This window comes from Accipiter gentilis, chromosome 8 (assembly GCF_929443795.1).
Source record: "Accipiter gentilis chromosome 8, bAccGen1.1, whole genome shotgun sequence".
Lineage (NCBI taxonomy): Eukaryota > Metazoa > Chordata > Aves > Accipitriformes > Accipitridae > Astur > Astur gentilis.
The window spans coordinates 2,954,824-3,205,795 of NC_064887.1; the positions used below are offsets into that span (position 1 = coordinate 2,954,824).

Sequence of the window (250,972 nt, forward strand, 5' to 3'; positions counted from 1 at the left end):
TCATGTTTAGTTTCCCATCCCTCTCATTATATTCTTAAATGGTTTCTCTGGAAGTTACAACTCTGTGTTAGTTTTGGCTACAGTTCTTACTTTCTCGTTAAGTTTGATCTTTGCTCACTCTTGAGAGTTACGTGTTGAACATACTGACGAGTTAGGTCTAAGCCAAGGGTAGCATCTCTTATCCTTTGATTTAGCACGGAATATTTCAAATAGCAATTGATTAATGCATCTGGAAACTGCTTCTCTAAACTGTGTTTCCTTGTATGCGGGTGACAAACTGTGTTATACGTGGTAAATAAGTGTTCCTTGAACATTCTTCATTAATTCCTGATTGGGAGAGCATTTGTGTAAACCTGTTCTTAAGTCTGTATTCCTTATATGTGCCCATTTTCGCAGGTATCACATAGTAGGGCCTATAAGACTCTAAACTCCAAGTTTTATCTCATAGTCAGTGCAACATCTGCCCACTTAATCAGTCATTCCCCTATAGATTACAACCAGTAATGAAAATGGAAAAAATGCCTTGGTCTCCTCCCTCCCCAGCCCGGGTCTGTAAATGTGCCTATGAGAGCGTTCTTTCCATAGCACCATCATCGCCAGATAATATTTTTAATGAAAGCCATCACGTGTGTGGTGTGGGATTTCAAAGTGAGCATTGTGCCCAGCTGTACAGCTCAGCACTGAAAAAGCCCGATGCTAGCAGCACAGCTATATCACAGCATTATTGGTGCCGTCTCCTTTCAGGTCAGCTAATTTTATACTAAATTCTAATTAAAAGATGATGTAAGGAAGAAAAGAAATTCATAGCCTTCAAACTATCATCATTGCAGGGCTGAAGTTTTAAGCAAGTCCTAAAGAGGGGGAGAGGCAGAGGCATCCCTGTCATGGGGAAGAGACGGCCGCAGGATGGGGTGGGATGGGCACTGGAAGCCGATGGAAGAGCCCGAGGGTCTTCGTTTGCTGCTCCTGCTGGCCCCAGAGAGACAAAATGGGAAACAAAGCCAGAAACTCCTCCCTGCAGAGGTTTCTGGTACTCCGGCATTTTCTCACCCTTTGCTAGAAAGAGTTATTTGGGGTCTGGGCACAAGGGTGTCTCAGCACATCCCGTTTCTCCTGAAACGAAACCACTCTGGGGGCATGAGGTTACAACAGAAGTTCATGATATGGGAAAAATAGTAGACACAACTTACCACAGTGTAGAAGAGAGCAATGACTAGACAGTGTAGGAAAGCTGCAGTCAAACAGCTGGAGATTCATATAACCATAAAAACGGATGACATGGCTTTTTTTGTAACCAGTTGTCCAGCAGGCCATGGCAATTTATAAATCATGACCTTTATAAAATCACATAATTACCTGTAAGAGAACCAGCCTGTTCGGATGTTAATGGTTCACCAGCCACACTAGATGTCGGAGTATTCATCCTGTTCTTGCCGTACCACACCTGAGCATTACCAAGGTAATGCTGCGCTTTCCCGTACGGACTGATTCTGGGCAGCAGGCAAGTGTGCTGGAACGTCTTCCCGAAATCATGGTCCTGTAGGCTCATCCTAGCTCTAGGCTGATGAGCTTCCCTTACTCCAGCAACCTGGTGCCTTCAGCATGTCTCCTTTGCCTATACGGTACCTGGGATAACCTCATTTAGCAGCATGGCACCCAGTTCAGGGGAGAACTCCGTAAAGGAGGGACATGGTTCACCGGGTGGTAATCCTGGCCAATTGTGAATTGAGAGGCAAACTGCATCTGAAACGTGTTTAAGGAATTCTTTGAATACCCATGGTTCTCTCCTGAATCAACACCATATGAATTATTAAGGATTTCTCATGCTTACGGATAAAAGGACATGCTCATGCTGTGAAACAAAGGACACAAATTTCTAATTCACGTTTCTGTGTTATATTTTAGCTACACACAGCTAATGGAAAGAGCAAACATGATTAGGAAGATACAATTAGTGAGATTATTGCTAAAATCAAAATACTGTGTTACTTCCACTTTTTCTATAATTTTAGGATAATCTGAAAAATGTTTCTAAAAATAGCATCAGATGCCTTCTCTTTTATTTTTTTTAAACTCGTTTTCAATTTCAATATCATCTTGCATCCACAGTACCTTGCGTTGGGGTGAGCGCACATTTGTTTCAGCAGGAGATGCCAGATTAGACCCATAGGAACCTCCACAAGGCTAGAACAACTATTGACATCATGCATCTTGGGTGTCAAAGAGTACAGAATTGGACCTGTCAATACATTCAGCATCAAACTTCTTACAGACTACATGAAAAATATATACTGCTACCTTAGTTATGAGAATCACTGGCTTTTTACAGTATGCTTCCATCCCTGGAGCTGCCAGACTCTAGCAAAGACTCACTGATTATATGCAAGCCATAGTTTTTCAGAGACTTATAATTTGGCTAAATTTGGCTGGATTTTCATAGGTGTATCAAAGGGCACACTCTTGGCCAGTGTGGCAAAACTTAAACAACCCTAGCTTTTCTCTTTTCTCAACAAACCAACTTTGTTTATGGTTTTCTATAGCCCCATTCATAGAAATGGCTGAACGCATCAGCATGAATATCTTGGAGTCTAAAGCAAAAAATAGCTAGGAGCTTTCCAGCACAAAAAAACCCCAACAAACCAAACCTGAAAACCTGGATCTTATTGTTGAGAAATGGCAGGCAGCCTTGGGAACAGGCACTGCTACCGGCAATATTTGTAATAATTCTGGTACTCTAATCTCTTTATCTTCCTTCTGCATCTCTTCTTTTATCTTCACGTTGATGCCATGGAATTCATGGCACCAAAATGTTTTGGGGTTGGTTTTTTTTTCTTTCCTTTGGCATCTTTTCAAAATTAAAATAGCCTCATTTTTATTATTTTAAAAAAGCAAAAGTGCTGGTGTACCTTCCACGCACTCCTGGACTCCCGTGTTGCGATGAGGTGCAGTTACCTGTTCTCTTGGCTGGGGGACCACGTCTTGCCATGGAACCGAACACAAACATCGCAGCGAGCACTTCGCGGTTGTTCCCTGACTTGCAACGAACCTGGCGTATAACGGGAGGTGTGCCAGCTTTTCAGTGATGCGAATGGTGATTTTTAAGAGCATAAGAGGGTGATCTCCCATGGGACCAAAAGGGTGTCACTTTGCCACGGCGAGATCAGTTGGACGAAGTATTTGCAGTGGTGACAGGGAGAACGTGAGAGCCACCCGTCTCTCTCCTGCCTCTTGGGAAACAGTATATATCTCAGCTGTCCCTGTCACGGGGAAACCTTGAGGTCTCTAATCCGAATCTCCTTCTAAATGCTGAGCAGACACTTTAAACGTGGTATTGCACTGCTATTAATATCACCGTCACCTAGGGCTCGGCCGTATGCGAGGCAAGGCTTGTAGGGTGAAGTAATAACTTCTGCTAGATCTCCTGATATGGTTTGTGGAGCGCTTTGTAAACAGGCTGACGAGATCTTTGTCTCCAAGAACATGCTCTCTAATTCGGGAAAGGATGCAGTGTGCTCTGGGGAGCAAAGCCGTGTGCCCCAAGAGCTGCTTGCTGACATGATGGTCCCCATGCACGTGAAATTTAAAACTCTCAACTCCAGCGCGTAAACAAAGCTGAGAAGAGTTGTAAGCAAGCCCGAGGAGAGCCGTGCAGTGAGAGCGTGCTGTCTAACAGGTTTCACCAGCCTGTCCGGATGAGGGATGCGGGCAGTCATGGAGGAGGTCGCCGAGGAATGTTTTGGGATTGCGTGTTCAGCGGGACGCAGGTGTCTCTTGCTCCATCTCTCGCTGTTCTGGGAAGTCCTTTCTAAACCTACAGCAGGGTGGAACTCCACTCAGCACGCCGGGTGATAGTCATCACCGTGGTGCGTCATCACCTTCTCAGGAGACGGCCCGATGGTGTCCATCTCAGCCAACAGCTTTGTCTACTTGCGTACGTCCCTCGGCAGCCAAGTTTCCAAGCCTGGGCACCAGGCTCTGCTCCTCTGTTCTATATTTTACATTCAACAACCATTGATTAAAATATAATCCCAAGAATGAAGGCCAAAATCCAGGGCTCTTTCCTGCCTAATGAACACCCTCCTCCGTGCCTGGAGTCATACCCTCCCCGTCCTCCTCCTCTGCCCCAGCACATCTGGAATTCTTTAGCCTTTAGCAGCCAGGCTGCAACGGGATCCTCACCATAGCCTGTGCTCCGGGAACACCTTGAGCTGGTTACGGTCTCTGAAATTAGGCAGTCAATAAGTGGAATTTTCTTTTATTACATTTTTAGGAATACCTAATGTGCACCTAAATAAATGCTTAAATGACAGCATCTGCAGGTAGTTACGTTTTCAGTGTATCCAGCTCAGTGGTTTGGAATTTGGCCACTCATTAGGACCTACGGAAGTAAGGAAACGCGTATGCTAATAGCCAAAAAATACTGATTGGAACGTTGCTATCTTGTGAGGTATGAATGAAAAAGTAGAATTTGCCGCCTTCTGGGGAATGCTATCAGAGTGAATCAGTGTCAGACCGTAAACAAATACCAAAATTAAGAAATTCAATATATGCCTTTTTTTTTTGGTCATTATTCTTTCAGAGTACATTGCTATCTTTTGTTTTGTTACAGCTTTTACTACATTTCTATGATCTATCCCTTTTCTTTAAACGCCTCCAAAAAGTATCCCCTGTAATCTCATTGCACCACTGTGGCTATATACGACATCTACTTTTCTTAGCAGAATTTATTCCTGCAAAATCTTAGACTTGTGTTGTCACTGCAAATCACAGATATCCTGTGGACAGGACTGTAAACTCTGCAGAGTCAGGATCACATTTAAGCATAGTAAGTAATTTTGCTACCAGTAACAGTGAGAGAAATACAACTCTGCCAATAGAAGGGTTGGAATGCACATGAATCAATGATTTTTGTTATGTTACAAGATTAAAAAATAAATAAATTCTTACAGAGAGATATTTTCCAGTTCAATGGAAAATAGCAGATAATGACATGCTCACTTTAGACTTTAACATTTTTTTGACTGATCAACTAAATAAGTATGCCTGGACTGAAGAAAATAAAGAAGCCATCAAAGAGAGCGGTTTTTAAGTCTGCATTTGGAATATAATTGTATATTCTAAACTACTTAGTCCACCTGTTAATTAAACAGCTCATTTGTCGGCTAGTTAAATAACAGTCAAAACGTGCGCCTCTGGTATGAATCCAGAGGATCCAGTCGCTTACTTGCTCTTAAAAGCTTTTTCTTGGAAAAAACAGTAAATGTCACTGTCAACTTTGATGACAGATCGTACCCTACAGACACATCCTCCAAAATTTGACTCGTGATTAGATGAGGCATTGTTTTAAGTACCGCAGCTAACGAAGAAGAAGAGAGAAGAATGATGTCTGCATATCTGATTAACATTATGTGTTACTCCATGCCTCCACAGTTTTTTTTGGCTTGCTCTTTGTCCATTGCTATTTTGTCTTTGTTATAGCAAGTACCAACAGAAAACCCTGATCCTGCAAGTAGTTTACTATATTTAGGGTACACAGATACTCATCTGAAATTCTCTTCTAACCTAAAGTTAGACACATACATAAGTCATTATAGGTTTGAAGCCGCAGTTATTTTATTAAAGATAGGCTTTTAAAAGAAACTGTATAGGAATAGATTGAAATTTTGTACAATCTGTGAGGACTAAAACCTCAGACTAGAGATCATAAACTCTGTAGTTGCTTTTTTCTTATACTATTTGAGATTTGCTGAAGACATCCCTTTGAAGGTTGAATCGGGTATTCTATTTTTTAAATGGCAAGCCAAGAGGGCAAGAAGTGAAATATTCTCAGCCACACTACTTCTCTGGTGTTAGTGATGTAGAATTCTAGTTTCATGGGAATCAGAAGTGCTGGATAGGATAAATTTTACAAACTGGGAAGAAAGAATATTTCTGTCTTTGAAGTTCAGGGATGTTCTGTTAAGCAACATGGATCTGCAAATCAGATATTTCTTTTCCTTCCTAAATCCATCCTCTGCTCACCCTTTTAATTTGATTATTGACATCATAATCAGAATGCAATTTGGTAAGTATTTCCAGAATTTCCAAGCTGTACAACACATATAGTCTAGACTTAATTAAAGAAACAAAGCGTGAAAAATCCCAGCTGGTTTTCTTTTTCTTCTTCCATCAACAGGATTACAATACTTATCAGTTTGGCTCTGCCTTCTGATTCTTATCACAGATTTCAGCTCCTCCACCTAATGAACGGCTGAGATCTGGTAAAGAAACAGACCTTTATTTTCCAGTTATTCATGCCCTTAATCATGAAGGCTGAATCTAACACATATGAAACAGCTCTTGTTCGGCGATTGCATTTAAATGTCACAGGGCATTATTTGCAGTCCTTCTCAGGAGTGAAGGCAAAAGTAGGGTCAGAGGGTAGACAAGAACGATAACAACATTTTAAAAGGTTCATTTAGTGGATTGGCTGGTGACATAGGGTAATCATAGCTTGGCTTTGCTTATAATTTCTCCCTACGCTGGCAGATTTTGGAAGTGCAGTCAAGAGAGCATGTTCACTCTGGAGGTGTTTGAAGGCCCTGGAGGACATCCTATTCAAGAAGAAGATGGGAGTTCACCATTAAAGACCAAAAAACTAGTAAAAAAACACAAAGGCCCTCCATGCTGTTAAGGAGAAACCCAAACATTTGTAATGAATCCTTTCTTAATATGTGACTGAACTCGCCTAAAGCTTTCCACGTCTTCATCGCAGCAGGAGGAAGTCCAAAGGAATGTGGTACAACGATAGCTATGTACTAATGAGATCACAACTCCACAGGGAATATTACAGTGATTTGGCTAGCGTGTACGGGCACCGTTAGCCCTCCCGGCAAGGAACCCGTATGTATACATAGGCTCAATGTGGCCAGCAATCAGGAGAGCATCCTCATTAATGCAAGTGGCAAGACTCTGCATTTTGCAGTCCAGAGGGTCCATTTTGTAGATGTTGAGTTGCCTTACGGCAGCCGGGAGGTCCAGATCGGTTGTGGGTTTGTCTCAATGCCCGCTTGAAAAACTACTTTATTTCATGCTGTGAATGTTTGATGAATGCTAAATAATGCAGCGCTCTCCATGCATTGATGGAGATGATCTTTACCCTAATCAAAATGAAATGCCTAACGCATGTGATTGCTTTAGTATGAGTCATTACAGAGTGGGCAGTTTCCAGGTGCCTACCTCTACCTACTAACAAATTAATAGGAAATGAGTGTTACTGCCTTGTGAAAATCGGTGGGGACTTTCCACAAAGCCTCTTGCAAATTCACTGCTAATGATTCATCAAAGATAGAGGAATACTCATCATTTATAGAATGCTTCTAGTACCCTTATAGGTTAATTATCCACTCAACAACACTGCACAGCCACTGTATATATTCTGCAGAATGTGTTCGTACCTGACGGTCTTATTGGAAATGTCTGTATATTTCAAATGAGAGAAAAGTAGAATAATCCATTCGTTGTGCTGGATATATACAGCTTGTTGGACTCAAGTTTTTGCAAGCAGTCTGCATTCTTTTGATCATCTTATCACCAATGGCTCTTTAAAATATGATAGACATGTGCAGCCATACCTCCTGCTGCTATAAACAAGGCAGAGACAAATGGCTTGCAAAGAAAATGGCCTTTTTTAACAGCAGCAATGAAAAGATCTCCCAGCAGACCCTTTAGTTTCTTTCCACTGTGAATGACAAATTAAGATGGGGCCGTGGATACAACAGCCTCAGATACATCAGAGCAAAGCCACAGATAACAGTCCATCTTTTAGCTGGCACTTGTTTGCGTCTGAGTCTATAAAGGCATTAATTCTTTCACTTCTCTTATGTATTATTTAGCAATTAAGCAAATTTAAATTGCATTTCTCGTACAGGAAGAGTATCTATTAAAATAGAACATCAAGTCAAAGCTGCTCAGATATCAACACTAAAATATTTTTCTTAACTACAAACAGACCCAAATTATTCCAGGTTAAAAAGGCACTTCTATGGAAGAAAATTTTAGCTTGTACAAAGTAAGTATATTTTTGATAATTATGCCAAAAAAGGAGAGTTTAAATGCATCTTCACCTAGTGTAACTAGCAACGTATTAAGGATTTGCCACAGTGATATCAAATTTATTTTAAACTGTCCGAATTATGCCAGTGCAAACTCATTAATATTCATACATATCAAGAGTCAAACCGGGTTCTTCCTGCTTGCACATCATTAATCTCAAAAAAACCCCTCACAAGCCTGTGGACCAGATTAACTACAAAAAGGTACCTTTGCACTCACTTTGAAATTATAGTTAATTACCCCAGTATTATGATTTGCTTGAATTAGTTTTGACTTATTACTCAAATTAGTTTGAACGTATCAGTAGAGCAGGTTCTCTCTTTTTTTTTGTTGGAGATACTAGAATAATCTGCTTACTTTTCAGTTCTCTTTTGGATTGTCCATATAAAATAAATATTAAAAAAATAACAGAAAATAGAAGTGTTGAGAACAAATCCAGCATAATCTGTTAAATTAGGCAGCTGTGGCTATATGGGACCTTTGCCTGGCATTCGGATCTGCTGAGAAATGACAATAAGACAGTACCATCAGCACCTCAAATACTCTTCATCAGCAGGAGTAGCTTTCATTTATTCCTATACGCAAGCTATCCTTAGCTTTACCTCAAAAGACTAACGTATGCAGAGAAGACATTGGAAATACTGAGAACGTGCACAGAAACACTCAAAAGGGCCTTCAGAATTTTTTTTTCTAGCCATTGAAGATGAGAAATTGGAGCAAATAATAAAAATAACTTTTGGTCTAAAGTAGACGGCGTTGGGAGACAGAGGTGCACAATTAAATGCTGCCCTGACTTGCTAAGCAGAAACAATTTAGAAATTTAAAATGTACTTTTTGGCACACGCAGCGGTATGCAACTGCAGGAGTCAACCTGGAAGAGAGGTTGGCTGTACATGCAAACAGACAATTCCCTTAAAAGTGATGGGTAACAAAAGTATGTACCAAAGTTTATATTAAAGTGATGGTTTCAATCCGGCCCTCCCGAGTGGCTGCAGAGGTTTAGGGGATGGGAATTTGTCCCCCTGATGTCGAAGAGGCACTTTATATAACTGGGATGACAGACAACAGGATATCACATCCGTCTGGTTCTGCTTTTAATGTTGAAATAAGAGTTTGTAGAAGGAATAGACACAACAGGGCAGGTGGAAACATGCCAGCCTCGGTCAAGGAGGATATTGTGTCTGAAGAAGGAAAGAATGTGATACAATATATAGTTTGGCAAGAAGCGCAGAAATTGTTTGGATTGAAATAAAAGATAAAAAGACCAAAGAAGGAAGATAGGAAACTATTGTAGCCCATATGGAGCAAATAAAAAAGCAGCCTGGAATATCGATGCAGATAAAGACTCCATGGAAAAGCCTCATATTGGCAAAATTCTGCTGCCCGGGATGCAGCGAGGAGAGCCGAGATGTTGTACGGTGCAGGGTGGGAGCGGGCGCAGGGCTCTTTCACCTGCGGGGTTTCAGTTATTTCACTTTTTTTAAAGCTTTTGGCCCTGCAGCCAATGTTTCTCCTGCTTTATGCAGCTCTAAAGACCATCAGCCTGAAGGACATCGGTCCACGCACCTTCTGCCTACCCTGCAGGTCCCTGTCACGGCCACCCCACCATGAACCGTGGCTGCAGAGGTCTTCTCAGTGATCCAGGTCCAACTTAAAACAACCCATCTAAGTTAAACTTAAACGGCTGGGCAAATAAAAAAGTGATTTAAACCGTGATTGGTTCCCCAAGATGGTTCAAAGGAGGGGGAAAGAGCAGCCAGGGATGGAGATGGTGGGACCACCTTTCTGACGGATGATGCTCATTTAAACTGACCAAAAATACAATATTAGAGGGGCGAGCGGCTTTGCCAGCCGAGCAGGGGGGTGAGGAGCTCGCGGGGATCGCTCGCCCTGCTCCCTCCTGGACATCTGGAGGCAATATGGTAGGGGAGGTCAGCAGCTCTGACACCGGGGCGAAAATGAATTTTCAAAGACATTAGTAAAGACACAACATTTGAAGGTATGTAGCACAGAAGTTGCTATAATTTCATTAAAATGAAGACGGAGTTTTGAGCTTTGGCAGCTTCAAAGCCCCCCCCTGCCCCAGGAGCCACCGCAGTGCCAGGGCATCCTACCGACCGCCACGATGGGGTCAGGCTGGCCGAGCCTCCGCCGCAGCAGGTACCAGAGGTTTCCACACGTTTCTGGCTCATCTGGCTTGACTGGAGTAGACTGGTTAGGAATATTTTGGCATCTCGGAGCAAACAGAGCCGTGGGACCGAGCAAGTCAAAGGCCACGAGCTGAGCAGGGATTAGGGATGGGGATGGACTCGGGGCTCCCAAGCTGACGGCAACAGGCAATCCTACCCGTCTGCTACGCACTGCCTCTGCAAAAAAGGCACTGAACCAGAGCTTGGGAGTATACCGAATTATACAGGCAGTCGGGAAGAAGGAGGAGGAGGGAAGCTACAGGCAGCTGGCGGAGGTGACTCTGCCTGGAAGAAGAGGAGCGGGGTTGTGCTGGCCCCGGGGACCCTGCGAGCAGCCAGCCTGGCCTTCCCGGGGCCGTCCCGTGGGAGCACGCAGGGGCTGCGGTGCTGAGCCGCGGTGCTGAGCCCGCAGTTCTGCCCAGGGGCTGAGCCAGGCTTCAAAGAAATCCAGGGGAGAGACTGTGCTCTGCCTCGCTCCTCGCTGCAGATGGCTGCAGGGAAACCCTGCGTGACAGCTAGAACAAGGGACGATTGCAAAATGCCTCGGAATTTTCTTTTTTTTTTTTTTTTTTAGTTTCTGTGATTTATTCTTAATGTCATTTCTGATCTTGTAATCAAGGCTTTAACCCTTTGCTCCAGTGGAATAAATTAGCTATTTTTCTTTTTTAAAAGTGGCTTGGCATTTGAAGCAAACTCATCGAGATCTAACAAATCCAGGATGCTTTTACTTCCCTGGATGAAAACAATCCAGCTCAATCAAACCCCCCTAAACCTGATACACACACACTATGGGTTTCCTATAAAACAAGGCTGTCTTGGATACGCTTCCCAGGCTGAAAGGTAGAGTTTGGGCTGGGCAAGCGGCAGCATCCGTAGAAGAACCTGCCACTGGGCTCTCTGCAGTGTCGCTGCAGCCACTGTCCACAGAACCAGCTATCTATCTGGGTTTTGTTGACCCAGATAAGATCTCATGACTCCCCGAAGTCATCCTTGTAATCACAGAATCATAGAATCATTATAGGTTGGAAAAGACCTTTAAAATCATCAAGTGCAACCGTTAACCTAGCCCTGCCAAGCCCACCACTAACCCATGTCCCTAAGCACCACATCTACACGACTTTTAAATACCCCCAGGGATGGTGACTCCACCACTTCCCTGGGCAGCCTGTTCCAATGCTTGATAGCCCTTTCGGTGAAGAAATTTTTCCTAATATCCAATCTAAACCGCTCCTGGTGCAACTTGAGGCCATTTCCTCTCATCCTATCGCTTGCTACTTGCTACGATGGAAATAAATTGAATACTTCTTGGAGAAGTGTTGCTATAGGACAAGTGCATGTAACCATCCCTGTCAGAGCTCCGGACACAGATGCGACCACGTGAAGACAGCAAAGCTGCAGGCATGCTTCATGGGGGCGCGTAATGCCGGGCCCCCTCCAAAAAAGCCTAGAAGTTTCTAAAACATCATGAGCAGGTGCTGTAAGTGCATTGCAAATACTCAGCTCTAACTTGCACAAAGTTTTACAGATAAAAATAGGAAGAGCATCTGGAAGGTGACACCCGAGGAAAGGAGCAGGAGCAGAAGAGAAGAGCTATTTGTGTTTGGGAACAACGCTGGCACAAAGAACATACGGGCAAAAATTGACCAAAGACATTTGGGCAGGAGGTCAGACCATCTCTAGCCACCAGGACATGGTATTTTGGAACATCGACCCAAAAGGAAGATGACTGGGAGAAAACCCCGCTTGCTTGGCGCAGAACAGCAGCTGGATGATGTTGTGCCTTACAAAACCAGGGGCTTGGCCGCTCTGAGCCTCCCGGTCCCCTGTTCCTGTGTTTCTATGGTCCTAGCAACGAATCGCAGGACAAATAAAAAATTACACACCGCCACAAGGCAACCGCAGCGCAGAGCTGGTATGTGGGGGTGTGGGGTACTGCGGGGAAGTCAAATCAAAGCCTGTGTGTGGAGGGAAACCAAATGCTGGGGCAGAGCAGTGGTTGGGGTGGGTTTTGGTGCAGTTTATGATTATGGGTGAGGCACGCGGATTTTATTTCTGTTTTGTTTTCGCTATGTTTGGTGTTCTATATTTCAGACCGTCTTATTACAGAGAGCTACAAACTGCTTATTTGGGGTTTTGTAAGCTGGGGCAACACCTTCTTTAAGAAGTGTCTTTGAAAAGCAAAGTCAATCCGTATTAGTATGGCAAAGGGCCTGAAGCTGAATTGGGCATCGTGAACCATAGAATCATTTTGGTTGGAAAAGACCTTTAAGATCATCGAGTCCAACTGTAAACCTAACGCTGCCAAGTCCACCACTAAACCATGTCCCTAAGTGCCACATGCTCCATGATATTCAGGGTCGTTCTAATGCAACGAGGAAAGGTCTGGTGGAGGTTTCCGAACTGGAGCTCAGCAAAAGCAGCTGTCCCGGCAGCGGGGACCGTCCCCGGGCTCTCAGGCACCCGTCGAGCTCACCTCTCTCAGCCATGCAGTGGGATGAGCGGAGTCAGCTCTTCCGTGCAAAGCACTGTAAAAACAACAGTTTTCCTTATGAAAGCAAGCTGAGGCTGTGAGCCCTCCTCTGGGGTTGGGAGATGCCACACTGCCGTCTCTTTAGTTTCATCTTTTAGTTGGGGGGGGGTGAAAATAGCACGGCAAATATGACTTTGAAGATGTCACAAAGCCACATGCCAGAGACCACCTGATAAATCACAACAGGGGTAATCCCACGTAGCCCTCATAAACTCCATCTTCAGGAATTTACAGTTCCCGTCGTGTTAGACACCCGGCTCCATTCCCTTCCCCGAGCTGCCGTTTCCCCAGCTGGCAGCAGCAGTCACGCGCCAGCCAAAACGTGGCTCTATTCCAGCGCCGGGGGAAGTTTGCTGCTGCTTTATCCCTTCATCTACCTATCTGACAGGTGTGTTGTCACATGTAATTAGCTAATGTTTTAAAAATACTTTAAGATCTTCAGAAGAGAGCTGCCATAAAAGTACAAAATGTTATTACTAACTGGCAGAAAGCTTGCAATTCCCATTTCATGGGAATTCATTATAAATAATGAGCAAAAAGTCCACCTTTATCAGATACAAATATCAAACGCAAATACACTCCTCCTTTCTCTGCCGGGGACGCAAACCACCCCTGCAATGCATGTTGCGGCGGCTTGTGTCAGGGCGAAGCAAATGTACGGCAACGGTAGATCAAACTGGTTGGATTGTTGAGGTTCTCCGTGTAAGATGGAGGCCAACGATGTGGTGAGTTCAGAGGTGAGAAGGACCCGAGGACCATCCTGCAGGGTGCTTGGGGAGAACTGTATTTGCGCAATAGCAGCTGCCTTGCTATGGAAAAGATGTTGAGAGATGCGTTTCCATCATTTGGGTGTAAGAGAAGATAAAGCATCCATGCTGCAAACTGCATTCGGTTTCCCGGCTGCGTTTGAGCTCTGCCGGGGCAGGCGAGGACGGGGGTGTGGGCAGCATGTTCTGGCCTGTCCCGAGGACTCGCTTCTTCGTTTACGCTAAATCCCCTTTTGTTCAATGCCAAAGGTGGGACAAGTTGTTGTTTATTTTAAATCATCTCCATTCAAAGGAATGCGGCTTCAAAACCAGGGAGGTGAAAACTTTCACTGCCTGGCGAAGTGTTTCCCTGTGTTCAACTGGGTCCCTGCAGAAGAAGTCTTCAGCTTCTTGATGCTTGACTGCACGTGGAAGGGAAGATCCGGACCCGACTTCCCAACCTCCAGCTGCCCCAGCCCTGCCGAGATACCGCACAGACAAGGAAAGACTCAAGCTGCAATGCTCAAATGGGTCTTGCCGTAGTTTATAGCCGAGTGTTCCATGCTACAGCGCGCCTGCCTTTCCCAAAACATCAGCCTGAGAAGCTGTCCAGCCAGGCCACTTGTTATGCTAACTCTCCGTTAAGAGGAACGGACAAATTTCACATGTATCCCACTGTTAATGTAGCTTACAGCCTGCACGCTTAACCAGGAAGCATCTCAAGGACTTAAGGGGGTCTGTCAATGTTTATTTTATGTCTGTCCAGGTTTATTTTATCTGGTGATCCAAAGCCTCTTTTCATTTGCACCAGCAGATAGTTTCACTGACGTGTGCCACTATATTCAGAGAACGATCCAGGTCTGTTTATGTTTTGTGATATTCTAGTAGTAACCGATTTGACTCTACTAAACATTTTCTTTTTCAGTTTGGGGTATATTTCCCTTGATAATTAATACAATACCAGTTTCTGCCAGGCTCACCATCACTGCATATGTGTGGAAAAAACAACCCTGGGCACTCTTTCCAGTAGTTCCTTGTTTTCAGTTGAGAGCCTGGACTCTATTGCTGCAAGTATTTCTCCGGGAGGAATGTATCCAAAACCTCAAATTACTTCCTGGCCTCTGGGAAAAGTTCAAAATCTCTTTCTGTCCCTCAGGCTCACCTCTGCTCTCAGCTTGCTTTATAAATTGCATGTCTTTGACACGTAATAAGAACCTGCCCTGTCACTAGGCTGTACTCCAAAGGCTGAATTTTGCAATTCTTGCTCAAGCAGCACTATCAGAGGTCAAAGAGAATATTGCCCCATTAAGCACTGATTAAACATTGATGAGAGACCTCTGCTCCTCTGACTGTTTCCAAGTATCAGCAAAGCAAATATTTCAATCAATGTTCGCTTGGGTGACAGCAACCATCTGGTCACGGATACAGCTCCAGCATTATTTTATAGAGTGAAACTTTGGTGGTGCAAGAATAAAAAGCCATTAACGCGTTTCAATGCAAATCATCTCTTAACCCTATTTTAAAAAGGAGATCTGCACCCCCTCTGCTGGGCTGCTTCTGATATGCAAAGACTTACCCAAAAGCAAATGCCAGATGAAGAGACCAGAAGCAACTATGAGTATCTTGGCAGAAGAGGAGGGAGCTTTGCAACAGAGATCAACTGCTCATTAGTCCTGCTTTTGAGCGAAGCGTGAGCAGACTATTGCTGTAATATTTAGGGAAGAGCTTGGCCTGCCAAGTATTAGGAGGAATGTCGTATCTGTATTGATACAGTTATTCTGCACCCACACAATAGGCAACTGGAAAAAGGTTCGGAGAAATGACAATAGATTTCTAAAATAGGATGTATGAGGGAAGTTGGGAAGTATTGACTTCGCTTCGTACAAAAAACTGAAGACAGGTAAAAGGCAGTAACAATCCTCATAGGTTATTTTACATAAGACCATTATCAACTGTTTTCCATGTCCGCTAAGAATAAAACTAGAATAAATCAGTTCAATTCACAGCAAGAGGGGTTTATGACAGATACGTAGAAAAAAACATAGTAAATATAATACAACTGAAATACGGTAGTAGATAATGTGGAGCTTGTGGATCCCATCATGCGTATTTAAGAGTGGGTGAGACAGATATCTATTAAAGATGATCAACAGGTATCAATAGGTGTACACTATCTTTTTTTTACTCAACAGAAAAGAAAAAAAGCGGAGAAGGAGAATGGCCAGTCATGCTGGCTCCCCTCCTTTGCGTAGTGATTACTGGGCCAATTTCTAGAACATAAACACTATGAAAAAGCTGATTGATCTATACATCAGTGAATCCCTACATAGTTCATGCCTGTGCACACATGAATGTATGCACATTCCAGATACATGCAACATATATTAAACTAAGACTGTAAAAATAAACATTCAAAACGAAGGAAATGCCAGAACCGAGGCTGCGTGCAATCTCAGCTGAGCCCTGCTGGAAGTAGCCATTATGCCACTTACTTTATGTGACACTATAATTTCTATTTTCTTCTCAAAATACCATTGACTCGCCCACTACCTAGTTTAGTGCTCATTTAATGAGAAGCCATTTAATACTTTATTCTTATCGTCAATCCACCCTTACGTCCAAAACTGAACACTTTTCTGGTGTGAGAAGAAAGATTTTCCCCTTGGATTTTCTTATCGTGCTTGCCATTAACTTCTCTGCCTGCTTCAAAGTGGATGCAGGGTCTTCTGCGTGTTCCCTGCAGACTTGCACCATCTGATGCTTCCACCTCTGTCAAAAACCAGCCTGGTCCTAACTTGTCCCCATGCCCCACTGCCGTTTGCAAAGGCTCATTCATCCTCTGTACACCCAGAGCGTCAGTAAATCACCTTTAAAGGGCTGACGTTCACCATCACCCCTATTCTCGCTTTATTTTGTGCTGGGCTTTGCGCTCAGACTGCATCTGCTGCCAGGTACCCCGGTGTCTCCTCTCTGAAAAACCACCAGTGCGGGCTGGGGGAGAGCAAACCACGAGGATGGACATGGGAAAGACGGCAGTTCCAGCTCCCAGGAGAGATCGGGGCAGTGTTTCCCAAACAAAACCTTCCCATTTTAATAGAAATTGAAAACCAAATTTGGATTTTGCTTTTAAAAATTAAGAATTACCAAAGGCTAGAAAACAGGTTTTGCTGAATTGCTTACACAAGCACAAATCTAATTTCCACTGGAAAATAATTTGGTCGGTTGACTTTGCCAACTGTAGTAAAAAAAAATAATCCCATAAACCCCATCCAGGAAGTCACACTCTGCTGTTTAACTCCACAATTAATTTCAATTAGGACAAAATTTAAACTCAGGCAACACTAGCAGTCACTTGTGCACGCGGAAAAAAAAAATTCCTTAGGTTGGACACAACCCCTAGTTTGCTGCAGGGCAAACCCTGCCCTGAGGGGCAGATGGGTGGGATGCAGCAGCACAGCTCAGTTTTCGGTTTTTGCTCCTCTGCTCATTTGCAGAATGTCAAATTAACGTCCCTGGGGTGCCAGTGGCATTGCTCCGGTGTAACCCACGCGGGATCCCGCTGCTACCGCTCTAACACAGGCCCGGCATTTACTTGCTGGTGCCTTGTTATTGACTTTCCTCCAAATTATTCAAGCCACAACACTTTGTTTAAAGAGAAACTGTCAAGCTAATGGTGAATAAATTTGTAACCTCCAGTTTAGTTGTCATTATTTTTGCTCTTTGGCTGTATTTTACGTTTCGGTTCAGACAGTGGGAGCCTTTGAAGTCAGCCTCATCTCAGATCTGCTGGGCTGTAAGAGCTGGGTTTTAAACAACGCGAGGGAGGGAAGTTATTATTTTATCAAATGTATTTTTTTATTGTAATATGGAAAAAGAGGGTACTGTAAGAATATAGCTCCTGATCACTGTCTATATTTTACAGGAATTTGGAATGAAGCTGACGGACAACTGATGATTTAAATAATCTATGTCTGTTGAGCAGCATGGTGATTTTAAGTGGCAAATTTAAAGAAAGGAGAAATGAAAAATAACTGTGTTACGTTACTTATTGTTGTAATGTGGTGCTGGTGTTCCCAGAATATACAAATAACCACATGCAAAGGGCCAGGCATCAGTGAACAGAATATAAATCAAAGGATGTAACAAAAGCCTGTATCTGAACCGAATACTTTATAGCAGCCAAAAAGTTTCATGACCTGTAACAGCAGAGATGCTGTTGCCATTTACGCAGAGGTCACAGACAGATGACATTTGTGTTTGTACCTAAGCGTAGTTTCGTGTGTTTTGAATATTTTTGCTTTATTCTTTCTTGTTACAATATTATGTTTAAATCCAATTACTGTTTGGTAGGGTTTTTTTTCCCCAGTCCTCCCATATTAAATCTTCCAAGCCGCATGGGTGAGGACACGGACTGCGGCTCGAGCACTGTGTGATGTGCTGGAGCAGAACCGTGTCACGTAGCGTCCCAAAAACGTGCTAGAGGAGAGAAAAGCTGCTCGGACTTGGCTGTGCCTGTCCCGAGACCTCAGCACACACAGGGAAGGGACGGGGCGTTAGCTGAAAAAAACGTCAACTTGGCCAGCCAAGCCTTCATGAACTCAGCTCGTATAAAACAGCCCAGGCAACACACTGGGCTTTTCAGATCATTTCTTTTCTGCGTGAAAATGGTTATTATTTATCTGAGTACATATAATGCAATTATAGTGAAGCGACAATAGTTTGACTTCTAAAGTGTGCTAAGAGCCATTACCCTGTACATCCACGAAGGGCTTTGATGCTATTATTTGCTCCTTTAATAGCACATGCAGCTTGTATTTCAATCCAGTTCTCTAGTATAGATCATAATGACAGAAATATTTGGGAGTTGTATAAAGATCACACAGCAACACAATTCTAAATATTTACAGCACATTTTAGAAAATGTCTTTGTTAGGAAGAATAAATAAAGTTATTTTGTTTACTTGGATGAGGAACCATGGTTTGCTGACAGATGTGCAGCTGAAGTATATTTCTGCTCCATAGAAGTTATTATGTGCAAGAAAATAAAACTAGATGATGAATCACAACTGTCATTGATGATGACAAAAATAATTGAGATCACATTTTGGGTTGGGTGCATCTGCAAAAAAGCTGGGGAAAATAAATACAGTGCAACGCCCTCAGATGTTTTCCTACGCTCAGGCAGTGGGGCTGAGCGACAGCCCGCTGGGCAGGATACGACCCAGCTGATGTGCCGTGTCAGAGCAAGGATCAATGAGGCTTCCTTATTGGAAACACAGTTTCCCCACAAGAAAGGAATAACGGCAATCTGCAGCCCATGATCACAGCTATCAACAGCGAGACAATGCCTGTAGGATCAAATCAAACAACTTCCACTGGTATTTAGCTTTAACGACGCGGATATTCTGCCGGTGTAAAATAGCATCACTTCGTAAACGCGAAGGGAGCTCTGCTAACGTGCCCTAGCTGAGGATACGGCCCCCGATTCCCACCGCACAGCTGGTAACATGCTCCCCAACGTCAATCCACAGCTATGGGAGAGGAATGCCATGTGCACCAGCAAACCTCCCATGTGGCAGCACTGGGAACGCAGTCTGCAAAAATCGGGATGCCCCACCAGGCTGCAGGTCAGCCAGCGGCACGTGGGAAGCGCCACTCAAAATTTAGTGGTTGGAGAAAAGGAGAAAAATATTAATTCATCCCGAGTATAAGCTGAAAGCTGCACCGGGGTGACTGTATTCTTAGGGGAAAGCAAAGAGCAGAGGACTTATTGGCACGGACACTCCAATGAGTCTAAGAGTTAGCATCGTTCTATCTGGCCTCTTCTTGCCCCATCTGGATGGAGCGCTGGGGACCCGGACAGTCTCTCGACTCCCAGGACAGCCCTTCAGCTGGAGAAGCGATGAGCAAGACGAGACTGGATGTGGCACCAGGAAACTTCAGAAGTTTTATCTTACAGGGGCCGAGCCCAAGAGATACAGAGCTTACACAGAGCCCTCGTTTTCCCCGCGTCCCTTTGCTGTCTGCTCTCTGCCTGGACCAGCCTTACAAGAACTAGGGTTAGATATACAACACAGTTATGGTTTGCATATAGAAACCATATGTAAGTTGATGTATGTGTGTACGTAGATACATGCTATACATAAGTATAGATGTACTGGCCTATAATACCATATACATTAATACAAAACCAATGTATTACATGATTAGCTACATATGCATGCCTATATAATTCAGTTTTCATCATTTATTACTACTGCCTTTTGTTCTAGCAACCGCTTCTGCATATGTTTTGAAAAAACATAAATAAACAAAATAGCAGGATTGACTCTGATTCCAAGATTTACTATTAAATCCTCACGAGGAGCTAAAGCCCGGCAGCAGGTTTCCGAGCAGCTTAGGAGGCACTTTGGCCAGTAAGCTTCTCCTTTAACATCTACAAGAGCAGTCCGAAACGAGAGGGCAATTTTAACATTACGCTACTGCACGTGTACTGTCCAACCTGCTCCGAACGTGCCAGCCAGTGCTGTTGTGCTAACCAGCTGCCTAAGCCTCTGATTATTATTTCTTCCAGATGCTCCCCTTGCGCGGAGGCCGTCTTGATGTCTTTGAACCATTAAACTTCCAGCTCAGGCCGTGGCTGTGGGCAAAATCTCTCCCTTTAGTGTTCAGTTCACTGTCAACATCCATTATGCAAACTCGGAGAGACCAGCGCTCTGCTGACCATAGGCACCATCTTAAACACAGCAGCGGGATGAAAGGGTGGATGAATGCAAAGGACAGGAGATGGAGGAACTGGAAAGAATGGGAGAGCATACGGGAGAAGTTAAATTTTCATTCGTCATGACTACTGCCTGCTGACAACAGCTGTATTTCTGACTCGTGTTCGGCTTTTCCCTTCCCAGGAACAACCGTAGCAGAGAGGCTGCCTTTGGAAATAGCGCTAACAGATGGACGTAGCCTGGATCGGCCACGGCTGGAAAAGTCACCAGGGCAACAGCCAAGGGAGGGATGAGAAAAGGACCATGGGTGTCGGGCTGAACCGCATTATTAGTAATAATGATGGATTCCTACTGGATTCAGGCATTACAAATGATGACCCATGTCATCAATATTGCAAAGGGGAGGTGGGGAAAGGACTTGCTAGATGGAATAAAATAAAGATGCAAGACTCCTGGCCGCGGGAAACACGGGTGTTTTATTCCTGATGCTCAGACTCCTATTGCAAGCCATTCTCTTCCAGTAGTTCTGTGTTTGGAGGGAAGCGTTCCCCCAGATTCCTGGCGAATATAACTGCAACGTGCGTGTAGTTGGTAATGGAGCTCTTTAATTCAGCTACACCTCCCATGCTCTTTCCATAAGACTCTTACTGACATACTTGCTAATTCCTGTGCAATGTCAATCTAAAATGCTCATCCTGCACCAAGCCCCAGCCCACTGCTGGGCTGCAGGAGAGTTTGTGCTGACAAAATAGCCCCGAGAAAGCTTTAGGAAGCCGAGAGGCAGCGGTCTGCTGTGCAGACAGAACGTGCCTGCGAGCACAATGATGTTTGCAAAGCTATTTTCCAGGTATTTCGTTAATCCAAGACAAAGCGAGAAGATTTACTGGGTTTTAAACAGCCAGTTCCTTCAGATATTTTCTAAGAACAAGCAGTGCTTCAAAATTAGCAGAAACTCCTGGATTGCAGCGAGCTGTCATCCTCAAAACTGCTTAAATGTCTGGAAAGTGTCTTTCTGGGAAAAAAAATCAAAAGATGGGAAAAAAGTATTTCTCATCCTAGTTCGATCCCACAGGGGGATTATAAATAATACAGACATTTTTGGTATCTTTGGGCTCGCAGACAATTCGTAGATAAAGCCAATCGCTTATCTGGCTGTGACCAAGTACATTCTCTGTAAGTAGCTTTTCCAATGAATGTTCAGGAATGACCTTTACTATTTCTTTGACCCAGAAAAATCAAGGTGTAGGAGAGACTTGGCATATTTACTCTTTGCAGTGGGTCGAAACGCTCTGGTCATTTTGCCCTGGGTTCTACAAGGTTCATTCGTAAATACACATTTATACAGAACTGCTCTTTTTCTTCCCAAACTTAACCAAAAAAAATCCCTCAGTCTCTGTGGATGGTTTATACAGGTTTAGTTGACTTCCACGCATCATGGCCATCCGATCAGGATGTTATCAGCAGCTGTTAGAGGAAAAGGGAAAAATACAGCCGCTGTCCTGCCCCCCGCCTGTGCCCCCCGCAGCGTGGTCCTGTGCCCCAGTCCCGCAGCAATCTGCGAGTGCTGGGGGAAGACTTGAGCAGCCTGACTGGGCTTTGCTCGAGCTTTGGGTTTCTTCGATCTGAGGATAAAGAATAAGTAGTTTCTTTTGGGTCAAACCTTCCGCTGAACTCCTCCACCCAGCAAACGTCCCCGCGCGTCTCCCTCCCACGTTAACTCTTTCACTGTGGCATCCTCATCGCGCAGCGGGTTCAGCTCCGTCCGTAGGTTGGTGGTAACTTGATTTCTTGCAAAATATCTGTGGTGGATTTTTCCATAAGATTTGGCTCCATGCTTACACTCCATTTGCTTGGAATTAAACATAGAGAGTCTTATTTAGAGCCTGCACGAATATCCGCCGGGTTTCAGTGCGCAGGAAGCCTGTTATGTCAGCCTGGGGTCAGTGCAGACTTGTTTCCTTCAGCAGAGCTTCCAGGGCTTTTAATTTTCACATCTAATTGAAAGAATCTTTGCTTTTTGCTTTCTTCCTCCACGTCTTGTGAAAATTATGAAGAGAAACTCACAGACCTTGCTGCCAGCCTGTGCTTTTGTTTCCTAATGATGAACCCAAGACATGCGTTGCCAGCTCTGATATTTCTGACTATTTACATTTCTACGGCCTCTAAAATCAGTTCCTTGCCCTCTTGGGCACACATACTCTGGCAGCATTTCAGGTTGTAATTATACTGCTAAGAAGAGATGGTGGCGAAGCTGGTTAATGTCAAGGTCTGCTGGAGGGCAGAATCCCGATTTCAAGCCATCCCACTAAATTAAAGTTTGTGGGTTTTTATTCAGAGCTCAAGCCAAGATCCTTAAGCTTCAGAAAACGAACATGCCGCTGTAATGTAAACCGATTTCCAGGCAACTTCCTTCGACACCAGTGCTGGATGCAGAATAGATCCCAACTGATCTTCAAGTAAGTTGTGCCTTTAAAGAGCCGGAGCTCCCAGCTGTGCTCGGCGGTGGGTGTCACTCCACACAGCAGCCCGGAGACACACGCAAGCACTTTCTGCTCCACATCCAGCCTCTCCTGCTCTGATATAATAACGAAATCCTGCTGGCAGAGGATATTGTGAACATCAGCTCTCGCTGCCCTGCTCTATACCTGTTGCTACTTCCCAGCTTGCAACACAAAGACAGTATATTTTCCCCTCCTGGGATGCATGTAGCATATTCAGAAATTCTTGTTCTGCTAGAGAAGGGAACGCACAGATTTTTGTTTCCAAATATCAGCCAAATTAAATGTGTGACTCCTGGTTACAGGCTGATTGATGAGAGGCACATGATGTAAGGAAAGGAAGCGATGCTACTGACAGCGAGGGGTTAGGGAGGGTTTGGAAGACGACTCCCAGGGGAAAAGACTTCATTGTATTTCAGAGCGCAACCGAACACATGATAGATTTAATATATGATTATTACAAATTAACCATAAATTGAAACCCAGACAGTTTCCTGTTCATGGAGGCGGAGATGGAATATTAAGTACTTCATGCAATTATGAGGAATTGTTTCCATTTGGCATAAATCATTCTCCAGTCTCCATTATCTGCCCGTAAAAAGCGCAAGTGTCTTGGCTTCTCCATATAAATAACTTCCTTCAGAATTATTCTTGCAGGGTCTATGAGTGATGGGCTAATCCTGTTATGAGATTGTAATGCCAAATTACATATTCAGACTGGAATGATACTATTTAAACTACTTTACAGATGAAGAGCATAATCATAGTTTTTCATTTCATACATTTTTTCCCTGTTAGTGCCTAATATCATTTACATAGACAAGGCTGTCAGTAATAGACAATGCCGTCGGTAATCCATGTACAATGCTCGAGCTCCTGTAGCATCAAACTTCCCTCAGATATACCAGATTATATTTTGGTATCTATGCACGTACGGAGCATGATCTAAAGTAGCGAACAGGATGCGAGATACGCCACTAACTAGTTGTGATCAGCTGCAAAACCAGCCAGTTTGTTACACTGAGGCAAACCATTGCTACGTCCAAGAGGGATATTTCTCCTTGACCCTTACCACTATTTTTCACAGCTTATAAAAGCAGACCTCAAAGGAAAGGTGTCCCGTGAAGATGTGCTGGGCAGAAAAATACATGTGTGCTCGGTAGAAGAGAAAAGCTGTGATTTACAGTCAGAGGGGTATCCCTCGGAGTATGGAATTTCGGCACTAAGGAGCAAAGAAAATGGCATCAGGTCCAACCAGCAGAAATGATGCTTCACCTGCCCTCTCCACCCATGGAGCACACGGCTGTGAAAAGCTCCAGCACCGCACTTCGTTTGAGCTGGCCTTGTATTCGCTCCAAACTTTCTGATGGAGCCAGGACAATCTGCTGACAAAGTGGAAATTCTTTATGGAGAGTGTCCAGATCACCTATGCAGTAGGTATGCAGTTACAGCTGGGATTGGCTTGGAAGCCACTGGCATGTTAAGAACTACAGAAATAAGCTTGTATTCATTAGTTACCCTTCATTACCTAATTTTTGGAAGGAGAGAGCGTTCAAAAATAAAACGCAAGATCAAGTTTTGCAGTCAATACTGATCTCTAACAATGATTTTTCTGCTGTTAAAAATATGCTGTCTGGGTATGTCAAGGCGATTGGGCAGAGTAGCACATCCTGAGGTAAAGGAGTGTTTTTATTAAAGTGGGTTTGTCTGTATTTCTTTTAGGAAAGCAAAATTATTCTTCAATTTTCTGTCATACAGAGATATTCAGGAAATGCAATGAATCAGAGATAGAAACTTAAAAAAATGATAATGAAAGTTGGAATAGCTGCTCTTGGTTAAATGCTAGAACCACTAAGATAAAATTGATAGACCTGACTTGGTCCAACTATTATGGCATGACCTAATGTGCCTTTACATTAGCTGCTAGCAAATTATTTTTGTCATACTTTAATATTTATCACAACGAACTTTGATTTACAAGTGATAGAAAACTTCTGGAAGTCAGTTTGCTCTGCAGAGGTATGTTACTAATTATACAGTGTACTAACAATTACATTTACAAAAGAGCCACTTAACTATCAGAATTGATAATGATGATTTCTTTAAAATCCACAATTTAAAATAAAACACATAAAAATGTATAAAATGCTATATAGATTTCTCTATATGTAGCTTTATAATTAGTCTGAATAGCTAGTTATACCTATTTCTAAATAGAGTTAGCGGGTAGATGAATGGGAATTCCTCAGCTCCCTGGCTTTCCACGCATGTCGCTTAACAACCAAGCTCACCTTTCAGTTTTTACAGTAGATTACAAATCTCTTCACCAAATCTGAAATGCTTTCAGATCTATGAATGAAAGGTATAGCTAGATAAATCTAGGGGATCTTGGAAATGACAGGCGATGGACCACGACAAAGGGTTTCCTTTTCAAGGCTTTGGGTCCCAGACAGATGGAAACCAGTGGAAACTCTTCTTCTGATGGCTCTGCAAATTCCTGCTTCAGGAGAGAGGAGGAGAGGACTGCTGGCAACACGAGGTTTTAATCAAGAGACTAAGGCGGCCACGGCAAACTTGATCAAAACGGATAGATATTGGACACAGACCTCAGCGATGCACAGAGGCGGCTTCAGGTTTGTGCCCCCACCTCAGGCAGAATCGCTCCCAGTTTCTGCCGATGCAAGTTGCTGGCTTCCAAAATCATATTTTGCTTCACAAAGATGGTTTGGGGGCTAAAAGGCTGGTGTTTTTAAAGCTTCGTGTCCTCTGACCGGTTTATGTGCTAAGAAATGCTCTCATGGGTCTGGCAATCAGTACATCGGGCTCTGAGGTTTACAAATGTGCGTACCAGTTCGGGCACGTCCTCACCAGCGAACGTTTTGCTTGCCTGAACCTAGGTCAAGTTGGTGAAGAAAGCCGAGACACAGCAGGCACGGAGAGCCCGGCCAGCAGCATTTCCAAGCTGGTATAGAGGAAGAGCTCTTCTACCCTGAAACCATGAATTTCCCTTCCGTTCTCCCAAAACTATGTGAGTAGCAAAACATATGGCAAAACTCAGTTCGTGAATCACCGCGGTGGTAAAAGATGGTTTTAGCAGAGGCAGATGCGCTCAGCGGTGTTGTGCTATGAGTAGATTGGCTTTAGAGGGATGTCCCACAGCCGCAGCGCAATCTGCCCCAGAAAAATCCCTTTAACGCCTTGTTTCCCTTCCCTGGTGCAGTTCTTGCAAGCTCTTACCAAAGCCAGCAGGCAATTTCTGGTAGCGATGCAGCATGTTGTCTACTTTTCAGAAAAATGTAAACTTTTACAAATTATCTGGAAGGAAGCTCGTCCTCTGAACTCATCTGACAATCAGGCTTTCATGTAATGGTTTCAAAACTTCCTCCTCCTCCTTCTTCCCGCTAATTGAATCATAGATGTACTAGTTTAACAGGTTTAAAAAAATACAGTCCAAGTTCTTCAGTCTTAAGGTTAGGGTTCATGTCAGTGAACTTTTCCAATGTATCAGAAAAATAAGTATATGTTCAAGTCACTGCTCTCATTCCAAGGCAAAGCAATAAAAGCTGTTTCCACCAATGTCCTCTCAATGCATCACAGAGGTGCAAAAAGCACTTGAAGCAAAGCGCCCAAAATCAGTGTATTAAAAATTTGTACTGACGAGCCTGTCTTCATTACTGAAGGAATGAAAGCACCAGGATGAAATTAGATCATATTTTCTTAAATGTTAACAAAGTGCTTTACGCTATTGAAAGTTGGTCATGAGACATTTTTCCTGCAAGACCTGGATCCGCATCCTGACAGAGGAGCCTACCCCTCCAATTTAGTGTCTCCAAGCACTCCCCCCCCCAGCTTGTTTCAGTCTTTTCTCTCTTGTCAACTGCAGATCCTTCTCCTTACACTCTTTCAGAGCCCCATGTGCTCCCCGCTTCATCTCAAAGGGTGACCCCCCCCCCCCCCATCTACCTTCCTCCTATTGCCCTCGCACCAGTTCTGTGCTCACCCAACCCTACACTGATTCTTCAGTTCACTGCAGGGGCAAAAAAATTTGCTCTCCGAAGGAAAGCAGTCTGGGTTTGATAGGGTTTGGGGGTTTTTTTGCTGTTCATACAATTCATTTTCTGCCAATTCAATGACCTATGAGGTCAGATAAGCATCTGTGTCCGTACCAGAGAAGGGACAGGAGCAAGGAGGAGAGGAGACCCAGCCCTTGTGATGGCACCCAGCTATTAAACCAGCCGAGCTGAGCACGCGTGCAGGGTAGCAAGGAAATACCTTCACCTTCAGCCAGAAACACAACCGCCGATTGATCCAGAACAACCGACAGTCAAGACGGCAGCTGTGATGTACGGACATCAGCACAAATTGCACGTATATGAAAGATACCACGAGGTCTTAGCAATCGCCCGAGGCGGAAAGAATTGCTTTTATTTGAAAAAAAGTGAGCACTGCTGAACCAAGTTCCTCTCAAGTTAAAAACAAGAGATGAAAAAGAGCATGAACTCACAGCACCAGCCAAGTGTCCAGGCCTGCCCGCCTCCAGCACCACACAACCCCTACGAGGATCCCTGTGACGATTCCCATCTTCCAGGGGAATGGGAATAAGCTGCCTTGCATTTGGCAGGGGAGGGATGGAGGAGTGCAAACAGGAGAAATCCATCCTCGAGCTTTTGCACGCTAACTTGCTCACGTATAATAATGTCTCTGATCCACGTGGCTTTCTATGCTGGAAGTATAATGAAATCTAGACCATGGATTTTCCTTCTCTAGATGAGTTTTTTCTCTTGTATGATTTAAAATAACATGATATATAGGGGGTGAGATTGAACACCATCTTATTATATCCCCAGGACAGACATTTTTACATTTACATATATGGAAGAAAAGACAAGGAGCAAATAAACATTAACACGTCAGCAAATTGTGGACTAGCTAGTTCAGGTTTTTCTCTGCAAGCTCATGATGGAGAGATCATACCGTAAGAGCGGGGCAAAGAAAAAACCCAAACCACAGGAGATGTTATTACAGCAAACCATTTAGGCAGCTCCAGACACGTACGCAGTGCTTTACAAACATTGGATGGGGCACCTCTCCCCTGCAGTTCTCATCACCCGACAGATACCATAAACACAGGGCACAAAAAACAGAGTGGGGAAAGAGTAAGGAAAAAAAAAAAAAAAAAAAAAGAAAGAAGTGTGGAAAAATGAATAGCAAGGAAAATGAAGAGGAACTATTGTTGAAAGAATTGGATGCTGGAGAAAGTTTTGAAGGGGAGAGAAAGTTTAGTGGCGGAAAGACTAACCCAGGCTAAAACCTGTCTCAACACAGGAATATTGTGCAGCTTACACCCAAGAATTGCAGTGAATTGCTCTATTCTCAACCAACCTAACAGGCTCAAGCCTTCAATTCCCTTCTCTGTCCTTCCTGTGTTATAAACCAGGCACCCGAAAGATGATTCCAGGAAATCACAGACTTTTCTTTGCGGCCAAATACCTTTTTATTCAGGAAGAGAGAGAGGTCCTTGGTGGAGATTTGGGATATTTCCTCTATTTTGTGGCTGAGGCTGTAGCTGTTTGATTGGGATTTTTTTCTAAAGACTCTTTAATGATCCTATAACCTCTGGCTGCAAACACTCGGTAGTTTGTTTCACTATATACGATGTACTTTGAAATATCAGCTCACCCTAATGCTCCCACCAAACGCAGAGGAGACCATAAGGCTTTCCACACCAAAAAAAGAACCAAATGCACGCCGTGCAAACAGCACAGACCTTGCTGAATCCAGGCAAGGTGTTTTCCATGAGGAACAAGAGCCCAAGCACTGACTTGGATAACATCCTTCCCAATACCACAGCAGGGCCAGAAATGTACACTCAAGTCTATGTGATGCCTCTTAAGAAAATACTGAGCACACAAAGGGGTCATAATTGCTTAGAACAAACAGAAATGTTCTTTCTGCTTCCAGGGTATGTCTTTCCTACTTCTTTTTCCTGCTCATTTTCCCTCTATATCTGCCGATACCTCCAAGCAGAGCTGAAGACATTCAAAATTAAATTAAGTCTCCCTAGAACGTGGGGATGAGCATATGGGCTTCTGGGAACAGAGTTTGCTACCAACCTGCCAGGCGGGTGTTATCACATCCCCCCGCAGCTGAGTGAACCTTCTTTGCTTCCTCAAGCCTTCCCTCAAAAGCCAATCGATTGCCATTAGCATAAAATTATCCTAATGAAGAACTGGGCCCACTGACTTTGCAGTAAGCCTTTGCAGCTGTAAGGATGCTGGGGACATTATTACAGGATCCTTGCTCCCCATCAGGTGTGGGCAGATCCTATCAGTCGGTTCCCACGTGGGTGAGCGACTGCAAAAAAAGTCAGGGCACCAGAGCTCCAGATCCTCGCGCTAAATGGCTGAACCGAGATTTAAGCTTAACAGAAGAACTTCTACAAAAATCTAAAGCGCTTCTGGCCAGCTCTGCTGTCCCTCCCCAGCGCCGCGTCAGCTTTTCCTGCAGCCTTTACAGCCGCTGCAGACAGGCATCCTCCCCTTGGGAGAAGTTAATCATTTAACAACAGCCTTGGCAGGCTTCACCTGAGCTGTTATTTCGCCCGCAGCTCTCCCTCCCGCTTCGCGCTAGCCTGCTCCTTGCTGTGGCTCTCTAGAAAAAGCAGCTGGGCTTCATTACTTCTTAAATCTTATTTTGAGAAAGTGGCACAGAAATGTCTCATTTACGTCTCTTCCCCGTTCTCCACGCTGGGTGGTTTTGCCTCTGCCTCTTGCTTTAACGCTGATAACGGCAATTACAGCCACCTCGGTGGCTACGGAACATCTTGGCTCAAGACCCCTATCAGCACAAATGACTTTGAATCAAACGTAGTAAAAATAAGAGCCTCTCCTTCCCGGTGGGAGCTGGCAAGGGTGGGAGGGAGCAGAATCCAGCTGTGGCAGCGAGGGGCTGCCGGACACGGGGGCTCGGGGCCAACGAGCCCAATTCTGCCGCAGATGGGCCAGAAGGAGAGCAAATCCCACCTAACGAGCGACGGCTCTGCCCCAGAAAGCGCCGGAGTTTGGTTTAGGGGACACGTCTGCTCCCTGCCACGCAGTAATGACGTGGAGGGTGACTGAAGGGACCCTCTCCCCTTCCAGCTCTCTGCGTACATCTGGGCACAATCTGGCTCTCGTTTAACTCCGTCGGACTTCAGCTGCTGGGTTCAAAAAGGAAAAGGTCTGTGCTTTGTCATCGACTTTTGAGCACAGGAAGATATTCTGTTCCTCTTAAAAGACAGAGGTGCGTCTTTGGAAACAAGAGGGCCGGAACTGGCACTGCTCCGTCCAGCTAATGCAAATACATCCATTTACTCCAATTAGGATCTGGTTACTGCAATAGTATACATCAGTGCATTTTAAAAATATCATACCATTAGGTAGAGTCTAGGTTTGCACGTGTTAGTATCATTGCACCGCAAAGGAGACCGAGAGCTTTAAATCTTTAATTACCCCCTTTTTTTAGCCTTATACAGGAAGGGAAAAGTAGCACACATGGTAAATCAAAAGATGTACATCAATTCACTTTTAAAATTTAACTAGTTCGTTCAGTTATTTCAAAAGCCTTTGAATGAAATGCCTAATAAACCCAAATTGTACCGTGAGCAGCAGCAGAACTAACAGAGCATTTCTAACAGGTTTGTGTCAATAGCCCCATCCTTGCACCCAAGGCAGCACCCCGAGCTCTCTTCCCATGGTCTTCAGCAATATTAGCAGTTCTCCCCCCCCCCCCGCATCCTTTAACCCTTCTCAGCTTCATTTCTGCAGCTAAATTAATGGATAAGGAGAGGGAGTTTGCAAAAGATTTCATGCATGTTACCAAGTCAAACCAGAGGCGTTTAGTTATGGATAGCAATAGAGAACTCTTACGTTGCAATTTTCATCCATAGCTTTTGAAGACTTCCAAGATGCCAGAGTGATTATTTCCCTTCTTACATCTGGGGAAAAGGTAGTACCAAGAAGCAGGGTGCCTTGCTTGATACTCCTGGCCTCCAGCAGAGGCACGAAAACGGCTTTCATCTTCCTAACCCCATACTTTAGCCTCTAAAACGTTTCTTTTATATATATATATATATAAAAGGGAATAATTTTCCCATTTTCTCCACCCACATTACTCCTTGACATGGAGGTAGTGTTGAATATTGTCAGGAGGTTTTATAGCAAGAGCTTTGAGATTATATGATTTTTGTTTCTTTGCTTTGTGGACCTTTTCTTTGGGCTTAATCTAAGCCACGCTGTCTCTAAAGCCAGCTCAGTCCTGGTGCCAGGAGGCTAAACAGACCTTCCCAGGAGGCAGAGTATGGTCCAAAAAAGACATGGAGGCAATGGGGATGATGGCTGATCGACCTGAATGGTTTTGTGCAGGGTGATACCACCCCATTCATCTGCATTCTTCTACTAACTGCAATATGGCAGCCTCTCAACGTTACAAAAGAAAACTGACTGCATTCACTGAAATTAATGCAGATTTACTAACAATTTGGGCTAAGCTTAAATCGTATTTTTCAGCGAATAAATTAGTCGTATTTGAATTTTCCTTCACCTTTCTTTTCGCTGCAGGCAAAAACATCTTCTGTAATATAGCATTCACATTTTTAATGTTTTCAAAGTATGTGTGAGGCTCTGTCATGAACACTGTTAGCACTCCGTGGCAACTCTACAGAGAACTCGTTTTTGAGTGCCAGACACGTACTCCTTAGAGAAAGGGGAAGACGTTCTGCCAACTGGGCGTCTACTTGTGACTTACCCAGCATCTTATTTGTTTTATATTTAGGGTCACAGCCTGGCAGCTGCTACCCTCCACACACTGTTATGCAAAAACTTGAAATAATTCTGTTACTCTTGAGGGGTTCCTTTGGGTTTTACGCTGATGCGGTCTGGGGTACGATACCATCACTGGTATTAGAAGCAGCAGTGTTGGTGGATGCCGCAGTCCGTCCCTGGAGGATTTAGGTAATGGTTTCTGTTTCTTCCAGTGACCGTGACTAAGTGAATTCACCTCTTCTAGCTTCAGCTTTGGAGATGATGCTTTCTCTCATAAAGCATGTGTGATGCTTTTCTATGTACTGTCATTGGAAATCGCAGCTTTCACTTCAGTTTGCAACTTGCAAGAATTAATAGAGTTTTACTTAAAAATCAATTTAGAATGGTGGGCAAGGACAAAACCGTGCTGGATTCAGCACAGCACAAAGAATACCTGCCCCGAGGAGATGCTTTTGCTTGTCTTCGCTCCTGCATTTTTCTTTTTATTTCACTAATCAATCACCAATGGCCATTATGTCAGCTTGGCTTCTTCTGACATACATACACTGGTATAATTCCCAGTATGAATGGATGATTGGCTGAGGAGGGGATCTGGGTGCTGTCTCCGGAGCCTGGCCTTTCTTTCCCATTGTATGTGCCTTCCTCTCTTGCCGACAGCTGATCAGACAGTGGTGTGGAATGTGCTATTTAATTTCTCTGCAATGAATCCACCAGCTCTGCCCTGTCATTGCAATTAGTCATACCCTCTCAGCGCATTATAATCCTCACATATCGCATCTCGCCAAGTCGTTCCTATAGCGTTAGGAACAAAGCTCGCTCACGAACGTCGCGAAAGAGAAGCATCCAGAGGAAGTGACTGCCAGGCGCCGCGTTTGGTGAGAATCACCAGAAACAGGCAATTTGATCTAACCTTAACCTACAGTTAAAAATTAAGAACGTGCTGGTGTCTGCTGTGAATGCAGGACTAGGAGGTCAGGATAAAACCTTCCTCTGCCTGCTCCCAGCTGGGCACGAGGTACGACTCGTCAACAAGTAGGCAGAGGGCAAGAAAGGCTCTTGCACCAAATTGCGGTCGGCGAGAAAGCAAATGGTGTAAGCCCAATTTTCACGTCAGTATATCCCCAGCTATGCCTTACCGCGCAGGCTTCATCCACGCTGCGCAACATTGAACTCAAGGCGACTACAGTCAAAACAAAAGCCGACCTTAACACGCAGAACCTAGCAGTTTTCTTCTTCAAAGGCTGCCCTAAGAGGCACGCTTAGGGGTGTACGCACCCCTTCTTAGTTGTATTTCCAGGGCAGCTTAATTCCTCAATCCTTAACGACACATTAAATGCTACTAGATTATTCAGTCCGTGTCTACGCTAAACTTTAATACCTACTCATTTGACCGCCGAAAGCAGGAAAATTGGCATCTGTTAGTTGTGGGAATGTAGATTATGATTCATCACAGAGTTTTAGCCCAGAAAATGACAAGGGTAATAGTTATCACAAACCACCACGCACAGTAATGACAGACAGCTGTTGCGGTAATAAGAGACCAATCAATAATTCATTTGATATTCTTTGTGCAATTAATCATGATAAATTAATGTGGCTTTAATGTGGCACTACATGCATTTCCTGGGCTCTCCAATGTAATTTAACAATTAATGTGCCATCATTTTAAATTGCAGCTGTCCTTGCTCTGCAGACACACGGAAATCATCAGAGCCGCGACATCCAACAGAGATGGGATAATAGTTGGAAAGCTTTCAAAGACTTGGGTTCTGGGAGGCTCATCTGCCCAGCTATGAGCATTTTGGTTTTGTCCCCCACCCTCTTCCCAATCTGTTTAGGACTATTACTGTCTTCAGGGCAGAAGAACGTTGCCTGCGCCCAAGGAAGGCTGATCGCTCATTTGCTGACACTAACTACTTTTTTATTAACCACCAGAAATGTATGCGTTCAGGTTGTTTAAACTACTATACCCAAATACATTGAAGAAGCAGCATTAGCTGTATCTAGGGGATGATTAAATACAGACAAAAGCTAGAGAAGTTGTAAAGTTGTTCTTAACTCACCCATCACACTGAAAGACTAGGTTTTTTCATTAACAGCAAGCACTGCAGAGGGAAGCTCTTTTACACTCTTTAGAGCTGCCAAGCTGGTCAGATTAAAAGGTTCCTAGCCATCTCTTGCAGAAGTGACACACCTGTGGAAGGTATTTTGGGGAGGGGCTGAAAACCAGATTCAGGATGCCGTATGGGTTAGTACTAGGGTCTTGCTATCAGAACAGGGAATACTGTTCCCAGGAAAACAAAATAAAACAGAATGACTGCCCCCCTAGTCACATCCCAAAATGTGGGGCTCCACAAGAAGGGCATGTGGCTTCCACAGAGGGTCCGAGGAGCGTTCCCCAGCTATCTCAGAGCTATGCTAAGGGTTTCCAAAATCCCTGACTCGGTGGTGTAGAAGAGCAGCACGCAGGGGTGGCTGGTCCCCCTGCAAAGCGATGCAGCCCCAGCTGGCTGCTTTTCGGAGCAGCTGGGAGAGAGAAGGGGCAAGGTAGGAACTGACAGAGGTTCCTTACAGGCTTGGGCTTCACTTCAAGGCAAATCCTGCAACCTTTAGGGCTATTCACACCAGCAACCGACAAAACAGGGACCTGGCCTCAAGATTTTAAGACCATTCCTTATTTTATTTTCTATTTAAAAAACAAACAAGCCAACCAACACAAAAGAACCAGGCAGCCTAACTTTAGCATAAAGCACTTTGCCTTGGGCATCAATCTAATTAAGAATTTGTTCACGCCTCTTTCTTATGCTTAGAGTCAAATGAAAGATTTGTTTGATTTAGCTGCTTTGCAAACAACCCATATAAACTTCTGCCATTCTCTCACCTCCCTTTCAAGTGCCATCTTTTTGTCCTTGGATGCTCTAAATTATTAACATATTTTACAGTGTGCTCAAGATAAAAGAGATCTTTCAACTTTCATTCTCTCACCCCTTGGTTGAGCCAGTCATGTTGTTTCTCACTGGATACCTTTGATCAACCTGCTTGTCGGATGTTAAACCGCAGGACACCCCTAGTGAGAAAAGGCTCAGGAGGAAGCCTTTCAGCAATCCCCGGCCATCAGAATTTTCTGCTGAGCTAGGGCAGCACTTTGAAGTCACCTAAGCTTACGGCCAGGCTCTGAGAGAGGTCACCCTTAACGTTAAGAAAAGCGTAATTATAAAAAGGAGTACACGTTTGTTATAAACATCTTATGAACCTAAATAGGCAGTGAAATACATATGGTTACAAAAACCCTACCAGTGGAAGTTCCTACCAGGATAACAAACAGTTTATTGTCTTGTTTGATTCCAGGATTGGTCTCACTACAAACAAGGTCTTCTGTACTTTCCTAACCCCTTCTAAACTGTTTTTCAGCCTCTCCTTAATATGAAATGTCACTGTGATACAGTAGTACAGAGCAAGCAATACCTTCCTCTCCATGTAACCCTGCTGGTTTTCTCGTCATTATTTAGAGAATAGTATTCAGAACGAGAATAGCACAAGCTAGTCCATAGGAAGTACAGCAGAGAGGACACAAAGCACCTTCGGCTCCGTGTGAGCGTGTCTATTCACATCACTGATCTGTATTATAGACTGCAGACAGCGTACGGCCCCTGCTCTACTTCGGTGCTTATTTACAAACATGAATTTGAAGCTGTGTAACAGCACCGTCAGATATCCACATGCAAAAACAAGAGACCGTGTCTCCCGCTGCCCCATTTATGGCCCCTTCGGTGCAGCTGCAGGGACTCGTGTATTTTCTCTCGTTGATTCCTTACGGTGCTCACCAGCACGGTACCCGGTTTCTTCGGGCGCAATACTTTCTGAGGGGCTGCACGATGTCTATACATTTAACACTTATTTGGGATGGTAGCATTCACTGTAACCCTTCTGCCAGTGCCCTTCAAACCGATGATCACCCAGACCGAAAGTTCCCCGAACAAGCAGAGCGCGTGCACCAAAACCCCAGCGATGAGGCGATTCCTTCGGCATTGACCGAGCCATCCCAAAGGCAGGCTTTTGCAGGGGCTTCTCCCTCTCAGGGAGACTACACGTTGCCTGTTGAAAAGCCGGCGAGCCTTTATATAGACTATTGTAAGCAGAACTATAGCTTTTGGCAGCTGACACTCCAACGAGGAGCTTCTGGAGGCAGGCGGCGTGTGCTGGGCAGGGGCACGGGGCCATCTACAGGAGAAGGAGCTCCAGCAAGAGAAAGAAGAGCTCCAGCAAGAGAACGAAGAGCTCCAGCAAGAGAAAGAAGAGCTCCAGCAAGAGAAACCGCAGCCTTGGTGTGTGCATCTGCAGCGGCTTCGGCGAGGTCAGGTTTACGCCTCTGGCTAAAGCCAAAAGAGGTCTGGAGAGGATCTGCTGTCGATTGGTTTTTCTACAGGTATTTGATAAAAAGGGAGTGAAAAATTTTCTGCGTTAACGGAACCACCGTGGGATACACACTGCTTTTTTTTTCCTCGTAGCAGGCACGCACAGGTTGAACTACGCTCTGCCAGTAATATGTCAGACGAAGCGAAGGTCACAGGTAAGAGCTCATAAAGAAGTGTGAAATTTAAAGGACTGCAGTTCAGCATCCCATTACCCTGTACACAGGAAAATCTGGAGCTGGATTTTCATTAGAGATGTGAGCTATTTGTAGCTGGGGATAATTTTCCACATGTGGTCAATAGGATTAAAGTGATACAATCTGCTTCCAGACTGAAGCATAAACTACGGCTTCACTCAGTTATATATTTTTTGCATTCCTGGCTGCAAATCGTTCCTAGAAAGGCACCATCAAAGATACGGTACAGTGACCTTCCATCCCTTCGGATGCCTGTCTTACAGAGCCAATACCTGTTCAGACCTAGTTCATGTTTTCTGCCGGCTGATTATGAATACCTCTTGTAGACCAAGAGAGTTTCTTAGTTTTTCCAGATGTACATGTATAGGTCTATACAGGATGCAGCATTGTCCCTCGTTTACCAAAGCCCTAGTTATGTTCCTTGCCTCATCTAAGCAGGTGTCAGGACTTAACAGAGATTGCGTCCTGGTTTCAGCTGGGATAGAGCTAATTTTCTTCCTAATGGCTGGTATAGTGTTATGTTTTGGATTTAGTATGAGAACAATGTTGGTAACACACTGATGTTTTCAGCTGTTGCTCAGTAGTGTTTAGACTAAGTCAAGGATGTTTCAGCTTCTCATGCCCAGCCAGTGAGAAAAATTACACTGTGCATCACTTGGTTTATACATTCCAATTATTTTTTTATTATTATTATTACTATCATCATGATCATCATTATTTTCTTCCTTTCTGTCCTATTACACTGTTCTTATCTCAACCCACAGGTTTTACTTTTTTCCTATTCTCTCCCCCATCCCACCGGGTGGGGGGGGCAGTGCTGCGTGGTGCCTAGTTGCTGGCTGGGGTTAAACCGTGACAGATTGTAATACACACGAGATATAATAATTCCTCGGGTATTGCAAGGTTAATGTGAGAATTTTCTCAGCAAAGTGAGTTTCTGCTTTGCTTCAGAAACAGTACAATATTTTCGGAGCATAACCAGACAGGCTATGAATGTGCGAGCACATCACAAAAAACAAATTACGGTCCAGACTTTACCATCCTCATAGATATAAGGGAGAGGTCAAATGAGAAGGAAGTCTCAGAAAGGTGAAATAACCGGACTGTGGTCATGTCACAGCGGCACAGCCGGGAAGAGACGACAGATTATCCGTCCTCCGGTCCTGTCCTCTTTTCTTAGAGCCTGATGCCTGCAAGCACAGCTCTACGTGCACGTCCAACGTTTTTAGTCTTTCAGGACCATCCTTATAGGCATGAAAATCACGAGATACCTGTTACTGAGAAGAAATTCCACGTGTGTGCGTTTCACACACACACGCAGAGAGCAAGGCACGGAGCGGGGCTGCTTTATGGCAGCCACTCTGTTTGCTGTGTCACTTGGGGACCAGGTTTCAGAGGTGGGACGCTCCTCTCTTTTTTATCTCTAGGTATTCCGATAATAAGTATTTCTGAAGTTTTATTACACAACTGACATTTCTAATGGATTCCTACAGCAAAGTGCTTTCGTCTTTCACCGTTCTGCTTCGGTCCTATGGGTTGTTTGTTTATAGGACGTGGTGTGCAAGTATGAAAGACACTTAGATCTCTCTTTAGGCACTGTACAGACCGAAAAAACACATTTCTTTCGTAACCACAGAGATCATCTGTGAATTTGTAACACCGTGGCTCTTGTTTACTTAATGAGAGTACCAGCACCTGGCCGGCTCTTGAAACTGGATGAATTTTTACTGTCCTGTCTCCCTACATGTCATTTACCCTTTTTGTAGGTCTCAGCGCAGCTGTGTGCGTTACTTAGTGATGGCTACGACTGATAAGCCCAGAAGAGATAAGAGACATCTACAGTTCTTTTAGGAAAACTACAATACGCCACATTCAGACGTTTCGCATCCAGTGTAAAGACCAGGAGAACACAGAAAGTTTGGAGTGTAAAATTAGCACTGTCGGGCTTTCAATTCTGAACACAACCATAGCCTGATTTTAATATAAGCAACAGCAGCTTCTCACTCAATAGATATGTTCTCCTGTGCATTCAAAACTACGTGTTTCTTCATAGTAGTTCCTATGTCTTGTCATTGCTCTAGGCCCAGCAGAGGTTTGAAGACCCCAAAATACCGAGCTATTTAGACAACAAGATCCAAAAAGTTACACAGCAGCAAGCCACCAAGGGCAAGAGGAAGATACAAATCCTGGTAAGAAGCCAAGCGTGCACGCACAAAACAGATTCTTATTTTCCATTCCTACTCCATCTCTAACTGAAGCTGTTAGCACTGCGCTGGCAAAACAAACAAAAAACCAAACCAACCCCAGCCAAGTAACAACTGAAGATTTGCCTGGTCGGAATGGTACAAAAATCCTCAGACTGTTTAAAAGGTAATAAAGTACTTGCTTATCTGTACATGCAGTCTCCCTGATTTAATCCTGGAATCTTTTGTTAGAGAATTATTCCAGGTTACGAGACCGTCCGCTTCTTTCCCGCATCGTTCCTCTTGGTTGTCCCGTCCGTTCTCATCAGCTCTTTGCTTTTCTGATCGGAGCTCAGGCACATCTATGGTTTGAAACAAGGAAGATCAATAATGACTGAAGGAAACGAAGTACAGCAGGAAGGAGTCGAAAGGATGCTTCTAAAACAAGCCAAAACATATTTTTCATTTTAAATGCAGGCCCGAATTTGTCATCATGCATGAAGCTGCATCTGCTGGGAATGCACAGGGAACATGCAGATTCACATGCGCTATAAATAGAAAAGTATCTGTATAACAAGTTGCAGAATAATGTAATAAACTACATTTTTCATCTGTCTGACGGCTCTGCCTGAAATCTGGCCACTGATCCATTTAAACTCAAACTTTATAGATTCTTCCAAACTCTTCTGGAAAATTGCTTTTTAACCTGTCAAAAATAAAATTTCTTTCTGAGGCTCTGAATGACGATGTTGTGTTCTGAATGAGTGAAATATCCTTTCCACCACTCCCAGCATTATCAATATTAACGATTCTGTCAGCAGGATTCCCATTTGCTCTTTTATAGCTCTAGGACTCTGCTGTGTTAACAGTATTATAATTTGTTTTTGTCAGTTAAGTAAGCCCATATGCCTTAATACAAACAAGGAACAGATTTACTGAGAAAAATGGTGCTATTTTTAAACATCTTTTCTGACTAATTTGCAGCCAGTTAGTGATGTCATGTACTTTGAATGTTAGAAAATCACAATGCTCCAAACCACTAAACTCTTGCTTTGTATATTATACTATTCTGAGAAAAAAAAAAAAAAAAAAAAGAGCTTAGGAAACTTGTATTTTTCACATGCAAAAACATGTGGCTAAAATGTTTCAGGTTATGAAACAACAGCCCATACACTTACGAAGAACATGTACAGCATTTTCCCTTTATGGTACTGACAAAAACGTCATATTCAATATGTCGCCTATTTTCTCTCCAAGCACAGGCTTCATAACAAAAACAGGCTTATAAGGAAAAAAAAGCAAGCGTAAGACAGCGTCATCAAGCTACGGAGTTCACTGCTCAGTCGTGCGCTCTCAGAAAACAGCTTCCCCTCTCTCCTGGACGGCCAACCTTAAGTCCTGCTCCTCCTCTTACCGAGTAGGAAAAGTTCGAGCTGCAGTGATTTGCTGTGCAGGATTTTACAGTTTTTCAGTCTCTTCGGTCAAAAAAATAGACATTTCAGGAGATCGTGCGACAGCTGGCTGCAGCAACCTGAAGCTAAAGCAAGTGGGGCGGTGGGTGGTCACCAGTTCTGTGGTGGCTACTGGAGTCCTCCAGTTACACCGGTTATATCTCAGCTCTGCTGGGGTGGGGGTCTTCCTCAGGGCTGCAGACGCCCCACTGACTGCTTGGCTTTGGCAAAAAAGGGGAAGATTTGCCTCTTGCTGTGTAGGGGTTCGAGTTGTCCTCTAGGTCTAACTCTGGGTAAGAAAATCTGGTCCCAGTATTCTCTCTTTAAATTGCCCCCACCCCGATTTAGACATTGAGTCATTTGAAACAAACAAATCTAATGCAATGCTATTTGGGCCTCTGGGGATTGGCTATTTTAGCAATCTTAGGAAGTGTTAGTCTGGGTCCAAGTAAACTATATCAGAAATACTAGGAAGATTCCCTTGTCAGCAGACAGTGGTAAACTTTGGAGAGCCATTAACAGTGCTCCCATGAAGTAATAAGTATTTAAAATCAGTGTGCAACAACTGTATTCCAACAGTATCTCTACATCACAACTTTACATCTGTGCTTTCTTCCCTTTTGGAAAAAAAAAAAAAAAAAAGTTTAAAATAAAACCTTATGCTAATAAAAGTGTGTAACCCACCTCCTGACTTCAGATATGTAGAACCCAATTCTTCTTTCATTTATATCACTTCTATTTTGGTAAAGCTCCTACACATTTGAGTTGAGTTGATTCCAATTTCCTTTGGTTAGTAGGGAAAAATCAAACTACAAACTCCAGCCAAAAGATGATCCACTGCACGGTTTAGAGCAGGCTCCTAGTCAAATCTGACGGAAGAAACGGTCATATATTGTTAACATTTACACTTCTGAATAGGTCAAAAAGTAACGTGTAACCATTACTAATATGCTGGGGAGCTGCACATGTGTTTAGAATGACATTGATTTTTCTTCCATAGCATCTGGTTCTATCCATAATTTCCAACACGATTTTTTCCCCTGGGTGAAAGCACATTTAAATCCACAAATGACAACATTAAAAGACTTGATTCAAGACTCCCAATAGCATTAAATTACAATGAAGTTGTGGCAGATTTACACTGGTGAAAGAAAGCGGGGAGAATCATGTCATACATATTCATAGGAAAGATTAATTTATGTGGTACTGACTCTTTACCCGGAGATGGGTTGTTTTCTAGCTCTATTTCAAACAATCCCATGGCTATTTGTTTCCTTTGCTTTCTGATGAGCAGAGAGATGGTAGCATTGCATCTGCGAGCAAAAACATAACTCGAGGGATAAAATCAATTCAGCATACACTTCTTTAAGAGCATTTTACATATGAGATGCAATGCCCACTTTGGCTGTTGTTCACTTCAAACAAGTGCTTATAAAAAGCATTTGGAGGAAGAGGTAAGCAGGCGTTTTCAGAAGAAATGTGTTTGGTTTGGGGTTTTGCTCTTTATTCATGAAGCAAACTTGAAGGGGCGGACACACACTTGTTTTGACCTGGATATCGTTTGTGATTCCTGTTGGCATCTCTGTTATCTTGACCTATCTAAACGGAAAAAGACTTCCTTCCCTTCTGTGCCCAGCTTTCCCCCCACCCCTTGGTCTTGGAGTTCAAGGTCAAAGTTTATGCTTGAGTCAAAGCAGAGAATTAGACTACCAAACCCTATATCCCAGGCCAGCAATATAGGATGTATACAGGTCTTTTTCTCTGATCTCTTCCTAAGAACACATTTTAAATGAGAAACCTCTGGAAGATGCAAAAGCCACTTGACCGAGCAGCTGTAGCATGTAAAGAGCTGAAAACCGCACAGGCTTTATCCTGTAAAGTGCCGAGAGCTTTGACCCAGGCTCGGAAAAGCACTAATCACGTAACTAACTGTACAAGCACTATTAAGGCACTCTGAACTTAATAGCTTGGAGTTAATTGCCAGCTTGTCAATTTTGGAGATAATTTTGTGGTAAGAGCTTTGCTGGCTCGTGACTAGATTGCTGAACACCTTTCGGGACTGAGTCCCAGAAGCATATGAAATGGACTGAAACAACTTAACATTCTCCGAAAGATGAGAAATGTAAACGACAACCATGACAAAACACACAAAAATGTACGATGTTGCATGTATCCTGTTTGGTTTCTTTTGTAAAAAGAGGTGATACTAATATCATTTGTACACACAACTTTGTTCTATCGCATGACGTGGTTCTTAGCCTTGCCCCATCCCTTCCAGTCTTAGCAAATAAACCAACCTTGCTTTCAATTTTAATTTTGTTTTAAAACCCCCACAATTCTGAAACGCAATGATGTACTAGGCATGAAAGAGGACAAAAGAGAGATTAAGTAAAATTCTTAAAAATCACCCCATGTCTTGCACTCTCATTCCTCTGCAGCCAAGTGTTACTCTTCAGTTTGACTTTTCATAATTTCTTCTCTGCTGTGTCAAGATATAACTGGACCTAGAGAGAAAACTGCTGTAAAGAAAAAACGAATCAGAGAATAATGTCCTTTAAAATATGAGCTAACACAGTAACTTGTCTAGTACCTGTCACTCTGCCTTGACTTTTAGAGGATATTTTTTTATGTTCGTGCTTCTTGGAACATTTATTTTTGTAGTGGGGGAAAAACGGTTCCTAAAAATACTGCTGCTAATCAGATGTTTAATTTATGTCTCAAGAAACGAAACCAAGGAGTCATCAAAATAGAGCATCTAGTCACTGCCTTCTCTTTCCAGCCACGAGATGGCAAACTAGCTTTTGACATGCAATAAAAATCACAGCACCTCTGGTTTTTAAGGAGCTTGGCAAAACACACGCACAAATTCTAACTGGATATTCTTTGCAATATTCTCTTTGCAGCAGTGGTTTTAGAGAGCACAGGGCAGTCGATCCGTAGGCTGAGAATGCCTGCTGTACCGGAGAGGGAAAATGAAAAAGAGCTAAAGGATCTAAGTACATTGCTAGAGTGAACATTTTGGGGGGGTTCAACAAGCTCTCTGAAAACGTGGGTTTGGTTTTATTCTTTTGTCCCTGCACCGTCAGAAAACAAAACCCCGATCTCCTGTCGTGATTGCCCAAGCGCTACTTCGAGGTCCCCTCTGCTTCTTGCCCCGTGATTCCTACGGCCCACCAAATTATAATCACATTTTTACACCTTGCACCTCCACATTTCCCAGTGTTTCACTATCATTTCTTTAACCGTATTCAGTTCTTCCTCAGGATGATGGGCAACAAACCGCTCATTACACCGGGACAAATCACTGGTCCCTGAAGGCTTTCACTGATTTAACGACGTAAAAATTGACTCAGTGCCACTGCAATTAGTGAACATGTAAAAACTCAACAGGGGCAAACTGCTCACAGTAATGTGAACAGCATATTATACAAAACCAAGCTGTATTTCAAATCTCTTTTATAGAAGTAATTGAATTTAGAGATCCAATTTTATGAAGAAAACACATTTAAGTATGAACATTTGCCTTATTATATAACTGAAATTAAGATTGCTGCTGCTGCACTTATGTCAGCAGATTTTTGGCCTCTTTCCTCTCTAATCCCATGCCAGGAGTTAAGAACAGACTGCAAGCTTTTAAAAAACAAGCGTGTTTTGCGAGCTGTTTGCAATTGAGGTGGGGGGGGGGGGGGGGGGGGGGATACGAAATGAGAGGCAACCCTGTGTTTGAACCTGCAGCTGACTGCTTGGACCTGTCTTTGATCTATCAGCCCCAGCAGTTCAAAGGCAAGAAGAAATCTGTTAAAAACCCATTTTCTGCTGCCACCAGGTGGCACCGAGATGTCCCCTGTCCCCATCACCAGGCAAATGGCCTCACCTCAACCCAAATCGGAGAGTTCACCTTCGCAATTTCCTCTCTAGGACTTACGAATTTAATGGGGGGGTGTGGGGGGAATCACTACAATGGGAGATGAAGACACCACCCTAAAACAACTCCAGGTTGCCTGAGCTGTGAGCACACCAAGGGACGTTCGTAGGATGGTGTGCCGCTGCGTAATGAAACGATTAGCAAACATATAAAACAAAGGAGTTCTGTTAAAGGACATAAAAACAAGGAAGGCATGTCACAGGAAAATTAACCCTGTATTCTAGGGGCTTCTTGTGAAAGAAAAAATACTCTTAATTCCAATTCAGGATTTACTGCCTTTCAACTTTCATGAAGCAGTCCCTTCCTTTCTAACTGATGTTGAAAACAAATGGGATTCCACAGGCAGCATCCTGGTTTTGCAAATTCCCTAATTTTTTTCTACTAACTGAACCACAGGAGAATCCACGGGGAAGAGTTACGAACCATCCACAGGTAGGAGTTATGAACCTTGATCACGGCTTCAGCTGACCTGAAGCGCGTGTAACTTCACAGTTACAACACGGAATTTGTTCCCGTAAGTCAGAGCTGTGTTTGGTGGAGAGAGCCTCCTTTCTGAGGGGTGAAGCTGCTGGTTTGGACAGATTCCCTCCCGGCTACCGCGTGTCCTTCCCTCCCCAACTTGTCCCCTCCCATAGGTACACCTTAGGAGGGAACATTTGACTTAAGGGTTGCAATTAAAGATAAGGTGAGAACTGCTATATTCTAAGGATGCACAGGGACAAACATCCAGAATCTGAAAATATCACGATACCCAAATACTGCCACTGCACTTATAAAGACCTCTAGGTATAAACATTCAGGAGTTTAAACTTACGTATCCTCATCCCGGACGTCTGTTCTTGTCGCATGTTCTGCCTTCCAATCACGGTAGTTCCCCATGAATTCCCGGTCTTCAGAAACTAAAATGGCATAATTGTCAAAAATTACATTTACAGAGAATTACACAGCAACCATTAAATTCTCCAAAACTAGTGACTACACAATTTCTGCTGATATTTGCAGTGCCCATAATAAAATCCTTTTTTTTATTATACTTTGTTATACGTATTTTATTTTCTTGTAAGTCATTATGAATTTTCCTCTACGTTTCAATGAGGCTGGTTCAGGACCTAACCAATTTATACCTGAGTACTGTTATAAAATATGGACCCCCACGCTGTACCGCCGATCTCACATCCATGGTGGCAAATTCACAGGAACTCTATCAAAATCACCTTGTCGCTTTCTAGAAATCGCCCTAACGCTTTCTAGCCTAATTTAGGATCGAATTTGTCCACTTACACATACGGGGGTGGCAAAACAGCACACGTGCAGTTGAAGCACAGTCTCCTCTGCATGTGATGGGATTGTTTGGGTTGCAAAAATTATTCCACAGGTTCAGAGACACTTGAGCTTCCTCTGTGTTGTCCAGAACCTGCTTTAACTCAGGCACCACTCCATGAAAACGCATCTTTTCTAAAGACACCAGAGAGGAAGGGCAGCCACCTTCATCTGAAATGATGATGTCCCTCATCAAGCTCTGCAGAATCTGTGCTTCCAACAGAGTTCGGGCTCTCTCCGTCGGTCTTAACGCAAATAGACTTCTCCAAAGACAGAGCGTGGACACTGAGCAAGTGTGTGCAGGGAAAGGAAAGGGATGAATTATCTGGTCCCTCTGGCCCCCGCTGTAATTGCACTTGGATATGCTGCTTCGGAACCCCAGTTGGATCTGTCGACAAGTTTTCCTGGAACAAAACACACTGGGGACTTCGGCACCAGCGGCGGCTTTATTAGGCGCTACCTGGGTCTAGCAGCAGCAGTGCTACTTATGGTTTTTGCTTTAGCTATGCTGCTTGGCTTCCTCACCCTTCCTCACCCCCAGTCTCCTGAATCGCAGAGAACTGGTGAGCTTTGTCCTCACGGTGGAATCCAAGAAGTAGCGTTGAGTTGCTTGGCGGGAGGAAAACAGAGAATGGGGACTGCCTGCTATTTGTTTTCCATACAGTACAGCAAATAGTAAGAAAACCCTCACGCTGCAAACCCAGATTAGTAATGAGCCTGCATAAAAACCTTGTAAGACGCTAGCAATTACTCGGTTTGGTTAGTAATTTAGGTACAGCAAAATCCAGCAGTAGAGTGTTGGCCTTCACAAAGGCCATAGCTGACGTACATCTCTCGAAGCTTTAATATTTGTAATTAACGACTTCTTGACATGATGGAGCCCAGCTCCAATTCAGACTTCCGAGACCATCCCCAGCCAACAAGGTCGTTCTCTGACCGGCAGGACTTTAGGGATCAGCCCTTGTGCTGGGTGGGCACAACGCCAGCGACCTGCCTGGCTCCAAATCAGGTCCTTCAGGCCGGGTCTCCGGCATGTCTAAACCCACACGGCTCTCCTGGGATACGTGAGCTCACACCAACACATCACCTCGACTGCAAGTTTTGGACACCCGACTAAAGCAGCCTGACTACAGACACTGTCCTAGTTACAGGAGGATAAATCTGGCACAAGAACAGCATCAAGTCCATTATGTTCAATTTTGCTAAACCAGGCGTGTCACCTTACGTGAATCTTTAAGATGCTCTCTTGCTTTTGATGTAGCTATTCTCGACCATGTCCTGTGGTAACCTTCAAGCAAAATGCTTCTAATCCCTCTGAAAACATAAATACGGAACAAGGGAGGAGTTTCTGGCAATTACAGGAGTTGTTCATTAACACAGGCACTCGTATAACTTTCACAAAAGGACATAATCAGCTAGGTGGATTTAAAACCCTTACAGTATTAATAGCTGACAAATGGCAGAAAGAAATAGGTGCACAAAGCTCCAGCAAAGCCCAAGAGGAATGACTTCCACGAGAAATTGGTATGTCTGCTCATTACGGCTGTTAAAAGCAAAAGCGAAGATTACTTTAATATTCTGTCCTTCCCTTCAACTCCAAGGAAAATAAAATATTGTTTAAAATCGTTTATAAAGCCAATCGAAAGCCAAGGGAATAAATATTTTTGCCATTAGGTAGAGTTTTGTAAAATCCATTTGGTATTTTTCACATGAGTTTTTCACCTTAGTTTTGAAGTCACTGTGCAAACGTTGAAAATAAATGAAAAGTGCCTGTTTAACTATGATTCCTCTACGGTTCATCGCATTGCTGCGTGGGCTATTGATGCGGTAGGCCTTGTTCCTGCCTCAGATACACTCTATACCTACGTTGCCTTTTTCCTAAACCAAGTGAGAGAAACCGCAACCTAGGTAAGGTAAGGCGATTTTCAGTTTCATGACAGCTTAAAAGAGCCCAAGCTGGTGCTGCCATGACCCCACCGTCTCTTGCGCTTTTGTCCACACATTCCTATCCCTCCCCAGGGTTCATCTGATCCTGCTGTGAACTGAGAGGGAAGCCATCAGAAAACCAATAAAACAAAATAAAGTTAAAAAAAAAAAAAGAAAAAAGGATCGTTTTCTCCCAGTTTGGCTTCCTGAGCCGGGACACCGCAGGGTCAGGCAGGCACCAGCGCTGGGGTTAGGGAGGGGGCAGGACCGCAGCTGCTTTAGGGAGGTTTAAACTCCCATGGACCGTCATCTTTAATCAGAAAGTCTCCGGCAGCACGCTCCCGTTCCCCCTCAGGGCCGGTTCTGGCATCCGCGGGATCTTTCTGGGTCTGGTTGAAGACTGTGGCTCTGCGGCCCCATCGCCATGGAACGAATTGCTGTCGAGAGCGCTGGACGCCAGCACCGACCGCTTTCCTAAATCTCACCTTAGGACGCTTCTTCCGAAACAACTCGGAATACTGAACGTTTCTTTAGCAAGATGTTTTTATGGGAAGGAGGGAAATTAAACATTGCATCCCCTTTACTGGCCCCCACCAGAAACCTGGCAAAGCCGCACGAGACTCTTGTCTACGCGCGGCTAGCCAGCTTTCTCTGACTTGGCGCCCTCCTAAAGCTCTGCATTATCTCATTCTTATTACTCCTGCTTCTATAAAAATAATTGATTGGGGGGGGGGGGGCAGATTAAATTGTAAACAAACCAGATTGGGCCAATGCAATTTTACACATAACAAAACATTGAATCGCCCCCTGTCTGAATGATGAAATCCCCTGTGATCCCACTACTGTCCAATATCTTTCAGGAAGTAACAACGAAAGTGAGAGGAAGACACCAGTTATGAAAAAACATGGGCTTTTGTGCTCAGTGATTAACATTATTTTTGTCTCTTAGATATCCTCCCATCGCCCTTTGCCATTGTAGTCCTGTAAAATGTCAAACGCTGCTTGCCAGAGGTCTTTTGCCTTTAGCAATATTTAAAGCTGTGTCCATTAAAGGAAACAAGTCCATTACAGATCTCAATTTCCTTCCATTCCACGCTTGGAATTTGCGATGAAACCGGTGGAAGTTGTACCTGAGCTTCGAAGGCACAACTAGGTTAACAATACTTTGAAGACAAACTGAAGATATTTGTTCGGGGTTTGCAATCAGTCTGATTCCGTACCCGAGCAAAAAGTCTACAATGAAATCCTGTTTCCACAAGCGTGAATTAGAGTTTAACTTCAGCAGGGCCAAGATTTTATCCTTAACGTCCCAGACGCGTCCCCATTGCTAGGGTCTGGAAATAGAACGAGTTAGGAATCCACTGCACTAGTATTACCGGGGCTGAGAACTTCTTGTCCTTAAGAAAACTGTCAGCAGGCCAAGTACTGCCAAATTCTGGAGGGAAGCAAAGGCAACTGAACTGAGAAAAAGAATCTGGCTCCATCTGCTAGTTTGAAAGTTAGCTTCAGAAATATTTCAACAGTGATGCCATGTACAGCCCTAGCAGTACAAAAAGACATACATCATAAAAATGATCCAGGTTGTTGGGTTTTTTCTTAGAGTGAATTCACCGGTTTCCCTGTGCTATTTATTAATATAATAAATGACCTTAAAATACGTATTGCCTGAAATAAATGTCATTGATTAGGTCAAATAAAAATATCACTTGGCCCAACAATGACAAATTTCCTGGCTGTGCTCCTGAGGGCCAAGAACTTGTTTCATTTAGGAACAAGAGTTGCTGGCAGTAGCTGGGAAGGAAACTGCTTGCCAAATGTCTCCATAGGAAATTAAATAATTGAGAATATTCACCAACAGGAAAAAGAAAATAATTGCTTTCTTTAGTGCACAGAAAAGTCAAGAGAAGACCCTTTGGCGGGCTGGTAAAACTTCAGAGAAGGACCACGGTCCTTCTCAATCTCGGGAAGTTCTACAACAGAGAACGGGATCTTTTAAAACATTTCTCCCCTAGAGTCTACCGGTATAAACTGAGTGTAAACTGAGTGGGAGCTGTGCTGGCTTTGTAGCAGAGGAGGAACTTACCCTCCTGCCCTACCTTTAATAGTCACACCAGCACGAATGCTGTACATCCATTTGCACAGAGGCTGGGCTTCATTCTTGTATCTCACCCCAGCAGTATATTAAAGGGAAACGAAGGAACGTGGAGAGGCAGCTGACCCTTGATTCTGACACCCTTCCGAAAGCACAGCTTTCCTGCCTTCGGGCTAACGGGAACTTCGTTACGATCACCAGAGTCTGGACGCTTTGTGCCACCGTAGGAAAAAAAAAATTTACAGGATCCGTACCTGCACCCTCCCTCTTGGCACTCACCGAGCAAACTGAGAGAAGTTCTGCCGCTCGGTTTACCCTCCAGGCAATCCATGCTGGCAGCTGATCACCGTAAAACAGAAGCACCAGGGCTTAATCAGCCCACATGCATCCTTTAAAAAACCTGGGGAAGAGCTTGCCCTACCACCTTGGGAACGGGCACGCCGCTGCTGGGAATCACTAACGAACAGGATTCCTGGCTAAGGACTTATTTAAGGGCCGGCTGGGGACGAATGGCAGAAATGGGCTTCTCTGGAGGTGGAGGACTTTTAGGGACCTTCTTTTGGGAAAGAAGGGGTTTTTTCCTTCATTCCAGAAATATCTGAGCAGGGGAGGAGAAAGAGACTTGAATGAGGGTTCCTGGCTGCTCTCGCTGGATGGTTTGAATGGACAGAGTTTTGTTTTCTGTTTGTTTCCTTGAAATAAAGCCAATATTTGTGGAGCAGCTGTGCTCTGCTTAGACTGGAGGGTAGAGAAACCAGCTGGTGTGTCAGAGAGAAAATATTAGCACTTCACGTCTCCCTGTTTTCTCTCGGCTGTGTTCACCAGAACGCATGAGTTGTGCTGGGTCTCGTTCACCACTACCCCATTTGTAAGATCAGGCCGCATATTTGTTTTCCAAGCTCTACCTCTTGTTCATTAAAATTAAATCAACATTCAAATCTACTTGTTAAGCAGGTTTTAGAATTGTTTAAAAAGTTTTTAAAATTCCTCACATTTATTTATGAATAATAAAAAAAGAGACAGTGTTACCTTCTGGGTGCAGACTATTTCTAACATACCGCAAAACCATTTGCATGTATAAAGATATATTGGTTTTCACCATTTCTGCTGCGTCCACATTGACTGCATTTTCTGTTACTGGTTTTGAAAGCATCACCTAAGGAATATGAACATAGACATGAGTCTGTAAAGCATAAGCTATCAAAACCCTGATTGCATACTTAGTTAATAAAATGACACAACTCTATTCCATTAAACTGGTTGTTTTGTGGCCAAAATTATCACAGTAGCCTTTTAATTTGGGTATATTGGGGAAAAAAGGACACAATTTTCTTGCTCCTTTCAGTTTTCCCCTTCATTCTTTTATAAATCCCAGCAGACAGCCGTAAATGATACATGACTTTGCCATTTGTTTTACTCATAATCAATATGAAGTTGTCTGGAAAAATCATGCATACACCTGGGGGACATATTCGGTTATGAGAGGAGAGTATCATTTGAAGTGATGGCAGGCAGCGAGGCTGGAAATGAAGACATAAAGAAGGGCAAAGAGTGCTCCACAAAAAAATCTGGATTAATTTGTCTTTTTTAAAAAACAAAACAAAACAAAAACCAACAAAAGAGAGAAGGGGCAGTAAATGTGAAACAGAGGCTCGTGTCGCAAAATGAAACAACACTTTAAGTTACCACTGATCGTAAGACTCATCCCAACACTCTTGATCAAGATTGACAATATGATAGTTCAGAAAACTTAAAAGTAAAATTATCAGCTTCTTTAAAGCATTTTTCTGAAGCGCAGAGAGCTGGGTGGGTACATGCCTCTTGAGCAGTTGACTAACACAAGATAAAAGAGTGTAAATCCTAAAGATCAAAGGAACCAGTTAGCCTGGTCTATCTAAAAATTAGCATTGGTAACAACTCCAATGATAGTCATTCATTTCATCGTCTGTTTTCATCAGAGTTAAGGAGCTGCCAGAAGAGCCACTGGTGAAGAAGTGCAGAAGTGAAAAGAAACGATTCCTGTTTGTAAAGAGGAACGAGCAACAGATCCTGTTTACCCAAGCTCAGGCGTCATCAGGAGTTTGTATTTTAAAATCCACAACCACTACATAAAGCGTATTTTAATATTTTCTGACAGGGGAGACATGTAAACCTCCATCTTTTTCCTTCCTGGCATAGCAAGTAAAATGTTGCTTACAGTTAACTTTTCCTTCCACTTCGCAGAGTTGTTGAGGAAGTCTATACGTGGCCTCCCAGCACACCAATCCACTGCACGAGGGGAAAACATTCACATGCTGTGTAACTTTTAAGATAGGACGGCTTTGTTGCTAGGCACTAAAGGAACTAGAGATCATTACTGTTTGCCTTGTATATCTTGTATTTTTAAATGACTCAAAAACCTATCTACAGACTTCCTGTCTATGGGACTATTTGTGTGGTTTCCCAGATACGTTCTCATTTTTCTACCCAGAAAAATCTGTCCTAGCAAAAACTGTTAAAATCTCTGCATTTGTCCGAGACTTTTGGACGTTTAATGGCTAGGCAAGAACAACAGCTCAACAGTTCCTACCAGCCTGTTGTATTTCAGCCTTGCAAATGTAGTTGACAAAGACACTGATAAAACGAACAGTGGTACAGCAAGTCCTACCTGGAAGGTGTCCCTGCTTCTTATCCTGGAGAGAGATATGGCAATACTCACGGTGACCCATGACTGTTACCTTCCCCTTTCTCCTTTGTTCCTTCTGATTTTTCAGGAATTCACACATTCCTCCCTGAGGTTCTAGTTGACACCATCCACCTCATGTTAGCAACAGCCTAGATGTTTTGAAACGCTGCGGGCTCAAACCAAGAACTGGATGCGACCGTCATCTGGGTTCCTGCCACCCTCCACAAAGTCGTTTGGAACAGCATCATTCTGAGGAGCTGTACAAACCCTCGTGGTGAATAAACACAACTGCCTTACAGTCAGCAAGATGAAAAACGACACGCAAGCCAGGCTCTCCCCATATCCCCGCCAGCTGCTGCAATAGCAGAAGATGGGAGAAACAGCACACGACCCGTCTTTCTGCATCGGTGAGGAGCAATCCAACATTTGCACCCTCGACAGTTATTGCACCACGCACAGCTGCAGCGTCTGTATGATACGAACCACTAATAGTGTGAAGTCTTGATTCTGCTCTGTTAAGTGGTCTGCATATTTTCAGGACTGAGACTAACTACCAGATAAGAAAACAAATACATAAATTATATTGCAAAGAAATGGCCTACGAAGCAATGTTTGAAAGGAGTATTATTTATGCTGCAAAGCTGAGCACTCAGAAATTAAGAAAAGCCAGATTTATGGCTTCTTGTGCAATCTTCATGGCTTGGCTACTTGGAAGGCCAGCTTCCTTAGGACTGGAGATTTTTTCGTCACAAACTAACTTGTGCCCACATACAAAAGTAATTTTAACTTTTTTATCAAATGTCTAATCCGTTTGATGCCAACTACCTTTGGATACGGCTTACGTGAATCTACTTTGGAATAATTATTCCATTTCTGGCACTGTTTCCTGCAATACCACAATACAGTGTCCAGGCCATCTGTTTATTTGCGTCTTCCCTAACGCTCCTAAATTAGTTTGCCTGGATTTGACCTCTTTGAAATGCTAGCAGACAAGACACGTACACCGCTTTACGGCTGGGACTAACGGTGGTTTTACATACTCGGCATCCCACCCACTCTCAGCGAGGCAGCTCGGTCACAGGATTTTTGCTCTTCCCACTGGGACCTGCTGCCCTCTGCACAGCCTGAACTCCTAATGGGAGTTGCTGGAATTATCAGGCTCCACAAGCAGCTCTCCGAGTGCTAAGGGAGAAGAGGAAATGACCTTCCAGAGAAAGAAGAGCGCTGGCATTGCTCCTGCTCACCAACCGAACTCCGTACAGATCTTTATGAATATGACTGTCCACAGCCACAGCTGCGCTTCTGACTGGGGACCCGACACTTCTGCGTCCCCTTCTTCTTCCAGAAGTCAGTGGCACTGGGTGGAGTCATGTTAAAAACCGAATTATTCGGTTTCTTCCTTCTCCTTGTCTAGAAATACCTTTATTGCATTGGCACGGATATTTTTCAAGGCAGCCGTGGCCATCCGACAACCCAAACGTACAGAAAAGCGTATTCACAGTAAACAAAGAGTAAGGTTCGCACCGCTCGGCGGTCGTCCTCCTACACCTCTTCCATAGAAGTCCAGCTGAACCATGGCATGATGTGGGAGGAATTAACGGCGACGTGCTGGGTTGAGCCAGTGCCCAGACCCTGACTGTCCTGGTAGATCCTGGGAGGAAAGGGAGGATTTCTGTTCCGGACACTGCATGCTTAGCCTGAAAATGTGCAGAGCCAGGTGAGCCGCCATACGGGAGGAGTGGCTGAGGTGGAGCAGCAAAAGTTTAGATGCGAACTTTTGGGGTAGTCATACCAGCAGAAACCTGGAGTCCAGCGTGGACTACTCAGCAGAGCTTTTACTGAGCCTTCGTACTGCCTTGAAGTACTAATTTACCTTTTTTTAAAAAAAATAAAAAATCTCTACAGCATTCAAGTTCTTTGGAGCATAAAAATACTTCAGAGACAAGAAAATATGCTGTGAAACGTAACAACAACAGAACAGCAAATATGATTTCTAAGGTGAGCCCCGAGCCAAGCCGAATTCCCGTCTTGCAGCCCTGCGCAAGGAAGGCGAGACTAACCGGGACCAGGGCTGAGCCGCGATGGGGACGCCTTCGGGCGCCGATCACCTTTCCAGCAGCTCACAGCGAAAGCTGAGAATAAGGCAAGCCCAACCGGAGAGGAACCGGCGAGTATGGCAAAGTTTGTTTAAACAACATTGGCTCAGCGTAACGATTTTGGGCAATACTGATGCAAAACAGAGACGGCAGTCTTTAGAGAAAACAAGCCGCGGCCTTCACGGGCCACAATTTTATTGCGTTTGCTGGAAGGCTGGGTGCGAGATGGTGAATTTAAGCATGACCGTTTAAGATGGTGAATTTAAACGGGAGGGAAACGCTGGCCTTGGCTGGGAAGTACTGCACTAGCCTTTCAGGAGAGCTGGGGAAAGGGCTCGGGAGCCGGCACCGTAAAGGAGAAATCCTGTATAAGGGCTGTGCGGGGCAAATTAGCGGGTGCCTCTGCCGCAGCCTCCTCGTGGGATGACCTCCCGGAGGTACCCCGTCCCCGAGGGGGGCTCGGAGGGCTGTGCCCACCACGTTCCCCGTGACCAGCCCCAGTTCCTCTCTCCAGAACGGAGAGTCCTTGCTCTCCTCCCTGGTTGCGGAGGTTCCCCCGCCTTCGTTTCCCATCCGCCATGCTGCCGCGTTCATCCCTGCCGCAGGCCTTCATCCCATCTCCTCCACCCTCCTGTCTTCCTCACCTGCCTCCCCGCTCTCCTGGCTCCTACTTCAGCCCTCCCCACGTCCATCCGCCCTCTCCAGCCCTTCCAAACCCCGCTTTCCTCAAACATCCATCTCATTTTCCCAGATCCAGACTTTTTGCCCAACTTTTCCTGTGCCGCACCTCCCTGGTGCAAGGTGCGCGGGGACTGTCTCCCTTCTGTAGCTCCGAAGGGCCTGTCCCCGTAGGAAGCGTGGTGGTGGCCTCTTCGTCCTGTGCGGAGAGGAAGAGGAGGCACACAGGCCGTTACTCGTACCTCGTCAGAGAGCCGAATAAAGCACATCTGCGGCTCGGTGGAAGAAGGGCTATATACGATGTCTGATGTTAGGAAGTCACTTGTCCTTTTCCATCTCTTTTGGCCTTAAAATGTAGGAAGATGTGTGTGAAGGCAGGTGAGCTTACATTAAAGGTTTTTTTTTTTTCTTTTTTTCCACAAGGGTGAGGTGTTTTGCTCATTCTGCCCATGGCTCTGGCCACCTGGCTCCTCACCTGGCTGGTGGCTGTTAGTTACTGTTTCACAATGTTATTGGATTTTTTTTTTTAAACTATGGAAATACCTACCGAAAACATTTGAGCATGTATAGATGCATGTACCCACATATATAAACAAACATGCACACTGTACTCCGAGCACCAGTTGTGGTTTAAAAACCCGTGTACTTCTTATGACTCTTAATAGATATTTCTGTTTTAAGTTCCTCAGATGAGCAAAAAAATAACCCAACTTCTTCACAGAGGCTGTAGGTTGCAGTGCTGGAAAATGTTCCTTTGTGTCTTAAGGCCAAAACTCATTAACCAACAGTTGCTGTTCCCCTCTGCAGGAGCAGATAAACCGTGGGGTTTAGGGTACAAATCAGAAAATGAAGGCAGTACCAGGTTGCCAGTTTGAAAGTTAGACACCGTTCCAAAATGCATTGCGCTATTAAATGGAAAATAAAGGACACCACAGATGCTTCTAATAATTCCAGTTTCAAGTCAATTTTCCCTCCTTTGTCTTAAAGGGCTTTTGATGTGTAGTCACAATATTGTCTCTCTCTCTGTTTTTAATAATTTTATATTACCTCAGCAATATAACTGTCCTGAAATATACTGAACTTTAATCTTTGAGAGATCAAACAGGAAGAAATATGATGGGCTAGGGAGTGACTGACTTGGGGGCAATATTCTCTCCTCCTATAAAAGATAGCCCACAGCAAGATAAAAGTTGCTTCTCGGATTCCACGAACATCACATCTTTAAGAGAGGCTTTCAGGCCCACGGAGAGAGCAGACTTGGGGCCACAAAAAACCATCGCCATTGAAGACGCAGCCAAAAGCAAGCACGCTCTCACAGAACTCGAGGATGTGGTTTGGGTGACTACATACTTTAAGATTGGTCCCAGCACCCTCAGACCTCCTCGGTTTAGCCACGCTCTGGGAAGACTAACAGCCGAGAATCATTTGGCTACTGTCTTCTCACTGGAATAAATGTGCTGGCTCTGTCTCAAGCAAAAGAAATATCTGGGACAAAAGTGCAAGGTTACATACCAGGAGGACATTGTAATATCTGGGGAGGGGAATTTAGGAATCGGTACGCAGATCTTACGGACACAAAGGAGGTGCTCTTTCAAAACACAGCTAGTGCTTCCTCTCCAAAAGACGTTTGCTCTCCATTAGCTTAACCAGGCAGAAGCCCAGTTGCCTCGTTTTTCCAGCGAGGTTCTCCAGCAGAACCAGAGGTAGTGAAACTCAGCTCAGCGTGGCTCCTCATTCCATTCCCTGACCACAGAATGATGATGAATTCATATTCTAAAGAAATACTGCTTAAAATATTGTAACATACAGTAAAGACGCTGTAAATTTTTTCTGCAAATAAAAAAATAACCTTTTTTTGGTTTATTGTAGCACTTTGGAACAAAAGTCAGTTTTCGTACAAACTGTTCTTTTGAACAACTGTGTTACCGTCTCTCTTTTGCTGGCTTGGGAACCTGCTGTATAACACACTCTGTGCATCCATCAGAACCGTTTGTGAACTTGCGCCGCACGATCAATTCTCACAGGTACAGACCGAAGGTTCAAGGTTTCATCAAGTTCATTACAACTCCTAAAGACCCCCCAGAAGGTCGGCAGCCTGATCCAGACGCCACTAAAACCAATGCAAAGACTCCTGTGGATTTCAGTGCCATTTATCCCAAGCCATAAGAAACAATGAGAAGACTTTTTTTATTTTTTCCACAAATCTGGCCCTCCTCTGAGATGACCATCTTTGCTACACGTAGTCCCTACCTGTAGCTTTATTGTGTTCATGGATTTCTAATTAATATCTATCATGTATAGCCAGTTACTGTATCTTACGCTTGCATGGGGGAGGAGGGGTGATAAAGTCCTATCTACCTTAGCGCTTTGCTGTACCCAACACCTAGCGTGACATGGTGTGACAACGCCCAGACATACTGAAAAGACTGAATCCTGCCAACGAGCTAAATACCTTCTGATAAATAGAGTGACTAGAGCCAATAGATGTTGAGGGTACTCATTCCATAGAATTGGGTCCACAGGGAACAGCATGTGGTTGTACTTGAGAGAGTTTTTGTATCGCCTGCCTTCCCGTCAGGAGTGTTTTGAGTTAGGTGGACATTTTAAAAGTTCTCCTGGTGACCATAGGTTACAGAACGGTATTGGAACAACAAGGAAATGTAATAGAGTATTTCCAAGCCTGTAACTTTCTTGGATATCCTTATCCATGCAAAGCAAATAATGGATTCCTTTTTGACAATTTCTCATGCTCTGGATAAACGTACGCTGGTATTTCTGAGTTTTCCAGCCCAAATTTCTGCACAAGTAGTTCTCTGCTTTACCTTCTGTTTTCAATCCAGAGAATGCAGAAACTCACTATAATTGCTCTGTGGGAACAAAGGATACAAATCTCCATTTCAGACTCTGCATTTTGGTCTGTAAATCAGCAAATATTTATTCTGTATTACAGAAATACTAGCTAACCTGGAGGGAATGAGATTCTCCAGATTGAAGGCTTACTGAACAGTGTTTATTCAGAGTTTGATTTCCAAACCTCTAGAGCTTCTCAATCTATCACTGCATTTCCAACAGTCTTGGCTGTCCTATCTCCCCGAAGGAAGAAGGGATGATGACTCTGGCATGTAGCATTAGGAATCTGGAAAATTCCCTCTTCCTTCGTTTGCCACGAAAATAGCTTTCATCTGTATGTCTGCATTCCCACCTGCGGAGCAATTCCTTAATTTCTGGCAACATTTATTTTCCACGTTGTCTAATTGGTTTTTAGAAGATTTTTTTCCCTCTAATCTCTCCCTGACGAATTCCTGCCTCTCTGCGTTAGCATTCGTTCCCTATGCATCGGTTGTGAGCCAGACTGTGATTTCAGCCTCACAGTTCACAAACTTCACCCGCTGAGAGGGAGAGAAGGGCAAGAAGAGGTCTTTGCAAGAGTTTTCAGGTGTATTGTTCAGCGCTGGTTTACATCTGTGAGTCTAAAAATATTTCAACCTTAAGGACCCAGCTTACTTTGAAATAAAGGAAAAACCCTAAACTGAGCTGTGAGTGGGCTTGCACTGTGGCTCCTGTTTTTTTAACAGAAAACCACAAAGTGTGTGAGGGACTATTTTATGACTCCCATTGCTGCTCCGCTAAGTATTAGGTTACTGCTTTCCTATCAGGGCGATTAAAGCTAAGGATGCAAATTCACAGCTAAGCTTACCCGTGTAAGACGGCAGTCCCATGGGAGCTAAGTGTGTATAGTACCGATGTGAGGGTGGTTTGACTTGAGTGTGGCTCATGCTTGTCTTTACAGAATTGAACCGAATTCTGGCATTATGCCTCATATGTTCAGATTTGACCTGACGGGACGTGCACCACTTGTCATCCCACCGGCAGAGACTATCTGTCCCGATGTCCCTTGAGCTGGTTCCCCGTCCGTCTTTTCCAGCCCGTGTAGATGAAAGAAGAGCCTCCTGAAGATACTTCCATTTTCTTCACACATTCACTCAGTGAAGGCTGTTGCTTGACAGTGACGAGCAAATACTTTGGTATCATCGACCACGATATCTCAGTATCTTTTTCAGCCATGCTTTTGCAGAAATGTCTGTGCGTCAACTATGGCGCAAAGATTCTTATTTCTCCGTTGACTTCATTTACATCATGTTCTTTACTGAAGATTTTGCAGTAAGAGCATAACCTAAGGACCACGGACTCGTTTGGCTGCATATAGTTTCTTCTGTTTCTGCAACCAGATACTTATTAAGTGGCAGACTGTCTTTAAACTGGCACTGCTGAAATTTCAAGCCCTTAATGGTACAAGCTAAGAAATGCCATAGGAAAAATGGTCGGGAAAAAAAGCTTCTTCCTTCGCAGTGCATTTGATGCTTAAGATGCCAAAGAATTGTTTGCACTCGTGCAACCACTCGAAAAAGTATGCAGGAGTTAGATGAGAGAAAAGACGGATCAAGAACGACAATACGGTTACCGTCTGTTGAAGAAGATGCCAAGTGAGTGCTCCAAGTGAGAAAGAGCAACTCCCTAGCCCCTGGTTATGTTAATAGCTGTGGCTCAGAGAAAAACATCTCATCTGTTCCTGTAAAACGCGTCTGTTCAAAAGTAATTTTTCAGCATTTGAGTCTGATAACCTGACGCAGATATAGAAGTTAATAAGATGTAATTATTGTCTGAATCTTCAATCAAAACTAAATTTTAGCTGACAAGTAACGTATTTTCATTACCGATCCTGATGTAAACTCAATCCACATGGAAGCTGGCATCTCGGGTTCATAAAGGATCTCAGAAGTCTCAAAAGTCCTTACTATGTAATTACTGATTGCTCTTAATCTGCAAGCACAGTTTCACGCCTGTGCAACGGAGAGGAAGCCTGACAGCTCTGGGTGCTGCCGCAATACAACGTACCGTGGAAGCTCAGACCGATGCAGCAGGACGTAAAACCGAAGCGAGGGGCTGGAAGGGCGATGCTGGCCCTCGGTACGGAGCTAAACGGCACCGATGAGATCACAGCAAAGACTGCGTCATTCTCACTGGGTAGTTACGCCATCCCGCTTCTCTTGTGTGCTCTGCAAATATTTGCACAGTCAAAATACTCCTTTAAGCCTCTGTATGTTACCCCAAGTAATCTGTCCGCAAATATTATTCGCAAAACTCACGTGTCTCATTCAAGCGAGCATTTCGGCAGACGCCCTGCCTGAGCTGAGTGAGCAGATTTTAGCGCTCTGTCGAATACGAAACATTTCAAGTATCTTAGACCAAACGGAGGAAATACCGCTATCTTTATGTTAAAACAATGTTTTAATAAACAGCAGCATAAAATAATCAGTGTTTAATATCATCTCTGGCATGTGAAATACAAAAATGCACATATCTTAATTATAAAATAGCCTTTTCATTACATTTTCATGCTTGCCTAATTGAAATGCCCATAATTAATAAATCAATCATCAAGTAATACAGTGATTAAACGCATGCAGTGAAAACAAAGAAAAATATTTGTATAAGGTAGTGGCTGAATATCACCATAATATATTTCAAGAACATCTACATCAGGTTAAAAATAAAAAGAAACAGACCAAGATATAAAATGCAGAGATGTATTTTCACTTCTGCTGTACAAAACATTATCACACTTTTGTGCAAAAAGATAAAAATAAAGTCATATTACACAACATTGTCAACTGAGCAAAAGATTGTTTTTGTTCCGTGTACAATAAAAATACTATTCAGTACAAAAAAGTCTGTGAAAAACTGTAATGTACACAGCACTTTTGTAACTCATTAAAGTGGTTTCAAATGAATAATCTAGATTGCTTATACCTGAATGAATTTTTAGTAACTATACAAATGTCATATTTCCAAGGTGAAAGTTAACCCTAGTTCACATTATTAGAATTGACAGACAAAATTGCTATCAATGGATTTGCTGCCTAATGGAATGTGAGTTCCCCTTTTTTCAGGGTTACTGGAGCCATAGTCACTGAAATTACACATTGATCTGAAACAATAAATATTCCTGGGAAAACTGATTGTCATATATAAAATTGTGGTTTGGAGCTTTTCCATTAAACAGTTGCATAGCAACAAAAGGATATAAAATTTCTGCTTTAACTACTAGATTATGAAATGTTATCTTTGAATAAGCTGATTCAAGTTCTGAAATTAAAACACTTTAATTTCATTTCCTTTAAGGCAATTTCTTAGAACTCCAGCCATCTTTAGCAGCCAATAGCAGATGATTTTTGTAGACTGCAAGTTGGTAACTCAAGCTATTGTGCTGTCATATAAATGACTTTTTTTTTTTGGTCTGAATCTGAACTCAGACTCCCAACTTAACGAAAGACCAAAATCCTACCTGAAGTAATTTATTCAGCTCTCAGATCACATATTTGAAACATAATCCTTGACTGCAAAATTTACAAATATTTTAACTAGCTATTGGAACTGAAATTGCACACCCAGTAGATCTCTGAATATTTGCATCTCCTAAAAAAGAGACAAATATTAAAATATGTTTTCAGTATAAAAAAGTTTCTGTGATTTAAACCACATCAGAGGTTTAAGAAGCTGTGAAAAAGCATATGATAAGATGTTTTTATTTAAAAAAAAAAAAAAAAAAAGAAAAAGTCCCCCGTCCCCTTTTTGAATTGTCGGTGGCACTTAAAGAAACAATGTGTCCATTGACAAAGCTGAGTATTCATACCACAATGATCTTTGTCTGGTTGAGTCTGCCCATCCTGTTAAGCAGTTAAACTTCACAGAAGATACTTGCTGCAATGTCTGTTAAACAACCAGAAGAATCTTTAATAAAATATTTGAATATAAATCTTTTCTACGACTTTCTAGTTTGTATTGTAAATAGTTATATTTACAAAGGCCTCGCTTATTTACAATTCAGCTGAAATCATAGATTCATTAGGTCCATGGATGCTGGAGTCTCCTAATAGAGAAGACTGCTTTGAGTCAATTTTGTATGGTTTCTGAGTTTTATTTCCAAAAACCGTAATACCAATTCCCCCTGGATGACTAGGAATTGACATATGAGATAGCAAAGGAATATTTGCTTCCTGGTTGGATCCCGAAGACGGCAAACTAGTGACGTGACCTGTGCTGGTCGACCCACTGGCGCTGCTCGGAGAACGACTCTTTGGAGGAGGACAGTGCTGGATTACCCTGGGCGGACCTTGCGGTTGATAGTGGGCAGCTGGGAAAGCAGCGTATCCTGGTGGAATCGGGTACCCGTTGATGGGGATGTATCGCTGGTTTTGAGGTATTGGTGGTCCGATGAACCCGGCGATTTGGCCTTGTGGTATACCTTGTGCTGGAAACATGTAGTTAGGGTACCTAGGATTACTGAGATTACTAACTGGACTTGCGCTGAGGGAAGTCGTTTGAGTGGTGGCGTTCCCACCGGAGGGGGTAGTAGAACTAGTGTGACTTGAAAGACCCTCCCATGAGCGCAGCCTGGCATGGATTTCTTTAAATCGTGGCCTCCGGGATGGCAGATCGTGCCAGCACTCTGTCATCAGGCTATACATTCTGGGAGGACAGTCTTCAGAGCATGGCAGCAGTTGTCTTTTCCTGATCATCTCTATGACTTCTTGATTACTAAATCCATAATACGGTTGAAGTCCAAAGCTGAATATTTCCCATAGAACAACTCCAAATGACCAAATATCTGAATCGGAAGAGAACTTGCCGTACATAATCGCCTCCGGTGGCATCCAGCGAATTGGCAAGAGAGACTTGTTTTGAACTCTGTAATAATCTGCCGAGTAGATTTCTCTCGAGAGTCCAAGGTCTGAAATCTTCACGTGAAGTTGTTCTCCAATTAAAATGTTACGAGCGGCGAGATCTTTATGGACAAAAAAATGACTTGATAAGTACTCCATCCCTGCTGCAATCTGGACTGCAATATGCAGGAAATCCCCATGGTCCAGGCTGGACTTTACAGTCCCATCCTCATCGCTGCTGCACCCAACATCCGAATGCGGCGATCGCATGATGAGAAACTCATGCAGGTCTCCTTGGTTCATGTACTCGAAAAGCATGCAGACAGGTTGCTCCTGGGTCACAACACCTAAGAGGCAAACGATGTTAGGGTGATGGAGCTCGGCCATGAGCGATGCTTCTTGCTGGAACTCTGCCCACTGCTGGGGGTTGTTAAAGTCTTTTAGTGTCTTGATAGCAACGAGCTGAGCGTGATCCATGCCTGGAAGGTAGAGATGTCCCTTATAGATCTTGCCGAAAGCACATTCACCCAGTTCTTCCATGAAACGAACAGCAGACAGCGGCAACTCCTTAGCCTTACTCTGTTAAAGAAACGACAGCAAACACGTCAGAAAAACAGGACTGAAAACGTATTGTTAAGTAAAAGATCTTTTCGCACAGGACGTCTGAAAGCCAAGCAGACTGACACAGGAACTCCCTGGGCCAAATACCCATTGGCAACGATCCTGCTCAGCCCTGTGAGACTGGTGAACTGGTGCAACGGCATCCACCCCGGGCCAGATACGGCCTGAGGGACACCAGTATCCCAACACCGGCAAAGCCCAGAGCAGCGTGCCATCTAATCTTTGTGCGCCCTGCTCCCAAACTTAATTTAGAATTACTTTTTATGCTCTACACAAGATCAGATAAGTAGTAAGCATTAGATCTAAATATATGCTGGAACCAACAGCATTTCAGCAAAGGCATTTATATACTTGGGCTTGGGCATTTATATACTTAAAATTGAATCTGACTAATTTCAGGAATTGAGGCAATTCACATACTTAAAGTAAGTACATGCTGAAGTGTTTTCTGGGCCAGGGCCTAAAGTTTTAGCAGAAAACTTTTTTTAAAAAACTATGTCCTTGTAGCCAATCTTTCTCGACTTTGCTATTAACCGTTCAATGTGCAGCAGAGACTACCTCTGTTCATGCTTGACTGAATGTTCAATCCTGAAACGTGCAGGACAGAGTCAGCTGGAAAAATGAGATAGTGGTCGAGAAGAAAGCCAAACTTTTTTAAAACTCTGCTGTTATTCTGGGTGCATATATTCACTCTTAGGCCATAAAAAATTGTATTCTTTTCAGACGTTAACTTCCACATGTAACACCTACACCCAAACCCGCTCATTAAGGCTCCTCAGTATAGCTACAGGTAGTCATTTAAGGCTAAATGAGTTTGGGATCTATGTTTCATAAATTACTGTAAACATTAGGAGTTGCATTCCTGAAATAATATAAGGGCAGCTTTACAGTGGCAATATAGGAAAACAACTGACATTTTAAAAAAGTCATTTAAAAATGACATTTTAGAATAAATGAATTCTAATCATATTGGCCACTTATGACTTTTAGACAAATACTGCATTAATAGTAATAGTAACAGCAACAGTAATGATGATGATGATGATAATAATAATAATAATAATAAAGCCATTCAAGCAGGCAGCCAGTAGACTGTACGGTGATGGCAGGAAATTAGCTATATTGTTGAGGAACAGATGGTTTATATTATACAAATCCTTTAGGCTAAAACTTGTTTAGGTCTGGCATATTGTAAATTATATTTTAGTAATGAAAGTGAAATGACCTCTGTCTGACCTGAGGCTGGGTTCGTCTGTTTGAACCAACATAGTGGAAAACTATGAAAGAAAATGAAGTCATAAAGTTTTGGCAGGAAGGGCTCATTTCAAGTTAAGCGGTTATAAATCTGCTTAGTTTGTGTTTGACAAGTATTTGTCATACATCGGTGTACAAAATGTAAAGAAGTGTAAAATACATATGAGGCAACACGCCAAAGTAAACCGAGTACAAAGGGAGAGCAGTAAGAGTGAAGCCCACCGCCTCTATCTCTTTATCGGCTCCTTCCATTAGGTGAACGACAAGACCAGCTTAGTTTATTATATTTTTTGAAGGCAATTAAAATCCCTTAAAACTGAAACAGGCTTTTGGACGAAATGCTAACTTTTTTATTTGTATGAGCAAACACACATCTACCTCAGTTGGAGCTCGAAACCTAAGCGTGGCAACCCAACGTTGCCGTTAATACTGGATGCAATACTGAAAAATAGGATTCTACTTCCTTTCTTTTAAAATTTTGTTTGAAAGGCAATCAAAACATTTGAGACAGGGAGAGCTGGGTCTCCCAGTGGGAAAACAGAGAATTAGCATAAAGAAGATGGAAAGCTTTTTGCAGCATGTACTTTGAACATAAAAAGAAAACAGCGCAGTCTGTATTTGCAAACATTTCTGGGCAAGTTGCTTTCCTATGTTGCGTGCGTAAGGCATCGGTGCGTCAGCAGTCCAGGTGGAAATGGTGACCTCATTAAAATGATGCTGACATTCCCATTATCTTCAGTTTAGTCAGGATCGTACCCCAACGATCTAGTAGGGCAGGGACCAAGAAGCAAATCCAAATTTACCAAACTATTCCACGGAAGTTGGATGCAAGATGTAGTTTTGACACTTACCTAATTAAGTGGCTTCTGTACGCTTACCAACATTTTGATATACAGCTACTCTAAGATGTACATGAAAGCCGAAATGAAGAATTTTCAAGGAAAATCAAGATAAATTCACTGGGCCAGTGTGTGAGGGACTGGGGAGTTAAAATATAACAATAGACCAGACTCTGTCTGACCACCTCGAACAGATACCCCGCACAACAGTCCTGCTGGCACCATGACAGCAGCACCCAGTGCCTGCAACACTATTTAAAACAGGAATCCTAGTGTTAGCATTACGCCGTGTAAAAACATCTCTGTATGCAGTTTGTATTACTAATGGGCAAAAGCGGCACTGCGTTTTCCAGCACAGCTGCACAGCGGGTTTACTTTTATCGCTGACTTAAAAAGACTCTCCTACTCTTTCTGTGAGCTGGTGGTGAGGTGGAATTTTCCTCTGTAACAACTTTCTGTGTCCGTCCCTGCCGCCCTGAGGCTGCAGCTCCACAGACACAGGGGGCAGCACCCCCAAAAGAGCAAGTAGTGCCTGGGTGGCACAGCTCCATCCATCCCTGCCCCTTGTAGCGTACTACCCCTATCTCATGGAACACAGCTACTGAGGTAATTGTCCCTAGGCTGCCGCAATTCACTCTTTATAACCTAATTCTATAAACTTGACATTTAAGAGCAAGCAACAGCGGTATCCCATAGCTGCTTTACTGAACTTAAGACGAAAACTAATCCAGAATTTATTCAGAGATGAAGAACACAGCTCCTGAAATACAAGTGTAACATTTCCTGATGCTGAGTGATTAGCTCTGCTCTGCTGAAAGAACAGCTACAGCAGCGATATTTGAAGGTTAGAGTTCACACTGCTGAAACTCAATAAAATCAGAATTTGGATTCATTTTGCTATGTCATTTTCTAACAAAAATAACAGCTTACTCAAAGGCAGGCTTCACTGCTTCAGATACTACAGCCGACACAGGTTCTATTCTAATTACTTGTAGCTACTGATTTTCACTCTGAAATGCTTCAAAAGAACAATCTCCATCGAGTTGTTGAAGAGAATTGGCATGGTATGAAAAACAAGGCAAATAACTCTTTCCAGGGCATCATTTTGCCTGTAGGTGGCAGAAGGCAGTTACAGCCCTGAAACGGGTGATCCATACAGGTTTGCAAATCGGCTGCCCTGCCAATAAACAAGGAGCTCAAGGTTAATCACCCTGAAATCTGAAATGATTTTTAAAAATGCTTCATTAACCTGGGACTACAGTGAAGCAAAACAATAACACCAACAAGAGTCGCTATGCATCAGCTGTGCTGGCCAGAACCGTGGGCAGATTTTTGGGGCTCTGTTTTGGTAATTTCTGTTTTTAACTGAGAGAATGGGTAAGCCTGAAAAAACAAGGAACAAATCTTTCCAAAGTGATTTCAGCTAAGAGAAAGATGACATATGACTACAGCAGACCCACGAAAAAACTCTCGAGAAAATGCTGAATCTCATCTTTATCTGCACTACTTTCTAACTTAAATGAGGCAATTTAGAGATGCTTCAGTACCGGGTCGCTTTCTTTATTACAAAAAACCTCTAGCTCCTATTTATCCAGATACATGGACACACAGGAATTGCCTCCACAGGTCCAGCACACTTGCTATGCTGCCATCGAGAAAAGTCGTTACAAAAATTACAGCTAAAGGCACCAGCAGAAACTGCAAGTTGGAAATCAGCTTAATGTTTCAGTGCTGAGTTGATCAAAGCATTTCATTCCCTGCCTTTACAGACAGCAAATGTCGAAGCAGAAATGAGAGATTACCTTTGGTTTATAGGCGTTGAGCATTGACATCTCCACATTTTGTCCTCTTACATGTTTAGGCTGTCTTTGAACAGGGGGGGAGGATGACTTCTGATTGTTGCGGCAGATGCAGATGAAGAAGAAGAGTAAGGCTATGGCCAGGGGAATAGTAACGCTCGGCACCAGGATATACAGAATTTCCATTTTATTCTTTTCCTTGGAATCCTTATAATCTGGTTCAGAAAAAAAGAACCCAAAACAACGAATGAAGTATCGCACAGAGTCAAATATATACCTGGGTCAAGTAAAAGTGTTAAGAAGAATAAAACATCCAGGTAATACTACTGCAATCCGCCTTGAATGCTGTTTTATTTCCTTAATATTAACTGAGCAATTAATTTTGTTGAGTAACATTTCTGTAAGAACACAGAATGGCCAGGAACAATTTCCCTGCAGCATGTCAGTTCAAACCTACTTATGGTCATGAAATAGCTGATTACTGTGAGGTGGCTGTTGCTTGGGGTGAAATGAAGTAACGGTCTAATACAGGTCCACAGAAAAGTTAATTTCTAAAATATCTTATGGAAGAAAGGCTCTGGTGGAATTAGGGACTCCTTATTTTAATATGTGTATTAGGTTTTGGTGCCATAGTTTCCTTAATCCAACAAAAATGTGGGGAGCTTTAAGGATAGTTGTACCCCCCTATTTATTTCCAGCCTCCAGATTTCCAACATCTCCTAGCATTGGCCAAAGCACTTGTGTGCCCACCCAGGGCACTGGAACAAACAACATGTGCAACTGAAAACTTATTTTCTTGTTAGTTTTAGGTGCAGGAGCAGGAGGATTAGGGACTCTAGAGCTGAAGAAATGGAGAACACCTGGGAGATGGGAGGAGATGCATGGAAATGGCAAGAAAGAGAGAGAACAGTCCTGGTTTTTACCCCGGGAAGTCAGGAAAGGGGTTCAAAAAGTCTGAACACAGACAAAAGCTGCAGCATAATCTTAAAAAAAAAAATCTTACATACTGAGGACTTGGTCTTAATAGGATTAACGGGCTAATGGGAAAACCCACCCCTCTACCAACTATATACTAATAGTGCGTCATCAGAGCAGGGTGGCAAATGCTGGCACAAAGGACACAGCAATGATAGTTGAAAGGAAAGCTAGAGCATGGATAAAAAAGGAAGGATCCGGAAGAGGTTGGGAGGCTGGTTTATTTAAAATAGTACGCATGCTAGCCGCAATATTTGCCCCCTCAGCACGCAGCTCTTCACAGCCAAGCAGCGAGTGATTAATTTTAGAAACACAAACCCCTCTTCTACCGCTGCCCAGCAAGGCAGAGCTGGGCCATCAGACACTCACCTCCCTCCAGCTGGCTCTGGTTTCACAGGGCATGTTGCTTAGAGGAAAGGTGCAGAGGGAGAGGAGAGGGAGGCTCTGGAAGGAGCTCACGTCCTCACGTTCATGCAGCACCCGCTTGCGTTGACAAGGACGTGCCTTCCAGCCGGACCGCTCTCAGCACAGGGACGCTGAAGCCTGCTTTGCTCTGGTATTTCCAGGAGCATTCACAAAATTTAGGGCATAATTACGCACGGATTAACACACTAACTAGGGGGTACCCCGGGAACTTTGAGGATCACCTTGAGCTGCAAGACCGGTGGCCGTAGCCTGGTTGTTTCCGAGGGAGATGGTGAACGTCTGCGGCAGCATCAGGCTTAGTGGATTCTGGCAGAACGGGGGATGTTTTATTATTCCTACAGGGTCATTTCAGTTTGTTTGTCTCTGTTTTCCAGGCTGGATTTTTAGACGTGCTTAGCGGCCCACACAGATATCTTTTATGCGCTTAATTAAACATGAACTTGATCTGAGGCTTGGGTCTGACTCAAATTGTGACAGAGGCAAAGTTCAAATGGTTCTGGATGTCACTTTGCATAACCCCTCTCCTCTTACAGGCTTGCGCTGTCCTTCTGCTCCCCCCCACGCTCCTTTTTGACCATTCTTTTTAGATTAAGTTGTGCCATCTGGTTTTTAACTGAGAGGAGAGAGAGTCCAAATATCTCTACGGCCTTTGGGAAACAAGAGAGCGCCAAAGCACCGTCCCCCTTACAGTCTCCCCGTGCCCAACAGAAGGGCGGTGTGTGCTCTCACCCTGTCTTCAGTGAACATCCAGCTCTACAGCGTGAACCCACTGTGGGTTTCCTTCGTGAGCTGCTGCCGTTGAGCACGGACACACAATCAGTGCCTTTCCCCTCTCCCTCAAAACCTTCTTACATTGGTCTTTGCTAAGCCTCATGCTTGAATTACTCCATGTTTCATATCTTCCTATAGTCAGGCTGACAAACTTTTACGAAATGAATCTACTGCAGCTTGTGAGACAACTGAAAGATACAGTTGAAGAAAGAAAAAGAAAGCATCAGCACGAGGCAGACAGAGACCTGGCCACTAGTTCATCACCTGAGCTATTCCAGTCAAAGGGAATTATTATTCTTATTAAGTAGCAGCCCCTGCTGTGAAGCCTCATTAGGTTAATAGGTTTCTTGGGAGCCACCCTAATTAAATCCATTTCCCATCTAGGCATGTCCTGGTGAGGCAGAATGCACAATACTTATTAAAATGTGCCTGAAATGACTCTTTCAGCCAGTGCAAAACCAGCAGAATGCAAGTCCCACGTGGTATTTTGGTTTTAATATGCAGATTAGCATTTAACAATTAAATTACTACTCACCTGATAGAGCTCTATTTGTCTGTATTTAGAATAATAATGCCATATAACCCAGCTGTACAGTGACTACCATTTAAGGCAGTGGTAAGAGGTAATTAAAACCCTTGTCAGGAATTCTTCAAGCCAGCCAGCCTATCTCATTTATTATCTAGTAAAAAGTTCAAATCGGAGACTTTTGCAACACGTCCAAAAGCATCCCGCTTTCAGCTATTTCAGATCAAAAGACTGAGCCAGTCCTGGGATCTCAGAGCCCATCTAGAGGGGCCCTGGCAAGCAGCCCCCCCACCAACTCTTAATTACCCAATTATCCAGAAGTTGTGGAAAACACAAAATGCACACAGCTCAAAGGTCGTACGGTGGCAGGGCAGTGGAATACAGAAAGCTCAACGGCATCGCTGGCGGTGGACACGCAGAGACCCCTGAGCTTGCCCAAACCGAACTGCCCAAACCCCCTGGGGCTGAGCTACGTCCCCTCGCCCAGGCGTCCGCTCCCGGGGTGGAGAGCTAAGAGCCAGCAGTATGCTAAGGGGAGTCCTGCTGATCCAGATTTTTGTACTGAAGGACTGAAAAAGATCTTCAGGACCGTTTATACAGACTGACCTATTCTTGCGTAGACAGTCTACCACTGGGCCTAATTAACAAGCAAAATAACTGAAGTTAAATGCACTGAAATAATAGCAAAAGAGATACAGAACTCTAAGAAGCATATATGAATGTTAGAGAGGGTTTCAGATGCACATGATATAGCCCAGACTGTCTGCTTTTCCCCTGATCTACTCTTTCAGTAAGAACATAATTTAGATCCCATTTTGGCATCGATTCCCATCTTTCCATTAATTGAAAAAGACTTTGGAGCAGGCTCAGAACATGTCTCACTGCAGGAATGTTCATAACCATAACCAGAAATAATTTAATTTGGTTCTGGCTATCGAACAGTAACATCAAAAGGTATCTCCTTTCCAAGGGGAAAGGTAATGTTACTGTGACAACTTGTAGGCAACATAAAATTTTGTGTGAAACTTTGTACCGTGAATTTCCAGAACATTTCTGGGTGCATTTCTGGCATGTCCATGCAAATAGCGCTATTTTTTTCTTGGCATGCTATCAATTTTGTTATTTCTAAATGCAGATAAAACAATTAGGAACCATTTCTTCCGGTCTTCATCCACTTCCCCTGGGTCTCAGAAAAGCAGAATAAAATGAGAGCTGAATCTCCATTTTTGTTCATTTTGCAAGACCAAAATGCAGCCAGGGCACTTCTGTAAACAGAAACCTAAAATACAGCTAAGAGGATCTGGCAAGATCATCTCTATTTTTTAAACGAGGCCTGAGCTCTGTTAAGCAAGGTTTGCCTTTATTAAAATGGCTATTAATAAACCAAGCAAAATGGAGAATGTTTTATAACCACTTTGTGGATCAGTGTCAACAGTACCACTTCTGTGATCCAATGTAACTTGGACTACAGAATTGTACTGATCGTAATGGCAATCTGGAAAGCCCAGGACGCTTGGGCTGGCAACACACTGCTGCTTCATCACCTTTTGGCGAGTGCTCAGGTATTCCCTACTAAAATATTTTCATGCCGCTACTTTGCCAGCTGCATGGGTGGTAAGTGCTCGAGTGTCTCCTTGGAGCAGGGATGTTGCGGCTTTAGCTACAAACGCTGTAGTTAGCCTTTCCTACAGCTCTCTTTTCAGGGATTCAAAAAAGACACTTTGCGCACAGCTCCTGTTTTGCAGGACGGCTGTATGGATGTGCCAAAACGGTTCCCCTTTTTGTTCCAAAAAGAAACAGAAAAAAGGTCAGTAATTACCACATGCCGGGACGTCACAAAGCTCAGACTTAAAGTTCTCATCTAAGGTGAAGCACCACGGGGCGTCCTTCTGGTTCCCCGGGTTGCGGCAGTAGGAGTGACCCCCGTTGAGCTCGGGGTACCTGATGGCGGTGAAGGTGTGGGTGTGGGGGTACTGCGAGTTCCACGGCTGGCACTGCCGCCCCGACCTGGTCACGCTCACCGTCCCCCGGTAATCTACTCCTGTGCTGTTGTAGCATTTGTGATCTGAAAAAAAAAAAAAATTGAAAAAAAAAAATAAGCCAAAGCAATAGTTGGTGGCGGCAAGGCGGATGGCCGCAGCACCCGGGGGCGGCGAGCTGCCGGCATCCCCCAGCCCTGGCGCGCTGCTGCTGGCCCGGGGCCGGGAAACCCAGTTTGGGAGCACGGGCTCCCAATTTGCTGCGGCTGTAACGCAGGGCCTGCTTTGCATTCACATTCCTGGGAGGATTTAAAGCTTATGCTTCTGTAATGAAAACAGCTTATGCCAAGCGTTTTTAATATAAGATACACAAAAGAAGTAAAAACTACAGTGGGAACCTGAATTGCAGCCATTATTTTCATATGAAGGTGGAGAATTTGTGGGAGCCACGTTTTATATTTGACTATTCAGATGTATAAGGGTTGTGAACAGGCTGCAGCCCAGCGTGTTCAAAGAGTGAGCTCAGCCGATGCCTGAAATTAGGCTGTATTAGGCAGGGACAGCCACGGACCCGGACCCTACGAATGTTCCTCCTGATAAGCACCCTCTACTACACCCGTGGTCTCGCTGGAGCACATCGGACTGCTGCAGGAGGACAGGGAGGCTGAAGCTACTGATGTTCCCCAGTGTTTGAATGCTTACACCGTCTTTGTTTTGTAGTTCATATTAATTAGTAAAGATCTGAAGCCAATAAACAGCATTTAGTGTGAACCCAGAGGCAGCTGAAGAAATAACTGAAAAAATATTTCTGAATTTCTACCCACTCTGGACTAGCTAGGGGAGAAGTGCGGGAGTGGGGTAATTCGAGAGCATGGCATCTGCAAGCTTTCAAAGACTAGTACTAGCTCCAACTCTGATGCACAAGCCCGTACAGCCAACCTTTTCACAGCGGTATTTTTTGCACAGAGGCACAGACGGTTTTCACTTACTTTTATTTATGGGATCTGCCATTGGAATCCCAATCCGGATACAATTGACAGCTTCGGGGCTATCTGGCTGGGGAAGATCTTCGCAGTTAGGCAGCTTTAATCTCATCAGAATCATGGGATTAGATCTTGCAAAAATATACTCTGTCTGACACAGGACATTTTCCAGAATTTCACATTCATCGCGGCACAAGTCTCGTGGCTTGGGAGCTGACGAAGTCTCATCGCAGTAGGGGAAGGCGTAATGGCACAGCGAAGGAATAGCAAACTGGGAGCATTTATCCGACAAATGGCTGGAAGTGCCAATCATGGTGAAGGCAGCTGTAAAATATACAAAAGGATTTTACTTAACCCGGTGGGAATTTTATTCCTGTGCTCTTGCCTTCCCAGTATAACCCTCACTTCCCATTGCGACTATTATTTTCAGATGTTCAGGTGATGAACAGGCCTTCCAGAAATACGGAGCGCTAATTACATTGGAAGTTATTAACAATGCTGATTTCGCTGACAGAGAACGTACATCTGATTTTCAACACGGGATTAATGCTAAGTATGTTACCAAAACCCCAAACCTAATTATACTTTTTTTTCCCAAATAATTTATAATGGTTTGCAAAGTCATATAATATTTGGATGCCTTTTAACCAACAGGTAAAAACGAAAGTCCCTGCAGGATGCAGAATGACAGTACCAGTACCTTCGTGGAAGATGCCAGCTTTCATAATATTCCAAATGACTTTTCAAACAAAATGGCTTAAGACTATGAACTGTTGGCTGTATAGAAACCATTGGCCTTTCCTGTGAGCAATGCAAAAGTCTTTTTCACAATGCTGACAGCGTTTACAAAACGAAGGAAGAACACTCTAGAGGGAAGAGAAATTTGGAATATTCTGACAGCAAGAGAAAATTTGAATATAGAGAAGATGATTACCATAGTTAGGATCTGGCCAAGGTTAATTGATATAAAAAAATAGAGAAGTATCATGATATCTATGAGGCATCAGTTTGAATTCAGCACCCCCATCAAGTGCAGCATCTCCCACAAAAACAACGAAAACTCCTTCTTTACTAAATCTAAAGGAAAACCACTACCTGCTAGATTACTTATGCAGCCTGTTCTAGCACCTAAATGATCTCAACCACGTAAAAATCAGCTAAGTCTGGTCTCCCTTTGCTTTTAAAATCTGCTTGAGTAACAGCAGCACAAGGTAGCCTGGCTATGAGACTCCCAGAAGCTGTAAATACACAACCCCTTCTCCTTGGAGAATAATTTTTTTAGTTTCTTTTGGGGGAGCTGGATGACCAGAGACATGAAGGCTTCTCAGATCGTCACTCTTCAGACGACTCCCTCCACTGACACTGCACAACGCAGGAGTCCCGGGTGAACTTTGTGGTGGGAATCTCACAGCAGGAGAGGATGAAGAGCAAATAAAAATAGTACTGCAGTTTATAAAGCTCTAGCAGCTTTTTGGGAAAAGACAGCTTCATGGGGAAGAAGCAGGTAGATTTTTTACCCACCTGTAATCTGATTTTCTATTTCACCTTGCATATGCAAAGACTCCATATAAATGGTTCGATTTCCAATAAATCGTGCACAAGCAATCCCCCTGTAGGGCTGGCAGAAACCGTCCTCTTCATACTCGTCACTGAAATCAATCATAAACACAAAAGGGTGAAACGTTTCACATGCGACTTTGCAACAAAATGTCACTCCAGGGAGCTGGCACTTGTATTATTAGAGGCAGATGCGAGGGGCTTACTGTGTTTGTCTTGCACTCTGCGATTCGTTCTGGGTGACGCTCACCCAGCGCAGGAGCCCACATGCTGCCTTCCCCTCCATTAACAGCCTGTGATAAGGGATTATATGGTCTTTAGGTAGTGCAGGGGGCACGCACAGGCTTTGTGCCCTGGATGATTTTAACCTTAAAGGATTCCCACACTGCTGCAGGTAGTTTTCAGTATCTCACCAACGAGCCCAAAGTGAATATAACCTTATACTCAACAAGATATTGAGTATTTCATGATTTAAAAAGACCCCAGCTGCCTGGTAAAAACAGGTAGCGGCATTTCAGGTTAGCCAGGATACGCACTGACACTGTATCAATGAATGCTTTTTGCATGAGGGGGAAGACTATACTCAGGAATATACCCAGCCTTGATTACAACAGAAAACATAAATTGCCTGAAGAAAAAGATTTATCTTTATTTAAAGCAGCTAACGTGCCATTTTCTATTTTTGAACCAAACTTGTACTTAATATTGATAAACATAGGATAAAGAGTCATGCTAGCAGAGACAGAATTTAAAGTGTATATAGAAAATCAAACCACTCCCATCACTGATACCCTTGAAATAGGAAATGTTTCTTCAGTCTTCCTGAGTGTGGTAACAGTTATTGCTAAAACAGAACCAAAGCTAAGACAGGAGTTAAATAGACAGATTTCTTTCATTAGGTGCTTTGTTTTATGCAATATAGGAGACATTTAATACATAAATCCAGATGTGAAATTATTTGCCAATATTCTTCAAACAAAGCAGAGAAAGGAAATTACTAAACCTCTGAAGAGCAGACCAGTCACTGCTTATTTTGAACAGATAATCAACAGCTACGTGCTGGCACACAACAGATAGTTTTATGGATGTTTTGAGGAGGAGTTTGCATACGTGATCGCTGAAACATGCACCTAACTGCATGAATCAGCCCTTTTACTTTCTTGCTTTGAGAATCCAGTTGGAGATATTTGGGACCCATTTTCTGGAAAGACGGACACCTCAGCTCTGCTGAGGCCCCAGCAAAGGGACATGCCTAATGAAAATTTGCCGATAATTTCTTAGTTATTCATGCCAGCACCCACCTGAGGCAGCTACTATATGGCTCTTAAATTAGGAAAAATTATATTGGAATATCCCTAAGTATGATCACAGCTGGGTAGGCGACACGTTACTTTCTTTGTGTGCTTTTTTTTTTTTTTTTTTTTTTTTTGCAGGATTCATCCTCCCCCAGATGCCGAAAGTCTAACGGTGGAATCAGACTATGCCTTAATAGGGAAAAATCACAGCTTTTTTAATCAACTCTGCCATTAAGTTTAACAAAAGACACTTTCATCCCCTCCTGAAGACCTTGGCTGTGAGAGCTTGGAAATGCAAATTACATTTAGCCTCTTTGAAGTCACCCATTCATTGTGTGCATGGCTTAGAGCAGGCGGCCAGCCTGCAGCCCGGCTCCCCAGCGCCCTGTCACAGCGGCCAGGGCGAGCTAATGGGATTAGCTGGAAGAAGTGCTAGGATCGCCTTCCAGGACACCCCAAACATCTCCCGGCACTCCTCAGCTACCAGCTCCAGAGCACCATCCCAGGATTCACGCAGCGTTGTTTTCCAGTTCACAGGGAGAAGCTAGACACCATGAATTAACTGCAGTAATTTATGACTGTGAAGACAGGGGGTGGGAAAGAGGGATGGTAGAGATGGAAACCTCCTTCCACAGACATCTCACATCAATTGAGAAATCAACGGGAAGGGGTCCAAGCTTCATTGGATGATGGTCCCAAGATGTTCCCAAGTACCTTGGAAACTGGATTGCAAAAGCACAACCTTTAAACTGCCAATTAAACTCTCCATTAACTAGAGCGATGGTAGGCTGAGATACGTCAGATAACAGATAGTATTGAGCCAACAAAGATAGCCTGAGATGTAAACAGAGACACACAACCACATCCATGTGTTTCTGCACGGAGTCAGCTCTGGTGAAAATATTTTCACTCTCTTGGCTCTTGAAGAGAAGACAAAACAGCTGAAACCTGAGCCAGAAAACCACAATAGCTACTGCAGGCTCTGGAGGTCAATTCTCCATCCTCTAATCAATAAATCCCCCAACAGCATATAATTCATTATTCATTTATTATTTATTATAATTTATTATGGAATTTAACTCAGGGACTACACCTAACAGCAACTGCTCTTGAAGGCGATCAGACATTGCAATTTAAGCCCACAATTAGATAGAGAAGACAAAACCAGGAGGAATGCGATTAACATATCAACAAAGCAAACTCACCTCACTCTGAGGCTCACCTTTGAACTAAAGAAGATTTAACTGCAATAGCTGCACGCAGCAAGGATTTCGAGTGAGCAGGGACACCAGTTTACCTGGGTGGAAGCGCCCCAAGGAACAGGATTTTGGAGATAATCTCGGGAGGTGAAGATTAAAGAGGAGAGCCTGGATCCCACCACCTCTGCCCCTGGGGCTGCATGCCAGCCTTGAATTCACAGAGGTAAAACATGAGATTAGTAGCTCAAATGGAGCAGGCTCTACTTTGAATTGGTTTGGGAATCAGCTCCATAATGGACCAGGATAAATCAAATGAAAGGAACAGGAGCACCAGAGTACGAGAGAAGGACCCCTGAGACACGAGCGGACGTGCTCCCCTGGTCTCCGCTCGCAGAGCTGCTCTGCAGGGGCCCAGTGAAAAAGAAAAGTACTGGGCTGTGAGGTTCATCTATCGCTCCTGACAGCTATTAGGAGCTCAAAATAGCAGCTCCCGCAACAGGAGTCCTGATCATAGGCTGGTAACACATCATTGTGGTGAAGTTACTGGCACGCGCTAGTCGACGAAGAAGCGGCCGCATCTCAGGCCCTGGCTCTGTTTCCGTATCACCCTTCGTCAGCCCTTCAGGTTCACACGAAACCCCCTCTCGCCTCTGCATCTCTTCACGATGTCTCTTGCCCTCCCTCACTCCTGCAGCTCTCTTCTGGGAGACGGGTCAGAATGGAAAGGTTTACATCTAGTATCTAGGGCCTCCCAGGGCATCCCTTTGGTCCTCGACGGGCAACCGGAGCTGTACCCAGCGATATCCAGGGCGGCCCTGGAGACAACGCTGCTGCCAATGCAGCTGCAGCTCTGCCAGGCAGACCCCCCCCCAAGCCATCGCTCCCCACAATACAGTGGTTTTTTGGGGGGGGAGGCTGCCAGCTCTCCATCTAAGACCATTTCCCGCTGAACAGATTGCTGCCGAGGCTGAACACCCTCTGCTCGCCAGACGTTTCATCCAAAACCAGAGCTGTAGCCTGACACGGAGCCCACAATAGCATGCAGAGCTCCTACACAGCTTAAACACATTCCCCACCTCCTGCTGCCAACTGGCAGCCACTTCGGCGGCTGGCTTTAAAACGCAGCTATCGGTTTCTTGGGATCAAGGCTGAGATCGCCGATTCCTTTTACGTAGTTCACATTTTGCATACCTCACGTGCTTTTTGTAAGCAAATCACAGCATCACTGCTCAAATGTGTATCTGCTTCACGGTCCTGATCCGATTCTACCCACAGCAAGAGGGGCTCAAACAGGAGGTAAATGAGGCCTGATTCAGCAATTAATGTGTTAAAATTTACGGACAAGCTTAAATTCTAATGGAATGGAAGTCAATCTAAGCCCATGGGCATTGCTGATTGGGGATGGACTTAATCACTCGGGCAAAATCTCTGCCAAACTAGAGAGGCAAGCAGTCAGCAGGTGAAAACCACGGATGTCAGCTCGCGGGAGCAATTTCAGCGATAATCGCAGGGCAGCTCGGCCGCCCTCCCAGTGTCAGATCTTGGGGTCTGGGTGCTGCCCCCCACCCGACTCCCGCTTCTTCCGCTGCCTGCACCCCACAAAGCCCTGGCAACCGTTCAGCAAAGAGTACGCAAGAAAAAGGAAAGCGCTGGATTTTAATGACTGACAGATGATACAGCACTGTAGCGTTTTATGATTATTTCTTTTCAGATTTGGTTTCCACTCCGTTTTCTGTTTGGGTCTTTAAATATTTCTAGCCTTGACGTTTATCTTGGAGCTTGCTCATTGCTTTTAGATCCCGCTGCAGTTCCCCCCTGCAACAATACTTCTGGCTTCCTGCAATAATAGTAGTACCACGGATTAAATTTACACTGTACTCAGGTGTCTTTAAGTATCTGGTTGCACAAAGTTTACAGAAGACTGAGTAAGAGATTTGAAGGGTGTCCACACCAACTCACTAATTTAATCTGACCTAGGCTAGAGCCTGCATCAACATGGGATGCGCTGGGTCTTCACGCAGCCCAAACTTGAGCAGCATCTTTCCTTCTATGGACTACAGAGGCTGCATAGAAAACTCAGCACTGTAATAAGGTACTTCATGTCTCTCTGGGTACGTCTGAATATGAGTAAGTCACTGTACAAGTAAAAGGACCCTGCCCTTGACATGTAGTTTAAGATGGCAAAGGTCTCAACACAGGTCACCTAGACAGAGCCAGAAGGAGAGACCAAGTCACAGCACACACAAAAAATTCCAAATACTGACAAAGAATTCACTGTCAGTGCTCAGGTTCATTTTCCCCTCTTTATTTTTTTCGTTTGCACTAGCAATATTTACAACTGTCAACCCTGGGTCACCAAAAGCTTTTCGCATACTGAAATGCTAACAAAATAATAAACCAACCCTAAACCAAAGAATGGCCAGTGCAAGTTCATGCTTTTCCTCTTTCCCTTTGCTTCTCACTCAGACACTCCCAATCTCTGACTCTGTTCTGGGATCCCAGAGGAGGTAGTTACATGAGCTGTATTAGGAGAGATCTCTTGATCTCCTCTGCTCATGGCGTGACGGCTCCAGTGAATTGAAAGGTTGATCTGCCTCCCAGCACAGCGCCTTTCTGTTGCAGCCTGAAACCGGGGAGAATTTCTAATTGCCTCTGACTTGAAACAGCACCAGCTTTTTAGGCATCCCCACGCAAACCAGGCAAAGTACCTTGCAGCAGCGGAAAAGCAATAACAATCAGTTTGCAATTTGTTTCTTGTCAGCTCGCACTAAACCTGGAGGGTCTGCGTGGTATCCACCTCATCCAAACGCATCTCCACAGTCTGGTTTCTAAATACAAACCATTTCTGCAAGATTCTCCATCAGAGTCCATTTCTCAACACACTGTGTTTTCTTTCCTAGTCTTTTTCTGAGTTACCAGAAATTGCCCGAATCTAAACAACATTCCCAGCAAATGTCAACAATGGGTCCACGAACTTAGTTTAGCAAAAGCTTTGTAACCAGGCTTTAACATGAGTTCACTTAGAAGTATTTTATAAATTAATAGAAAAACTGAACCTTGTGCAATCATGGTGTATTTATTTTCACAATATCCAATGTATTAAAAATACATATTCCAAAGATGGTGTAATTGTGTGGTCATTTCTAACAGACCCCATGAATTTCTTTCTTTTTTTTCCTCCCCTTTTTTTTCTTTGGCTTTAAGAAGGATTTGAATGAGTACCCAACGACAAAGAATCATAAAACCAGGACTAATTTTGATATCTTGAGCGAAAATGGGCAAAGGAGAGATGTAGGACAAGGCAAGACAAAATCCCAAATGCTGTGGGTGCCCCAAGACAAGACGTAGGAGCGTTGCCCTCCCTCCTGATGCCCATTCCAACACCAGCCTGCTAGGAGACACACTTACGCTTAGGTCCATTAGTATGTTGGTTAGATGGGATCATTGGATTACCGTTATTTCGGTAAGCAAATCTCTAACAGCAATGTAAACAGGTGAGTGTACACAGAGGCACTGAGGATTAATAAAAGCAGCAAGGGAAAGGACATCATAATGTTCAGTAAAGCCAGCACGGGATTAAGGTGCGCGTGCAAAGCCAGACTGATTTACGAAGATTTACTGATTTGAAGAGCAAAAGCAAATAAGTGGTGTATTATCTCTGAGATCTTCCAAGTGGAGAAGGAGCAGCTTTGGCTCTGCATGAAGGCTGTGCGGACATTTTTTTCACTTACAAAGTGAAAGGCATTTTGTCTTGCTCAAAAAAAAAAAAAAAAAAGTTCTACCATAGCACTAAACTAGTCAGAGCTGTTTATCTAAATAATTTATATCCAACAGCAGAGTACTGATGGGAAAATGCAGCCAACGTTGCCTAGTTCAGACAACCAAGTGCTTTATACCCTTCTCTTCGCAGGAAAAACAGAAGTGTGAGCAGAGACCCTAGCTCCCGTCACCCTGGCACAGGCAGGGATCCGCGCGGCACCGGGGGAGACCCCTGTGCCCACTCAAGAGCTGCACCAAAAGGGTCCTTCTTAACACTTGAGTCACACACCTACAGATTTGCAACCTACAACTGGGGTTTATAGAGGGTGTTGCTTTAGGGGAGTTGAGTTCATAATGAATGTTGATAGTTGACAGCACATGGCGAAGAAACACGCTCTAGAAAACTTTGCAGTTAATTAAAAGGTGTATCCATAAATTAGTTTTATTATTACATATATCCAATACACCCTCTGTACATGCATTAATGCTGTATAAATTATTTGTACATTGTTAAATAAATTGTATTTTGTTCCGTACTCATGTTCCAGCTTCACACAGAATAAAATGAAAAGAGTTTTTACTTGGCAGATATCCCTTAAAGCAAACAGATGAATAATATTCTGTCATACTTTCCAAAGAGCAAAACCCAGTTGCTTGTGCCTCGCTTTGAAAATGGGAACATATTGGCTCTGTTTCATAACAATATTTCAGAAATGTGAGGGCTGCATTTTACTTTGCAAAAAGAAGAGAATTGCCCAGACTTGCATGTCACTGTGTAATTTAAGGAAAAGTTCTGTGTAATATAAGCTATTGCTGTTTTGACACCCCTTTAAAGTTGCAGGGCAGCTAAGGTTTAAATGGTTCACTAGAAAAGCATAGGCATAAAATAAAAAAATGAATAACGCTGTCCTTTGACGTCATGAAATTTACAGAGTCCCATACCACCACTGATACACCTCGTTCCTACTACTACTACTAAAAAAATCAATAAGCGAATATGATCTGTGTAAGTAACTACTTAGTCGTTACCTCACATTCCAGACTGATAGCTGGTTTAACATGATGCCTCCAATCCAGAGACAGGTAAAGCATCCAAAATTAACTGAGTTTGGGATGCTGTTTTGCACGGCTTAGCGCGTGGGATGGCACTGAGGGGCCCAGGCCAGCGCTGGGGCCCCATTACGGCCATTGTCCGCTACAACTGGGACAGACAAAATTCCCTGGCCCCCCCAAATCTTCCAATTACCCAAAAATATTGGTCTGAGCGTTTCTCAGGGCTGCATATCGCTGCGCTCCCCTCCCCCAGTCACTTCTCGTTAGAGGATTTCGGTGCTGAAAGGAGGCAGGTTTGTGCAGAGACATAAACATCACTGGTGAGAGCTGACATGTGTTTTCTACTAACCTCATCTGGGCAGCGCGGCAGCATCCACAGCTTTGGAAGCTTAATAAAATACATCTCTCGTGCAATTAATTCCTTGGCAAGGATGCACCGAAGCAATTACTGCATGTTTTTCTTTGTCATCGTAAGAAAGTTTTACAGCACCTCTATCAAAATGACTCATTTTGGAGAAGCAAAAGCTGCCTAGAGAAGCTCAATAACAGTGGCTGTGAATTTGATCTAAACACTGACCAAAAATAAACAAACTAGCTGGGATGTTAGCCTCTGAGATTTGTTCTTTTCCCCTCTTAAACACTTCGTAACAATCCCTTCCCTACCAAACCTCTTGGAAAGTCAATGGGCGTTCCTGCAAGCGAGGGTGCGAGCCGGCCGCGCGTTTGCTCAGCAGCTGCAGCTGGTTAGGAAACAACCCTGGTAACAGCGTTTGGATCTTTCCTGGCAGATTTCTTACATCATTATTCAAGATGAACTGCAAATCATATGCTCATAGTTACGGAAATGGCAGGAAACTTCTTGCACTTATGTTTTGTTTGACAAAGCGATTTTAAGGTTACGTTTGGAAGGTCTGTTCGTCCAACTTTCTAGATGCAGATAAAAAAAAAAAAGTAAAATGTTTTTGAAGAGCAGTCAAGCGGGATAAGATTACAAGTGCTAAACGTTGCCTCTTCTATCAAACCTTTGTACTGCACAGAAAAACACTCTCCCTCCTCCTGGATTCCCTCACGGAGCTGCAACGATCTCACACACACGTTCCTTATCCACCTCTCATCAAGCATTAACCTTTAGATAAGGAGTTTTTGATGGAACGATCATCAGCTTCACCCCATAAATCGGCTGCAGCCGCTCTGCCCTGAGCGATACCAGACTCTCCCTCTGCCCCACAGGGGCTCAGGCCAATTGGTCTGAGGGCCCTCAGGAGCGGACGGGCAGGACCGGACCATTTCACATCCGCAGCCGTGAAAAGATGCGATTTTCTTTTCACACGGCGAGAGAGCAACCCTCAGGCGCTGCACGGGGAAGCTGGACACAAAATAAGGCAGACAGGCAAAGGGAAGAGACTTCCTCTACCTGCCTCGGCCCCATCCCTCAGGTTTTTGTCCAAATCCCTAATAACTGGGACCTTTTTGAATGCACATTTTGTGAGCAGCCTCAAAGTGTACTACAGCCCGACTGCCGCATCTCCGTCAGCCCCCCATGGCCAAACGTCACGGCTTGGTGCAGGACAAGTGATATCAAGCCACCAGATCCGATGGAGCTCCTTAATCAAACGCCTCATCGCTTTCATACGCACGAAAAGTATGTCAGTGACCTATCTGACCAGGAAGCTGATATTCCCCGGAGACCGTTCTCCATCTATAGCACTGCCATATGGGGGAGTTACTACAGGTTTGCTCGGTGCTGCATGAGGCCGGCACTCTTTCCCATAGGAACGGGAGAACGACACACCCTTCTGACTCTCGGGGTCTGCCAGGAGGATATACTTAGGACTACAAAGAGGTCATATCACAAAGGACATACTCCAGACTGTATTCAGTCTCTAGTCAGATAAAAATCCCCAATACTAAGGATTTTCTTCATTCTTTAGTCACACGAAGTTATGGAGGTTGTTCAGATTTCATTGAGCAAGAAAATAAATTGCAGATTACATTGTGCATCACGCCCACAAATTTGATTTTTCTCCCCTCATACAGAAAAGTGCACCTCTGTGATATATTCAAAAAAGAAACTTTAAATATTACAGTCAAGGTTGAGTCACCTTTCAAATGGCTTGATCTGGACATTAAGGGCTTTATTCCCAAACATTTTACTGCCTCTTTACAGGCATAATGGGGCCTCAGAGCGAGTGTTCATGCAACTGATACCACATGAGAAAATCTCTTTACACCAAAAGTGTGGCATAACCAGGCTTTAATGCATAAGGAGCTGGGTCCTCCAAGGAGCACCGGTTTGAGAAAACAGCAGGGACATGGGTACTTTGAACCCCTGTGATTAGAAAAGGGTGAGAATAATAACAAGGTTTTAAGTAACACCTTTTTGTTTGCCTTACGTTAAATCTCTTTTGTCAGATGTCCTTTTTTGAAGGAAAAATTAACATTTAAAATTTTCCAGTTAGCATTGCTAATGATTCCTGTCTCTCACAACTGCTTATTCACTGTTGAGGACTGAAACAGCTCAAGTGTTCAGCAAAAGCGATTGTGCATGCTACTGTATAATAGACACCTACCTTTGCAACAGGGTAGTCAAGTCTTCTGGAATGTGAAGGAAATAACACACATTCATAAATGAGAACATCAAAAATGAAAACATTTAATCTAAAGCAGGAGACAATTATTTATGGTGCTAACACATACACTATTTAAATAACATGGCAAAGTATCTTCATTTTCAAGCTATTTTTCCATCCCATGCGTGTTTTTTTTCTTTCCCTCCTATGGAAGGACATCCAAACTTCTCATTCTCCAGCAACATGTCTTAAAGACCTCGTTTATTCCCTGATAAAACTACTGCAGATTCTTCTTTGCCCAGGAGAGACTTCTTGCAGAAGGCAATATCCTGCTCCTTCCTGGGCCTCAGGACACTGCAAATACAGCTTTGAACTATTCCTAACTGCTACAAAAACTTGTAAGCACCAAGAGTCAACATTGAGCACTACAAAACGAGTTTCAGAACTTCTGCAGCCCATTTTATCTCACTAACTCTTTCCTGCTTTACTTCATTTTCTGAAGTCACAGCTATATTTCTGCTCCTCCCTCCCCTCTCCTTCCTTCTAACATTTAATTTGTCTTATGTGACTCAAATAGGTCTTTCTTCTAGTGACCTAATATTTTAACCTTAAGCATGATGAAAAACAGACTTCACAAATCTGACACTTGAATTAAAAGTGAAACACATGCCTCGGCACAAGTTAATTAAAAATAATACGTTAGCTTGTTTAAACTATTATTTGACCAAAAATTTGCACCCATACTAGTATACTCCACAATTGCTACAAAAATAACAGTAACCACCATAAGCTCAAACTTACTGCAAAAATTAGCTATGTTCCTTCTCCTTTTATTTAACAGAAGTTTTCACAGATCCCGCTGAAGCTGCTGAGCCGAATTGCTGAGCTCTACCCAACGAGTTGCCGGAGCACACAGCGTGCACGAGGGCTGTCGGAACCCAGGGGCACCAGTTCGGACTTCAGCACACCAGTACCCCAACGCGTGAGCCCTGTACCTGCTCAGCATTGTACATCACTGTTACGTGCCCCAATACTAATTCAGATGCTAATAATTAGTTGCAGATAACTAATTTTACAGGCATGTAGCCTTGCTCCTCTCAATGTGGTAACTCCTGCCCTGAAGTGCGTATCTGCGGTTCCCTTCCACGGGACAGGGGAGAGGCCAGGCACTACAAAGTAACGACAGTGGATGCAGAGCAACCACGTGGAAAAAGTTGATCTGAAATTCCAGATTCCTTTAAAAAATCTAGCAGAAAACATATTTTTCTAAACGGACTTCCTAGGAATTATGTCAAGGTAGGAATACAGCGTTTTTCTCTGCTGACAAGCAGTCTGGGGGTTGCTGCGTTTATGAGCATAATACTCATACTTTGGCTGGGGGTAGTTGATAAATCCAAAACCGTTTTAAGCAGTTAGTCTTATTGAAATAGTTGGTCAAGTTTAACAACTGTGAAAACATTTAAAGTTCACATAACTTGCAGGTCTATCATAAATTCTGCTCCTGACAGACACACATAAATAGAGGCTCCTCAGCTGGGAATAGCCAGTCTGCTTTAAAGGGTATCATGAGTTATAATGAACTGAGAATGTCTTGTGAAAAAGATTGCTTTTGAGATAAGAAAGTCATTCTTAAGACAACAAACATGAGTGAAAATATGCTTCGGTGAAAATTAAGATCCGTCCATCCATTCCCTAATGGTAATCGGATAAGACACGGAGAGATTGTTTGTTTTCTTTAAAAGCATTTTGCTTCTCTACATAGGCTGCACAGACCCGCGTGAAGAAACCACACTTCAGTAAGCATGCCCAGCCCCAGATTCTGAAAATCCCGATTTGAAGAAAGAACTGTGTAAAAATGGCAGCTTTCTACTCAGAAATGGGCCAAATCCTTTCTAAAACTTTTGTTCCTAGAAAAAAAGGCAGGCAGTCACTGCCTTTTCCTCTTGCTACCCCAAAAGAGCGAATAGGTCGCAACATGCCTTCCTGCCTATTTTCTGGCAGCAGCATTAAAAGAATTAAGTAAATTCTGACCTCTAATTATTTTTTTGTTGTTGTGGTAAATAAAGATGGAAACATCTAATTTTGCAAGGCCAACCAGCTCAAAACACTGCAAGCTTAAAGCATTTGTCTGAGCAACTCAGAGAAAAGCCCAGCTTGTTTGCAGTGGGGTGTTTGTAGAAAACATGTAGAATAATCCCACTTTGCAGCTCATTTACACCCAATAATTGGTATTCAGGGTGAAAAATCCACTTTCCTACCTCCATAACCAGCACCACGGGTTTTTTATGATTCAAGTGGCAGAAGGAAAAGGTACATATTTTTCTGGACTTGTCCAAGTTTGCAAGATACGTAATTTTTTTGTACTTACCAACAAACTAAACTATCCCAGTTGCTTTATTTAGTTTTATTTCACTATTCCAGCGTGTCAGCAATTGAGAACAGTACTTCAATCAAAGTTTGCATTAGAAGTAATTATGCTAACTTGCCTCTGTGAATGGATCACAAATTTCTAAGACATTTTACATGTGATTACTTGGGTACTTCGATGCAAACTACGTTCAAGGTTCTCATAACCTCCAGCTCTACCGTTTCTCTGTAAGACAGCGCGCGGCTGCGGCTGCCAGACTTCCTATCTGCCTCCGCATGGCGCGATGGGCTGAGCTGTGCGACACCAAAATTTCAGCTGTAATTCTGAAATTAATTGGTATTGATAACGTTATATGCATGTTATATATTATATTAACGCATTCCCTCCCTGGAAAAATATTATTTAAGATAATAGACCTCTTTCTAGAACCTTGTTTTAATAAAGTCTGTCCTGGCATATTTTTGCAGTTGTACTTTATCAAATCTAAAAGCTGTTTTTTATCTTTGAGTAGGTGAAATGCTGGTTCGTATCAATACTAACTCTTATCGTGGTTTGGTAATATAAAACATGTATTTTACAACTGCACAAAAAATTAAATGAGGATTAAGCCAAATATTATTTAAAAAGGCATGCACACATACCAGCCATGCAGCAAAGCGATTTACGCACAGTGTGTGTGAGATGAAAATGAAAGGAAACACTGGTATTTATATACCATTGCTCCTTTTATCCAGCCGAGAAACTTTATTTTGGCAAGACCACGATTGCCTATTTTGTCTCACAAAAACGCCTTATATGCCAAGCGTGGAGTAACATTCCTGTGTTAATCACACTGAGGAAAAATATGGAGCAGCTCCACAGAAACCCATGGAGTTCCTCTGGGTTTATCCCCATACAGCCGAGATCACTCCGAAACAGACGCAGCTCCCGATGCCAACTATTGCCCTAAACACAGCTCCTAACACAAAGCAAACATTCCCCAGATCATTCTTTCACATTTATCATTGCTAAAATAATATTTTCTCTCATTATCTTTTGTTCCTTTCAAATCTGCAAAAGACAGTACACTCACAGGAGACCAAATCTTCATCTGCTACTTGTGCCTGGGCTAATTTGCATGCATTGAGGAGGAAAAATTGACACCACCAAATTTTAAATAAATGCTAAAATTTACTGTTAGATGCTAAAATCACACAAGGAGATTTCTGAAACTAGCATAGCTGCAAACAGTAAAGAAAAGGTTTCTCCTATGCTTTTAAGCCCAGGATTAAGAGATTCTGCTACAATTCGTATTTCTCACAAGATGGAAGTGGTGGAACTGTCAACAATAATGCAGCAAAAATGCATTTATTTATCATATAAATATAATAGCTTTTAGTCCAAAAGTAACTAAAGACGACATCAGAGAGCACCTACTGAAACCAGATCTTCTAAAGATAGGTGCATTGAGACAGCTTGCATCCAAGAATTGTAAAAGCCAGCGTTTCCATCATCTCTTCACGGCTGTTGACTTACCCGAGTGCCTGGCAGCCCTTGCCCTGCCAGTACTCACACACGTCGTGGAAATACCCGAGCGATTCCACGTCTGCCGGCCTTACGCCATCGAAGACAAAACAGTGCAATGGCTGAAACGAAGCCCAAACACCAGAGGACTTGAGGCGGTAACAGAGCTGGTGGCAATTCTCAGGAGCTTAAGGAAAAGAGACTCCTCAGATGCGCTTCGGCAAAGTCAAGAGTTGGGTTGTAAAGACAACAATGTTTGTATATTTAGAATCTTATGAAGGCATTTGACTGGACACAGCACAAGCATGTTCAGAAGTTAAAGACATGAAATCAACATGACACTTTTTTTTTTTTTTTTCCCCAAGGAGGTGCCCTAGTTAATTTGAAACCACTGGATTTGGAACATAACATACCTGAGAGAAGTACTACAGCCTGTGTAGGCCCCAGGATGGTTAGATGGAGGACTGCAACAGTCTCTTCTCACCTCTAAAACCTTCAAATCTCTAAACTAGCTGTGAACCTTGAAAGGGGATCAGCTTGCTGAGTGTTCTTGGTGCTAATCGCAGGGCAGAACTGTGGCAAAAGAATGTGCCCATTCATCTCGAGCAAAATCAGGACTGAGAGAAAATTTATTTGTTTAAAGTAAATATACTGACACAAAAAATTTGCCTGGAAAACTATGGCAAGGTAACATTTGTGATTAATTTTTGCTTAACATGGATCTTTGTTGGCTCAGGCATCAATAATAGCATCCAACTAATAACAGGTCAGATGATAACTGCTTTCCTTCCCCACTGAGGTAACCACACGTATTTTCCTGTTAACAAGATCAATAAACTTGACACATTCTGAAATCGATGATTAACTCCTTTTACAGTATTTGAAGTTGCCCAGGGTTATTGCTTTGAACGGCCAAAACTAGAGCGTCATGCGTGTTTTTAATTATCAGGATAAATAATGTAACACCTTATAATCTTCCTCCTCACACTTAATGATTTTGTGATGAAGTAACACAAATTGCGACTGAGTAGGTAACTACATAGAGGCGGGCTGTGCAATGATGTTATCTTTATAGGAAAACTCATTCTGAAGGTTTTACACCGTATTGCAGCAGTGAAAGCACCTTGGGTCAATACAGATTTATTCCCATTTTTAATGTTTTTACTAGACTGAATAAACACTTGCCCCAAGACTGAAACCACTGGTTCTCCTAAAGGCTGCGGAAGCCCAGGGTAAACTCTTAAGTTGAGCTTGGCGTGATTGACACGTCCTTGCAACAAGGGGCCGCACTGTTAGTTCAGGGTGAGGATTGTTCCCTCCAGCTTCACGTGAGCTTTCGCAGCCCCTTCATCACAGGGCTCTTGCTCACAACACTCCTGACGTTGGCCGATTACAGCGTGGCTGCCGATGGCACTGGGTGGCCCTTTTAAATTGCCGATTTTCAGGTGGTCTTCGCAAGAGAGACCCGTGTAAGGGTGGGATGCCTGAAGCGTGCCTGTATTCACCCTCCCGGGGGAGCGGAGGAGCTTGCTCCCAGCAGGCACACCGGGCTGGTCCAAGGGGGGGTAGGACACTATTCAAGGTGGAAGGAGAAACACCCCGTAATCACAGAACCATTTATGAAATCAGAAGATCTGAAGATACATGGAGGGTGGTTAAGGAAGGAAAATTTGCAGCTGCCTGGGCGGTGATTTGGAGGCACACGGAGCAGTCCAGCACGTGGCTCTGGGTCCCGGTCCTGGGATGTCTCATTAGGGAAAAAGCAAAGGCTCGGTGCCAAGTCCATCTGAAGGGGGAAGGAGAAGCATAAAGTGCCCGTGGGAAGAGGGGCAGGAAGAAGAGGGCTATGTATGGACAGGGACAGCTTTTCACGTGGGTTAAAGAGAGCCTAGGACAGGAAACAAATCCATTGCACAGAGGCCACAGACACTGCCTCCCCCCCTTCCAGTAACCACGCTTTGTTTGCAATGCTGTAATTATTATTATTACTATTTTTTGTTCTCTTCAATAATTCCTACCACAAGCAACCGGAGCTTTCACTACCCTAATGTTTCAAATGTTACATCTCTAATTCACTTTTCAGCCCGCTGATAGCGAGGCTGGCAGCTAGCGGATAAAACAAAAACCTGCTTGAAGTTTTGCCCAGAGTGGAGCCATTGCGTGCCATTACGATCTGATGAACCTCCGACAGATCCCTCCTTGCTCCTCCTTTTCTTGGTTCCCCATCAACACAAACCGAAAATAGCAGAAGATTTGTTTAAGGAATATCAACAACAGCTGGGCACTAAAGTAAAAGAAGAACAAAATGAGAAAGAGATTGAGATTTGCCCACTGAGGTTTTACTACCTGGTTATGCAGGATATTTTATTACAACCACAGAAACATTATAGGCCTTTAAATAGGATTTCCCTTATAATTAAAGGCCTTACGGCATACGGGAATCTCACTGTACTTTGGAGATGACCTCAGACATTAACTGGTTTCTGAAATGTTTGACTATTTCTTTATTTCAGCCCTTACATGTGACCAACTCCCATGGCTGTGCAAACTGCCAGAAGCCCAGGAAAGTGCTGTAAGGACGTTTGACCCCCAGAAGCTGTAGGTTTTTAAGTAAAACAAGACCATACGAGACTTTTAAACATGCTTGCTCCATGTGACAGAAGTTCACTTTTCTCTTTCAGAAAATCATAATAATAAAGATGACTGATTCACAGTTTCATTTGTCAGTTTTCTGACTTAGTTACATTTAACTCATTCCATGACAGCTAGAAATCATTTTATACCCTAAGTACATGACACAGAACGTACAATTATTTCCCTTCTTTCCTCCTACATCTAAAGACCTTTACATCTACCTCCCCACAGGTTGCACCTGTACACACCGGGCAATGGTGCTAATGAGGCAACAGCCAGACGAGAGAAACTCAATTAACGTATTCTCCCGCAACACCAAAGTTTTTCATTGACAGTCATCCCACCGCAGGCTGGGGAGGGAGAGAAATCAAGGAGGTTCGTTTAGCATCTTGTTGTGTTATTTTTAACAGCTTAAGATACACTGGCAAAGCCCCTAAATATCATAGAAAGCTTCAAAAGCCTGGGACTGGGAGGGAGGAGGCTCTGGCACTCAGGCTGCATTGTAAAATATGCCCCTCCTCCCCAAAACAACAGTAATCATCTCTATTTCAGCAACTCTTAGATGAAGAGCCATTGAAGAAGGTAGTGTGTTGTAAATATATGCAAATAAAACAACAGACCAATAATCTCTGCCAGAAACTTTAAGATACTGTGTTGTCCAAGCATAACACAAATCTAATCCCATGTGAATAAGAGACAGTCTAAAATATAATTTTTTATTTGCCCTCTTTGAGGACAAGACATACATTCAGGGCAGGTCCTTTCCAAAATAAAGCAGCACAAAGACAGGCTCTGTTTAGCCACTACTGTAACCTGACCCGGTCCAGGAAGGGTGAAATTAATTGTAATATTGTCAGATTTGCCTCACAGCCTTCAGGCTCAAAGAAATCCTTGTAAGTTATTTAAATTGCTCTTATGATTAGAACTAAATGAGATTTTTTTTGATGAAAATTGTCTTAGAGAGAAAACATCAACTTCTGAAAACTGGAATGTTTCACAAAAACACAGTGGTTTGGACAAAATTGCTGCTGCAATCTTTTAGCAGCTCGAGAAGGAATTTTTGGGTTGGCCTCAAAAAAGCTGTTATCTGGAATGACCACATGAAATATGGGAAAACCAGGGTATACCTCTGCTCCAAAGCAGGGCCAGCGTCTTCCTCCTCTCAAGTGAGTATATGCTGGGCTAGGGGCTATGCAACATTTATTGGTCTCAGCTTCATTTCAACATGGAATAAAACCAAATACTGAAGGCTCAGTATTTTTAATCAAATCCAATACTTTTTTCCAACCAGTCTTAGCTGCAGCCTTAACGTAGAGCTTAGTAGCACGGGCCCTCTGTCCTGGGGTGGATTGAACTCCTACCCAGACAACTTCTGCCAGGGAGTTCAGTGGGAAAAAGGCCTCTGTGTGACGTTAAGGATATATAGCATTTATAGGAACAATACTTGGCAGGTTTGACTGGTTTAACTCACAAGACTCAGTTTATTATCAGACTTAGTCAGACACAGGTTGCCAACTGTGCATAATGATCTTTTTTTTTTTTTCTTTTTTTTTTTTTTCCTGCAGCAGTTAAAGAATATCTCCATAAACACAATACCCTGAAGGCTGCAGGAGAGGATCAGCGTAAGTAATGCAACTTTTCAGCTTTTCCTAATTTTTTTTTTCCTTTCTGTTGCCAAACTGAAGAAACTTCAAAGTGATCCTCACTTTGCTCCTTTTTAAACAAATCAGGAAAATATGCACTTAGTCTGTAACTCAGGGTCAAATTATATAATTACAGGATTTCTTTAAGTGTTTGTATAAAACCTGACAATTGAGATCACCAATTAGAGAAAGGAAAATCTATCCTCTATCCACACTTTATGTATCAGCTCCCCCAGGTTCCTGCATGGGATTTGAAATGTTCCTAGATCCACAGTGTTACAAAATGTCACATAAGGTATCTGAGCCTAGTTTATAATGACAGCGTAAATTCACCTTTCAGTGTTGTCCTCAGCATTTATCAAACATGGTCAAACAAGCTCGGTGCAACTGAACTAATGCAGCAAGGCTAAATTAACATGCTAAAAAGCAGCTAAATATAAAAAGGCACAAGACCTGATCCGGTATTTCCAAAATGCTGAAAGCCGAGCACTTCCTAAGCGAGTAAAAAGAATTTCATCTTTTCATCTTCGCTTCCACCGTGGGTTGTAACACACGCACAATCCACACTGCCTGCCTCCTTCTGACCTCTGTGGGCACACTCAGAAACTCTTTCACTGTATAAAGCACACCGTACATACTTCTTTTCTCTGTTTGGCTGCACAGTGGGAATTAGCACAAGGATCTGTGTTACCACTTCTTGGGGAAGGCCACCACGCAGAGCTGAGAACTGATTTTGCCAAGAAATGAAAGAGCAGTGCTTGTGTCCCCATCCTTACGTACCACGGAGCAGCTGCTGAAGTGAGCTGGGGGTAGCGGGATGCTGCACTAAGCTGCCTGCGTAGACTTCTGCTTGAAAAAGATGAGGTGAGCAGGCAACAGTGCTGCTCGTAAGCAGACAAGTTGGCTTCAGGATGAGGTGAACAAAATGCTGGAGTCAAGGTTTTGACTCCCTGAGTCTCCTGGAGTCTTGCTACAAATCCTGTGTGTAACGTCAGGGGTTACTGACTATGCAACTGGGTCGTATTAAAGCCTTGTAGACATGAAAGTCAAAATACTCTCCAAATACTGTAGCATTCCACAAAGGCCATTTCTATACCAAACATTTATTTGCATATGTAGTTGCTATGGGTGATCCTGCGCAGAATGAAAACAAATCCCGTTCTTCATAGCACATTGTCTTTTCCCTTGTATTACAAAAACGCATTAGGGAACTCTGGCTCCCCGTGTCCAAGTCACGACGTACTTTACTCCCTTCTCTCTCCCCACTTAAAAAAATATTGACATCAGTGTAATTAATTTGTTTTCAGATAATACAACTATGTCTCCATATTGTGTCATACCTTTCCTTTGTGCTGCATGAAGACAGAAGGGCTTTCTGTTTGCACTACAGGCAGATAAGAGTGGAACACTTCAGCTAAAATTTGTAAAAGTATTTATCAGATACCCTTTCAAAAGTGAAAAGCACTTTCTAAGGTCGATCTTTCTCCCAACTACAGGCCAGTTTCTTTTCTGTAGACTTAGCATAACAAAATACAATTTAACCCACTTCATTAGTAATAGCTGGGGTAAGAGCTCTGTGGCAAAGAACTCAGATTTTTGCAGCATTGCTCACAAGAAAACCAGTGGACGATGCACAGCCGCAGCAGACAAGAACAACAATCCAGTGGCACAGGTTTTAGCCTGTGCCTCCAGAGACAGAGCTCAATTCTCTATTTCATTACAGGCTACACATGCAATAGCTTGGGCAAATCACCCCAGGGTGTCAAACCCAGAGAAGGTGACCAGTGCGACTTTAGCTGCATTTAAAGTAGCACAAACCGCTGCAGTTAAAGCAACTGAAACACCTGTTTAATCTTACTCTGGCTCAGTTTCCCGTATGTGGTCTGGGAGATAAGAGCAGGTAAAGAGGCAAAGAATCCTGGGATTCTCAGATCATATGTATATTTAGCGACGTAAAATGCACCAGAATACTGGCTGTAGCCAATTCATGCAATACAAGAGACAAATATGGCTTCCTAAACCCTGTACTACATTTACCCAGAGGTTTTCATTTATTTTTGCTTGCCCAGGAAAGTTCAAGAGCACGCCCTCTCCTAAACTGTTGTCGTTAAAACCCTAAACCGTACGCCCTGGTGCCTCAGCAGTCACCTTACTATCTGCGATGCTACAGGAATGTTGCGAAGAAAATTGCAGCGGAATAATCAGAACAAAGGAAAAGGTGAGACAGTGGCGTAACAGATAAGCGTGCACCAGATCAAAGACCCAGTGAAGAGGACAAGTCTCGCTCTCCCCAGAAACATTTCAATTCCACGACTGGCATGCTCACAGCAGATAATCTGACTCTCAGACTCTGGCAAAACTAAGGGAGTATTATTTTCACTCAAATGAAGTAATGCAAGAGAACGTAACATGGTTTCTGTCAGCATCAGCCACTCAGACTTCATCTTCATACCGCGTGATTTTTTTGCACAGATATATTTATGTTGGCCTCCTCATAGAATATCCCACTTCAAGTTTGCGTCTCAGATCCTACACGCCATATGTACAAACTGTTGTGCCAACACGCAGCGGGGCTATAAAAGATCCTGCGCCAAAACTCGTGGGACTTGCATTCACTCCTCGTTCTAAATTTCCACCGTCACTAAGCAACAGGAAGGTAGTTTCTGGGACGGCCACAAAACATGTTACAGGACTGGAAATCACTACTCCTCCTTCACCAAGATCCTGGGGGTCAAGCCTGGCACCCGGCCTGAGTGCAGGAGCCCTGGGGTGCTGGGTGCTGTGGGTAGGCAGCGGGCAGAAGCAGGGAGGTCAGTCTCAGGATGCTGCCAGAGCGGCTCTCTGGTGAACCTACTCTTGCCTCTTTATCAGCATTTTTTCTTCTATAAAATTTAGCTTCTATGGCCAAACGGGGAAAGTCTCTCTATTACTTTTTGAAATCCACAATCAAATACACAGATGGCCAAGTCTCACCTGGATGCTGGCCAGTGGTTATGCGTTTTCTCGTTGAAGGAACCATGCTGACATCCAGCCACACAGAGCCACTGTATAAAAGATCTGTTTTACTAAAAAACCCAGATGTGTTTAACTAAAAAAAAAAACAAAACAAAAAACCTTAATCACTGAAAAAGAGGATGGGAGAACCCTCTGGGGTTTGTGGTTTCACAAGCCTTGCAAGTTATTTCTGGGAATCACAAACCCCATTTGATTTTATGAATCAAATGCCCCTTAAAATTACAGCCCTCTCCTCTCCTCTTTACCTCCTCTCCTCTCCTCATTCCCAGTGGTTAAATAAAGAACAAAACAATACCATATTTAGGTTATATATATAGAAAAGGCTACATTAAGAATAAAAGGACTGTACAAGAGCAACACTGACACAAGGGCTGGATACACTCTACTCAGGAGGTGCCAGCCCACGGTATATATATCCAGTCTGATTTACATTCACGCCATCATCTCTCTGCTGCACAGTAACCACTGCGCATCCAAGAGCAGTAATATTGATGAGCTAGTCATTTTTCTCCTTTAAAACCTAAACCACCACATCTTGTGAACTTACAGAATAAGTTCCAAGAGGTGCCATGCTGTTCTTCTGGTGTTTCCACTGTAATTAATTCCAAAATCCATATTCTTGAGCGCACTATTTAATCTGCAGGTTAAGCCTTTTTGAAACATACTCGCAACACAATAAATTGTGTGTGGTTTTCCAACACAGAATATACAGAGCATTTGCCTGAACTCTTCTCACTGGACTATACTCCAGCAGGGTTTGTCTAGCTCATTTTCACACTGGACCATGTAAAACAGTGGTTTTGTTTTCTTTCCCACTATAGTCCTTGTGGCAGTTCTCAAACAGAGTGCAAGTGTGCTCAACCTCCTCTAATTTCAGTGACTTGCGCCTAGGATTTCTCCTGGAGTGGGTGAAGTTCAGGGCAAGCACAGGACCATTGCTCCAGGTAGTGAAAACAATACAGAATGAGGAAAAAAGGACAATAATAATGGAGAAGATTGGGCAGACAACCATTTTCCAGGCCAGAGTATCTCTATTGTTATATTAAATTCTCTCATCTCTGGGAATCTGCTGCGCTCTGACCTCAGCCCTTTCCGATTTTGATCTCTGTAGCAAGCAGAGAGACCCGAGGATAAGATACACACTTCTACGTCTTTAAACGGCCAAACCTTGCCGTGGATGATGGATAAAAAGTGAGTTTCAAAGTGATATGAAGCATGGGAACTTCAAAAGTAATGTTAAAGTTACAGTCTTTCAGGAAATTTTTAGAAGTGATGGCTACAGCGGTGCATATATATGCGTGTACAATATAGACATACACACAGAAATATGCACTGCGCAAGTATAGACTGACACATGAGTTAACTAGCAAAGCGCTCCCTACAGTCTTCCTCAAATTATTCAATCAATTCAATTTGAGTTTTCGTACATAAATTCCATGGGAAAAAGAAGGGGCTAAAGTAGCTGATGGTGGCCTTTTACACCAAGAGCCAGCAGGACCTGACTTATCAGCCAGAAGAGGCCCCCCCCAAGCATCCTGCCTGTTGTGGAGGTGCCCTTGACACCATCCACTTTAGGGAAACTATTCCAGTAGTCCGAGAGCCAGAGCCACTGCAGCCGCCCAGGTTCCTGGGCACGCATCTGGACCACGGGACGGAGGCATTCGCACTCTCCCCACAGCTCACCGAGTTGCTTGTAGCTGGCGCTGTATCTGTAGCACCTTCCGGCAAAACAAAAGATAAAATAAGCATTTATTTATAAAGCAGGAGCGTGGGGGTTTTTGTGGTTTTTTTTTTTAAACAAAAGAAGCTTCTTTAAGCTATGTCAGAGATGCAGAGCAGCAGTGCATGTTAATGGAATGTAACTCCACGGCCTCCCAGATAAGGGCTTTAAAGCTGACCTTTGCCAAACAGAAGGGAGTTAAAGGAAGGACGTTCAGGTCAGCCAGTGCTTTACACTGCAGCAATACCTTGGGTCCTTGATTTCCTTATGGACTGCAGTAGTGGGTTTCTGCTGAATTTTCTTTCAGTTGCTTCAGACTGATTTGCAAATCAGACTTTTGAGTTAGCTAGCTATAACAGTGCTTAAGGAAAGCAGAAAGAATAAGGATGTAACACACACGTGAATTATTATGTTATCTAGCATTGTCTGTCTTCTTTTACAGAAGTCATCCATTTAACCTTTTTATTTTTAAGCTATGGTTGGCCCATCTATTTTTCAGCCATCACATCAGTGCAGAACTCGGCACCTATAAATTATGTGAAGAAAAAGTGCTGAGCATGTGGATTTTTTTAAAAAACGTGACCCTCAAATTAAATCCTTAAATGAACAGAACCTTCCACTCATGGTAGATTGATAAAGACAACATGGGAAAACCACACCCACTCCACAAGGCTGCTACTTGCCATCAATTTTGTTCATTGCCTTATCATATGAGAAGAAACTCATGCTGATAAGGTCAAACACTATCCAAGTACAAGTTTTCATTTCCACAACATCCTTCAAAGTGCTTTCCACATTTAGCCTTCATTTAACCACTGTAAAATAAGATGATATGTCCCTATGATGAGGTATGGCGAGTGTCCATTTGCTGAGAGCAACACCAGCAGTCAGCCTGCACGGCAAGGGAAGAGAGCCATAGGTTCCCGTGAAGGTATTTTGGGGAACCAAAATCAGCTGAACCCACGGACCCACAGCCGGTTTTAGCCAAAGCACCAGGATCAATGCCCTAACTTTTGGAAAAACGGCAGGAAGATATTGTACGACCCAGCTTCCAGGACTGTTCCTGAAGAAAGTGTTAGACCCCTAGGACTTCCGTGAGTCTTCAGCGATGGGGAGGGAGGTCAAACACGTAGTATGTCTATCAACCTAGAACTTGAAAATTGAGGCTGGCGTAGATGGGGTTGGTTTTCACAGATCTCATGACTATACTTATTGCCCATCTAATAGCAATGAGGAGCCCTAAAACGGCATTGAGACTATGAAACAGCACAACAGTCCGAGGGCTGATGCATTCAAAGGGTCTCGCAGGGAGCAAGCTCCAACTTATCTTCATATTTGAAGAAATTTGCAATCAAAATATCAGAAAAATTCTATTTTAATCTCTAGAAAAACTTAAATAAATTTGTTTTTCAGACAAGAAAATTAGCAGAGCTGTACAAAATGTTCTGTTCCCCTGCGCTGAAGAGTACTGCTGCCTTTAGCCGGTAGTCCTTCAAACACTTTTCTGTGACACTTACCTACATAATGTGGGCTCACTCTTAACCACAGGCACTTCCACCAAATTTTCAGTCATTTCATAGCTACGAATTTGTTTGCCAACTTGTACAGGGAGAAGGCTATGCATGAGTGGGCTATACAATACTCCTGCATTCCACAACATGCAATTTCTCTTTGCAATTTTGCTTCACACAGCTGGACCTAACCTGCTCCTGCTATCTGTAGGGCTCTTGCACTCACGCCACTGGCAGCAGATACGAACTAGGTTCAATATGACGTACAGTGACCTCTTTTTTACTCTCATTTAGTACGAGCTCCAAGTTTAGCATTTCTTTGTCATAAGCTCCTTCCTGATTCTCTCATTTCACAGATTAAATCTGGTTAGCTCCTACAGGAATGTAAATGTTCTCCATTCAGTAAAACAGAGATCCCTCTGCACATTTCTTTCAGTATGTTTCTCTCTAATGTATAGTACAATGTGACCTCTTAGTAGACAGAGCCCACAACCTCCCAGGGTAATGAAGTGATTAAATATCTTGTTTGGTTACAAAATTATAAGGCACAATTATAAAGTCAACTATTATAGAGGACTATTAAAAAGGATATCTCACTTTTTTTTCACCTTTTCACATTCTTTGTGTTTGTACACATGCATACCAATGGGTGGAGAATGCTGAAAACAAAATGAAAATCTCAGACTAAGTCACTTTAAAGCCTATTTAATGTTTGATATGGTGCATACAGAAAACAGTGATTGTTCCCTGGATATATGGGCTTTGCAGGCAGAATAAGACAGGGCCATGTTAAGCTAGAAGAAGGGTGCTTAGCTCAGGCAGAGTGTAATACTCCTAGTCTCCAAACTAGCACTCATGACACTAGTTTGGTTTTTTCTCATGGTCTGGATGATGCTGTGTAGACATCACCTTAGAGCTCAGCCCAACACTCACTGTATTAGAAGGACCATTTGCAGTTACTTCTCCATAACTGGGCAAGGCTTTTAGCTAGTTAAGTTGTGGTCTTTTTTTTTTTTTGCAGGGGGGCAAAAAAACCCCAAAACCCTGCCAGAAAGAAAAATGGGGAAAAGGTTCCCAAATCTATTTTGTTTTAAAAAAGTGAGGCAATCCTGAGTGGCCTAGACAGTGAAATTCCAGCACAGCTCTCTGCTTTCTGTGCTTACACTGCTCTCCCGTGGGTTTCTGACCACCAAGGACATGTCGCTTAACCTTACGAATTTCAGAAACCCCAAACTAGGTGGAAGCAGACACAAAATACACATCATCTCAACTCGTTAATTAAGTCTCCAAACTGCCAGAGAGCACAACAGCCCCCACTTCCCACAGCACCATGAAGCTTTCCTCCCCAGAACACTGCAATCACAAAACGGAGCCTAAGTCCGAGCAGAGTTCCCCTTCCAAAAACAAACTCAGTAACTTCATGTCAGGTACCTTCAACAGGGAAGACAAAAACACATTTTATGATGTTCCATTAGAGGGCATCCTAGCATGTCCTTTTGTGGTCAGATGCCTTCCCTAATTTATATCCTCTGCAATACTTTGTGAACAATCTTCTATAAGGACAGTGAGGAACATTCACATCCCCAAGCTTCTGCATCCCTTCTAATTGTATTAATAGTTTCATTTTATGTTTTAGTTGTTACTGTATTTCTTTTCTAATGGTGCAGCTTCCCTCACCAGGAGAGGCAGGTTTTCAGGATTGTACCATGCACGTAAGATGTGAACAAGCTGGACACGCTATCACAGAATTAATTTCAAACTTCAGAAGAGTTGAAGATCACACTTTAAAACAATAAGGGACTATAAAAGGTGAGCAAGTTTGGTCACGTATCTTGAAACTAGAGAGGAACATAAATGTACATTCTCAAAAGCTACCAAAGACAGAAGCTCCACCGCCAAGTTACAACAACGTGGCTGCTGCTCAGACCCAGCAGCTTGGACCCTGCAGCAGGAACCAAACCCGAGCTCTAGGATACAGGGAGCTGTTGTAAAAACAGCCACTACCCCCACCCACGTACTCGATCTTTACAAACTCAGTTTTAAGACAGTTTACTAATACAGGTACAGATAGATCCAGATACAGTTTACGACCATCAGTCCCCTTAAATTCAGTAAGAAGCCCCTAGGTAGCAAAATCTACTTAGAGTGATAAATATTTTTACAGATTAGGCCGCGACATGTACAAAGATCAGTTTCTACTCATACCTGTAGGTACACTGAAATCAGTTCAAAGACTGAAGGCACCAGAGGATCTAAAGGTAATAATATTGGAAATTAAGAAGTCTAGGGTAAGAAATAGGAGTTGACATGATAACATGAAAATATATCTACAAGACAGCTAATTCAGTTATAATAAATTACCATACTATCTGACTTAAAGTGGAATGTAAAAGTGCTCCTGTCACACGAAATGAAAAATGAACTTCTGACTGCTGAAATGCAAGATTAATGAATCGACATAACAGACATGAAACAACTTACGATGATCCTGGACTTGCTGTTGGCGGGGGACCTGGAAAAGTGACAGAAGAAAAACAGCGTGATGAGTTATGGTGAGGTAGCAAGCAGGAAGCTTTTGAAAACCTTTTAAAAGATAAAAGTAACAGTCTGTCATGTTGGATGTGGTTTATGTAGTTTAACAGACAAGTTGCAGTTTCTCTGTACCGAAGACAAGACCATATCCTGTAGCAGTGATTGTCTGCAAAATGCCGTAGATGAGGACAATGAACAGGTGAGGCACTCGTCCTGCATTTCCACTGTGTCTTGGGCCATCACGGAAAAGGTCACAGCAAACCACAGGAGGCTTGTACAGGAGTTGTAACTACAACTGGGAGAAAACAGCATCATTTCCCCCTATCAATCTTCATTATTTGTCAGGGAATTCAACCTCAGCCTGATTCAGATGCATTGATCAAATTCACTGTGACCTCAGCGGGGTTTGGCTGAGGGGGTTTCGCTGTTACTGCTCTCGGTACTTGCATTTTGGCAACTACTGGAAGGGCTGAGCGGGCGCGAGTGCATGTTCACCGACACAGCACAGACTGAAGAGTCGGCTGCAGCAGATCTCAAGGAAGTTCATACTAACGAGTATTTTCTCTAGAAACCAAATTGTGAGATTTAATTTTGCTCCAGTCAGAAAAAAGAAAAATACTCTCCGTTTTCTACAGACGCTTCTACAAAAGTATCATCTTTCAGATGAAAATCTCCTAAATTTCAGATACAAGCTAAAAGACAACTGCCTTATGAGAACACCTAATGATTAATTTCATATTAGAATTTAGAAAAAGGAGGAGATTTATGAAAAAAGACTATGAAACTCATCACATACATCATTCATTGTGTGTTACTTGTCCAGTTCCTAAGAGGATTAACTAGGACTTTGCAAATATCTTCATCTCAGTGAATTACTTCCCTCTGAGTGTGGAGGTGGAAGAGAAGACACACAAAACCTGTTTCTTGTTTGGAATCTTCTCAGTCGTAAGATCAGCTTTGAAGGCAATTATCTCAATAGAAACTTTGAAGAAAAAGTGCTTATTTTACCCGACAGGTATACATATATATCACCAACATGCCCCCAATCTACACTGCAAGCTGAAATTTCTCACTTATTAGAGACAAAGAAGGTCACTGAGGCACCTGAGAATAAAATATTTTTACTCCTCTGGACTGAATCCATTCAAGTAGCATACTAATGAACATTGCCATTTAGTGACCCCTGTGTTTCAGTCCTGCTTCCAGTAGGCTTTTATATAGTAAAAGCCGCCATTACAGCTGGCAACACGGGTGTCTCAGCTGAGAGAAGAGCAAACAGGCAGGGAGGATAAACTCCCATCCCAGAGATGCTCCCAGAAATAGGCTGAATCAGAGCAGCTGATACTACTGCATCAGTGCATTCATTTTCAGCAGATAAACACGCCTTTCTCCAGAGTCGTTTTTCTAAGTAACAGTTTGAACAGCTTAAAAGGAAAAAAACTTACCAAACTTTACAAACAGCACACCGGTTGTAGAAACAGTCTTTCTGCCGTTAGTCGCAACGCACTGGAAGTAGCCGGTATCTGTAGTGTCAAGGTTCCTTATTCGCAGTCGAGACCCATAGCTTGTGGCACGGAAGGAGATCCTCCGGGGTTCTTGGACAACTGGCGCGTCGTTTTTCAGCCAACGGACCGTCGGAGGAGGATTGCCAGAGACTTTACAGTGCAGCTCTGCAGTCTGGCCAAGGGTGGTAGTTATGTTATTCATAGGTTCATCAAGCGTCAAGAAGTAATCTGTCACGTAGAAAGAAAAAAAGGGTGAATAAGGAACTCCAGCTCAGGAAATGTCATTTTAAAGAGAGCTCACGCTTGTCTTTGAAAGGGAAACAAAGGAAGTGGCTATCAGGTTTAGTAGAAAATTATAATACTTGTTAATTGATGTTTCAGGGCACACAATATGTCTCATATAGTTTTGCATGGTAATAAAAGGAAGAAATTTTGGAATTTCCATTGCACTATAGTAATGCTGTATTTCTTGAAAACTTCTCTTCCTTCATACAGCCACAGATTCTCTCTACTTTCTCAACTTCATCTTATTTGGCTTCATTCAACACAGAAAAAGAAGGTAACATTGCTTTTCTTTTTTTCTTTTATTTTTCGTTTTTGCTAACCAATAAACGTGAAAAACGTATATCAGAAACCTAGCTGCTCATTTTGATGCCTCTGCAGAGCTGCCCCTGCTCATGTTAGGACCCACAGAATATAGGAATATATGAAATGAATCACTCGGAAGTGAAGATTTTAGAGCCATTTTTAATTGATTTGCAGAGCAGCGTAGACAGTATGTCGTCAAGGATTTTGTAAGCACTAACTGCATAGATGAGGAGTAAGGATCATATCTAGGAGATGGAGACTTTTTTCTCACTCAGTATTTCCCTTGCTAAGAGTACTGAAGTTTATCTGAAATAGGTCTCATGACAGGTGCAAACAGAAGCTCAAGAATTCTTTTGTTAAGATAGAGAATGTAAAATCAAAATTTAGCAAAATTAATCTCTTCTAATCCATTCTTGAGCACTGCCTTCTCCTGTCAAGTGCTATTTCATTCTGCATCGTTCAGGAAGGGGACTATTTCTAGTTAACTGTATTCAACATTGAATTAAATCCTTTAAAAGCAGAGAGCGAGATGGATTGGGTACAGGGAATGGAAGACGCAGGCTTTCATCTCCGTGTCACAGGTTCAAATCTAACAGTGGTCATTACTGGCCAAACCCCATTATCATCTGCTGGCTGTCTCAGCAGGGCAGCCAAGGAATGAGAACTCCGGAGGCTGTACTCCGCTCCTGCGCTCTCCGAGTCAACCCGGGAGGTCAAGAAAAGCCTATCGGTACGTAAACTTGTGCTATGCTGCTTATGCTCCACTGTTCTCAGGTACATCTACTGTTAACTCCAGCAATAAGCCTGCCTAATAGTATGAAAAAAATCTCTAGCACGTATAAAACCAGCTTAGCCACCTAACTTGCCTAACTAATTCACTTCCCTAATTATTTACTTTAATCATGTCTTCGCTATCTACTCCGTTCATTACGTTCTGAGTATAGCAATATCTCTTTCCTTTGTATTTAACCTGTTTAACATGTAAGCTCTTACCCTGTATTTGCATGGCACTTTATACAAGGCGTCCCTGTTCTCATTTGGTCTTGAGGAGCCATTAGGATTAACGTTTAGCACAAAAGCACTGCCCACACACGTATTTTTTTTTCACTGATTGAGTAGCCTTTTAACGTGCAGGTATGAAACTGTGCAAAATAGGGCTGTTACCTATGCTCCCATGGATCTAATTAGTTAGGAGATCTATGTATGGGGTAAAAAGGGCAGAGATCCCAGCCTTTGGTGAAGGCAGAAAACAGGGTCCGGTGCCAGGGTGTCAGACTGGCCTTTCAGCTCTCCAGAACCATTTCTGCATGCTGCATTGCAAGACTAGAAATGTTTCTGACTTGCTATCTTAATAACCTCTCTGGGAAGCACAATCTAAGTCAGCACACGTATTCTTGGGTTCTCTCCATGATCTGGGTTTAATAAAATTGCACTAATAGCATGGAACTGGATAACCGCATTTAATTATCCAATGTAACATTTCTATACCACAGTCAGTTGTATAATTCCTGATAACATTTCAAAGACTGTTTCAGACATCTACGGTATAACACAGTCAGAAAACAGAATGGCCTCAGTCCTGTGATGGTCTTGCTGACAAATACCACAGTAAATAAAATATTTTAAAGGTCCTATGGTATACAGCAGTGGCAAATAAAGGAGTAAGGATGTAGGGCAGGTTTCCAAAGGCTGGAGAAGGATTTTAAAGTATCACTAGCAACAGTAAGTCAGTGAAAAAGCATGGCTGTAACGCAAGAGCTATGGTGCAACTTGTCTATTGGTACAAACAGAAATAGCCGCTCAGCACCAGGCGCTTCTGACTCCTCTAAGTGTTCTCCACCTTCCTCCATGAACTACTAAAAAACACTAAAGCAAAATGTATCTGGTAAACTTAGCTTAGCTTAGTCCTCAAATCCATGAATTTGGCATCCAAATCATAAATCAGATCAAGCAGATCACCTGAGATGAGATTTAAACAGGGCAGGTTTCAAGCAAATGCAAGCTTCATTCGTGAGAAGACATTTCTTACAGACAAAGCAGTTCTGTAATTGAAAATGAGATTAATGTCTAACAGTGCTTCCAAAAAACCTTGGACTGTTACTGAGGCATAAAAATTATGAGCATTCCTTGCCTGGCATGCACAAAAGCCATCCATTGCTGTCCTTGCCCAGCATGGAGCAGCCAAAGAGAAGCCCAATTTTACTTTTAATACTTGTGTCTAACTCTCACCTACCAAACCCCATCAAATCTCCAAAGCTACTGCCACCACCCTCTCCCTTTAAGAACAACTACGCAAAGAACATATAAAATAGTTCCTGCCTGTGACCAGGTTTCTGTCCAGGTCACCCCCCACCCCCGCCGTCGGCCACTTTCTGGTGCCATCAGCGTTAACATCTCCTCCTTCTGGGACCAAAGGCCAAGAAAAACGGGAGTAAAACCTCCTTTTGTGCTTTCGGCAGGAGGCGAACAGGGCCGATGAAACGGGCATGGGCCTGCTGCTTGCACACACGACGAAGACGCTGTGTCGCATAGCCACGGTCTCACAACACGCCGTATTTTCCCATGTTTCATTTGACAGCCTCCCTGCCATCAGCGAGCTCCCCAGATGCCCAGAGTTGAGTCCCTCTGACCTAAAGAATAATTTCTTAGAAACACGGTGGTTCTTATGTACAAAATAACTACTGCGCTTCTTAGAATTAAACAGTCTAGTGGCACTGGCCATTGGAAATTCTGAGTTTTAATCCTGGCTCTGAGTAGTCTTGGGTGAATCACTTCAGTTGTGATTTTTAGAAGAGCCAAAGGGAAGTAGACACCCAAAGCCAATCAAAAGCTCACATGGGATTTGTGCAACTAAGTCCTTTTAAAAACAGCCTTAAACCTTTTGGCTCAATCTCTCCAGCTATAAAGTGAGGATAATAATCCCTCTTACATCATGGGGAGGCTGCTATGTACATTAATGAGATAATGCTCGTAAAGCACTTTGAAGGTGAAAAGTGCTACGCTGGGGTAAGCACTGTTGTTATATTTTAAGTTAAATCTCAGGGTTTCAAGAACATAACAAAAGCCGGTCCATATTTTAGAGTAGCACTCTATAAAAACATTTTGGAAACATTTTAATTTACAGAACTATGGGAGAATGGCCTGAAAAAGTTCTAAATAAAATTTAGCCCACCTATAATTTAATAATAGTCAAACCGATTTTTTTTTAATTTGTAAAAACAATTTACTGCTGGGTCTAGACCCTGAATGCCAAGTTTCAGCCCACAGAGATTTTTTTTTTTAATGGCTGAGTTATAAACCCTTGAAAAATGCTGACAGCCCCTTTACTATAGCAGCACTAGCGGGTGCCCTATAATGAACTTTTAAATGACTTGAGATAATATCTGGAAAGCCAAGCCTGAAATATATTTCTGGTTTTGAGCCGTTGCCAATGCAAACACAACACATCATAAGTCATCTTCATGATTCTAAGCGCATAAATTGGAGACACTGCATATAAAATCCAAATATTAGGTATCCTTCATGGCCAAGCTTTTTGCTGGTTTGATGTTACAGAATAGCAACAGCTGTGCAAGGACAAAATGCAGTGCGTTGCGTGTCTCAAAAGAAGAAAAGTGTGTGTGTTTCCACAGCTCTGTCTTGACATTGTTAAATAGGAGTCTGCCCGGTCGTAATAAATCCTGAAGTATTCTACTACTTTTAAGTGGAACCCAGGTGGCTTTCAAAATAAGAGCTCGTCCTTTCTGGCCAAGGAATGTTAATCTCCTCTGTGACCACATGGTTACTCTATCTTAAATTACCAAAGACACATCTTAGAGCAGTAACACCCTCTTTGCTTGGAGGAGGATTTTGCTGGCCACAGTGAGACCTTTTTCCCCCCAAGCACTGTGTGTGCTATGTGTTTCTGATTTCACTAGGTGTTTAAAGCACGACGGGGATGCAGGATTAGACCCTGAAATGTTCATTTTATGAGAAGAATTGTTTCATTTATCCTTTCCTTTATGCCCTTCTGATCTTTCGGAATATTCAAAGAAAAGCTAAAATTAAAGTCTCCATTCAAGCTGTCGCAAGCCTGAAAACAGCTTTAATCCAGGTGCAACAGAGAGGCCGGTGTACCAAGTTACTTCCCATTATAGATGTGTAACAACACACTTCTCTGGAAGGGAACATCTCCAAACCTTTTCTCAAGCAAACCTGCAGCTGTGGGGACACCATTTCCAGCTGCTAGACTAGAGAATAATTCTAATTCTGGATTTGAAAGTTCAAATCTGCATTGCAGCACGTAAAGCAACCACCTGACCCGGCTGGAGTCAGGCAGCTGGGACACCCATCTTACAGACTGCTTATTGCATTTATCTTTTTGCACCAAAAGGTTTAGCAGCTCACCAGTTCTCTGTCATAATGCACATTGGCAAGAAGAAATGCAAAAAGTGTCTCAGTCAGTGGCTGCAAGACAGAAACATTTAGTGATTGGTAACTTGAAGAGTTGATAACCTTTGTCTAAAGAGAAAGAGCCTGTCAAGCACATCAGAGGGTCTGACACGGTCTGTCTGATTTAACATACTAGTCTGGAAAGAAGCATTTTCATTCCTTCAGAGCTTTCGATTATCCACATTAGTCCAGGCTGATGCTACACTTGGACGTGCCCCGTACTCACAGGTATCAGTACCACCATTCGGACCTTTGGAAATTTTCTCTGTGGAATTGATCTCTTTGAGGAAAGTCAACAACGCAGAGCCCACCCAGCCTGAAGACGCTGGAGGGGTTTGCTGGTTGTTCCGTATGTTCAATTGATGTGAGTTTTAAGCTAAAGAAGGAACCAGCAGGATTTCTGACAGAAGTGTGGCCGTAGACAGAGCACATGCTTCTCAGTTGGAAAAAGGATTAACCATTGATTGCTTGATCTGCCCATAACTCACAAAAGAAGACAACTCCTGGCAGGTCCGATCTGTGGGTCTGACCAACACCCCCTTGTTATTAAAAAGCGCAAAAGGAAGACTCCCGGCTGGAATTTCACTTATTTTAAAAGAATAAAAGTAGAGGAATGACAGTGGGAGGAAAGGGATACCGCACTCAGCCCATGATTTGGCAACCCATATGAAGAATATCAGAGTTAAATAAGTCCAGGCAATCAAGTGGAAATATTCAATGTCAACTGTCTTGGGACAAAAGGCAATACTCTACTGCCTTTGCTTGCCCAGCTTATTTTCAAACGAGTTCCTTCAGCAATGTGTATGTGCAAGACTCAATTTGGGATACAGGGTGCAGCTGTGTGTTGGGCTTTCTCTTCCCCGACACTATGTAGAGGGTTCAGTGCCACCCAAGGATAATTTACTGAACTGAAACAGGCTGACCACTGCCTGAAGCTTTACAGCTCTTCAGATGTCCATGTGGGACATTCTCTGTATTTGGGATTCTCAGAATTAATTGCTACTCTCTAATAATTAGCAGCTTAGAGATTGCCCTGGGCCACAGGGGAGGGAGGGCTTTGAAGGGAAACCAGAGCACAGATGCCAGCGGACTTCCAAAAAATTATCTGGGGCTGAGCAGCTGAATCCCACTGCTTTTGGATAGGAACTGGACAACTCACTGCCCTTCATGCCTATGTGAATTCTTAATATGCATTTGACAGTTCGCATCTGCCTCTCCTCTTATGAGTCAACTTTCAGGTTTAAGGACAGATGTCTTGGTGATAGCTTTGACGCTACAATCTGGCAAGGGGAAACGAAGCTTTTCTTTACTCAGGAACCCATTTTATAGCACAAGTAGGAAGCCTCTAAACTTTATCACAAAAAAAGTGATTTGGAATAGGTAAACAAATGTCCACATCCAGCTATAAACCCAACTACTGAAAACCATCAAGGGATTTTGTTGTCACTTTAGAAGCGGCTCTGCAGTAAAGAGCCATGTACAAAACTCAAGCTATTAAAGGAAGGGTGTATAGAAAGGTATGTGCCTTAAGATTAATGCTGTAGAGTCAAAGAAAAGCTGTTATTTTTGACATTTTGACATAGCATCACTTTAGGATCTGGTTCTTATTAGCCCTTTCTGTGCCTTTTAAAGGCCTATTTTTTTTTTAAACCAAAAATGTCAGGAAATTTGGAACAGAAACTTACAATAAAACACGTCCCTTGACCCTCTGATCTATCAATCTTTCAAATAAACAAAGATAGCTGGATGAGCCAGGAAAAGGTTATTATATATAGTTACCTTATGTATAATGGTCAGATATTTGCTGCACACAGTGAGGTTATACAAAAAAATCCAATGTAAGCGAAGCATTTTCTGAAAGATTTTTGCCATGAATGCCCAGCGTTACTCAGGGTGGTTTCTTTTTCAAGTTGTGTTCTGTGACCTTCAAATTTCACACCCTGTATTATTTATAAATGAAACATTCAAGAAACACAAATTCTCAAATAAAAACGTACACTCTGTCAGTGGAAAAGCAAACAAAAGGAGCTAATGTACTGTGGCTAAAAAAATTTTCAAACAAAGTAGCAGTAATTTACTGCCTCGCTACTAACAGGACCCCACAAATAGAATCAGAATCCTGAGCCCCATCAGGGGAGCTTGATTTACCAAATATCCCCCAGATAATAAAGGAAAATAAAAAGGTAAATTGTGCATGAATGTGAAAGCTGTAATTCTTCCCCTTTCACCACGTGTATCAAATTCACGTCCAGTGATTTCAAAAGAAAATCTGGAAATCTCTAAAGAACTGGGGCTGAAGTTAGGAGGCCTCAATCCACTTGGTTTTCTTCACGTTTGGTTTTGTTTATGTTTTTTAAGATGTAGTTTGCCTAGGAGTCAAATTCTCCCTGGGACATCAGAAAGATTTTCCCTATGAGAACTCATAGCCAGGTCAACTCCCTGCCTGGAAAGAGCTACCAAGGCGACAACTTTAGCCTGGATTCATCAATAAGGACAACAAGGCTTGCTTCTCCCCTCGGGAAGCCTCCAGACCCAAAGGGTCCACCAGCAGTGTGTACCCACCGGGATGTCCTGCAGCCCCTTCTGTGCTCCGTGGCCTCCTCTTGTGCGGTAGCTGCCGTGCAACCCACCCTGCCGGAGGATGCTCTGCCCACACAAGGATCTCCAAGAAGTTAATGACACGCAGTCTCACGCACAGGGTAGTGGAGCAAATACTGCAGTTCTCCCATCCTCTGTTTTGGCCTTCCCCAGTAGTTTTCTGCTCTGGATCCCCAGACCTTCCCAGGCTTGCTATAGGTGATCCTTGTATTGATACGCCTTTGAATACTTAAGGATAAATCCCAGCTTAACCTTAAACCACTGAGTAACTTGGGGTGCATTTTGTAAAATCTTGACTCTTGCTGCCAAGCTCTCTGCAGAATGTTTGCTTTCCATATAACACCTGGAGCACCACGAGACTGCCAAGTGCTGCTGCAGCAGTGACCGCAAGGTCTGTGCCACACAGAGAGGCTGTGAGCAGTGGGGAGCTCAAAGCCCGCACTTGGGACCATGGACGTCTGGAAATGAAAAAGGTTCCCAAGACCTGACTCATTCTAATGTTTTGTATTTGCTTGCCAAAGCAGATAAGCCATGAAACGGGAAAGGAAAAAAAGGCAGTATCTGCAAAAACTCACACTAATAGGTTTTCTTTGGAAACTGAAGGACCAAGTGAAGAGCTCCTGGGAAGAGGAGGTACTGGCAATGAGATAACATGCTGCACCCCAGCACCAGTGTCCTCAGCTCCGGCTCAACCGTGGCCAGGACGCATCCCCGCGCGTGGTCAGGGAGCTGCCACGGTGAAACGGGCTCCTGAGGAGGCTGCAGGTGGGCATGAGGGGACCGGGAGGACGTGATCGTGCGAAGCTGCAGTGACGGCATCATTCTCTTATCAATCCTGTAGAGTGAACGTCCACTGAAGTTGAATCCTGCTCACAGTTAAAAGAAAATAATATTTCAAAGCTGACTCTTTCTTGGCAAAGGCTCCAATATTATCTTTGCCTAAGGATGAAGAGTTCCCAAGCAATTCCTCTACTGTATCAGACGTAAATAGGCTCTCATTCAAGTTCAGGCCTATCTATTTCTTTGTAAATAAACCAACATCTGACAGAAGGAAAAGCCTACCCTTCCACAATCGTTTTTGTGGAAGAGAAGCAGCTGAATGAAGGGCTCTTCACTGTTTTAAATAAGGATCAGGGGAAAAGAAGAATTCAAGGTAAATTGGAAGCTTTCTCAAGGAGCTGGAGCAGGAGCTTTTCCCCTGGTGAAAGGGGAGAGAGGGAAAGCAATGCACAGGCAGGAGACATGAGAAACCAGAGTGCCTTAAACAACAGAAGAAATAAAGATTAAAAAATGCTCGGGGCCGCCTGTCTTGCTCCCTCACCTGCTGGCACCCCCCAAAAGAGCCGCATTAAAGAACAGAGCGTGGACCCTAAAAGTCAGCACCAGGGCAGAGCATCCTCGTGAATTCCACTTACTCCCCACTTCATCTTGGCCTTTTTGTTTTGCCTCAGATATCACCTATTGCCACAGCTGATGTCAAACAATTTCTGGATAAGGAAATTGCTTTAAGCTGCCAAAAGTGAACGGCCATGCCGTGGCAAGCGTCAGGAGTGGTTACAAAGCCTGGTGCAATGGGGCCATGTAGGAGCACACACGGAGGGGGACTTCTCCGAGCCTGGCAAAGCGCTGAGCTGTGGTCCCCGCTGGACATCTCCCACCCGCTGGGCAGCTCCAGGCTCCCCCAGCCCGAGGGAAATCTCAACCAGCAACTTGGGGATGAAAGGCTTCGCATCCTGCCACTGACCCCCGGAGATGGGCCTTTTCCTACCGCCAGAGCCCCCTTTTTCCCCTGAAGTTCACTTCTTTCTCCTTATATAATTAAACAGTTATTGGATCACATTTTCATTTCTCTTTTTCCCTCGTGGCATTCCCTCTGCATGCCATGATTTACCAGTCGGAAAAGGGAGAGAAATGCTCATAGCTAAATTTCCCCTGTTTTAAAAGTGATTATTTTTTATTTTTTATGCACAGTTTGTTTGTTTTTTTAAGGTTTTGGTGAGAAACCACCTCCTCCCTCCCATCAATCGTTGCTTTCAACAGCTCTTCACGGGTGGCTGCATCTCTTTTAAATTCATTTCCTGTTAAAAAGAATAAACAGGCAACTGTTTAATGCTGTCGATTTAGCTTATTTAATAGAAATTGAAACCTGAATAGGGCTCAGTTGTAAGATAATCACTGCAGAACTCACCGAGCTAGGGAAAGCACCATATTAAGTAATTACTTCAAAATGCAGAATATTGTTTAGCAAGACTACGAGCTATTCCTCCTTTCCAAACACAGGAGACGTATTTGAGGAAGACATGCTCATTTCCACAAGGCAGCAGGTAGAGTTAGAGCCACTTAATGCAGACAGCCATTTAATTGGGAAATTTGGCTAGAAACCACTTTCATGTGGTGAACTTAATAGGCTTTAAAATGAGTTTACTGGGACGCCTGTGTGACCTCATGACTGACTGACTGCAGCAAAGACAAGTGGATGTTGATTTCTTGAGATGCTTGTTTGCAAAAGAAATGGAAACTAAGTGCACGCCTAATTTTCTCCTCTGAGGTTTCAACCCACCAAGTCAGCATCGCTGCAGCGTATTTGGCTTTATACAAGCGAGAGTTTCAAAGACTTTTAGTAGAACCAGCAGCTCCCACATTAAAGACCCTGCTTCTCTCTTAGACAAGACAAAACATGTGCACTTTGCTTTGCTTGTGGGCACACTGGGAGAATCCGCCCCTCTGACTAAGCTTTTTAGGCAGCAAATGCATTTTAATCACATATGTAAATCCGTGTTTAGGTGTGTAAGCTTACAGCAGTCTAAATGCTAATCAGCTCGAGTAAAGGGGCCGGTAATCCCCCAGGAATGCAGGATTCAGCCCAACAAGTGGTAATTGCCACATTCCAGGTGGATTAGAAGCCTGTAACTTCATTTTACCTGTTTCTGACAATACAGCTCAGGAGCAGGTGCCATGGAAGTAACGCGGAAAATGGTTTAATCACTAACGTGGCTCGGCCAGGCTCGGTGCTGGCACAGAAAGTGTAAGCTTTGCTTCCAGCAACAAGATGGCTCGACGTCCAGGACAGCGGCAGTCACCCCAAGTTTCTGGAGCTGCTGCTTTCCGAAGAGCCAGCACGCCAGGATTGGATGTCCCACCCTGGCTGATACAACCCGGCATGCAGAGTGTTTGGAAGAAAACACATGACAAAGGAGGCAGGCAGTCCGTGCTGCCACCAGGCACCTTTCTCTCGTTCCTACCTACGTCAGTCAAACCAAGGTTTTGGAGAGTGCCCACCTAGGGAACACGCTACTGAAAAAAAAGGAGCATTTGAACTACCAGCTGAGAGAAAGCTTAACCAAAATATGGGTTAAAAATCACCCTGATCATAAGAAACCAGTCCATACAAAACCTCCCATTAGGAATAACAAAAAGAAGCTATTGGGGGCTATTTTTCAGCACAGATCAGATGCAATTTACTGTAAAATTACATTATCTTCAATATCTCTTGTGTACCTTCCCCTCTATCTATGTTTTGGCTGGAGATACATAGCTTTCTGTGCAATATATAGCAATGTATCGGCGCTTTATTAGTTGAACCCTTGGCATCACAGTGGAGAGAACAAAGAATATATCACTGATGATCATTTGCAAAAAATATTTCCACAACCTCAACAAAGTGTGACCCTGTCTTCTGTGATCATGGGTTGGGTTCCTAGAGAAAAATCTACCCTGTAGATTAGTAAAGGCTGCTTGCCAAGGATATTTGTAAGAGGCCTGAATGAAGACTGTCCGATTGCCTTCTCTCTGGCATTTCCTAATTTTTGAGCGCTTAGCTTTGTGGCCTTAACTTGGTTTTTCTGGGCCCCATATTTATTTCTTACTTCTTGAAAAACCAAGCAAAGCTGCCAAACAAGTAAATAAACATGCAGGCATCCTGTCTGGGGGAACCACTGCCCTCGCTTCTCCGCAGTTTTGGGACGTTCCCGGAGCACAGCCCGAACCTGCAGACCTGCCACGGGCACCTGGATGCATCACTGCAGTGGAATAAGACATCCCTTCTGTCAACACCTTCTTTCAGCAATTTGCTGTGAACTGGGAATTCTCTGCTTAATGAGTACATGCTTTTCTCCCTTTCCCACCAGCAAGCGCAAGCTCTTTGACTTTTGTCTTCTCCAATGTGTCCTGGATTACCAGAAAGTCCTGCTCCTTCCCTGGTGGGAAGGCAGATGTGAAAGAGTCAACCTTGCCTTGAAGTACTCAGAACTACATATTCTCTTCGTACTTAAGCACAGAAAACATATTTATGCATAAACATAAAACATTATGAACACATGTTCATAAAAAAACATTAACAAAATGCAGACAAAAACATTTGGAAAAACCATCTGTGGCAGAACTCCACTATGGGAAATTTCAGTCTAAATAGTTAATGGTTGGCAAAGTTATAAGCAAATGAAAAGAATGGTTGACAAATTGCACAGTTAGCGTGGCTAACAGCATCCTCTGCTATTAACGTTACCTTAGAAGCATTTCAAAGACCAGATTGACTCAGAACCTGCAGGCCACTGCCTTGCAATAAGGGCTAAAGGAAGCTAAACAATTTGGCTTAAATAATTGGTGGTGCATAATTTACAAAATGAAGGGGAATGAGAAATACATCCCTTCTTTTACAATATATACCCTTCAGAGAGCTCCAAATCACACATAATTACCGCCTGCAAATGTATTTTCCCCCTCTACTAATTTAAAGCCTCAAAATTTCATAATAAAACACATCGAGGCAAATTGAGTGCCTGACGCTTGTTAATTTTGAGTTCAAATCCTAAGATCCACCAGACAAAATGTCAAGCAGTTCATAAACCAACAGAACTCACATCTTGAAATATTTTTACCACATGGAACATTTTACTGGTACAAGAAACGAACACAGCTTTCTCCAGCAATCACAGAACCACACATAATTAAATGTCAAACGATCACAAGGCAAATGAGGTTTATCTTAAATGCCCCCTCAACCCTTTGCTTCCTGATTTGGCCAAGTCAAGAAGAAGAACTGAGATATTAAAATCTGATTTCACATCTTTCTATTTTTTTTCTGTCCACTTACCTTTATCTAATTCACTTGAGATGTTCCATGATGATGTAGGCATGAAATCAGCAACAACTGATGTATTTGCTCCTACAAGGGAAAAACAGAAAGAAAAGGAAAAAAAAAAGGATGCTGTTAATATATTGATTCTATATCATCAGAAGAGTATAAGGAATTTATAAAGCCGCTGTCACAGTAATAAAATTATTTGAAGAACAGCAGCTATTAAAATGCACTCGATGCTCTGTGTTGGCAGGCTGAGACATATGGGTAGCAGAACCAGTGAAGTGGAAAAAGGCACAGGGCCAGCGCTGGAGTTTGTTTTGCAATGCTGTCGCTGTGAGGCCTTGTGTTAATTAAGCAACCAATCCTTGAGATGTATTTGGCCCACCTTAAAATCTCTCCACCAGTTTTATAGAGGTAGAATGACTCTGCAGTGTTACAGCTAAGAAAAACACAAATGCTATGAGGTTGCTGAACATGTTATCTATTAACATTTACAAGTGATTTTAATCCTGCAAACCCGTGTGCACAAGAGACACAGTTTATGCACTGGAGTTAATAGGGCTACTTGTATGAAAAATCCTCCTACGACTCTTGTAAACACAGGCTGGAAAGGCTGATGTGAATGTCAGTAGCATTTTCTCATTGCTATTATACTTTTTTCCTTTTCAAGAAAAAGCTGAATGGTGACATCAGTCTTCACTTATATTTTTACCTTGTTTTTAACACGCAAACAGTAAGTCGTACGGAGGATGGTGTTAAGGGAACTACCAGCATACTTCCAGCCTCAGCTATAGGTCGCGGTAAAGCACCTCCCCGATCCGAACGTTGACGATTTCATCAAACACCCATATGAGGACTTTGGTGCGTAACTGCTGCCGTAGCGCTTGCCACATCCCAACGGGCTGTGGTGGCCAGGCACAGTATCCACGATGAGATGTTTGTTGGGCTCCCTGAGGGTCTTTGCAAAACCACATTCAGCAGCGTAAACCCATCGTCACGCGGCGTGGGGGGAATTACTGTCCCCTTGTAACAGCGGACCCACGTGCGCCTTACGAGGCCCTTCAGGCATCTGGGAAGGACTGCTTTCGGAGCATGATCTCTCAAGAGTCAACCCCCGGGGATTAATACACATATATACGAACTTCAGTGAGTGACAGTGGGAGGAAGAGGTGTGCACACACATTACATGGCACAGAAACGCAGTGCACCTCCTAATTCCCTGTGTCCACCCAGCCCGGGAAACCTGGCCTCGAAAAGGAGGAAAGCCATGCTGGACAGGAGTGCTATGGCACTGAACGCAGGAGCCGAGAGTGAACTTGAAATAAAAAACAAGCAGTGCTCAATGTGTCAGCTCCCGATCTGAGACGCTGAAAAGACTCACTACAAATTAACACCCTGCAGCCCGATTCTGCACCCTGGCAGTGCCGGGTGATCTCAGTTGGTCCCACAGGTGCACAGTGAGGGCAGAGTCAGGATGGTGAGCATCAGCATGATCCCAGATGAGAACAGGAATAGTTTTAAGTGTCTTGTTTATATTTTGACGCCATCCCTTTAGCTTGTTCCCAGACAGTTTTTAACTACAAAGCAATTTCACTCATAAAACTGTGGCAGGGCCAGGATACGCAAAGATGTTCTGCGTTTATTTGACCAGTTGGCAAATATTCCATTTCATTAAAAAAAACACAAGAAAATTGTAAACACAAAGTCATACAAATGCATGAAGCCGTTAAGTTCAGATACAGGCAGTACACTTTTTATAAATATCGCCTTTCTTAAAAGCCCACCTGGTAGCACTGCTTATTTAAGACTCTGTCAAGTATTTCCAGTGTAAACACCGAAATTGAAGGCATTATAACTCACCTACAAACATGGCCCCTGGCCTGTGCAGATACGCAGGGCAGAAACCCACTGATGAGGGCAGATCCTGGGCCCATGTAAAATGGCACCGCTCTGAAGTCAGCAGTGACACCTCTTTACACAAGCTGAGATTTTGGCCCACTGGGTGCATCCCTCCTTGTTCTTTACTTTTTAACAGTTGAGCTTCTTACCTAACCCAAATGTTAGGGACCACGTGGCTGAAAGACCTCCAAGGTTTAAGGAAAACAGAACGGATCCAGTGCTAATATCACCTTCATGGTGACCACGACTATCCAGGCAGCAGGACACGGTGGCTGACGGTGCCCAGGATTTGCTCTGAGGCTAAAGTGGAGATGTGGGGTGGGTGACAAATAACTGGTGGGCCAAATGCAGACCAGGATCCAATCGGTGCCGGGCTGGTACCGGAGAATGGGATGCTCAATCTCCTACACCTTCCCTTGCCCTTCCATCCCTCCTACCCCAAAAATGGGGCAGCTCCTGCAAGCCTATGATAAAACCCCTCCAAGAGAGGGATCTGAGGTGCCATTGCCTCTCACACCTCCTGTTGAGACCAAACAGGTCCATCTCTTATGTCCACAGGGCACCGCTCAAACCCACAAGCAATGGCTTATGTCATTCACACTGCTCACACATTCAAGTTTTGCACTCGACAATATATTTCTGTAGGTAATATTACTTTTGTTCACCTGGAAATATTCTAGTATTAACAGCCCACAAATGAACCTTATTCTGCAATCAGCTAACACACATTAACCAAAATGAAAGAAAAAGTACTAACAATACTATGACCAAATACAGTATTTTGCTATTTAAAACTCCAGAGTGTTCCTATTAATGTTTTCTTAAACAGGCTTTGAAAACATGACTGTGAATCTTATAGAGCAGACATCCATCATCTGATCTACAGAAGAAACCACATTAGAAGACCAAACTTTACTATTGTGAGATAGTTCTCCAGGCTGGTAACTGGTAGTTTTCTGATATTCCTGAATTAAAGCTCCGTTTTAAGAGGAAAGCATTACTCTGCCCTTAGTAAACATTTTATTTGATTGAAAGGAACATGCAGAGCAGCTACACAGCATGGGAACATACCACCAAATCAAAGTCAATGCAGAAAACAAAAACATCCCGGAAAAGAAGTCCACGAGTCACGCATAAATATAATTTCTAACTGTGATGACTTAGGATTGCTGTGTATGAAAGCAAGAGCAGTGATACCTCTCCTTGGAAAAACTACGTTACAACCTTCAGGCCAAAGATGAAGCGCGCTCTGTCGGAAGGTGAGCCAGCCCATGGAGAGAGATGAGTCATGGATGGGAGAAGGATCAAAGCCTCTTCCGAGCAAACTCGTTCCTCCCCTGGAACCTCCTGCTCCTGCCTGATCCGCCTCGCTCAGTAACTGTGCCTCCAGGAGGAAAATGCCTCTAAAAAAACCAGACTGGGAATGAGTTGGACTTTTTCCCCTTTTGGGATCCACCGTGTACTAGTGGGTCAAAGAGCTGGCACACCAAGAAGGTCACAGCGAATGCAAGACACCTACAGCTATTCCACCCACGACCTGGAGGAGACCAGGGAGCAGCGCTCAGCATCCTTCACTCCACTCGTCAATGACCTTTAAACTCCCACTACCCAATTGCTCCCTTCGTCCTATAAATCCCATATATGGGATTTACACACAGCAACTTGCATTTGGGGCACTGGAACAGGCTTGTCCACTTGCTGTCACCATTAAAAAAAAAGAAAAAAAAATCTGCTTAATACTGCAATTGTTAAAAATACCCTCTTATGCCCCGCTTTGACTATGTGAACAATAAGATTTGTTTGGAAAAAAAGTCAACCTGAGAAATGTGATCAGCAGAGAGAACCATTATCCCGTTAAGATTTTATTTATAGATGGAATCATTCCAGATGAATGACGAATCTTATCCTTAATACTAGAAAGATAAGTATCTGTTCAAATCTCTATCACTATGAAGAAACATTGGTCTTAAGTTAATGAGAAATCACAACAGTCAATTATAACCCCCGTGAAAAGCCAAGTAAAGTGTATTAAAATACACTCCCCACAGAGAAGTTGGCTAATATCTGATTTTATTACTATGTTGCATAAGTGAAGAGTGAATTTCACACAAGTCAGTCCTTTTAAAGCCTTTGTGATTAAATAAACTTCAATAAGGTTTACAAAAATCTGCCTCTGAAGAAAAACTACAGAGCTAGTCCTTATCACAGACCCACACTACTGTCTCATTTTCTCACCAGAAGCAACCATTACTCAGCGCTCCAGTGTTTGTACTGTCACGGGTACAGACCATCAAAAGGATGGGGCAGCCTCATCCCCAGGCCACAGAACCGAACAGGAGAAGATCCAGGCCCCGTGCCCAGACTAATTAATATCTCTGTGCGATGCATTTGTAACGCAAAGTAAAGAGAATATAAGTCAAAACAGGAAGAAGGGAGATAACTAAGATGACACCAAACCCAGAAATGATTGAAGATTTTAATGGGGAACAAATCTACTATATAGAAACAAAGCAGAGAGCAAAATAAGTCTAAGAATGTGGATATTCTGCTTGCAAGGCCCTACAAGCAAAGCATAAGGTCTGTATGGCTGCTAAGCGTAGGAATGTACACATCCAGTAGAAGTGTTGCCTGGGACAGGCTCTCTTCTCAGGTGCAGAGATGAAAATCCCTGGTCTTGCAGGAACACATCTTTTTAAGGTAGAAGATATGTCTAGTTACAACGCGCAACAACAAAATTCAAGGTGTCTTCTTAATGGGCATCCTCTGTCTTTCTTTATATCACACCAGTGGGTCATTCTATACCCTAATTATATACCCTCATTATATAATTAAGTATATAATAGGGAGTACATAATTTTTTCTGATACAAATATGAATGTGACTGCAACGTGTGCAATTCAGATCTCACTGTAGACTACCCCAAATAGCAAAACCAGCAAGAAGGTATTTAGAGTAAGCAAGGAGTTAGAAGTGTGAGTAATAAGATAAACTATATAAAACGAATGTTTTAACTAAACAAAAAAAGAAATTTTCCATTTGTGAATCTCTTTCTGAAGCTGCGTGGAAAGCCTACCCCAAGTGAGATTTGTTATCCTATGAAGGAATTTGCCTAAGGAAGTGATAAAACCCCAATTTCACGAGACACAAAAAGCAAGATTGGGCAAGACATTACTACAGACACAAACGGGGAGTTATCCCACGCTGTCGGGAGGGTCAAGACAGGATAACTTAACAGAAGATTTGGGCACAAGTATTTTCACCAAATCACCGACAAACATTTTATATCAGCAGATCTACCCGAAACATCAACGCCCCTTAAAGAGGTGAATAAAAATCTTCAGAAAATAGGCTCTTCAGATATCCTCCTTGGATATAACATTAAGAAAACAGGAATCATAGATAAAGTTATATAGACTTACAGCAAAACCTAATTATACTAAGTGCTCTTTTTTTTTTTTTGCTTTTCTGCACATTCCAGACCGACGCTTCATCTTTCTCTCTGTCTAGTTCCTACCTGACTGATCTCTTCCAGGATCTTCCCACAGATAAGCCTCACGGCTGTTTTTCTTCTTACTTGTATCTCCCTCATCTTCCTTTTTTGCCTTTTGCGTTTTCTGTTTCACTGATCCTTTGTAAGTTCCCCACACATTTTCATCTGATCTCCCAAGATACTACGTTTTGCAATCAGCCAGTTACCAGCCTATCCACAGCCCACCCTGGAGGTGCTGAAGGAAATCTAGACATACTTTCTGCAGACTGTAATGGATACGACCTATTATTTACTAATTTTCTTGTCTGTTTAAAAATTGGCACCATCCTGAAATTTCCATAACTTATACCTCAAATTTTGCTTACATCTTTAATGTATGAAAGGATTTTATTTTCATGACATCAGTACCTCTGCATGTCAGAAGACATGTCTGCGTTATACAATTCTTGTGTTTCAAAAGGAGGTAGGAGTCATAAATACTTCAATCAGTTGAATGAGGCAAAACTGCATGAAGATAGGCAATTGGTGAGAGCATTTCTGCTCTTCAAGTAAAGCAGGTGTCTCTCAAGGGGAAGACACTGCCTGTAATAGTACACAACACCATTGATTCATTACAGGTGTAGCAATTTCAGTACACAATGATGTGTAAAAGATACCGTACATATAGTCTACAGCAAACAGTCCATGTTAAAAATATACTCCTGCAAAAAGACTCAACCTTCCATGTTCAGGTGAAGCTGCTGGCCTTTGTACTGCTATTTTAAATACTTTGAAAGAGAAGAGCGTGCAAATTATATGCAATAAAAACTACCGGAGACCAGACCTTAACTCAAGATCTATCTGGTAAGCAAGATGAAATGCTGCATGATGGCATGTCTCCTTCAAATGTGTAACGCTAACTAGCTAGCTTTACTCCACCTGGTTACTCTACGGCTGAAAAAGCAAATGCAAAGCTTGTTCTGCCAAAACCTTGCGTAGGCAGATCTGAGAGATAGTTTACCAGATGATTCCTGCAGAGTTCACAACTGCTGCCATCGCTGTGTCAGAAACCACACTTTCTGCTGGCAAAGGACCCGCTGAAGCTCTTCAGGCCACTCCGTGCACGTAGGGGCAGAGATGATACTGCATGAGACTAATAACTTTCAAATGGTTAATTTTGTTCACATTCTTAGAATGTAAAACTTTCAAGCATATCTATCTGTGATTTATGTGTACTGTATCATTATTGATAGCCTGGGGTAGGTTAATAATTGGCATTAGATAGGGAAATTTTCAACACCAATGAACAATCTGAGCTCTGTGGATTTCAGATATATAACACCTTAATTTTCAGCTTCAAAAGTGAGACATGCAGCAGGATGATTTAATTTAGTGCACGACTGGAAATTGTTAGGAACTTCATTTATACCACAGCCTATTCCATCTATCAGAGCACCTCATCACTGCTACTGGCACTTTCATCAGCACATATACAATGAACAACCTCTCTACCTGGGAGTCTTTCTAAATGCCTCAAGCTCCCAAGGGCTGGAGATAAACAGAAGGATTAGCCCATTTATGATGCATCATCAGAAAGAATCACACTGCCCTATTTGTGATTATAGGGCAGGAAGCCAAGAGCGCTGCATGCACCTGACACCTCTGCCTTACCTTTTCTTGCAGATCTGCCCTCTTTGATAAGGATACAGCAGGAAAGCTTTTGGCTGAAAGGTGGGCAGCCACTGGGGTTTTCTGTACTTACAGGATACCAGTAATACCCACCCCAAAAGGCCTACTGGGGAGATTAAAGCTTATTCTCAAACATGCCGTTCTTAAAGATTTGTTCTGGAATATCAATAGGCAATATCATAAAAAAAAATATGTGATTGCTACGTATTGAATATCTGCAAACTCTTAAAATACCTTTAAATGTTTTGGCAGTAGTCTAATGACCTGCACAAGTCAGGGCTGACTGCAATATTTTTAGTAACTTGGTCTTTGGCTAAGGTCGTATCACTTAAAAATTGTTTTCTTCCATGGGATCAGAGCCATCTCTTGAAAGAAGAGGTTTTTAAGAGACCTTTTTTATATGCTAATACTTTAATCCTAAATTTCTAATTATTGAACTACAATTCCTTTTGATTGCAGCTATTAATTACAGATTATCATTAATGTTATATGGATTTAGAAGTCACTGTGGAATCTGGGTGCACTTTACATTGCTCTAAATTGGGTCGTTAACAGTTCCACTTAAGAAGAGCAAAACACTGCACCCTGGAGCAACCCACAGCTTTAATGACAGGGAATGAAGAAAAGAAATGGCCAGTTGGCTGAACGCCAGCATTTCATAGCTCACAGTTGAGTCTTTGTGCTTATGAACTGTAGAAATGTGGCTACAATGGCACTTCAATGCACGTCAACCAGACGTGAACCTCAGGCGCGTGAGCCTAGCGCAGAAAACGCTCTGCCCCGTGTTCCTGGGAACGGCACCGCTCAGGTGGACCGGGCACGAGCCTGCACTGCATAACCTCACGGGACCTCTACCCGTGAATTATTTGTACGCTGCTCAATCTGAAACACAAGGGATGTGGAAGCAAGATATTGGAGGAACACAACGTTTTCTTGCCCATAAAATAAAGGCAGGTTTTCCTGGACATGGATATCAGAGTCTGGTTGCTCTTCAGGAGTAACAACCCTGGAAGGCAGCACAGCACAGCTGTTTGTCATGCAGACTTACAAAGATCGGGAATTTGCATAATAAATGCAAATTTCCCATCTCTCTAAGCCTGAAATAATACTGGATTTTTTCCATGCCCTGAGCTATTCTCTTCTGAGCACCTCAGACTGGTGGAAAGACAGAAGAGAAAGTGGAAGTGGGAACCACACAAAGCAAACTCGACGATTGTAACAGAAGAAAGGAAAAAAAACTAACAGCGGCAGCAAGAAAATCCTGGATGGCTAGTCTGGGGCAAGAGGATGTGACAAGAAACAGAGGAGTCACAAAAATCCATCGCAATATCAAGAGGGCAGGGAGACAGGGAAAGACGTCCTGGGGTACTGTTAGGTGGTGAAGACGTTTCAGTGCCAGGAATGGTGAGGAAGGGTCCAGGGAGGAACGGAAGGAGGCAACGTTCTCTGTTAGGCACTTTCTGGGGGCAACACTGTGGTAGCAACATCTGGGTTGCCTGTGGTGGAGGTTTTCCTGAGTCTGAACGGTGCCAAGATCCCTTCAAGCAAAGAGAAGAGGCTCTCTCACAAAGCCTAGATGTCCTTGCGACCCTGAGTGATCCACACCCCACACTAAGGAATTTTGCTTTCCTGAAGGCATCAATGCCATGCACAAGCATTTTGGGGGGCCTGTCCCTCTACCGACACAACATCGACACAGGTTCCCATTTATTTATCTCATAAAAAAGCAGACTGAGCGGCACCCACAAGCGCACAGTTGGGGTAGAAGTGTTTGCAGACGAAGGATGAAGTGCCTGGACAGGGCTTTGCACTGCACCTGCTTGCTTGTTCCCTGGCTTCCATCAGTGCCACTGCACTAAATCTACCCGCAAAAGCTTTAAAGACGGCAAACTGAGCCAAGTACAGGGAGGGCAAACAAGAAATCATTTACATCCACCATAAATCGCAGCACACCGTAACTCCTTGCACCTCAGCGCTTGAGGGCCAGAAATTATCGAAATGGATAAGGCTACTAGCAATCTACAATTAAACCCTTATAACTTGTGAAGAAAACTACGGTAGAAGTCTGCCGTGTGCAAATTCATTATTCTTTTTTGAGCTTGATAATTTTTTTTGTTGCAGTGACAAAAAATGTACCCGTGTCAGCTCATGAATTAATGAACGGTCCTGAAACAATTACTTCTTAAATACACAGAAGTCTCCCTAGTGTAAACACGCTCCATTTTATACCATATCCTCTTGGTACAAGGCATACATTGCAACATGACTTATTGGCTGCGTATGATGAAACAGTAAATGTTGCACGTCTGACGGCTTCAACCTCATGCCTAGGATTTTACATGGGTTGATGGTGATTAATGTACAAACTGCCAAATTTATAAAGAGGCTGAAACACAAGGATACACTGTGAAACGTATGCTAATAGAGCACAATTTATATAAAAAGGGGGGAATGTAAATATTTAACTGATGCCAGAGCTGGATGCTTTGGCCAAGTCGGGACTGAGCTACATTGATTGTTCAAGAGGAACTTACACCCCGGTCTAAACCCACACAAGCCTGATCTCAGACAGGCTTAAAGCCTGCACATTTTAGAAGGTAGATTTAAAACTTAATTTCTTCTGCTAAAAGGTTGGGTTTTTTTAATTTTCCTTGAAGTCAGCCAGATGACACTTGTGAGTAAGAGCTGATCAGTGTGCACGGGGAGAACTGGGCTTAGCTCAGGTCTCAGCTGGGAGCACCGAAGGAAGCGCCGGGGGGCAGGATCCTGACCCAGATCCCTCTGCCTCCGGCGCACGCAGGCACAGCATCCTCGAGAGACCAAAACCAAACCAAGACCCTTCAGCTAATTTGTGTTTATTAGCAGCCTCAAGAGGGGGCAAGGTCTCTCGGAGGTGAAGACTGAGCTCCCTTTTCATGGCTCCAGGTTGGGTTTCAGACGCAACGGTGACACGACACAGGCACATCTGTCCTGGTCCAGACCTCATGGGACTCCAGATCCGGGCTGTCCACACGCTAGCTAACAAAAGCAATTATGTAGGCAATCAGTCTGCACAAAAGGTTTACATCAATGCTTCAGAGGTTTATTTTTAATCCATTCATTGCTGGAATGAGTTAAGGTACTGATTTAGCCACAGTTACAACCTAATTACTATGAGGAAAGTTTCCTGAATCCAAGGTTCCTCAGGATCTCCTGGATCTGGATACTCTCTAACATTTATTTTCATTGCTACTTTTTGAGAGATCTTCAAATTGTTTCATCAGTGGCTTAAGCATGCTCTTGTACTAGATTGCCCACAATTTCAACAGATACAGAATTATGCAAAATTCCAGGGGCTACTGAACATCTCATCATGGGCGTGCAGACCTCAGCACTGTGAGCCTCACGCTGGCAGCTTAAGAATGGACACCAAATCCAAAGGTTTGATGAAGCCAACCTCCTGAATCCTTAAATTAAGCAGCAATCCTTATGCACTTTCCCAAGCAGTCAGGACTAAAGAAATGGTCAGTGCAGAAGAGCCACTTCTAAACAACACAAGTAAGCCTTAGCAAGCCGCCTTCTTAATTGCACCCAGAAGTACAAATGTCTGTAGTCTTCATGACCCCATAATGGCTTGCCACAAAAAAAAACCCAGTCTCTAAAAGTTAATAGCCTGTACAATAGGAAATCAACAGGAGCAGGGCAAAGTTGGCTTGTTCAGTCTTAACTGCTTTTGCAGCCGCTGAAGACTCATGGAAGGATAAACCACTGATGATTTTTTTACTAGCTCAACAAACAAGAAGCTAGGCATTTGATGTAATGCTACTGCAGATCAACAGAGATTATGTTTCAAAGTCATGGCAACTGCCATACTTTAAGAAACTAGTTAGCTTGGAAATGGATATAGATTTTCTCTGAAAGGCAAGGCAATCCAAATAAACACGCTGAGCACAGTACACACAGATGAAGTTCCAGTGGACCAACTGCTTGCCTAGTAGCTGCAAACCACACAGCTGCGCCAAGGTTTTTCATTGCTGTTCCTAATTTCTTGTTCTTCAGGCGAAAGGACTGCAGTAATATCAAGCTCAGCAGGTGATAAGAGCAAGTGTCTGCCAAAGTAAGCTCGAGTGCACAGATTCTGCTGAGTTCAAATGAGCACATACTTATTACAGAGCTAAATTTGACTAGGGGGTTCATTAACATTAGTCAGCTCTGATAGCATCCAGACACACTTGAAATATTTTGTGCAGACTATTTACAAGTAAAGGAAAACAGAGTTTCTCCTTGAAAGCTTCGAAGCAAACATGACACTGGGAAACTGAAACGGTAGAACGTCCCGTAGCCTTCTCATTGGTTTCGTACCTAGTATTTATAGCCTGTTCCTCCAATTTTTCTCCACTCATCGGTAATTAGTTCCCAAACCACTCCTTGTGGTCAAGCCAAATTTTTCTGCTGTTTAATTTTTCAAGTCTCCTAAAGTTCACTCACAGGTCCCTCCTCCGCTACACCACGAGCGACACCCTCTATTTTGTCCCGCTTCTCGGCTCTGGTCGTTTTGTTACAGGACTCCATTTTACCAAAACAAAGCAAAGTCTTGATGCTACCAAAGGGGCTGCTGAATGAATGATGGAGAGAGACCGTGCACAACTGAAATTTCGGTCTCTTGAGGGGTGCCTGCAGTATTGGGAGGAGGGGTCCTGCCTGAGAGATACGCAACACTGATTGTACAAAGTCTAAACACACTCCTTCAGTGATATGAGAAATATGTTGGAAATGCTTGGGTTTTATTGTGGCAGATTACCTTATCATTTTCATGATTCTGGTCAAATATCACAATCTACCACCTGTTTAGTTTAAATTAAAATGCTGAAGTAATCAAACTCCTTAGCCTGTGGCTGTACTAAAACCTTTCCACTATTTAATACATGGATGCTCGAGGAATATTTGAACCTAATCCAGACTTTACTGAGATACCTGGAAAAGCCAGCATCAGTTAATGATTTTGGATGCTGTTTCAGGTTTGTGCATGTCTTTAATCCTCCTGAAACACAGCACTGCCAAGCTGTGTATTTTCTTACCCAGATTCCCAAATTAATTGACTTTGACAGTAGGTTTGTGTGCTGCTGTTAGTCATGCTGTTTACCTAAGGCCAGGGATAGCAGATTATAGCATTACAATAATCTTTTAAAAATTCAGCTATTAAAGACTCAGAAGAGGTGTAACAGAAGTAAGAGAAGAGACTTTCTTGTGGGTTACCTGATTTGATAACGACATTGTATTTGGTGATTTCCGTCCAGTTCCCAGCAGCCAAACACCCCTGTCACAGAAAGCCCAACTAGCAGATGCAGGAACCCTCTTGGCAAGTCCAGGAGCCGAAGGACTGAATTTCTTTCGCTCCCAGTAAGTGATCTTTCAGTGCCAGTACTCCTCTGGGATATTAACAACTCAGCCTGGAGGGACCGTGAACTTCAGGTTAGTCCCTGTGAATGGGGCACATCTCACTATTCTCTCAGGAATCCCAGTTGAAAATGTTCTCAGTTTATGACAAAGGCAGGATAAAAATGATCTGCAATAGGAGGCGTATTCACAAAAAGATGTGAATAGACCAGAACTGGATTCAACAGAGAGGTATATCCTGGGTAAAGTGATCAAATTACTTCTGTCACATTGAGGGCCATTGAGATGGTACAAAGAAATATCCTACCTCTCAATGCAAACTTAGACAAACCATAAATATCAATCATGCAAAAGTGTCTTTTTTCACCACATTTCTCAGCAAATCGTGTCTTGTTTGAAATGCCTGGGATTAGTATGCCGAAGGCGGGAATTCTCAGAAGATGTGGTTCTCTCCAAACCACAGAGCAAATCGTGCCCTGTGATTTTGGTTTCCTTGCATTACTGGCTTAAAGCTTTGAAACCATTTAATACATATACATACATATGTGCACAAACACACATGCATGCACACACAACTAAGCAAATACAGATTTTGGATTCAGATACAAAATCCTGCACACGCAGAGTCACATCACAGACAGCACATCCCGAACATCTCACCTGTGATGAATTTCACAGCAGAAATCACAGCACAGTGTTCCCTGAGAAGCATTTCTTGTGGTGATTGACATAATTTTATTCTGCCTTGGGCTTTCTGTTTTAACAAACTGAACCGCTCACTGACATACCAGGCAGCAGCACGCTCTAAACACAGGCTTTAAAGGCAGCCAGGGCAAGGTATGCATGAAAATGCCTTGGACGCTATCTGGCGTGAGGTGTTAATGCCCAGCATTCTCCGACACCAGGAATCCAGGAGCTACAGTGGGTGCAGACATGGAAAACAGATGCGGCTTGAACCAACGGGGATAAATACCCGCTCAAGTCATTCCCTGGTGAACAAAGCAGTTATGAAGTCCTGCTACACAAATGACATTTTTACTAATCAAAGCTTTGTTGCTGCTCCTTCAAGCTAAAATCAGTTGAAAACAAGGAGTTATCGCACCAAACTTTATACACTTCTACCTGAGCCCTTCAACAATAGCATTAGCCTGGAGTTTTAGTAACCCGCTCTGTTGTATCCAAAGCAATGAATGCAATTGTTATTTCCATTGATGAGCAGAACCTCTGTTATGCCCCTTCCAGGAAGCAATTAATTACCAGGCATACTTGTGCATTTGTGTGCAGCTTTATACTAATGTAAAGCTGAAGCACAGAAATAAAAATGAGGACTAATTTGTCTTGCAGTAGGGTGTGTGAATTGAAGAGACTAATCTAGAAATAAGTGACATTAGGTGAGAGAGCTCCCCTCAGTGCAAGTGTAACTTGCAAAACTAGTCTGCTGTGATACCTGGACATTACACTTCCCAGCCTTGCCTTACAACAAAGAAACCACACTTCTCTGAACATTTTACTGGGTTTAAACAAGTAACAAACTCACTTAACAAATGGAATCAGAGATGAGCCTAACAACCTTACAGCTTTCACACTTTATATCGGCCCAAAGATAAACTCATACTTCCCAGGCATGAAAGGAGACGGAGGCGGTGAATGGGATGAGGCACCTGTAAATTTTCCAGCCTTCCAGCTGACTCTTGCAAGAGGTCCCCCTTTATATGTAGAGACCATTAAGTGTGGCAGGGGAAAAAAAAGCTGTATAATTATTGCATTTACACACTGTGTGGCACACACCGTGGCACCTTAAAGAGACCGCTGGTTTCTCAGAACCAAAAAGCAGATTTATTTTTCTGGCAAACCTCCAGACGTTAGCACAGCTGACCTTCTGGGGTCAGGGACACCCCACACCTCGCCAGCTCTGCGTGTATTGCCATGAGCTGTTCCGCTGGAGGCTCCTGTCCATATCCATACGTTGCTTCCCAGTTCTGGGAGGGTTCCCAGTGTGGTCGAGGGAGTTCTGACTAACAAGGATAAATAAAAGACTGCCCAAAGCTTTCAGGATTTGGCTTACTTAGTGCCATTATGCTTGACATTGTGCCAGGCAAGGAGAACTTGATCTCTGCTCCAAGTGGATAAACACTGCGCTGCAGACACAGGAGTCTTGGAGATCTCAGCATGTATTTATGTAAAGCAGTGAAGGTGGGTTTACTTTTCAAATAAATAAATACAAAAATATTTCATAATGCTTGGAAGTCAACAGAGAACAGTGTGGTGGAATTAGCTTCTCATGTACAGGGCTGAGAAGAAAGTCCCAGCAGTACCAAGTGTCACTGATGAAGGGAAAGAGCCAGGCTAGACAGAGGTCACCAAGGGAAGCAGGAGAGCTTAAAAGCAGAGTAAAACCAACATGCAGTATTAAAAAAGCAAAATTTTCCCATGTATGCAAAGGGACATATTTGATCTGAGTAGGAACTTTTCCTCAACAACTAACACTTCTCACTGAATTAATACCTGTATGTCCCCCACCCCTATGGCAGCCCCGTCAAAAGGACTGTCTAGTGACACTGGGATCAAACACAGAAATTGAGGAACTTGCTGAAATTTTAACAGTTACAATTATCGCTTGATGATGCTACTACCTTTATTCTATGAACTAAGAGTTAAAAAGAGAAAACTCCAGGGAAACCAGTGTGGTTTTTCAAGAGGCACTTGGTCTCACTCGTGCTTCCATTGAATTCAACAGTAAAGCTGCTATTGAATTAGGAAATGCTGAGCACTTTTGAAAGCTACACAAGTGGATGAAAAGTGCCTTACAAAGCTATTAGCTCACAACTGCTCTACAAGTTACAAGCAATGAAAATAAAGAAAGTAAAGCAAAAGCAAAGAAAGGGGTAGAAATGTTTGAAAGCCCTTCTAAACCATCACACGCTGACTGTCTGCAGTCCCTTTCATCTGCACACAATCTACTGAAGGCCACTTCATCATGCTCTAGGTTTTAATTAAATTTAATGTTTATTTGCACATGCGAGGCATATCATAATTCAGGAGAGGGAAAAACCCCTGCTCTGCAGCCACCAGAGTCACCTTACTGGAGTTTAAGGAACCTAAATAGTCGGCACTTTTGAAGACTGCAGACATAAAATAAGGCCAGACTGATCGAACCGGAAGAGTTATCTGGTCTAGTGGCAGGGGCTCACGGCCCCTTGAGTTAGACTGATTGCTGCTTTAGAGCTTTCTTGCACACGAAAAACCTCCTGGGCTGAATCGGATTAGCGCACGAACATGGCATTCTCTGGCCCGTAAGCTCTGACCGACCTAAAAGACACAGCTTACGCTTTGTGCCGAACCACGTTCCTAGAAACCGGCAGCAGACGCTGATTCAGGGCTCTCCCGCGATGGCGAGCACAAGCCAGAGCGGCCAACACTGCTGCACAGGGCTACGCCAAGTCCAACGCCACAGGGTTTGCTGGTGGCACCTTGAAAAACTGCAGGACCCTACGGATTATGCGCTCTTACAAGCAACTCAGACGTGCTGAACATTTTACCTAACTCAAATACTGAGGAGAAGAATTACATAACTCGGAGATTTGCTTTGGCACAGGGCGAGGACACTGTGGCACCATTTGTGTGTACTCAGCAATTTTAGAATCCAAGGATTTCTCCGCGTTGCATGCTTGGAGATCTAATAAGAGCACTCTGCGCAGTTTCTGGCTGGTTAGAAAGCAGACAAATGAGAAAAATGAAGACTTTTGTTTTTACTAGGCTGTCAGTTAACATTTAGCAGTGTGGCTCAAGTTCCCTTTTAAAGGATGCTGTGCTCTGTCCTGGCTATTATGTGAAAAATGACACAAGGTGCTGTTATTTAAGCAGTAAGTCAGCCCCTAATGACCTTTTATACACAAACATTTGTATTCTTCAAAAGGTGAGCGTGGAAGGACAGGAATTAAGGAAATCTCCCTTTAGACAACTAAACTAGACTTCCAGCAGCTTGTGTATACACAGCAGTATTAAGGCTCCACACTACTTGATTAGCAGCCCAAAAACATTTATCCACTTAAAGATTCGGCTTTCATTACCTCAGTTTTAGGGAACCATGATTCAAAGTGCTGTTCTTTGCAAACACTGATGGCTGAGACTGGCTTTAAGGCATACAGTGATCGGACCATAAGGATATCTGTAGTTATAGCCAGGCTAACGGAGGCACACAGTTTGATCCGAAAGGGAGCAGAAACGGTGCTTTAATTCACCACTGAATGCCTCCTTCCACTCAGTTCTGACAGGAGAAATATACGGCATTACTGCAGAAAGAGAAGTGAAAATATGGCATTCTTTGCTGTCCAGAAAAGAGAAAAGAAGGATGGATTTAAGGAAGTAATTTCAAACACAGGGAGCTGTTGTACAAGAGCAATTATGAAGACTATTTCCTCGTGCTCATCTTCACCCTAAATTAATAAGGTCCTTAAGTAAAACCAGACACTGGACCGAGGGTTTTATAGTCTCTTCTCCAAGTACTACTGGAGCAGACACAGCTGGTGGGACAGAGAGGGAAGATCTGTAACGAAGCACGCATTAAGTCGTATGCTGCAGTTTCTGGAAAACCCTAGACATAGGCGGTTTTTTGTTGAAAAGGGTCGGGGCGGGGAGGGGGGGCGGAGAAAGCTAATCCTTGAAAAATAATCTTCCAAATAAACAAAGCAGCCTATGGAGAAAAGATCAGCACACTGTTTGGAGGAAACCAGCAGAGACTGCTTGAGAACGATCCGTTCTTTAACAGCATGTGACCCCTGCACCTTGATTCTCTCTCTACTAATCATTGACTCTCTGTCTTTGACAGGGTCATAAAACCAGCAAATACCACCAGAAATAAAAGATGAAATAAAAATGGTACCTAGGAGGAAACGGAGATGAGACCCATAGCAAAATGGTAATTTCATCAAGAGTATCTCCCCAGCTTTATTTGATTATAGTCAGCTTGGAGGTAATACTCTTCAGGAGCTGTGAACCTGGTTTCTACATCTGCGCAAGCAGCTCTTACACAAAGAAAACTTTACATCTGTGGACACCACATTTAGGTTAACAAGTCAAAAACCCATCTAGATATAAAACATCAAAGTGAAATGTATGAAGGCAGTTTACATGCATGAGTGGAAAAAGGAGGAGACACGAAGCATTAGCCTCAGCCCCACCTGCAGACTGGACCGTCATTTCATGTATGACCAGTTCACATAAAAATAGCTCAGCTACTTGCATGCTAAGCTGGGATATAAGCCTACATCTCAAAACACACTCCTGAAGGACTGATACAGAAGCTACCGTTGCAGAAAAATATCTTAAAATACCATTCCGTAGTCCAACAGTACTTTGACAACCCGATTGTACAAACAGTTACTAACATAAGCTGTTAGCAATATGTTTTTTAAGCCCTGGGTAAGACAGCTAGCATTTCTGTCTTGCTATCCTATTGCGTATTGCTATACATTCAGAGACATGGTGAGTTATACAAAGAATAAGCATAAAAACGGTAACTGCATGCAAGGCATGGGGGGGGGGGACGGGGGGGGGGGGGGGGGGGACCCAGTAAAAACAGGTCCAAAATGTTGGGTGATAATTGCAAATCTAAACAAAGAAGATTTAATTGAAGACGAGAAGGAAAAAAACCCAAAAACCTGCAATCCAGATCACACATCTTTTGTGCCAACTGCCTAGCCTTTAAACTTAATCAGTAATGACTGCTGAAAGCCCTGCATAAGTCCAAGTACCAAGTCCGCTACAGAGATATCTGGCACACTTCTTTCGCAACAAAGATGATTTATAACTTTGCTTTGTAATATTGCACCCTTGGAGGACTGGGTATTTTGAAACCCTTCATAATGAGCTTATTTTAGGGTGAAATTCTCATAATGCCAGTCGGCAAAAGTTTGAACGGAAAATCTTTAAAGGTATGAAACTTTTAGAAGATTTACTATGAACATAATAGTAAATATGGTTGGTATCAGGAGCCAAAGACTTTTTTTTTTCAGCCTAGAGAGAGTAAGTAGTCTGTTGTTTCTTACATCTGAAACAGTAGTAATCTATTCCTTAAGCCTGAGCAATCAAATTACTCTAATTTTCTGTTGTCTTGGCTTGAATAAATATTTTCAAGACAAGTTATGTTAAAAATATGCACACACTGACTGTACAGTTAAATGTGCTTAACATCTGTGCTGCAGTTCAGTGTGGCAAGTTGGAAAGGTATCCCAATGGAAAGGGATTTTAAAAAAATCACTCACTTTCCATTTGAATTAATAACCTACTAAAGAGTCACTATTGTAAAATAAAAAAAGAGGGAGAAACTTTAAATAAAAAAATATAGAAATAGCAGGGAAATTAGGAAAAAAATTAGAAAGAATAAAACGGAGGCTGGAATTCCTGTGGCAGCTTGCACAGGAACAAATCTCAAAGGGATGGCAGGCTGCAAGAAACACAACCTTTCATCATTTCACGGGATTCAGAGCTGCCCTAGCCAGGCTGAGGGGGCAACTGGGGGGGGAGTGAGAAAAATATTAGGGGTTTTCTGCCTCTAGAATCCCCTCACAGCCCTTGCAAGTCTCACCATGGGAGGAAGCAATTTGGATTGCAGTTGTTCACTAGTCTGTTAGAAAAAATGGAAAAATGGACTCTCTCATTTCACTATCAAGTATTGAAAACTTCTGAAATGTTGCGTGAAAGAAACGGGGGCAACTATTAGTATTATTTCTTGCAAAAAGCGCCAGGGAAATGCTCCAACTTTTACATGCAGATTCAGCAAACAATCTAATGGTTCGTGAAGGGAAAGCACAATTTGTATTTTTGGAAACCTACATTAACAAAATCAAATGCATTCTGCAAGACTTCTGCCTGAGGAAAAAGCCTGCGTACCTACAAGCAGAGTGCATGCGGGTAAAGTTGTGTAAAATTTTGGATCAAAGTCCCATGTGCTTCTCATTTTTTCCCTATGCATCAGTGACAGGGGTTGACAAGCATTTCTTAAACTGTAACAGTACTTCCAGTTTTAAACAGCTCATCTAAAAGAGAAGTTATTTTTCATTTACAAGGCACCACTTATATTCCAGCTGAACGCAGGGAAGAAAATGAAGGCACTTAACTCTTTCACTAAAGCAGCTTTTCCTTTCCATTGCCTTCCCCCCCCTCCCCCCCCAAGTACTACAATATTAGGACAGAGAGAGTAGATCTGGTACAAAGGTCTTTTTCAAATAATTGTCTTCTATCATTTTTCATTTTAAGAAATAAACACTTGGTATTGTTTTCCCTTAACAGGCAATGTTTGGTGTAGTGGGAAGCTCTGGGTATAAATGAAGATGTGTACATCTGTAGACATTTATTCCAGCTGTTCAGTTAAAAAAAAAGTTGCTGTTCTTCCTTCCCCCTACAATCTCAAAACTTATTTCAAATTACAACATTTTGAAAGCTAATGTCCTCTTCTGCTCTCTGAGTCAGAACCTTGCACTCCCATCAGAATTTCAAGCTCCTTCCTACAAACGCAAACGTAGTGGTTTTCCTCTCAGGGAAAACTGCCTTCTGTACAAGCGCAGCATTTAAGCAAAATATCAGGAAACCCAAAATAGCGCTGCAGTAGCGATATTTCTCATTCATCTCTTTGCTGTTGTACAGATGCAGGTTCCTGGTGCCTCAAAGCCCGGTCGAGCTCGGCTGCCCTGCAGCGGGGCAGAGGGAGGGGAGGGGATGTGGAAACCCAAGAGCTGCAGAGCTTTCTATCTCCTTTGAAGAGAGAATTATGTCTGTCGAGATGGAGCGTAATTGATGTTGAAAATGCATGCGTACTAATAAATTAATATCACAGCAAACTCGAGCTACAGGATTTATGGGAATGCAATATAGTCCGTTTGGTAAACAGATCTGAAGTACAGACGATTTGGGAGGATAAGAAATACAGAAGCTTGGTTTCCTTCCAACTGAGGAGATTAATGTCAATATTTAAGAAAGCACCAATTCGCTTGCATAGGAAAGGGGAAAAAAATTCAGCCATCTGAAACAAAATATTGGATTGCCTTAGCGCTAGAGGATTACCCAAATATAGTAAAATTTCACCCCTGCTGCTCTTTATGTGTTTGAGTCCATCAGGTATCACATAACTGCCCCTTCTAACACCACTCTTTGGGAAAAGCGTGTGAGATTGGAAGTGCTGGAGAAGCTGGCTCTTGGTTTTTGGACAAAGGACAATTCTCTTTCATCAAAGCTGCTCGGCTCTGCCCCGGAGTCCCCACTCCTGCACGCCCGGAGTTCATAACTCATCTTGACGGCTATGAGGCAGGGTTTGATCACCATTTAAAATGCTTCATGCCCCAGAGAAATGCCGTTCTTCCTATAATGTCATTTAGAGTAAGTTCTTCTGGAGGTGTGAGGGTTTTTCCAGAAGAGCCCTAGCCTAATTTTACACATTCCCTGAAGTACAGATGAAGAGGAAGGTCTTCCCCTGTGAAGGTGAGAAGACCTCTCCTTTCTCTCCTCCAGCAGGAAGACACCCACCATAAAGCACCTGCCCAGGGCCTTTTATCAGTCACCAAAGTCCCTTTTTATGCTCTCTCTCCCCAAAAGCAGACTCTCTAGGCCACTCGGATCACTATAATACATTTTACTATGGAAGGAGCAACTCAGAAGAGTTTAAACGTACCCATCCTTGTACTTCATTAGAAATACTCTGAAGGTCAAAGGTTGAAAGCCAGATCTTTGAAAAGAGTCCCATATTGCTGAACTTTTAAAGGAGTCTTAACAGGAATGTTAATTACTCGGAGTCGCGCATGTCACACACTTAACGTGTCGGTAAAACTTTAACAAAAAAGCCTCAAATTTATTTTTCCCGAACGCGTTTCAGGGCCCAGTTCAGCAGAGTGCGTAAGCACATGAATAACTTTAATAAGACTTAAGTATGTGCTGAAATATTCCATTGTAAGAGGGGCTCATGGTCCATATCATAAAGGGAATAGAACCAGAAAAACCTCAGTCCAAAACACCAAGGATACCAGGCGACCCTGAGCTCCAGAGGAAGAGTTACTGTGAATTACTATCTCTCTGTACCTGTTTTAGGAAGAACTCACAGTATATTTGTTGTGAAAATGTACCATGTTAATTGAAAATGTTAATATACAGTCCTTTTCCCTATCTGAAAAAAACGTACTACTCATGCATCAAAATAACTGTTGGTGGGAAAAGGCAAAATTCTGCATCAATCTTTGAAAGCCCATTGTAATCCAATCCCATTAAGTGATGACTTACAGAGGATGGCAAAAGACATGATTTATTTTGAGTATCATTAAACTCTAACGTACTGAAATAGCACACTAATATTTTCTGGTTTTACCCGCACACTAAATTTTTATTAAGCCCATGTGTGAATGCATGAGCGTTGTTTCTGAGTATTCATGGAACTTCTCAATTTCTAACTGTCTGCAGTAACACAAATGGTGATTGCTTTTCTTCCAAAATTTTTCATATTTATAAATTTGGGTTATTTCTAGGTTCCTGTTTATGTAAAAAAATATTGATTATAGAAGAACTTAAGACAACTTGTCCAAAAAGTTCCAATTTAAATTCCTTTTCTATTAACAATGCAAATACTGACCACTTTTTTGAAGAAAGAAATCATGTATATCTAAGGAAGGTTTTCACCACGTAATTAATATACCACCACCTTGAAAAGGCTCAAAGTTTCCTCAAGGTGTATCAGTAAAAGCAGACAAAACATTCCCTAGTTATTTTTCCAGGAGATGGCCTGAAATTTGCATTACAGTAAATCCCAAATGCCAGCACAGCCATGCTTATCCCTCCTTTTCAAGTGAAGCCAACGCGGAAACTTGGAAGACCTTTTGGTAGACAGTCCTTGCCATCTGCTTCTCTCCCCTAGCTTTGAATGTAGGGATTATCAGAATGTGTCCAGTGAATTAATGAAATGATGGCACAAACAAAAACAGTATCTTCAGTTGAAAATAACTTACAAAAATTGAAGGGAAACAGCAGCGTAAGGTAAAATGTGTTACTACAGACGATTTCACAGGGAAAGCCTTGGTACGTGCTGTACTTGACTGGAGGTTGTGAATCAGATTACCCGCTTTATTTCAGACCTTTTGGTTGTAAATGCTGCTGGTGGGATGTTGGTTCCCTGTGAACACCAGGTGAACATGGAAAACTGGGATTTCCTCCTGGGTGCCCCATCCAGGAGCACAGAGCAAGGCAGCACAGATGCAGAAACATTTTTTTCAACTAGAAAGAGGTCCCCAATGAAATCGCAGCTCTTAAAGTAGGAAAATGTGGGAGAAGGTTGATGCTGGGCCCCTCACAATATTGCTCTGGCTCATCCTTGGTAGGTGGAAATTGCCCACCTCTGGGACACGGTGTATCACTCGTTATGGACACCGGGTCTGTATCCATGTGGACAAAAAGAAAACTCAGATTCCTGCTTTCATGAGCTGACGATCACACAGGATTATAACAAAATTTTTCAGGTGTTAATATTTCTTTGCTTTGGCCTCACTTCCCAACTGCCCCAGCTCCTCCACGTTATCATCACCCAGTAAATTCTCCACTGGTCCTCTGTGGTACCTATTTGCCTTCAGATATCAAAATTACATCCCACAGCACTCTCTCCCTTCGGGCTTACTTCTGACACTTATACTTCCAGCCCCAAGTGGGGTTTTAGCTATTTCTTATTGGGTCTTATCTATCCTAAAGCTTTTATTCTCAGGCACAAAGAAACAAGAATCAAGTAAAAGACATTTTACAGGTTTTGTCCAGGTAGCTTTCTAAAGAACTTGCCTGTCTATACCAAGCAAATGACTTGGCTGAACAGTAAATACCACTACAAATACCACAAATTAAATGGTAACTAAAGAGAAGCGATGCACTAATTACAAACCTCCGTTTATTTCACTATTCCTGCAATTTTCTGTTACTTTTCCCTTTCATATCGTTTCATCATGATGTTCAAATTCACAGGCTCATCAATTTTCTGATATGTTTCCATCAGTTATATTTCTGCTACCCCGGCAAACAGGCAGTGAAGTACTTTGAATTGTACCACTCTCAAATTTATAATTAGAAATATTTTAATCGCTCTCTCATGGAAAGCAAGATAACTTATCTTTCTTAAAAATAAACAAATCCAAATGGAAAGAATTCATTCATAATTAAATCATTCTCTCCAGAAAACCTACAAGCAAGATTGACAATTCACGGACGAGATAAGAGGATTAGAAATACAATTTTAAAATTGTCTTAAGGGTGAAAGTTTACACCCACATCAGTTAAATGATATCCATATCAGTTACAGAGAACGAGCTTAGCTCAGTCCCAATTACGAACAAAAATAGCAAAATAAAACTACAAAAATAAAATTAATAGGCAGCATCTTTCAAAACTGTAGTATGTTCCAAAGTGCAGAAGGGCTTAAGAAGGGAGAACTATTTCAAGAAATCGGGAAGGTTTTCAAGTGGATTTTAAATATTGTACAAATAGTTTAATGTAGAATTTTTTAAAGCTTTCCACAATTTGCTTTTATTAAAACAGTGTATTAAAATAAAATATTCCAGCGTGAAAAGATGAAGGCAATCTGAAGCACCCGTGAATTAAAGAAACACGGAGTATGAGCAGGAATCCACATGACAGCCACTCACAAACTGGGGATGCTTGAGCCAGTTTTAACAGAGAGCTGTCTTTGGCTTTCATCAGAAACTTGAAACACGCCCAAGCCATACCCAACGCTGAAGAAATTTGGTTAAGTGCTCTTTTCTCTTCTTTCCCATATCTCTAAGTACAACTTGATTTCAGGCAATAATCTTTGGGATGGAAACGCAAATCTCAGAAAATTTCAAAGCCGCCTGTTCTCATGGTATTCCAGCCTTGCTGGAAACAGGCATTACTGTCCTCCAGCAGACGAAAAAGAGCCTAATCCTGAAAGATTCACAGTCCAAATTCCAGCCCAAAAGCATTCGATATGCTTGGATAGGCTTCCCATAAGCAGTTGAACTTTGTGTGCTGGCATGATCTCACTCTCCGAATCTTTTGAAGTTTACCCTACCAGATTATTGATGTACATCAACGTCACAGCAAAGGAAGGCCAGCCAGCTGCTCACAGTGGTGGCATTATCTCTGAAATAAATAGCTGACATATTTTCCTAGTATAAAGTGAATGAGCATCTCCAGAATGGAAAGTGCATTAATAGCCCAATATGCCAACTTCAACAGAAGCGGGGGAAGCCCAGCATCTCCCAGCGCAGGGCAGTGTCTCCCATTACCGTGCCAGCTCTCCCCCATTGTACCACCCAGCACAACCCCAGGGATGACTGTCTGCTCGTGGCACTGGTACCTAATTAAATTAAACACGGAAGCCCTGCTCCAGAGGAAACACAGAGCAGAGCACTGGATCCAATCTGACATGAGGCAACAACTGAAGGCTTCCCAGCCATTGACTGTTGACTGTGATGAATGATTTAGATAAGATACAAAATGAATTGGAACTGCTCACCTGGCACATTTTCTTGTCCCTCCCCTCCTTCCTCAAATTCACTAAAGCACAAGAGACCTACAATTCAAGAGGCAGCTTAGCCATAAAAACACATGAGGAATCTTCTCCTTTTCCCTGCTGCCAAAAAGTAGTATTAGAAAAAATTCAAATAATTATAAGAATGCAAACACATGGACACCCGCTACTGTTGTATGCGTTGACTTGCTCAGAGATGTCACATTTTTCTTGTTGTGAAATCTACTGTGTGATACATTTATCAATAGCACCAACAGTCCTTTCACTAGTGGAGAGATATTTAAAGGAGTGTGACATGGTTTTAAATATTTACCAATTATCATGCTGCAATATTATTGGAGCATACAAGCCAGTTGGTCCTTCGCTGCCTCCAGCTCGGCTGTCGCCAGTGCCCTTCTCTCTTTGTCTGGAAAGTTTTTAGTGTACCTTGGTGAATACTGTGATTTCAGTAAAGCTGGTATATGAATTACATTTTATTAAATGTCATGGTAAAGTGCTCAGGCACTGATGCACAGCCTATTAGTAGCTTTAAGATTTCAGTGTTTTGGTGGGAATGCTTCAAAACTGAAGTATGTTTTCTTTGGCTAAAGCACCACCATTAGATGCAGTTTCTCCTGACATTTTAAGAATTGTTTTATGACTGTTTCCATGGAGGTCAAAAAGGAAATTACTGTTCCAGGAATGCTTAGATAGCATCCACGGCAACACAAAAGCCTAAGTTATATAGCTGCATTCTGGCCAGTCTGATGGTGTGATGATTAACAAGTTGTGCTGCCATAGAGGGCCCTGAGCTGGGAATGCTGCTGGGAATACTGCTTCCTAAGCCGAAAGGTGAGTTCCAGTGACTGATCCAGCATCTTCCAGGTTATATGTTTTCCTGCATGACCAATTATCAAATTTTCTTCCTATACATTTCACCAGTCACAATTATTATTTGTATTGTTTACCTACCAACTGTCAGACATTAGAGAGATCAAATGATGAAGCCCCCCCCCTCCTTTTTTTTTTTTTTTTAAAAGAAGGTGGCTCTGCTTAAGACTTCCATAAGAACGGTGATTGTAAATTTATTAGCTTCACTTGCTATGAGGAAGCTGTTAAAGGCATCAGGAAGCAGCCAGATAACAAAGGCCATAAAATACTTTAGAAATTAATGAATGAAAGATGGGCTGAAGCCACAAAGTGTGGGTCTGGTTCTGTTTTTTGAACTTGTACAGAGTTCACAGATGCTCACAGGCAGGGCTTTTATTCCAGAAAAAAAAGCATCAGTGCTCAAGTTTAGAGCAGAATCAAACTTTTTCCAAAGCTCAGAGTTATCCCAAATCCTTGGGTTTTGTTCTGATACATTGCTAAAATGATTCAGAAATCCTGTGAGCTGGAAACTGATACAGCTGGCTTTCGTCAAGCATTTCCTGAGACAATGCTTGAGAAAAGTATCACTACCGCTGCTACCACCAGTTATTGCATGCTTCAGAGACCATGCTGATAAAGAATAAGATTCATCCCTGCTTAAAAGAATTCATGATCTGAATAGGTAAAACACTGGAAGGGGAAAGGATGGAGCAGCACTCAAGCAAAATGTTGGAGGTAACTACTGCCCCAGGCCAGTGTGCGCTACCCGCTACACCGCATTGGTTTTTCTGACCTGTGCTCTCCAAGAGCGCAGAGAGAGGCTGATCACTTATCTTCCTCAAAAACAAAGAGAATTTGAAGGCTTAGCCAAGTTCTCCGAAATCACGGAATTCTCTACTAATTTAAATAGATTCACTGAAACTGAAAGTCATACTTTGCATGCTGGTGCCTCTATCAACATCTCTTGTTTGGGTAGGGAGAAAGAAAGTCTTTATGTCTCTAACCCTATTTTGTTACTCAAAAAGAGAAATACCCTGGAGAAAAGGATGCTGGATATAAGAGCTCAGAGACGCACCTACCCACAGTCTTACACAACATCTTCAATAAACCAGACCTTCCGTACATTATCATATACTGAAGGTGTATTCTCTCCTTAAAAATGACAATCACCTTTTGAGAATATAAACCTTTTTTCATTCTTTCCTTTCTACACAATCCTTTAGACATCTGCATTAGCACAAGACCAGTAACAGCTGCTGAGACTCACTATTCGCTTTTTCTTGTACGGTTCCTCTGTCTCTAAATCACACTTGCTAACTGGAAAAGTATCCACTCCAGAGTCTTCTCATTTCTTTACAGCATTAACTGTGGTACTAAGAGACAGGGTCATGGACCACCCACAAGACAAAATGGCAACTAAGGCAGTTGCTTACATGGAAAAAATCATCTTAGAAAACTATTTGATGTGTTTTTAGCCTCTTTTAATGCACTTTAGCAGCTGGAAACAAGGTGGGAAGCCAGAAGCATGGGCCAAGATCCAAAAGCCATTGAAGGCATAGGAGCTTTTCCATGGACTTTGACTGGCTTTGAATCAGGATCGTTCTGGCCAGGCTGCCTCCACTGCACAGCTCAGAGCTACTCGATTAAACTGTTTTCTGGGATTACATTCATGGTTTCCTTCACATTTGATACATGAACTCTAAAGAATTACACGCAACAAGCATTCTAGGAAATGGAAGATTTATGTAGGAAAAAACCTCTGCATATAAAATAAAAAAATCTTATCCTTGAGAACTGTGCGTAGCAGAGGATAGAGATGGGAAGACTTCTTTTCACACTCTTTAGCACTTAGAGCTATGACTTTATTTATAGCATCTATTTTAACTGAGATTGTAACAGAGAAGGAAAAGGACAGTTTAGCTACGACTTTAGATGACAGGTTAGGCTTTGAAAGTACTCTCTGTAGCTGCTTTGAATAAAAGTAAATACTAGAGTCCAATTTTACTTTCTATGCTCTTTAAGCATAATTACAGACATAAAGGACTCTTCATTTTAAATACACTGATTTTTGGGATACAAATCTGGGAAAGAATTATAAAGGTAAAAATATTTCAGAATTATGATTAAACTAAAAATCACATTTTTAATTAAGCTTGTGGATTATTAGAGTGCCATATTGCTCTGCCTGTTCTGCCCGTCTCCCACTTACAGCAATACAAGGAACATAGCTCATAAAGTAGATTATTGGCTTCCTATAATTATTCACATTTGTTTGTTTAATGGCCATATTGATGCAAGGCATTCTTAGGAATTTCACTATCATAATATCTGGTCACTATTCTGAGTACTTCCCAGATTTGCAATAATTGCACAGCCAAAGAAAAGTCCCAGTGTTAACCCAAGCAATGTGCAAAACTTCTGGAAAAAGCGGTATCATCATTTTTTTTAAAGTCAAGAATCACTAAAATTAGTGAGACCATTCATTCCTACCCTAAAAGAGCTTTCCAGGCTGTCTACAACAGCAGTACAATAATTCACATTTAGGAAAAAAATTCTCCTTAACTAAGGAGGATGCTTACTTTTCCATCTGAAAAATTTTGCCGTGAGACCTGAATCAAGTGGTCAAATGTTTTAGCAAAAGTTGTTACAAGAAACTACCTTATTTAGCTAATTCCGTAATGTGGCAGAAGCTATTCTGACACTCGAACAATTAGCTTTTTGGCAGCATTTATTGTGGAAATAACTGCATAACTGTCCATTCTCCTGACAACAGTCTTCTTGGATTTTTTCCTTAAATCCCATGAATGAAGGATTACCAGGATTTATGTAGCTATTTAATACCTTCAGGAAAGAAAAAGCACACAGTACAGGAAGAGAAACAACAGGAATAGAATGGATCTATCATAATTTAAGTTAAACTCGCAAATAAATTTATCCTGACATTGACTGATAAATATCTAAACTATTTGAACTTGTTTCCTGGATTGTGAAAACTAGCCTGCAGCTGCTTCCTCTGACTGCTCTAACTTGCTGGATTTTAGGGAGCACAGCTACACTGCAGAGAAAGTCAAGTCAATGAGAACTACAAGTCAGAGCAATTGATAATAATTCAACCCTTTCGCATTGAGCGTTGTTTTGTCTTGGGTTTTGAGATGTCTGTAGGAAATGTCACTTGTCTTGCAGACTGCTCATACTACCTGCCCAAATGATCTGGCCTGGATATTTTTAAAAACATTAAAAAAATATATTTTTAGATTATTTTAAAAATTAAGGCTTCGTCTTCAAATATCTTGTTGAGTTGACCAAAACCAAAAAAATTAAGATGTTTCACGCTGAGACTTCGGGATTGGATGTGTATAGCATTATTTCCCCATGAAGTGTCCCAGACACTGAATACTCCTTTATCACCTGATTTAAATTCCCCATTTATTCAGACTAACGGGTCCCCAGGGTGTACTGTAATACACGTCCAAACGAGGTGGCCACTTTCCCGTTCTCCTTCCTCCCCACCATGAATATCTCAGGACGCTACAATCTACCTCTACCACCGCTGCTCTTGCCTCCCATGCCTTATCAAAATGGGGATGGGGTTAAGCAGCTTCAATTTTCAATGCATTCTCTGCCAGCAAGAATTAGAAAGCCTCTGCGACCCAGAGAGCAGGAAATTCAAGGAAACAGTAGGGTCAGTGTGACCGGCAGCAGGCTCAGCGCCTTCGCAGCCCCACTGATAACAAGGCTTTTTTTGTCAGCATCTCGGCAAAGGAGAGCTTTAAGGAAGGATTTCTGCAGCAGCATAATGAAATAGCTTTGCAGATACCGATGGGGAGCTCCTTCCACGCATGAGGGGAGAGGTACGAGAAAACACAAAGTCATTTGTTTGAAAATTTAATGAGTAGATGATGAAGGCTGAGCCAGAAAAAGGCAAGCACTCTCTCCTCAGCCCAAAGAAATATGATAGAGAACAGAACAGGCTGGGATGGACTTTGAAAATGAAGGGAAGCTGCTTGCATTTGATATGGCAGAGGAAGAAGAGGCAGTTCAAAGCACACAGAGAAAATGGAGCTAGGCAAAGAGACAGGCTAAAGAATTTATTTTTAGTATACTGCAGCATACAAGTCCTAGTTAACCCCTTTTGGGCTGGCTCTTAGTCGGGTGTACATTCCCCTACGAGCAAAGGGCTTTATAATTAAATTCCTGTGCGTTAATATACGTGGGTGGATAAAGGAGAGAAACCCTCCATGCCCTGTCAGAGGAGGGGCAGAACTGTGAGCTCAGCCCTTACAACCACCAGAGTCTACACAGCAAAGAGCACTTTTTAAACGCTCCAGTTGTGGAAAAGTCTTTCCACTCGAGCTTGCAGTCAATGCCATAAAGCATAAATCCCCAGGAAACCAGGTTTCCCTAGTTCATGTGCTCATACTTGGTTCTACTTCACATTGCTCATGCTGTACAATTCCTGGGGGAAGGGAATAATTAAATCTGGCCAGAAACTTCAAGGCAAGAGCGGTGTGCTCTGGTGATTCCCACCAGCTGCATGGGTGCAGCTGAAGCCCAGCAAGAGTTTGGGGATGCTGCCTCTGAAGGAAGCCAGATAGCACTGATGTCCTTATCACTAATACCTGCTGCTGCCGCGTGAGGCTGCTTCCCGGAGAGCGAGAACACAGCAGGGGCTGGGCGGTTTTGGTTTTCACAGAGGTTGCCTTTTCTTCCAAACCAAGTTAATTCTGAGGTTGTCTGTCAGCCCGCATCGGTGCGGATCAGGAGCAAGCCACAAACCTTCATGCGACAATTCTTCTGTTGAGCTATTTATAGACTTTTTACAGGTAATAGATGCTTATACACTTGTCCTGTCTAACAGTGAAGAGAGGAATGATGGAAAATGTGCCTCTAAGGGTCCTCCTTGCACGGAAATGATAAAAATACATATAATGATCAAACGCTTTGATCAAAGAACAGAACAACTGGATGCGGATTTGGTGATGGATGTTTGCTTCATTTCCCTACAATGGGCATGCTGTTCTACGAAAAATGGGGGAGGAATGAAGCACACATCATACTTGCTTACTGTTGCTTTCACAGAAGTCATGGTGTAGGTGCTGACTTTTGATTTCCCCAAGGGGCATGGAGAAAGGGTTCAATCAGCCTTTGATCTGCATGTCAGGAGGCTCTCTGGCCCCCCCACACCACATGCGTTTAGATGCTCCGCAGTTTGACTCCCAATGTCTTTGATGATTGTTTTTTGCTGGCCAAAGAGCTCATCTGCTTTTGAATGGGGATTCTCAGGCTGAAGCCGCTCTACCTTCAGATGACAACATGTGGTTTTTAACCTAAACCCAATAAATTGGCTATCATTGGCACAAGCACTGTGTAGATTCTTCACTGTTGGAAAGTAAGAAGTTAAATCCCTTTCCATTTTAACAAAAACATATTTTAACTAAATCCAACACTTTTTTTTATTTAGCTTAAAAAAAGAAACAGGCATGCTGTGCTCAAATAAATTTTTCCTTGGCCCACTCCCTTCTCTTTGAATCTTAGAGGAGGGGGAAGAGAGAGAAAGAGAGACAGAGAGAGAGATTAACTATTTGGGCTAGGCTGGCTGCCCTTTAAATTGTCAAAAAGCTTGAAAGATATATGAGCTTGCTGTACTGACAGTACCAGCAATGTAGGTCAGACCCTCAGGGTCTCCAAGGCTTTCAGATCAGCCTATCTGTAGATACTAGACCCAGGATGTCAGCATCTCATTTAACAGCTTATAAAAAACCACCCAAATTGCAACATGGTCAGGCCTGGCCAGAAGAATGCTTTTTATTTTAAGCAACAATTGCTAAGTTAACCTGGCAACGCGCATAAAATTAAATCATGTTGAGACTTCAATAGACCATTCTGAGTGTCTAACTTTCCCTTCTATGTTGGGAAATCACATTAGCATTTTCATCTACTCTTGTCTCTTACCTATGCAATATTATTCCCTGTTGCACTCCCTGAAAAGCTTATTTCATGTTACTGCGGCTGACCCAAGCAACAGAGTTCCCACCACTTACTTTCACAGCTAATCCTCGAGGCTAAAATATTCTGCAATAAGGACTTCATTCCTGACGTTTGCTCTGTATTTTCCATTTCTCAGTTTCACCCATCGTTCCCTTGGACTACATTAAAACAGTTCCTCTCTTTTCTTGGTTTTTCCCTTGACTATCCAATACCGCCCACTTCAAGGGAGTCAGCATTTCCCACAGAGCTATTTGCCATTCTAAACTTGGAGGGGAGAACACGGCATCTGAAATGACATTGTGTGGTAACTATTAGCAAAGGCTGAATCGTCATAATTACAAATGTACTTTGAGATAATACATTCCTTCCCTCTCTCTAAGTCCTTGCTGTTTAGGCAAGCTGCATGTACTTGAGGCTGAGTGATAGGTGTTGATTTTGGTTTTTTACTTTCTCCTTTCAAATGAGTTTCTCAGGGCTTCCAGACAATTTTGTGAAGTGACTTTAAGGAAAAAGAAGAAAAAATGGTTTCTGCAGGCAGTTTCAGGATATTTTACGTATAGTTTGTATGTGTCACTTTTAGGCATTTCTAAAGGCATTAGGAAGACTACAATATAATTATTTTTTCCTTCCCTCCTCTGTAACTTAGTTTGGAAATTTTTGTGTCCTCCTGTGTGACAGACCCCTGTGCTTATCACCTACCTGCTAATACGAGTCCCAAATCAAGGCCTGAAACCTTACCAAAAGGCTGCATTTTAAAACCCTGTTCCTTTGCTATGTGTTTCAGGAGGAAAAAAAAAAAAAAAAAAAAAAAATTAAACTGGTTGGAATCTGAAACTCTCCTGCCCAAGTGGCTGAAGTTCAAGCAGCCAGAATAAATTTTCCTACAGAACTGCCCTCTCACCCTAGCAGAGAAGAGACTCCATCGAGTCATGGAGAAACAAACACAAAAGGATATGCTGAACTCATGTTGTTATAACCTAGGAATTCAGAGAGTTAACAACGACCCGCTGGAGCAATACAAGCCTTCATTCCTAGTTTCTCAAATACTGCATCACAGTGGACAAGAATACAAAAAGATCATTCACCTACACATTTCTCAACAGAGTCTAATCAAGTGGGACTGAGAGAATTTCAAGGGGGGAGGTAAGAGGAGGGCTGAATAACATTTAATAACTTTGAAACGCGATAGCTACCTACAAAATAATGTCACGGTTAGGAACAATGGTATTTCAGAAGATACTCATAGAATGACTGTATTCTGTGTTTAAATCTACATGAAATTTTATAAATACGTATTGGTGGTACTCAATAATGTAGAGATTTGAAAAGTTTCTGTTCAGCTCAGTGAAGCGATATTTTTTAAATGTTTATCTTATAATAAAATCCAAAGAAAGCTAGAAATTTACCTAGAAATCTCTTGCTCACATATCAATTCTAATACTGCGTTTAAAAGTCCTAGCTAACAAATAAGATTTGAGGTTTACGGGGTAAGTACAGTAATCTTGTATATCCACTTCAGAGCTTTTCTTTTACAGCTTGAACTTCACAAGCCAGCTGGAGCTCTCCCTTTGCAGAATCTGCTAAGGATGTATGAAAAACGAATATGGAAACCTCTAGAGTTAACAGCCACCTCAGCCATCCTGTCTTTATCAAGACTGTGCCTTTCTGGCTATACCAAGTGTCAAGGAAAACAAATGTATACCTACGAGCTCTCTTTAAATGCAGAGTTTAACAGAAAAAGTAAACTACAGCCACTTGGTGTTATCTCCATTGTGTCACACAGGGCACTGGAAATAATTAGAATGTAACCTGAAACATCTTAGGAGTAAAATTGTCTAAATCTAGTTCAACAAAGTTAAATTACGGCATGAGGTTGTTTTAAAAGTCTTTACATCATTGACGATTTCAGTCTCACGCGTGACAGCATCTCCACGCTGAGGCTCCCCGGCCCGGAATCATTTCCCTAAAAGTACTAAAGCCCTTCCAACACGGGATTGCATTACGGGTTGTATAACGTAGTTTGGAACATGCCAAGAAAATGTCTTCAGCCTTACTTTTACAAATATGGCAATGATCAACCCAAAGCATGATGTGAAGGTTGATTATATTTAAAGCAATTTAACATGTTGCAACAACGTTATACTTAATGCTGCTCTATTAAATGAAACTGCAATATAACAGCAATACAAACACGAGGTCTATGGACCTGGTCCTACAAATTTGATTCACATCAGTAACGTTTACCTACGTGAGTAATCTCCCTGAGGTAAAGATAATGGATGAAAGGGAAAAACTGAGAAGCTGGTTACAAAACTTGGCTTCAGAAGTGCAATTCAGCAGTTAGGTTCTTACTCTAAAACGGCTAAAAGTAATGCCTAATATCAACAGCGACTCGCGCGTTTCTCATCTGTTTCCATGTTTTCAAAGATAGCTGTAGGACACCAAAAAGTAACTATTAGTAAATTCCGTCAGAGTGACTTCCCTCTTCCGAACATCTCCCCGCATAAACCAGGTAGAGCCGGAGCCTTTTGGTGGTTACAACCACTGCTCCAGAAGGGTCCACTGCCAGAAGGTTAGCTGGGGTTTAGGAGTTGGAGAAAGCTACCCAAACCACTTCCACTCCACCAACAACTGCTGCATAGCACAAGGATATACATAATCACAGATCTCATATTCATGGATAACACTTCTTTTGTGAGGACAGCTCCACTACTGTTAGGTTAGGGATCTGATCAGTTGTGAAATGTTTTTTTATTTGCATCATTTGATTACTATTGACTACTGCTTTTTTTTTTTCTGTATGTAGGACACATTAAAATCGCATAAATCTAGTTTACAAAAGTAGTGAGGAACGCACCATTGCAATACAATAGCAAAGATAATAACTTCATAATAATTTGTAGATCACCGACCACAAAAGCTCTATAATAATAGCTTCCTTTATTTATATGTCAACAGATTTGATATTCCCCGATGATCAAGATAAACAACTATACATCTTTGAGAAATAAATAGGCACATGCGATGGTAAGCAAACAAAACCACAAAAGACCAAAGTTTGCCAAAGCAAGCTACAAAGGCATTCCCAGAACTGCCAAAACAGGTATTACAAAGGGAACTCTATCATTACCACAGTAGCCTTTAGAGTTAACAAAAATGTAACTGCGCCACAGTACTGTAATTATCACAATCTGTGCCATGTAAACTCAACTCCATTTATACAGAAATGTTCTGAAATCACCTGTTACTTTTTAGGGACAGTAGAGGACTCTCCCTCATATTCCGCAATATCATAACAAGCACCACAGTAGTAAATTATTCTCACTGGTAATGAGGAAAATTACTCCACCAGCCATGCTGGTCCACAGAAGACATTTCCCATCACTGAATACATATATTTAAAGCTGTGGATTCCAAACCTCGTTAGCTTGCAGACTACTTGCTACCTTCCAATAGACTTTCTTGTACCCTCATCATCAAACTTTTACCTGGACAGATATGATGGCAATATGGTTCCCGAATTCAGCTCATGGCCTCACAGAGTACCATAAATACAGTTTGCTGATGAGAGGTGCTGCCATTCAGTTGCTAAGAATTATCCGTCTAAAAATCAAAGTAAAGGTTCTTGTAAATGCTGACATTACTTTTAATGTTTCAGAAGAACTGTAATCTGAGATGTAGCCAAAGCAGCTGCATCAGGGGCAACTACTCCTGCAAGACATGTTGGCACCACAGGGTATATCTTGAGGAAGCAGAAACCAGTTCAATATACTCTGATTCAGTATTGGAAAACCTATAAAAGCAAGCCCAAAGATTATCATCTGGATAGCGCTGAAAGTGGGTTTCCACTGTCTCTCAGTGATGCACTGGTCAACAACTTAAAAAATCTCCTCCAGTCTTCAAACCTGTATTTGGAATCGTGAATTCAGCTGGGGTGTGACACAAACCTTCAAGTCAGCTAAAAATCACTTGGTAAGCCACCGGGCTATGCCATAAACTGCTCATACCAAATTGAAGAAGACCCACATCTATTGAGAGAAGTCCTGTGGGAATGCTCAGGAAGTCTCACCTCCACCAAACACCTTAATTCCTTAATAGAGCTCACTAATCATCTACTCACTTTACTGCCCAAGACTTGCAGGATTATCCTGGAAGAGCAATTCTCCCATCCTTAAACAGGTCCTCACTGTTTTATTTTTAAAGAGGCCATAAGTATTTTAAAAACCAATGGATACAGCCTCGGTCTGAATGGGAGGGAAGAGGAGGGTGGAATGTAGTGGTGGCAATGCTAACGCAGTGTTCAAAGGCTGGAGTCCTCTGACCCACCCCAGTAAAACTTCTCCCCTGGCGAGACAAGTAAGAAAATATTTTCAAGGTAGGTGCCAGTTAAATGCTTCTGTGCAGGGACGTACTGAAAACTGGTTAACTGTCCTATTACACACAAAAATAAAGCAATTATCCTGTATTGATAAAGACACCATGCTGCCATGGTAGTCAGATGCAGCATTTCCAGTAAGAGCTCCAGAGACAATAGAGCTCACTTAAGCTGAGACAGCCTGGGATGTCCAGAAAGGAAAGACACCAATGCCTTTTGCTAAAGCCTATGAAAAGCTACTGATTTCTCACTCTTACCACCACTGATGAAGGCGTCACCGCTGACGTAGTCCTTTTCAGCAACGCAAAGATCAAGGGTGTCATAATTACGTGGGTGTGCAGCCTGCCGAGGGTCTAACTTTGTGCGTCAGGGTTAAGTCCTGCAAGGTCTGACCCCCGGAGGATGAAGAGCTCCAGTGCCGAAGGCTACCCATGCCCTCCTGGCTGGCCCCTCAGCATTTTCAGAGCAGCTCGTCACAGTTCAGCCTAATGCTTTCAAAAGTGAGGAGCCCTTTAAGAAACAACCTTTAAAATACAATTGCAGACATCTTTAAATTATTTAAACACATAACTGTCTCTGTTTAATGCTTGAATTAAGAATATAGAGGAAATATTTAATTCCACAATTAAAAGGATATCTGTGTAAGATGCTCATCACCTTGGTAATTTAGCTGACATTCAAAAGTACACTAAACGCAATTACGAAAGCTATGAAGATTTGCAGGTAAACCATCAGCACAGTTACTGTTTTATTTTGTCCATCTTGATTTTGCAAGTAGACTTTTCTTAAGGAGTTAAGCATCTCTTTGTAGATATAAAAGCTGTTTTGGGGGGGAGGAGAACATAAAAGCATAGCCTGAGAGCTATCAAAGTTGAAGTTTAGCTTTGTACTGCAAGTATCTGACCTATTCACTCAGTAATAGGCCTAATCAATCTTACTATCTCCCACAATAGTGATTCATTATAGCACAGGCCTTATCTTTGTATCAAAGTCAAGAAGAAAGGCAGCCACAGATACAAGGAAATATTTTACGTCTCTCTGATACGCTGTACATAGTTTAAATACCAGCACTGATAATATGTTGGACACTCTTGAGTCCCATGTACACTTAATCACTCATTTCCTTCAATGACTAAGAATAATACCGGCATAATTTACTGTGCTTTACCCCCTACTTCTTCCAAGACATCTGGCGCGCATCCAGGGAGTGGCACTTCTGAAGCAGGAGGACCACGGTCAGGCTTTGAGGGATGGGGAAGGAGGTCTGAAGGCTGCGTAACTGATGGGAAGATTATTGTTGCCTGCATAACTGATGGAAAGAAAATCTCCTTCAGCTACAGAGGTATTTCAGAGCTCAGGAGACTCGGAGAACTCTGCATGACCAAGACTGCTTGACCCCTGCAGAGCTAGCCAAGGCACTGTCTCCACCTTCTGCTGCAGGCAGAGTGCCTCTGTTAATCCAAGTTATACAGAGCCTAATTCACAGTCCCATTTGAATCCTTGCAGAACTTGGATAACCAGATAGTGGGGAGGGAGGAAAAAGCACGCTTTCACCTCCAGCTTGGCTAGGAAACCTCATCCCTCCCTCCCCTGCCAGAGGGAATTTTGCTAGTAACAAGGGTGTCAGCACTGGCTCGGCGATGACCTTCCTCCCTCATCCTCCGGCCCGGCCGAGCGCGGCGGCCACGCTGCCGCAGCTCTCCTCCCGCTGCCACGCCACTCGGAGCCGATCGCAGCGGGCTGGGAACGCCGCCGGCTCTTGCACGCGCAGCTGGGCAGCCTTCTTGTGCCAGACGGATGCGAGGTGCTGGAAAGACCCTTCCTACGATAAATCTGGAGTTGTATTCGTAGTTATGCTTCTGCTGATGACATCATTTCTCCATAGCTGTGGAGTGGGGGGCTTGTATCTGAACTAGAATCAAGGATATGCACTGCCCAGAAGCAGCACACGGTTTGGGGGCTTTCCCCCCCAAAAAAATGTACAAAACCATTTTTCCACCATACAAAGCGTCTTTTAGTTGTTTCCAATTTCTCAAATGCAAAGGGACTGATGTAAAGGAGCACACAAGACATTTGTCATCTGGAGAACACTCATCACCTCACACTCATTTTCTAATAGCATTCTCTTTCTTTCTGAGCTTAAGACACTTGACCATGTCACTTCAAGACCATAAATTGCCATGTGCTGCTGCAAAGGATCAGCCACTCCATTTAAAACCAGAGTTGACCGCGTCCCTTTCACAGTGCCCCCATAAGCAGAGTGGGAGGAAAGTACTCAGTACCTCTAACAACAATACTTTCTTTATAAAACTGACACCTTCAGAGTCTATCTCAGAAAAACCTGAAGGTTAAATCAGGCACCTAGAAATGGTTTATTTCTAACCTCACTATGTTGAGGTTTTTTGCACACAGCCTTCAAAAACACTGCGCTTTATTATATCATTTAAAAGGAGGCAGGTCATCTTTGGCATGGCAGTTTCCATACATGAAAACACAGTAATTGATCCGAGTGAAACAAAAGCATACCAACCACTTAGCATGTTTTATTGCTTTTACTACTGTGCGCACCTGCATAAGTCCAGGAGTGCAGTCCCTCAAGGCCCAATACACAGATTTATATACTCTTAACACATCTTAAAAGTTAAGGAAATGATGCCTTTTTCTCTCAGAGGGATTTGATTTCTAAAAATCTTAAAGACCCTTTCACTGTCATTCCTGTTATTTCTGCAAGAAAAAAGGTACAAACTACAAGTGGCCTGTATTTAAAACAACAGGCTTTTTCCACCTCTGCAGGTAGAACATATTGACATTGTATTTTACGTTGTTAGCTGGACTCAGGCAGGATGGCAAACGGCATTTCCAAGCAGAACTTCCACTTTGCTCTCTCCTAGGAATGACAGGTCACTGGGATTCAACTAATGAGCAAAATGGGTGCTACAGGCAGGCAGACATAGAGCTAGCTTCTTCTGAAAAACATCTACAGTGATTATTTTTTGTTTGCTCTTAAGGTCCAGTACACACTGTGTTTTGTAGATGCAAGCAGTTAATCCGTTTTTGTGCACAAGATACAAACACTGGATTGTGCAGCTGCCTGTATTCTGCTGGTACAAGCTTGCAGGAAATGTATTTCAGCTTGCTGGCTCTCTGAAAACAACGCAGGGAATGAGAACCTAGATTTGAGTCTGGCCATATGCAAATTTTAAAATTTGTCCCACTCTTTTCAGTATGAGCACTTACAACTATTTTGCAAACACCATGAGGATGTCTGAAATCTTGTTTAAATTACGGAACTGAGAATTACTGAAGCACAAACACCAAAACAACTGTTCTTTCAGTTTGTTTCTTAACCTTTTCCTTAGAGTGACACGAAAACTTTCTTTTCTCCCTAGAGACTTTATAGAAGTGTCAGCTTCAGTCATTGCAGTTTTACAAGACTATAAAGTTAGCAGCCTCTAACATCCAATTAGCAGTTCCCTACATAAAGCAAAACCAGTTCCATACTATTGTATTTGTAATAACCTGAAGCTGACTGTTCTTTCCCTTCCTTGCCTAAACACTATCGTCCAATGCACTTACCCTAGAAAACTGAAAGGGGAAGTAAGAAGGATTAAAACTCCTAATAATCACTGAAGAGATGAAATGTCATAGGTCTGTCATATTAAAAAATAATAATAAAAAAATTTAGATCTATGTAGCTGGATCAACTTGGTTCAATTAGAAGGCATGCAGTTAAGGCACTTGACTTTTACCTTGCTAACAACCCAGGGTATTTCCAGATCATCTCAGAAATATGTGCACAGCTTTCTGTCTTGTGGTCTCTTTCTTGCCATCCTTTCAAATTAGAGTCATACCTGAGGCTCCCCAGTGAAACCCTGGCTACTGTCTAAACATATTAAGAGACAGTTCCCAATCTTACAGGCTTGTAGCTTAATAGACAGGAGAAAAAAAAAAGGAATTAAGTGTTATCATCAGTTTTGCAGATGCACGAGAGGCACAGGAAAATCAAGAATTTTACCCAGGTCACACAGTGTATGTGTTTGCAGGAGGAATGGTATGATGTCCTTGTAATTGTAGTCCAGCACTTAAACCACAGGGCCGTTTTTCCTTGTCGACTAAACAGGCTGATCGTTTTCTTCTCACTCAGAGCCGACGGACAACTGGCTGAACACACGGCAGCAGCACATCCTTGCAGGCCACTCACCGCTGGGGCTGCCATTAGCAGTAGCTTAGCCAGCTGGCCACGGGAAGCAATCATTCCCCTTGACTTGGGACCTGGGAGGCCATGTCTGGAGCCCGGTTTTGCCTCCCCTCACACCCTTCATAGGAGAGATAAGAGCAGCCTTGAGGGAGTTGAGCAGCTAAGATGGCCAGGGGATGGAGTTACAGGATGTAGGAGGGGAGTCACAGGGATGTGGGCTTGTGTCAGCTGGAGAAGGGAAAGCAGAGGAGGGATCGCGGAACAGAGGAGTCAGAGCCAGGCTCCTCTTGGAAGTGCACAGAAAAAGGACAAGAGGCAACACCCACAAGTTGCAGAAAGAGACATTACAGTTGGAAATAAAATCCCTCATGAGAATGGCTGAGCACTGAACAGGGGCCCAGAGAGGCTGGAGCGCATCCACCTTTCCATATTTTTTACACCAGACAGGACAAGGTCCTGGGCAACTTGAGACCACTCTGAAGCTAGCCCTGTCCTGCCAGGAGGTTAGATGAGCTGACCTCCAGTGGCTCTTCCTACCTACGTTTTTCTATGATTTCTAACTTCTATGCATCATTTTATTATCCTTACACAGGTATCGGCAACAAGTATGTGTGAAAGGCAGGTCCACGAGCAATGTGACACTTCTGCGGCGGCTTGTTCTTAATCCTCTAACATTCTCATGAAGCAGCAGTCATGATTTGAGTTTGTTGGGTCTCAGACACTGCACAAAATGGCACGTTCCTAGGCAAAGGCGCTGCTCGCGACAACAGATTTTTGATGTGTGTTCATGAGAAAAAGTATTATCCCCATCCCACATCTCTCTTCCAGAAGTACTGCTTTTTTAAATGAAAATATGTCCAAAAATACATTTTAGTGAGCAATGTCGCTCTGGCAACGTATCGGAACATCAGCTTCCAGAGAGCTCCGGGGCTAAGATCCCACACAGCTTTCAAGAGAAATAGCTGGCCAAAACTTTTCCATGCACAGTTCATTTGGGGGAGGGGAAAGTGATCCATCTACCTCCCCCTCCAAATTTCTTTCTCTAGCATGCGCCTCAATCAGGTTGGCTGTCACACCAGATCATGTCATCAGGGTTATGACATCACATGACTGAAACAGCCCCGAGCGACTGATGTAAGACAGATTGCATTTGACACCCAGGGAAGATTTCAGTCCATGTGTTTGCTATCCCGAACCCTTTGTGTTTAATTACTGTAACACTAGATCAGCAGAATGCTGCAACCAGGTTACCAAGCCACCATTCCCTGAATCAGCAGCCCGCGCAGGAAGATCTTGTCCTTTCATAGTCAGCATGCCGCAAGCTGAGACATCAAACTAAATACCGGCAGTAAAACAGGAGGCCAAATCCCACTTCCGTGGAAGTCGAGGCTAAAGCTGGACCCCTCATTTTACCTCGCCGACACCTCTTTAAAAGCGATTCAGAAAACGGTCTGAAGGAAAATACGTGCTATATATGTACCAAAAAGTACAACTCCCTGCCTCTAACTTACAAACAACAGACAAAGTAGAAATACAACTTATATAATAAACTCTCCATTTCACCCAAGAGAAAGACGTAAGTCAGTAGTTTTAACTACGAACATGTCCTAGCACTAGGATAAAACCTGGAGCCAGACTACAAACCTATATGACTTATTTACAAAAATAACCTAAAATAAATCTATCTTTCTCATAAAGTTAAATTTTTAAAATCTTCAAGATGGAAATAAACTCATTGAAATGGTTCTATTTTGTAAAAAAATTTTTTTATATTTACCCTTATGTGTAGGGATTTATCCTACACTTTCTCTTTCCTTGTACTGTTCTGTTGTGGTTTTGTCAGGCTCCCTTCTTCCACAGATCTTTCAGCACTAAAAGGAGTTTCTTAAACAGGAGTAAGCCACAGGCCAGCTGGCCTGCCTCCTGAGGACTCTCAGGACTGCTTTTTTGCTATAGAATACGACTCCATGTACTTTCCCCTGTAAAGATATGAAGAGAGTGTCCACTGGGTTTCATCAGAGAAAAAAGGTACCCGAAAATAGGGGAGGAAGAAGTGGGAACTTTATACTAGCCAGGGTGGCAATTGCTCTGACGTATCTGGCTATAAAAACTTACTCCCCTGAGTTCACCCTGTCTGTCATCCGACCTACACAGGTAAACAGCCTGCCTGAGCTGCAATGGGAGCCCCACATTTAGGAGACGGATTAGATTTTCCCTCGAGCAAAACTTATTTCACACTTGGCATGGGATACATCGGCCCCACCTATGCCATTGTTCACAACGAAAAATGCCTTTCTGAAGTTAACAAACTTCAAATGCTTTTCATTGGCAAGGTTTAGATATATCTGCATAACTCTCCAATTACTGATTCATCTACCATAATAAAAAGTCATCTTATTTCTATTCTGACCTCAGAGATTCAATGGAGAGTCAGCTTTTGCCACCTGGGAAACCCATGTGAATGAGAAGCTGGAAAAAAGATAAGTCGTCAGTTGGGGAAAATAAAACTAGCTTAATTAAAAGGGAAATTTTGAAAAAGCTGAAGTAAGGTTTTATTCCCAGGCAGTATTACATTCTCAGGAAGGGGAGATAGGTCAGGTACGAAACGCTCTTGAGAAGTTCCCCATTTTGTCCTGCAGGTGTGAACTCCTTTCTCCCTCGTTCTGTTTCAGCCAGGATAGGAGCATCCATCAGGTTTCCACCAACAGAGAGCCCCACTAAGTACTTTTTACTCTCCAGATAATGTAGGCATAGAGGTGACCACACAATCATTGATCCTCCTTTGTTAGTAGAGATGAGAATCAATTCCTTTGCTGCCTTTCAGACCTTTGCACGTGAAACTAAAACGAATGCATGTCTTCAACTCAAGTAACATTGTCCTTGGACCTGTGACAAGTTTTGGCCGGGGAGAAGGAGGGGAGGGGAAAAAAAAGGTAAAGACATTTTACTCTCTTATGAGATTTATGAGATGAAATTTGTGCCAGCTTCAAGTAAGGTCCATGTGAAGGGTCAGGAAAAGTTCACAGTCTTTTTTATATATATTTTTTTTTAAAATATATAAACCAGAATTAACTTCAAAAATTTACCATGATTTCTGCACATCCTAGGAGACAAAAATTGCTTCTGGGAATATCTGTATCAGTCTGATCAAAAGCTATACCACAATTCCCCATCATTTCTGCACTTCTTTAAGTGTGCAAGACCTGCACAGCTTGTTAACAAAGTCTCCCTTAAAATAAGATAGGCACTGTAACAATGAGTATTATTTTGTAGATCAGCTCCAATAAGCACAGTGTTTCCTAGGAACGAATACTTGGTTGAAAGAAATGTATTCATAATTTTTAGGATTCTTTGAAACTAAGATTAAACATAAATCTAGAATAAACACTGGAAACATTAACCTCAAGGAAATAATGACTGCACATAAAAGCTAAAAAATGTTAAAAGGAAAATCAACAGTAGTCATCTATGAAAGAAAATACTACGCTTGTCTCTGAATTCTCCAGTTCATTATAATTAAGAAAAAAACCCAAAAAACAAAAACAAAATCTCTTTGGCTACATGAACAAACATTAGAGAAATGAGCAATGACTGAGAAATAATATATAGTGTGTTACCATGCACATTTTTAAAGCAATAAAGCTTATCTTCCCACAGCATCTGTGCATTAGATTAACCAAGTGTTATCTAAAACAAAAATAAGCAAAACTATATAGATTACAATTTGGTGTTTCTTTGACATATTACTAACTTGGATATGCAATCTAAATATAACAGATTGCCTTCATACAGATATAGTGAATTTACTTCTGCCTGCAAAGAAAGTCATTCAGGGTACATATATGAATCTAGGAGGGGGAAAAGCAGTTTAGGGACCACCACATGAATTTCAAAAGCTTGTCACCCAAAATGAGTCCAGTATCTCTCTGCTGTAATCACACAACTTTCAGACAAGTTTAGCTGGTACTGGCATGAGAAAGATTTTTTCACAGACAAAAGTTTTAAAAAGCTACAAAAGCAAAGCTGGGGAGGAGGGAATTTTTTGGGAGTCTAGACAGGACTCCAAACAAACTTCAAAGCCTCACCCACTCCCAGTACAGCTCATCAAGGGACCAGATGGGCTGCAAGGGGGAAAAAAGCCCTCAAAACCCTCTCAGACATCCTGGCTACCACTCCGAGGAGGTGAAGCTCCGAGACAGACTAGATAATATCCTGCTACTTAAGACCTACAAAAATAACCTACAAAAGTTATTAATTAATTCCCAGCAGAAGGCTGCAAAGGCAATGAATGCAAAGAGACCGCATTTCTCACCATTTGCACTGTTTTCATTAAATAAAGCTAAAAATCTACAAAAGCCCTCTTTTGGATTAGGTCAGACAGTTGCCATCTCCAAAGGGAACTAACTGCATTACTTTCTTCCATTATCCATGTCAGATATATGCCCAAGCAGACTTCAGCGTGGCCCCTCATATATAACCAGTTGCTCACAACAGACCCTCCCCTCAATGAGGTTTACCATCCAAATAAAAAATTTGAACAAGAGCAGTATTATCACTAGTTTACAACTTGGGAGGGGGAAGCTGATTTACAGCCACCCATAAATCTGTGCTGGTGCAAAATAATCAACCCAGATCTCTTGGTTTGAACAGGCTTTTTTTTTTTTTTTTTAAGCAAAAACACATGTTGACTGATGACACAATATTTTGCAGGTTCATGTTGATCTTAATGAATTGTTTATGTAAAAACAAAAGCTTCATACCATTCTGAATCCACTTTAGATGGCTTCAGGGAAAGAGTAATTATTTCATTTGAAATGACCTTTCATTTCAAATTGTTGCTGAATACAACTGAAAACAGTCAAACCCAAGTAAGATGGTTTGATTTTCTCTATTAAAATACTTTGACTCAAAGTGAATCTTTTTTCCAACGTTTTAACAATTATTTTTAAATTTTCCATTTGTTCCACACTAAATGCTTTACTTCTCAAAAAATCTACTATATGCCAATTCTCAGCCGCTTACTTTGCTCAAAGAAAAAACTGAGTGATCCAAGTTCAGATCCAAACCTCAAACTCCATAAGTGATTTGTTATTGTAGTCTATCCCACTGTAGCATCCTTTCTAGCTATGGTCGAGAAACTGTAGAGGAACAAACATGAACGAAGCACAGCAAGACAGAGGGAATGGAAAGCAGACCAGAGAGAAGCCAGGTAAAGGTCTAGCAGTAAGAGAACAGCTACTCTGAAAGCTGGAAAAGGCAACTTTTCTCCATGGACCGTCTCTGTGCAGCAAAACAAAAGTCATTCTGGAAGCAGAAGTTGGTGGAAAGGAGCTTTTTTTTTTTTATACCCTATGCTGGGTTTGATTGAGGACATAAGATTTAGCACTTGAGGAATACTCAGATTCATCAGATGTTTTTGCGTGACGAACACCTGGGCCACATCCACCAAATATGATCCCTGTAATTTCCCCTTGTGTGCACTGGTACCACGTTCCTCCTCCTCAAGAAGAGATCAGACATTTTAGAACAAAAAGAAACATCTGACATTTGGCTATTCAGAAATATAATACTACATCTATTATCAGTATTTTATTTAGTCTCTTTTTAAAAGAAAAATGAAAGTAACAGGCAAATACTTGTATATCTGCACTACCATGAACACAGTTACAAGTACCTTGTTAACGCACAGCCAAAGAACAGAAAAATAATATGGTCAAATTCAAATAGAAGTCACCCAGAAGTTATATTTTGTGTATTAGACTTGGTTCAGCTAAGTTCATTCCTAGGCCAGCTGCAAAAAATCTCCTTTTTACGTTATGGAGAAAACAGGGATACAAGAAACGCAGACAGCAGGTGACCGCTACAGGACTGACTCTTAACTGCAAACTCCAGAAGGGTCGTTGTCAAGAGCAGAGGCTGGAGTTTTAAAACACATCTTCTTGCAATGGTCTGCAAAGCAGCTCTGGAAAGGCGAGCCTAAGTCTGCAAAAGGCATTGTGGGGATTTCCAGCCCCACATCTGCAATTTGGGGCTCGTGAAAGTGGCAGGATTTCAGGCCTCGGATCGGAAAATACAGGTGATTTGTCACAACAGGAAAGCCTGGTTTTAATAACAGAGCAAACATCTCACTGTTTCTTTTGATTAACATGGCATTAATTTTGGATTTCTTTCTATTTAGCCTAAGCAGGAAAATGATAAGAAACAGACCTGACAACCTTTGAGTTAAGAGTGGGCTTTACCTCATTTTCAAAAAGGGCAGCTGCAGACTTTACAAACGGCCCGTCCCATGTATTTGTGATGCCAAAACCCCTTTACAACTGCACAACATCGTATTTACCTGCTCTTTCTGAAGCAACCACAAGGAATTCCAGTCTTTATTTATCTTTTACATGAGAGAATGTACAAATCCTTTTCTCCTGCACCAGACGGGATCTTCGGAAGGAATATCCAATAGTTCATTATAGTTTGCAAATTACTCAACTTCCAAGGTTCAGCAGTTGCTAAAGACCTGCACACTTCATAATATTTATTTGCATCATAGACAATAAAGTACCTTCTATTTGTGGAAGCCCATTAAAAATAAACAGTCTGAGTTAACTTGGCTTTTCAAACTTTCTTGTACATTTCGTTTATTATTGCCCCTTCCCTAGCTCTTATCCAAACAGTCCTGACAGCTTGTTTATTGAGAGCTCTGCAGAGGTCTACCTATGCAAAGTGTGCTGGGGACAGAATCACAGAAAATCTCTAACTACAGCCTGACCTTAAAATAATAAAATTTTTTTCAAAACCCACTACCAAACACAAGAGCAAACTGTTTAATTTGCGGACAAAAGTGTAAAACATTCTCAAGGGGCTCACTGCCAATTAGTTAGAATTTGTACCTGAAGTGATACATGTGACATCTTTCAATTTGATAGTATATCACCAAATATATCAGGCAATATAAAATCTACCCATAAAACCCTCTGCTTGTGGGATTTTTAAGTAGAACTCACGATTCCTTCTCCTCAAGTTCCATTAAAGCAGAGATGTAAATGTTCATACATTCAGTGAAGCTATTCAATGAAGTTATATGTACACATTTATATGTTATACATAACAGTGTATATATGTTTGTATAACAACATATACATGTTGTTTTCTAGACAGCTAAACTTTTTTTTAAGTTTGATTCTGGGAAACTGTTCAGTCCTGACCAAAAAAGGCACATTTTTATCCATGGTGGATTAAAAGCACAAGTTGCAGCAGTTTAGCTTTCTTAAGCACTACTCCATTAATATCCTCATCATTTACCCAGAAGCAGCAGTGGGGAAGATGAAAGGTAGCTTAGTTTCCAGACCTTCTCAAAAAGGTCGTCTGTCCAATGCCACGTGGCCACGGGAGCTGTTTAGCAAAGACACTGAATTAAGACAACCCCAAACTTACTTTAGATGTATCATCAGTCATCCGAAGAAACTCTGATTTACTAACAGCTCTGGGCCAGACTCAGCAGTTACTTTCCAAAACACCATCGCAGCACCTATAACGTGGTTGCAGCAGTTCTCATTCAAGGATAGCTCACTTGGCCACTTGCCTTTAACAACACTTTTAAAGTACACTTGTAAACACAGAGTGAAATCCTCACCTTGTTGAAGTTCCTCAGTAAGGTTAGGTCTTTGTCTGTTGAGCTTAACATGGATAACATTGTTATTAAAAGCAATAATTAAGCTTTTTAAAGACAATTTAGGGTCTTTTAAGAACTACATATAAAATGGAGCCTTTTAAACAAGATCATAAAAGGTTTTATAGCTAAGTACTACAATAGCAAGCACACGCTGAGATGCTGAAATTTTGTACTGCATCCACGTTTAAATACAGCATTAGTGCATTGCTGCAGGACTCCAAGAAACTAAACAAGCCAGAGACTTTCTACTCAGAACTGAAACTGTTATCATTAATTTCCCAGGAATGTGCTTTACCTTTGCTTCATGCCTGTTACCCAGCACTGAAGAGTCTACAGGTCAGATGCTGACCTTCACTTCATTCATCCTTTAGCCCTGCAACAGTAAACCTATTGCTACCCATGAGAATGCATAATTACAACTGAGGACATAACCTGAAAATAATGGAGTTGAAGAGGTGATGCTAGAACTGGAACTGATTTTGTAGTTCTGTGAACAAGGCAGGGGAGCTACGAAGAAATCCAATTTCCTTTTTCAGCACTATGGTGGTTTTGTTGAGCTCAAATAAGTTCAACCTTTCATATGTCTTTAAATTTCAAAATATGATTAGGCAAATATAATTCTGAACCTGCTGATGGAGAAGAATGCTAGAAAAGAAACGGTCTTTCTACCAACAGTTGTTAGACATAGATCAGCCGTGCCCTTGTCTTACTTGGATCTGGGCAAAAAGGATTCCCCACCCCATGCAGATCTTGGCTTGGTTCAAAGAAGCTTTACTACATCTTCTGCACAGAAAAATTGTGATAAAGAAAAAAAGGGGTGAAAGGCAGCTGAGCAGGCTCTTGAAAGATGGAAGAGAAAAGAGGAAAGACAGCAGTAATGCCTTTTCCTAGGCTGTTCCCTCTTGCTAAGCCAGATGGGGTCAGGCAATGAACCGTAACTCCTCCAAGTCAGCTCCTTCCCAAGGCTGCTCTTCAGGGAAAGCACTTAGAGCAACTTCTCAAGCAGTAACTCAGGGGCGACATAAAAAAACTCTGTCTGACCCAGCTGTATTAGGAGATCTTTCCTACCAGGTAGTATTTAGCCAGTAGACATTAAAAACTCTGAATTGTAAACCTGTATTTGGGGACTTTTATAAAGGCAATTTTTGACCTTCAGGTTTCACAGCACTGGCGTAGTTACAGTCTATTGTACCAATGAGTATTCAGGGAGTCTTAAATCCAGAGACGATTTGGCTGTTGTGCATGCATGCAACTCCCAAGAGTCACGAATCCTGATTAAATGTTTGCTGAAAAGCAGGAATGCCATGTGACTCTCCCAAAAAGAAGAGAGCGTCTTAGTCTCATATTGTTTTCCCTGTCCAAATTGTCCAAAAGGCATCAGTCCATATAGTGAGCTAACTGCCTGGAAAACCTCAAACTTACTAAAACCAAACCCATTTTTATAGGATTTACAAAATTTTTTTTAAAAAAAGACAATCCCTCATAAAACCATAAAATAATTTCTGCTTTTGCCACACATGTAACACAAGAATCCCTGAAAATAGAATTTTAACTGGAAAAGCTGACAGGAATTTAGCAGAAAATTTCTATACAAAAAGAAAGCCCCATGCTAAATAGAAAGGCACCATCCTACCTACTCCCTTCGCTGCAGCGGGAAAAAAATTCAAGATACGTTTAAAAACTTGAATGAAAACTGCTAAACTAGCCAATCAATCACGTAGTTTTACTACGCTTAAGGAATAACCAACAATGCATCTCTCTCAGTATAGCACCTGACAGAGCATCTCACGGTTCTATTACCTTAGCAGTTCCTGATTTCATTATATGGAAGACAAATGAAAGCATCACTTTACCAGATAGCTAATACTGTCTTCAAAAAGCACAATGCAAGTCAAATTCAACAGAACATCGTCTTTATTCTTCACACCACCCCAAACATTTCCCTAATTGAAATTACATCTTCCAGGATGTATTTGGTGGTACAAGACAGATCCTCACCAACTGTACACTGGGACAGCTCCGCTAAATTTAGTAGGACTAGAACAATTTATATTCACCATCTACTTACATTTTCAAAATTGTCCCAAGCAATCTTGCATACTTTTCCCATCTTTTGAAATCTTCTTTTCACAAGATGCCAAACAAAGCAATATTTACTCTGTTGCTAATACAGGAAGAATTGTTATTTACCAAGTCAAAGAAGCTATCTGTAGTATGTTTTTTGGCTGAAGTGCGCTAAGTTTAATTGCTGAAATATCCTTAAACTTTGATAAAAAGGAAAAATAACATTCTGTATTGCTAGAGGAATTTCAAAGCATAAAAAAGGCTGTAAAATAACATTAGTGGCTGAATTTCAGAAGCGTCTTTGAAAAATGTAACCCCAAACGTCAGCTATGGTGAGCCCTGCCGTTAATCAGCTTATGCCCCTGCTTTACATCAGTGTAAGACCAGAATACTCTTGGTGGGTACAGAGAGGGCCCTTCTTCAGAGACAGGGGAAGAAGCGATGAGTTTCATATTTCCAACAAAAAGCCATAGAGTTTCACACATTTTATTACAAATATTCTCCGCCTGAGTACTGCTAGAAAACAAAGCATACCATCACCATGCCACCATGGGGGGATAAGACCAGTCTTTACTGAGGACCATGAAGTACAACCATGAAAACCTGTTAGATCTGCCCAGACGAGCAGTCAGGAGGTTTGGGGCAGCTCTCAATGCTGTTACACCTGGTTTGCTAAACTCTGATGCTTTCTTATCACGGGGGCAACAGGGAGGTATCGACATATTTTCTTAAGGTGACTATATAGCTCCTCAAATGCTAGCAGCTGGCAGAATATAGAGTAACTGCTAAGACAACTCTGGTAAATAAAAGCTGGATAGCATCTGTCCCATGAAACAAGGGCCTAATCACACATCACGGGCACTTTCACTCGCCATTTACTTCAGTGGGTTGAAACGTATTCAAGCCCCCCCAGGAGGACCACCTTCCAGAATCGGGTACTGATTCTCAGTTATGAAATATACTAAATAAATAAATAAATCACAACCTACATCTGGAATAAATATCAATCAATGAGCTAAAAAAAACCCATACTATTCGAGAGGCACTTGTATCAACCTTTTAAATTCTCACTTGGTAGTAGAGTAATACATAGGCTGAAGCAATGTAATAAAAATGTCTAGTCCCAGATATGGTACTTAAGGGTTAAGTGTACAACCTGTTGATTGCTTAACCTTACCTAAAACATATGGCTTTGCACTTAAGGGTAAACCCATGGTAAGAAACCCAGTGCCCAGAGTGTGTGTGAAATTCTTTGAAAGGTCACTCTAAGGCAAAAATGTATCTAAACACTTTGCCTGCACACATTTGTTTGGAGAGACTTCACAGCTCCCAGCATGCAAAGATTTGAGCTCCCTACACCCCTACTAAAACAAGAGAGCCTGTTTAATAAATCAAGCGATTCATCCACGAGCAAAGGAATAGTTAGTAACTGGTTTATAAGCATAAGAAATAGCCAAATACTCTCTTTCACCCTTCTTTGCATTGTCTAGTACTGGATGGATGCTTGTGGTTTCCAGCATCTTGTCATCTTTTCATCAAATAAACACGAGCCGGTTACCAAAAACTTTTGATGACTCTTACTCAAGGAAAACCCAAAGGGGCTGAACAAAAGCACAGAGTAACTCCTGCATCATCTCAAGTGAACAAGGTGAGACTCAGCCCCAACAACAGAAAGTCACAGTCTGTAGAAGCAATTCAGCGTAAACAGCCGGCCCGTGGGAACTATTCAGTCCTTTCCTTTGTTCGCTTCCTCCAGTGTTTTCAACATACAGGGACCTTACATGATTTACAGCATCATACAAATACACACTAGGCACTACAGTACATTTCTCACAGCTCTTGTTTACTCTCTTTGTGCATTCCCTTAAGCAAAATTATAACAAAAAAGATGGGGGGGGTTTGGTGTCCTAATGGTAGCCATTCCTTTGCATCCTCTACATACTAGATGCTTGAGTTGGGTTTTTTCACCTACACGTGTATTTTGTATCACCTATAAAATCTGCACGAGGACCTGTGGAAGTTTAACAACAAGCAACCTGTGGATTCAGTACAGTGCTTAAGCAGATGCTGAAATCGTTCACTATACTAGAGCAGGAGATGGTATCTAAAAAGGTGCTCAACATAATCAGACCAGTAATAAGTCAATACGCAAAGCACAAAGAACCAGACCATTCCATACTCTGCAGTACATGGTTCCTGCCAAGGAAAACGCAAGTGAGCTCATTCTGAGAGCAGCACTCTGACTCTCTCAGAAAATGTGTAAGGAAGAGCAGGTAGGAACAAGAAAGCAGGTACTAACGGATAAAGCATAAAAGTGGAGTTAAAAACCTTCAGGGAACAAATCCGAATAAAGGTACTAGACAAGTATGAGAAAATTTCAAAAATATCCCTCTCATGTAAGAAGTAGCAGAATGCTTTATAAATAATATTATCAATTTTCTTTAGTACATTTTTGTACAAACTCTTGAGAAATCAGTCTGCTGACCTAGAGGATAATTAGCAAGTGGTAGGACACCAGTTTGTGCAACTTATGAACCTTTAGACTTGCACTCAGAACAACCCGGCTGTTTTGCTGAATACTCATTTGCCCAGAGCAAGTACGAATGTTACTACAGTTCAATGTTTGGACAAGTCACAAAACAGACTTTTTGCATCGCTGTATAAATTGGTGCCAATGCAGGAAACTTTTTCAAGATTAATATACTCACATAACTGGGTACAGGATATGAACTACGGATTTAGGCATTGATCTTGAGCTCACTGAACTCCCATGGTGCTTAGAAAGAAAACGCTCAATCACTTCAATTTTAAGCTAAATCGAACAATCATAAATCTACTCTGCTATTATTTATACTACTTTAAATGGTACTCTCCTGCACAGTATGACTGCTAACATAAAATCTTGCTCTTTAGGGATGTACAATAAAGAACCACATTGAAGAACGCTCGTTTTCTCTTCTTCAGCATCTTATGTTACTTATGTAACTACTTATGTTACTGCTAAAACTAAGAATCAATTTGCTAACCAGTCCCAGCAAAATGATCCCTGGTAATACTGTGGCCACGGTAAACATTTTGTAAATATATATCTGGTCAGTGGGTTCATGTTTGCAGGTACCACTACATGTGTAAGCAATTGTTTATAAGGCAAAAGTAGGACTTGGGGGATAAATAGTGAGAGGAGATAGTATGTACTAAATATCATTCTGTGCAGGAAAAAAAAAAAGTAATTTTAAAGTGCCACACAATTGAGCCAAAAGCTTGAAAGTTAAAAATCCATAACCCGCTAGCAACAGTAATTCTTATTCATAATAAATACTTTCATTAATAGTTATCTTTTTTAGATAATATCTCAGGCACCAAAGCCCGAGATAATTTATCAGTATATCAATAAATTACCGACGTATTTCACAGAGAATTAAAAAAACAGCTCCAGTTAGCTGAAGCTGAATGCCTGATTCTGAACTTCATATTCCCAAATATGTAACAAGAAGTCACTAGTATCTCACTGTAGAAACACTATGCAAAATACAATTTTCTGTAGAGAATTTCAAAACAGGATTCGTGAAGGTTAAGGACAATACAATGCTGTATTTTTACTCCTTAGGTGATATAAAATGATACACATGTGAAGAAATAATAGATGTTCTACTTCTGTACAAATTAAGAAATGGACAATCCCATTTTTATAATTATAAATTCACATTCTTGCCTTTTTTTTACTACCTTTAATATGATACCACTTACTAAAGCTAAATATTATAGCATAGTAAAATAAGATGGGTAGAGTAAAGACGACAGACAAAGCAACTTTATCACCGAGATTGAATAGAAGGTTGTTGGCAATGCTATTAAATGAAGTATGATGTAAAAGTCACCGGATTGCCACATCACTGGCAATCCAGCATGTACCTGCAAACTTTATTAGTATTATTTCAGTTCCACCTCTGTGTGTCACCATATAAACACAAATAGTTACTAGTACATGCTGTACTAGTAGGAATTACTGGGAAGTAAATTTTCTCACACAGAAGGACGACCTTTCCTCCCCATTCTCAAATGGGTCTATTTGGGACTTAAGTGGTAATCACGCCTTATACAGCTGTCCACATAACATAAACTTCACATGTAATAATTAATCAGTTCCTACCAGTCCTGTTCGTTAGCATTCTGCTTATTTGAAAGCAGTGCTGTTGCCATCCAATATGACACACCACTAGATGCTACCCCTGGTGTTGCAAACAGCTGTTTCCAAGCCGGCAGGTATCAGCCTGGGCACTAAAAGACTTCCAATGCTCTACCAAAATATGTGGATTCTAGAGACCCAAGTGACTTCAGAAATCGTTATGGCTTCAGGTCTACTCTAATTAAAAGGAACTCCTCCCCCTTCTTCCCTGTTAAGAAGCAGCGTGAACAGTTTCTATGGTGAATGTTTTGATGCAGAAGAATTTGAGACTTGTGGATCTGTGCAAATTACTTTCTTGTACTCCAACTGTAATACAAAGAAAAAATAACCAGGTGTCACAGAAAAGAAACAACTGCATCATTCCTTCAGAGCTTCAACAAAAATGAACCAGTGATGACTAACATGCACTGAAAGCTAACCTTACAAAAGCAAAACAAAGAAAAGAAATACATTTTTTCCCCGTGTAATCACCGAACAGTCTCTGGAAAGTGTGTAATATATACCTTCAAAACAAAATGAACTTAAAAAAAGCATTTCAATTAAAGCCAGTTTTAAAAATATAATATTAAGTCAATTTGCACAAACACACTAAATTCATAAGAGTTAAATTCATGCTAACTCTATCTCACATTCCTCTGTGCTGTTCTCCATGCTAGATGATGTGGTGACAGACATGATGGAGTGAAATCATATCACTATCTTTTGAAAATTGCCAAAAAAAGTGATTTCTCACCATATGGGATCTGTAACAACCCTGAAGTCTTTTAGCCCTCTTACATTTGATTGCTTTTTCCCTTCCCTAGTGTGACACAGTCACCCACCTAAAATTCACTATCTCAGCAGTTTCATGGTGATTCTAATCCAAATGGGTTTTATCTCTACTCTGACATGTAAATTAAAGTTACGTTAATAACACCACATATCTAGATGATATAAAAAAGAGATGTATACTTAAGCTTGTTTAATGTTAGTACTGGCGAAGCCTTAAAGCAGAAATCATGTCTGGAAACCTTATCTGAAAATTACTGCCCCAACAGCACAATACCATGCTCCATCATTAAAAGCCCGAGTTAAGCATTCTGAGTACACGTATTGTAAGCAAAAAATGCCTTTGCAGGGTTCTTCAACCACAATTTCACAGTACGCGTGCACCAAATCTTGACACTAGATAAACTCCCCAAATAGAATTGTAGGAGCACAGGCTTTCCTTTTGATTTTAAAAAAAAGATCAAGACTTACACTGTATTGAGTGGAACTGGACTGCAATTGCCCTGCTGAGGTTGTAGGTCATCATGTTACTTACCTACAGTCTGAGGATATCAACAGGCTCAAAGGAAACATAAGTGCACTACAAACGAAAAGATACACCCTTGGAGAGCTACAGCCTAGAGCCAAGATGGGAAACTCTAAGAGATATTACCCCCATTTCACAGCAGCACAGAAAACTATATGGTAACCTGCTCCAAGTGGTGTAGCTCCCAGAAGTTCTCAAAAGAACTGGCCTTCTTCACGGTACAGATTACTTCTGAGCTCACATTTTAATAGGTACACAACTATTTTCAAGAGGTTCGTTTCCCCCTTATTTTTCTCCTCAAACAGATCTTCACTACCCTGCAGCAGTGTCCTTTACACATCTGGGAGTTTTTGAACTTTTTTTTCCTCCCCTAAATTGCTTGATACTCAATAGGAAACCATCTTCATATTTTGCCATTTTCTATATCTACATCTCTTCTACGTCCCAGTCTGATGCTTTAACCTTTTCACAGAAGTAAATTATCCTGCTTGACTTCGTTCCACTGGAGAAACCTAGAAAGCATGTCACATTGACTGCAGGACTCTTGTCCTTCAGGGTCACGCTGGCACAAGTGTTTTCCCCAACTTATTTACTAAGATAATACAGAGAAGATCTGTTTTTACAGCCCAGTTGTCTCCTTACCAGGAAGATAGTAGGACCGTGCTTCACTGAGATTATTAGAACAAGCGTGCTCACAGAGACTGACCGCGCAGTGGGGGGGCGTTTTCAAGAGAAAAGAGTGTTTTCCAGTAAGAAAAGCACCTAGTGATTCCAATATTTATTGCAAACCCACTAAATTAATCATTTCTAGCATTAAACTAAAATGACTTTATCTAAATCTGTGTTTAAAGAATCAGCTATTTAACGTGCTAAGATCCCACTGTTAGCAGTTGCATCACAAGTGAGTTTACCGAAGTTTACTTCTCCACAGAACTGGTAATATGAACAAAAGAAAAATCACTTATTGGACACGACAGTAATGAAAATGTTGTCTACATCAACATTAACTGGCACGTTAAATTTTTGAGGTCAGTAGTATTACCATTACACATAAATTTATATCCTTATGTGATTTGTTGAATTGAAGTGTTTGTATACCTCTCTTCTTGGAAGTTTGTCAATCATTACAAACTGGTTTTGAAGAAGACCTATCAGGTTATAAGTCATATATTTTTCCAAAGCTAAATTGTCTGAATTTTGCTAGCCATAAAGATGACAGAAGTGCAAAGATTTTTGTACTTAATGCTCAGTTTCTCTCCTTCACTTTTTCTGGGATATGTAGACCAGAACTCTCTTAATGCAAAGCCACTATTTATTATTGTCCCGAAACACACACATTCAGACATTCCCTAATTGTGAAGGACAAATACACCAGTGATTAAGACTAGAAGAGGAAAATGAGGAGTCGTTTGAGGTTTTCTCAATGTATGTGTTCAGTTAGTCATCTTTTCCTGCTACTTATTTTTCATGGCAAGCTCTGAATTTTCACCCGGGGTTCATCAAAGACATGTTCAGTTTTGTGCGTACAAAGTGAAAGAGAAGATGATGAGGTTATTCTGCTTACTGCACATGCTCCGGAGGTAGCTTGTGGGGTGGTCTGTTTAGGTCCAAAAAATTTCTTAAAGGAATAACGGCATCATTAGGACTAGCCTGAACAGACTCCTCCCTTGCAGAGTCTGATCACAAAAGCTAGAGCTGTAATGGGAATGGATGAATTTCTCACCAGGTCAAGGCTGAGGCATATTAGCTTAGGGAGCACCTGAAGGCAGTCTGTACTGCAGCTTTCCCATGCTGTGCTTACTCTCTGGGTAAACAGAAGACTTCAGTCTCCACGGTTGTCAATCTAGCACCTTTAACGAGCAAGAAGTTCATTTTATTAAAGGAGGAAAAACGTAGATTTCCATCACTCCTTATAAAAGAGCTAGAAAATGTCAAACATGTAGGTAAAAGTCATATTTCAAAACGGCTCAAGCCTAAACTCCCTTTCCCCTTGCACCTGCATGGTGATGAACATGTGCTATATGTCTCTGTACTGGCTCAGTATTCAACATTTGAACTGGACCTGCTCCAGCTTTTGAATAAATATCTCTTTGGGGGGAGAGGGAATTACATTCCTTAGTCAAAATACAGTTTTTCTTCTCTTAAATTTTGAAAGAAATGTGTACTTGTGAAACATTACGAACCAGTCATGAGAAGAACTGAAATCCTTTCTATCTCTAGCCTCGGCAAAGAGCCCTGCTCCTTCTGCAATGCATCCGTGACCTCCAACCTAACCACATGCACAATTGAGATGAGAGGGCCTGCAGTAAGAAGGGTGTATTTCTGGGGTTTTCTTTCTAAGTAATGCTTACTTCCAATGGGGGCACTTCTGGGGAATGACACGAGGCACTATTCAGAGGGATACGATAGCCCATTTGGGAACAAGATGGCAACACCCACTTTGTTTCATGTGGGGTGCTAAATGACGAACAATTTAAGTATCCTAGGAGTCTTCCTGCTCAATGGTGAGTGACTGCCACCACAATTAAAAGAATAATAATTTTTAAAACTTCCTCCTGTTCCAAATAGATATTTCAGTAAACAGTTGCACTCATGATTCATTAAGCAAGATTACATAGTATCTATATTTATTAGGGAACTTCACGCCGTCTCATCATTTGTGCTGTGTGCAGGAGAACAGATCGAAAAATCTGTAAGATTATCTACAGAGATCTACCTCTTACGGCCTACTTGTGCTCATGCTGTGTCTACTAAAGACCACGACTGTGTGAAGTTAACCCCAGCACTAAGATCTTGCAGTCACAAGGTTGTCTATTCAGTGCAGTCGAACCACAGCTCCACGCAGCAACAGCCACAGATGCCGAGAAAAGGAAGCCAACGTCTGGCTCAGCTTGGGAACATCAGCTGCTAGTTTCATGCTCCCAAGTAAAAGCACGCAGAGTTCATTTGGATGGTCAGCCCTGTCACATCGAATGTACAACACAAACCTCCACCAGTCTGGAAACGCTCAAGGTTGGTAACTCTGCTGTGTGGGTTACTCCCACAAGCTCGGTTTGTGCATGTACAAGTGGCGGTAGAATTGGGTTTCAGGATAATAAGAGCAACTTTGAATTCTAAAGAACTGTTCAGAATCCACATTTTAGGTATGTGGTATAAACAACCCAAGAAATTAACATACTTGAGAACAAAGAGACCTGTGAAAAAGCATCATGAAGGAAGCTGAACAGAAAAGAAGAAAGGAACAGATGTCAGATTATACTTAAAGCAAAGTTACTAGTTTATTTTCTCACTGATTTGAATATCTAAAATATACATTTTTGCCAAGGCAAACAGGTGATTAAAATATATTAAAAATCCCAGTAAGCAAAGGGCTACATTTGTATTCGCTTGACATTTGTTAGCCATTCCCAAAGTTATAGCACATGCATAGCATAGCAATAATAATATTAATTTTACAAAGGCTGACTGTTTAATTGCAATTAACTGTGGCCTTACAAAAGGAAAGATGCACTCTCTGGAGTATACATAAGCCTCATTTATCCTGCAAGGACAGCGAGATGAACCTGGCATGAAATATTAAGATCACAATTGCTATTGGCAAGCCATCTGACGGGAAGCTGTTAGCTTGAAAGAGCAAGGCTTATACAAAGGAGCAAAGAGTAAAAACACAGCAGTGAATCAGCTCCACAAAATGTCCTTTCATTGAGGAGCATCGGGAACGGCTGGGCCGTTGGCAGGATGCTGAGGAGGCAACAGCCGCTGTTGGGAATGCCAGGGGGTGCCAGGAGGTGTGGGAAAAACTCTGGAGGAGGGAAGGCTGGAGGACGCAGGTAGCCGTGACGGCTTAAAGTGACATGTAGGGTGATTTGGTGCAGTCTCCTTTTATTGCAGGCACGCTGTACTACTTACAAACTGAATGAGTGCCATCTTCGAGCTAATTAAGTTTCTTGCCCAAACTGCTCCTGCTGGAAAGCTATTACAGTGCCTCACAGCTTTTCCACTTTGAAAACATTAACTAAAATTTACTGATGGCCAGTTTAGACAAATTTAATTTTGCATCAGCATTAATCTCTGCCTCGGTTACATTGCCTGCCTTTCTGGCATTTATGAGGATAAATGCTTTATTCATACAGAGCAGTAACAGTCACTGTAGCAAGCACTTGGCTTGACTGAACAAGCCGTATCTGCAGTCTCACCAAGGAGCCTGTCCATATCAGTGACGGTCTTCAGAGCTATAAACTAGACCGGTGCAGAGAATTCCAGACAGGGTCTTTCCAGAACCTTTTACTTTTACACTGAAACTTCCACCATTAGTATCAGTTACCTGATGCACCCTAGGACATCATTTGCCTTTTCATCTGCCTGCCCAGATCATTCATCTGACTGATTCCCAGTCAATATCCTGTTGGTTGGTACATTCCCATTTCCCTTCTGCTTTTTTCCATGTTCTCCATGTGTTCCAAAATGGAAAAAACACAGAGGACAGAATCTTACCTTAGAGAAGTCAGGCACAAAATTCCTACTTACCTGGAACAATAAGCAGACAAAGGAAAAGGGTTCTTAGGAAACCCAAGGGGGAGATATAAAAAGCTTCTTTGAAAGGGACAGAACTTGGGCTGGACCAAGAATTTCCATCAAGAAACACCAGGTCGCATGGTGGGCACAAATGGGATTTCGAGCTTGCTTATGAGAAAAAGAATATCAGGATGGGTACTAGAAAAAAAAGGCCTTAAAGGAAGAGAGGTACCACGTTGCTAAATGAGAATGTGCGAGATGGACTACATAGGGGCACAACAGCAGCAGATGAAGAAAAAAAGCCAAGATCATAATCTTGGTGCTGGGAAAGGAAATCTGCAATCCTGGGAAGACTGCCTATCCAAGAAACCGGGACACACGCGTTCTACGTGCAAGCACACTGGGGGTTTCCTAGCCCCTCGTCTTTCTCCTCCCTTCAGAGCTGTGAACGGGCTGGCTGGAAGAGCTAGCAAAGTCCCTGAGAACATGTTAGCAGCCCCTGTGGTATGATCCGCTCTGAGAAATATTGTAAGTATGTGTTTATGTATTCTGCTAACAGTATAGCTGTTGTGCAACATGTTTATGCAATAACAGCAAATAATGTAAGGAGGTCTTTGAATATGAGTGTATAGAGGTTTGTAAAGGTCGTGGTTTTCCCTGGATCCTTGGGGTTTGGGTTTTTTTGATTTTGGGGTTGTTTTTGTTTTGCTCTCCCCACTTCAGGTGCAATATGCCATTTCTTGATATAATGACAGATGATTACAAGCAGTGTTTCCAATACACCTTCCAACTGAAGACGCATCTTCTCTAAGATCCGATCAACACATTTTAAAGGACTACATTTCATTACAATGACACATAAGTCAATCTGATGACATGACCAGGGACTAAATTTCTAGTCCTGGCATGATGCAGTCAAGTTCATTCATCTCAAATTCATACCGACTTCTGTGGGAATCAGATCTTCCCCAAGTTGTAGGTGACTGAATTTGTACTCTAACATATGAAAGATGTACTGATCACCCCCCTGGACATTTGATATGGAAAGGTAACCAGAAATCCTGAATAATAAACTGCAAAAAAGGCACAAAAGAAAAAAAGAAGAAAAAAAAAAGGTGACCTTATTGCTACAAGAGCAAGGCTTTAATCAACAAAATTAATTTATGTTTGAAAAGGAAAAAAATCCTTGAATTTAAAAACACTGGTCAGAAATTCTTGAAGAGAGTGATTTTCCACTGGAGAACACCAAACCTGCACAATCAAAACACTAGCTGGAGATGTTTCAGTTCTGAAATATTTGCTGCAGAGCCCCACCAGGGTTATGATGGGACCCTCAACTACTGACTACAACCCCACCAAGCAGCCTCGCTAGGTTAGCAGAGCATTTGCCCTTCCAGCTCTCAGCCCTTTGGCAATGTGCCTTCCAGTTCCCACAGCTCCCAGTTGCCGGCATGCCCCCCAACCAGTGCAGCTCCCCTGGGGGGCTGCTGGGAAGCAGGGCTCTCTGGCTCCCCATCAGTAGCTGACATGGAGCCAGAGCCTGCAACCATAGCTGAGCCAGACACTTTGGAGCCATGGCTCCCAAGACTTCCAGTTTCCTGGCTTCCCTTCAGCCCACCTGGCAGATTAAAGGGCAGCCCAGAGCTTGGAAACATCACTCCCAGGACCGTGTCTCGTAAGGAGCCCCAGCTCTCCAGGCCGATGGCTCCACGCGCCCCCCCAGGCAGCTTGCCCTGAGTTAGGGCCCCGTTCCCTTTACAGGGAATTTCACAGGATTGGCTTTCAAGGCAACCCTGAACAAAACCACAGCTTTTAAATGCTCTAGTCCTCTGTGAATGGTAATCATCTTTCTCCAAACAACTCAAAGTTTAATCCTTTAAAAACACAAACAAGTTAATTCATGGGGGAGAACAGGAGCAAACAGTTCCCAGTTTTGTAGATTAGAGAGATTCTCCACTTGCATTTGTGCCCTTGTAGCTTTTGTGGAGCTGCCTCCAAAACGTGGCTCCAGCACTGCCTGCTACGGTTTTCTTACACTCACCTGCCAACCCCTCGACATGTGCCAAAAAAGGTGCCAGAGACATGCAGGCCATGCTGTGCTGCTACACATCAGAGAAGCTGCAAAATGGCCCTGGGAGTGACAATTCTCGTTAAAGTTCTCAGGAGTGGAAAAAGACCCAGGACAGAAAATAGTGTATGTAATTTTACTGCTTTCTAATATAGGTTTGTATGAAACAAAGAAAAAAATTAAGAATAGTGTTTGTCCTTTGAAAGAAAACATCACCTCAAAACAAGAAACTAGCCCTAAAGGTTAATAAATGCTTTAAAACTTCATCACACAAAATCTCTCTGACCTTTTATATCAACCCTGAGGTCTCGCTCCAGGACCGATGCTTTGTTAAAGCAGTTTAACTGGAGCCCTATTAGCTCTGTCAAGAGATCTCACACTCTCTCATTTTTTTAAATTATCAGCCAGAGCACTATGCACACCCCTTGAAGCCAATGTATGCAGATTGGCTCTAATATGTTCCCCTTGAAAACAATAAGGCCCATCAACTGTCCCTTTTAATACTTAAAGAAAAACACAGGTGTTCCTCTGGCCCGCAGGAAGAGGAAATACCACACTGATTAAAACTTGAACCACACTCTCCAGGACAGACCTGAACCTCCTCCCACCCTATTCATGCCTCCCCTCCCCAGTTCTTCTAGTCAAATGAATGGGCAAACATAATTTGTAACTCATCTCAGGATTTGCAAACGTAATCTGATAACCTCTAATGAAAGTCAGGGAGAGCACGGGTGGAAGCAGCGCTGGCGCACAGGAATGGGGTGACCGTAGGTAATCTATAAAAATCACAGCATTCTCAATTTTATGTAGGAAAGAAACACCTTCATTATAACATTAAAAATAAAAAAAAAAATCACCCTGAGAAACACATCAGAGATTGCCAAGTTAAGACACCATTTCTTATTCCTAGAAGCTCTTCCAAAACACTTTTACAAGTCCTTCCTCTTCCAATGAGCGATGTGAGATCTCATTCTGCTCCTTCTTCCCCTTCACTTTCCCTACCCATGCTTCATTTTGTGCATCTAGGCTGAAATACACCCTTGAGCCCTTAAGAGTTACACACCCTGTTTTATATTAAAATATATTCACACATATTAAAAAAAACCCAGCTCACTGTTTCCAAATGTCTTCTCTCCTACATGTGAACCACCCAGTGTTGCTAGCACTGCGATACAGTGGTGTTGGGGAGCCCAGTCGCGATCGACCCGTGTTACACCGAGCTGAATAACCCAGGCACAGCATCAGCCCCACGGAGTTTGCGGCTCTGAACTGCTGCGAGTGCTATCGGCTTGCAGAGGCCAGGAGCGGAGAGACAAAGAGCCTCCTTTGGGAGCGGAGTCAAATTTTCTTTTCCTGGTACAGCAACGCCTTTTGGAGCAGGAGGAAAAGCAGGTCACGCGAGGTCTCTGCTCTCCTCTTTGTCCTCTCCAGAAACTAACAGCTGATGGATCCCAAATGCATTCATGGTGTGCAAAGAAAGTGTTAAATAATGAATTCTTTTACACACGTAATGCTTAAGTCTCAATGAAATCACACTGGCTTTTTTTTCCTTTTCCCAAAATCAGGCCCACCAATGCTTGCTTTCTTTAAGAGCCAAACAACATTCTTGGATAGCAGTTCAATATCTCAAGAGGTGTAAATCACCACACTCTATCTTATTAGAAACATTTGAAAGAGGGCAAGTGCTTTCAAAGCCATAAACTTCAGATTCCATACATGTTCCAAAGCTGTAGTGAATACACATTCCTGACTCGAACTGGTTTTAATTTGCAGTCCCTTTAAAGCATAAATGCACAAGTCTAAATACTAAATCAACTTAAATAACAATAACAAACCATTTAAAAAATTGTCCTTTTGCAACTTTTTAAAATGAACTGAAAATAGAATCACTCCTATGCCTAAAGCAATGCAGTGGGTGTATGTCCAGTGCAAAGGTAGCCTGCAGCTCCTGGGGAAATGCAGTGTAATCACTGCTCCACCATGGATTATTTATGGTCACAAGCCTGACAGAGCATTATAAACTAAAGCAACAATTCTCACTGCCTGCTGCAAAAGGCTAAAAATCCCTAGACACAATGAGAACAGCAGAATGAAAACCACATGACAGTTAAAGAAAAAAAAAAAAATTGCCACATCCTTTGTGAACACAAACAATTAAGTCACGAGGAGATAAAAAACATACCTGAAAGCATGGGGGTGGGCGGGCACATGCCATTTGTGCCAAAGCATGCAGTTATAATTTCTCAGCAGCAACAGTTGTTATGGTGACTGGCAGAGTGCCCTTTGCTCTCCAGCAAGCCTTTTAATTAAAGATATTACCAGTTATCTCTAACCGCAATCACTGTCCTGGTGATCAGATGGGAGAGAGTGCTGCAGCACATCTCCCTTAGGAAATAATGGCGCCAGCGCTCAAAAGACAGCTACAGTAAGAGCAGAGTTTTCAAATACACGTTTAATATACATACCCACAAAAATTCATGTTCAAAGCTGCACACATGAAGCAGATAAAACGCACTCGCTGATGCAAACATACGTGTGCTTGCAAATGCCTAATTAAAAAAATTAGCTCTTTGTGAAAATTCTCAAGGAACAAGGACTACTGAGAAACACTAGCCTTGGGAATTGGGAGAGTGCAGGTTAAAATCAAAACTTGGCGGGAAATGTTTTTCTTCCCACGTACAATCTTTAATGATGGAAATCTTTCCGTAAGAGTTTTCAGTATTTCATTAGAATTTAAAATTGAAACAACATACTTTTAAGGAAAAATGGAAAAAAACTCTGAAATGTATCATTTCCTACAAAACTTTGCTTTTAATAAAAAAGTAGACTTTTTTCATGAATGCAATGTTTCAGCCAAGCTTAGCTGCAAGGCATCTGGAATTTACAGTATTTTACTAGCACAGAGGAGATGGCTTGCTGCTCTGTATTCAGAGAAAGCACCTTTTGTCAGCAGCTGGGGAATAGCTGAATAAAGAGCACAAGAATAAGTGTCATTTAATCACTGAGAAGCAGCCTTCTTTCTCTAATCCATTGTTAGGAGAAAATGCTGTATTATTGAAAGCCTATTAGTGACAATATGGACTTGTCCTGAAACACGGGACGCATCCAGAAGGTTTACTTCAAGGTACAAAGCATTCAAGAAATATTATTAACCTCAAGTATTACCACTTAGCAAATTGATTTTAACCCCTCAAAGTCCATGAGACATAAACCGTTCAACCTATGAGCAACCTGATCTAATGCCAAAGCTGGATCTACCTTCAAAGCAGGCGCTGTGTTGAGCAGGAGCTCGGACCTGATGACCTCCCTTTCAGCCTAAGTTGCTCTGTGATTTTATGTTTATCCATCAGAAGACTTTAAAGACATTGAATATATCAGATACACAAATCACAGGTATTTACTAACAAACCTTCCAAACATTGCTCATTGTTTTGCCTTGCTTTTAGTACAGCAAAAAAACTGAGCAAAATGTTGAACAACAAATAAGCTGCCAGGATTAATAATGACTTGCAACCATTCATGGTGTACATATATATATATATATATATTATACCTGAAGTATAACTATCTGCCACTGGCCAGCAAACATCAAGAGGCAAAAACAATAAGAAAAATGTCTAAGTGGGCTTTAAAATCATAAGTTTCCTAACAAGTTTGAACATAAAACATGCCAGACCTTACACAGGTACAAGCCTGGTACTTCTCGGAGTACACAGGGACTTATACTTCTCCTATTTTTCTCTACAATCCTAAAAATACCATATCATGAGGCAGTAAATTGTCAGGTTAGTCTTTATTAAAGCCTGATTGCTATCCTTGGAAGCAAGATTAAGTCATTTCAAATCGTTACCTCTGGAATGATGAAAATATGGTGCTTAGATGGAACTGGTATAAAAGAAAAAGTCAAAGTTTTTTTTTTTCAATAGGAAAAAAATGCATGTCACAGGTGTTCCTGCAATAACACCACCTCAGGCTGTGATGTTTTTGGGTCAAAGAAGGTGACAGAGGCCAGATCAGGTCAGTACCTTGATGTGAGACCTCCAAGTGAAGGCAAAATACTGCGGGGAATACTGACGGTGATTCCCTGAAGGTGACACGCAACCCTTCCAGCTGCACTGCAGAGTTTGATGACTCCAGGAGGCAGTGGAAAAAGCAAGTCAACAGCAGCGTAAGTTACTGTGGTTTTGCAAGTGCTGCTTACCAGAGGAGGCAGGTCTTAACCACTTGTGGTTATTCAAAAAACAAGAGAGAGAGTTATTAACTCCAGTGAAATGGAGCAATTCATTCAAAAAACAACCCAAACTCAAAAAATAACGAAGCAGAACAAACAAAAACACAAAAGCCAAGAAACCCTCAGGAAAAACAGCTATGAGAAAGTAGCTAAAACAAGGAAAACCACTTCAGGAAACGGACATAAAAACAAGTTGCTGCAAGGTAAGCAAAGAGTGTATTGCTCTCTAACAGTAACTGCTTCTGCTTATACTCTTACCCAGTAGCTCCCCCAAAATGATGAGTTCACTTGTACCTTACCCCGCCAGACTGAACTCTGAACATAGACAGGGGCTCGGATCAAAGGGGTTGTTATCTGTGGTGCAGGCCTCCGCAGGACAAAGGAAGTTTTCATGATGCTTTCCATCTCCATTCTTCATGCAAAATGAGAAAGCTATCTCAAGGCAGAAATAAAATCCACCTACAGAACTGTGCCCTTCAGATATTTTTTTTTTGGTTGTTTTTTTTTCCCTCTACATTATTCTGTATTATATACCAGTTTATGTGGTTCAGTCATGGGATAAGTCTCCCAAACTTATGGATTAGCAGAGGGATGAAAGGCAATGGTATATAGGAATAAAGACTTGTTTTTACCTTTGAAGTGAGTCACTAAAGGCTGCCAGCTTGGAAAAGGAAAAATACCTTACCCTTGTGTGCCAACACAGCTACTATAGAGTCTTTCTCATAAATAACTTTGCATGCAGCATAGGTCCTTGTAAAAATGGACATCTCTGACATATACCAGCAGTCCACACCTGCTGTGTATCACATAACCCAGCCATTGTAGTTCTCCCCTGAACACCACAAAAAGAGACAACGTTACTATTAATATTTGCAGGAATAAATAGGGAGTTATTCTGAAACAGGGCACAAAATCCATGAGAGCTTGCTAGGTATTAAGACTTTCCACGCTTTTCCCAACCACTAGCTCACGCTTTTACTCTGTGCCAGTTGCCTTATTCTATTTTGTAACGACATTTAAACAGACAGGTTTTGAAGGAGAAGCACAAAAATGGCGTCTACATGAAAGCACTACCACACAACAGATACATAGGGAGCTCTAGCTAATACAAGGCAAAAGTCAGGAGTTCTTTTGACTAGTTTTTGCCACGTATACAGACAGATTCCCACTGTATATTCTTGATTATGCCAGAACCTGCCCTTGCACATGACTTTGGCACGGGGTCCCAGTATGTGAGCCAAGGACTAAAAGACAGTGCAAGACAACTGGCAGTGCAAAGGTATACTTTCTATATTTGTTTGTTTGGTTTTTAATGTGCCTGCCAAATAGTGAACACTTTCTAAACGTTCTTCAAATCAGTTTAACATTAGCAAATGACAGATATAAGAAAAATACCTGCACTTTCAATCGACTGCAGCCTGCCCCGCTCTCAGGTACACAGGTGTGCATCACTGAGGCTGACCTCGTTCACAAAAGCACACAATGTAAATCATCAGATCTCTTGTAAAATCAGCAGTGCAGCTGATCTTACAAGATACCAAGACCCACACCTGCACTGCTGAAAGCAGGAGCAAGCCCTCAGCGTATGCATACTTTTTCCCCCTCCATTCATCTTTCAGATTTATTCATGTCACTAACAAAACCTATTTCCTCTGTAAACCTTACAGAAAAGAAAAAGAATAGCATGGAAATAACCTGATAAATTGTACATTACTTACAGCCTGATCAAAGCCCGCTAAAATTCAATGCGAGTCTTTATGTTGACCCAACAGACTTTGGGTCAAGCTTTTAAACACTTACTTAATTTCAGCCTTGGCATTTAGAGTGCCTAAGTTTTCAGTATGAAAATACCAAATTTCTGATGTTTGGTAGAATCTCTCTGTTTGACTCAGTCACATTATGGATTTAAAATTTGTAAAACTGAGAACAAAAACAGTAAGGAAAGCATATATTTATTTCCAAATGGGAAAAACATAAAGCAATCCTGGAATACCATTTTCACTTCTCATGATATCTGGAAATTTGATTCAGCACTGGATTATCAGCTGGTCCCAGTGCACCACTTTAATATCATTTGCTATAGTTGTTTTGGAGTTTAAAGCCAGGCCTGCGTTACATCGGACCTGGCAGGTGCTTTTCATTTCTTTATGCATGGTTACATATAACAGCTTTCTCTTCAGGCAATGGGGTAGATCTTTACAGCACATTTCACTAATAGTTGTACAGACAGAAACAAAGTAATGAATTATTAACTTGTTAAGAAATTAAAACCACCTTTCTCTTAAGCAGGAGGGTGCTTTCTGTTACTACTTTTTCATTGCTTCCACAAAAGATGGAAGTAAAACATAACACAAAAAGCACCACCTGGCTTAGCACTGTACTGAAGATGACTAAAACTGCCAAACTATTCTACGTCTGTTCTACAGAAACAGTGTGGAGCCAGGTACAAATTACTGGAGGCCATAAAGGTTCACCAATTTTCATCTAGAGTAAATGTGGCCCTATCAAAGCAAACACAGTGTCAAAGACAAGAATTACAAGAATAAAACTGATAAAAATTAAAATTAATTACCACTGTTCAGGTACTAAGGACCTAGCAACTAGATCACATACCTAGGAATCACACTGCTTGTCCCGTAAGAAAAATTATTCCCTCCAGCTATGACAGATTGCCATAAGCCTAGCAGTCAAACACTGAATTATTACAACTCTTCCCATTTCTCCTGTATTATAATTTTCAATATAAAATTAGTGCCAAGCAGTTGCATTTTTTGGTCTCTAGTTTGAAAGCGAACCCTTACAATTTTCTACTTAAAAATCATTAGGATCAAGTTAGAATTTTAATCTTCCTACTTACGTTGATATTGCAGAAGTAATAAATGAAGACTTTTACAAAATAAAAGTTTTCCAAAGTTTCATGCACAGAAAAACATGCAACTGCTGAGACCCAACAGAGAGAACGGAGCAATACAGGAATCACCTCTCAAACCCAGCAACCTACCTCTCACAGTGACCAACATGGGAGCTAAAGAAGGAAAAACAGACCGAAAAAACTCCCCACATTTAGGCAGGAAAGAGAAATCTTCCTTTGAACCATATCCAGTACGGGCTGTGGAAGGTGTAAGAGTTGGAGTCTTATTTTTTTAATGTTATCTACAGCTTTATGCCAACTATAATCATTCCAAGTTGCTTCAGCTTGCAAGGGATGGCTTAAAGTAATGATTTCGAAACAAACTAAAATTAAAGTCTCATCTGAAGTGCAGAAAACACACAAAAGCTGTTCTGGTCTCTCTTTTTTTTTTTTTTTTTTTTTTTTTGGTGAGACTATAATCTCTAAAAAGAAACTGGCAACATATCCATTCAGTCAGATGGCTGTAAAATCAGCTCAGCCTATGACTCTCGCTCCAGCCAAAAGTGCAAGTCTTCTGCTCAAATGATTATTTTAGTTTTGGAAAAAATCTGGTGAAAGGTCATGTTTATACTATACAGGTCCAGTGAAGTAGGAGCACAAACAAAGCTGAACAGGCATTAATATCCATTATATAGGAATTGAAAAGAAAAATGTAATTTGGTCTTTATATTTTAAGAATTCAAAATCTCCAATTTGTAACTAAGGACAAACCTCCTAGAATTGAGACCCTGTTGGTGATCTCTCATCACACAGCACCCCAAGTTCAGGGCATAAAATCGCCTCAGTTTTAACTCTCTAACAACAGAGAGCCTAAAATGTATTTGTGACTCTAGGTCAGTACAGTTACAACTCCTAGAGCAAATCCTGGAAAACAGAAACAAGAAACATGCTTCAGGGAAGCTACTAGGGACAAAGAGAAAAGCAGACAATAAAGAAGGAAATTTGGAAAGGAACAGCTTACTATGTTACCAGTTTTCATAGCTTTTGCTATGGTTTATACAATATTATTATGTTACGACATTGAACACAGATACAATGGAAATATGAGACCATCGACCTTTGTACATTAAAATGGTACATTTACAAAGTCTCTAGCCAGGGCTTTTACTTAGTGTCTTCTCACTAATGCTGTACTCAGGCATCCTGGTTAGCAAAAAATACTTAGGGTTTGATTCAGGACAGCTGAAAACTAATGAAAGCTAGGGATACTTTATATGAATGAAAATTAGGCCGAGTGCTATTCTCGGTCTTGCTATTGCACCATGTTATTTTGAATTTGATTTCCGCATGCCTCAGTTTCTCCAATAAGAAAGCTGGGAATTTCATGCAAACTTGGAAGCGCTTTGAAGTCAGCAGATAAAAGGAACTCTATAATGCAAGTCTATTATTATTTTATTTGTAACACAGCCGATTGCCATTTATGGAAGAAAAATAAAAGAAATTCTGTGTCAACCAACCTCAATATTCACACTACAGACCCAATCCACCACTTCCCTGAGCCAGCGGAAAGACTTCTAAGCCAGTGGAAAGATTTCTATTGACTTGAGTAGGCTTCAGCTCACATTCCTGCTAGAGAAGACAGAGTAAGTGTAAAGGTTCTGCCCTACGAGCAGAATTTATGCTGTTTCAGCTGCCTTTGAACCTTAAAGGGTTGCAAGACAGACAAATAAGTGGCCATAGGTAGTAAATACATTAGATCTGATTTATCAAAAAGGAAGATTTTTCTTGTGTGTGTGAGCATAACACAAAATGTAAACACGGGAACAAACTCTGTACAATGAGAATGGTGTAGTAATGTAGAACAGATGCCACTTCTCACTTCAAAATCACCAGGGAGATAAGCAAATTGAACGTGTAAACCAAAAGCACTGAATTTTCATCTCTCATATTTAAAGCACACTGGTAAAACAGGGAGGGAAATTAATTCAATATTAATTCAAGATCTGTTTGGACAATGGACTAGAGAAAAAGTTGGAAAGGAGAGAATCGGGCCCTCCTGGGAGCATCCTTGGGCATCTGCTGCAACTGGATTTTCCTGTGATACGATGTGCTGCAAGTTTCAACTTCGTGTGTACAAACCCACCGCACCAAGGCCTTGACTCCTTTATCTTTGTTCGTTTCCTGTGATTCCAACAGAAATACTCGGGCTTTACTCCAACACTCCCAGCATCTGCCTGCTGGGGCCACAATGTTGCTCATTTTTTCCTTTACTTGCCTGGTACCAGCTGCACAGTTCATCGCCTAACATGAAACGGTTAAAGTAAAATGAAAGAGAAATAATATAAATAACCCACACTTCTGGCTGTGGAATGCCTAAAGATGTTTAGTCCAGCCACGCATGGAGCAGGTCTGCTCTTCAGGCAAATCCATTACAGCACATGACACCAAAAAAAATTCTGTATAACTACCCCAAAAATATAGCCAAAAGTATACACTAAAAGTAAACCGACCACAGAATGGACTTTGGTGGCTCTCCTGCTGTCTAGAACTTTTTCATTAGGAAGCAACTAAAAGCAACTAATAGACAGGATAATTCAACTGGAGGTTGAATCAGTTTATATGGTCTGGTTTTCTCTAAGCGCTACAAGTATTCTCACTGCATTTTCACCTTTCCTGAAGAAACTACTGAAAACTAAAAACCATATATAGCTGTTTTAAAGCTTAAAAATGAGAACAAGCTGCTGTTCAGAAAGTAAATAATTTATAATAGATTCAAACAATTAGGATTAACCAGCTTCATTTAAAAAAAAAAGTTTGATTATTCTGGGCTGTGTTTTGGAAACCATTTCTACCTTATTTTTCTTGGTAACACAATTTCACGCTACAAAAAAGGCATCAAACGATGAAAAGCATTTGTTTCTTTCTAGTTCTTAAGTAAAACCAGCAATGTTAAACAGGTCAGATATAATAAATACAGCTATTTCAAGGGAAAGAAAAATGTTTTCCTGTCCTAACTTTGAGTGACAAGAGAAAATTTTTACCAGCTTGCAACTCCACTTTATTAAAAGTGTTCAATTTTATTTAATTGGATATATATGTATATGTTATATTGGGCTTCTTTGTTGCTTTTTTCAAATTAATCATATACCATAGAAGCAACATTTTAAAGTGAGTGGATGTTCTAGACACCTTTAAAAGTTCTCGTCTGTGGCAGCCACAGTCTCCTACCCCATATTTTTAAATTTTTGATACTTGGATTACCCCGGCAGGAAGGCGATAGTCCTTGAATAGAGCTTTTTGTTCAGCATTCTAATAGCTTCCAGCACTTGCCCCAGCCCACAAGATACATACCAAATTTAGTTAGACATCTAGGCCAGACGTGAAGAATTTCTCTGTAGATCTAGTAAACTCCACCAGTTTAACATTTTGGCTTCTTGAGGGCAAGGAGGAGACAGCGAGGCAGCAACGGTGCCTTGCGGCAGACCAGTGACACATGGCGGTTCTTCAAAGGAAGTTAATGAATGAGGCTACTAACCTCTGACACTCTCCTATTTTAGATTAAAAAAAAAAAAATAAGAGCTGTCCATCCTTAGCTGTATTCAGCCCTATATCCTAAAAATTAAGGCTGCTAAGAGATAGATATAGAAATAGAAATATTTTTTTTAAGTCCAGCTTGCCATGTAAGAATCCCGGAGCTCAAATCCGCTGCGGATTTCCCTAGGAAGACACTAAAGAAATTTCTGTCAGCTTGAAGCAACTCTTCTCTTTCCAATTTGTTTTAGATTTGTAACCAAGAGTTTAAACCTAATAGAAGGAACTGGTAGGCAATTTGTACTCTTGCATTAAATTATTGTGGTTTAAACCCATTTATTTTGATCTTGTCATACTAATCTTCTCCCACGCAGAACTGGTACAAAGGGAATAAATTTCTATTACCCAAAATGATTTACCGGTTTGAAAAGGGGAGAGAGAGCGGTGGAGAATCCCCCAACCAGAGCCTGTAAGAGCCTGGCCTTGCCTCCTGCTGAATACGCAGGATGGACACTCCAGGCAGGAATCTCATGCGAGATATTTTATTACTAGCAGTCCACTCTCAAGAGGGTTTGAGCTTTTGGAAGAAGCCCTTCTCTCTGGGCTGGGCAACCATCTTGTGGGAGGAACTGTAGAGGCAAATGCTTGCAGAGCACTGTGAAACCGCAGGGCTGCGATGGGGGATCTGCAGCGGGGCCAGGGCAACGCAGGGCTTTCTGGGAGACCATGAGAACTCACTGCTGAATTCCAGCCTAACGTTCCTCATTTGGAAGTAATTGCCCTGTGCAATCCATCAGGAGGGGCCAGAGAAGATATCTTTGAGAAGCGGAAAAAAATGAGTTCTTAATTTATATATGACAATTAAACCAAATTGGATTGATTTGGCCTTTTTTTTTTTCTTCTTTTTTTTTTTTCTTTTTTTTTTTTTTGGAAGACTTTAAAATGAACTATAAGTCAGAAGATCTGCCAAGGCTCCCTTCCCTAATTAAACACATAACTTGTATTAAAAACCTTTTTAGTCCAGCTGCTGAGAGACTGTGGAATTGAGGAGATGTATGGTTTGTGGGAAACATTGTGTTCCTTCTTGAATTCTTCAGCTTTCACAAAAGACAGCATGTGAACACTTTCCATAAATACAAACTGTGTTTTCTAATTAAACTACTGTCACTTCTATATAATGAGTTAGCAAACCAAATGAAAGCCGAAACAAATATTTTCAAAGTTAAAGTAATCAGCTTCAAATAAAATATGCATCTTCTCACCATAGCAATACCTTTAGTAACTCAAGCAACAGTTTTTTGAAAATAATAAAATATCCCCGATTTAGACAAGGCATTGCCACTGGAAGACCACAACACACCAAGGTTATGGGTAATACACCAGAAAGCTTACACAGTGAAAGATTAGAGTAACCAGATTTTCCCTTTTAAAATTCTTTAAAAAGGTGAAATTCCACTTTAGAAGCAAATTCATTGGCTGTAGCTACACCAGCCTCAGAGTTCAGAATGAGATACGCACGTTTCTTACAGAAAACTACTTTTTTTCCTGCAATTTAAGAGTTTAGGCTGGTTTATCAGTGTTGATTATTAGACAGAGACGAAACAAGTGTTTGGTCTTTAATTACCTCCATCCTACTGGAAGTGCACATGAAAGTTATATGAAATATTATGTACTTGCACAAGAAAATAAAATGTTCCTTCTGCTGCATTTGTTGTTTTATTACTATCAGATTGGCTTTCTACAAAAAAAAAAAAAAAGCAGCTCTGCAGGTATTAAATACTCAAAGCTTAGAAAAACAAAATAATTGAGAAATATCAAAGACCTAATCCTGTGGAAACAGCTCTTTCTTTGAAAAATCCAACTGTTTTCAGCCCTAAAGTAGCTAATTTACTTGTACATTTGTAAAGTATAGCACGGGTCAGGACTTTCCATAGCCCAGTCTGGCTAACTCATACCACCTCGTTGCCAGTATCGCCCAAGTCGAACTCGAAGCGTGCCGTCAAACGTCACCTTTGGAAGACAGCCTGACCCACTTAATGTCTTACGCAAAAAATCCTTCCTACCTAGTTGGAATCATTTTAAAGGCACAAATTAATGTATCAAAAAGCTAACTGCTCTTACTCTGCCCCAAATGAAATAATAACCTGCTTCCAGCTCAAGAAGTCCCCCATCTGAAGCCGGGAGGATCCGATCCCTGCACTATTTCTTACAGCGTTTCCCAAGTGTCATCGCCCGGCTATCCATCACCAGAGACACGCTGCTCGGCTCTTCGGGCCAGTCCCGTGGTTGTCTCCTGAGCCCAAGGACTATTATGGGATCAAGCATCCGACGGGAAATCAAGTGAACTATCCTGGTTCCCCAAACAACAAATACCCACCGAAGAACGCATCTTTAGCAGGGAATTGGCTTTCACACCCGCCGACGGGAACCGGCACCTCTTCCACTGTCGAAGACCAGTTTTCAGCTTTTTTTTCCCCCGTAACAGTTGGAGGCTCTGAACGACCCATTTCGGCTGGACTGCTCACACCCGCGGCAGAGACGGGTCCTAAGGGGAAATGGGCTCTTCCATTCCCATTAACAACCATCAGCCTCACGGTTTTGTAATGCAAGCACCTCGGTACTTCTCTATTCAGAAGCCCCTTGCACATAACAGAGCGGCATTACCCTAAGTACCGGCAGCGACCAAGGAGCTCCAGATAACATCAGCCTTTGGAGATGTGACCTGCTCCGCTCGATCAGAGCGAACGAAATAAAAACCACGCTATAGCTTTTCCGTTCCCACCACGAAATTCTCCAGGCCGTTTCCCAGCTCATCTCCTATTAGCGCAGCCTGAGAGCTGAAAAGATTTCACCCTGTCCTTTCACACTTAGGTCATCGCTACACCATCTGAAGCCTTTATCACTGAGCATCACAAGCGGATTCCCCACGGTCTTCTGCCGGTCCAACAGCGATGCCAAAAAGATGTAGCGAAGGCTAATGGAATGCTGCTTGCGCATGGGCTGCTATAACCATTTTGCAAACCTCAATATTTGTTTTAAAGACATCTCCCGATGTGAAAAATGATTCTGCTTTGTCGTTAAAAGAGAATGTCGCAGACAGTTAATCTTGGCCATTTATTTTATACCATCCAAACCAAAATATTGATGCATCTGGACAAACTCAGTCCAAGAAAAGAGCACCATTCCCAAAGCATTCATGAACACAACCAACAGATCATAAATCGTAACTATCCAGAACTGACCACAATTAAATAACCTGTCAGGGGAGGAGGTAAGCGGCCATTCTGGCTAGGTTCAGACCGCTGATAGAAATTCAGAAAAGGCTAAATTAAAAGTATCAACAGTTTGTTGGACTGGTGTCTCCTGAGTCACTGAGTTTAGACAGTCTAAGCTACAATAAGGCTCCCAGGGTGGGTCAACTATTTATTAAATTGTTGTGCCCAAGAGACTCTCTCAAACTCAGGAAAAATCATTTATGTGCTTCATTCAGACTCAGTTCAGGACAGCGCTCTGTCTGCACAACTAGCACGCTCACGGGGAGGCATCTTCTCGTGCTCAGTGGCAAGAAAATTCAGGGCGAGTCCACCCGAGAGCTCAGCTTGAGTTATTCCATCTGCACAACCACCTTGCTGCTCACGGTAAAAAAGGTGACGTTATGCCAATCCTTACAGAAGGAACGTGGTGTTGTTGAGAGCTAACGAAACCAGCGGAACTGAAAGAGAACTGGAAAGGATTTGAAATATTACTAACTACATCCCCCAATTAGCAGACTGCTTATACCACTTAATAACTTCAAATCTGCAAGAAGGACTGAGCCCGCAGTCCTCTATTTTAATTGCAAGATGGATTGCTAAAATGGAAAGTGATATTGCAAGCTTGTTCTGGATGCCGCCACTTCTGCTGGAACCATCAGAGAGCAGCTCGAGCCACCATCCAAAGAGTTCTTTGGTGTCTTTCTCATTGTTAACAGCACCCTAAGACCCAGACTAATAATTCTGGACAAACTATTGCTTCCTGCTTGGTAATTTTGGCTTTATGTCTCTGAATTGCAAAGAATTGGGGTGGGGTTTTTTACCCTTATAATCCACATGCCTTCCCTTTATTTGGGCACCTAGACTTAATGCCAGCAGCGATTGTTCATCATCATACCGAGCACAGGAACCTACAAACTGAGTTTTCATATCCTACAGTAACAAAAGGGCACATACACAGAGACAGAAAGAGTTGCCGGGATGGATCTAAAACACTCCTCTGTTTAAATCAATGCAACCAACCACTGAGAGCGACATGCACTCTTTGCTCTTCAGTGAACGTACTGAGACACATTCATTGTCTAGTATTTATTCAGAGTTCATTTCTTAATGATAATATGGTCCACTTCAAAACTACACAGAACAAAAGTCACATTTACAAAACCCGAAGTATTAAAATTATGTAGGCACAGAACTAGTGTTTGATTAAATGTCTCTTGCATTGAAAAAGACAACCACACAAGTAACATGGGATTTCAGTTTATCCTCTATATGCCTCTAAATTACATTAATTAACTGAAACCGTGACCTTGATATTTCCATTACGGTACTATTTTTTTAAGTGAGCACAAAAGCATGAATTAATCTAGGTATATCTTTATTTTTAGGAAAACACTTCTTCGCAATCAGTAATAAGATCTCACCGCTGTACTTCAGTCTGACCTCAAAAGAAAACTAAACAACGATTTCTGTACCACTGTGCAAATTATAAAAAAATGAGGTAGCATTCCTTCCCATCATGTCCTATTTTACAATAAAGAGGTACTTTCCTGGCATAAAAACCCCCAACAGTTAACATTCCCTTTAAACCGTCTACAGCAAGTCACTCAACCTGAATATAAAAGTTGGGCATTAACTGTCTTTATCCATTTTCCTTTTTGTACAAATGAAAAGAAACAAACTACAAATGAGGAAAAACCCATCAGGCTGAACATAACACATTCAGATTTTGTGACTGCTGGATCATACAAAGCTGTGTGTCACACAGAGCTTATCTGTAATTAATAACAGATCTGGATTTAGTTATGCTTATTTATACAAACAGCCTACAAGCAAACCATAGTCAATGGTTAATAATTAAATGTAAGCATCTGTAATAACAAATTGATCAAGTGATATGAACAAAAACACATTCTTATAAATTGAAATCTCAATTTGAATAATGTAAAGAAAAAATCTCCATCTGAAAAAGTCTCATTTTGTATTATTTCAAGAAAGATAGGCATGCCCAAGTTATTCTGTGAATTTCATAATTCTTATCACTTTTTTTTTAATTGAAAAAATAAGGAAAAGTACAGTTAGTAACCCTGCGATCATTTTCAGTAGTATTTGTAGCAATAGCAGGTAAAAAGGTTCAAAACAATGTCATTCCTTTTGTTTGAAACACTACTTTAAACTACTGCCTTTAAAAACTATTACATTTTTTCCCCATTGATAAAACACCAGCAAAAGCCACACTGTGTGACATTTAATATCATTCGCATATTTGCAATCTTTATGTAGACATGCAGTTAATTATGGCGTTTCTGTCACTTAAAGCTTCACAGTTAGAGTCCATTGGAAAAAGGACTCGGAGAATCACCAAAGAGGCTATGAGCACACGCTTGATTTTTATGTGAAAGTCATTTGAATTACATGTGCTTACTAGTTCTTTTCACAGCACTGTGCTCCTGACAGAATTTATCAAATCAATGAGCTCCTTGGGAATGAATAAAGTTATGAATCAACATAACAAACAACGACTGTCCTAGTAGCTTAATAGATCTTATCATTCCAAAATAATGATAGGAATGCGCCTCATCCGAGTGCCCGCATGATTGCTATTTGTACATCTGGTCAGGAAGCACAATGCAGCCACTCCTGACTCCTTGCAAGCATTAAAGCCCAGACAGAGCTGCAAAGATAAACAGTGCTTTTGACGAGGCACTTACTTTGATGAAATAAGATTTATTCTCAAGAATTACTGGAGCTGCTCACAGCTTTCAGGAAGAAAATAAAGAAAAGGAAAACACATAGGCTGCTGGAGTGAGACTAATGATGATATATGCTTGACATTAAAACTGCTAAAACCAGGCTGCATGTTGGTAAATTGTGTCATGTGCCTGGGAGTCTGGGCACTGGCTTTTGAGCCAGGAACCTCTAGTTTCTCGTGCTGCTTTTAACAATAACTTCTTTTGTTGCCCTTGCCAAGTCATTGCTCCAGTTCTGCTGCGGTGAGAAGAGGCCAGGGCTTACCTACCACTCGGAGGCTGTGTGTTTCAACTAATATTGGCAACATGGTTTAAAAACTGCAATCTCATCATGCAAGTTCTTTGAATTATTATTATAAAACCAGCATTGCAGACTGGCAAGTGACAGGGACATTTGACAATGGCAGGAAGAAACGAATAGATCCAAGTGCTATGACATTTTGCCCAACTTGGATATCTGACACAAGCATGGCAAAAAAAACATCTCTCCCTGTTCATTTAACTGAATGCTGATGTTCATATTCTTGCTCATTTATCCATTATATCCACTGTTTTCTCCCGGAAAATAAACAGCAGAAGAAAAAGCGGTGGTAGGCAGGCACTGTGGCACAACTTCCACTGTAACAATTCAGAGGACCACTTTAGCAAACGGGCAAAGAGAAATGAGTGTGTAGTTGAGTCACTTCCCACTCAAAGCAAAGAAAAGCCATCAGTTACCCTGCAGATCCAGTCTTCAACAGCAGGTCCAACAAAAACGAGCAGGACAGTCACTGGAGAAGAGATGAGGATCCTCCCCTTTTTGCTAAGGGAAATCTAACAAAGCTTCCTGCAACCTTATCTCCAGCATTCTAAGTATGGCAACTCCCATTCTGTAGATCTTTGCAAGGGTGCTACACAGAGCAGAGCTGAGGTCATGCTGGAGACATTGCCTCTTCCCTCCCTTCAACTCAAACTGGGATCACCTGTACCACGAGTGGCTGAACATCCTTCAAGACCACGAATAACAGCAATTCCATGAAAGCTATTCCATCGTCTAACTAATGGTTTGGTCTATATGTCCCTTGCTGTCGTTGAAGACCATAGCTAGTCCTAAGCTCAGTGGACAAGAACAACTATTGCCTTCCTTTTTGTGGCAGCTCCTTAACATATTGGAAGCACATTATCAAGTCTGCCCTCTCATGTCTGCATGTAATAAATTAAATTTAGTAACAACTGTTTCATTGTTCAGTTCTCTTACTTTTGCCCCCAGTCACAGAGATTAGGGTTTATAAAGATCTGCCACAATGACAGAAAGCAACAGGCTGAGTCCTCATAAGAAACAGCTTGAGTCATCATCACCTTTCCTCTCCAGGTGGCAATGCCAGACGCTGTGCTTTCGTTCAGTAATGTAACATGGCAGAGTGTGGAAGCACAGCACTAGAGCTGAAGCAAAGTCCAGACAATTCTGCAAGACCAAGAATCGTAGCTAGTAACAAAAATAGCACAATTCTGATGCCTATAGACTGCTACCCTCCTAGGAGGGCAAAGCATCCCACCTTCAGCAGTAAGCCCTTCGCTCCGATTTCAGCCCTCCTGCACCATAATCCTGAAGCAAAGCTTCCTGTCCTCCCCGCTCAACATAACACCACGTGCACAGCATTCTCCATGAAGGGGATGGAGGGGTTGAACACTTTGCAGAAGCACAGTCATACACACTCTTGAGACAGGTACAGGCTCTGTACATCTGAGAAAGCAGGGCCACGTACTCATTATGCCCTGAATCACCTCAAAATTACGTGTATGTTTTTCTTAATAAAATTGCAATTATTTAAAAATATTTTCCATCTCTACCCCCTTATGACTCATTCTGAATGACTCCAGCAGCAGCAGCTGCTTAGTCCTACCTTATTTGAAAAACAAAACCCAAACAAAAAAGCCCACCCCAACACCCCCAAAACCCAACATCAAGCAATTCATCCAGCAGAACTTCGGAGAGGAAGTGTGAAATCTCAGACCTGCTGCATACCAGAGTTTTGCATGCACTTCAGTGACATCCAGATTTCACCTCTCATAGACTTACAGCTGTGCAATGTGTGCATAACATGTCACCATGGATATTGGTCCAGATTCCACATGCTCCAAACAGAAGATTTATAAGGTAAAATGCCATGTAAGCCAGCAAAGAGAAAACAGACTTCTTATTTGTTCATTTTAATACCAACTTGAAGGAATTACAGTTTTTCCAAAAAGCAGCTGTGGGGAAACAGAACAAACTGCAGATTATCTCAAAAAACAAAAAGCTTCTACCGTGAAGGCCTTCAGGCAGGTGTCTTCCTATCTCCTGAGCAGAGAACACAACAGTTCCTCCCTAAATAACAGCAGAGGGAAATTACAACTTGAAAACAGAAGTCTATATTAAATCATTTCTGAAAACAAACGCGTTGCGATAAAAAAGAGAAAAGGGAGTACCTACAGAAGGCCTGAGCCTATTCACTCTGCAAAGACCAGCTGAATCCTTACTCCAGCCGCTGTTCTAAGTGGAGTGGTATCCAGTCACTAGGACTTCACTCTACGCCAGTTCCGCGCACCAGGTCCCTGGGTATCATCAGCTGCAGAAACCAGTGCCTCAGTCATGCTAGCGCAATGGACCGTCAGACTCAAGATGGCAGTTTTGATTTTTCTTGTTGTTATTATCCCTTCTTACTCATACTGCTGAGAGCATTCAAAAGCTGCTACCTCAAAGTCATTCCCTGGGAAAACACGTTTTCTGATTCTACAGTTATTTCTTCTAGATTCCTACCCTCGCACGTGAAGAAAGAGTAACCCAAATACTATCCCACCGACATTACTGATTAATTAATACTACCAAGGGAGAAAACTTTAGCTAATACTGTTATAATTACAAGACAAAAAGCAATGCCTCAGTATTACCAGCCCACCAAAAACAGAACCACCATGTTAAAGCAACACTCTGCTACCTCCTGGAGGAGCTCAAACAATGGCCGCATTGTTCAGCAGCCTCATCTCTGCTGAAGGCCACCCACATTTTCCCTACTCCAGGGAGAAGTCAAAATCTTCCAGCTCAATAGACATCCAGTCAGAGGAGAAAGCATCTTTACAAGGCTTGTTCATTTTTCTTGGACAAGAAGAGAGTTCAGCCTTTGCCTTCAAGCCAAGTCCCTGAAAGGAAGGGAATGAGTTTGAAGTTCCTGAAGATGGACATGCCTCCAATGCTCAGGCATTTTGTATCACACAAGATTGATTTCCTCCAACTACAAGAGGCCTCGGGTGAAAACGATCCTTCACAGCCTCATGGCTGGGAGCCAGCATTAGACTGAAACACAAAGAACACATCGTGCTTGCCTCAAGATGTCAGGAGCTTTTGATAAATTAAAATTCATTTTGGTAAATGAAAAATTCCTGGAATCTTTTGTTCATGCTAACATGTGCACTAATATTTCAAATTTAAATAAATTACACAAAAACAAGTAAAAAATGAGTTAGTCCTTCCAAAAAATTGTACAAACACTCAATTTTTTAACAGTTTAAAAAGTTCTATTACTTTTTACCAGGCTACTATAAGAAAGGAAAACTAAATGCAACCAACCCTAAAAGTGCTGGAGAAATGGAAGGGGAGAGGAAAACAACTGAAATAAAATGATGTGCCATGCCAGATGAAGTCCGAACAAGCTCTGTTCAAAATCAGCTGTGGCTCTGGGTACACAGCACCAAATACTTACTGGGGGGGGGCAGGGGGCAATGCTGCAAAGGACAGAATAGATCCCGCAGTGTACAAACACATCCTGTAAAGTTTTAAGAGTTTTCAGGATTCACCTACAGACCAAAAGAGGTTCTGGAAATAAGATTTGCCAGATGTCCCTATATAAATCAGGATTTTTAATATTTCTCCTGATGTCCCATTAACCTCATCAGTATTTCCATACATGTCATCTGGCAACCTTCTCAGGATGTCCAGTAAAACCAGGAGACACATGTTAACGGCAGAGAAGAACAAGGGAGAAGCCCTCACAAGCCTGAATTCGACTCCTTCACTTTGCCATGCCTGGAACAGGGGAAGGAGAACAAGGAGACAAAGGAAAACAGCTTGTATGTAAAATAAGCACAGAAAGAGTGAATGCAGCCCAGATGGATGAGGTAGCCCAGATCCTGCACATTGCTCCAGGAGAGAAGGATAGCATGGGAATCAGAGCTTGTCAGGGGCAGGGGGGAGGGGGGAATGACACAAAAAAAGATATTTTTTTTTATCATGCTTACTTCAAGATAAACTTTCTGTAGCCTAAAATAACCACTCCGGTTGACATGCATTCAAACACACTGCAAATTAGTATACCAGTATTGCTCATCTGGAAGGGATACAGTCTTGTTGTAGATGAGGGGCCGCACTTCATACTAAACATTTCACAGCAGCGAATGCTACATGGCTGCACTGGCTAGCAGCATGAAACCCAAACTGCCTTCATTACAGCAGGAGACACATGACAATTGCTTGGGGCCAGCTGCACACAAATATCTGCTGCTATCAAACAAATTAACTTTTCCTTATATAAAAAAATACATCCACCACCACCTAATCAGTAAGCACTTGTCCCTCAGGGAAAAAAAAGCTTTTTTCCTTTTTTTTCTTTTTTAATGAGAATATTTACAACAGGTATCAGGGAAACTTAATCAGTTCTTATAAAGTATTTAGGTGTAAAGAGGTACATAGAGTCATTGCTCTCCCCGTTCCACAGCAGAAATGAGATATTTCTTGAGAGCTGAAAGGGATATAGTTTATCATATCCATTGAACACCTGCCTCCACTTAACCCTTTTGGGACTTTCTGCTTCAGCTAGTCTTTTCAATGGGGTTAGTAGATCAACAGGGCTCTAAATTCTTCAGAAACTGTTTTCCCCCTGCCTCTTTTCAACAATATCTTACCAGACAGTCTTTCAACACAGGGTCTGCATCCTTACGGTTTTCGAAAAGACTCCAACTGAGGGATCACAGAAAGTCAGGACAAGGCAGTTTTGTTTCTGCCAAGTATCTGAGCTCAGATACCCCCTGTTCATTATGTCAATCAGTTGTCTGGGCTAGGTCAAGAGTTACTCGTAGATCCAGATGCAATGTACATTTTTACAGAGTGGCTGTCTTCTTGCCCTGCTCACAGAGGCAAAATGCTTCTGCGCCTTCACGTTCTGCATGCTGTTCCATACCCAGGCACAGACGTACAAAATTCTTGCAATATATAAGTTTAGCAATCCACCCAACAGTGTATTTCCAAACAATTCATCCTCATCTCTATATGTGTGTAAGATTTGTAGCAAATTTCTTTGTGTACTTTTGCTTAAAAAAAAAAATTATGTTCAAAAGCAAAGTGTATACCGAGAAAAAAATAAGAAAGGGAAATGCCACAAAAGAAAATGAGCTTGGGGCTTCATTAACATCAAAGTCAAATTTTGTTCTCTTTTATTGGGATGTTCGTGTAAAATACTTGAACTACGGGAACAGCAGTGCTCAGACTGCAGTCTGAGCTGACAGAGAAGCTGACAGCAGAAATTAGGTCCTCTGCCTTCGCTGTTTACATAGAGCACCGCAATACGATAGGTGCTTTAAAGCGAGATAAAAAAGACATTCACCCTAATCAAAACTTAGAAGCTTTACTTCTAAAGAAAACTCGAGATAAGATTAACTAGGTAGCATTATCTCAGCATATAAGCATAAGTGCGCTCTATTTATTTACATACTCTGAAACATATTGAATGTTCTTAGTTGTAAATAGCAAAGCTGCTTTCCGCCAAACAGTCTGTTTAAATAAGACTAGCATTGTTACAGATTTTTTTTTTTTTTTTAAGACTAAATGCGGTATAGTCAGAATTGGAAGGATGGAGTTGCAAATGTTTGTCTTTTAGTGCCGAGTGCTACAGAAAGCTGGCATCAAAAGTACAATAGAAAACAGAGTTTGGTGGGAAGTTCAGATGCTTGACTACCCTGCTCTGAATAGAGCAGAAAACTTCTATTAGTTCCCCGCTGTTTCAGCCAGGCTAGGTCAATTCCCCTGCCATGCAGCCAGGAGACTTTTCCAGTGTTATCAGCATTAACCCTCTTCATGCTGCTCAACAGAGCTGCCGTGGACAAAAATGCACACTGCTTGGTGCCAAGAAGTATTGCCAAGAAGCAATGCTGCTTTCCAAAATTAAGTTCCAAACTCTGTAACATGTACAGGCCAATTATTTTAAAATATGGGATAACATGCACATTCTCAGTCCTGTGCCCAGAAAGCAGGCCATTATCTGGCAGCGTTTGCAATTACATTAACTGCAGAAAGTGTGAAAATTTGTGTCGCACAGAAAGACAACCAGGATTTCTAGTCTGTGTTGACAGAATAAGATCAGCTTATAGCTAGTTGGAAATAATTTATTGCTTTTTCATTGCAGAACAGGACATGTAAAACAGAAAGTGCTCAAACAGGAACAGTTAACCCAAAGTACATGAAAAAATGGCTTCAAGCACTGCCTATGGAGGAATGGGGTGTTCCTGCTGCATGTTAAGTATTGCACAGCTGATTAAAAAACGTAAACCACAGCATTTTATAAGCAGTAACTCATGTCTACGGTTCAACTTTACCATATCACATCATTTTTGCTATATCATACTTAAAAGCTGAATCAAGTACCTGGCACTTCAGCAATGGTGTCAGGGAAAGTACCTGCTAAAACTACTGCTGGGCTGGTTTGCATTTTTTCAAGGCTGCACCTTTGCGATTGCGGGGTTAACTGTCCCACCCACGACATGACCAAATGCTATAGGAAAGTAGCATCTGAATGCTAAGCAGCTACAGTTAGAGCAGGTGAGGACATTCTTTCCTCACTGAGGTATTTATGAAATAAATACATTGCTGTAAATTCAACATTTCCAACTAAAATCAGATTTATTAAAAAAAAAAATTGGGCGATAAAAAGCAAACCCAAACAATTTGTCTAGTAAACATGTGAATGAGCATTTCTTAGAGTTTGAACCCCGCCCTGAAAGGGAATGGGGTCAAGATCCTTGTCCCTTGCACAGTTTGGAGTAAGTTGACAGCAGGCTAAGGCAGTTTCACGTGGAGAAGAGATAGCAGGAGGCAAAAGCACTCCATCTTCCTCACCTGCATCCACCACCACTGCCTCGCTGCCACAAGCTGACAAACTGCTGCTCATTGCCGAGTTAACAGCTTGGAAAACAACACAGGGGAGAAACCCCTGGGAAGTATCTTAGAGGAACATCACCCAGAGCCAGCAGGTAGGAGTAACAAGCCAGAAGCAGACACACCAGACTGGCAGAACCAAGGAGTGGTTAAGTGGGAGCTGATGGTACTGGGAATCCAGAGGTTCCCATGGGCTAGACTGGACTTGGAGAAATGCACATACTCTGGACCTTTGGGGTTTTGTGTCCCCTTACATTTTTCTACCATGCCAGAAATATTTCACGGCTTCAAATGTTTTGACAATGAAACACTGCATGGAGCAAAATCACATTACAAGGCAAAAATAAGGGGTTGGAAGTACAGAACTGGGTGAATGACGACAGCGGTGGGGATGCTGGGAGTCTGTGTTTTAGCCAAAAAATCAATATGGAAATCACTTCACAGTGCTTTGAAGGGCAGCATAGGTTCAGTTCAGCAGTAGTATTTAATAAAATGGACGATTACTAACCCTCTTCATACCTCCTTGCGCTGTTAGCAAACAAATATCTGCACAGAAAGAGCACTGCCTCTGAACAACACTTCCTTTCTAGGCTGAAACTCTGAACGACGCCTCACATTGCTCACTTTCGTAAAATTTTGGCATCCCAATGCACGGATGCATGTTCCACTGCAGAGTTTTTTGCTTCCCCTGAAGTGAAGTGCCTGAGTGCCAGCCGGGGTTATGTGCACACACAGCCTCCTGAGGAGGATGCTCCCTGAGGGAAAGAAGAAATGAGTCTGCTGTGCCCATTTAAAATACTTTCTTCCTCTCCTTTATACTCAGTTAAGACACATGTTTAATGCCCAAATGTGTCTTTCCAATGGAAAAACACATTTAGAAAGGCTTAAATGGCTGTGGGAAAGAATTCGCATTCAGGAGAGGATCCAAAATGGTGGCCACAAATCTGCCCTGTGGATTTTGGGCAAGGCAGAAGAAGAGTTCAGGCTGTCTCCATTTCTGTGCAGCTGCAGCATGCTGTGCAATGACTGAAAAAGTGTCTTCCCACTTACCGCAGAAATAAGTAGTAAAGTGTCAATGGTGCCAAAGCTCAGAGGATGACAAAGAAACCAACAAAACCCAACAAAACAAAAAAAGCAGTTGCTATTTTTCCAAACGATTCTAGGAATACAAATATGGTTTTATAGATTTAAAGTAATTTTTCTTAATGGAAAAAAAAAAGGGAGTGCTCTAATACCAAAGACTTATATAAACTTCAACAAAAGCTAATTTCAAAGAGGAAAGCTTTAAATACCTAAGAAACAGAGGGGTTTTTATGCCAACAGCTACACGGCAGGCAGGCTGCCACGTGCCAGCATAAGGGATTCACATATCTGTGAAGAACTTGCTCCATTGTTTAAGCAACTGATTTGCTGAGATAGGCGAACTGCGAAACCCAAAGGCCCTGCAACTTTCTTCCAGTGTGGTAGCCGCATCTAGGCATAGGCATACCACCAACTATTATTCTATTAACTACATATGGCAGGGAAATGAGGGAGGAAAAACACAATATGCCACAGTTCTTTCCCACAGAGACTTAGCAATATCAGGGGATCATACTGTGTTATTTAAATTTGTGAGACTAAAAATACTGCTCTTCATTGCTCTGGAATTTAAAGACTAAGAGCAGTTACACAATCTGAGGTAACAAACCTAGGGATATACTGCAGCTCCTTCCTGTGACCTGAATTTGGTATGCATTACTTTTCTGCAGACCTTTTTCTGTTAGTAAAACAAACAAACAAACAAGCAAGCACGCACATGCTACTAATTGTATTTACATTACACATTATCAACCAAATCTATATTTGGGGTTCTTTCAAGACCACCACCAAGGCTCATGTTACAGGGATTTTGCATTAAGTAGAGAAACATAAAAAAAAAACAGAGAGAACTTGCAACTGTAATAATCATTAAATAGGTGCAAGTTAAAAATATGTTTACGAAAATCCAGGAGGGAAAGAAAGATACATTCCCATCTCAAGAGGGGAATCTCTTTTAATCTCATACTTAAAAAAATACTCTGTAAGGCAGCACTCACAGGCAGCAGTCCGAAATAATTAAAGAATGATGGCAAATGTAGTCCCACCACTCATCCCCTCCTCCAGTCTAGGAAACGTGAAAATCTGCACAGACATTTCAACATGACTGAGATCACAGAAACAGAAGTGACATCTTCAGTCAGTAGAGATCTGATCCAGGGCGAGCTGAAAGACTCCCATTGACTTCCCAAGGTGCTGGACCAACCTGTACATCCAATCCACTGCCAAGGAGGACTTGCTGCCAGAAATATATTCCCCCGTAGTTCTGCCTAGTCCAATTGAAACATCTCAAGCCATGTAGCTTCAATAACCTCCCTTGCACGATTATTCAGTCCAACACATTTTTCTCTTAGGAAACTGCTTCTGAAATTTAGATGAGGCTTCCTTGTCTGCATTTCTTTCCTCCTATTTATAGTCATGTCTTCCTTTGCATTGCTCTAAATAATACCCCTTTCCCTGCTGGTAACACAAATCAAGTATGTGCACACAAAAGATCATGCCTCTTAACTTCAACATGTTTTCATTTTCCCTAAATAAAAAGAAACCACAGAATCGATTTTGATGTTTTTCCTCTAAGGTTTCACCCCAATTTGTTGAAAACTTTTCTAGTACTAACTTTCCCACAGCTGTATGTAATATTATAGGTGTGTTCCCATGACAGCTGTAGAGAAAGCCCACTAACCTCGCTGATCTTGTGTACGTTCATTTTCAGGTTACTTTCAGCCAAATATCAGAGATCAGGTCTGGGTGTGTTTTTTACGAACAAGTATCTATTTGTTGTTGGCCAAGACCCTTTTCCTTCTTTTGTGACAATACCATGCAGAGTACCCCAGCAAAGGCTACAGATAAATACTCCACAAAACCACCACTGGGCAGACTCCACTCCTGCATTAGAAGTGGTTTACACTGCCTTCATGGAACACAGTGTGAGAATGAACTACATTTGAGCAGTATTTGAAAAACTGGATACATTACAGACCAATAATAAAAGGGGAAGAAAAAATGAAAACATTTTAGAAGTGCCCCCTGGAACAACTGTATACACTGCAGATGAGCTGGTTCCTTCCACGTGCAGAAGAAAGAAAAACATTCAGGATTAGGAGAAAAACCCAAACACCTGTGCAATGCTCCCCAGTGTAGCATCTATATACATACACATGCACACACATTGAAATAAACGATGTGCAAGTTTCATATTAACAGCCACCATGTTAATGAGGGCAAGAGATGAGGCTGGCACTGAGAACCAGGAGAGCTTAAACTGCAGCTCTGTTCAGGCAAGTTACTCTGGATATTTCCTTTCTCTCTGCTTCATTACCCAGGCCATGAGCTTACCAGGAGCAGTGGCCTACAGAAAATGTCTTTGCATCATGTGCAGCTTAACAAGGCCTTGAGGAACTACCTCAAGAAGAAATAGCAAAACCCACCAAGAGAAGTAGAGCACATGTGCATAATATAACAGAAGGGAAAACATTCCCACTCCAAGCAGGAGGTCGGATTAGGTGACCCCAAGTCCCTTTGAGCAGCATTACAAGGATTCCATGATTCTATAAAATTCAGACATTCTGTGTCCTGGAAAACAGTATGATGCTGGCACAACTGACTGACACCATTACACACAACACAAAACTTCTTACCTGAAGTCTAATTAATAAATATTAAAAGGCTGAGTTTGCTCCTTACCAAACAGTGAGCAGCAGCAGACTTCACAAAGAGGGTGATGTTACACGGAAGTTACTGTGACAAACACACATGCTGGGGTTTCCAATGGAAGGAAGAAAAGCTAAACATAGCACTCAGACTCATGAGATTACAGTTCAGCCCATTTGAATAAAAAATTGAGTATTAAATAAGGGGGGGAGCAGTATGTGTATACATGTATTTTGGGGGGAAGGAGGAAGGAGAAAGGGGAAAGTAATACTTGTTATTTGAGCAGGGCATGCCTTTTTTTCTTGGCAATCTCTGCCTTCTCTTTTCAACAGACACATCCTTTGGGGCCTAAATTGTGAGCTAGACACATGTACATAGAAAAACGGGCCTCTGTTTTCTGTATAACGACAGACTACTTATTTTTCAGTACAGACAACCCCTCATATCTGGTATTTAACTTATATGTAAACTAGTCCCAGCAGAGCTACCCCTCTTAATGGCTCACACAACTTTGGAAAACGGATTTTTTTTCCTGCTCTTGGACTAGACTCATCACTGATGTATTAACTCAAAACGACAGTGAACCTAAGTCTATTCAGTTTTGTGGGTTGGTGTTGAGTGATTAGGCTTCTTGGCAGACTTGAACAACTTGGGAAGTCAGAAGTGAATCAAAGACTATTACACAGATACAGAAAAACATTAGAGATTCTGACATACTCAATCCTTTCAAAATGTTTGATGTTTTGCTGTTCTCAAGTGACTCATGTGATTAATAAAGTAGACATATTTGTCATCTCCTTGGACAGAACTAAAAATGTACTTTGTTACAGGGAAAGACTAATATGATTTTAGAGAAACACCACAGGTGAATACCACCCACAGCACTGCTGTCCTCCCCTAGCGTGCAAGAGAGATGTGCAGTGCAGAAGCATCCTTCCTCTTATAAGAGTCCCAGGAGCAAGGACAGAAGAGGGTTTCAGGATCATGCACTACAGTTTAGGTCTGAACAATGTTTGTTGTCTGTGAGCTTTCATGTCAAAACACATTTTATACTCCATCAGGTCTTAGGTGAGAAACAATTCAGGTATGAGAGTATTATTGCCTTAATTAACGTGTATATTTGTAAAGGCGTGAAGAAATAGGTGAGGGAAATATTCACAAAGACTAAATGGAGCCTAGTGAAGCTAGTTTCTCTAGGATCCCTTTAGAGTCACCAAGTTAACTAGGGTAAAATAGATGTGGCATAGTCCTCTTGCCACCTCCCTCCCCAAACCCAGTCCTAACAGATGTAAACCTAATCTCTTGTTAAAGACCTCTAGCAACACAGACTTCACAGCCTCCTAAGACTGTGAACAGTTTTATTCTAATTACCCTGGGAATTTTTTCCCCTCAAATCTAAATTAAATCTATTCTGCTGTAAATTAAGCCAAATATCTTTTGTCCTAGCAATCACTGCCATTGGGAACACGATGTTCTCTTCCTCCCTGTAACAGCTTATGTACCAACAACTCATAGTATCTGCAGGTTTTTGATTTTTTTTCATTTCCTTTTTGGTGATGCAACCTCAGTTCATTCATCCTCACGGGTCATGTTTTCTTAGCTCCATGATGATTCTTGCTGTTCTCACTGGACCTTCTCCAGCTGATCCATACCTTTCCCAAGATATGCTTCCCAAAACTAGGCACAGTATTCCTCCTGTTGAGGTCTCGCTCATGCTGAGCAGAGGGACAGACGATTTCTTGTACCCTGCTGGTTCTATTGCTGTTGATGCAGCCAAACACAATGTTTGCCTTCTCCTCACAGTACGCCACTGTTGACTCTGCTCAATTTCTGTTCCGCAAAAACTCCCAAATCATTTCAGAAGAGCTGCAACCTAACCACATCCCTATTCTGTAATTTATACAGGTGATTACTCCTTTAGAAGTTTCATATATTGCACCTAATTCCATTTCATCATAGTTCTGACTATTTCTCCAGTTTAGCAAGATCATTTTAAAACCTGCCGGCTGATACCCTTGCAGTCCCTCCCACCTGTGTGTGCTCCAGCACAATTGCTATCCCATTTCCCAGGTTGCTACCAGAAGTACCAAACCACTGGGCCCAAGGCTTTCTATTTATTGAGAGGCTCTCCATTTTCCCTGCAAACCCTGAGAACCATCCTTGGCATACAATTACACCAGTTATGCCTTTACGCTATACTAGTTTCACTAAGACCCTGTGTCTGTAGATGACTTGGAGGAATGGCACATGAGAAGTGACATCAAAAGTTTACATGAACTCGAGACAGATAATCCCATGTCCTCCACAAGACTCAGTAAGCTGCCGTAAGAGGAAAGGAGATTGGTGTGACAGGATTTGTTCGTGACAAAACCATTTTAGCTTGCTATTTATCTCCTTGTTATCTTCCAGCTGCTTGCAAATAATTTATCTGTTGTTAAGCAGATTGATATAGAATTCCTTAGCACTTCTTTTTTTAACAGGCTTTATGTTTGTACTTTTTTCTTCCCAATTTTCTAGGCCTACCCTCATCAGTATGCAATGTCTCTCACTCCTGAGGCTAACCAGGACTGAACAACTTCCTCAGAGGTTACAGAATTGACAGGAGAAATCTGAAAACATCTGATTCATCCAAGTATTCCCAAGCTGTTTTTTCTTACTCTAGACTGAGGTTACAGCCCTTACATCTTTGCATTCATTGTCTGCTGTTTTTTTTCAGGGCAACGTGGAAAGCAATGCAAAAAAACCAGCATTAAAGATTGTAGCCTTTGTTTCACCTATGGAGAATTTTTCCTCTGCACCAAATCACAAGTCAGCATTTCTCTCAGCTTTCTCTTTTTCTGCTTCTCTTATTATCACTTAGAGCTTTAGTCCTATTCTGTGCCTTAGCTTTTCCGATTTTGTTGCCGTATTTATCCTAAACTTTTGTACCCATCTGTGGTAATCTCATTCACAGTTTTTAGATGCCTCCCTCTCGTGTTTGAGGCTGCTCTCTCTCTTTTATTCACACCTATCGTTCCCATATACTAAGAGGATGTCCTCACACCAGAAGTATAATCCCTGTAAATAACTATACATTCCCTTAAATATTTCTTCCCTTTAGATTTCTTCCCATAGGATCTTACTTACAAACTTTACTCTTTAATCTACCAAATCACAGTATTTTTTATATCATGCCTATTTCCTAAGGATTTTGAACTCCATCATTCAAAACTGTTAATCAAAATACTTTTTCAAAGTCAAGATAGCAAATTTAAAAGCACTTTGTCATTTTATATTTGATAGCTATACATTCAGCTAAAATTTGGACATTATATGATAAATGGAAGTGCTCCTTGGAAAAATGTATTCAGCATCAAGTTCTTTATCATGTAGGTATATGTCAAGTTGGGGTTTGGAGGAGCGGGGATGTTTTGGGGGTTGTTTTTTTACATAGCATCTCAGTTGTTACACTTCAAGAAGTGTTTCATGCTACTGACATGATGTCGCAAGTTCATTTTTTGACACATTATTAGCATATTATGGATATATTAGCATATAGGTAAGATATCACTCTTGTGTGGCTGACTGGTATTCTTTTATTCTCGCTTCGCTATATAAACCTGATTTTTTTAGATGTCTAAATATAGATTTGGGGTTTAGTCCAAATTTGGATTTAAAATATTTCACGTCTTATATTGATTTAAAATTAATAAAGCACCAACCATATAGGACTTCAGTCTTGTCAGATTGCTGCACATTATGTATGACCTCTTCACACTTTTTCTTGATGCTCAGGTGACAGTCAGAACTCAGGACAATCTCCATCAGCAGCAGAGCAAGCCTTCAATTGCAACTGGAGCTAACAAACCACTATGCAACATTGTGTAGAAAAGAGTATTTCAACCCAATGTCATGCAGTTTCAAGAAATGCTAGCAGAAGAATTTATTTCATGAAGGTAACAACTTTTGAAATAATTAGAAACTTCAAAACCAAATTGGTAAGGATTTCTTTCTGTCAACATCCAACTCCTCTCCCCAAATCCACAAACCTGGGAGCTAAGCAGCTGGGAAAGGCAGAAGACTTCCAGGATTTGGGAGGTGCATGGGTAGGAGACAGTGACTGAGGAGTTTGGGCAAGCCCAAGAATAAGGATTAATGTATGTAAGATGACTGCATATGTACAGCATGAAAACGAGCCACACATAGGCAAGGTCCCAGACTACTTGGGGCAGGGGGGGCGGGCCTTTGATCTTAAAATTTTGGTAAAACAGAGGCATGTAGAAGAGAAGATCCCTGGCTTTTATTCCCAGACCTGCTATGGGTTCTCTTTTGAGATCTCAAACAAGCTATTTTACCTGTGCTCCTCTACGTGTATCTAAAAGGAGAAAATACATAACTAACAGCAAGACGCAGTGAAAAATGAAAAATTGTTTATAAACAGTTCTGAGATCCCTTGATCAAACCTACTACAAAAAAACTGATAACTTCTGGATACTATCACTAAGAGACAGCAAAGAAATAAAAATGGAGCGTGCTATATTTCTTTTAGATGGAACATTGAAAAGATTTGCTTTTTTCTAAAGCCTGCCAAACTGCAATAAGAACCATATTTTCTGCATGAAATTTAACACCCAGAAGAAACTGTAAAGGACCAGAGGGTCTCCTGTCCCTATACACTTATTACTGCTGTAAGTTCCATGAGCGTATGGAAAGAACACTCTCTAGGTTGCCTTTCGGGATGTAAATACAGATAAGTGCATTCATCTGTATGCTTAAAAAAAAAAAAGACAACCCACAGATCTTATTAAATAAGTTTGAAAGTGGCAGAAGTATATTATTGCAGTACATAAGTTCAGGCATATTTTTACATGCTTTATATGCTTTGGGTTTTATGCGCATTTTCCTTTAGCTGCACTGCATATTTCTCAGGACCCAATGAGAAAAAGAACCTAATCTTTTGACACACACAAGTTATTTAGGTAGTCCCCATTCTGATTCAATACATATCAATGGCCTAAGCTACATATTATCAGCAGCCAAGAATATCATTCAAGAAACAATACCAACGTATGACAGGTGTTCAAAACATGCTTTTTATCCTTCTTCTGCTTTCCATCATATAGCTTTACCTACTACAGCTTCAGATAAGCCAGAAATAGTGAGTGCAAATATTAACTGTAATATATAAATTGTGCACGTTTCTCTACAAGCGTCTCCTCTTCCACCCCCAAATCATTGAGAAAAAGCAGCTGCTCCAGTTCAGAACAGGGTAAATCCAAATAGATTACACTGAAGTACTGCCTTATGTGAGATTTAGTAGAGACCACAATAATCGTAAGTCTGATCCCCTGCATGACACATGCCACAATTTCCTACATCCAGCAATTCCTGCACATAGCCCACTGTGGCTGCGAGTGTATTGTTCAGAAAGTCAGCCTTGATTTAAAGGCTTCCAAGTGATGAAGAGTCTGCCACATCATTTGATCATTTGTTTTCAACACATAGCCCCTTTCAAAGTGAAAAACTTAGACAAGAAAATTTAAGTTGGCTCCCTTTATTTCAAGCTGTAGATGTTAAGAGTATATCTCCATTGCAAACCACAGTAAAATGGAGAATTCCATGAGCAAGCTGGGCACCAGAAATGGTGCACCAGAAGATCCACATAAGCTAACAACTCTGTTACACTGAGGAAATTGCCTTGCCTCAAGCATCATGTGGCTATAGATAGCCTATGCCAGGCATCCGAGGTAAATTATTGTGTTTTCACACTTAGTCTGATTCATTTTTGCAGAGTTAAGTCTGTGTATTTAAAACAAACTCAGAACAAAAATATCTTTTGTTTATATGAGTTTTCTTTCCAAATAATTTCTAAGCACTTGACTCTAAAGATAGCTTTTTCCAAACAGCTTAGTCCTCTGGATGCTGATGAATCCTTTGGAAATGCACCTGGGTGACTTCAGAACTTTCAGTCATGTCACTGTGACTATTACAGGTTCAAACCTTGGCACATGTCCTCCCGCAGAGACCACGCACATGGATCCCAAGGAAGGTAACTGCATCAGGGAACGTGTTTATACTGAAAGAGTCAATTTCAGGATCAGACCCCAGCCTTCATTTTGTGGGGCTTTAATGGAAACCTACAAAGTGAGATTAAGTCTGCAGCAAAATGAGGATTATTCCAGCATGAGACGAGGTAAGGAAGAACAAAAGCTGTTCTTATGCTAGAGAATACCCCATCACCCCCCTTCCACCCCTATCTCCCTGACTGCTTTTATGACATTTAATCAAAAAAATATATTTTGTTAAAGTCCAGTCTTAAAGTCTGGATGAAACCAATGGAAATCTCGAATGGACTGTAGCATGTTAATGATACTGTACTCTCTTTTGGCTTCCTGCCAATAAGTGAACAGTGCCAACATTTGCAGACTTCCAACAGGAAATTAAATAACTGCCCTGTTGGAAATATAAACCCATTTACAGTGGTCAGACTTGCATTTTCCAAAACAATGATATAGTTTGTGCACGTAAAATGCTAGGAAAATTTGTAAGAAGACTTAGCCAAACAAATATGAAACAAAGCCTTATGAGAAGGTGTTTTACACAGGTCTACAAATTATAGCTTTGTCAGGTGTATTTCCTGACCTAAGGCTTATGTAGAAACAATTATAAGGGTCTTTACTGAGTATGCTGTACACCACCCCCACCCCCCCACGGCCGATGACTGAAGATTAACAGAAGAGCTGCTTATTTCACAATTTTCTATATTCTTTCATTTATTTCTTGTGAAGTGTTTTGGGCAGCTTATGAAGTGCCTGCTGGAGACTTGGGAGAGCCTGTGCTTTATTTTTAACCTGTTCTGTGACTTTTGGTCAAATCTCTGCTCTGGGCTACTGTTCCTCCTCACACATCACCACCACTGAGATCTAGACTATAAAAGTACTAGAGGAAGGAGCCTGTTCCTTACAAGACATTTGTACACAACCTGGCCTCTGGCATAAATCTTGTCCAGGCCCTGCAGGTGCAATAAGCAATAAAAACAATATTATTCTTTAAGTATTATTCTTCAGCAAATTTGATTCTCATCTTCGTTCCTCTTCATCACCCTGCTATTGCAACCTTTCTCCTCTGCCAGCTCCTTCAAAGTACTATAGCCATTTAGAGTCAGAAACAACATGGACATGCAAGCCAGGAGAAGAATAGGAGGTAGGCAGCACATTAGCCAGAAGCAGAACAGTTCAATAACCAGGAATAGCAGCAGCAGAATTTTCGCACCTAAGGGATTAGAAAGTTGTCTTTCACGTTTTTGCCACTACTAAGATAGTGACAACTGTAGCGTTATTCCCTAATATTATTTCTTTTTAAAGCAACATCATGCACTAGTGCAAACTAACTACACCTTACCTATTTGTTAATGAAAACTTCACTACATCCACTGTAAATAGTCTAAAGTTGCAAGTATAGAATACTTCCCCTCCAATAGTGCTACCTTGTATTTTTGCACAGTGGGGCCTTTCATTCAAGGATCTGAACTTGTATTACACAGGTGGGTAAACATTATTATCCTACTTCACACAGATTCGGAAGGAGACAAATTGTTGCAGAGTAAGTCAATGGCAAACCTGAAACAGAATAGCATTCTCTGCACGGCAGACTCCTCTGAAGTCAGCAGTCAGCTCTCTGGAGTAAAGACAACTCGTAAGAGAAATAGTTTGTGGGATCAAGCCCACTAAGCAAGTTCCTCCCAGTAATGAAAGTCATATGGGAATAATTGCTTGAAAAAATGCTGTTTCCCTAAGAAACGCTTCTAGGATGGGTTGACGATTCACAAAAAGGTACAGATTATTTACATAGAACCTATATATTTTAAAACCTCACCTATAGTTTTATGTATACTTAGATAAAACAAAGAATTTTACATGTACTTAACACCAGCGAAGTAGAGAGACACCTCTACATCACTACTTTTATTGCTCCTTCCTTCCTTTCTCTTCTACCACACAAGTTGGGTTGAGGCCCTTGAAAAACGTAATCAGTTACACCATTACCCTGGCATGCAATGAATTATTTGCATCTTTTGGATTCACATTCTGCGTAAGTCATTTAACTTGTGAGCAGAAAAATAAACAAGGAAAAAGAAGCATATTTGCAAGTGGCAGGAAAAGTAGCAGCAGGGATACAGCCTTAAAAAGTCTCTCTGAGATCTCAGATGCCCCAGGACACCACTAACCACTGGTCAGGTCTCACTTTCAAGTCTCACTCTTGTAAATGAAAAACAACTCAAAACTCTCACTGACTTAGGCCCTGATCCAGAAAGGCACTCAAGCAAGTATCTAACTTTAAACACAAAACTAGTCCCATTTAAATCAACTGGACGTCTCGACTGTTTACAGTTACAATATATGTCTAAGTGCTTTGCTGGATTGGGGCCTTAAGCAGAGATTGTTATTTAACACTTTCCTCAAGTCATCTTGCCAGTTTCTTGTACCTCAACAAACTTCATCTATTTTTCATCCACTGCATCTCCTGTTGTTTCTTGAACACACACAGATGTCCCCAGTCTAAACACTTCAGATTCTGCCACCACAGTAATCTAGGAACCAGCAGATATTAAATTAAAAGGCAAGTTACTATTTTCAAAGGTTTCCTCAAGACAAGAATAAATTAGCAACATTCACTGTCAACAGAAGAAAAAAGGCAAACACAGGCAGTGATGCGTATGCTGTGGGGCAGAGGGAGATGATAGGAAAGGGGAAAACAAACCAGCCCTGCGGAGGAGGTAACAGCTTGAGGCATATTTCCTCACCACAGCAATTGCCTCTGTAAGAAGATGAGCAGGAGGAGTTCTCACTTCTTGCTGTAGCTGATAAAGCACCAGAACTTGCCATAGGACTTGCCTGCTGAGAACGACCAGAGACATCTGCAGCAACGCTGTGTGGAACAGTTTTTTCCACAGAAGCAGAGCATTTCCAGCACCAGTTTGCACAGAACGGCTTCTCCACCAGTCTCTCCTTGCACTGTCTGATGCAAAGACTCGTTTACACAGTCCTCAGCCTAGGGTGATGCACCAGGATGCACAAAGATGCATCCTGGTTGGATAAGACATCATCACAGCAAAGGGACCAAGAAGCACCGGCAGCTCTTTGGCCTCTTCTCCTCCCAGCTCTTCCACCGCAAAGAAACTAATCACATGGACAGCAATGGAATTATTTAAGTAATCAAAGGGAACAACTTTTTTAAATCAGAGTTGAAGAAACTGTTTAGACCTCAAAATAGTCAGCAGGGGATCACTTTGAAAAAACAGGACTCCCAAGGACTGTGAAAAAAACCCACACTGGAGAACATATTAGAAGAGAGGAAAGGAACAGCATGAAGAGGAAGAAGAAGTATCATGTGCTCTGCTAACTGCACCTCTTAATTAAAAGAATACAACCCTGGCTCAGTGAATTAATGTTACCGCACATCCCTGCTATAACACACATTTTTAAAAGGGATACATTCCTGTTCTTCAGAATGCTGAAGGATTTACATTCATCTGGCTACAGCATGTTACAGAGCTAAAGACATCACAAAAAGATAATCTCTAGAAAGCCTGTGCTGTTATTCATATATTGAAACATAAGTAAGATATTATTGGTTTGGAAGCTGTCAAGACACTTCTCACTGTGTGCTGCAACAGAAGTCAGAACGAGACATTATCCAGCCTCTAAGAAAGGCTTCCATGGGACACTGGAAAAATCAAAGGCCAGAAATCCTTTGGGGTGTTGACATTACTTTTCTAAACTAAATCATTACAAGTATAGTTCCCATTCACATAAAGCTAATTTTATTTGAGATACAAAGCTTCTAATATAAACAAAATTTCGGAAAGAAAAATAGGTCAGTCATTTTAGCTGCCACGCCAAATAGCGTTGCAGCTCTGTCATTCGCTAATACCATTACAGGGTTTGGGCACATGAACATCTGTAATTCTGCTCCACAGACACATTCTCCCCTGAAAAAGTAAATTGGCACAAACGGATTTATTTAATTTTTTTTTAATAAACCCAGTCACTAACAACTGGAAAATAAGAAAAAGCACTGGAAACTGCATTGTCATTAGTGTGCCTGTATTGTATTAGACCAGACATGTCTCTGCTTGGAAACAAATTGATTGCATCTCTTGGTAAATCAGTCACACTGTGGATAATATACCAATCATTCCCTAGATTAAAGAATAAGCATCTGCTTATAAATACAAAACAACTGAAGAGCTGGCACTGTTGCATAACTTCATGGTATGTTTCTCTGCTGTTCATCATGTGCACGTAAGAATTGAACCATACCACATCTCTAAGAGCAGATCACGGTGTTCATTTAAAACTATAACTACCCTACACTTTTGGCACATGTACAAAGAAAAATAATCCATTTAAATACATTTTTGAAATTAAAGTATGCAAAGTATGTCATGGAGCACTTATCAGTGACTACTGCTACCCATTCATGATTTCCAAGAGCTACCCTTCCTTCCATCTATTCTTTAATAAGCAGACCAGATGAGCAGGCAAGACTTCCAGGATGCTTGGAAAGTCAAGAAATTTGGAGGCTTGCTGAACCAAAGGAACTGGAAACTTTCAAATCATGGACTCTTCAACAAAGACAATTTATTACCAGCATTGGTCACAGTATGCATTTATTCTGCCATTTACATTAGTGTAAGAAAGAACAGGTTTGGTCAAAATATATTCCTGTGACTTCAAAGTTTCAATTAAGCAAAGCATATCCCAAAATTAAAGGAATGTTAATAGAAAACATCTAAGCAGACGTTTGCTGACACCAGAATACACTAAAACCCAAACAAAACCCCGGGACTTTGAATCACCGATAGAAATGATTCGTCAGAGTAGCTCAATAGCACACCCCCAAAGTGCACTCTCCTCCTCATAAAAGAATGTGAGTGAAAATGCAGCTGCATTCTGGGATGACGCTTTCAAAAACTCTTAGCATCTTTGAATAAGCCTTCTACCAAAGACAATATAAATCACAAAGTTCAGTGTACGCCATTTCACCTCCAAATCTCAACAAACAAGAGTTCCATAGAGGGCAAGTTCATCATTAAACAACACAGAACAAAAAACAACAAAAAAATCCACCCTGGAGAGCAGGCTCTAACACTGATTTTCCAAATCTTTAATGTTTGTGCTCTCCAGGGATGACCCTCCTGTATATTGCATCTTCAGACATACCAGTATCTAGATACAGGGGAGGTGAAAACCCTAGAAACGCCTTGGACTAAAATTGGCGCAGGACAGAACCTGTTGGTGCAGGCCAGAAAAGGGCTGCCAGAACCTCGCCTGCCAGGTGCACCCCTTTTCCAGCACATTTTCACCTGGGCTTATATCCAAAATAAACCATTGAAGTCCCAAATCCCAAACATCAAAGATGAATGAACATAAAATATCCAAAATGTTTCCTAGTTTGGCTCAAACTAGTAAATTCCGCAGAACTCAAGCAAGGATCAAACCTCGTGCAACAGGAAAAAGACACTTTAAGCTGTCTTCCCTTTCACTTCATTTGAACAAATGTTTGATAGATTCAGGCAAAACAGAAAAATCTTGAAGATTATAAATTCCTTTTTCTACATACACAAAAATCACTCATTTCAGAACTCTATAAGGTGATGAGAAACCTAATAAAAGCTAAAGAAGCCACAAAGGAGACTAAAACCAGGATTGTTTCCCAACCAAGAGAGCCAATTTAAATGCATAGCATTAAACATTTCCTTTTTTATATCTTTATATTCCTCCAAAATGTGAAAAGTTCATGCTCAGAGAACTCCTATTACTCTCCTTGAATTGGACATGCAATTACTAAATACAGGCCTCAAGAGCAAATATTGTCTCAAGTAGCAATGGCTTTCATCAAATATTTTAAATGCTTTCCTGACATACAAATGGATTTAAAATTTGGACATGAAACTGCTTATTTCAAGTCATACATTCAGTCTGAAAAATATTTCTGGCAGAAATAAACAGCATGCACCTTTTCCTTAGGATTTGACTGAATTCTGTACTATTTATTATTAGGCAAATGAGATGCCTTTTAATTTCCAAGTATATCTTTCTTTAAGAAAGAAGAGAGGATATTATGGTTAAGGTTGGTAGAGGGCATGAGAACATATATGGAACAAGAAGCGTAACCATTTGCATTGAGCTGTTCATTTTAACCCCATTATGGTATGAAAGTCATGCAAAGGAGGTTGGATAATATTTTGTTTAGTGAAATCAAATACCCCCTGAGCAGATATTTTCCTGTATGCAAAGCGTTTGCTTTCTCCCTTCCCCCAAACAGCTATGCAAGAATAGACACTGTTTTCTCATATGGCAAGCGCTTTAAATGACAGTCGTCTTTCATCCCTGAAAGCTGAGACAGCTACACATCACAGTATGGATAGCACAGATCAAAACTATCCTTTCTCCCATGGCATTTGGTGCAGGAAGCAAAAGCAACACTATATTCTGCTTAAAGACAAGATGCAAAGTATTCAAATTTCACATGTTCTGCAGCGGACACTTAACATCTATGGGAAAAGGGGCACCGGCAGAACTCCAGACTATCACCATTTATCAATTAGTTTTCCCTTGCTGCACAAACCTACAGAAGAATAACCATCTCGGTGGTACCACTGAACGTTTGAACAACACCGAAGTTGATGGGAAATACTCAGGAGTCATACCAGTGTGAGGGAGCAATGTGGCAAAACGAAACAAAACCCCTCTCCCTTTGCTTTAAAGCACCACATGTACTTTTAAGTCCCAGTGAAGTCAATGAGAACTGCACTTCTCTGCTCTTCAGGATAAGATATTCTAGGACACTCAGCACTGAAACTGCTTTCTATGAAAGGAGTCCCCTTGTTCACTGTGAGAGGAAGCATGCCTGAAAACAAAGTAGCAAAATTGTTTTCTATAAAAAAAAATTGATTTGATTTTAAAAATAAGGAAAATATATCAAAGTAACTTTTCAATTTACTTTCTATGTCTAGTAGTAACAAGTACCATCATTAACAGGAATGTGTTCATGCTAACTGTTTAAAGATACAACTTTTAGGGCAACAACATCACACTCGAGGGATGGGCTTGCACCCCACATCATCACTTTCACATTGAAAGTGGCTCTATTTTACCCAGAAGTCCCAAGAAAAGCTTAGAGAGCAATTCCACTGAGGCCAAAATTAAGACAAAAAAATCTTTTTTGAATGGTTAGATAATTCACTTTTTACCCCTATTTAAATATAACCGATATGCTGAATAGCTTCAGACGCCTGTATTACTTAATATGCTACAGTTCAGAAAAAAAACAACTTGGAACCCAGGAATACTACAGAACAAATACAAATCTAGTGCTGTTAACATTATTTTTAGCAAAAGCATTGATCATTAGAAGAAATGTATTTTTAAGGACATGCCGCCATGAATCCAGACTGTTATTTCTGACACGACAGTGCTTCCCATCACAAATCCAGCATAGTAAGCATTCTTTTTACACAGTAAATATTTTAGCTGACCGAAAGCAATTGCCTGCTAAATTTCCTAAAAGATGCATTACATGTATTCTTTAAAAGACTCTGGCAGAAATATCTGTCAGGCTCTGTTGCTCAGATTGACTATTTTAATCAGCATTACTGAATGACTGAGCCCTAGAGGATCATAACCACTTGTAGGATCTTTAAGACAGCAAAGCAAGTAGAGATCAAAAACTACTATTTCCTTCCTGCACCTCAGTCATCTTCACTGTAATCACCAACCATCTCTGGTGTCAGTAATTTACAGTAAAAGTAGAGTAACAAATAGCAGGATAATATCAGGCCTTGATACCTGATGAAATGAAAGCTAAATTAGCACAATAATCCTTCAAGAACATAAGTGCCTTCTCAAGGAGCCTGACACTAGCTTATACAGGCAAGGAGAGAAAAAGAGTATATAAAATTAGCTTCAGTGGGATAATGCAACAAAAGCAAAAGAAAGTTGAGCCTCCATATCACCACATATCTATCCTTTGCAATATTTCAAATTATTTTACAGTTCTTCTGACAGATAGGTACATAGCAAATTACACTGAATATATACACACTTAATCCCCTACTTGCAACGTCGAGACAGAATTCTTCCCCTTAGGCATTTTCAGTTATTACAATTAGTCCATGTGAAGTTACCCTTGATAATCTTAGGAGATAACTGGCAGGGGGAATAATATAACAGAACATCCGACAATTACAGGGTTTGGGTAGGGGATTTCTGTAGACCTGACACAAAAAAAAACCCAAACCCTAACGTACAAAACTGTGCAGAACCCTACATACTGCAATTTTCCCAATCAAAGGCAGTGATAGCATTGTGCTCCCTGCTATGACCCTTGCTGGATGGTCTGTGACGCCTGAGGCAACAGCTTCATTTACTGACACAACAGGAAGAACAATGCCAGTTAAGACATTTGCACTGCATCAGTCAAAATCTTCTTGAAAAAGGAGACTGCTCTTAGAGCTACCCATGGATTTTTAAAGCTGGATGGGACCATTATACCAGAGGTACCCCGTGATAAACATAATGCAGGCCAAAAAAGTCGCCCGGTGCTTAAGACCTCCAAACCCAGAGTCTTCAGAACGGCCTTGAATGAGAGAACTGAACAGGCCCCATAAATGACGACAGAGCAACCTTAGATGTTCAGGTTCCCTGAAATACTGGTCAAGGTCCCACATTTAGAGGAAGCGCTTCCACCTGTGGCACTCATCAAGCGATTGTATTACCCAACCAAGAGCCTTATGGCAAGGAAAAGCAATGAGTTTGCATGTAGTATCTCCTCCTTTATTAAACAAATTCACTGAAAATTAACTTTAACTGCTATTGACACTGAGAAGATCTTTTTCCTGTTCCCCCAACACCAACTATCAACTTTTTAAATTTTCAAGACAGTTCAAAGAACTTCCCCAGAACTATTAGGACATTTACAGATACACAGATTTTGAAACCAGAGAGACAAGTGTGACCACTGCCAAATCTCGCTCCCCATTAAAACCAGTTCAGGAAGAAAGGAATGGGACAGTTAGCTTAATGCCCAACCTAGTCTGTCTCATCCTGTATAGCACAACCAACAAAATAAACCGAAAGCAAATCAGTCTGACTTTGACATTCCCTGTAGACTTTCAGCCTGAAATGAAAAGAGTTGATCACAGAGCTCCCCATATCTGGACCATATTTGCTGCTGTGAAAAGTAGGAGAACAAGGATCCTAAGAGGAGTCCATAGAGAATGTCAAATTTCTACTCACCAAATACTCTCAAGTTTTGTGAACCTCTTACTACAGCTTGGGTTTCACTACACTGCCAATCGTTAAGAGTCAGAAATACTCATTAGGATTTAAAAGAAGACTGTGTGTTTAAAAAAAACAACCAGAATCCGAGAACATGAATTACATTCTACAAGGAGGCTCTCAAAGGAAAATGGCAAATCAGATATCATCTTCCCCTATATAACAGAAGAAAATCAGGAGAACATCTTCTTTTGATCCCTGATGAATTAGAATTTTGCTAATGACTAAGATTCCTCTATAGCGAGAGTATGCCTTTACAGCTTCTTTCTTCCCTTGCCTGAGCCTCTTTTTGTGGAGAATTTGCATAGCAGTAGGGGCTAAAAGAAGCAAAATCCCTTCAACAGTTCATTTTAGCTAGGTGTCTGAAGGCCTTCCTAAAGCTCTTTGCTGTACTAAAAATCTGGTTTATACATGTGTAAAATACTACTGTTCTTAATGCGGTGAAGAACATGTGTTTTTCAACACATAGTAACATATTGTACACAGGAAAAATAAAGGCAGAGATAACGACAACATCCAACTTATGGCCTGGCAGTGGAATGACCCATAACTCATGAGAAACAGAGTCTAGAGCTATGATGATCCTCCACTCACTCTGCTGGGGAAGGCACTGTGCTCCACTACTGCATGCACTAGAATGCATTCTGTCATCCCACATCAGGTTTCAATTATTCATCTCTTACTCAACTTCAGATTTACTTATTTAAAAGGATACAATTTTAACAATAAAACCCATGGACAGTGTTAATTAAAAGCTAAATCTTGCCCTGAGCTGGACTTCCAAAGTCTATGAGAATGTTCACAGCCCATTTATTTATTCCAGCATTGTGTCAGTTATTAAATTACAGTAAATTAAAAACACAGTGACAGACCAATAGCTAAAACAAGTGAAGCTTGTTGCATCTCACTTAGAAAGGTTGCCAGACTTGGGCTCTGACAGACTGCCAAGAAAAGTGAATTTAAAAGTAAGGGGCCCTCAGTTCAAAAACGTCCTATCGTGAACATGAAGTGTTTCAACCTCAGAGATGCCAGCAGCCTGGCATTCCCAAGTTAATCGTAGCTGCTTGATCCAATACCGGGCAAAACGACCGTGCTCTCAAACCACAAGTCTGGACCATTCAGAGCTGTAAAAAGCATCAGCAACACTACTAAGTTGCCCCAGATATTAAAATGAAATTGATAAAGAGACTCAAGCCTCATGAGCATCTACCAGCTAGAAGGGGGCCAGCTTTGCACCAGCCGGAGTTTCTGGGAGGACTTCTGACATATTGCTAATGAGAGCAAATGCAATTCTCCTGTCCAGCAGTAGCAAAACACACCAAATGCCCAGACAGGGCCTGAACAAAGGAAGAACGCACTTGGAATTTCAGATTTAATTGTTGGCTGATAGTTACTTCTAAACTACCACATTTTCACTTCTAATTACCAGCTTCCCTCTTGCTGCCAGCTCCTCAGCTGTGGGATATTACTAGCCCTCCACAGCTACTCAGGTCTCAGGGGAGCTCTGTGCTTCTACTCTTCATAAAAAAGCAAAGGGCACACTAATCAAAACTGGGAACCATTTTTTTCATTTGGAGAAGACCTTTAAATGTAGGAAGAGAAAATGATTCAAGACACTAGAATAGTAAGTCAATGGTCAGAAGCAAAGATCCACGTAGTGCTATTCTGTGGCCTTTCAAAAGCATTTAGTGACATAAATCCATTTCCCTGACAATCAACTGGGAATTAAATGACCTCTTGTCATTCTAGGTGAAACACACCGAAAGCAGAGTTCAACATGGTGCTCTCTATACTCAGCTTGCTCTGGAGAAAAAGAGATGCCTCCATCGTGCTACAATTTTTCACTAAATTCACAGAGAAATAGTGTATTTTAAAAAGAAAAAAAAAAATCAAAACATATGGAATGAATAATTAACATATAAAATAAAATTAAAACCTGAAACATACAGAATGTTTGCTACTTATACAGCACGTCACATATTTCAGTGTAAACAAAACAATTACAAAGGTACTTCCTTTTATTTGAAGCCAAGTTAATTTTGGAGAAGAGATGTTCAGCCATGATAACTGACCTCTTACAGGAAAAACTGGGAGAGGCAAAAACTGTTGTAAATACAGCGTAGACTCCACAGTGCTCAGATATACAATAACTCTACAAAGGTGTCTAAGATGACAGTGATATTCACTGTACAATAAAGATGAAGAGAAACGTGAGGCAACAGAAGTTTTTCAACAAGGATCTCACCTGATTAAAAAAAAGATCTAATCTTAGTTCTAACATTGACTTTTTTTTCTTTTTTTTTTTTAGGGGGGAGGGAGCAGTGGGGGGTCATTTGGCCAAGCTTTTGGCTTCTCCTGGAGACTGCTCTGTGTACACAATTGCACTTATCTTTGAGGACAGAATTACTGAAACTGAATTCAACAGCAAGAAAACAAAACCCCTCTCCAAGTTACATGTTCCACAAATGTTCAAAGGTATGGATGCTGAGGTGGTGAGACAGGCTCGTACATTTTATTCAGCTGCTGCTACAAACACAACAACAGCATTATGACACAGCATTTCTCTTCCTCCAGCCAAGACAAAAAGGTTACTTACCACTCACTTTGTAGCTCAGAGCAGTAATGAGCACAGGCATAGATATTTTTTTCTGCAAGTGGGATGAGAACTTAAAAGCTGCATCGAATACAAGAATCATCTGAAAACATTCAAACCCCTTTCAATTTGTAGTGAGAGAAGGTCAGGAATACACCCGCCTGACCTCACGGGGTGTACTGAGTCTTGACTAATCCTTTCTGGTTTTTTCCAGATGTCTGACTATCTCAAGGACTTTAATGATTAGCAGTTCCATAACATGTTCATATTTGCAACAAAATGTCTCTGGCAAGCTGTTTTATATTATCCAAACATACCCAGTGCATAATGTTGTGTAACAAAAGCTGGTACCAACTCTCAGAAAGAATAAAAGAGAAGTGCTCACCACAACCAACAGAATCTCCTAGGAGAACACCAAGACTCCTACGCCCTTATTGTATGCACTTCAAACTTTTTAGGATGTCCACCAGCCCAGCCTTGTCACCATACTCTGCAATCCATTCTACCATCCTGGCCTTTTTTTGTTACCCTTACCCAAGAATCCTTATACGTGTCACCACCTTTACATCCCTGCTTTTAAACCAAAGCCTTCAGGAAGAACAGTCTTATCATCAGACACTCACAGTCTACTCAAAATCAGACAAAAGCTCACTGGAAGATGGTGAAAAAGTCACTTTAATTGAAAATAGTTTAACTAAGCAAGTGTCGTAATAATTTTTTTATAGTACTAGTGCTAAAGGAAATGCTTAGCTGAAAACAAAACAAAATACTAACCTGCAGCCTCTGCCTAGCGCAAATTCATCTATGTACTACTGGAAGCATTGCCATTATTTTTCAAATAATGGTAGTTACATAGTTGAAAGAATTTAAAGAAACAGGGAAAGGTGGTGGTGTTGTGATGAGGCTCTCTTAGGGTCCACTCTTGCTCTCAGGTCTAAGCCCACATTCTGCACTCAAAAGCTTGTCCGCTGGGCATTTTTCCCTACAAATGCCATTCCTGCCTTTTACCTAGATGTGGTTAGGAGCCTGAGGTACAAAAGCAGATCCTTTTCAAAGTGGTATTAGCCCAATAAGAAGAGATGAAGTACCAGAAATTATTTTAAAAGGGCTCTAGTAAAATTTCTCACTCACTGCATCATCTCAAGCAGCTTCATTTCTCCTGACCAGACTTCTGAAGCCTTTCGACTAAGCTGCGCCCTTATGCCCTTTCTGATGAGATTTTGAGACATGCTCGGCTCTCCCAAGTAAATGTGCTAAGAGCTAAAGGTCCTCATGAGTTTTGAAAAGAAGGCCACACAGATCATAAAATCCCTTCTTCTCCAGCATGTATTCTCAGCACCAAAGCACACAGTTTCTCTGAATGAATAGCCATTATGTTCTGTATTGACTAGCCACAACGTGGACACTCTCAAGCAGCACATTACACTTGCACCATCAATCCTCCAAAGCAAGGCTTAGCATCTTCAGGAGGGGCTGTGCCACCTCCTTCAGAGGAGGACAAAATAAGCTCGCTCTCTTAAGAGGAACGCTCACACTGTGAATCTGGAAGGGCATATCCTTCCAAAGATAATCTCAAGTTCTAAGGGTAAGAAAAGCATACCCTCATGTATTTCCAGTCTCTGGAGGGAATGTGCGATGAGGTTATAAAGTTGCCGAACGTTTTTCCTTGCTTATCTCTGATCTTTCAATTTCCCATGGCCTGCTGCTGTGCTCTGACACAGAGCTCCACCACTCCGTCTCTTTCCCAGATCTGCGTGGAGCAGATGTTCAGACCTCTGCTGCAGACAGAACAGAGCATCTGGGAATGGGACAGGAGTACGCACAATTGACACCCCTTGGAGGAAAGGAGCAGAAGGTCACAGGAAGCCATCGTGAAGTATCGGTTTCAACATAAGACCTGACCAGTTTGAAAAAAACTTTTAATAAAATGCAGGCTTCCACCGGGGCCTCCACTAACTGTTTTCTCAAGAACTCATCTACTTATGAAACTTTACCATTGCATATTGGGATGGCTAAGTCTTAAAGTAAACCTAGTCCCAAATATCTGTTACTGAGTGAAAGCATGTCTTTGTACAACACAACGCAGAACAGGGCATCAGCAGCAGTTATAAAAAACATGCAACATCTGCACAAAGTTACCAGCACTTTTGTTCAAACTCTTTAGGAGGAGTGCGTCTTGCCTCTACGTACGGTGACTTGCCTCAATTTTTTATTTTTTATTTTTTTAAAAAAACTTCCTGACACGAGGGCCAGACAGATCTCCTTTCCCTTCAGCATTCCCGAAGCACCTTAAATGTGCCCAGGCTCCCTGCCGACAGTGCAACAACAGAAAGGCCCGGGTGGGTTAAGCCATGCCTGGACCAGCACTACTGAATCGGCACATAATTGTCCCGATCCAGCCGAGAGGGACACACTGCCCAGACCTTGCCAACATCGGCGATACAGGATACTTCCCTGCAAAAGACAATTTTTTGTTGTTCTTCAATCTCCTGTGAAGGTGCTCTGTAGCACCTCACTGATCAAACACAACCAGAGCCTCTATGCAGCTCTCTGAAGGGATTTTGTTAAAAGAGGATATCAAGTACAATTACTCCATGGAACTCGGTAGAAGTAACAAAGCAGACTTGACCTAGGCTTTCTTCTGCTTTAGAGCCTATTTTCATGCCTTTGGCATGAACTCCAGCTAATGACTTGTTGAAATACATTAGAAAAAGCCTAGCATTGTACACGGCACTGCTGAAACACAGTATTGGCCCCACAGTTCATTTACACCTGTCAGTTCTTCCTCAATGAGAGTGATGTGGCTTTCTGTTCCTGTTGGTGACCACTCTGCATTATTTTTCAGGAACCATATCTAACTAATCACCCTCCAAACGTGTGTCCATCCCAGCAATATGCACCATGGGATTCTTTTCACACATCACTAGCCATTTCCTTTCATATACTGCTCTGCAGATTTACTTGGAAACAGTGGCACTCCAACATCTCCGCTTCAGGAGGAGATCCTGGAAAGCAATCTTCCTCACTACAGGATGCTGGCATGGAAGTATGCTGAGAAGCCTGCATTATTGCTTTCCCTCACTAAAGGGCTCCTTTCTAAAGCTACTTCTTTTTCCCAAGCTGTCCAACTTTGGCGAAGCACCATTTTCAATATCACATTGCATTAGATTGCAAATACACGCAGGTTATTTACTCTACATTATATTCCCAAGAGGACCTAAAAGAACTTTACTATATAAATAATGGTAATATCTAGAGCTTTATTATTCCATAGCACACCAGTGCTATCTAAGCTGAAATGATTCCATTTTTTCACATTAGCAAACTTCACAGGCTTTCTATGCATTCTGTCATTTCAGCCCAATTAAAAGACATTAAGCATGACCAAGCCTCTCACATGCCACACTTCGGGGGGGGGGGGGGGGGAGCGTGGAACAGTGACTCAGCTTGTAAACAGACAGAAAAAATTGTAACTTCTTCTGCAGTACCCGGTCAAATGAAATTTTACACCAAATGTAAAATTTCAGGAATTTTAGAGCACTCCTCATTCATCATAAAGCATGTAAAACTGCAATTACCAAACCTACCCAAGCACCCTTCAGCTAACACCAGTATTTTGTTATTATTTCCAAAGAATCATAGACAATTGCTCTCATTTATTCATTTCACTATTATTTCATTTATAAATTAGCAGATTCATTGACTTTCAATATCTCCATGACTAGAGTGAAAAAGAAACCAGGATGGAAGAAACCCTACAAAGTCACATAACTATTCAACTGCTGCCCCAGCCCTAATCAACCCCAAACTTCTTTAAGCTCTGATTTAGGGAGTTGGTTCCACAGTCCTCCCAGCGCTGCACTACCCTTACCACTAGAAACTGTTTTCTACCATACAACCAGATTCAGATTTCACATAAACCTTCCCTCTGCTTTCAAGTGCAAGATAATAGTTTAAGGCGATAGCCCCAGTTTGCTAATTTTTAAAAGCAGAAACTTGGATCAAAGGTAACATCTTAACAATAAAATAACTTCACTTGATATTCATTTAAGTGTTTCAATACACAGAGTCACTGTCAAAATGCAAACTGCATCATTACTGTTACGCCTCTACCTACACAAGGCTGGGCGTGATAATTCTGAGCTTCGCCAAGGCCAGCCCTGACACAGGCTGCCTCATTTCTTTTGGTTCAGGGAGCAACTCCACCACTGAAGTACCAGCACATATTACCTGGGTACCTACAGCAAGATGAGAACATCACGCTGAAACAGGAGATAAAACACATGACTTTGCAGCCAAAAATAACTGCAGCTCACAGTCTACCAGATTACTCAGAACTGTTTCTTAAGATATGAAATTTCAAAAACACACACAATTGTGTGAACATAAAATTTGCAAGAGGATGACTGAGGTTTTTTTCCAGGGCTTGGGGAAGAAAAGGTTTAAACTTTTTATTTAGTATTAGTTAACTTTCTAGATATTTCTGGCTTGCAAGACAATCGCTATGTGGAAAGCAGCTGCATTTAGTTACAGACTTTTTAAGAGAGTTTTCAACTCTGAGGTGCTCTTTTGAGTCTCAGAAGACTGCTGCATTTCTACATGTGTTTCCAAAGAGTGGTATCTAGTGTCACACCTCAGGGAAGCTCCCCCCCCCCCCTTGCCTACATTTAGGTATTTGTATTAAAAATCCATACACAAGCTTTAAAACACTTCCCTGCCCAGATCTCTCTTACAATGCTTTAACTTAAAAGTTCCTGTGTGTACATAATCAACACAGTAGTTTCAGTAGATGTTAATTACAGAAACAAAGAAATGACATCCTGAAGATAATTTGCTGATACATCAAGCGACTTTTGTCAAGAAATGCGAGACTACAATCACGGTAAGTTAAACAGTGACATCTACTCTCATCCTCTTATGGGTTTAAGGCAACAAAAGCATTTTGTTTGTTTGTAAACTCATAAGTTTATACCGGCTGAAATAGCAGCCTGTTGACCTATGGACAAAACAATTAACCACTGGGGTATTACAGGGACTAATCAAGAGCTGGGGAACTTCATCTCACAAGAGCGAACTTCCAAGGAAATCAGCAGTACCCCCTGTAATCTAAAACATAATCTAGAGATCTGTGTTTTTACTATATGCTTTTAAAATGCTTTTATACTATTCACACTTCTTCCACTGTGACCCATCACAAAGTTACATGATACAGAATAATAATAATAAAGCTGAGCTGGTAATATCTATAGTCAGATACTGCAAAGAATGAAAAAATATCCAAGTTGGAGAGTTCCTGATACTTATATTGACATTAACTATGTGGTTTTATTCAGAACACTTGGGCCAGCCTGTGAGCACCCTTGGGAAGAGCACGCATTAAAGACAGTGTGATTGTACAAAGGCAAATGCGCTTTTTGTTTTGTTTTGCTCTGCTCTCTACAAGGAAAGATCACTGACAAAAAGGAAGCAGCAGGAGACAGGGGAAAAAGTGAAGAGGAAAAGGCAAAAAAGAGCCTTTGGAAGGCAACACAGCAAAGTAGTTTTGATCACTTGACAATATCTCAACTAAAAGGATGACCTGGTAATAATCCCCCCAAAAGAGATGTGACAATAGCTGCACAGGTTCCTGGCCTCCAGGCAGATACACATCTGACTTGTCCTACTGAGCTGCATCAGCCTACTCACATAAGGCCGCTTCTGCACATCTGTATACGCTTACTGGATCAGAGTGTCAACCCGGGAAGTCTCTGGAGTGGGAGTCATGTCTTCACAGATGTTTGGACCAAGCGCAGCACAACGAGGCTCTGATCCTTTTGGACCTCGGGGAGCTAAGAGCCCAAACTACTCTTCAATATTTTCATTGTGTTAGACCGTCAGATCTTGGACTCCCAGCCCATCTTTTCTGGTAGTAGGAGTTAGGCTACTACCAGAGATGGACTTTCACTGCAGTCCTTGTTTGACATGCCTGGAAGAAAAAAAGTCTTTTACTTATTTAGCGGTCTATACTCTGTCTTCTTGGAAAACGTGAGGGTAAAAGGGTAGAGACTGAAGGGTTCTGTATGGCTGCTTGGGTTTCCGATGGAGCAAAATCTGTTCACACAGCCACTACAGTTACCTTAAGGAAATTTGTAAAACACTTTATAATAGGTTTTGGGGGTTGGTTTGTTGGGTTTATTAGTGTTAGGTGTTCAGATTCCCTTATTCTTCTAGATCTTTAACAAGTTTGGGGGAAAACGTAGTATGTGGTTGTGACATATGTGATAGATGTCTATCTATAAAAAACAAATAAATCACTTGAGCTACCCATGAGTCAACATTGTAAGCTTTTGCCAAAGATATTACTTAAAATACAGGAAATATTTCACTGTGGAAAGTAATTGTGCATTACGACTACATTAATAGTCTTACATAAAGGTGAATTCATATAATGAAAGATACTTCCCAGCGGAATTCACAGTAAATAAAAAATGGCCAGTTTTGGACCCAACGTGATCAGTTGCTTTATGTTCATGGGGTTTTTTTCCCCCTCCAGGCTCTTAGAAACCCACAAAATTTCATATTATAACCCTAAAGTTTTGAAATTATCTGCAAAACAGGAAAAAAGATGGCCTGTCTTTTCCCCCCCTCCTTTAAAAATACAGCTATTCGTTAAGCACATACAGCATTCCCTAGAGACACTAGAAAACAACATTTGAAAATTTTCCCACTGAGATGTCATGGAGAATTCCTACCCTAAGCTAGATCATCATCCAGCCATTGAATCCGCCCCAGGAGACTCCTGTGTCCAACAGAGTCGCGCTGTGATATCTGGAAGTCATTCAAACAGAACCACTACCTAACATGCAGTCCCAGGTAACAGCATCATTAGGGACACGCGGAAACACAGAGAGAAATTCAGGCACAGGCAGACAGACAACAAGAGGGTTGCATCTGTTAGCTGGGACTGACTTTTTAAAGGCAGTTATCCTACAGTCTCTGTAATTTGGCTTGGATGTTTTATAACCACAGCTTTTTCTGTTCTGAACTGCTAAGTATTTAAACTCATCATCTTTATCTCTTTAGTGTTCACTTTTTTCCCTTCTCGAAATACTAAATACGGCCATATTATCAACCAGAACTTTTCAGAAGTGGCTTGTGATTTAAGTACCCACCATAAAATACCGTCAAGGAGACGGAGTTCATGAATATCCACCTCTTACTGAAATTCTCATGCAGGCGTCCAAAAGCACGGCTCACTTTTTACTGACTTGGCTTCAGAAATCAGCCCTTCTTGCCTAATTCCATCTAGGTCCCTTTATGCATGCGCTACGCTGCGCTTTAAACGTAAATCATTTGCAAAAGGCTGAAATCAAAACCCTAATAAAACAGAAGGATCGCAAAATAAATATTACTCGTTAAAGCTAAATCAAAGAGGCTTTCTTTAAGGTTATTGTTAAACAAAACCAAAACCAAACAACTAAAAAGAAAGAAAAAAAAAAAAGCCTTCTTAGAAGGCTACAAGGGCGATGAGATGGCAAAACACCCCCCCAAAGCTGGAGCTAAAGGACAAGCCATCATTGATAACACCACCTCGGGATCCATCAATCACGTACCAAAAGCGGGATTGCCTGGGAACGCTTACACTTGGCTAATAACTCGCCCGAACGCTTGGAAGGGCTTTTTTACGAAGCAATTAAACACAGATCGAACATAAAACTCGGAGTTCGTTAACGGGCCGCTGGAGCCGCCGGGCTCTCCGGCGGGCGGAGGGGCCGCCCAGCCCGGCAGACCCCCTCGGCGGGGCGGTGTCGTGTCGTGTCGTATCGTATCGTATCGTGCCCCGTCCCGCCGGCGGGCAGCGCCGCGCTCCCCTCGCCCCCCACAGCCGGGCCAGGGCGCCCGGCCGCGCCTCAGGGCCGGCCCCAACGGGCTCGGTTCCCCCTCACAGACACCCCACCACCGCCACCAACCCCCGGTATCACCCCCTCGTCCCGCCGCCGGGTTCGGCTCGGCTCCCGCGGGCCAAAAGCCGGGACGCGGCCCCCGCGTACCCCCCCTTACCTTGCGTGGCGTCCCCCAGCTCCGCCCGGCTACCCGCACGCAGCAGCAGGAGCAGCGGGAGAAGCAAGAGGCTCCCCCCGTCCCCGCCGCCCGGCTGCTGCATTCCTGAACCGGCGCCGCGCTTACTCCCACATCCACAGCGCAGCGCCGGCGTCCCGGGCCGGTCCGCGTACCGCCGCGGGGCCGCGTCTCCCTCCCGCACCGCCGCGCCCTCGGGGCTGCGCTCTCTTCTTGGCGGGCGGGGAAGCGAACGCGGGCGGCCGCCGCCTCTGCCGCCCCTCAGACCCTCGCTTGTCACTTTCCGCGAGCTCCCCTCACAGACCGGCCCCGGCCGATTTCCCCCCCCCCCCCCCCCGCCCCGAGCGCCGCTCCGGCCCCGCCGCAGCCCGGCCGAGCAGCGCCCCCTGCCGTCCCGCCCGCGCTGGGGCTTCCCGCCGAGGCCGCGCGCCGCAGGAGGGCGCTCGCCTCCCCTCGCCGGGCGCCATTTTCTTCACACACACACACACACCCCCCCTCCACCACCACAGATTCCAGCCGGCGGTTCGTCGCCCGGGTTGGTGTCTCTCACCTGCCCGCCGCGTCCCTGGGAGGGGGGGGGCTTGCGGAGGAGAGGCGGCTTTTCCTCACGGCTCGCTTCACGGCTTCCCTTTCAGAGCAGGTGGATTTAGAAAGGCGCCAGTTGGGGTTAGCATCCCTTCCCCTCGCTATTTCACTTTCCAGGGGTCTGCCACTCGTACAGTAAATGCAATCTGTGGGATTATTGCACTGGGGGGGGGGGGGGGCACTTTTCCAGGCGGAGTCCAGATTTGTTACTTGCTACCTCCATTCCTAATCTTCCCAGGTCTCTTCCTGGCCTTCCCCTGTCATACTGGAATACCTTGTTGGCAAACATCTCTGAGGAAGCTCCCCAGCCACGAAGTAAAGGATGCCATGTCAGTACTGAGGGAGCGAAATCACCATCTTAGAGCGTCTGACTTACAACTGCAACCACAGGTCAGCCTGTACCTGCCCTGCACACCAAAGCCTCCCCCAGGGCTCGTAGCACCACTGACGGGGAGCGGTTGGGAGATACGGGCACGTGCCTGAGCCACGATGGAGGCACACGACCGACACCAGCTGCCTTCGGTCCCTAGGAAGGGCATTGCTCGCTGGCCAGGTACAGCCGTGGCTATGGGGAGGGCAGCTGAATCAGTTTTACATAACTTAAAAGTTTAGCCCGCTGAGCTCTGTGAATGTAGTGTTCTACTTTTTAGAGCATTTCTGTTGAAACAAACTGAGAACTAACAGTGTGGAAAAGTGGTTTCTCAGCTGTTCCTCATACACAGGTTGTTAGTCAAGGGCTTCCAATTTTCCCCTCACAACATTTCAGTTTTACTGGATTTTTTCTCCTACTTTTCCTGTTAGTCAGGAACTCAGAAGCCCAGTTTGCATCTTAGGAATCATTTTCAACTCTCTCTGCTTCAATGAAATTGATATTTAATACACTGATTTCTCCTAATTTATCTTTTATTCAAAAAAAGTCACCCTACCTGAAAGAGTCAGGTATAGTTGCTACCTGAGATCACAAGTGCCAAGAGCAGCATTGTATTCCTGCTCTCATTCCCCCATTCTCTAGCACATCTCACCCCAGGCTGGGGACCATCCCCACGAGCTTTGGCCTCATTACAAGGGCTCCATCAGCCCATGACATGATGCCCACAACCAGACCCCAAACACGCTTTTCCCTCTCGATGGCGTTAGGAAGCTGAGCTTTGGTGGCAGGAGAGGTGCAGTTCCCTCCTGCCAATACAAAATACCAGTTCACCATACATTACATCACATCTGTAACTGTGGTCAGGCAGATTCGGAAGTGGATAGCACTGTTTTGCTAGAGTTGAAGGACACTGCCAAAGCCGGTTGAAGCTACTAGGAGTGGTAACTACTTTCCATTCAGGAGAATGATCACATTCCTGGGATGCTTAGATTAGGGTTAGGATTTCAAAAGTCAGCAACTGTTTAATAAAAAGTTCATAAGCAGAGTGGAAACAAGGACAAGATTAAAGGAATTTCCTCCTCACTTCCTGCTAGATCAGATCCCACCCCTCTCAGGCTTGCCTTCTGCCATATGAATCTTGTATTTCTTGTCAGACACTAATAGAGTTTCAAGAGGAGGAACAAACCCAGATAAGCATCTGGCTGCCTGTTAGGGAAGGAGATTGAGGTCTGAAACCACCTTCTCCTCACATATACAAACACACACATACTGCTCCTCAGACCAAGGAGGACAATGACAAGAGATTTTCCGCTCCCTAGTGAAAACTGACCAATATACAAACATGGATTAAATTGAAGAGGCAAACCCAAGCTTGATACTGCCAGAGATGTTGTAGGATCTGGACGTGACACACGGAAGGGACTGCTGCTGGGCCTGAGTGCCTACATTTGCAGCATGGTGGCATTTAACTGCTGCAGCATTAGACAAAGTAGCTCCTTGTTCGAGGTGCAGGACTTCTTGCCACCTTGCTCTAATATGCCTTAGGATGCAGTTTCACAGCTGGCTGAAGGCAGCCATGCTGCCACCTCCTCTCCCTTTCCCAGTCATGCATTCCCAATACATTCTTTGTCTCAGCTCTAGTAGTTGCATAGCCACATAGGACCTGCCCTTTCAGCAGCAGCATGAGCTTAGGCTAGCTCAAACCAACCACAAAGCCAAGCCCCCCCAGCCCGGCCAGAGCTGATTCCAGTCAAGGTTAGGAAGGACCCACACCATTGGCTTCCCCAGGCAGCTACACAGTCTTCCCAGTCCTGCACATTTTTTCTGACACAAAGAACCAGGAGCTGAGATGGTTCAAGAGTTAAGCTGAAAGATAGTTACCTCTTCAGAGTGGAGGTGTTTCTGCCAACGTAGGTCCTTGAACGACCTTTTTCCCCAGGGCACTGCAAATGCTTTTTGGTCCTTAAGGGACAGGGAGTTGAACAAGGCAGGCCCAGGTCCAGCCAAGAGTCTAGATCATCAGGCAAGCTCATGGTGGTAAGGCAGGTCTGAGATCAAGCTGAGAAAGCAACTACAGGTCAGGGTCCATTCCTCAGGCTGCATTCCAGCAGCGGTCATGGGGACACAGCACAGTCATGGCCAGGCAGGTCCATAGTGATAAGATAGGTCAGAGGTCAAACAGGGAAGTCAGTCCACATGTCAGGGCCCAGATCAGCAGCATCCATAGCCACACACAGGGATGTTGGCATTACAAACTACTAGTCCCCCAGTATGGGTCAGGCAGGGGCTAAGGAACAGGCCAGGGCTGAGCTTAAATAGAGCCCCTGGGCAAGGGTAGGGTGGGGTGGGATTGGAAGCCCCAGATGAGGCTGGTCAGTCATTAAGAGCAATGAGTGCCCTCAGGGTCCTAACACTTACCATCTACATACAGGAATACTAGAGCTAATGCCAGTGAGAAGGTCAGGCTGTACAGCTGGGATAGGATTTCTGCAGCACCAGCCCAGACTTGCCTGCCCTGACCCTCTTAGGTGACATTTCAAGTTATTTCTAAGCTGATCTAATAGCAAGCTGCCCGCAATAAAAAAAAAAAAAAAAAAATCTCTTTTGTTTCCTGCATGTTCATCCGGGCAAGTCCATTCAGCCAGCTGGTCCCGTGGAAAACTAACCCTCTGATGAGAGAAAAGAAGAGCAATGTTCCTCCAGATCAGCCAGCTGGGTCAGCTCCCCCCACAGCTGCTGGGGTGTTAGATCCAGCAAAGGCGAGTGGGACCCTTGTTCAGGGGTGGGGTAGGAGCAGTTGAACCACTGCTTTTGGCAGCAACCTGCTGTTGGGACTTGTTTAGCTGTAAGACAAAAGTGTTTCTTTAGTCTCTCTGTTTGTCGTGTAATGAAACAAGATGTCCGTGAGGTCCATCTCTGGGGTCCAGCTCTGAGCTGGGCGCAGGGATAACCCACGGTGAGTGCCTAAGGGTACAAAAGAAGTCTATGGCAGTTAGGAAGACTAAATGCAGATTCCCCGAGTCTTCAGTTAGCTTGTAAGTGTTAGATACATGCAGTGTGAAAGGATAAATCTTTTATAAATAAAAAACAAACCACTTATTTTTAGCTGCAAATCTACCAAAGTGCATGCAATTAGCAAATATAAATCACTTCCTGGCTTGAAGACTGTTCAGCACAGCACATAAATGAAAGTTAAAACATACGTTTTGGGAATACATGGTACATCTGCTCTCAATCTGCAGCATTTTGAAATCAATACAAATATTCTCCCTACTTTTCCTTTAACATGCTGCAGCCTGTCATACCACAGTGGAAGAACTAAAAATATATTAAACAAAGGAACTAGAGTGGACACAGCCCTAAACACCGTAAAATGAATAGCACAGATCTGATGGCAAAAAGTAGTCGAGGTAAAGATAAGCACTGGCTTGGGAGGACAAATTAGAGACAGTTTCTCCTACATGGTCTGCAGGATGCTTCAGAGATGTCATGCACAGCTAAAGCTTCAGAAGGTAACTCTGGGGAGAAGAATCAACTGTTTGATGCATGTCTACATATTTTAAAACAATGAAAGGCTTACAGTCAACATTGTTGTGGAATTAGTTCCCGCAGGGAAAATGTATTGCACACAAAACTTTTTTATTCTTTTTTTAATGAAAAGATAGCAAAGAAGCTGACTGTCTGGGAATGATTTGTAAGTACAATAAACCTCACAAGAGGATGATAAGCAAAATATTGTAAGAGAATAGTGTCAGAAGTACAGCTAAATAAAAGAGAAACATTACACATTTGTAGTTAGTGACAACGTGTGTTGTTAAGTATCTTGTCACATTATAAAAGAATCCTTGTTTTCCTTTCCATCTTTCACTAATACTCCTATTAATCTAGACCAGATTTTTTCATTCAACCATTTGAGGCTGTATCAATCATCCTTTGCCCATTTGAAATTCAACTAGAATTACACTAATGTGTTAAGGCTTCCAGAGTGGAACCTGGAGATGAGGTTAGAACTGCCCATGGATTCCTAGAATCTGTGCACCCGTGGAAAGACCACCTGTAAATCTGATTTCAGTGCTGATTTTTGAATGCTGATATAACATGGAAAACAGCAATTGCTGGTACTTTTTCAAGATTGGAGATTTACATATCTCTTACACTGTCAATTCTTTAAAATAGGAATTCTAACATGAACATACTCTCTCAATTGATGCATCCTTTGTCTTCTAGCTGAGTTTTCAGGAGCAAGTGCAGTACAAATAATAACATGTTTCTTTAAAAGGAACAAGAGATATGAGTGTAAATTTTCTGAATTCTCTAAAAAAAGTCAGCCGCTGTATAGAGAATAGGCATGAACAAGAAAGACATGTATTGTGCTATCCGATTTTTTCCAGCAAGTTATAGGTCTTGTAAAAGTCTGTTGCAGACAGTGTAAAGAAGTACAGACATTGGCCAACATGCATGTGAAAAATTTTACTTTATACAGTCCTGTAGCAAAAGCTTTCCCTTTTGTTCATAATCGCATAAGAAAACGGTTGATAAACCTGGGGATCGTGACAGAACACTATTAAGCAATTAAGGCTGGTTTCAGTATTTGTGTTTTCAGCAGGAGTAAGAAAAGACACCAAAGACAGGGAGGTAATGGATTGCCCTTGACACATTGTTTTAGTTAAGAGTTAAATGCAGCGCCGGTCCTTGTCAGGATGTTTCCTGACATGCCTTTCACTGCCTGAATCAGGCAGGTCAGCTGCAGACACCCTGGAGTAGCTCAAGGTATGTCCGTAGGTGGTGGGATACTCGTGCCCTGCCGGGGGCCTCTTTTTATTTTGAAGGCAACAGGTTAGGCCGGTGAATAGGTGTGTTTGTGCCAGTCTTTGCCACAGCTCTGTCTCTTTCTCAGGCTGAAATGCTTTTCTTTGCCTTAAGAGAAAAGCAAAGGACTGGCTAGCCGTAGGGAACGGTGGAAGAGAGCACCATCAGAGGACAGGTTGTAGCCCTGGGGAATGACAGAGGGAGGGAGTATCAGGAGGTGCAGTACAGTCTTGTTCAGACTGTGATCTGGGAGTACTTTGAAAATTGGCAGGAGACTATGGAAAAGATAAAAGGAAAAGCCTTGAAATAGACCACAATTCTTTCCCTTTCATATGTGTATTACACTGGAATTTTATACATATAGCAGAAGGACTCTGTTCTTTATATCCTTGAATTACATACCTCCATAACATGTAATGTTACCCTTCTAGAAAAACAAGGGCGATAGAATGGGACACAAACACCAGCAACTACTTAATAACATATGCAAATATTGGCACGCTTATTATGCATTATTTTTGTTGTTGCTATTACTTTATTTTTGTAACTGTGTGTTGGCACCCCAGCATTTCATTGAATTTGATATCCATTGTGCCGGGCACTTTCAAAGCATTAATTTAACAACCAGACGCGGTACAGAGCAGGACGGTCGCTGGGAGAAGCATGTAACAGCAGTGTTTCCAAATAGTCACACAGGCTGGTTATTTCCCTGTCAGATGCTGAGCTTTGTAGTTATCCTTTGGGAGGAAAGAGTTGCAATTGTTTTATCTCCGACTTTCTCATTAGCCCCAGAAGTGAGTCTTGAAAAGAAGGCAATGGATTTACAGCTTAGTTCAGGCATGACCAGGTTGTACTTTTGCAAAATATCTCGGGTAATTTCAGGTGAAACTCCTCGTTAACTTCAAAGGGACCATGACTCCTCTTTGCAGAGTTTGTTTGCTTTTTCTACAAGGAATCAGTTAACCCAATCCTCAGAAAATCTGATTCAGGGAGGAGGTTATCAAGGCAATAGTTTGGAAAACTGAACTGATATTACACTCAACTGTCTTAATCCATGACTTCACACCATTTGCAGGGAGCCCCAGACCAACCCGTAGTAAGTAGTCCTGCCAGGAAGGGCCATGGCAGCCATCAGCATGAACAAGGGAGATTTCACCACCTTCCTAAACAATATCATCTTTGTTGCCAGGCATGTAAAGCAGTAAAATCCTTCAGTCATTAGAGGAAGAAGAATGTCACAATTTTTGCGGGAGAAAAATAGATTCCAGAATTCATGGTTTGACAGGTTAATAAGAAGCCCTGTACATTTGCCTTTACAATTTATTTACTTGTGAGTCTATACAGGGATTTTGTTAGGGATTTGGCATCTTAAACAGGTTTTTATTCCAACAACATTTCAATTCACCTTTAAGACTTTCAATTAAGACAAACTGAACTAGAGATCCATCGGTGGAATTTGCATGGAAGTTAGCGGGGGGTTGGCAAAGCCATGATAGCAGGGTTTAGGTATCAGGTTTATAGACTTGTATCGCACTATCTAACATCTCGTATTTTCCACTCATTTTGCATGTAAAACTTTTATTGATATCAGCATGAGTTTAGCACGCCACTAAAATGGAGACTATGCCCCTAGGACACAAAATGATGTAAGGTACCCCATTTAGTTATAACAATTTGGCTGCACTAAATCTTGATGTTGAATGTTTGGTTTAGTTCCCCCATAAACTTCGTCTGCTGGATTTATATATTTTGGCTCCTTTTATTTTGACTCTAGTGGCTAAATTTGCAATGGGCTTAAGTGAATGCAATTCCAGTCACACCAGCAGCAAATCTGCAGCACAGTGGGTATTTCTTGTTATATAAATATAGGGCCTCATCTGGCAAGATGCTGAGTGGACTAACCTGGTCGGGTTTCTGTGAGATCCGAGAGTGCTCAGCACCTCCAGGGAGAAATTCCAGACCTTGCAGCAACTGAACCTCCACACAGCATGTCTGTGGTCATTTTCTATAGCCCTTTGTCCAAATCAGAGTACACAATGCATTTATCGTCTTTTTAATCACAAACACAAAAGCTAAAATATTTATTTTCCTGGATCTTATAAAAGCACACCTCTATCTGCAACAAAGAATTATGTAAATTATGAGGATGATGGAGGGGTTTTTTTCCTCTATAGCTCTGTGAAATTTAGCTTTCGCTCACACGGGTGTGGGTTTTTTTAAATAAAGCAGTATTTCAATAATGGCTTCAGTGGGATTTTTTAATTCTTTTGCTCTATTTAGAGTTTTTTTAAAAATCCATTTCAATTCCAGTGAAAATGTCTCTGATCTGATAAAGGAGATGAAGTCACTGCATAGGCTTACTATTTTATTTCCATAAGGTTTGAAAGTTTTGTTCCCTGCAGTGTTTTGGAGCCCAGGAGTATTCATCTGTTTTGTAAAAGGAAAGTTCTATGGAGCAACATTTGGTCACTGTTGTCTGAATTTCATTATTCTGTTCTCCAGACTAGCAGAGGGGAAAAGTGCAAGTTAGCTGGGTCACAGTCTGAAATGTGAGAGCAGTCAACTTTTTCTGAAGTTTATGGGAATGAAAGGAAATTTAATACTGTTCAAAAGAGAGATTTAAAGTTGCATCATGTGAAAACAATTGGAGAAGTTTAATCCTGAGGTCTTGCGTTATTTGGTAACTTACATGACCATTTGTCAGCCTACAAAAGCTGAAGTTGGCTTTGCCTCTGTTAACAGTTGGCCTCTGTTTTGGAGTGGTATTGCAATACCAAAGGAACAAATACAAGTTATATTGGTTTTATAGACCACTACTAGTTCTATTCTTCTTTATCCTTTCAGCTCATGCCGTGTCTGCTTGTCTCCTCTGGGTCACCAGTGCAGATCTCCCACCGATCTCAGCAACACGTGCTGACAAGCCTTTCATATAGAAGGGACTACAGAGCCTGACAGCTTCTTAGACCTTTAAAATGCTGAATACATATCCATAATTTAACCTTTACCTCTCAGACTGCTTCAGGACTCATACATTTCACTGTATGTGGAATGAAAGCAATGGGACCCTGGGATGTAACTAAATACTTAGTATTTTGTAATGTTTCTAGTGTATCATTTATGCTAAAAGATGTTGATTAAAACGTTCTTTACATTTATATTAGTTTCTATGGAGCAAATGAAACAGAAAATCTACAGAGCTTTAAATGCATAAAAACTAGAGATGTTTTCCAGAGTGTTCCATCACAAATTGCATCAAATAACACCTAGCAAAACCTTACTGTTAAGAAAATTCTCCTATAAGGTAGCCTACATCTCTCTATGTCATCTCCCTCTCCCTCCACTGATACATCCTCTCTGGTTTTGGCATCCGCATCAGCACCTTCTGTGTTTGGCCATCACATCACTCAAGGTCTCGCTACACAGATTTAAAATAATGCTAATAATCATTATTAATGGGAAAAAAATGAACGGTGTCAAAATAAAGACAACTGGTTTTTGAAGGACATTTCATATGCTTTTAAATATTGTTTTGAGGGAGCTGAGTCCCACAACAAGACTAACTTTTAAGAAGATCTTTGGGGTTTGCATTGGTACCAGGTATCACTGACCCATGCAGCTGGCAGGAGTGCTGGAGCTTGGGGAATAAGACCACATACGTAGCACAAACATCCTTGCTTCTACTTCTAGGTTAAATATTCCCAGTTGCCCAGCAGTGCTGGAGTGCCCAGGTACATCTGCGCCAGGGGCTTTTGCCCACGTTGTGAGCTGGGCAAGTACCGAGCTGCTCCCGTCGGATGGCTGCACGCTCACCCGGGCTCCGCAGCAGAGCACGCTGGTTTGTGCACAGGGACATGTACGTGTAGCTGCCACGAAACTGGACAAGATGTGGTTTAATCCTTCCAGCTCATATTTGCAGTGACTGATGAGCCTCTTTCCCTTTATTTCTCAGTGCGATTCATTTGTAAGTTGCTTATACCAGCTCTGAAAATTGGGGTTTATGTCCTTTTTTTTTTCCAGTCAGTGCTTCATGGCTTCAACATTCCTTGCAACGGACTATCACTGCAGTGCTGTAAAGTACAGGAGTGAGGCAGTCCCATGTGCTATTGCTACTACAAACACTGCAGTTGCTATGGAAGATGTTCTTTGCTTTAACACAGCCATACACATTACAACATCTTTTAGTAGGACAAACCTCCACAGCCCAGGCTACGTGGCCAAAGCTCCCCGGCCCCCAGCCACGCTCAGCCACCCCAGAAGGAGCCACCACGTCCAAGGTGAGCCAGAGGAGCCACTGTCTCGGTCTTCTCCCATGGGTGCTTTCTGGGGATGTTACAAAAACTGCAGCATCTGCCTTTTCTGCAAGCTCACCTGGTCGTACAGTAACTCCTCAGACATCCACACTGGTGTTCCACAAAAGGGAATTTTAGTCAATGCTGAAAGCATGGACCAGAGGGTTTGCAGATGTTGATGTTCAATATTGAAGTCTTGTGTTCCTACACGGTACTACAAAAGAGAAAAGAAATCTAGAGGGGGAAAATATATTATGTACAGAGAAGATGTCAAACTGGAAAACTGTGAAGGAGACTGAAGAGGAGGAAAAGCCAGAAACAAAGAAGGGGAAAAGGAAAGGAGAAGAAACTCCAGAAGTTAAGATGAAAGAAAGATCCCATATGCAAGCAGTGAGCTACAAAACCATTATGCATAATTTTGCAGGAATTAGTGCATAGTGAGAGGAATCTGTAGCACTTCCCTGGATCTGAAAAACAATTCCTATGAAACATCCAGCAGCTATATGCTGTTTAGCATCAACCCACTTGGTAATGGCAGAAAAAATTAGTAGTATGTTATTTATATATGAGCTGAGGTATATTCTGTACCTTCTTTCTACCGCAGAGGAAGTTTAACATGCATGCACAGGGACATTCAGCTATTTAGTGGGTTTTCAAGGCCTGTATATAAAATTGAAAAATGCAGCTCAGCTGCTTTTTATAAGACATTCACAATAATCAGTTCAAAGTAGAACATACAATAGCTGCTTAAAAATTGACTTTGATTCCCTCTATGATAGAGAGCTTACCAGTACAGCCTGGGTATTTGAAACCACTAATGTCTAGTTTAGTTTTTGCTGCTGTTTAATTTGCATGGATCTATTCCATCTCTTTTTTTTTTGTGAAAGCAGAAAAATAAAATGTCTTGCATTGCTAGTGCTGCCATAAATGTTATCAACAGTAAATGCTTGAAATTGTGCCAGAAGCTCTACTGTCCCACCTGCTACTGCGAGCGAGATACTAATTAACAGCCCTGTACATGTAGCACATTTTTGCTTGCAGTTTTGCTTTGCAATAAAGTAAAAAATAAATGGCTTCATTTTACATTAAACATTTTGCTCAATCAAAATAAAACGTACGAAAATGAGGACGTTTATCCTGACAATACAGAGGCAGAAAGATTAGCTTTTTTAAAATACCTCCCCGATTTTCTCCAATCAAAACAATTTGCTGAAGCAAACAAGTATCTGCAGCGTCACAAATCACCATCCCTCTTCACCGGGGTGGACTCGGGGAGGAGAGCAGCCCCAGCTCCGCACGGCGCCCGCTAGCCCCCAGCACGAATCCTGGCCCTGCCTCAGCCCCCTGTGTTGCACCCAGGCAGGTAATGCAGCCCAGCACCACAGCTCTGCAGGGTAAATGCCCGGCTTTGCCGGGTTGTTGTCTTCACAGCTCTCATCACGTACAGATTTTAATAGCAGACACGCACAAAAGTCTAAAATGTCGGCAGCTTGCATCCAACAGCACGTTACTATAAACAGATCAAGTTATAAAATAGCCGGGTGTGTTACCGAACCACAAACACAGCTTTCATACCCCGTAGATTCCCTTTACTTCTGCCGGGGCAGCTTTGGCTACATTCTGCCATATTTCTTTGTGTCGTGATTCTAATGACCAATATCAGAATCCCAGAATATATTTTTAAGCAAGATACAAACAGCACAAGTAATGATACCCAGCAGTTTTGTGTCCTTCATCCTTTCTACTTGCACCTCAGAAGTCTCCCACCAACCTTCCAGCATCCATCACGACTCCAATTTACTGAGTTTCCCACCTCGATGGGGAACTCCCACCTCCATCCTTGCCCCAAAGCTGCTGGTGTGGTGGGTGCTGAGCTGCAGTGCCTGCACATACACACACACACACACACACGCCAAGGGCAGAGCAGGCAGAGGCTGAGGTCATGCCACAACTTTTCCCTTTGGTAAACAAGCAGAAGAAGGAGTAAACCAGAAAAAAAAAAGCTTTCCAGCAGATCCTTCCACAGCTGACCAAGTGCAGCTGCTGCTGACGTTGCCCTGGGGCTGAAGAGTTATGGCATCCCTTTCCATGTGTGCGAGTACCAAACTCCAGAGTTTGGAGGGATCCTACAGTCTCAGGGATCACGGAAAAGAAACTCGACATTAACAGCAGCAACCGGAGACAGGATGAGCCAGACCCCTGCCATGAAGCAGACCTCTGCGAGCTCTGCCCTGCCTGCTAAGAGGGGAAGGAGCGAGAGGAGCCGGTTCGGGGGCTCTGTGCCACACCATGTGCCCCACGGGGCAAAGAGCAGAAGACCGTGGAGAAGCACCAGAACCTCACACCTTTCTTTTGAACAATTACAAAACAAATAGTTCCACTAGCATGAGAGACGATGGCACTGGGTTTCCTATAGGTGCGTGTTTGGGGCATGCAGTCCTGTGTGGATTCACTGATGTCTAGAAAGGGCTGAGCTCCCAGAGCTGCCGTTCTTCAGCAGAGGTCTCACCAGGGTTTCCTTCTCTCTGCCATTCTGCTGCGAAGTACCATCAAACCAACTGTATTTAACCTCTCTGCTAACTCACATCTATATCCAATTTGAAATATGTCAACAGATTTCCTGGTGTCACCTAGAAGAGACACGCAAAGGTGGGGTGACCACATGGGGCTCTTTAAGAAACCAGGCTAAAAAATTCACAACAGCGATGTGCAGGCAGGCGTGATACCCTTGCATTGCCCATTAAGAAGTTAAACTCGGGGAAAGTAAGTTTCCTTTGATTGCAGGAAGTCTGAGGGAATCTCTGATAATAGGGTTTTAATTTGAACAGTGAAAACCAGAATGTTTTCACAATGTTTAACAGAATGTCTTTAATTTTTAATAAGCTTGACTAGTTGGTTAAATAACACAGGCTGAATGCTGCCACCCTGCATTAGGAGATCTGTCCTTAAGCTACCTAAACTTACTGACCTCTCTACTTTCCATATAACTTAGTGTTTCAACTTCCACAAAAACAATAATTTTATGAGGAGGACCAGTAAGCATGGGGTACACTCTGACCTCTCAAAACACATGTACTCCTGACAAAGGCAATCAGGACCTAACTGGGCCATATCCATTTTAGCATTCTAGTAAACTCCAATTCAGCTATTTAAAATGACACTTACATACTAATTAAGTTCTTCAGCCTAAGCTGCATATAACTGATGCTTTCATTTTGCTTTGTAAAAGGCTATGCTTCACCCTGAAAGATGTAGGCATCTGGAATTAGACAGAACTGTCATTTAAATTATACATATTATTTTTTCTCTGTCGTCCAAGTGGTCAGACTCTCAAACAGTTTGAATTTCTTATGAAGGGAGGAACACCTCTAAATTGTTGCTGAGCCAAATTAAACCCCAGCATTGTTTAAAAATCACATTCTTTCATTTTGTGCCACGGATTCTAAGAGCTGAGCATCTGATTACTGCCCTCATAAAATTTCTTCTTTGAGGCTGACTATAATTACAGAGTATTTTAACGCTTTTATCTTTGGACTACACTGGGACAGGATAGGTTTGTAGACTCTGTCTCCTGTTTCATCCAGTTTTGCATGATCAGAAGGGAAAAATACAGAAAACTTTCTCTATCCTTCCCCCCTTTCTGGACAAGTGTGTAGCCTTAACACAGCCAAACCCAGCCTGCAGTGATAACACTCAGTTCAGGAAGGGAGCAACATTAGTGACCTGAGCAGGAAAATGCTTACAGAATCATAGAATCATTTAGGTTGGAAAAGGCCTTTAAGATCATCAAGTCCATTCATTAACCTAGCCCTGCCAATTCCACCACTAATCCACGTCCCTAAGCATCACATCTACACATCTTTTAAATACCTCCAGGAGTGGTGACTCAACCCTTTCCCTGGGCAGCCTGTTCCAATGCTTGACAACCCTTTTGGTGAAGAATTTTTTCCTAATATCCAATCTAACCTTATAGACATGGTGGCCTTAAGACAAATCTTAAACTCAGGAGAACCTCTCTCTTGGTAAGGATCCTTGCAGGTGATCCCAAAGGAGAAGGCAAAGTCCCACGTGCTGATGCCCCTTGTCTGTCCTTCCTTGCAGGAGGGATCCTCCGGCCAGGGCAGGGGTTCAGTTTCTGCTGCCTTGATACCAAACTGCCTGGATTATGCAACTTCCTCCGAGCGAGCCATCCTGCAGCCCTCAGCACCACTCAGAGATAAAAGCTGTTTCTCATTTCAATAGCAGCTGTCTCCAGTGCTTTAACCTGCATTTATGAGATTTATTCTGCATAACTGGATCCTGCCTCACCTTGCTCATGGCTCCTCCTGGCAGTCCAAGCCTTGCTGCTGCCAGGAACAACTGCCGAAGTCATTCTTCATGGAAGTGGTGGAGCTGATCATTTCTGAAGGTCTCCCGGCCTCGCCATGGGAGGTTAATGGCATTGTGAAGGGACACACATGACTGGTTATTTTGTGCCAGAAACAACACAAGCACTCTGCTTGCGAACTTCCTAAACTCCTCCGCTTCCCTCCAGCTCCCCCCGTCTCCCAGGAGCGGTGGATAAACACGGAGTCAAATGATTCAAAGCTTCGCAAACTCGCTCACTGTGACACAGGACTTTCTTTGCCTATTTATTCCCCCTACAACTAACCTTTCTTTTTACCTTCCTTTCTGCCGAGGACGTGAGGACATTCACCGGGACCAGAAAGAGCGGAGGAACGACCCTGAGGACTCCCCACGCAGGGAGCTGTACGCCACAGTGGGAGCCGCAGCATGTCTAAAAGTCACCCTGTGGCACCCAAACAGGCACCTCGAGGGAGCAGAGTGTGCAAGGTTTTTAACAGTCCTTCCAGAATGGCTTTTATAAAGGAGGCGAGGCAGCCGAATCGATTTGAAGTTGCTGCAAAGTCTTTCTTAGCAATGCCATGATGTTAAATATAGCCATTAAATACAGGCAGACTCCTCTATTGTTTATCTCATCCTGGCTACATCTAGGGATGGATGGAAAGGTCAAAAATTATGGCAAATTAAACGTGCCATGGGCAGGATTTCTTTGCCAGCCTCTGCCTCGCTGTAGTTTCGCTGGTGAAGTGCACAGCGTTGCTGCTTTGTCCAGGAGCCGGTGGGATGCCAGGAGACATTACCGGTGCCCAGCCCCTGTGCGCAGAGGGCCGTTGTGCTGGAGTTCGTTTACCAAGATGATGCAAATTATAACCTGTGCCATCAGCAATGGGAGGATGGATATTTAATAATGACCTCAGATGCTGTACGAATCCATCCTAATGGCTGCGGCTTTGGCTCCTCTCACACACTGTCACACAAGCCTGGATGAATTTCAGATCTGGACTGTTGCTCCTCACTAAGATTCCTCTTCCTAGTTAAAAATTAATTGGTTCCCTGTAATCAAGCTCTGTTTGAGTATATCTGAGTGTTTAGCCACAGAGGAAAGTGTGAGTTTACAGAATTAAAGTGCAGGTGGGATGCTGTAAGCAGCGGGTTCTGCGCTGGCGTATAAAGCCATTTCCCATAATGGGGAATAGGGCCTTTATCTCTGTTAATTCTGGCTCATAATCACAACCTGTGAAAACAAAGGCAGTAAAACCAAATGCGTCACTGGGTTGAAGCTTTCATCCCTTCCAGTCTCCATATGTACCACCCCCCCACCTCCACCCTAGTGCTGGTGCGTGATCCACTCTTATTCTTGTCACGCTTCCCTGACTCTCCTCCTTCACCCACACTCCCTGGCCCCAGCCTGGCCCTGCTCCTTGCTGGTCCCAGCTTATGGTTTCTGGGATCTTTCCATAGCCTCCCAGAGTCAGGGAGTGCGAGGGAATGCTAAGGGAAGGGATGAGAAGCTCTTCTGACGGTGGAGAAAGTACACCGACACACCAGGACGTGCTGGTGGTCCCACATGCCTGGACAGCGTCGGAAAACATTGAGGGGAAAAAATGAGAATTGGTTTATTTGATTTGATAAGTGGTTTGTTTCATTTGCAGCCACTTTCCCCACCTGAGCCTGGGCTGTGATGGAAACATGCCGAATAACACAGGCTCTTCATGGCAAAGCTGAGGGAACAGATTTTTTTCAAGGCTTAACTGGCAGTTTTGCCCCAAACTCTGCATGCTGAAGATCTGGAGATTAGACTTTAGATTTATCACATGGAAATACCCCACAAAAAACCAGCATTGTGCAGTGTTTTCCTGAATTGTTTTAGCCAGTCTCAAACTGACTGGTTTTGGTTTACCAGGCTGGGTTTCAGCTTTGTGCCAATACTCATGCTCAGGAGACTATGCTTAGGGATCAGCTTGGCAGCCTGTGAACTCACTAAGAACTTCAAAGATGCAGTAATTTTGAATTGTGAATGAACGCCCGGATTATAGATGAAATCGCAGCGACGGGAGGTGTCGCAGGGCCCTGGGTCCATCGGACACTGCCCTGAGACTCTTTACCAATGCTGCCATCTAGAGAGAAACAGTCCGTCTTCCACGGGTGTCACATCCTACAGAAGAACAGGATTTTGGAGCTTTTCTGCCTCTAGCACAAGGGTTCAGCCTCTGGTGCATGTGCTTGCTGACACCAGCTAGTAAAATCATCACCCCATGCGCTAGGAGTCACCCCGGCCACTGCTACCTGCTGTAACTTGACTTCTGGTAGTGGCTCCTCTGCACGACCCACCAGACTGGGACAAGAAATCACCGAGCAGCAGTTTGGTGGCTGGGCTGATTTCTGCTCCGTGTACAGCCACGGTCGCTTTTGTCAGTGAGCTCTTGTGATGTATTTTCACTTCTGTGCAGTGGAAACTGCATGCAGAAATGAGACACGGCATTACGTAAACTCAGGGTAAAGATTAAAACGCATACGATTAGTGAGACATCTGGATCTAATTGGGCTCCTCCGGGACAGGAGTCCATAGCTTTAGTCTGAAGAGAAGCAACAAGTGAGCAGGAGTAATTTTTCATGCAAATATCCGTCTGCGCAGAGGAGCCGAGTCTCTGCAAACACCTCCATCGCCACGTCTTTGGCAAACGCGGCCCATTAAGTGCCGTACAGGCTGACCGCATTTCTCTGTTGTTGCACACAGTCACTGATTTGGAAGGAATCTGCTATACTACAGCCCAGGGGTAAAAGTGAAATTTCCTGATAAAATTATGACTAACTGAATCTCGGTGCTTAGAACGAAGTCTCCCAAATTCAGAGCTGTACCAGTTATCCTTAACCACCAGCCGCTTTTCCTTCACTTGCTGCATATTCAGAGATTTGCTGGCACCTGGGTGGCTACCAAGAGCTACGTCCCACTCAGCAACCCAGTGGGGAAATCCACCCGGGCTTCCCCAAGAGCAACCGTTGCCTATAGCCATCTCCCTCTCCCATGCAAGGCTCCAAATCCCACCAGCTGAATGGGCAAGGGCCGCACAGGCACAAATTGTTTGCCATAGAGGAAGGGTACTGACAGGGGGAACAGTTTGGGCTCCGCTTTGCAGCACTTGTAGGTGCAGTGGAAAGGAACGGTCGGATGAACTGTAGCTGAGATAAAGCTATGAGAGCGCAGGAAGCTTTGCAGCTCATTCGGAAGATGCTGAAATAAGTGGGGAGCCCCAGGAGAGGAGAGCTGCATGCCACTGTAAAGCTGTTAGCACCATCGTGGGCAAGAGAGCAGTTTTTAATACATAATTTGACTGAAAAGCACTCACAGTTCCATTAGAAGGAACTCAGGACTGACCTGCTTTAAAAAGAGGCCAACCATAAACTATGGGGTCACTTGTTCACGCAACACTTAAAAGGCAAATTAGAGCAGCCAAATTGTTTTTCCCCCACTAATCCCAGCTTTCTGGTTTAGTGCTTTGCAGCCGGCGGTGAGGAAAGCCTCCGAGACCTGACCCTGCCAAGTGAAGCGCCGGCCTCGCAGGCACAGGACCACGGCACAGAAAACACGGCTCTCCCAAACCCGGGCACACACTTTCGCCAGGTCAGCAGCCACCATGCCGCGGGGTGACGATGCTGCACGCACACACTTGCGCACGCACACCACGGGTCCTGCTGCACGCAGCAGCTTAGCACAGCGTGCCTGTAGGCAGCAGCGTTTCCTACCGTGGCTTTTAGCCTTTCTTAATATCTCCTTTTTTCTCTTTACCCCAAGACTAAGCCAGGTCATTTTATTGAGCAGCTATTAGGATGCTAACACATTTTACAAAATGTATTATTTGTGATTCTCGTTGGTTTTTTAATCAAATCAGACTGAAGCGCTATGGTGCAAATATAAATTCTTTTGTCTCTGCAAGTATTTTATAATCACCAATTTACATTGTTTTCAAGTTTGTTATTAGCTGACTGAGAGAACAAATATTTCTGTGCCATATGGGTCCCTACAGAAGAAGCTGTCAAGTAGATTTAGGCTTGGTCTTTCAAGTGCTCAGAAGAAAGAGGACTCCCCAGATTAATTTGGAAGCTTCCTTGCTGACTGCATCTGCCCTTTCCTGGCCGCACGGCTCACACTTCCAGACCAATTCATTTGGCAAAAGTCACAGGAGCATCCAGGCTAACGATGCCTGACATGCAGTATGGAAATGGAGTCCTTCATTACAGCCCCAAATACTCCACAAACATTTTCTCCGCTAAAACAATTACAAACCTCCTCTGCAGCTTAAAAAGGGAAGAGTGAGCCCGTTCTGTGCTGCAGAGCACCAGCAAAGAGAAGGTGTTTTTATCATAGCCCAGCACTAAGTACTCTCAAGGCACGAGGGCTTCTGTTAGAAGACTGAAATCTGTATTTGCCAGTAAAAATGTTGGCAAAAAATCAGAAAGGAGGTTTTACAGCAGCGATTTGCCCAAGTAGAAAAAGGGGCAGATGAGTCCCATGCTAACCCACATGAGCTGGGCCAAAGAGAGGGGATGGAGGAGAGATCTGACAATAGTGGTGAAAAGCAGTGGGGTTTGGTGCCGTGTCCCTGATGCTTCTCTCCTGCAGAGTGGCAGGAGCTGGGCTGAAGGAAGTGCCTCACAAGACAGCGCAAGATGGGCACATTTGCTGACTTTTTGGATTTCTTCACTTGTGTTTCGTTGAGTGACACGGCACAGCGTGCTCTGGGTAAGGCTTTTGCGCTCCCTGGGAGCAGCACCCGCCTCCTGCTCTCTGCACCCGTACTGCCTCCAGGGAAGCTTTCCTTTCGCTCGGCAGATTGCGAGGAGGAAGAATCAGCGGCTCCACAGTGGCTCCGGGGGTAAGAGATGTAGGAGCAAGTCCCCCGGCAGCCCAGCCGCACAGGCAGAGCTCTGTATCAGCACAGAGCGGTTTTGGTGACGGCTGTTAGCCACTCAGCACTTTCAACACAAAGACTTTGGAGACTGACCTTCAGCATCTGTGTTTTGTGAAGAACCCTCCATCACGTGCTAGGGTGGAAACTCTGGTCCCTCTCTATGCGGATGGGTTGTCTGGGTTTGGTTTCTCCTTTTTGCTTGGAATGGGAGAAACCCATGTACCACCTCTGCTATTTTTCACTGTAAACAGGGATCCTTGTTGCTGTAGTTTGTGGCCAGAGCCCAAGCACAAGCACTGCTTCCTCAGACAAATGACAAGGGGTTTATTCAGATAATCTTCTGGTATTCTTCTGCATTGCTGACCCAAATCCATCCAACACAGAGGCTGCGGCTGGCCCAAACCCAGAGCACGGGGTGGACAGGGCTGCGGTGGAAGCGGCACAGCCGCGGCTTTCCCCCAGGACCATTTGGCTGTGCATCCCTGTGGGCATGGCTGGCCAGTGGGGCCAGGCTGCAGGAGCAAGCAGGGACGAGAACTCTGTGTCCCCAACCCAGCGACATCCAGCACCAGGGCTCAGGCAGACAACAAGCAGCAACAGGCTGTGAAGTTTATTTTTTTTAAAATATGCCCCACACCAAAGCAGCTCTGCCAGCAAAACTGTTAGCGCAGATTGAGCAGAGAAGTCTGTCTGTCTGTCAGAAGACACCTCACCTCTGTGAGGAAGATGAGATAAAGAGCTTTTTGTCAGCACATCTGCATCTACCTCAGAAGTGTGCTGGCAGCATCCTGGTTAGGGTGAGGGTGGGATGTTTCACATTCCTGGAAAACAGAGCTGCTCCCTCAGACCTGCCCAGGGACCCAGCCTGAATTTCAGCTGCAGGGGCAGTGCCTCCACAGCAAGGCCCCGGGGCAGAGGGCAAGGCAGGGCATGGGTGTTGCAGGGATTTGGGTGACAAAGGCAAGCAAACCGAAAAGGGGGAAAGTCACCTAAACTCATTCCTACTGATTAGCCTCGCTTAAGCTGCAACAGCCTTGAGATAGA

The 250,972-nt window shown here is 42.4% G+C and overlaps 1 protein-coding gene across 2 annotated transcripts; it reads right to left on the reverse strand.

Moving 5' to 3' along the window:
• Positions 1-59,830: 59,830 nt before the first annotated feature.
• ROR1 (receptor tyrosine kinase like orphan receptor 1) lies at positions 59,831-230,791 on the reverse strand. Of its 2 annotated transcripts, XM_049809421.1 has the most exons (9): positions 230,604-230,791; positions 114,996-115,067; positions 102,227-102,514; positions 100,731-100,761; positions 73,944-74,071; positions 72,429-72,746; positions 71,280-71,525; positions 66,766-66,977; positions 59,831-62,828 (listed from the first exon to the last, which is right to left on the reverse strand). In XM_049809421.1, the coding sequence occupies exons 1-9, from the start codon at positions 230,704-230,706 to the stop codon at positions 61,404-61,406; spliced, it is 2,823 nt and encodes a 940-aa protein (XP_049665378.1). In that variant the 5' UTR covers positions 230,707-230,791; the 3' UTR covers positions 59,831-61,403. The 2 variants fall into 2 exon arrangements, with proteins under 2 accessions (XP_049665378.1, XP_049665379.1); XM_049809422.1 differs by lacking the exon at positions 114,996-115,067.
• Between the last annotated feature and the right edge of the window lie 20,181 nt (positions 230,792-250,972).

What these genes read in the sequence shown, in the direction of transcription:
- ROR1 (XM_049809421.1), bottom strand. Translation starts at nt 230,706, where the DNA reads ATGCAGCAGCCGGGCGGCGGGGACGGGGGGAGCCTCTTGCTTCTCCCG. An exon ending in TTGTGACGTCCCGGCATGTG is followed by an intron (nt 66,978 to 71,279) that starts GTAATTACTGAC and finishes TTTCTGAACCAG; the next exon opens with ATTATAAGGATTCCAAGGAA. An exon ending in TCAACGCCTATAAACCAAAG is followed by an intron (nt 62,829 to 66,765) that starts GTAATCTCTCAT and finishes TTTCTTTAACAG; the next exon opens with AGTAAGGCTAAGGAGTTGCC.